Source organism: Pituophis catenifer, unplaced genomic scaffold (assembly GCF_029215685.1).
Source record: "Pituophis catenifer annectens isolate HBS135680 unplaced genomic scaffold, rPitCat1.0.hap2 SCAF_2, whole genome shotgun sequence".
NCBI classification, from domain to species: Eukaryota; Metazoa; Chordata; class Lepidosauria; order Squamata; family Colubridae; genus Pituophis; species Pituophis catenifer.
Genome location: NW_027256882.1, coordinates 246,865,609 through 247,153,966, shown reverse-complemented (window position 1 = coordinate 247,153,966; position 288,358 = coordinate 246,865,609). Strand labels below are relative to the sequence as shown.

Genomic DNA, 288,358 nt, shown 5'->3' with positions numbered 1-288,358 from the left:
CCGCTCCCACAGAGAGGGTCTCCTCAGGGTGCCATCAGCCAAGTTATGTCGGCTGGCGACGCCCAGGGGGAGGGCCTTTTCTGTGGGAGCCCCAGCCCTGTGGAATGAACTGCCCCCGGAAATACGCAAGATCTCCGACCTCCGAGTGTTTCATTGCGCACTGAAGACCCTGTTATTCCGCCAGGCAGGGCTATCAACTTAATAATTTTAATTGGGGTATTTTAAATGTTTGGGGTTTTAAATCGGCCAAATCTATGTAATTATTTTAATTTTTAATTATTGTTGTGTGTTGTGTTTTTAAATTGGCTGTACACCGCCCTGAGTCCTTCGGGAGAAGGGCGGTATAGAAATAAAATTATTTATTTATTTATTTATTTATTTATTTATTTATGTTGTGAGGCCCATCCCAATGGCCTGCTAGTGCAGGGAGCAGCTTTACCAGACTTTATGGTCTAGGAAACCTTGGTGTCACTCCCTCTTTCCCTCTCTCTCTTCCTTCAGCAGTAGCCCATCTTCACTTCTGTTTAATTGACGAGTTTGATTTCAGGTATCCCCTAAGAAAATAGAAACATTTTGCATCCAATAAATCTAAATTTATTGGATGCAAAATTTAAGCAGATATATGATTCCATCATATATCTGCTTAAAATATTCTTTTTTTCTGCCTACTCTTGTTGGAAACACCAACTGACTGTCTAGGGCCAAAGAGGCAATTTTGGGAGCTAGGCCACATTTAGAAATCTGACTATCTATGGTGAGTGCACTCACAATGGCTATTGTGATTATTCATAGAGCAGTTGTCATAGACATGGCTAGTCACAATACAACCATTTACAGGAAATGAAGTAATTCCCTATGATATTTCTACTATCTTGGTGGCATCTTCATAAATGCAAAGGCATTCTTGCAAATCAGTGTGTGTGTTTGTGTGTGTGTGTGTGTGTGTGTGTGTGTGTGTGTGTGTGTGTGTGTGTACATTCACTCTTAATTTACTTCTTACCTTAATATGTTAATGGTTATTGAGACATTAAGTATATATAAAGAAATTAACTTCTATATAAAGTCTCATATTAATATTTTTCTGTTCCGCCCAACCAGAATTCAGAGCTGAAGCTGGCTTCTTTACCTCATTTTAAATTCAAGCCAGCTTATCTCTTGAACCACATAGAATTTAATTTTAGACTATTTAAATGTCTCCAATTATAAAACATAAGATTGTCTTTATACTCTATTTTGGATTAATAAATTGAATGCTATTATAACCCTCTGGTAATAATAGAAATATTTTGCAATGCCATTACATTTGGCTTTAATGTTTATGATCTTTAGAGGCTACAGTAGCCAAGAAAGAAAGTGAGAGGTACTGTATGTATCTGTTTCTGCCAGACAATATGCACAGTGCAGACAAGCTACAAAGAGTGGTGGGTTTCATAGCATAAATCGTTTTGCTTTAGCAGAGTTGGAAAGGATCTACGACAACTCGCCACAGCCAATTTGCTGTGGCCAACTTGCCATGGCCAACTCACCATGGGACAACTCGCCATGGCCAACTGGTCATGGGACAAGAGTTACATTAATATTGAAGTAATAGTAGAATAGAATCATTAAATAAAGGATGTCAAAAGAAGGACAAAATGAAATGTGAAAGACAAAAAATTAAATGTTTTTAAAATTATTTTAAATAATTAAATTAAATTGTTGAATTGTCCCACAGTGAGCTGTCCCATGGCAAGTTGGCCATGGTGAGTTGGATGTGGTGAGTTGTCCCATTCTGGTTGGAAATGTTCAGTAATTTAGAGAAACAAATTACTTGACAGCAAAATACTTTAACATTGGAAGCATTGAAGGATATTTGTGAACAATGGACCCAGAATGTCCCAAAGGTGCTTTTTCAAGAGGCAACTGGACATTCTTGTTTTTCTTTGAAGACATTTCACTTCTCATCCAAGAAGCTTCTTCAGCTCTGACTGGGTAGTGGGGAATGGAAGGATTTATACTCCTTGCAAGCTGGTCATTTGCATTCTTTTAGAGAGTAGTGACTCTCTAAAATGACCAGCTGTCTATAACGAGTATAAATAAAGAAAAAAAAATGAAAAGAAATCAAGATTTAGGACATTCTTTGATAGGATGAAAGATTAAGATTGTTAAAAATAAAAGGAAAGAATGTAAAGTTGGTCTATTTCATCAAGATTAAAATAGATATGTTGTTATTTCTGGTAACCTTTAATGGACTTTTTTTTTGCTCAGGACCATATGATGAGGCTTTAAGAATTTGTTCATAGCTAGGTATAGAATATGGGAAGAAGAGATCATTTGTTGCATGTAAAGAAGAGGTGATAAGTTAATGTTTATACTTGTGATGGGGGAAGTTATTTCTCTATATATTTTTGTTTTCCCTTTACTATATTCTTTGTTTTTTCTTTCCCATTTTTCTTCCTATATTTCTTTTACACATTTTCTGGTTTGTTTGCTTGTTTGTTTGTTTGCTTGTTTGTTTGTTTGTTTGTTTGTTTGTTTGTTTGTTTTTTCAATCGCTATCTTTTAAAAAAAAATAGTCTTTATTAAATATTTACAATAAAATTAACACACAATAATGGTTGAAAAGCAATATAGGAAGCGAAACATAGAAACACCTAAACACAGGACTAAAACCAAATAACAAACAAGACCGAGAGTTAAGCTCACTCTCCAATTAATATTTTTTCAGTCGCTATCTTTTTAATTGTAACATTTAATAAAATTAGCATAAAAATAGTAATTTATAGAAACAAACTATAATTTATCATTTTACCCAGACAAGACAGAGGGCTGATAAAACCTCATTCACAGAAAACATAATTTCAATATTGGCAAGAAATATGTGAGGCAAAGAATGCCAAATAATTGCTTATCACAACCCAGCGGGTTGTTGCAAAAAAGCATAACTGAGCTTCAGCCAGTTGCATACAGTTACATGCATATATCCCCTCCTGTTGACTAATAGTTATAAGCCAGTGATGGGGTGGGGTTTCGCGTGCATGCGTGCCCATACCCATAATTCTATGTGCCATGCCCTGTGCGTGCAACCCCCCCTCTCCCCCCTGTATAACTGTGTTATACAGTTTCTCCAAAATCTTGTTTCTGGTTCTTCCATTATCACCATTCATTGAAGTGGAATAGAATAGAATAGAATAGAATAGAATAGAATAGAATAGAATAGAATAGAATAGAATAGAATAGAATAGAATAGAATAGAATAGAATAGAATAGAATTTTTTATTGGCCAAGTGTGATTGGACACACAAGGAATTTGTCTTGGTGCATATGCTCTCAGTGTACATAAAAAGAAAAGATACATTTGTCTAGAATCATAAGGTACAACACTTAATGATAGTCATAGGGTACAAATAAGCAATCAGGAAACAATATCAATATAAATCGTAAGGATACAAACAACACAATTACAGTCATACAGTCATAAGTGGAAGGAGATGGGTGGTGCAAACGATGAGAAGATTAATATTAGTGCAGACTTAGTAAATAGTTTGACTGTTGAGGGAATTATTTGTTTAGCAGAGTGATGGCATTCAGGAAAAAAACTGTTCTTGTGTCTAGTTGTTCTGGTGTGCAGCACTCTACAGTGTCTTTTTGAGGGTAGGGTTGAAACAGTTTATGTCCAGGATGCGAGGGGTCTGTAAATATTTTCACAGCCCTCTTTTTGACTCATGCAGTATACAGGTCCTCAATGGAAGACAGATTGGTAGCAATTGTTTTTTCTGCAGTTCTAATTATCTTCTGAAGTCTGTGTCTGTCTTGTTGGGTTGCAGAACCAAACCAGACAGTTATAGAGGTGCAGATGACAGACTCAATAATTCCTCTGTAGAACTGGATCAGCAGCTCCTTGGGCAGTTTGAGTCCAAGGAGAAAGATCATTCTTTGTTGTGCTTTTTTGATGACGTTTTTGATGTTAGCTGTCCATTTTCGATCTTGCGATATGGTATAACCTAGAAATTTGAACGTCTCTACTGTTGATACTGTGTTGTCTAATATTGTGAGAGGTGGAAGTATGGAAGGGTTTCTCCAAAAGTCTACCACCATTTCTACAGTTTTGAGTGTGTTTGGTGTCAAGTTTCCAGATTGTTCCGGTCAAACCACGAGGCTAGTTGTTCAACTTCCTGTCTGTATGCGGATTCATCATTGTCTCGAATGAGACCGATCACTGTTGTGTCATCTGCAAACTTCAACATGCAACTATTACCATATCCTATGGTATATAAAACAAATTCATACTTTCTGGTTTACATTTTACATTTTTTGTTCATAATTAAAGCCATACCTTGTGTTCTCTGCAAGTATACATCAATGCCGCCACCTAATATCCATTTTTGTACACATACTGTATATTGCAGCTTTTCACTTTTTCTTTAGTTTCAGAGATACACATTATCTGTTTTATTTTCTTTTACTCATTTGCTAATTCATGTTATTTACCTTTTACTCATCTTATTTTCCAAATTAAAGTCATCTACATCTCACATTCATAACCAATGGAAGCTGAAAGTATTGACTTCGCCTCCCATCATGGTTTTAATTAATTGAAGCTTTCACATAACATTTTTTAGTAATGTAGAAAATGGAGAGACTAGACTTAGTTGGTTTTGTGTCATAAGCAGCATCTCTTATTAATGTTAAAAAGAGTAAGCCACAGGTAAAAGAAAACCAAAAGTTTTATTCAAGTATACCAGAGGCCGCCTTGCAAACATGAGGCTTGCAATGTACAGTGAGGCATGTGCAATGTACAGATCCATAATTGAGGGAACTTGGAGGTCTTCTAGTCCAACGTCCTACTCAAACAGGTGATTCTATACCATCTCAGACAAGTGGCTGTCTAGTCTCTTCTTAAAATCCTCCTGTGATGGAGCACCCACAACCTCTGAAGGAAACATAAGGGAAATATAAATATAAATGTAAGAAAAATATAAGAGAAGCTTCCTTCCTTTGCACCAAGGACAAGAGCTATCTATTTATACAGTGCATAAAATTGATGTTGACCTGTTCACCATTAAAAATAAATTCACAAAATCTCTTGCTTTCCTTGCTGATATTTGTAAGATGAAGACACTCATATTTACCTCAAGGTAGTCTCTCATTTTTGAAACTTCCCTGATAGATTGAGATAGAGATAGAGATAGAGATAGAGATAGAGATAGAGATAGAGATAGAGATAGAGATAGAGATAGAGATAGAGATAGAGATGATAGAGATAGAGATAGAGATAGAGATAGAGATAGAGATAGAGATAGAGATAGAGATAGAGATAGAAATAGAGATAGAAATAGAAATATAGATGGTGATGATGATGATGATGATATGTGTTTATATGTGTGAGAGAGAGAGAGGGAGGGAGATTTGGTTTATTCTGGAGATGCAATGAAGACAGCAAATATTATTTTTTTCTTTTGAATTAGACTACTATATTGATGTTTCCTAAAATTTTAGCTAATAGATGTTATATTGTTTAAGCAATATTTTTTTTTCTTATCTTTTAGAGAAGGAAGCAGGATATAAATCTGTTGGTTCATGCTGACCAATAATTACGGTATGTTTACCAGTTGTAGACTTGAACTTACAAATATTTCCATTGTAATTTATGAACAGAGACTGCCTCTGAGTAAACGAACACCAATAAATAAGAACTGTAAACCTGTTCTTCCTTACTTCCACTTCACTAACTTTTTCTGTTTGGTCTTACATATTTTCCTGTCATGAAAACATAGAGAATCATAAACAATATTGAGTCTTACTCCATTTTGAAGACCAACAAATTTATTATGCTGTAATTTTTCATGGCGCCAAGACTATTTCATTGGATCTATGTTTGCTCTGGTCCCTGCAAATGTATGGCACAATGCATTTTTCGGTCTTGGGGGTTCTATATGGCTCTTTTTTTGCTGTTGTTTTGCTTCAACTGACTAATGCAGTTTATCTTTCTAGAATTTAACTATATTGATTTTTTAAATATATATAAGTGGGGAAAGTTTCCTAATAAGACATCAGAACCTACATATCTTGAGCATCTCCAGAAGGATTTTTTAATGGCTTGGAGTTACAATTAACATTTGGAGAAAGATTGAAAGTTCAGCTTTATCACTTAGGTATGCACCTAAGAAAAGGTGAAATTTATGGTACTAAGTGATCTCTTCTCTAAGAAATTATTGGCATTTACATATTTCTGACTGAAAACCTTTTCACAATGTAGTGTAAAAGTGAGAGAACGTTGTCAGCGCTGTAAAACATTCATTTTGTTTGCCTTTAATTGTAGTCAAATTTCAGATACTTTTCTTTATCTTACTACAAACTGCATGTTCACTATAGAAAAAATAGCTCGGTATACTGTAGTATTTCACCTTCATATAGTCAGTTTTAGATTTTAGATTCAATGGGCAAGCACATTTTATTCTTTAAAATAAAATTGGAGCTATTTTTAGGTTTCACAATAATTAGGGAACTATTATTAACACTGGTCACTCATGGGGCCTAATGAGAATTTCGGTTGCTCATCTAAACTTAAGTGACAATTTGTCTCGAGTTCTAAGCTTTCAAGCATTAGGAGAATATAAGGTATGTTACTAAAAGAAGAATGTTGACTTTAGGATTAGTTTACAAAGCCAAATTTGTACTGTTTTATATCAACATCCACCCAGAAATAAAAAATAATGTGGTGCACTCACATGACAAATAATATCAAGTATCTAAAATCACCAGAAACAAAGCCACATGAATTTTTGAAAACTATGAAATTCCATCTGAGCTACATTAGAGTTTACAAAAATGGACTATTTAGGGATTATGTATACACAGTGGGATTGTGAGGTAAGACTTTTGAAGTAGAAATAGAATATGAGGCAGAAGATTTAAATAGAAAGTTCAAACTCTATGAAACATCCTTTATTATAAAAGATGGCGTGAACAATGATAGATTTTGTGGGTGGGGGATCATTGATGAAGTAGTTAAACTGTTATTTTTCTTGGCCTGTTGCAGAATAAGTATGTTGTTCTATTGAACACTAACAATTCTCAATTTCTTACAAAAATAGAAATACTGGACCAGATAAATATATCTGATTCCAGTGCTAAATTAGGAGGAGCCTTTATCAGACAAATGCAGGATGATGCAGGATATTTTATCACCACAGAATAGATTTAAAAAATCTTTAATATAAAAGGCAGTTGAGTGTAAATGCAATATTGATATTCTCTGTTCTTGCTTATTGTTACAGGAGGATATATTTAAGAAGCCTTTGCTGATCCATATTTATATTCACACAAGATAGGTGTTAAAAATGAATAAACTAGTTTGTTTACTTCAAGGTGTTCTCTTATTGTTCATGTATTGTTTATTGATTTGTAATATATGCTCTTAGCATGGAAAGAATCATTCTTTTTCCCCTTTTAGAGGTGGATCATTGTTTATATTCTGCAGTCCAATTGAAGTACAGCTGGCCTGCTATAATAAGATTATGCTGTACCCATATGGGCTGTCTTATATGTGGTTGATTGGTTCCCTTTGCTTTTCAGGTAGTATATTTTGGTTTCAGTAGGTTTAGGTCTCAATAGGACTGTTGACATTACATACTAGTGCTTTCTGTATCCCATTGTACCATGTTCATCATCTTTGTGCTTGCTTGATCTGAGCTTATCCCAAGCTTCATGCTGGCCTTACTTCAATCTATTTCAAACTTTACACCCATTCCTTCATTCACACAGTAAAATGGCTGCATTTCTATATAACTTAATTGCCATAATCAGCATGAATTTCCAGAGGTATGTAAAATATTAATGAGCCTACTCTGATTACATGTATTTCCAAAAGGTAAGCTAGTAAAATGAAGATGTAAAAACTGTACATTTTCCTTGATTTCTTTTTCACAAGCTACTATCCAGTGATTAACGTGTATTCCATGATGCTCCTTTAGTTTCATTCACCCTCCCTCAGTTCTTTAGTAGGAGCTATTAAGCAATCAAGATAAGATCTCTTTTCCAATCTCTGAGTCTTTTGCTCTGTACTCAAGCAATCTTAGAGCAACCAACATCTGGATGAACAAAGAATTATCTCTGAATTAAGACATCCTTCCATCAATGTAAGTAAAACTAAAACATGCTACAATGTATTTAGGCCACATGCCATCAGTTGACATTAACATAGATTGTTGAAACTGTTAGCTATAAATTAGCACATCTAATATTTTCTTTTCTGCACTTAGTGTCACACTTCTACAGCACTTTCTTTTCATGCAACTCCTTCCAGGATCTGAACACTTCCAATGAAATATGAACAGGTAAGGTGGTGATTCAGAGTTCATTACCATACCCCTTACATTTTTATTGCTGGCACTAAGTATTCTATTAACGGAAACCATAAATCAAATTGGAGCCCATTTTGTCAGAATTAATCTGGAAGTACTCCTCAGCGCTTATGGAAGTCACTCCAGATTTACAGCCTTCTAACTACTCAGAAGAATTTGGCCCATTATTTCTCCTCCTTTTGCCCTCCATTGCTGGTTTAATTGAATGGCTGTGGTTGCAAGAAGAAATATACTATAATGCTTTTGAAATTTTATGAGCTCTGTTGACCTTTCCAGACTGGCTTTATCTTTCTTCACCTCAAGCAATATTGACTAGTCTCATACTATTCGTGCTCCGTAAGGATTAGCCTGCGACTCTGCCAGGTTCCTTGCAGGAGTCGATAAAAAAGATCTGATTGTCACCAGATAGTTCCAACTTCATCTTGTATCAAAATAAATAGCTTTTTTAAAAAATTTTGTTCACTCTGTTAGTTGCACTTTTTCCTGATACTTACAATAAAGAAGATGGAGTTACAAGAATGTGTTTTTATGATACTTTGCTCAGCTAGTTAAAAGAAACAAAACAACCGTTAATAAATACATTTAAAGGCGACACTGGGAGCGAAACCTACTTTTTATTAAATCATATATTTTTTTCATATAATTCTAACCAGCAGCATATGATTTCATCCGAGTTTATGAAGATGGGAATTGTACAGTCCTCAGAACTGGTTTTGACTGGAACAGCTTAGAAGTCTTGTAAAAAACATAAAAAATACATAATTCTTCAAAGTCAAAATTATGATTTATTGTTTTATAAATCAAATCAGCTGCTTCACTCACAACGATGTACAAAATAAAAATAGTCAAAGGGGCCCTCGGTGCTGTCTGAGCTTGCTTGTTTTCTTGCTGACATTTCATTACCCAAATTAGGTAACATCATCAGTGCTAGTCAATACAATACCAACAGAAGTCAATAATGTGGAGAGTAATATATCAATAAATTACCACAGAAAAGAGGCTTTCTAATCTCAAAGCGTGTTTCAAAAATAGCAGAGTCAAGGCAACTGGAACCTCACAGCACTGGGACAGAGAAAACATGTTCCTTAGATCCCATCAGATGACAGTTTTACAATGGAACCTGGAATATGCCTTTTCTATCAGATCTTATTGGATGAGCCAAACAATGGCCAGAACATAACTCCAGGGATATGAAGGGTTAATTTGTTAATACATTTAAAATTAAATCAGAAATTAAATCATCGATCTTGATCTCTTGAGTCTTTCTCAATTATTTCTACTTCACCCTGCCTACAAAATGAGAGAAAAAATGTCATAGATATGTTTCTGACACCGTTTCACAATTTCTGTTCCAAATTAGCCTGAATACTTATGCAAAGAGGAGATATTCTCTGCACAGGCTTACAAATCATGGGATCCTTTTGAGAATTCTTTAAAAGGAAGGGCTCCAGTGAGCAGATCAGGAAAATCTGATTGTAAAATAAAAAGATAATGAGAAACCATTACAAAAACACGAAGCAGTCAGATTAAGATAATAGTAAAGCCACAGCTACAGCTATGCAGGATAACTTCAAAGGCACCTCATATGGCTCGATTCTTAGGCTCCCTGGGAGTGACAGAGATAAGGTATTCTGCCAAAACAGCAACACAGGAGCTGCATTTCTAGACAACAGGATGGGAAAGCAGTGGGTAAGTGTTGACTTGAATTCCTATTACTCCAATCCATTTACTGATAAACTGGAAAATCTAAGCAAAAACCTGGGAGAAAACCAATATGAGCTAAAAGACAAGTTATGACATGATGATAGATTGGAAGCATAAACTGAAGTCTTGTTAACTGTTCTGCTTCTGTGAAGTTGTTGTGCTCAGGGTAATTGTTAAGTAGTGGGTGAATTGAAGAGGCAGAGTCCAATCAGTAACTTCAGCTCTTTATTAGAATAAACAAACTCCCAGCAACTCCCTATCTGGCAGCTTGCCCTTTTATAGGGAGCTGCCAGACAGCTCAACCAATCAGCTTAAACTCTTCTTCCCACCTGAACGGCAGACCTGAGTGAAACCTTCATTTCTTCGGCTTCACTCTATATTTATTGAGTATTCAACAGCAATAGTCAGGTAACTATAGTCAGAAGAAACTCTTTACTGACCAGGAAGCTCACTGAGTGGTCTTGGATAAGCTACTGTACTATCGCTCAGTCTAATTTTCTTCACGACATAATATGTCGATTTGGCCTGGAAGGATGGGAGCAAAAAGGAAGCTACTTTTTGCATTTTGGGAGGGAAAAAATACATCTAGAAATACTTCTATTTCTGCAAGGTTCAAGGCAAGGATGGGCCTGCCCATCCTTCCAGTACAAGCATATACCATAGGTTTGTACTGCTAATTGTCATTTCTCTTTTGCCTTGAATATATCCAAGCTGACCTTGGTTTCTAGAACTATAGGATTCTTCTCTATCTAATTTATCTTTGTTTAATTAAGGAGTTATGCTTATTTAATTAAGTGCTCCTTAATACTGAGAGCTTTGATCTCATTATTTTTTCATCATAGAAAAAGAGTACTAAATAATGCTGGTCTCTATATTTAGTAGGCAGTTATCTATTTTTCAGGAAGACTTAATTTATGACTCCTCTTATCAGTAATAACTTTGATTTTCAGTCTCCATCCCCCATCTCAAAATTCATAAGTGTGGGATATGCTTTCTCAAGAAGAGGCATGTTGAAATCATGCGCCTTCAGATCACTAAGCTATTAGCCATCACTTTTTTTTTAAATGGCAGCTATTTAAATCTCAGCTTGTCTTGACTGATGCTAATCAGTGTGTATTCTCCAACATCTGAAGCAATTATCAGCCGGCTTTATTAACCTTTTTTTAAAAGCATTGATCTCTTCTCTAGGGCGTAATGTTTAAAGCAGAGTTTGGGGGTTTTTTTAAAGATATTTTATTTTAATTTTGTTATAATGTGAGCAAGGGATTTACAGCTTAGCCTTGAAGTTATATTGTAGTTTTCAAGAGTTTGATAGATAACCTGCATTAGCAACCATGATACATGAGGTTAATTATGATAGAAAGAGAAATAATAGACTTTCTCCAGTTCAGAGCTTACTGATCCTTCAACAATTGGGAACCTATATCTTTAGGAGAATGATGAAACTTGTTCTCCTGGACGTCTCTTGGGGATGGTATTTTACTCTTGAGAGTAAAAAGAAGGGAAGTGTTATGGAATGGGCTCTTCTATGAGGTTCATGCATTGCAAAGACAATATGCTCTACTGTCTTTTCTATCTTTCAACTTTCCCTTCACTTTCCCATTCACATCAATGGTGCGTTGCTACCGGTTCTACCTGGATTGGCGAACTGGTAGCGGTGGCGGCGGGAGGCTCCACCCATCCACACTGGATGCTTCTGCGCATGCAACCCACTGCAGATTCACATCCTACTGATTCACATCCCTTCTGAGAGAGGATGGGTATCTGATAGTTCACATGGCCACTGAATTCTGTGGGAGATATAGTCCTGACACATCTGGAGGTTGAAAAGCTTTAGTGTGTGTTATTTGCAACTAGCTGATTCGTTAATCAGCTTGTTTATATCTGATATAATTAGATAAGTAATGCCGGAAATGCAGATACTATAGATAACTAAGCTATCCAGGTGAGCACCCAGAGATGCCTACAGATGAAGGATAATTACCCATCTTCCCTTTTATTTTATTGTCATTCAATAAAATAAGGTGGGGAAAAGGAACACTACATCTTACAGTTGATTTTAAATGATTTGCATCACCCTGAGTGATGCATAAGCACCAGAAGGCCAGGATCTGATTTTTTTTAAATGAATAATTACATGAATATGAGCCCAATAAATAGGCTAGCATGTCAGCTTTCACAGACTGCAGAGTCCGTGGAAATATCTCTCTCCTCTCTCAGACTATCTTCTCCCTTTAGAAACATAGCAAAATTATCAGAGAACTGATCTCCAAAGAAATAAATTTCCTATGTAAATATTCCTGGTGCCAAACTTTGATTCTACCAAATTTTTATATGCTATAAATATGGCAGATCTGTTCAGGAAAATCCAGCCAAGAAATAAACTTTATCTGGTAAGAGATATTGTAACCCTATCTGTGAAGGTTATTGTAATTGCTGCTCTCCACTACTACCAGAAACCCAAGTCTAGACCTAGATGATTCAGATGATATATCAGTAAATTTGCATGCCTAAAAGCAGTAAAGGCGAAGACAACTTGTGCAAAATTCTAATTTCTATGAACAGATTTCTATGCATGTATTTTCTGTATCAGTTTTCTGTATGTTTATTCATAGTTCATTTCTGCCTTCTTGCAGTGATTAGCATATAAATGTTTATCTAAACATTTGAGTATGTATTTTTAAATGTACTTTCTTACAGATTTCGTTAAAGTATGCATCTTTAAAACCACACTTGTGCTAATGTGCATTTTATGAACGTTTAGGGGTTTTAATAAAAGCAAAAGAGAAGCCACCACGGACGGCAAAATAAAGAAATATAAAATCTAAAATATAACTAAAATTCAGCCTGCACACATCTTTAGCCAGGATTAGCTTGCTTCATTTCAAAATACAGATGAAACCAAATCCCTGAGTACTTGTATTTTCTCTTCCATATGTGCAGAAATCAAATTAATGACTGCTGTTGCTGTTGTTCAAAGACAAGGTGATACAGCAGGCCCTCATCGCTGATTATGCTACTGCTCAACTGAGATATATTCACATGAGCTGCAGTCTGGTATCTGATTCTCTATACCACATTTTAGGAATGAAACAAAGGTCTGGGGTTTATATTCTGGAATACATCATCTTCAAATATAAAGTTCCAGGATATATGTCATATTTTAAAAATTCTTCCCGATGGTAGCAATGTATTCACTGCTAGGAGATGTCTATATTTTCAGATTAGAAAAACCTGATGCATTGTGCAATCTAGAATTGTATCACCTACACATATATAATGCTTGGTATTGCACTGCTGAGACTGCTTCTGCTCACCTGCACCGCCCAAGGATTGTGGCAGCTAGGGAAGCCCATGCTGTGATACCGCAAATGATTTTGCCAGAAACTGGGGAAAGGATTGCTGCTAAGGGGAGATAATTCACTTGGGCTCCTAAGGTGACATTTCTTTTCAGCAGCATAAGAAGGAGAAACACTTTAATAACTTCCCCATGGAAAACGTCATTCCAATATATGTCCTTGATCTATCCCAATACCACATGGTACAGGAAGATGGATGACTCACAAGTTGTCAGTCATTGTGTATGATCACCTCTCTTCTGCAAGGTCCAGAACCCCTAAACATTGTGCTGTCAAATTTTGGTGGCAAATAGGTAACCAAGAATGCTAGAATTCCCTGATTCATTTTCTGCAAATCAGACAGATATAATGCATGTGGCTAAGCTTTTGTTTAGAAACAATACATTGAAATGCATTGTGCTGTAGACATTCACTGCCATTTTTATTTTTAAAAAAAAGAGTTATAGGATTGATCATCTTTAGCAAAGCTATCTAACCATGTTGAATCATTTGAGAAGGAAATTTTGAGAGACAATATGCTCCTTTCAGATGGTCTATTCCTTAGTCTTCCTGTTCAAAGACAAAAGGTATCTCACAGATTTCCATATCTAGTAAATCTGGATAGTTCATGTTAACATTCAATGCATATTTGCTCTCTGAAAGCCTAGCAGTTCATAATTAATATTTGCCAAGACATTTCTCTAGTTAATTAATGTTGCCAGGAGGTTAAAGGCGGGTAGCTAAAGGGTTTGTAATTTCAGACTTTAGGGAAATAATTCTTTGGGAGGGTGGAGAAAAGAAATGGCAAAGGTCAACACTTTGGGGCAATCTCTATGAGAAATGCAAATAACAAGGATTGGCTTCTTTACATTTCAAAAGATACTTGTAAAGCTGCCTTCTGGAAATATATATATATAGAGAGAGAGAGACATGCCTAGCTGCATACAAATTGATACTCCATTGTGTTTACTTTTCTCTTTTGATGAAAATACAGGAAAGTACTAGCCAATCCATGACCTCTTGGATCATAATTTCAGAGATATTTTCTTACTTAAACAGAGAAATGGGTTTTGCTACTACAGGTAGGCAAAAAAGCAACACGAGTTGGGGTAATTTCTGACTTCCTGTTATCTTCCCCATTGCTTTTCCCTGTTGGACGCTATCAAGGAGCATTACAAATGATTATCATGTGATCACAGGTGATAGCAGCAGCAGCATTAAAATGGCTGCAACTTTGCCAAATTTCAATCCCACAAGACTCGTGGCTTCCGATTTATGGACCCAAATTGTAAATTAGCCCATTTGTGGTATGTTGATTCAAAAATTGTTGCCCTAGGATGCACCATTTCACCCAATTGAAAGTTATAAATAATCAAAGAGACATGAATTTTAGATACAAGGATACCAGCATAGAGACTCCAACTGGAATGCCAATATCTTTAGCAATAGCACTTAGACTTACATACTGCTTCATAGTGCTTTTACTGCCCTCTCTAAGTGGTTTACAGAGTCAGCATATTTCCCCCAACAATCTGAGTCCTCATTTTCCTGACCTCGGAAGGATGGAAGGTTGAGTCAACCTTGAGCTGGTGAGATTTGAACTGCCAAACTGCAACTAGAAGTCAACTGAAGTAGCCTGCAGTGCTGCACTCTAACCACTGCACCACCTTGGCTCTTGTAGTGCATCCTTAGAGCATTCTTCAGAAACCACGAGTTCCATTAATTCTCTAGAATGAGTCTTATCTTTTCAGAATCTCAAACATTTACTGATGTTTTAGGTGTTATTCTATCTTATTAGAATAACAAAAATTTACTGATACTAATTAAGTATACCTCTTTATTACATTTGTTTCTATTAGCAATTCTCTCTCTCTTCCTCCCTTCCTCCCTCCCTCCCTCCTTCCCTCCCTCTCTCTCTCCACAATGTGAAATAATTTAAAATTAGTCAGCTACGTAATGTAGTGTGATACATAAATAGAAGCAGGATCTCCTAAAGTTACACTGTTTTATACATTATTTTCTTATCATTGATGCTCACAACAAATCTGGAAATGTGTTTATCAATTAATTTTGTCTGATTTCAGGGGACTGCTGTGAAATATATTGGCACAGATAAGCGTATTCTTGGGAAACATCATTTTAATTGTTCTCATTTTATTTAGCAAAGAAATAACAGAGAATCCCATCTTTAATTGTTTTTTGCTTTATTTTCATTCTATTTTTAATTTCAAAGCAATACTCGTAATTTTCTCTAAATGAGCTTTTAAAAATTAGATGCAATTTGTACTTTTGGATAAGTTATCCCCTATTGGTTCCAAAGAGATTCATTCATTCATTCATAATGGATAAAATCTACCTAAACTTAGCAGGAGATCCCCAAATGGAGCTACTACAATATTATAGAATCTCTCTCCCTGGGTAGAGCAGGGAAGGAAGCAGCAAAAAACTGACAAACTGTGGTAGCCTGAATGCCTGTTGTGTGATAGAATTGAGTTCATTAACTCTAGGAAGAATGTCTAGATCTAGAATAGTTGTTTTGTCTGAGCATTTTACACCCGATTTCAGGATGAAGAAGAGCTGAATTATTCTCTGCTTCTAGCTGCTTATGAAATGTGATGGAATTACATCAAGCTTTAATTCTAGATTAGGGATTTAATTTTGATTTAGAAATCCAAAAGCTGTGTTTTTCTCTTTGAAAGTACACATGACCTTCTTAAAATCTTCCTCTATAAATGTTGATGTCAGTATTTGATATCCGGTAGTATTTGATATTTGATGGTTGAAAGACAATTCCATATTAAGCAGTATGTGATCCCTTAATTGTGTTTAATATTAGACTGACAAAATAGTTGAATTCACATAACATAATACACTTCAAACTAGCAAACCACTTTTTAATTAAAGGGTTGTTGAAATCAGCTTCTGTTGTTATTTAATGGCTCAGTTTGTCATTTAAAATAAATAGAGGGGGGGAAATCACAGTCAGTGGTAAGCAAGTTGTTGGAACACATGCACATACTTTCATAAGTATGCACAGTAGTTGACTCCCACTACAAATTTTTACAAGTCATCAGAATTGCACAGAAAGCATTCGTATTAAGATTTTCTGTGCTGCCACATTGAGATACTGAAAGTGATAATAGTAATCTAAGTGGTTCAGGAAGAAACATGCACTTGAACTACTTTAAAAGAACTCACTTTGTCCAATTTGTCTGTCTATAGATGAAGGTGGATCAATGGTGGGTTGCTATTGGTTCGCACTGGTTCGCACGTACTGTTGGTGGAAATTTGGCCAAGGTCGCCAAACTGGTAGTGATGGCCAGCTGGCTATGCATCCAAACCGGTCCCCCAGTCACTGCTCGCTCGCCCCAGCCACCATATTTTTGTGCACGTGTATCCCATTGCCTTGCAAGTCCAATGGGATGCGCTTGTGTGAAGAACATGGCAACGACGGCAGCAGCTTTTTCTATTGGTACTTTTGCTCTCAGCTTCTTGGTGCTCTTAAAGTCGATCTTGAAGAGCTGAAAGATATTTCCTTAGATCACCGCCAAACTCATTGTTGGGAGCATCAGGCTAGTCCCTGAATATACGAGAAGTCTTGGGCAAAATTCTTCCAAAGTTCAGCCAAGTCTTCTCCTTCTTCTCGGCCTTAACGTGTGTGAGCAAACATGCACACTATGAAATGTGTGCACCATGAGATGTGTGTGACTGTGCATGTTTGCTCTGTGATACAAGGTTGAGTTTGGCGGCGATCTAAGGAAACATCTTCCATCTCTTCAAGATTGACTTTAAGAACACTGAGAAGCAGAGAGCAAAAGTAGTAGCAGCGAGGGCAACGGGATGTGTGACATGTCCCTCCGCGGTCCCTTCCGAAGTGACAGCTAGGACTTCGCTGCCTCCTCTTTTCCTCAGAGGCATGGTTTCTGCCTCCAAGTCCTTGCAGAGTGACACACACACACACACACCCCTGTCACCCTCGCTGCCACTACTTTTGTGACAGTTGAGCTTGAAGAGCTGGAAGACATTTCCTTAGATCACCACCAAACTCATTGTTGGGAGCATCAGGCTAGCCCCTCAATATACAAGAAGTCTTGGGCAAAGCTCTTCCAAAGTTCAGCCAAGTCTTCTCCTCCTTCTCGGCCTCGTATCACAGAGCAAACATGCACAGTCACACACACCTCATGGTGCATACACCTCATGGTGCACACACCTCATGGTGTGTGTGTTTGCTCACACATGTTAAGGCTGAGAAGGAGGAGAAGACTTGGCTGAACTTTGGGAGAACTTTGCCCAAGACTTCTTGTATATTCAGGAGCTAGCCTGATGCTCCCAACAATGAGTTTGGCGGTGATCTAAGGAAACGTCTTCCAGCTCTTCAAGATCGACTTTAAGAGCACCAAGAAGCCGAAAGCAAAAGTACCAGCAGAAAAAGCTGCTGCCTTCATCGCCATGTTCTTCATGCATGTGCATCCCATTGGACTTGCAAGGCAATGAGATGCACGTGCATGAAGAACATGGCAATGTGAATATGGTGGCTGGGGTAAGTGAGCAGCAACTGGGGGATCAGTTTGGGGGTGTGACCAGCCTTCAAGATCAACTTTAAGAGTGCTGAAAAGGTAAAAGCAAAAGTAGCGGCAGCGGGGGCAACAGGGGCGTGTGTGTATGTCCCTCCACAAGGACTTGGAGGTAGACACCTCGCCTTTGAGGAAAAGAAGAGATGGTGAAGCCCTGGCTGTCAACCAGGAGGGGACCACGGCGGGACACATCACACACCCCTGTTCCCCTCTCCACCGCTACTTTTTCTCTCTGCTTCTTGGTGCAGTGTCTGCCTCCCTTCACACTCCTTGCGCATACTGGGAATGCCGAACCAGAGTGGGAAAGCGCACGGGAGTAAGAGCGTACGAAGTTGGCCGCTGTGGGGCAAGTGCCTTGGCTTCCCCTCTTGCTCCTCACAGTCGCCCTGAACTGAGCCAGTGTGGTTCTTTATTTGGGCAACCCCGATGACCACAGCAGCAACAAGCAGTGCTGCAACAGCGAGGTACAGTAAGATTTGGTAGCACAGAAATTGTTCAGTAAAAAATAGTGCATCTCCAAGGGGCTTCTGACAAAAAACAAAAAAACTATCCCAAAACAAAACCCAGGCTTACAGCAACAGTTTGGAGCTTGTTAAATATTCCTCTGCCCCAGCCATGAGTCCAGGCTGCTCGGCAGGCAGACTCAGCAGGCAGGCTTTTATTTTGTCAGCCCAAGGGGGGGGGAGGTAGGTAGGAAATCACCCTGTCTCTGCAGCATCAGTCATGTGATTGAGTGGGTGTGGCCAACTCAATGTCACTCACAGCAAGGTGCCGCCCCACCTTGCCATGAGTGACGTCGAGTTGGCCATGCCCACTCATTCATATGACCACCAAGCCACACCCACCAAACAAGCCACGCCCACAGAACCAGTAGTAAAAAAATTTGGAACCCACCCCTGAGGTGGATATGATGTTTATGAAATCCTAAATGTTGTCAATATCTAGTGGTGCTTCTTGTATGCAATTGTTCTTTCCTTCCACAGCTAGTACTTGGTTAGCTAGTGTTGTTTTGCAAACAAGGGCAAAGTTACGGGTGACATTTTCTGTGAATTTCCTATAGTCTTCATCTCCATAATTAATTTTCTTCCTAACTTGGAAGGCTCTGTGTTTTGATCCGCAAGGGTAAAAATGTGGAACAGATAAACAATGGGTGGAGTTTGGAGAAGAAAAATGGCATTAGTTAGGGCAAATTAATTACCCACTCCCCAAATCCATTTTCCCAGGGACAAATAAATTGTCAGTTAAGACATAAAACTTTTAAACACAAAGAATGTTAATTAGATACCAAAAACAACAGTGGAAAGCTAGGACATTAGGAGATAGCACCTAAGGCAAATAACACATCAATGGTAACGTCTATTCAAAGAACATAGCTTTTGTCTGGCTCAGTGAACTCTTGTCTTTATAACACTATCCTCACCACCATACATATCCAATTGGCTATTCTACTATACTGATCATAGATGTAATGTAATTAGCATTAATCTACAGTATATATAATATAATTACAACAACACCCCTTTGGGGTTTGTTTTTGTTGATTCAAGTGCTGTAATAAAATATGTGGGATTCAGTGAAAGAGATGTTTCATCCCTGTTATTAAAGAACTTCCTGTGGAAATTTCTCCTAACATTTATTATCAATCTTAGTTTTGATCAATACTCATTCACAGAGTTATTTTAATAGGATTACTCACAGAAACACATGCATGCATATACATCAAATAGCAAAGAGGCCATAAACAGACATCCACAGTTCAGTCCACCAGAAATTAAATTAAAATCCTTGATATCCTTGGCTAGATTAACCTTGTTGAAGATACCAAATTAAGAAAGATCTAAACCATACCTACAGTCATCAGACTCATGTTCATATCCAGTCTTCTATGGTATGAAGATTCCTCATTGCTTCTCCTCATTATGTCCCCTCTATCTCATTCCCAGTTCACTGCAGAAACATCCTAGAGCCTGTAGGTATAGGCCTGTGGGTTGAAGCACTAAGATCCTAACCCTCCATTCTCTTCCTTCCTTTCTTTCTTCCTTCCTTCCTTCAACACAGGCCAGGGCAATTTATCTCTCATAAATTGATAGTCCTATATTAAATCTATCTAGTAATCTATTTATCTATCTTTCCCACTAGACAGACTTCTGTCTTTCTTATAGTTTTATGTATAGTCAATTAGGAAATGTCTGCCTGAGCCACTTCCAAATGTTATCATGTTCTGGACTTGAAAAATGTTACAGTCCTTTTTGCCTAGGCAATGGAGCCTACATATCTCTGTCAAGTTCATCCCTTTTTCTCTATTCATCCATCCATCGACCCACTCACTCAACTTCATTCATTCATTCATTCAAGTGGCCTTTTTTAAAAAGTTTTTTTTTACATCAATATCAATACATGAACAGTGGTGGCCTCTGGGTATAATTCATTTTTATACAAACAGCAATGATAGTTGTTACATTAATCAAATTTATATAATCCTAGTATTGATATACATGATTGTTTTAGAGTAGTTCTTCAATATTTCAATGTTCCATTTTAATGCCAATTATATTATTAAGAATATATAGTAATACCATCTTTCAACCTCTAATCTTTCCATCTAATTATTACTTATATTCTATTATGTAAAAATTATATCTGCTAATATTCCTCTTATTTCTTATTTCTACCTCTATTCTAACTTATAGTCAGGCCACCATTACTAATCCTAGTGTTAATGCACTTGTTTATATTAAGATATAGTTCTTCATTATTTGGTTGTTCAAAGTCACAATACACCATTCAAGAACCAGTCATCCTATTATTTAAACATACCTAATAATACCATCTTTCAACTCCAATCTTTCCATCTAACTATTGCTTTATATAAAGGTCCGTATTCTTATTTCTACCTCTATTCTAGTTTTTAATCAAGCCATCATCATATTAAATAAAAGAAGAAAAAAGTAATAATAATTCCTTTCTATCCATCATCTCTTGCCCGTTTTAATACTTCAATTCTTATTCATTTTTTGGCTTGCCTCCCATACTCCTCTCTTGGATCTTTGTCTCTATCAGCATCTGTGTCTTCACCATTCAGCTTGAATATTTCTCCTATCTCTATCCTAAGCTGCCAGGTCTCCAAAGTGTACACCCAAACCCCTATCTCCCTTTCAAAAGTATCTTCCAGGTTATCCAATTCCATTTTTAAATCTCTTGAAGTACTTTTCCCTTGGTTTATTTCATCAGTCATTATTATCTTTATCACTTTTTCCTTTTCCTCCTCTTGTTTTGTTTGCTGGTTTGACTGTTCTATCTTTTCCTCCATTCTTTCTGCTGTCTCCTCTCTTTCCTGGGCTCTTTGATCTTCATTCATTATCAGCTGTAGCATATTTTCAATTTTCCCATTTATATCTTGCATTAGGTTCTTCATCTCTCTGTAGTTCTTTGTCATAGTACCCCTAATGCTTTGAAACATCAATGCCATTTCTCTTGAAATCTCATTCATTTCCCCTGATGGAGCATTTTGTCTTATTTTAATAAGTCCTGCTCTTAAGCCCAAAAACAATATATTCAAGTCCAATGTTGTTCCCCAGAGTCTCCAGTAATCATAAAATAGTTATAGAACAGTAAGTATCACCACAAACCTCCAGATGAATGTTATTTATTTCTCATATCAGGAATTCTTGGACTTGTAGAGATATGGTATATTTTCCATTCACCAGTAGATGGCACCATCAGCTTACGTTTCAGCATTGTTTCAAGTCTTAAGAGCCTTGGTAGTACAGTGGACTAAAGCACTGTTACTAACATCTGCTGCTTGCAATTACTGCAAGTTCAAATCTCACCAGGCTCAAGGTTGACTCAGCCTTCCATCCTTTCAAAGGTAGGTAAAATGAGGACCCAGATTGTGGGGGCAATAAACTGACTTTGTATAAAATATACAAAAGTATGAAGGCTATTGCTTAACGCATTGTAAGCTGCCCTGAGTCTCCAGAGGAGGGCGGCATATAAATTAAAGCAAAAAAAAAAAAAGTCTGATAAATTGATTAATCCAGATTTAGTTCAATATATGGAAGCAAAGTCGGCTATTCAAGTAGATTCAAGTAGATAGTTCCAGCATTTTATAATGCCTTTCCAAAACAACGTCTACTCACTTTGAAAATCCAATTTTCTATGTTTTAAAAGGTCTTTTCTCCCCTTAGTTCCTTTCTTTTGGGTCTAGGATTCTTTTCTCTATGGTTGTTTGCCGCTTTAAGAAATAGTTCTAAGAGTCTCTTTTCCTGGATTTTCTTCTTTTTTTTCTTTTAAAGTTAGGGTCTAAATAAAAAAGGAATCTTCTCACACAGCTCCAGTCACTGTTCATCTACACCGCTCCTGCACATTTCTTTGTTGCCTCGGCTGTCCCAGCTTCATGGCAGCCATGATGACTGCCTCTTCTCCTTGTCATGGAGGAGACGGAAGAAGCCCTGAGTCGAGCGGAAGAGTTGCTGCTATCCGTGACCTGCCGGGTGCCCTTCTTTTCTTCACCACCCCTACAGGGTGGCTTTAGCGCCTTTCAGAGCCCTCCAATGGGGAGAACTCTCGCCGTGACATCAGCCGGAAGTAAATAAATTATGCAGCCATTCAATCCTTTGCTTCTACCTCTAAAGCAAAGTCAAGTGTTTTTTTTTTAATGGCCTTTTAAAGCACTTTGACTTTGCTTTAGAGCTAGAAGCAAAGGATTGAATGGCTGCAGAATTTATTTATTTATTTATTTATTTATTGGATTTAGATGATTGCCCAACACACAAAACATGTCTCCATGTAGCAAACAGCAATAAAATAGAATTAGAGAATCACCAGTAGCAGAATATCCAGAAAATAGACAGAGTACCTCAGGGATTAAGTAGGTCTGCAAAGGCAAGCAGGATTAGAGCCACTAAAATCTCAGGTTTCTTCTTACAAGACTTAAGAAACTATTCTGGGGGGGGGAGTGATATACATGGAATGCAATCATTGGGGGGGGGAGATAAAATATAATTGGCGAAGGCATTTCCAGTTTGAATTGGCTTTGTTGTTTTTCTGCTTTTTATTGTATTGTTTACAAGCACATTGATGTGCCCCATTATTATTAATAAAAGCCTCCATTGCAGCTCTAATTATCTTTGTTGGGCAATTAAGACAATTCTGTCAATATTGTTAATATATCCTTCCTCCTTTGAAACTGATCAAAAGTGAAGGAAAATCATTTTGTGCATGCAAAAACTCAGTTAACAGCTTTATAGAAAGCCTGGAATTTGCATGGATGCCCAGACACTGCATATATTTTTCTGTCTATCTCTTTCATCATCCTCATTCTGAATCTGACTTCATTGGTCAAATGAGGATCATAAGCGGTTGCATAAAACCTACTTCTACTTGCTGGATCCCCGTCTTGAGCCACATTGCACCACCAGCCCTATGAAGGCAGGAAGCCTTAGTGAAGGAGTACAACAAAATTATGAGAAACCCACTTCTTCCTGTGCATGCTAATCTTCCTCACCTATCAATTGACAGTCTTAAATCCAGGAAGCCCTCTCTGGCACTCACTCAACAGCTGTCTAACAACTTTGACATCAACACACAGTGGAAAGCCAAAAGGGCTGCTGAATGCCCAGGCAGTTACATAGATAACCCTACACAAAAGGTGCCAGGTTTTGACCAATCCTTGCCAGCATTGGTCAATTCTGAACAGGATCCATACGCAACATGGTGTCTGCCAGAACTCATTGTTTAAGCGGGGTCTTGTCTCTACCCCTCAGTATGACTGTGGTGCTCCTCGACAAAATATCCACCACATTGTATCCGAATGTCCATCAAGACTTCACACCAGCCCAATGTCTGATTTTTTTCAACATAGACCACCCTGTCCTTGAATGGCTAGGTGGACTGGACATTAACATTTGAACTAGATGAACCTTGGTTGTGCAGCAGACTAAAGTGCTGTTAAGTAGCACCAGCTGCCTGCAATTATTGCAAGTTCAAATCTCACCAGGCTCAAGGTTGATTCAGCCTTCCATCCTTTCGAGGTAGGTAAAATGAGGACCCGGATTGTGGGGGCAATAAGCTGACTTTGTATAAAAAAGAACACTGCTTAGGGGGGGCCAAAAGCCCTACTAAGCAGATATATACAAAAGTATGAAGGCTGTTGCTTAACACATTGTAAGCCGCCCTGAGTCTCTGGAGAAGGGTGGCATATAAATCAAACCAATAAATAAACAATAAATAAACTACCATAAGTCCATGTATTTGCCATATGCTATATAAATAAATGAATTTGACTTGTTCTCACAACTCTTATGAGCATTTCCTCTGTCTTTTACTGGAGCCATTTTGGTCTTCTTAGAAAGGTCAATGGGGTTTGGGGTAAACAAGAATCCAGTATGGACTTCTCTGACAAAATACCGTGTTTCTCCTAAAACATGATCCACCCCAAAAAGAAGGCCCAGCACTGTTTTTTGCGCATGCATTAAAATTAAGCCCTACCCCCAAAATTTGGCCCTATTTAAGCTCATGCGCAGCCAGGCTTGCCGGAGTGGACAATGGCAGACTTTTTCAGATGGATGGCTACCGGTAGCTGGAGTGACCATTACAGGTAGGCAAGGGTGTGCGAGGCACATGGGTCATGTCACGCATTCTTTTCGGCCACAAAAGAAGCAGCCCGGTGGCCAAGTGAGGTGCGTTGGGCGACTGGGTTCCTCTTTTCAGCCATGAAAGAAGCAGCCCAGTGGCCAGGCCAGGTGCTTTGGGAGTGTGGGTTGTTCTTTTCGCCCCGAAAGAAGCGGCCCGGTGGCCAGGCCAGGCATGTGGGGGGAAATTAAGACACCCCTTGAAAAGAAGGCCTAGCCGTTTTTTCGGGGGTCAAAAGAAAATAAGATCTGGTCGTATTTTTGAAGAAACACGGTATGTTTTTGTTGTTGCAGCATAATTTCCAGGAGGGATATTTTTTTCATGATGCACAGCACTAGTCCAAAGAGATTGCAAGGACATAAAACAAAGACTGAACTAGAAAGAGCATTTTGGAGTCAGTAAAAAAAAAACCAAACCAAACTTTGCTCATGATAACTTGATTGTATTTCACTGAGCAAGCAAATCTACCCAAAGCTCATTTTCCTTTTGAATGCTCCAACTTGTATTTTTAACTACTTGGAATGACCTCTAGTATGATAGAAATAATAAAGGAATGAGCCGAGGAAAGGGAGTTATTACATTTTTAAGTGGCCAGAGTACAATCCATGAAATGCTCCAAAATTTGTACAGATTTTTGACTGCTGCCAGCATGTCTGTTTTATGATGGCATGTAGACCTCTCCCTGTTCCTTTAGATTTAAGCAAAGTGATTTTGGTTTCTGATTAATAATAAATTAGCATAACACTATGTTATGTTTTCAATGTACAATTCATAAAACTGAAGGACAGTTTTGATGGCTTTAGGGTTCCTATTCTGGAAAGAATTCTGTTGACAAAAGAGAGGAATCACATGTCAGATCTATCCAATTTGGCACCTAGCAACGCTATGGGTATTTCTGCCTAGCTGTGCATTTCCTGTGCTGCTCTGGCTTTTCTTTTCTTTTTTTAAAGCTGATGCAGAATTCCCATCCATATTGCTTTGGATTGATAACTGTAGTAGGCTGGTGCTCACACAATATTAGGACCCACACAGTACCTAACATTTTTCTGTTTCTTGTCTTCCCAACCTCAAAGAAGTCAAGTGTTATTGGATGGCTGTAGTATGGATAGTTTTCCCTGTGCCTGCCATTTCCTTTCAGGGATTGGTCCTGCCTCACAAGATACTCATGTTTGTTCATAGGTTCTCTTCTCCAGCTTGTTTTTATGGTCCTATTTCAGGTTCTAGTTCAGTTTAGTTTAACTGCTGAAGAACTTGACATTCTCCAGGGATAAAGCAGCAGTGTAAATGCTTGAATGATATCACAAATGACAGAGAGTTGAGGGATAAAAAAGTAAAGATTTTGTAATATTTAAAAATTATAAAGTTGTAAAGTTGTAAGAGAGCACAAAGATCATCTAACTCATATAGTTTCCTATGTATAGGGGAAACTTCCATTTAAACAATCCACGAGGTGGCTGGCCAGTCTCCACAGGTAGACTCATCATATTGTGAATTAGCATCATATACAGTCAAACTAACCATTTGACATCTATTTTTTGTTTATTAAAGAAAGGCATATAGTATCTGTGTATTAGCAAAGATTGTGTAACAGCTTGTTCTCACTCATGAACTTTTAGCATCTGCACATGTAGTTACTAAGAGACTCAGAACAAGACTATCTGTTCTAGTTACCAGATTGGTAGAAGCAGAAGGAGGTAACTTAGTTTCATTTTGGAATAAGTGAAGGGAAAGGTAGCTGCTGAGCTGGCAAAGATGAAGTCTTCAAAAGAGGAATGGAGGAGAAGGAGGAGGAGGAGGAGGAGGAGGAGCAGGAGCAGGAGCAGGAGGAGGAGGGGAAACTTTTAGAAGAAAAGCAGGAGGTTTAATGGCTGGAAATCACAAAGGATTCTAGGCAGCTTTGGATGTTGAAGCTCACTTTTTAAGGAAAAAGCATTGAAGGCTGCAGCTCCTGATATGGATAAATCAAATTTTGCATTGCTGAAAGTCTTTGCTGTTTGTGGGATACCTTGGGTAAGACATCTGAAGTGGAGGAGGGCACAGTCTGAAGGAAACCGCTGAAGCAAAGGAAGGACCACTCACAGGTACAGGTAGTCTCCATGGGAAAACTGAGGGAGAGCAAATTTGACTAGTCAGATGTTTAACTAAAGTGAGAAAGAGGGAGGAGAGAAAAAATGCCATTCAGTATAATTAGGCACTTTTTATTTCTAAGTATAAAGTAGGAGTAGAACAGTGAAGTAGTTAAATTTATATTTAGCTGCTTGGCTGGAAAGTGGACTTTTCATGTATCTGGTAAAGAATGCTTTACCACTTGAAAATAAACCTTTGATTCATTACTATTGTATTATTTCCCCTGTTACTTATCAACCAGGAGAGTAGAAAGCACAAAGAGAAGTGGAGACACTTCACACATTTTCAAGCAACCATGAAAACTGTGACTGTTCCCTAAGACCTTGAGTTAGGGTACTGGCCAGGCTCTTCTGAGTTGGAAGTGACATAGAGATGGTTTTTTGCACTGTTCCCTTATACCTGTTGGGCTTTTTATATTATGTTGTTTTTTTTTTTTAATTTCATGAAGCCACCCTAGCCCAACAGAAGGAAACAGCCATATCCTTGGTTCTCATGAGATGTTATCAGGATCATAGAATGTTTACCACGGGGTAGGCAGTGCAACAGAAAAGGCATGATTCCTGATTCTAACAAGGTGACATTATTTAATGGAAGGAACCTTGAGCATGTCCTCTCTCCTGGCTCTAATGTGGAAAAGAGAAACAATTGAGAAACAAACAGGCTGTCCTCCAAATAGCCTGCCTCCACACCATGTAGGTCTTTATAGCAGGGATAAAATCCAGCAGGTTCTGACAGGTTCTGGAGAACCAGTAGTGGAAATTTTGAGTAGTTTGGAGAACCGGTAGCAGAAATTTTGAGTAGTTTGGAAAATCGGTAAATACTACCTCTGGCTGGTCCCAGAGTGGGGTGGAATGGAGATTTTGCTGTATCCTTCCCCTGGAGTGGGATGGGAATGGGGATTTTGCAATACCCTTCCCCTGGAGTGGGGTGGGAATGGAGATTTTGCCATATCCTTCCCCTGCCACGCCCATGAAGCCACACCCACCAAGCCATACCACACCACATCCACCAAGCCACACCCACAGAACCAGTAGTAAAGAAAATGGGTTTCACCATTGCTTTATAGGTAGTAATAAACACTTGAAGGCATCATTTGGTTTGCCCATGGCAGAGATACAGCTGAGTGTCATCAACATACTAATATCACTCAGCAACTTCACGTAGATGTTAAATAGGAGTAGGAAGAAGGAGAAATCTGAGCACCATAAAGCCAGGACCTTGAGAGAAATCTTTTGTGTTGCCATTGACACCAACTATAATTTTTTCCGGAGAAAGCAGGACATCAGTGACCAACATAAAGCCAAATCAGACCTCATCCAGTAACCTACACCATGTCACTGTAGTCCAGAAGTTGTTTTATATCACAGACTTCACTGCTGCAGTTTCTTCTGCTATCTGGAGAAGAAGCACCAAATTGACTGTTGCTACCATATTGTCTGATGATCTCCAACAGCTGAGCAGTGGAGTCTCAGTTTTTAACCATACAACTGATAAGTAGCATGGCTATAAGCCCAGCTCATTGGAAGAGTCCACTTTGATGGTCCTGCCACCATCAAAGGGTTCAGACAAGAGGTGGTATTCAGCCAGTTTGGACCAGTTCAGGTGAACCGGTAGCAGAGATCATGGGTGGGCCCCCCACCCCACCCATCCCGGTGTTATGCCATCCTATTTAGGCACGTTTTGAGGCCAGGCACATGCTTGGAAGGCGCGTGCATGTGCAGAAGGTGCGTGCGCGTGAACCAGTGGTAACAAAATGTGAAACCCACCGCTGGTTCAGACCAACACACCTGGATAGCTCTTGTTCTCATCCAGCTGTTCTACAATTCTGCCTCTCTGATCATTCCAGAGACTGTCACAGTGGCACTGTGCTTCTTCAGTCTTTATATCCATGAGACATCACAGCACAGCTTCCAACACCTAGCATAGCTGAAGTATATCCACTCAAACACCCCACCTCTTATCACTCACAACTTCCTAAATCCCCCAACTCCTATATGCTCTGCAGACACAAATTCAATCTTGGTGTCCTTACAAAATAATTTTCCCCTGCCCCAAAAATATCTCCAAGACATTTATAGAGTTTATAGTGCTCTTCACAATCAATGTCTCATACATGAGAGTGATTGAAATGGTTATGAGCTTACAGCTGTCCCTCCTGTGTCACCAGTTTATTACAGAAGGAACATGTACAGTTAACAATGTAGACGCAGCCATTTAGAAATGCGCCTAATTTTAATCAAAAGAGTAATTGAATATTGGAAACATAGTCAATTTAGATAAAAAAGCATTGATTTGTTATGACTCATTAACTTGTCAATGGATTATGTCTTATGTTTCCATAGCATTTATGTTAATGGACCTGTTTGCATCTCACCAGTTCTGGACTGGATACGCTGCCTACCTGATTTTTATAGCCATCATGCCCAGTAACAACGTTATATCTAATTATACGGTTTGCAAAATGCATTTCTACATATTTTTCCCCAGTGCTGCCTTTTTCCTTTTCTTTTCCATTAAACAGGAAATGTTTATTTCTTCTGCTATCAGTATCTCTTTTTGGTCTGTTGAGAAAATATTTATCAAGGTATTATCCACACAGCTCATTAGGGAATTAGTCGTTTGTATATGAGTATAGATGCTTTTGGCTTTCCTGCAGGAAAAGCCTAGCAGTCTTCCAAGAAAAGCTCTTAACAAAAATACATTTCTAGCAGTGCAATCAAAGACAGCAAAGGGCTTTGCATATTAAGGGCTTTTATTTGCACTGTTCTCTCTTTTACATTTTTTTATTGATTAAATTCTCTGATATGTACACCAAGAGAGAACAAGGTAAAGATTTTTAAAGGGTAATTGAGAAGTGAATTCTTTTCTTAGTGGTATTCAAGGATCTGTAACTGAAGCTGCATCTTTCAGAGTGGTCACAGAGGCAATGTAACTAGTGCAGACTCCATAAAAACCAACGTGATCCTCGTCATCCTCATGATTATATCTTTTTGTTTAGAAACGACAAGTCCTACAGACCAATCCTGCACATATACAGATTTTTTTTTTAAAGGGATGAGGGGTAGTGGTGAAATCCACTTATCTTCGCTATGCGCATGCACACCTCTTTAAAGGTATTGGTTACCACCTTTAAAGCGCTCCATGTCTTAGGACCAGGATATATATGAGACTGCCTTCTGCCATCAACAACCTCCCACCGGCCAATACGCTCCCACAGAGAAGAGCTCCTCAGGGTGCCGTCAGCCAAACAATGCTGACTGGTGACACCCAGGGGGAGAGCCTTCTCTGTGGGGGCACCAGCCCTCTGGAATGAGCTGCCCCTAGAGCTTCATCTTAGCCCCAACCTGCGCACTTTTCGCCATGCCCTTAAGACCCTTTTGTTCCAGCAAGCCGGACTGGCCTAGTATGAATTTTATTATGGGTGTATGTGTGTTTTAATTCGCGGGCCAAATTTTATATATTCGATTTTAATTGGTTTTAAATTTTATAAATCTATGTGTTTTAATATGGCTGTACACCGCCCTGAGTCCTTCGGGAGAAGGGTGGTATAGAAATCTAATAAACTTCAAACTTCAAACTTCAAACCTCTTCTGCGCATGCACAGAGCACAGAGTGTCAAAAACGGGACATAATGACGTCCCAGCAGGTGGGCGAAGCCTCCCATCACTGGCGCTACCAGTTCATGCGAGACGGATAGATACGGCTAGATTTCACCGCTGATGAGGGGAATGTGAGGAAGTAGAATCCTTTACAACCACAAACCTTTAGGAAAGTTCTTTCTTACTATTTGAGATTTAGAGTTGTGGGGAAAAAAGCTTTGTGTTGAACTAATCCTATTCTTTCATCATCATATTTTTGTATGCAATTTTTGATCCATAAAACTATTTCAGTAGAGTTGCTAATGGATTCCCTAAATTATATCCCTGTCTCTATCATACTAGATTGTAGCTTCATTAATCACAGTGTTTTGATTTGAAAACTGCAAATTACAGTTTTCTTTTGCATCCCTGGATACAACAAAATCATATTCTAATGGAAGAATGTGCCCCATACATTTTATTCTTTTTTGAATCAATATTTAACCCTATATCTACCGAAATTTCACCGGAATGTTGGAGAGGGGGAACGTGATATCTCTCCACCTTTTAAAGTGTTATACATCTGCAACAGGGGTGAAATACAGCAGGTTCTGACAGGTTCTAGAGAACCGGTAGCGGAAATTTTGAGTAGTTTGGAGAACTGGCAAATACCACCTCTGGCTGGCTCCAGAGTGGGGTGGGAATTGAGATTTTGCAATATCCTTCCCCCAAAGTGAGGAAGGAATGGGGATTTTGCAGTACCCTTCCCCTAGAGTGGGGTGGGAAAGGATATTTTGCAGTATCCTTCCCTTGCCATGCCCACAAAGCCACACCCACCAAGCCACACCACACCCACTAAGCCACGCCCACATAACCAGTCGTAAAAAATTTGGATTTCACCACTGATCTGCAAACACTGAGACTCCCCTAAACATGCTGCTATTTTTTAATACTTTTTTTTTAGTAACTCTGGCTTGTGATTGTCAGCATTTATAGTTTATGAGAGATAATGATTTTTTGAATGCCTATAGGTGAAACTCGAAAAATTAGAATATCGTGCAAAAGTTCATTTATTTCAGTAATGTAACCTAAAAGGTGAAACTAATATATGAGATAGACTCATAACATGCAAAGCAAGATAGTTCAAGCCTTGATTTGTCATAATTTTGATGATTATGGCTTACAGCTCATGAAAACCCCAAATTCACAATCTCAGAAAATTAGAATATTACATGAAATCAATAAAACAAGTATTGCACATAGAACAATATCGGACCTCTGAAAAGTATAAGCATATGTACTCAGTACTTGGATTGGGCCCCTTTTGCATCAATTACTGCTTCAATGCGGCGTGGCATGGATGCTATCAGCCTGTGACACTGCTGAGGTGTTATGGAAGACCAGGATGCTTCAATAGCGGCCTTCAGCTCTTCTGCATTGTTCGGTCTCATGTCTCTCATCTTTCTCTTGGCAATGCCCCATAGATTCTGTATGGGGTTCAAGTCAGGTGAGTTTGCTGGCCAATCAAGCACAGTAATCCCATGGTCATTGAACCAGGTTTTGGTACTTTTGGCAGTGTGGGCAGGTGCCAAGTCCTGCTGGAAAATGAAGTCAGCATCCCCATAAAGCTCATCTGTAGAAGGAAGCATGAAGTGCTCCAAAATCTCCTGGTAAACGGCTGCGTTGACCCTGGACTTAATGAAGCACAGTGGACCAACACCAGCAGATGACATGGCTCCCCAAATCAACACAGACTGTGGAAACTTCATACTGGACTTCAAGCATCTTGCAGTGTGTGCCTCTCCATTCTTCCTCCAGACTCTGGGTCCTTGGTTTCCAAATGAGATGCAAAAGTTGCTCTCATCAGAAAAGAGGACTTTGGACCACTGAGCACCAGACCAGTTCTTTTTGTCTTTAGCCCAGGTAAGACACTTCTGACATTGTTTGTTGTTCAGGAGTGGCTTGACAAGAGAAATACGACATTTGAAGCCCATGTCCAGGATCCGTCTCTGTGTGGTGTCTCTTGATGCGCTGACTCCAGCCTCAGTCCACTCCTTGTGAAAGTCCCCAACGCTTTTGAATGGCCTTTTCCTGACAATCCTCTCCAGGCTACCGTCATCCCTGCTGCTTGTGCACCTTTTTCTTCCACACTTTTCCCTTCCACATAACTTTCTATTAATGTGCTTTGATACAGCACTTTGGGAACATCCAACTTCTTTTGCAATTACCTTTTGAGGCTTTCCCTCCTTATGGAGGGTGTCAATGATGGTTTTCTGCACAACTGTCAGGTCAGCAGTCTTTCCCATAATTGTGATTCCTACTGAACCAGACTGAGAGACCATTTATAGGCTCAGGAACCCTTTGCAGGTGTTATGGCTTAATTAGCTGATTAGAGTGGGACACTTTGAGCCTAGAATATTGAACCTTTTCACAATATTCTAATTTTCTGAGATTGTGAATTTGGGGTTTTCATGAGCTGTAAGCCATAATCATCAAAATTATGACAAATCAGCGCTTGAACTATCTCACTTTGCATGTAATGAGTCTATCTCATATATTAGTTTCACCTTTTAAGTTGCATTACTGAAATAAATGAACTTTTGCACGATATTCTAATTTTTTGAGTTTCACCTGTATATGGGATCCTAAATTTTTACAGTTCAAATTATAGGACATGTTTTCTCACCTCTGCGATGTACATAGTTCCTTTCCCTCAAAATAGAATAAATATAGTTATTTCTAAGTAACAGCGCTTGCTGGCCTGTCAGAGAATTTGGCTGTAAACAGACAAGCTTAATGCCTGATATCTCACTTGAGTTTTCTACCTGTCTTCCATTTAACAAAAGCTGTATTTCTTTCTTTCTTCTTTCTTTCTTTCTTTCTTTCTTTCTTTCTTTCTTTCTTTCTTTCCTTCTTTCTTTCATCATCCATCTGTTCATTTGTTCATTCATCCATTCATTCAATTTGTATACCCACTCACCTCAAAACACTGACTCTGGGCAGCAAACAATCATCAAAAGAATTAAAATAGTTAAAACAGTTAAATACAAAAAAAAAGATATTAAATATAAATATATCTCTGCTGATTATACTATGTTTTCCGCCAAGTACATCCAATTTGTCACATTCCTTCTATTGTTCATAGCCTCCTTACATCCACCAGCCTAGAGGAAGGGATAAATATTTAATGCCTTTCTGAATCTCAATAGAGGCCCATTGTTATGCAATTTGTTCTCAGTATGCCTTGCTGCCACTTGCTTTTCAAACAAGAGAACAAAGACGAATAGACATTATTTCCACTATATGACATGAAAGCTGTAAGTATCAGGAAGCCAGAGCCTCCTGATAAAGACAATGCAGGTTCCAGTTTGTGATTCATTCATAATAGTATAACTGTCCCACTCAAAACCATTTCAGCAAATGAACAAGTGTGTCTCAAGTGATTAATTCAATTCAGAGGACTTGGTGTCTCACTAGCAGAAGCCAGCAGAAGACATTCCTTGCATCTCTCAAGATGGTTCTCACATACCATTACATCTGGTCATGTTCCCTGTTTTGTCTACCTGGTAAAGCTGAGAAAACTATGGTAGTATAAAATAATTTGTGATAATGCCAATTATCCTTATATCCTTCTTTGGAATCACTGGCTAATTTCTTGTTAATCAGGGGCCTAACAGAAGTTTGTGTTTTGCAAACCTATAAAACACAAGAAGAGAGGAAAAGCTGAAGAGGGGAAACATACGTCTTTTTTTTCCTTTTTCTTTTTTGCAGGAAGGGAAGGGTGGCAAGACTCCAGGGTTAGGATCAGCTGGCTCAAAGGGTATCAGAATTCACAGAATTTCTGTGAGTGTGTTTGTTCACTGTAATTGTTTTCAGACAAGAGAAGCAGGAGACCACAAGCCCTTACTTAACCTTAATTAATCGGGCTGTTAAAAATGATAGTGAGATATTTATACTTTCAGACTTGTATGTTTATGTTAATATAGCCTTAGAATAAATTAGAATTAGCTCATCTGGTTGTAATATTATTATTATTATTATTATTATTATTATTATTATTATTATTATTATTCAGGAGACTACAATGCAATTGCAGAGTAGTAGTAGTACAGTAGTAGTACAACTACAGCTCCATTGTAGAAAAGACTCATGTGCTTCCCATGGTGTCCCATAAGAAGGAGAGTTGGCTTTGCACCAGAAAGAAAAACAAGTGGCTCTTCCTGCAGTGTCATTTAGGAGCCCCTCCCTCCCCAGAGATGCCTCACAAATGGGCACCACAACCGGAAAAGTTCAGAGAGCAGGAATCTGACAGCCTGCAATGAGTACCAGCTCATCCCTCCCACCTAAGTGATACCTATTTTATCTACTCACATAGAACATGCTTTTGAACTGTTAGGTGGGCAGAAGCTTAAGCAAGTGACAGGAGCTCACCCAGACATGCAGTACTAGGACTCTGGAGAAGAAACTGCTTTAGTTTCTGCTGGAGCAGAAATCAGATGTTTTGATATTTTGTTTGCAAACCTATGCATCCTGATTGCATCTCTGTATTCCTTAGAATGAACTGCTTCAAGGGTCATAGAATGCATTTACTGTCCCATTTTCAAGTAATGTCAAAAGCTCCATCTTCAGAGAGCAAAATCTACTGGATAATCTACTTTTGGAGGATTATAGCCATTGCATGGCTTTCTGCTTTCTCCACTATGGAATTCTCCAAGAACTCAGCTGTCTAGCATCAAGGTTCCAATTAGAAATCAGAAAGGAACAGTTTAAGGGGCAAATTGAGGGAAGCTTGGAATTCACAGAATTCCAAACCACCCCACTCTCTTAATATGTTCCAACAAAGGAGTATGTTAGTCAGGAGCCTACTATATCTACTTTTATTCCCAATTGGTTGTGATAATATGAAGGAAGACATGTATCTCTTTTTTTCGGCCCTGCAAAAATGATCTCCAGTGTCCCAGAGATAACAGTTTGATAAGTTTTAATGGAGACTTAAATTGAAATGTTCCTCTTCAAAATAGGCCTCTCTGCCATCTGTCATGTGGCCATTATACGTATATTCTCTGGGAGATCAAAGGGTTTTGTCATCTATAAAAATGGGATGCACAAGTTTCCATTTAAGATCCATTCATTTCATCAGTTCTGTCCTAAGTGTTATACGCATCCTAATAAAATTTTAAAGTAAAAGCCTTTTAAAGACATTAAAAAGTGATTATATTATGTTTTGATATAGAACAGTGAAAGTCATGCAAAATGTCCTTTATGAGAACAAGGGCAAACAGGTAAAAGAGAAGAAAGCCATTGTCAAGATAATGTTGGAAACACTGAAAATGAAAGCTGTTCATTTTGAACAGCTTCACCTTGAATATGACAGTAATTTGCATGCCTGCTAAAATGGTATGTGGATGCAACAATTTTGAAGAATGATAGATGTATACATAGGAAAGCAAGAATAGCAAAGATACATGTTATGCATTAACCATGGGCAGAAAAATTCTACTGTCCACCCTAGGGAGATTGGAAGGCAGAAGCTTTCATCCAGAATCCTGGAGGACACTAGTCCTTTCATTCCTTTTCCTTTTCTTTCCCTTCCCTTCCCTTCCTTTCCTATCATTTCTTTTCCCCTTTCCCCTTTCCCCTTTCGTGTTTTCCTCCATTGTTTCTATTATGTCTTGCCAGATCTAGGCTGATGTGTATTTTCCCTGTGTTGATAGGGGAGCCCATTATCTGTGAACTGAGAGAGCTTTGGATCTGAAAGCACTAAAACTTTCTTGATACATCGTACAATCTGATCCTTTTGTCTGTTACAATATCTAATTTTCAATGAGATAAGAGGCTTGGGAGTTTCCAGCAGGCTTGAGACGGACATCCAAAGTTGGATCCAGCTTTCCCTGTGACAAGAAGCCTTTCCTATGTCAAATAACCTAGTGTTTACATAAACCCCAAATACGTTATTAAAATAAAGGACATGAATGAATTTGTTGGTTTTAATTTTTCCTAGGGATGTGTGAATTGGAATAAATTCAATCAGTTTGGTCTATGTAGAGGTCTTCTATCAAATTTCTGTGAACTATCTTCTATTAAATACACATATATTGGATGCCTTCCATCTTCTTTCCCTAACAAGTAAATGCATATTTTCTCCCAATGCTGCATATTGAAACCCATATATACTAGGTAAGTATTCAGTCTTGAGTTTACAGAAAATAAAAGCAAGGGAAAAAATCAAATTATTCAGATAGAGAGAGGATACCTCGGACATTTTTAGAAGTGATTTGACCTTGTCTCCTTCCTATGCCTGAGAGAGAATGTCTAACTCAAAATTACCCAGCTGCCTTTGTATCTAAGGCAGTACTAGAACTTACAGTCTCCCGGTTTTTAGCCTGATGCCTTCCCCAATACACCAAACTGGCATACTGTATATGCTTTCTTATAATGCAACTCTCCAAACTATAATTTCATAAAACTATCTCCAAAATATGGGTGCGGATTTTGTATGCAGTTTCTACCTTTAGAAATATTTTAAGATCAATGTTAGTCAGTTCCATGCTTCAATGGGCTTCAATGCATTTCAATTTTTGCACATCACCTCAACTGCATTTTAAAAGAAATCTGTGGGATTTATTTCACACACGTAATGTCTCCTCTTTTTTTTTTTACTTTCAACATTTTTCTACTTCATTTTAAGGGAGACATAATCAGATTAAAAAACAACATGAATAACATACATCTATGCTGATTGAATTTGGTAAGAAGACTTAGTTACAGGTTGGAGAAGATTACTTTGTATTATTTACTGTCAAGGTTTTTTTTTTTTTAAAAAAAAGTCTTCAATACATTTTTATGAATTTTGACAGTCTTTATTTTGTTTTAACAAAATGTTCTACTAAAAACTTTCATTCATGTTTTGGCTATGCTGATATTGGTTTGATGAACTCATTTTAAGAAATGGTCCAAGAAAAAAAAAAAACATGGTGATTATTAAATTTCAAGAGAGAAAAAAGTTAAAAGAAAATTATAATAGTAAGTCAGGAAGGAATTCCTTACAATCCTTGATGGTTATTTCAACCTTTATACTAAATGAAATTTATATTGCAGATCAGACAACTACCCAAAATCCACTAATAATATGATAACCAAACATTAGTTTCCTTAGAAGTAATGAGAGTTAAGGCTGCTTTCCCCATAACACACACGGTTTCATTATCATGAATGTTTCTCTGCAGCCTTTCACAGAAATGATTCACATCCGTAAGTATTGCAATCTGTACAATTTCTTGGCACCATTTGTGCCTATTATTCATTTCTATGTCAGAAACTTGGAACAACTTGTGAGTCATGAAGAAGCTGCCCTCTACTAAAGAATAGTAGAAGAAATAAAAAACCATTTGTAAAGCTATACAAAAGATATCAATTTCTCTTCAAATTGAGCAATTATTTGACATCAGTTATTTAATCTATATATACTTTGAAATAGAGCAGCAAAATTGGCTTCCTAAGGGCGAAAGTGAGAAGAGATAGGACAAGGAAATATGAGACGGGGAAGGACAAAGTAAAAAATCCAGAAAAGATCCAAGTTGTTGTAGCTTAGTTCTCAACTTTTCAGACTATGATTACAATTCCCACATCAATTCATGATTCAATCACTGATTCCAGATTACCTTCATCTGCCTGAAGGTGAAATCCATTTTTCAAAATGAAGTAAGAACCAAATGAGGTTCTTGCCTTATGAATAGGCCCAGAAAAGGAAATCTGATGGGTGGAAGACAATGGTAGAGCTATTGAAACATCAAATATTGTGTAAATACATTGGTAATTAGGGGGAACAAACTGCAATAGTTTTATGGCACCTGAAAAACTACTTCATGCATTATGGCATCCATGCTTATGGAGAGCCTCCGTTCAGTCAAATGCACAGTAGGATCCTGACAAAGGAGTGTATACTACAAAGCTGGGATTGGGTAGAATATTAAAACAAGGGTTTGGAGGAAAATGAAATATACATGGTATATATGTGTTATTTGCATATTCATAAGGATGAGAAAGAGATCTGGCTAAGTTCAAGAATATAGAAGACAATTCACAAAAAAGTTCAAGAAAGTAGGGCAAAAAGTATTGTAAGGTACAGTTGAGGCTCAAGTAATCAATACAACTAGACAAGATTTGCTTTTTTGGATAGAAGAAGCACTCAATGGAACTTAAGGAGAGGATAATTCCCTAAGAACTTGATTTCATAATCTGACAAACAACAATTTGTTCCTTTGGTGAAGATTTAGAGGCAAAAATGTCAGTTCATGATCAGAATCCATTCACTTGGAAGAAACCAGTTCTACCCTGATTTAATGCCTAGACCTTTGGATAAAGGAAGCCCCACAAGGTGAGCACCCCAGCTTTCACCTTCACTTTCTTCTTTCAAATCTGATTGCTCATTGTATTGAGGCAGACGGACATTTAATCTTGCACTGACTTCTTCCTCTGCATTTAATTATTTACACAATTTATATGGTGCCTATCTCATCAAAGTGACTCTGAATGGCTAACAAAGAAATAACAAAGCACACAAAATCAATATATAATGAACAGCCACAATTAAACAACAGGCAACCTTTGATGCTACTCAGAATTATGGGGTGGGTGATATCAATCCATCAAATAAATAAACCATCAATATGACCTCTTCACAGGCTCTATCTAATATTCTGACCCTGTGAACAGGAACAAGCCATGTCTTCAGGCCTCAAGAAAGACCTTCAGAGTTGGGGCCAGTCTGATCTCAAGGGGGATGACATTCCATAGGGCAGGTACCCTGACAAAAAAAAGGTCTCTTCCAGATCCTGCTAGAGGACATTCTAATCAATGGGACCTTTAGTATGCTTCTCCTGCAGACCTCATGGGATGGGTGGACACAATGGGGCAAAGGCAATCCCACAAATACTTTTACTTTTCTTCTCCACCTGACTTCTCATCATCTTTGGCTGTACACACACGTTTCTCACTCAGTCAGAATAATTGGTACTAGGAATCCCATCATAAAATACATCTTTATGTATTTTATCTGTTATATTGCTGATTGAAACTTGCTCAGTATCTTATGAATCATATTCCATGAATCCAAAGTGGGGTACTTTTTTTTTTAAAAAAAAGAAAAAGACAGCACTAAAAGAAGAGAAAATCAGGTCATAAGGATCCATTTTTGAGAATGAAGGTGGTTAGAGTGTGATAGAGGATGATCACAGTTGATTTGAGGGAAAATGACAGGGTATAATGAAGGAGGACTGGTGAAAACAGTGGGAACAGTGAGATTATTCCGACTTGATTGATGGTGGAACTGGACATGATATGTACCTGCTAACTGGAGAGATGAAATGCAGATAAGGCAGAGTCGTATTGAGTTAGAAAATTTTAGGCAGCAAAGGTGGTGGTGAAGTGGAAAAGACAAAACTGTCTCTTACAGAGTTGCAATGACTTAAAATGCTGGGGATGGGTGAGTCTGCAGTTGCTAGCAATCAAATTCCAAAAGCCACTAGAATAAAAATAGAGGATTGGAAGGGCTGCCATCAGACCCAGAAATGCAATTCAAGAATAATAAAAAGAGTTGTTGAAAGTCAAGAAAATTTGTGACATCATGGAGCAGGTAAAAAGGAGAGACACTTAAAAACATGAACTGGGCATTGGATGGATACTGAAAGAATGAAGAGAAGACAGTGATCGTAGAGGGCAGAGCCTTGAAGGAAGGAGGATGAGCTACTACCATGACAATATTCAAATAAAAATAAGCATGAGCCTGAGCCAAGAAAGGAAGTTGAGAAAATGCCTCTGAGAAGCCCTTCTCTGGTTCACGGAAAGATAAATTGGGAGAGAAAGGAAGTACGTTTAGACTTGCAAAATTCTGTTAGTAAAGCTCTTACAATAAAGTAATACTGACCTAATTTGGCAATGGCTTCTTAGTCTGGTCTAGCTTGTAAGGTTGACAGTGAGTTGGACTAGAAGGGATGGATGAAGAGATTGGGAAACTATTAGAATAGACAGTTGTGTTGGAGTGCTAGCAGACACCCCAACACTATCCAGAAGATAGAGATCTGGAGGAGTGTCATAGGTTCTCCTGCCCTCGCACAAGGAGTGTTAGCAGAACTGAGCAGAATTGGTGGAAAAAAGTAGATAGCTTTGGTTGGAAGGTTGGCAGATTAAGATCTTAAAATTAGAATAGGGAACTATAGTGTATAGCCACTCAGCCACAGGGCAGCTACTTAGTTTTGTCAGGGTTAATGTTTACCTTTTTCCTCTCCTTTCAGTCCTCCACATCTTCCAGATACTCAAATAAGAGATGCATAATAAACATCTACATTCCAATAACTTTTCCTAAAAGGGAAAGATTGGAACTGAACAAATATTTTCCAGTGTGGTTAGGCCACAAAAGGCCTCTTTGGGAAGAAGCACACCAAGCCAAAGCAGGGAGAACCAGCCCTTCCCTCAGAACAGATGTTACTGCATGAATCTAACAAAGCAGCATTCACTAACCAGGAGGGGAAGGAAATCTAATGATCAGGTTAACAGAATCCAAGGATCCTGTCCATCTTCCTAGGATGTTCAACCTCATCCCAGTTAACTACACAAAACCCGGCATTCATCACCCCAATAGATTTGCCTAGTCAGAGTCTCACTCCAAGTGAATTCAAGTGACTTTGCTAAATGCCTAGGATATTTTTCATCATTGTAAATGATTCTGTGACTCATCCTTCCCATCAGGGAACAAATTGTTTTTAAAAATGGCTAGGTTCCTCCCCAAAAAAGCTTTTTTTAAATTTAAATTTAGAAATAAAATGCAAAACATAAAATATAGACACAACACCAAAACACACAAAAAACTCCGCACAATTAAACAGAACAGCTCTTAATCTTAAAAAAAGAAGAAAAGAGAAGAAGATTTTTTAAAAAAACTAAACAGACTATTAAAAAAGGAAAATCTACTTTATATATTAAATATCAATAGTCACAGAATAGCTAATAAATACCATATAATATTATGGTATAAAAAAATACAAATTATAATTGTAAAATATTGTGACATCTCTGCCAAAGTAGGACATGTTTCATCCTTTTATAAGAAGACAATATTGTCTTTTGATGCATCCATCTAGATCACCATAGATCACCATAATATACTTTAAATGAAACTATGCTTGCAAACTATGCGTGCAAACTACAACTACAAAATACAGTACAGCTAGTGCAACATCAACTGGAAACAGCTTGGCATTATTAGATAAGTATTGTGTGAATATTGTTGATGTATCCCAAGTACAATTCAGGAACTATAGTTAAACTAAGTTAAACTTTAAATAATTATCTAGTTTGAAACATGGTTATATTATACAATGATTTCTTCTAGTAAAATATCTGTCTGTCCAAGGCATGTCATTAATACTCATGCCCTCTCTCTAGATGTAACATAATCACTCTTTCTTATGACATTTAGAAAGCTCTCGAAAATATGTGAACTGAGTCAGTTGTACCTGGGATATATAAGGTTCTGATGAATTATGATGCTATGCTTTATGACAGATGATTATGACTTGAATTATTGTTAAATGTTAAGGCAGATATTGTTTTTATATTATTGATTATGTTATTATTATTACTGTTGCCTGGGTCACTTACAACTTTAATTGAAGTGGCATAAAACATAAAAGCAGATATAATCAATCAGCCAGTCACTTAGTTCATCTCTGAAAATTACCTTTTTGCTTGCTGCTTTAACAAACAGGATAACTTTGTATCTATATTATTTCAAGTTATAAGTATGCAGTAAAGAAGTATTTCAATCAAATATAGTTTCTTTTATAGAATCTCTAGGTTTGAATGCACATTTGTGTATAGTCAGAATTTGTTATATAGCTGATACTTATTTGAGCCGATAGAGAAATAGCCTGAAAAGGCATAAGGAACTGAGATAGCATGTCCATAATATGGACATTTTACCTGTTGATTTAGTAAGCAATATTTTGGTGGTCAAGGCAACAGTGCATCATTTGGGGGAAAACCAAAGGTCATAATGGATGTGGTAATGATGTAACGTGCATTGGACAATATTGTCCAATAAAGAGGCCATACCTGGGTTAATCACTCTTCAAATATTCCTTATAATTTGGTTCTTATTCATTTCCTATTCTTTATGAATTGTTAAAAATTGTTTATGAGCAGAAGCATGGATCAAATATAAGGCTATATATAGACTCTTTTGCAAAAAAAAAGGAAGGATTTTTTTTCATAGCCAAGTTGGAGAACAATGCTTGAGAGAAAAAAGGAAGACAACTTCAGTTAAAGAAATCGGGGCGGGAGGGGGGTTGTGGGGGGGAAGCAGATTAAAAGAGGAGTTTAGCAGCAAAGGCAGTATAAGAGAAGATCAAAAGCGAATGAGGACAGAGAGAATGTGTGTGTCAGAGAGGGGGGGAGGGAGAGAGAGAGAGAGGTTTCATCTCACATAGTAATGGACTTTATTACCTTACAGCAGAATCCACTCCTCTGAGCCTATCGTTTTCAGCCCCACTTGAATTCTGAAGGGATACTAGGATTTTCTAGACCATATGCATTGAAGTTTTTTTGCTGAGAATTTTACTAAAAAATCCTTTTTCATCAGGGCCATCCTGTAATCTTATATTTAAATTTACTGAATAATGAAAATCAGATTTTTCCTGGCTATGATAAATTCTGAAACTGGTAAAGCAGAAACTAATGGTTCGCACACTAGAGAGAACCATTACATAAACTCTGAGCAAATGACGTCAGTTCTCAAGGTCAAAAAGCCAAATGTTTGCTCATGTTACATTATCATACCTTAACCATGCAATACTTTAGTTGTAGCATTTGTCATTCTTGTTTCAGGATGATTAGCAGCATTAGGAAATGTTGCCCACAATGCTGTCTTCTGTATCTTCATGACATGTTTCTAATAATCAGAGATGGTACATGTGGAAGTTTAGAATAAATGACATTATGTAATTACAGTTTGCTGAGGATACATAAAAATGAGACCATAATGCATGAATAAGCAGTGATTAGGAAGGGAAGATCATGAACTTTCCAGAGCTAAAGAACAATTACATTGGTTTCATCTGTTATGAAGTTTAAGTAATTATTTCTTGAAATGAATATGAAATGATATTTCTATGATACAATATGTTTTGCCTAGGAATGCTTGGTTTCTATTTACATTGTTGTTCAGCCTGTTTTTGTTCTATAATAGTTTGCATTTTCTTTCTTTCTTCTTTCTTTCTGTAATTTAGTTCTTATTAACTAATCAGTGGTCTGTGCAGCCTTAATGATGTCTCTGCAGTCATCCCAGAGGTGATACAGGTAAATTGGCTTTTGAATCATTTCTGTGGTTACCAACATTTGATTAAGGAAATATGTGTGAAACTTCCTCTTTTATCTGTTTAACATGAGAAATTCTAAACGTAAATAGATAACCCTGAATATTTCTGAGCATAAAAAGGGTGTTGAAAGAATACTGTGAAATAGCAGAACACATTATAAATATGAAACATCTAGAGTGCCACTGGTGGAAGAAAAGGAACAAAGCTACTATTATAGTCTATCTCGTGATGGTAAGGGTGGTAAAATATAATTATTTCTCCCCCTCTTATTGCATCTGCAGATAGTCATCCAGCAGCCCTGTAGCAGGTGATTCAGTCTCTCCTAGGAAGGAATAATATTGAAATTCTCCTATACTGTGAATTGTATATCAATTGCATATTCACTGTGTTCTGCCCCAGCTATGGACCCCAAAGAATGCAGCACACACAAAGTCTATGCAAAGCTTATTTTACTCAAATAACACAGTCTTTTTCAAATAAAGGCTGTTAATAAACTTTCTGAACAGCCTACAAGAATCCTAAAATAAGGTAATCACAGTCTTACTAGGATTGGCAGAAAGCCCAGAAGCAATTTTGCAGAGAATTCACACGCGAAGGAGAGTGAACTAAAGTTGTTCCCTACAGCTTGCTTCAATCGGCGTCCCTCCTTAAATAGGCTAAGGGAGTGGTCAATTAGCCCCAAGTCTTACTCTCAAGGAGACTTCCTCCTGACAAGCCACTCCTGCCTTTTGGCAGCTCTGCGCGCCCATGCAAGAGGCTCCTCCTCTTCATTCTCTTCACTTAAAGGAGCTTCTGGAGATTCTGAAGGCCCTGGCTGAATCCCTGCCTCTGGCACCACATCTTCTCCAGTCTCCTCACTGTCCGACTTGAGCGCCAGCTGCACAGGCTGCTGGCGCAGCACCACACCAGCCTCCTCGTTGTCAGAATCACCTACAATCTGCACAGGCCGCTGATGGGCCACAACACACTGTGAGGAATATGCCAGATATCTATCAGACAAAATCACTCATATTTTCTCTACATTTAAATCCAACCTGGAACCAGATACAGTAGAGATCATAGGGACATTGTCTAACTTGGTTATCTGGAGGTAATTTGAGCACACTGAACCTGAGGCGGAAGACAGCTTCCTTGTGACTGGTACCTCTGCCATGTGTATGTTAAATCAGGGTTCTTAAGGAAGTGATGGCTTTCCCCCTCTTTAAGATGCCTTCACTTCACCCAAGTGATCTGGACAATTTATGTCCAATCTCCAACTTCCCCTTTTTAGAGAAGGTTGAGAAGGTAGCATACATCAACTGATGCAAAATATATCTGCATTGGTAAAATGGTGCCAATTATACAGCACATCATGTAACACCACTACTATGGGAGCTGCATTGGTTGCCGGTCTGTTTCCAGTTGCTGGCTGTCACCTTTACAGACATACATGGCTTGGGATCAGGTTAACTAAGGGACTTTCTTCGCCCAATAGTTTCTATCCATCTACTTCGGTCTAGTAGATTAGGAATGCTGCAGGTGTCAGCCAAAGAATTTCTAAGTAGATTAGACTAAAGAGGGTTAAGTGGTAAACTAGCAGCTTTGTTTAGGGGTGAAATTCACTTATCTTCGCTATCGGTTTGCAAATGTGAGCACATGCGCCTCTTCCACGCATGCACAGAGTCTTCTGCGCATGAGCAGAGGGTGAAAATGGGACGTGATGATGTCCAGGTTGGTGGGCAGAGCCTCCTGCCACTGGCGCTACCGGATTATGTGATCTGGATAGATCTGGCTGAATTTCACCACTGGCTTTGTTCCTTTGGAATCTCTTCATCTTCTAAATCTCTCAAAATTTCAGATGCTAAAAACACTGTACTATGTCCACACGTTTTCTTATATTCAAGCAAATGTACACAGAAGTCTTTCTTGTTGTCAATTTAGTAACATCAGAGACTGAAACATGGCAATATGGGAGACTGAATGAGGAAGGATATTTGTTAAGTCCTCGCACTTACAACTCCGCTGTTGCCAGCCGGCTGCAGATTGTCCCTGATTAGCTAAGATGTGAGCAGCTGAACAGCGGGAAAACACAGCCCTCCCATTGGTTCCTCCGTCTGACAGCTCCTCTATTTAAACAGCTGTCAGACAGCAACAGTTCTGTCAGTGTGTTAGCTCGCGTGGAGTTGCCTTGTTCTGTTAGCTATCATTGTGTTAGAAATAAAGCATTGTGTTACCAGAAGCCTCGCCTCCGTCTGTACTTGCCTCATTCTTCATACAGAGCAATATTCATAAAGACATTGGAGGAAGCCCACATGCATGGTTCCCAGCCTTCTAATATGCAATAAAATACAGGTAGGAGAACCTGCAGGGACATCTAAGAAGTCAGGACGTATAACGAGGATGTATAACGATTGAAAGCATGGATTTCTGGTACATCCAAAATTTGGTTTTTTTCTATATCAAATCTTAATATATAAGTGCTTTTAAATTAGAAAAGACTTCTCGTAGGTAAACATAGAATTTGTCTGAGTTTACAATTTCATTTTATAATTCATGCTATCCTATCTTTGGTATCTGATGTTTGTCAATTTTGCTTAAAGTTTCATAGCAATTTTCAGATTTTTAAAACAATGTAATGTAGTTATTTTAGTCAAAGAAATATTGAAAAATTCTATTTTTATTATATTTCTAAATTTCTAGATTCTATGTTTTATGTTCTTCTTTTTTTCCTTCTGTTCATATACTTTTTTTAACAAGTTCATTTTTTAAAAAAAGTCAACAGTGACTTTGACTACATCATCACAACTTGATGCCAGTTCTACCCCATCCAGATCTGCATAACCTCCAGTCACTGGGAAAGCACTTCAAAAGCATGATGTACATGATCATGATGCTTGACCCTGTATCAACAGGTAAAGTTATCTAATCGTTTCATGTAGATGTTAAATAAGTGTGGGAAAAGTTGAGCTCTGCAGTACACTATAAGCAGAGACATAGAGCTAGAACTCTTCCCCTCCCCCCCCACACACACACTAACACTGACTGGTACTACCTTTAGAGGAACAAGAAGAACTACTAGAGGTCAATATGACCCATTTCCAACCCTTTCAGCTGGTTCAGAAAGCTCTCATGATCAATGGTATCAAAAGCTGATGAGAGATCGAAGACCAATAGAGTTAATGCTATGGTTCAGCCTAACCCTTGACTGCTACAGATCCAGTTTATCTACTTCCTGCAGAAAACGTTGAGGTTGCAGGCTTACTGCTTTCTCAATACCTTCCCCCAAAGGGAGGTTGGAGATTGGTTTAAAATTGTCCAATACAGTTAGATCTAGTTATGATCTCTTGAAGAGAAGGCTGTTCACCAACTCTTCTAAGGCAGGTGGAACCAGCCCCTCCCACATACGAATATATTACTTTCATTTTCTCACTAAGCTTGTAGTGGGTTCAAACTGACTGCCTTGATCATTTTTATTCTTTTAACCTATGTTGGACAAATGAGAAAATGATTTTTTCAGGAAAAACACATTTACTATTATGCGCCTTAGGATTTCATTTGCCAGTTACTGTATATATTTACCATCCTATTATAATACAGGTCTATACTTATGAAAAGTTCAAAAATGGGGCTGAGATGTGATAGGTTGTAATGCCTATTTTGTTACCTGACTTTTTGACAATCCAATTTACTATCATAATTGCTTGTGCCAACGCAAAACTCATTGTTCTGCAACATATAAATATGCCTACATAATATTTTACTGCTTTTTTATTGTCAAATTGGTGTGTGCCAGATTGTGATGGAAGTTGAGCTGTTTTTAGAATATTAATTACAAGTTCCTCTTCCTTTAGATGAAATGTATTCTCTGGTTCATAAATCTGACATTGATTTTAAAAAAGGCAAAAATACCAATGAACTATATCAAACTGACAGAAAAAATAAGAGAAACATCTTGCTGTTTCTGTCCTTGACTTGCATGCTTCATATTCATTATGCTTATGTCACAAAGCAGTTCCAATGAAAATTAGAATTAACAGGTTCCCATTATTGATCTAAGACAGGGGTGTCAAACTCGATTTCATTGAGGGCTGCATCAGGGTTGCGTTTGACTTCAGGGGGCTGGGCTGGGCTGGGCTGGGCTGGGCATGGCCAGGGTGGGCGTAGCCAGCTTGATGTCATTCATATTGGGAGTGCCGGGGGGGGCCAAGTGCTCTGCCAGTGAAAATGGGCTCCCAAGCTTCGTTTTCAGCTGCAACAGCCTCCTGCAACCCTCTGCCAGCAAAAACGGAGCTTGGGTGGGCCGTGCACGGCCCTTGCAAGCTCCATTTTTGGCTGCAATGGCCTTCTGCAACCCTCTGCCAATGAAAACGGAACTCAGGCAGGCCGTGCGGGCTGCTTCTTCACTGTTCCGAAGGGCAGCCCCATAGACTAGATCTAAGCACCCTGTGAGCCGGATCTGGCCTGCAGGACTTGAGTTGGACAACACTGGTCTAAGAGATCCAAGTAATTCTAGTTTTGGTGATTTGGGGAGTCATTCAATGATATGTATGGCTGGAGGATAAATAAATGTGCATGAAATGGAAAAACCTCAGCATTTAGTGATGAGAGACAGAAGACTTAGTATGACACAAAAATACTGAAAGGAACATTAAAGAGCACTTTGGATAGTAGCAATAATTCATATCCATATTCTTTTTCCACCTTTTCTTCTCCTAAATATTTCAAGATGAGATACAATGATTTCCCACTACTGTCATTTCAACTGGATAGATTTCTGGGGTGGGATTGGGTTGAAAAATAGTATTTAGTTCAAGGCCTTCCAAATGAGCTTCATAGAAAAGAAATCTTACCTCTTTCAAAAACAAAACTCCGTCCAATTTGTGGATAAAAATGGTAAAGAAAATTCACGAGTAACACAACCTTGATGAAAAGTGCATACGTTTTGTTTTTTTTAAGGAAGGCTTTTGTGGGTTGTTCTTCTGATATTCTGATCACATTTACCGTATTTCTTCTCCTCCTCTATGTCAGTGTTTCTCAAACTTGGCAACTTTATGATGTGTGGACTTCAATTCCCCAGCCAACATTGAGAAACACAGCTGTACGTGGAGTTAAGAGACATTCTATAAGATAAGGATGGTGATCTTATTCCCAAAAGAGTGATAAATCCATACTCTAAGGCAGGGCTGTCAAACTTGTGGCTCGTGGGCCGGATGCGTCATGCACTGGCCGTGCCCATGCCTGGTTTAGCGAAGGGGGAGATGCTGCCGTGATGACACAAGTTTAACACCCCTGCTCTAAGACAAACACTCATAGCTTAGTGACTTTCAGATGCTTTAAGCAACTATTCTCACATTCTCTTGCCACTGGTCACACTGGTAGAGATTGGAAAACATTACATTGCTACCCCTTCTCTAGGGATATACTTTTTAAGTTATTTTCCCAGACTACTAAAATAGCATTAATAATGAATAAGCACTGATGATTCTAAGTCATTTTTCCCGAGAAACCATATCACGTAGACTTGAAAAGTCTATCTCATACACCCATACAGAGATTCTTGGGTAATGAGCATTATTTGTAACCATAGTAATAGTTCCACAGGATGGTTTTGGTTCGCTTTCAAAGCAGTTTCCCCTTCTGAGTTGTTCAGGAGGAGTATGCATTGCACATTTTGGAATGTAGAAGAGCGAATGGCTCCCACATGGAGACTTGAAGCCATTCCGGCAATGATGTTGAATCACTTGCTGGACTAATCAGGTCATTTACTTGCTTATTTTCTTCTTATAATTCATGAGAGATGCTGGCCATGACATTTTGATTTGTTCCTTTACTCCTTCTTCTATCTCAATATCCAGATATTGAAAGCTCTGTATGCTGTAGCGGATAAATCTATAACCAAACAGCTCAGCATGTCTGCTTATCGGGATTGCATAAAACACAGGAAATACATTTCTGTTATAAAATGATACAGAATAAAAGCAGAGTAAGAGATCATCATGGATTTCAAAAGACAGATTCTTTTATGTCAACTTTCAAACAAAAATAATGCTGGACTGAATTTGATCTAATCTATGAAACCGTGACAATTATTCTAAATTTTCAAGCAAAAAGGATGGCTTCTTGGGAATGTATTCAACAGCAGTATAAATGATAGCTTTCAGCAGCATCCACAGAGCTCTTTAAGCTGTTTCTGTCTCTTCTCTTCCTCCTCTCATTTTGCTACTATAGGCTGTATATCAGCAAGTATCATCATGTGCTCTTGACTAAATGTGAATGGGAGCTCATACATGCAGTTTGGAGCCAATGTGGTATAACCATTACAACCAATAATTTAGTGACTGTTTGAAGTTAAAACAGCACTGAAAAAATGACTTAAAACCGGTACTCACACTTATGACCATTGCAGCATCCCCATGATCACATGACCAAAATTCAGGTGCTTGGCAGTGGGCATGTATTTATTTATGATGGCTGTAGAATCCCAGGGTCAGATGATTGCCATGTGTGACCTTCCACACTGGCTTCCGACAAGTAAAATCAATGGGGAAGTTGGATTTGTTTAATGACCATATGACTCACTTAACAACTGCAGTGAATAGTTAAATAACCATGGCAAAAAAGGCCTTAAAATTAGGCATGACTCACTTAACAGCTGATTTGCTCAACCACAGAAATTCTAGTCCCAAATTGTAAATAAATAAATTCTAGTCTAATAAATAAATTCTAGACTGCTATGTAAGCTACTTTGAATTAGTATATAAAGGAGGATACAAATCAAATAAGTATATGCGTAAATAAATACAAAATCAAAGATTCCCTAACATTACATATACAGGGAGCAGATTGAACACTGTACTCAAAAATGGCAAAAATGGATAAGATTCATTCAAGACCGATTAATACAAGCTTTCTTTTGCTCCAAAAGTTTATCTATGTTATATCAACTCACTACTATAAGGTCTGGCTCATTGCTCTTATCATAGAGATATTATATATTACATTTGTATCTTTTTTTTAATGACAATAAGATATCTTCAGAACTAGTCCGTGCTTTCAATTAAGGTTCTAAATTGGCCAAATAAAACTATCCTCATAGGATATTGAATTGCCTGAGCGGTAAGTTGGTTGTCAAATAATTATTTGCATGCATCTGAAATTTCCCTAGGGGCAGCTCCCTTTAATTTAATCAATACAAGCACATATAGATTACTGGATATTAACTCACCAGCTCATTTCTTGCTAGCACTATTCCACTATTCAAGCGTAATGCCTTAGCTTTCACAAAACAAAATGGAAGCTGAAAAAGCCAATTTGAAAAAAGAAAAAATTTCAAAGGACTTGAGTATATAAAGCCTTCATAGCAAAATAGCATATCTAACATATCCATATCTAGGTAAAAAATGTGAAGTCTGTATCAGTTCTGCAACTGCTGTGGATGAAGGCAGGAATAATTTTCTGGTTAGTTTTGGCTGCCACATTTCTAAATGGCTGGAAAAACCAAGATTTACATGAAGAGCAGAAGGTACTACTGCAGGCAAACATAACAGGTTTGTGGCAAAACAATTCAGCAGAGTTATGGATGCAGTATTTAACCACGTTGTTCTCATAGGTGGATCTATTATAAATCTGCTACAGACTGAAGGGAAACAATAATAAGGATATAATAAATAATACTAGAATATGATATACTGGTATACTAGATTCTGTAACCATTAGGTTCCTGTAATACATATATGCCTTTGTATTTGTATCACATATATTATGCCTTTATATTTGTATCTCCTGTAACAAACATATTCTGTTATTAGGCCTCTGTAATGTATCTGGTATTTGTCAAACATATGTCCCTGCCATTTGACCTGAACCCATATCAATCTTCTCCCTGTTTTTTCTTGTGCCATCTAGGAGCATGGTATGTATCTCCAAGGGATAATTTACACCTTAGCCCTAATTTATGTTTGATCTGGATAAACTCCTGGGTCTTCCAGAACCAGGGGGCTAAGTGGCCAATTGAGTAAACAAAGAAATGCTTAAGATGACTAATTGGGAAGTTTCTATTCCCCCTTGCAGGGCAACAAGGAATACACAAACTTAAATTAGGAGGCCAGAATTGGGTACTAAGCTGACGTCTCTGAGGGTATAAAAGGACGCCATACCTTCCCCAAGGTGTGGCTATTTCCTCGCATGCATTGTATCTGTATGTTCTGGATATAGTTCCACCCAGTATTTTGTTTTTGGCCATAAATAAAATCTGGTTTTTTTGCAAGCCTCGTCTTGAGTCTCTCTCTTTGGCATTCTGGTGACTCAAGTGTATTTTGGGACCTTACAAGACCATTCCTAACATCTTTAACAATATTCTATAACTGGACGTAAGATTTGAACCCAAACTGAACCACACTGAACCCAATTTAAGGAAAACAACTGGAGAGATAAAGGTCAGAGTTAATCTATTGAATTACTTTTATACATACCTATTTATATAATTGTCATCTCTTGAAGATGGAAGAGATTTGAACACCAACGTTATGGATTCTAAAACTCTTTTTATTCTGTTACAATAATAGAATCTTGTCATTCTGAATGGGCCTTCCCGCTCCCAGCCTTTATCCTAAAGAAAATTAGGAAATCCTTACATTCCATTTCTGCTTTGGGCATTTTTATCAGATCCTTATCTTTTATCCTTAGGATTATCCTCACAGCCCATTACAATAATGTGACAACTTTTTTTTTTAAGCATGCTAAAGCAAATAAACTAATTCAGTTTCTAATCCTGTTGTGTCAGTAGTATTCATTTAGCACGCTAACTTGACAGGATAAAAGATTAATACAGTTGCAGGGGAAATGGTAAACCAATTTGATCCCAAATATTAACACAAAGGGATGGAATTACACATCTGTTTAAGAAGAACAATAGTTCCTGAATAAGAACCAGTTGCTAAAATTTATATTTGACTTCTCTGAAATATTCATAATTAAAATCTGGTAGAGGTGAAAGCATCACCTACATTTCTATGTATCTGCTTTCTCTTTATTTACAGTAATTCTAATCAGTACTTGAAATGCTTCCTTGCTGGATTAGCTTTTAAGGCAAAATATATAAGTGAGTAGTAGTTGCAGAATTCAAAGGGTCCCCTTACATTGTTATAGTGGTAAAAGGAACCCTCTCCCACGCATCACGAGAGCTGCATTCCATACCAAACCTATGAGATTCACTCTATGTATATGAATTGCTTAAAGTGCCTGCATTTGTGAGAAAAGACTAGGAAGGGAAAAAAAATCTGAAGGATTATAGATTGCCCACTCCTAACCGAAATGAATGAAAATATTAAAAATGTAGGTTAATTATAGCTTAGGAAAGGAGCCAGTATTATTGTATGTTGTACCTTGAATTCAATGGCTGAACTGAGCTCATTTTTAACTAGTTACTATGCATATGGAACCAATTATTCTTATCTTTTTATATAAAATTATAATATAACCATCAACATCTTAAATATCAATTTTAAAATGATAAAAATATACATTCTAGGCAAAGGAACACATTTACATAGGTTTTTATAGGTCAGCGATTATTCTACAAACGCAATATGAGAAAAGAAACAAAATGTAAAATATTGGGTTATTAGTTCAAAAATGGTCTAAAAGGCATTATTATATTTCTAATTAGCTGTTGTTATTAAATGAAAAAAATCTACTTTATCTTTCATTAAGGTATAGCACATTTGAAACAAGCCATAACATTCTCAAATAACTTTTTTAATTTTGCAAAGTACTTCCCTTTATTAATTAAACAGTTGTTAGCCACTGAATTTAAATATTGTTTCCTAAGGCTTCCTTTAATTGAACAAAGTAGAGCAGGAATTCTAGAAAGTACATTATTCATTGTTTTATCTACCGAATATCCTTCTTTTAAAAATACAGCTTTTTCTCTTCAGTGCCTGAGTCATGAAATCACACTGCTTTATATCCTAAAAGAAATGGCAGCACCATTTGTGAAGGGCTGACTTCATGGCAGAGATCCAGCTCCCCCATCAGCCCCCCAAATAATCTCCATGAAATGGGTTGGAGCCATGACAAGCCACAGAGAGTTACAAAGTTACAAAGCATTCCTGTCAGTTTTAGAAAGCTTCCCGAAAGGCAGAGGCATCCTGAGGAAATGAATAAGGAAAGTGGTAAGAACAATGGTGTATTAACCATTAAGCAGACTAAGCACCTGCTTAGGGCACCAGGCCCAAAGGGGGCACCACAAAGTTGAGAAAGGAAAAAAACCCAATGAAGATTTGTAAAAAAAAATTGATAAAACAAAGGAGGGGGGCACCAAGATTTGTCAGTGCTTGGGACACCAGTGAGCCTTAATCCGCCACTGGGTAAAAACAATAAGCTGTTCCATAACATATTGAGTTATCAATTATAGAGAAAGTACCAGGAGCATCTGCACAAGGGTTGAAAAAAAAATAAAATGGCAGGTGCAACTGTATAATTAAAATCCCACCCGATTCATGTCAAAAGGAGTGGAGTTTTGGTCAAGTAGTTGTACTCACCATCTTGAATTTTTTAATCCCCTTCCTCCATGGATACACCTGGAAGGCACTGGTCCTACTAAACTCAACAGAAGATACTATCTGTCCTCTTCGCTCACTCTCCCAGGCTCATCTGGTCTATTTGAAAGTTATAATGAATATTGGTACGCTGGAGAGCACCATCATAATCACGCCACCAGACCTCTGGAGAAGTGTTTAAGGATTGTATTTGTTTCTTTCATTTGAAACCAGATGGGTATTGAGCAAATTACCTCTTGCAGGCTCACAGATATGAGTGAGATAAAAGGGAGGAAAGCACTATAGAGAAAGAAGACAAGTGGTAGTGAGCAGATGGTCCATCTTGCTGGGCTGGAGTACTACTGAACACTTGTTTAGCCTGCTGAAGGGCTGCTCTTCCCTTCTACCCTACTGCCTTTTTCTGTTATCCCTGCTGCTCAGAGACAGAGGTTTTGCTAGTTTAAATTTATTTTTAGCCTCAAAAGAGAGTGGCATTTTGCTCATGGTTTCCTCCAAGCTGACACCACAGAATGGATTTAGACACAGTGGCATAGAGAAAGTAATATATGAGCTATAGTGCTTCTTTCTAGCAATGCCTTTTAGGAGGTGACTTTTGGTCACAAGAGTCAATCCTGTAGCACATGGCATTATCCTGACATTGGTCATATTTTATCCTGTCGGCCTGAATGCAATAACAGAGCAGCTGATCATGATGGAGGTGTGAATCAGTCTTGAATCATTTAATCCAAATAAGTCTAATATTTCTTCTTTATGTTTTGAGTTTCTTAAGTGATTCATTTGCTTATTTTATACTAGTGAGGTTGTAGATGTGTTGAAGATTTCTGAACATGCAGAAATTTTATTTGAAAAGTACTGTAAGAATGCATAGCATAGCATAGCATAGCATTAGTGTATAGTATAGCAGGAATTGTATTGTATCATAATGTATCGTACCTTATAAAATTTAGAATAATATATATACTTATTCCCTAGATATTGCTCTGGCCTAGATATGCATAATGAAACTACTTTAGGCAGTAGGATCATAGAACATAGAATTATAGAGTTGGAAAGGATCTAGTAGGTACTTGTATGTTCCACTGCTAACACTAGTTAATAGTAAGTATCTTATTTCTGATACCATTCTTTTTTTCTGACCTTGCAATTGGAGGGCTAAAAACATTGATTGAATTGACCTAAATGGTCATCAAGAAGAACTATGGGAATCGTCCTGCATACATGTCCTTGCCTAAACGAAGAATCCTGTTTGAGACAAAATTGTGTATTTTATTTGTTCTTAACAATCAGGAGCCCTCTGGAGGCAGGTTGGTTCCACAACAGTAATTTTATAATAGTGTTGTCTTGGTTTCCATCTTGTTTTACGGTTATGAGCTGCAGGGATCCATACAGATGACAGCAGTGGTGAAATCCAAATTTTTTATTACAGGTTCTGTGGGCGTGGCTTGGTGGGCATGGTGTAGCTTGGTGGGCGTGGCTTGGTGGGCATGGCAGGAGAAGGATACTGCAAAATCTCCATTCCCACCCCTCTCCAGGGGAAGGGTACTGCAAAATCCCCATTCCCTCCCCACTCTAGGGGAAGGATATTGGAAAAACTCCATTCCCACCCCATTCTGGGGCCAGCCAGAGGTGGTATTTGCTGGTTCTCCAAACTACTCACAATTTCTGCTACCGGTTCTCCAGAACCTGTCAGAACTTGCTGGATTTCACCCCTGGATGACAGAAATAAATACATAAATAAAGAAGACTACAGTTTTCAGGTAACTTTGTACTCTTTCTACCCAAAAATTATTTCTGAATCTTTTTCTGGAGAAAGTTTGAATATTTCAGAATAGAAAGTACCATGGTTGGGGGTGGGTGGGGGTGTTGCTGTTGTTGTTGTTGTTTGCATTATCACCAGAAGTTTTTCTAAAATTTTAAATTTTACAATTATTTTTATAATTGCTGAAGTAAAACCGAGAGAGAGAAACATGAACAATGAATTTCTATCCTCTCTACATAGTCATATCAACCACAGCTTTCAGATGCCTATCTAATGGAATGGAGGGGAATTGGTTTATTACAACCAATCCCAGCCTATAATTAACTTAATAAATCCAGGCCAGCTACATTTCAGCCAACCCTAAATATCAAGAATAAATCACATACAAAACAATGCTATAACTTATTGATTCAAGATTATATTGCAGAGGAGCAAGCAGACTGCAGAGTGCTTGAACATTTAACAGTAAACTATTTCCATAATCATTGAGGCATTTTATTAATTTAACAGTGGCTTTCCTATGCATTTTTTATTAAAAGTTTTAAGAAAAATACTAAGAACTACAACAAACTAAGCTAAAACAGAGAAAATAAAGAAATAACAGAAGTGTAGTAAAAGTGTAATAAGAATATAGAAAAAGGTATAAAAAAGATATAAAGAACTATATAAAGGCATAAAGAAGTAACTTCTCATATTCTTCACAAAACAGTGAATTGTATAATTTAACCTCATCATGACTCTCTTCTTTCTTTAATCTATCCTGTCTAATCATCAAACCTATACCCTTACCTCAGCAGTGGGATTCACTTACATTCCCTACCGGTTCGCAAATGTGAGCGCGCTCATCTGTGCATGCACATGGTCTTCTGCGCATGCGCAGTAGGCGCATGTTACATCAGGTCAGGTGGGCGGAGCCTCCCGCCATTGCCACTACCGGTTTGCATGATCCAGAGAGAACTGGCTGAATCCCACCACTGCCTTACCTTATCTTCTAAAATGTACCAACTATCTATTGTCCTTAATAATAAACAATCAGTATTCACACAAAAGTTTGGCAGTTTGTCTGATTAAATTTACTATTTTCAGAAGTACCTTTGTCAGGAAAAAAAATCTTGTTTTCTAAAATTACTGTCTCCTTTATCCATTTAAAACTTTCTTGAATCGTAACTTTGTTAAGCTTGTTGCTTTTAATTTAAAATCCTTTTAAATGGAGTTTTATGGTTAAGTTACTTTTAAATTAAGCTATATTTCCTCTTTTTAATTGCAAAAATAAAGCAACTCACCAAGAGTCTTTGTTCTTCCCTGCCATTCTGAATAAGTCACTTAAATTGTAAATTAATTAAATCCAAAGGTGTTTAAGAAAGTGAGGCTTTTGCTGGTCATATATCTATAAAGGTTATACAACAGTTAAGAGCACATTGACAATCTCTCAGCTCCCAAATCATTCAATTCATAATCAACCACAAGATACTTGATCACTGCATTCTCCTCATAAGGAGCAGCCTTCCAGAGTGCAAAGTGAGCAATGCCCCAATCTGTCCTTCCTCCGTAGAGATTTTAATCAGTCAATATCTGACTCCTGACCACAGTGTTGTCCCTATTCACAGAGCTACTTGCATGGATATCTAGCATGCCATTAGTCCTTACCTCAAAGCGTAATTTAAAGGTGGCTTTTCATTCCATCCTAAGAGAAAAACTCTGGAAATTGACAATTTCCACCATGGATTATCAATTACTGTACTTCATTATGATATTATAAAATGTTCATTCAATACTTTTATGCAGTTCAGATGTGATACATCTAGATATTATTCTGCCTCAATTCAATTCCAAAACAAATATTTTAGGTCCCATTTTTGTTTTTTTATATTAATGCCATAAAATCCTGTCTCTGTCTAAAAAGGAGCTCCTGACTTTTTTCATTCTTAGCATAGCTCCAGTTGATTAAGGTTTTATATTAAAGGAAATGAGAATGCTAACCACTCTAAGTATTTGTTCATTAAATGGCATGCAAAACTCAGCAATAGCTGAAGGATTAACAACATCAATACTGAACAAGTCAAAGGCTTCAAATAACTAGGAGTTACTTTTCAAATATTATTGCTGTGAAAGAAGCAAATGAAAGCTGCTTTTGCATGAGCCCCAAAATCTGCCAAAGCAATTTTATATTTATTATTGTGTCCTGATAGCCTTAAACCTGTTTGAAACCAAGATGATGAGCATTCTGTTCAAAAATTTGCCTTAAAATTAGTCCCTTCCAAGTTCATTACAGCTATTTTTTGAGTTTTTCCATGTGTCACCAACATACTTTTTGTGCTTAAATGCAGATAAAATCTCTCTTCAGACACATGTGACATTCTGCTTCATTTGGGTCTGGTTAAAAATGGTCTTTGTGAAAAGATATTTGCCTTCTCTACTCTTAAGAATACTACCTATGTATTCACCTGACAAAAGAGTTTGTGGATGTTAAATGTGGCCTCTCAATCCCATATTTAGTTTGACTGAGTTCTGACAGAGACATTGTAGAATTAAAATAGTAGATCCTTGATCCCAACTTCCAGAAAGTTTGGAATACTTTCAAAGGTAGTTTCTGTAGAAGTCTCTTCACCACTGGCAATCATTCATAAACATTCTGTCCATCCTGCATGGAATACATTCTTTATGGCAAGACTTAGAGCTTTTCCTTCTTTTGTTTAGACAAGGGGTCAACAACCTGTGGCTCTGGAGCCACATATGGCTCTTTCACCCCTCTGTGCGGCTCCCTGTCACTCAAAATATGCATCGCAACCGCCAATGTGCAACACCCACCGGCATGCGATGTATTGCGCTTTTCAATCCCCGATAGGCCAACCATGGATAAATCCAAGAAAAGAAAAGTTTCAGAAGAAAATGGAATGTCTAATTCAACTACATAGGCTAGTTTTGTGGCCGCTCAAGAAATAGTCAGGCACAGGAAGGGTTTTGTGGCTCCCGGTGTTTTCTTTTCTGTGGGAAACAGGTCCAAATGGCTCTTTGAGTGTTTAAGGTTGCAGACCTCTGGTTTAGACAAATCCTTGCATGACTATCTTTAACCCTGCCAGAGGTGGTGAGTGGGACAGACCTATATGTTCCATTACACTGTTTCATTCTGTCAAATTTGGCACCTTGGTTGAATAATTATTAGCCAGTCATCCTTGTAGATCAAACAAGGAGAATGCAACCTTTCCATCAGCCAACTTCTCAACTGAAACTTCTAGGCAGCTTGCTAAGTTCTGCTCTATTTCTACAGTTATAAGGAAATGGCTAGATTTGACTTACTATTTCTGTTTATAACTCTGACTGTTTGAATAAGTCAATTAAAATTTTATTCTACTACTGAATTAATTATATTTTTAATCATTAATTATAATTATATCATCATGTTCTGGGCTTTGATTAAAGTGAGTATTTATCATAATCACAGTTTTAATTCCTTTCCAGAAAAATTGCATGTTGTTAAACTAAAAAAAAAAAAATGTTCCTTTAGTCTTGTGAAACAGAACATATGGTTGCTTTTTTCCACTTTGTTTGTGAATGATGACTTAGTATCCCTTTGAAGCCAATTGATTCATTTACAGCAGTTTTAGTTCTTCCAGCAGCATGCAGGGATCTTCTGTTCTACTTCATCAACTACTGGGTTAATGAGATTTTAAAAGTCTGCTAATTACAAATATCTCCAATAATGTTGTAATCAGAGGAACACACATTATTGATTCAGGTCATCTGAGACAAAAGTTTAGAAAACTATTTGTTTTTTCACCAATGGTATTCTTTCTCTGAACGAAATGATTCTGGCTCAAAAATTTACTACCGGGCGAACCAGTAGTAAAAAAAAAAAAAGCTACCAGTTCAGGCAAACCGGTAGTTACCAGTGCGGTTGAACCGGCAGTTTAAAAAGTTACCGTTTGGCGTGCAGTGCGCATGCGCAGCCAGTGAATCAGTAGCAAACTGGTTCGGATTTCACCACTGCATAAATGAATGTTGCACACAAACTTACATATGTTTGGGGAATGTGCCTGCTAAAATGTACATATTAAAAAAAAGATCAATTCAAATTTCAATAATTAGGGTAAGGTATTTTTATATGGAAGTACAATATTTGGAAAATTACCTGTGAAAATAAATAGAAATTTTCATGTTGTTTGTTTTCTCAAAAGCATAGAAAGATATAGAAATTTGTTCAGTTTAAATATGAATATGTAAAAAGTTTACACAAATAAGATAGACGGCTTTGTTCATTTCTAGTAATCTAATTATAGTATATAATGCTAGAACCATCTAGGTACTGTAGGAAGTTAGCACCCATCCTTCTCCTAGGAAAATGAGGTATTTTAGGAAATATTAAAAGGACAGAATATTTCCCCTAAAAGGGAGGCAGAAACTCAGCGTCCCCCCACCACCACCACCACCTTTGTCAATGGCCTGGGCCAGTCATTAAGGCCTGGGCCTGTCTATTCTACATAACAAAGATGTACCTCCTTCAGGCAGAGCCATAGTAGGAATTGCCCAAAGCCCTTTCATTACATCATTACCCAGCAAGATTCAACCAAACCTAACTCAGAGACAACCTAAAAAGCTAGCTATGGCCTCTGACAGCAATCAGTCAGGATACTCTTCCTGTGCCCCACGAAGTTCAAAGCCAGAGAGGGTATAAAACCCAGGGACTGTCAGCATCTCTTCCCTTTTCTGCCCAGGATCTCAAGCCATATGATCCTGTTCATCAACAAACCTTTCCAAGCAACTTCCATGAATCCAGTGTCTTTTTCCCACTTGGAACTGAACCCAGATGGACATTTTTTCCAACAGCACAAAAACACTAAATACACAATAAATATTGATGTCAGATATGAGCATTGTAGAGTCAACCATTTTATGCCCTCTCACACTATGGCATTCTTGTCATTATTTTCCTCAAGCATGAGCCCTGAATGCTCTCCTGTATTAACGTCTTTCTTTCTTTCTGAATTAGCTTCTTTCAACCAATGCTGGATGAATGTCAGCATTTTTCCATGTAACATTGAGAGGTGAAAGTTGAGGCAACACATTTCCTTTCTTCCATCAATCTCTGAAGAAGACTTACTGATCTTTTTTAACTACTCTAGCAATTGATAAGGAATATGCAAGCTATTCTTTTATTATGGCTATCTCTTCTAATAAGCTTTCAGCACCCACAGGAATGTCAATTTGGAAGTAACTTTCTACCTTCTAGTGCCTTTCAGTTCCGCTGAGGATGTATTTCCCTGAAATCATAGTGAATTCAGACAAATATTAAAAACTGAACATTAGAGTCCCAAAACATCTGGAAAGCAACCGGCTGAGACAACTTTGCTAAGAAGTATGCTTGTAAGCCAGAATTCATGCAGAAGAAACCTCAAAAACCTGTGAATTTAGAAGATATGTACCCTCTAAAGTATATGTACAAGCATGGAGAGGTGCTGCAGCAAATGAAAAATTTTAAAACATGTTCTCTGAGGATAAGACGTTAAGTCCATTGCTATAACTGAGTTTGATTCACCATGTTTCACACTCAGATTGATTTTAAAAAGGGAAGAAATAAAAGGGATAAAAGAAAGAAAATGATCTAAACACAAGTTCGTTTAGGCAAGTCTCTCTTCTACAGATGCTTCTAATTGCCAAGCTGGCTGTATATTCCACCAGCATCTAATTAGCTGTTTAGCACTTTTACATGTGATAGAATGTAATTCTATGTGTTTAGTGTTAGCACTAAACAGCTAATTATCTGGCTCTGCAGAAAGATGAAGAAATATAACACAAACAGCTGATTAATACAAAAAGCTGATTATTGGTAAGCAATTGCTTATTACTCTTACTCTATCCAGATTCTCCTTTTTAGGGCTGTCTTTCATTATTACTGAGGTATCTGAAGAAAAGATGTGGCACAGCGTTTCATACCTATTATAAATTCCTTTAAAGTGAAGTATTTTGTTTTTCCTGTATGCTATGTACTAACATTTTTGTTGTGCTGCAGAACTGGGTAAAGGTTTATACAAAAAAAAAAAAATGAGCACAATCTTATTTATCATATAACCATAAAAAATTAGAATACTCTCTATTTCAAATATCCTTGAAATTTTATGGATTTGGGTAAGGCATTGTTTCACTACAAGATAATACAGGTAGTCCTTGATTTGCACCAATTTGTTTAGTGACCATTCAAAATTACAACGGCACTGAAAAGAGTGATTTACGACTGTTTTTTACACTTACAACTGTTGCAGCATCCCTGTGCTCGCATGTTGAAAAGTCAAACACTTGGCAACTGAGTCATATTTATGATGGTTGCAGAATCCAAGGGTCATGCGATCATGAGGCAAAATTTACTTAACAAATGTCTCACTTAGCAACAGAAATGTTGGGTTCAATTGTAGCTGTGAGTCAAGGACTATCTGTATAACACTTTTTTTCAAAAAAGGGTAGTGATAGGCAGTATCAACAATGGGAGTTTAGGGGATGTTAAATCACTCTGAGGAAATGGAAGTTAATATTGTGAAAGGTACGTTTTTTGTTTCATGGAAGGAACATCAAACAAATAATGGAGAATGCAAAACTTTTTATGGAATTGTTGTTAACTCTAAAGAACATTGGAGGAACTTACCAGAGAATGTATAGAGAAATATTTGTAACAAATAGTAATATTTTTTTAAAGCTTATACTTATCTGATTAATTAATTAATTTCTCCTGAAAATAAAGCGCTACTAGATTCCTTCTTCTACTTCCTTAGATCTTAGAATTATAAAGTAGAATGGGACATCCTCCTTTTACAAGGCTATAGAGCAGGGGTGCTATCAGGTTCTGACAGGTTCTGGAGAACCAGTAGCGGAAATTTTGAGTAGTCTGGAGAACCAGCAAATACCACCACTGGCTGGTCCCAGAGTGGGGTGGGAATGGAGATTTTGCAATATCCTTTCCCCAGGAGTGGGGAGGGAATGGGGATTTTGCAGTATCCTTCCCCTGGAGTGGGGTGGGAATGGAGATTTTGCAGTATCCTTCCCCTGCCATGCCCACCAAACCACGCCCACCAAGCCACACCCTGCCCACCAAGCTGCACCCACAGAACCAGTAGTAAAAAAAATTGAATTCCACCACTGCTATAGAGGGGAATAAAACATGGCAAATTGAGCTTGAGGGAATATTCAGCTGGGAGAATGGACCACAAAGAAGCTTGCCATGATATGAAACCTAAGGCCTTGTGTGCTGCAGACTTAACATGCTATAGATCACATTTAGCCCCTGGTATTTCTTGTTCAAAAGATCAAATGGGTGGTGTGAAGATTTCTCTCTACTTATAAAATCTCTTACGATCAGAATAAACCAATCGGCAGTTCTGTTGGCTAGAAATTCTGGAAGCAAGAATAAAAAATATCTGAAAGCCAACCAAAATAGGAAGGAGACTTAGTGCCAGACTAGGAAATTTCCCTGGTTTTCCCCACATGCAACACACATACACATCAGTTCTCATTCTATTTAAATAAAAAGAATTTGCTTTTGAAATGTATTTCAAAGAAAAGGAGCATTTTAGTTAAATCTGCATACAGTGTCCTTACAAAAATTTAATTCTGATGTTGCCACAGTATATGTTTGCATATTCTGTCTTCTTTTTTGTAACCTTTTTTGTAACCATTCTGTCCATACTTTAGGTCAGAATAATCCTCCTGCTTAGTCTAATATTAAGTTTATTATTGATTGTAATGTAAGTGCAAAACAATATTTCATTTGAAATATGACTTTTTCTACTAAAAATCATTCTCTTCATTAATTGCAATATATTTACAAAAGCTTTGCTATTTCATTCTGTACAAAAAGTGTTATTAAATGATACATTAATACTGTCATTTAAAGTCTCTAATATACTTTCATTAAAAAAATTTAATCACAGGGGCATTTGATATTCAGGAACATGTGTGTGTGTGTGTGTGTGTCAGGGGTGGGTTCTAAATTTTTTTACTACTGGTTCTGTGGGCGTGGGTTATTTTGTGAGAGTGGCTTGGTGGGGGGTAATGTGACTGGGTGGGCGTGGCCAGCTTTTTTTTTTTTTACTTTTAAAAGCATTTTTTCTATAACCTTAAGAGGTTGCAGAAAAAAATGTTTTGAAAAGCCTCTGCCGATTAGGCAACTCAGCTGGGATCATCAGAGGCTTTTCAAAGCATTTTTTAAACCACCTCTTCAGCTGAAGAGGTTGCAGAAAACAATGCTTTGAAAAGCCTCTGCCAATCAGGCAACTCAGCTGGGATCGTCAGAGGCTTTTTTTTTTTACTTTTAAAAGCATTTTTTCGGCAGAAGAGGTTGTAGAAAAAATGCTTTTAAAAGTTAAAAAAAAGCCTCTGATGAAGTGGGTGGGGTAAGCGATCGGCGATCGGGCCGGGGACCGGTTCGGGGGTGTGGCCAGCCAATGTTATTACCGGTTCTCAGAACTACTACAAATTTTTACTACCGGTTCTTGTGAACCAGTGCGAACCAGGAGCAACCCACCACTGGTATGTGTGTGTCTCATTATAGACTTGTAAAAGAAGATGTGTCTGTACTGTAATTAGAAAAAGTTTTCAAAATATTAACTGCAGAAAAGAGAGGAGTCGGAATATTTTAAGATATGGAGAAAATTTTACCATTGGTTAGAGAAGTTATATATAGAGAGAGAGAGCGCAAATGTTGTAACAAAACAATGGAAGAAGAAAGGGGAGAGTGAAGATAGATAAATGTATTAATAGTAAGCAAGATAATGTTATAATAAATGAATAATGTGTGGAAAATGTTATAACAAATGAATAGAAAATATCAAGAAATGATGAAGATAGGAGGAGCAAGAAGAAGAAGAATACACAGGAAAAGCACCCAGCCAATACACTGAATGTCTGATTATATATTGTATGTTTGTTTGTTTATAAAATAAAAAAACATGATAAAAAAATATTAGCTGCAGATATCTGGGTAGGCATATGCACTGGTGCAATAGAATGTGTGATGAGAATTGATTGGTTATCCTAATACTTGGAACATGTTATTTCTTGTCAGTAAAAATATTATTGTATTGCAAAATAAGATTTCTGTAACCTGGAAATGGCTGGGAATCTTAGGAATTGTAACCTCAATGTATCTCATGACAGGACAGGTTGGAAAAGCCTAATTGATTGATTGTTAGTTCTTTAATTTATACAGCCATCTATCTCACAATAGCAACTCTCGATTGTTTACAGCATTTAAAAATTAAGCGAGAACAAGAACAGTCAAAGAGCTAAATCAGCCTAAATTGAAGCTTGGGAAATGGGTCCCTTATCAGTTAACAGGAGTGTTGATTTATCACCAGTTTATCAAATACGGCATATAAATCAAATTAAAAAAAAATACTTCGGAGGTGAGGGCTTGGCAGCATAAGGAAATGATAGCCAATCACCAGCCATCAACACACCAATCAGCCAATAGGAAGGCACCATATAAACACAACTCACAGAACAACCAAAAGCACATATTCCAGTAGAAAGAAGTTCCCTGAGAGGTGCTCCAGCATGAGTACAAAAGGTCGGAAGAGTAAATCTCTGGTCCCATTGACCACCCAAATTTGATCTCAAATAATAAACAGCTTATTTAAGGGATTGCTTTTTCCCAATTATATCTACCTGTCCCACCAGGTCAGGCAGGAGGGTTATGTAGATCCCATCTACAATGGAGCTTCAGCTGGTAGGACCAAGGTGGCATATCTTTTGACCCCTGCCCTCCGCAACAAAATTGCTAATGAGATGATAGCTCCATACATACATACATACATACACCATGCCATTCCCCACCTCATTTATTTATACTATTTCATTAAAGTACCATAATCCTGGGATAAGGCTTTAATCTTAATATATAATTTAATATATAAGAATTTAAAAAAAATTAATATAACTAAAAATTGATCAAACTGTCTGAAAATTCAAAATTTAAAGCCATATAATAGCATAATAAAACTTGCAAAAATAAAGTTTATGTCACCCATGTTTGATCGAAAGTTTAAGCGATTTTAAGCTTAAGTCTTCACTGACTCCCAAACCAATAGGGCTCAGCACCAAGTATAGCTGAGCAGTGTTGAAGGCTTAAATTTCTAATCAAATGGAAACATGAAAAACATGAAATGTGATGACCTTGATTTCAACTTGAAAACTATGATTTTTCACTATTTGATGAATGGAAATATAATTAAATTCTAGAGACATTACGTTGTAAAAAAGGATGGAGGATCAAAACATGACTGGTCCTGGCAATTTAATCCTGATTTAAAATTTGAAAATAGCAAGAAATAACCACTGAATTGTAGATAATGTTGCAGAAGATTTCGAGAAAATATTAGACATCTCTTGGAATGAAAACAGTTTATAAGAAAGACTGTATCTTAAGGAAAATTGTTTTGATATGCAGGAGGATAATTTGAATTATTTCCCTTTTTTTTTCTCACTTCTGAAATGGTACGGAACAATTCTTTCTGTATGCCAGCACTTCCAGATTGATTTGCTTCTTTGTTACATTTTTTTAAAAGATTTAGATTCAATATTTACACACTTTAGATTCAGAATTTTTTGCAACTCTGCTCTGAAAGCCCTCAGGGGGAAAAAAGTGTTTTACTGAGTTTTCCTAATTCCGTAAAACAAATTTAAATTAAGAGCAAGTTACAGGAGAGGGCAGGAAAAAATGGTACTATAATTTTATATCAGTACTGGGTAATCTGACAATCATGGTGATCAGGTGTGGGTTTTGTTTTAGTCTTGCATAGTACTGATAAAGTACAGGTAGTCCTCGGCTTACAACCACAATTGAGCCCAGAATTTATGTTGCTAAGTTAGAAATGTGGTAAGTGAGTTTTGTCTCATTTTACCACTTTTCTTGCCACATTTGTTAAGTGAATCACTGCATTTGTTGAATTAGTAACATGGTCGTTAAGGGAATCTGGCTTCCCAATTGACTTTGCGTGTCAGAAGTTCGCAAAAGGGGATCACATGATCCTGGGACATTGTAATCATCATAAATATGAACCAGTTGTCAGCCATCCGAATGTAAATCACATGACCATGGGGATGTTGCAACGGTCATAACTTTGAAAAATGGTCATATGCCACTTTTTTTCAGTACCTTTGTAACTTTGAATGGTCACTAAATGAATTGCTGTAAGTTGAGGACTACCTGTAACACAAGGATAGAGTTCTTTGATCAAGGTGCTGATGTCAAAAAAATTCCATCCCAAATATCACCAATTATCTTTTATAGGCCTTGTAACTCCTAAGAGCATTTCTGATGGCATACACAAATTATGGGCAGTCTCATATGGAACGAAATCTTCCCTAAGATACCTCTCCTTTTCAGACTTTATAAGGCAAAACGTAGGGTCCTGAACTGTGCATGAAAATAAATTGAAGGTCCGTGAAACTGATCTGAGATTACTGTACTCATGTACTACATAAAGCCTCCTCTTAATAAGATTCAGCCATTGCATTTTCCATTGACATTGAATGGAATATAAAGTGTAATTTATTAGCACTTTTGATGCTGCCATTTATAAAGTGTTATATTAATCTAAAATATATATTTAATAAAATATTTTTAAAATATATCAGTTTATGGACAATTTCCCCTAAAATTTGCATTTTGTCTTTTTAATATGAGTCTTATATGATTGTTTTTTTTAAAAAAAAAGTGCACATTATGTATAGCTGATTCTGATTAGCTCATGGATTATGAATTAGAACAGTCCATTTAAAAATGTGGACTTAACAGAAATCTTTAGCATCCCTATGCATCATACATCCTCTAATGGATAAAGGCAAAGTTTCTTGTCTCTGAACAATTTGTATCTAGGGCACAAATTATTTGAAACGGAAGATTTCTTGATATAGGAGTTAATGGTGCGGTGCTGAAAAGCTGTGATATAACACACCAGGGCCAAAAGGATTGAAGCAAGTTGTTGGTAAACCAATGTGGGATAATGTCTTTGCAAAGCCAGGGAGGTTTCTGCTTAGCTTTGCCCATCAGCAATAATGGAATTGAATTCTGTGCTATAGATAATTGCCTCAAGTCATTCTCCGGACACAGGGAAGGTAAGATTAATAAAGAGCATTTGTTATGATTCTGCAACCAATTTATGTAATGGAGCTCATAATAAATAACCATGCCGAACACAGACATTCATCACAGCCAATTTATAATGTATTTGTTCACTATGTGTTAAACGAACCATTTATATGAATAAGCCTTGTTTTTACATCTGCCCTGTTCCACTGAGTGAAACAAAAAAGGATCATTAGTGCGTGTTTGAGGGAGGGGTGAGGTCATGTTCTGTAGCAGATATCGAAGGCTGGTGGGCATCATTTCCTGAAGCATAACTTAGATTCTTTGGACAGTGAGAAGCTCTTTTAAAGTAAAGAGCTCATCTCCATTTCCTAGACAAACCTATATATCTCATCTAACTGGATGCAGCTACAGGGAGAACAAAAAAACACAATTTACTTATTTATTTTATTTGAAAGATTTGTATAGCCATTCATTATACTGTACATAACATAACCCTGGACAGCTGATAACAGTGATAAAAAAATAAAAGTATACAGATAAAATAATACAAAGCATAAAAACCAACAAAAGAGAATATCTCCAACGCCCAACTTGCATCCCTGTAAGTAAAACAACTGTAGAGGTTCCCTGGACTCCAGCCTCACATCTATCCAAGGCTTGTGGGAAAGGTCTTTTTAGTTTTTCAAAAGGCCATGAAGACAGGGGCCTGCCAGATCTCAGGGAGAAGGGTGTCCGATGGTTGTTCTAATGGCAACCTCATTCTTCTAGGGGAAAAAAATTTGGAAGCTTCTGTGTAAGCTTCTTTTAACAAACACCCTCTCAGTTAGGTATGCAAACTACATGACATGTTCAAAACATAATGAGCATCTACCTTTTTGACTTTTCTTTGAAATCATCAAGTTGTCTTATCTTGTCTGTCCCCTGCCTTTAAAAAAAAACACTAAGGAAATTTTGCGACTAAGAGCTGTGGGGAAGTGTAGCACAGTTGGATACTTGTGTTAATACGAGCATGAAGGAAGAAGCAATGCACACATTTAGCCTTTCATTTAGTTAGCCATTACACAGTGACTTGATTTTAATCTCACTCACTACTCTAAGAAACTGCTTCTGCCTCAAATTTGCTGTAATATTGATTTGCCTAGGGGACCAAAGTCAGAATTGGTGTGCTTGGGTGCACAAAGTGTTTTTCACACCCTTACATTCTCATGGTAGTTTACAGATTAATTCCTACATGCTGGAGTTACACACATAGGGTGTAGTGATAAGTTAAAGGTCCATTTATTTGCCAAAAGACTAAGAGGATGAGCCATATTATTAAGAAGACTTAGACTAACATAGGACTTCTGGAAGTATTCTCAATGGTGATGCAGAGCCCTATGAACTCACAACCTGGGATCACAGAAGAGACACTTCTCATCACAAGCATCAGCAAATATGAGATACCCCCCTCCCCAAATACCTGACAATACACAGACACCTACAATTTAAAGCCAAAGATATGAGAATGCAAGACAGTCAATTCCAAAGATATTTCTACAGTTCTATTAAAGAAGAAATACTCAGGCATGCTTAGGAATCAGACTTTAATGCCAGATAGTATTGCTGATGAAAAACTGGAGCCATGTAGAAATTCTAGAGATTGAAGTAACAATATTGACTAAATTGGTTTTATTAATCTATTTACATTGTCCTCTTCTCTGAAAATTTTCATTCGTTCATTTATTTGTTTGTTTGTTTTCGCCTTTGGTTAAACAAAACAGGAAAAGGTGGGGGGAACTAGAGAAAACAAAAGCAGGAAACTCAATTAAATTTATATAAGGGCTTTTTTTTTAATTATTTTTTATTAATTTAAGAAACCACATAATACATTTATAAATGCAAGTAAAACAATTTACAACAAGCATCATCTTAATGACATCTACCTATAATATCTGAATTGTTACAATATCAATATCCTATATTCTTCAATATACATTATTTCTCTCACCTTATATAATGATATTATTTTATTGATATCTGGTGTCTCTTAAATTTCATTTGATGTAAAAATTTATTTTACTCTATTGATATCTTTTCTTTTATTTAATTTTTCTTTCTATCTTCTTCTCTTTTTTTTTCACTTCCCTCTAACCATTTATATCACTTTTGCCAAACCAGATAATATTCAGATTCTTCCTTTCCTTGGATCTCCTTGGTGAGTCTATCCATCTCAGCGCATTCCATAATTTTGGATATTAATTTCTCTTGAGTCGGGACCTCTTCTTGTTTCCAATTTTGTGTGTATATAATTCTTGCTGCAGTCAAAATGTGTGTTATTAAATTTCTTTTTCATATTTGCTTGTAGGTATTCCTAATAAGTAAGTTTCTGGTTTTAATGGTACCTTTTGAGTTATTATTTGTTCCAATTGCATTTTTATATTGTTCCAGAATTTTTTAGCTTTGGGACATGATGACCATATATGATAGTATGTCCCTTTATGCGCTTTACATTTCCAACGGAGTGGAGATGTACTGGGAAACATTTTAGAAATTCGCGCCGGTGGTATATAAGGGCTTCTTATACGTGTGTGTGTGTGTGTGTGTGTGTGTGTGTGTACAGTATATACATACATACATACAACTGTTACAAAAAAGAATGGTCATATTTCATTATGATGGCCCACACCTAATGCATTTTTATACATTATGCATAAATAATGTATATTTGTTCATAAATTGCAAATAACATCAAGTTTTCAATCCACTAATTAGGCCATGAATTTGTCTATTCAAGAATCCATTTCCATTGCTCAACAACTTCCATTCAATTGTATAAAGTTCAAAGAATTCATTTCCACCGTTCATCAATTTTTATATAATTATATATAGTTCCAAAGAATATGGATATCCAAAAATATTAAACTTTGTCTCACAGTCAAATTAAAATGTCAATTATTTTTTCCAAGAATAAGTCCATTTTTTTTTATTGCTTTCTTGCTTATGTGCCATCAGGTTAAAATTGACAGTTAGTGGGCCATATAAATAGATTTTCTCCAAGACAATTTGTCCCTAACCTGGTCCTCCAAATTTTCCAACACTGCAGCCATTGCCACTACAGCTATGTATATCCATCTTGTTGTTTGTCATTCTCTTTTCCTCTATCCTTCCACCTTTCCTAATATTAATTCTTGTCTGGAGAACTGGGTCTTCACACAATATGTTTATAGTAATATAATTTGAGCTTTATTATTTGTGCCTGAAGTGAGTTGATTTGTTTCATGATCCATTTTTAATTTCTTGGCTGTCCATGTTATTCCAAATATCAAAAGCATCAATTCCTTTCTAATCCAATAACTACTGTATTTTAGGATATTGCAAAAACATATCTTAATGAAGCATTATTATCCAGCTAAAAGATTTCCTCATTCCTTTTCCATACAAATGCAGTGTGTCCTAATACAACCAGAATATTATTTTTCTTAAATAAATTGTAGTCTAAGATCTATTGACTTCTTTATATGAAATCAATAGATCTTAGACTACAATTCTTCTCATTGTTCACATAATATTGAGATCCCTCATTTTTATTCAGCCTTCAAATTTTCATATAAAATTGATTTTCACATAAAAAGTATTTATAAGGACTGGTTATGAGCCTTTTTATCTCAGAAGATTTAGTGATCTCTTCTTTCAAATTAGGTGTAGCTGAAGCTGAAAATGGCCCAGAACAAGATGTTAACAGATGTTCCTAGTGGGCAGCAAGAAACAAATTATATTTATTTTTTCACATAAGAAATGATAAATAGTCTTCATTATCAACCCATAATGGATCTAAAATAAAAATTCAACATCCATCCAAATATTTCATGTAGCAGGCATACTGTAAATTTAATATAGGAATAAAGGATAAAATGTAATTTTCAAGGAGTATATCACAATTTTTGAACTAATATCATATCTGAACTATTATATTTTGAGCTTCAAACAATCCAATTAAGTAAAAATGCTATGCATTCCAAAAGACCAGGAGACAGAATTTATACCAAATAAAGCCAGCCAAAAATATGATGCTTATGTAATTTATAATGATATAATTCAAGATTTGGGATATCATATCCCAGCCCTTAATTGATAACTGCATTTTTAAAATATAAATTTTGGACATAGAAATAGCACAGCACTGAGTTTTGAAAATGTTTTTCTAACATATTTAAATCTTTTATGCTTTATTATGAATTCAGGTTGTGATTCTTGGAATACTTCCCCAATCAAGGTTATAATATCTGGCTGCATAACTCCAGATGTTTACTAGATGATAGCAAAAAGATACAGAAAAGTCTTTGCTACCTCCTACTGATTGTCTGGGATTTTGCAGCAAGATATCATAGCTCCAACTTGACCTTATGCTGCAAGATAAACTGGGTTTACAAAGAGTGATGGGCCCAAAGACAGCCAATGATCTCCACAGTAAACTGAAAACTTGAATCTGGGGCTCCCTGGTCCAAGTCTAAGACCACAGGCAGAATAATGTAATAAATTTAACATTAGATATGTCTCTTTACTGACGTTTGAGATTATTCAACTGACCAATATGTTCCTGATATGTTTGACCTATATCCAAGATCCAATCTAATATTATATCTGCTCTATTTTTGACTTCCAATGAATGTCACAGTTTCTATTATACTTCGATCTTCATCCAAACTTCTTCTACTTCTATACCTCAGACAATACTAATTGTGAGAAAAGACAGAGTCTTCAGAGTAGCTGCCCCAACATTGTGCAGTATTTTCTTTATGATGGTCCATTCCTTATACTGCCATCTGATGAAAGCATATTACTTCCAGATTTCTGTTTTCTCGGTGAGATATTTTATTAGTGATAATTTAATGTTGGCCTCTACTTTCTTATTTTTGTTTTGTTTTGTATTCTTGTGTGATTCAATGACATCAGTGACTATTTATCTTGCAATTTTAAATTGAAACAAACAAATCTGAGTACATGAGCACTACAAGGGTGACAAAAAAATATTTAAATATGTATGTTTCTTCTCAAGCATGGTTGAATATACTTCCAGAATTAACTGCACAACTACTAATTCAGCCTCTGGTCATGGAAAAAGAGAAAGCCATCATCTGACATTTCGTTGAGATTTCAAAATGTCTTATGCCTGACATAATAAATATTACATGCTTTATGTCTGATATTCCTTTTAAAATTTGTTTTAACATGTATTTTTAGTTCTAAAATATCTCATTTACATTTAGTGCAATATGGGTTAGCAATTATAGCACACACTGCTTGTATCATCAGCATCAACTCAGGTTCAGCTACCTCAAGTGTTGTTATTTAGCTAGACATTAATATTAATGGAATGACAATGTAGATTCCTAGAGAAATGACTCATTTTTTCCTACTTCTCGACTCTTTGTAGGGAATACACAATTTGTGGATTTTAAAGATATTTTAATTAAAAATATAAAACATAATTGTGAAGTAGATCATTAAAAGACAATAGCAGAAATACAGCAGAAACTCAATATTGGAAGATATTTCTTTATACCATGCTACCTATTCCTAAATGAAAAAAAATACTATATCTTCTGAATATATGATTAAATCCAATATTTAGTCAGCACTCTTTTGATGCATTGGATGAACACAGAATTGTAAAAAAAATTATAACTCTGGATCTGATTAGAGATTATGAATGGGTAGAGATTACAAATGACAGTCTGTGTTTGAGATTTTGAATGGCAGTTAAGCAAAACATTACAGAATTTAAATGATAGCATAACTACATGTATTGTAAAGTTTCTAGAAGTAGAGGTGTTTGATGCTTCCAGTTTAATTTCAAAATAGTGCCTTAGAGCATGCAGGAGAGCAAATGTAGAACCTATCTACAATTCTTCAAAGCATCCCTTTATTTTCCCAGGAGTACCAGTAATGATCTTGAAAATAAATATTTACTTGCTTTAAAGAACTATATTTAAAGCACTATATTCTCATTTCTGTGCATTCCAAAGTACCTTTTCCAAAGAGTTTTCTGAAGCACCACAGGACAATGATATATAGAGGCCTGATAGTGATATGAAATAGGCAAATATTATGGGTCCTCTTAACATTTGAATCATCTAAAATGATACCATTTCACTATTCCTTTTCCAAAATAATGCCTTTAAAATATTTTGGATGGCACCTCCCATTTTTCCAATAATTTGTAATTTTGACCGCAGATGAAAGAAAGAGAAGGAGGAGGTAGAAGAGCACTAACACAGTAGGATATCTGTATGTAGGTCTGGTCTCTTTTCCAACCCTGTTATCTGAGGATTTATCTATCATCTATCTATATCTATATCAGTGGTGGGTTGCCCCGGTTCGCACCGGTTCGATCTTCTGCGCTTGTGCACGTGCGACCGTGCTGAGAACTGGTAGTAAAGGTAAGTAGAACCCACCCCTGATCTATATCTATCTATATCTACACTCTCTCTCTCTCCCTCCTCTCTCTCTCTCTCTCTCTCTCTCTCTCTCTCTCTCTCTCTCTCATCTATCTATCATCTATCTAAATAAATAAATTATCTCTATCTCTCTCTACTATTTATCTATCATTTCTGGAAATGCTAATTACTGTAATGTCACATGTGCTACACTTTGAGAGACTGGTACTCCTTCCCCAGTTCAATTATGCAATCATTCTTTAGTTCAGGACATTTGCACTGTAACAGTTCAGACTAGCCACTAATTTCCAGTCTGTGTTCTGCTAATCTTGTAGAGCAACCTCTTTAATCTTCATTCAGAGTGAAGTGAAGTTAGGAGATGATACACATGTACAACTATATTTTCAACTGCTCTTCATTGGGAACTGTGCTAAAGTATTTATCTAAATATGTTGATATACACACAGAATTCTTTGTTTCCAAACATATTCATAATTTGGTGCATCTCAGCCTCAAATCTGGTGCTACTCATCAAAAGACTGGTACTATCTGTGAGATGTTGCCTCTCAGAAATGTTGTTCTCAAAATATCTCTGTGGCAGGATAGCCTTCAAAATTAATGTGCTTGGAGCCTTGTGTTGACTCAGAGCAGTGCTCAGAGTATTGGACCATAATAATTATATACCAGAAATAAAAAAGATGTTGGCTAACATTGTACTATAAGCATTTGGAAGTTAACTCTACCTTCTCTTCAGCTACTTCTCAGTTTTCTAGTTATAGGTTTTTCTCATTTCTTATGTTCACAGAGTAATTATAGTGAAGTGTTGTTAGGGCTGAACATGAATAGATAAAAAGTGTAAAAACCCACCCAATCAAAAATACATACAGGTAAATTCTACTGGTCTGAGCAATATGCACAAATAAAGTGGGTGAAGGTTTGATATATTTTTAATTGTGCTATTTTGCTTAAATCCAAATCATTTCCGAGGCTGTGTTCTAAACAATCTTTTTTTAGGGCCGATATAAATAGTTGAGCTGATACTTAATTCAGAAAAAAAAATTAAAAGTTTCCTCTTCCCTAAAGCAGATGTTTAAAAAAGGTCTGAAATAGAAATATAGATCTTGGAATTGATAGTTGTTTTATTTTGTAAGCAGATGTTGCAGAATCTCAATAGGCATTACATGTATTTCAAAATTCATAGTTCTCCATCTCTGTCATTTTTAGCACTTTACACAAAAACAGCCAGCACAAAAATAATAAGCTTCTGGTTATTTTTAACAATATTGTCTTACAAATTAGTATTTAATCTATTTTTTCTCATCTGGGAACATCTGCTATACAAATCCCTTGTCTTATTTTACAGTATTTGTATTCTAACCTTCCTGCAGGGAATATTTTATACTCATAGCCTATAACATAATGGTAGACTTCATTAAAACAGGTCCTATTTTCTCCAAGGCCTTGTTTTTTCTACTATAATATGGCTCCTTGTTTTTCTCATATTCCCATTATATATCTCACTAAAATGTTTATATTAAGAAACAATAAATAATAGGCTGTTTTTAGATGATCAGGGAAAGGAATGGGATGCACTGAGTGCTTAATTAAAATCCTCCCTCCCTCCCTCCCTCCCATAGAATGTAAATGTAAACCAAAAAATGGTTTGGATGATTTTTACTGTGAAGCATATTAAATGAACATAATACAGCCCATTGAACTGGATAACCAATACAAATGCTAATTTGTTGCTGTGTACCTCTCCAAGGGGGGAAATATCTACAACATATGAGCTGCTTTAAGTTGTGAAATCTAATTACAGTTAATATTGCAATTCACCCAAAATTCCTTAGGGTAGGATTTGGCTTGGCCTCTTACCATGCAGAACTTTCCTTATTTATTGACAGAAAAACAATAATCTTCCTCAACAATGCCCAAGACATTCATTATATTAATTTTCTTTCTATATGCTATTAGCAGCAACAGCTTAGAAACAAGTTTCTGTTCAATATTATAGAAATGCACTGTGACTGAAAAAACTTCACTGTTTCTACCTTATTTTTCTTTGATCTGAGTGCAACTGGTGTATTCTGTAACTACCATTCTGGACTGACTAAAGCATGATTAATGGATTCTGATAGCTATCTCAGGCATATGAGTACTAGTTTTACAGAGAACCCAAGTGTAGTAACAACTATTATTCTAGCTAAAGATTCATAAGCTGTGTGGTTCTGTAAAGCCCTTGTCACCCCTGTCTAACAAACTGGTGGTTGCTTTCTAGCAAATAAGTCCTTCGACTGCTATAAAAAAAAAAAGGTGAATGTACTATTCTTTGAGAACTGAATAATATGCAGAAAAATATGTGTGTTTTCTCTTCCAGTCCTCTTTCAATTACTGTTCTTGCACTATTCAACTAGGAAATAGCTAGGGCCGTGATGGCGAACCTATGGCACGCATGCCACAGGTGGCACACGGAGCCATATTAGTGGGCACGCCATGTTGTGGCTCCGACCCCCGAGCCCATTTTATCAGAGGAAGAAGGCTCCGAACATGAAGGAGAGGAGCTGGCCAGGCCTCCCTCTCCAGGCCCCTCCTCTCTGGCAATGCCGCAGGTGTCTGCCGAGGGAGAGGAGATTGACCAGGAGGCAGGTGTCTCCAATGACAGCGATGTGGGTGATAAGTCATTCCTGGATCCACGCCAACAAAAGCGAGATAAACGTTTGCAGCAGATGAGGAGGCGTGCCAGGGATTAAGCTGAGTCACTGGACCACACCCCACAGGCTATATAAGAGAGTGTGGTGGCCATTTAGACTCTGTGACGGACAAAGCTAACTTCTGGCTAGTCACTTTGTACAACGCCTAAATCTGCTGAAGGTTTCTGTTTGAGCTGGACTGTTTTTGAAAACTGTGTGTATTTGTCGGTGTTTATCTGGTGGAGGAAAACTCCCTCTTCTTGAAGTAAAGCACTTGGCAGACGGTTATCATATTGCTGCCAAGTTCCTGATAACGAACCTGGTATGTGCCAAGTAATTCTTTAACCCCCGGCTGGCTGTTTGTGTGTGTGTGGGGACGGGGACAGAACACGCCAGCTCAGCTCTGGGGCGCATGCGTGCGCCAGCCAGCTGATTTTTGGGCCTTCTGGGCCCACCAGAAGTAGGGAAACAGGCTGTTTCCTACCTCTGGAGGGTCTGGGGGCGGGGTGGGGAAGGCCCGTTTTTCTTTCTTACCTGGCTCCACATCCTTTCTGTGTATCTGGGAACGGCGAAAACAGCCTTTCCCACTCCCTTGAAGGCCCTACGGAGGCTGAAAGGGCCCATTTCCCCACTCCCGATGGGACAGGAAGTGACATTTTTTCCTGTTCCCCAGCCTCCAGAGACTCCTAGAGAGGCTCCTACAGACTCCTAGAGAGGTTCTAGAGGCTGGGGACAGCAAAAAATGTCACTTTCTGTCCCACTGGGAGTTGGGAAATGGGCCCTTTCAGCCTCCGTAGGGCCTCCAAGGGAGTGGGAAAGGCTGTTTTCGCCGTTCCCAGATACACAGAAAGGATCTGGAACCAGGTAAGAAAGAAAAACGGGCCTACCAGGCCATCATGTGCCAGGAGCGGGGGGGAGGGGGAAGGGGTTGCACACACATGCGCGTGGGCACGTGTGCACGTGACCCTCCCCCACCCCCCCTCTCCTGGCACGCGATGGCAAAAAGATTAGCCATCACTGAGCTAGGGGATATGTAAACATGTCCTCCATTTCTTCTATAATCATTTCTCAAGTAGTCTGTTACCTTCCTGGCTCCTCACATTTCCATTAGGGTCAGTAGTGAGTTTAAACATTTTTTACTACCGGTTCTGTGGGTGTGGCTTGGTGGGTGTAGTGTGGCTTGGTGGGTGTAGCTTGGTGGACATGGCAGGGGAAGGTTACTGCAAAATCCCCATTTCCTCCAAATCAACTGGGACTTGGGAGGCAGAGAATAGATGGGAGTGGGGCCAGTCAGAATTTTTACTACCGGTTCTCCGAACTACTCAAAATTTCTGCTACCAGTTCTCCAGAACTGATCAGAACCTGCTGAAACCCACCTCTGATTAGGGTTCAAGAGAAGATATTATTAAAGAATTCTTCCCCAGAACTTTTTCATTTCACTTACTAAAAACAATGGGAAGCCAGGGACACTTCAGAGTTATGGAAAAATGTACAAGTAGCCCTCAACCTGAGTGCACTGGTACCTCTAATGGGTGGAATTTTGAAGGAGATGGTGTTACTCTTCCAAAACACAAAAGACACCATGGAGAAAGGATTTAAGGAGATTATGGAAAAAATGGAAAATACTATACAAGGGATGATGAGTAAAGAACAAGATGCCCAGGAAAGGGAGGAGTCAGCAGAAGAAATTTTTTTAATTTATTTTTAATTTATTTGTTTTATTTATTTGTCAAGCATATATAAGATAACAAAGTATAAACATGTATAAAAGTATAAAATGTATTTTAAAAGTATAAGCATATATAAATGAAGGAAGAAAAAGACAAAGAGGAGACAACAATGGCAATAACAGTGATTGATGAATTAAACCAGGGGGGAAATCAGTGGTGGGATTCAGCCAGTTCGCACCATTTTGAGAGAACCGGTTGTTAACTTTCTGAACAGTTTGGCAAACTGGTTGTTGGAAGAAATCATTAGGGCAGAGAACCGGTTGTTAAATTACTTGAATCCCACCACTGGGGGAAATGTATTAAGAGAATTGGAAGAGATGTTTGAAAGGGAGGTAAGGGCCTGGGCAGAAATTTTGGGAACTAAGCAGTGAAAGAGGGTAGAGGTGGGAGAAATACCAAGATTGAATAGCCAAGAAGCAAATTCTGACAGAGATAGAGATCCAGGAGAGGAATTTGGGAGGCAAGTTTTTAAAAAAATCATAGCAGTTAAAGTATTGAAGCAGGCAAGGGACGATGGATAAATGATTTTTCTTCTCTGTTGTTGTTTTGATTTGCTTTTCCTTTTCCCTCTCTTTCTTTTCTTTTTTTTTAGGTAGGTGACATGATTAGAAGCTAGGTAGGATAGAAAGAACATGTTTTTTTAGTAAAAGGTGATATGATTAAAAGTTAGAATAAGTGATAGAAATAAGAGAAGGGGGAATGTTAGTGTATACTCTTTTATATAATAAAGCAAAAGTAACAATAAGAGAAAACATGGAATAATTGAATAATGAACAATTGCAACTTATTATAATTATGTATCATTATTAGAAATATGTAAGTTGATTGAATCTAATAAAGATGATTAATTTTACAATTTTATTTGTATTAGAATGTTTGACACCCAGGTGCCACATTGATTTGATATGTTTGTAAAAAAAAAAACTTTTAAAAATGTATTCAAAATATGATAGCCAATGATTTGTACCTTGAACAAGAACTCTGGATTGGTTGTGCTTTGATACATTTGCTTTCCTGGCTATCCGTGGTATTCTCAGGAGTCTCTTTCAACATCAAAGTTCCAAAACATCAATATTCTTTCTATATAGCTCCTTCAAAGTCCAATAGCCACATCTATTGCTTGCCACAGGGAAAGGCTTGTCTGCATGTTTCTAGTCTCTGTAGGTATAGACATGTCAGAGCCTCTGAATTTCTTTTTCAAAGCCTTCACTGATACCCTACCAAGTGCTAGCCAGCAGCAGATTTTTTAACCATTATTTCCTTTCCTGTTGATAGTTTATCTTAAAAACCAGAAACTAACCACTAATGTGTTTATCTTTAATTCTGAGGCTAGTTGTTTCACTTGTCATTAGCTGAATCTTGCTCCCATTTTTCTTCACCGTGGTCCTTCATTTTCATTACTTGAACTTACAGACCATTTGCATTTTCAGCCCAGAGTAATGTCATCAGTGTAGCACAAGTTATGCCACATCATGCCCCATTGAGCCTTTGTCTTCCTGGCCTGTGTACAGATTTTGTATATTAAACAAGTTGTGTTTGGATTCCCATTTTTCTAAGAATATTCCATGGCTTGACATTGTTGACAGAAATGACGGGCTTTCTATATGCACTAAAGGAGATATTGACTTGTTTTTGTTATCCTTTGACCTTCTCATTTATCTGCCATGCATCAACAATAATGCTTTATGATCCTTTTCTAAAACCAGTTGAATATCTTGTTTTCATTTCAATATAGGACTCAAATCTATACTGGATGATTGTAAGTATTATTTGCTAATGTGTAAAATTTAGGCTATTAGCTACATATGTCGCCAACCTCATTAGTATTCTGAAGATCCTCAGTTCTTTCTCTGTATCATGTTGGGTACCTTCTGACCTGAAGGATCCATCATTCAGCATTATACTAACAATCACTTTATCTTGTCTGTCCATGCAATTTTATTGATAAAATGAAGGAAAGGTTTAACATTACCTTCTTTCATACAGCATGAAATTATTCTTTTGTTGTCATCAAAAAAGCGATCTTCTGCATCCTGCTATAGTGCTGCTGCCCAGGATAGATACCTGCTTGTTTTAGTTGGGCAGCAAGACCTTTCTCCTTCTTTCTTTCTTTCTTTCTTTCTTTCTTCTTTCCTAATATTCCTCCTCTCTTCTTCTTCTTCTTCCTTCTTCCTTCCTTCTTTCTTCTTCTTCCTTTCTATCTGTATTTTATTGGTATATGTATATGTGTTTATTCTGCTCAATGTGGGTTTTTTCCTAAGTAAACTCTTGGCATTTAAAAAAAAAATCCAATTTTGTAGGTGGAATTTAAAAGCTACCTAACCCCCTCCCCCCCCAACATTTCAGATGTCTGACTTTGCAAGTCTGTGGTGAAGTTCATTTTAAAAAGCAAGTGTTTAAGATGAAGGAAAAAAGTTTAATAGGATGTCACAGAGAATTACATTCATATATATAAATTTGAAATGATATGAATTTGCTTTTCATAAAGAAACCATTTACAAAATGCCATAGAGCAATGCAATACATAGCAATAATAGAAATAGTGTGCTGACACTTATGACAGAAATTGTATATTTTAATATACTAAGGATACACTTTACATTACAATCACATTGTTAGTGTTTAGCAGTTGTATTACCTGTTTAAATTTCCAGTTTTTGAATATGAAGTGTTGAGTTTTATTTAAGTGCAGGAGATTGCAAAACTTTATTTATTTATTTGAGACTGAAGTAATATGGAGATTATGATTGATCTAAAATTCAACATGTAATTGACTAGTAGACACTAGGCAAATATGTATTACACTAATCTCAAAATAATTTAAATTCCAGGTAGAATTTATTGTCCCCTAAATATGAATACAGCTACTTCAAAGATTGCTTCTTTCCTTCTGGATGTGCCATGTAATAATTCAACTATCAATTACCTTCTCTAGAATATGATGGCTCGTTCCATTTCATGTAACAAATCTGAAGAGACAGCTGAAGTTTGATCTAAACAGATAATAAGCTAAGCTCCCATACCATATTTGAGCACTGAAAATCAATTTATGAAATAGAGAATCATGTATACAATATGGCAGATCATTGTTCTGTAAAACAAAATAATGGCAGGAAAATAAGTGGGCTCTTCCATTGCTAATCTCAGTACTTTCCACCTGATATATAGTTGCTTTGCTCAGACTTATCTCTCTACTCCTGACTTCAGTTTGGGCTCTACAAACTGATAGCAAAATGTGTTGAGATTATAATTTTTTTTCACATATGCTTCTTAAACCTGCTTGCTAAACCTGAATAGATACAGCTGTGGAACAGAGTTAGTTCTGTATATGTGTATATTTAGAAAATATAGATAATTTTTAATACAATCCAGAGTAATAAGACTATATTGTTCCTTGCATTGAGTGCCCAGATAAACTCACTATTTTTCCCTACAATTTTTTATTTTAACTGTGTGTTTAAAATAATGTAATTGATCTTCAGCTCTTTCTACTTTCCCTACTCTACTGTCTTCTTGAATTTGGAATATATATAAGGAAATCATCAAATATTTTATTTCAGGCAATAATATTATAAAAGAAATGGAGTTGCCATCATGATTAACAAAAGGACGACAAAATTAATGCTTGGACACTACACAAAAATTGATAGAATAATTTCCATTTGAGTCCACAGGAAACCAATCAATATTCTAATGATCTAGTATATGCCTCAATCATAATGACAACTTCCACCAATTTATGAATGCAGATGATGATGATGATGATGATGATGATGATGATGATATTATCAGTGATTGGGAAGCTAAAGTGAAATAGCATACAGGCTAATGGAAAAATTGATGCTTGGCCTAAAATCAAAGCAGAGGACATTTATAACATTCTGTCAAGATAATTCAATGTTTATAGCAAACATCTTGACCTAACAACTGAAAGATGACTCTATACATGGATATAGTCAAATGTGCAATACTATAGTCAAAATTATTATAAACTCTGCAAACAAAGTTGGAGTAGCTCTGTTCAGTCAGAAAAATAAGACCTTAGAACACAAGCTGCTTTTTGCTGAATTACAATTTTTGTAGAATTACCAACTAATGAATATAAGCAAAGTAATCAAACCAGCAAACATAATTACCCAAATTCATGGGCCAGATGCAGGACAACACATACTAACTGATTGCAATGCTGAACATATGACTGAGAGAGGGAGATGCTGTGAAGGTCATAAAAGTGAACATTGGTTTTCAAAGTTACTTTTTCATCACTATTGTAACTGCAAACAGTTGCTGTTTGAAGCAGTTGCTAAGTGAGGATAACCTGCATGAACAAAGCCTTGATCACTGAACAGTTTTAAACATTTTGGAAACTGTAATTAAGTGCTCAAAAAATATTGCTAACAATAAAGCTGCAGGAGTTGATGAAATACCAGCCAAACTATTTAAAACCTTGCAAGATGATGCACTCAAAGGACCACCTGTGGTTGCTAAGCAGACAGGAAAAGCATAGAAGTGGGCAAGGGACTGGAAAATATGAATTTAGATCTCACAACTAAAAAAAAGTGCAATGCTAAAAATATTCGCATCTATGAAAAACTGCATTTATCAAACATACTTCTTAGTGTCATGGAAGGTGAAAAATGGAGCAGAAATCTGAGGCGGAAGAAAACCAACTTATTGGGAAGATTGTTGGGTTCTTATTGACTGCTTCCTAATATGATTTGATTGCTTATTTGTTCCCTATGACTATCATTAAGTGTTGTACCTTATGATTTTTGACGAATGTATCTTTTATTTTATGTACACTGAGAGCGTATGCACCAAGACAAATTCCTTGTGTGTCCAATCACACTTGGCCAATAAAGAATTCTATTCTATTCTATTCTATTCTATTCTATTCTATTCTATTCTATTCTATTCTATTCTATTCTATTCTATTCTATTCTATTCTATTCTATTCTATTATTACTGAAGTAGAAGAACATAGAACAAAAGAAAAGAAAGACCTTTAAAAATTTTGAATTGTAGAGTGGGAAATTCTATGGCTCTAATTCGCTGCCAGGATTTTATAACCTTAGAAGGAAAGCTAGATAAATTTTGACTGTGTACTGAGAGCTTGGCAACCAAATTGCCATGCTTGGAGCTCAAACCAATAATATAACTACCAAGCCGAGCTACTAATATTCAAAGACATTTCAACTGAGAGCTCTTTTACTGTTAAGGACAATCACACTTTTAAAAGTGGCAATAGTGCTAGAAATAGCCATTGTCACTTCTTAACAAGCAGAGGAACATTGATGGATTAGTGTTTCTACAGTTTTGCTTAGTTATATTGTTACCTTTTCCTTATTAGCTTTGCCTTAGACAATTGCACAGACTGAATCTCCACTGCCTCTAGTCAACTTCATTTCACCTTTATTAAGGAGAGATTTTTTTTTCAGCAAGGAAAGAATGGAGATAATCTGGAAAGGAATAATTTCCTTGGTTATGATGGCTTCATATAAATATAAAGCTGAACCTGGTCTCTGTTACATCCATAGGGACAGAGGGAGATTTCCTAAAAACATATTCTTTTTAATTTCTGCCACATTAGATGGTACTTAAGAATTTGCAGTTCAGATTTCAGCATTGCAGATTTTGGCAGGACAAGACCTGCCAATTATACAAGCTAGATTTAGAAGAGGCAGTGACACCTACTATCTCATTCTAACGGCGAATGAAAAAAGGCACAGGAAATCAAAAAATGGCATATACAGTGTTTTTGCTTTGTAAAACATAACACATTGTGGGTATTAACAACATGGGCATAAAAATATGGGCATAAAGGACCATTTCACTTACCTATTGAAGAATTCAAATGATGACTAGGAAGCAACAAATGGGCCATAAAGCAACAAATGGGCCATAAAGCAACAAAATAGTTCAAAACTGGGAAAGCAGACACCTTATTTTTATAACATGGATAACATATCAAGAGAATGCATAACATATCAAGAGAACTGTTGGACAACCAAAATAAAATTTGGGATTAAAATGACTGGAAGAAACATCATCAATTTCAGACATGCTGATGGCCAAGGTGAGGAGAATTTAAGGAACCTCCTTTAGGAAAGTGAAATAAAAGAATATAAATACAAATCCTTTGCTTTGCACTTAGAAAAAAAAGCCTTTTAGGATTATATCAGCATTTGATGTCAATCCAATAATACTCAGTGAAGAAATTGAAATAATAATAGACTTTATCTTCCTAAGTTCAAAAGTTCAGTGATGATTATATAGTGATAAAACAAATAAATGTATGCTTCTTGGAAGAAAATGACAAAGTAGACCAAAAAAAATAAAAATAAATGTGAAGACATAAGCTTTTGTTCTTTTTCTTCTCCCCCTTAGTTTCTAACTGTGAAAACCAAATTTTCAGAAGGAAGGAATGAAGATAAATTCACATTTTTGGATTGTGGTACTGGAGAAAATTCAATTACAAGAAAGTACAATAATGGATGTAACATTCTAAGTTCTTTTCCCATTTCCCATTTCTTTTCTGAGTTCTTTTTATTCTCTTGGTCAATTTAAATTTTACAGGGCTCAAAATCCATGAATAAATATGTGTATAAATTTATATATTTAAACATAAATAGATATTATTTTAATGTTTAACATTATTTAATATTTTATTTAATATGTTTGTAAACCAACCAGAGCCATCTCTGATGAGATGGGAGGCACATAAATTTAATAACAAACAATCAAACAAACAATAAAATACGGTGTAAGAAGTAATCACACACCCCTCTAGAGAATGAAATATTTTGGGGTATATTAAATGAGGCAGAATATTATATTTCCCCAAAGGAGAAATGGAGAAACATGTTCTTAAAGGCAGAAAGCAGCCCCAGTCTTTCTTAATAGCCTCCAGCAGATGCCTGAAGTTTTTAGAGATGGATATTTTGTGCCCTTTAAGAAATCCAGTCCAGCCTATTCACAAACAAAACACCTTTAGCTCCAAATGATAGGATTAAGAATTTACATCCCCCCTCCACCCAAATTTTAAGAACAGAACATGACCTTTATGACATAATAGGATTAACCCATCACCATTAGAATAGCAAAAGACATCAGGCTCTCTCCACTGCACAACCCCCTGCAGCATTTCAGAAACTGTATAAAAATCCTTACACTCATTAAGCTAATTTGTCAGCTGTCCCAGAACTGCATGCTATGTTTGGTTCTGCTGATCAGTAAACAGAGTCCTTCTTTCCAATCCACTTCCATTTTATTTCCCCTGGCCTTTCTCCTGGCTCGGAACTGAAGTGTATTTTTCTTCCAATAACAGTTTAATGTATTTACTTACTATGTCATTGTGATTAATATATCACCCAGCACATTGAATATAATATTTCACATTTATATATTTTAATAAATGCTTAATAAATCTTGTTTATTGTTGTTACTGTTATTATTGTACAGGTAGCTGGTTTTATGGTGCTCATCTTTTGAATTCAAGACTTATTGCATTGTTTTAGTGTCTGCTGTAAATCTGAAAGCAATCAAAAAACAATTGTGCACTGAAGGTAAGGGGTACATTTCATAAATAATAAATTAATAGCAGCCTCTGCTACTTTCCTCTGTAATAAGCCACATATAAAATCCTTGAAACAAATGCTGGAGTTTAATAGATTTTTGCCTAGATGATTCTCCCCCTTCGCCCATGTTCTTGGAGGAATATTTGCTATGCAAATGTTTGCATTTCATTACTCCCCCCTCCTGATCCAAAAACAAACAGAAGCCAAATGGGAATAGAAGCACCAATAGGTATGCTTGACATTACCTTTCTCTGGGTGTTCTCCAACAGCAATTTGAACATAATGGTCCAAATTCAATCAGTGGCACTCTCTCCGTGGTTTTGAACAGAAAGCCTGTTTTTGCAAATATCAGACACCTTATAGGATGTCCCAGGCTCAGCACTGCATGTTCCTTTTGTTTGTACTGACAAGAACAAATCAGTGTTCTTTCAGAAGAGATGTTTGTTTCTAGCCCGTTTGCCTAAAGCATTGAGTGTTTTGTAACTAAAGCATGCTACAGACAGTTGGGAATTGCGAAGGAAGACGAGACAAAAGGCTATTTATATTCTTTTGTCCTCTCCTCTCCATTCCCTTCTTTCAGAAAAGATCAATCATTTAAATTTAAATTGGGTTCCAGGAAAAAAAAAATCCACCAACCTTTCTCCATTCCCATCCCCCTACCCACCTTTTTTTTTTTGCCTGTACTTCCTGGGTTTTCTAACAGTTACTTTGCACTCAAACTAAATTTCTCCTGCACTCTTGCTCTGTTTCACAATCTCTAATGCCACTTCAAATATTTCATAAGTAACATTGTTCCAGAGAATAATTTACATCACAGAGAATATGTGGCCTTCAACCATGAAGACTACACCATGGGAAGCTCTATAGATCTTTTCTATTAGCTATCATCCTGATCAACTGGCTGGTATATAAAAGAATCTTGGCTTTCTGTTACTAATCATAGCAGGAAGCCATCAATCTTCTTCCTCTCAGTGACACGGTCAGCATTGCAATGGAGACCTAAAATGCCAGGAGACCATTATGATAATGGTTTCTCTTTCTTTTGTTCTGGTTTTTTCTTTTCCCCCAGGAAGGTGCAGGACCATGGTTGGTGGCTGTAATTAAATACTTCTGGAATTATTACTTGGTGGGGCTGATCATATAAATTTTATATAGAATTATTCTTGCTTTTGCTCTTGTTTTTATTCTTCCTGTTTGTTGTTCTGATTTTAGCAACAATTGTGGCATTTATTTACCTGATGAAATGATAGAAAGAAGAGGGAGTGGGTTTAGGTGGTAAACTTCCTATGCGAGTTCTTTCTTTTGTTCTTATTTTATGTTTATTTTCCATATTTTTATCATTTTTTGTAATATTTATTTTGCTATTCCCCTAAGTATTATACACACACACACACACCCACACACACACACACACCACTGGTGGGTTTCAAAATTTGTTACTACCGGTTCTGTGGGTGTGGCTTGGTGGGCATGGCAGGGGAAGGATACTGTAAAATCTCCATTCCCTTCCCACTCCAGAGGAAGGTTACTGCAAAATCCCCATTTCCTCCTGATCAGCTGGGATTTGGGAGGCAGAGGATAGGGGCGGGGCTAGTCAGAATTTTTACTACTGGTTCTCCGAACTACTCAAAATTTCTGCTACCGATTCTCCAGAACTGATCAGAACCTGCTGAAACCTCTCTCTCTCTCTCTCTCTCTCTCTCTCTCTCTCTCTCTCTCTCTCTCTCTCTCACACACACACACACACACACACACACACACACACACACCACTATGGTTTATATTTCTTATTTTTATTTTACTTTTTATTATAGTTTATTATTAGCTTATTCAGTTGGAATGTTAAAGGCATGTGTAATCATATAAAGTATAGACATTTGTTACAAACAAAATATATATAGATATAGATATATATACACAATCTAGATATACTACAGCTTGTCATATGTTAGTGTTAATACTAAGGAAGCTGGAGTTATGATTTTATTTAATAAATTCATAAATATAGTTACAGTTTTAAAATATTTGGATAATGAGTTATCTTTTAGTACTCTTTGTTTGAGCACATATCATTTTCATATTGTTACAGTAATTTTTATGACCTCACAAGAATTTTTCCAGAAGAATCTTATGGATGTTTCTCAAAATTATTTACAATACCTTTCAGTTGTTTAATTGTCGCCAGAGATCTTGTAATGGATTTTCAATTGGACAAAAACAATTCCTCCTAAGAATATATTTTTATTAAAATTAGAAGTGATGCTAGCTTATATGAACAATGTAATTTAAAGTTGAAATGGGCTGCTCTACAAATTGATTAAATGAATAAATAACCTGTATACATGGATGAGTCATTACTTAGGCCTCTGTGAAAAAGAGAAACCTTAGATACCAATAAATGAAAATTTGAATAAGGAATATTTACAAGGAAAATTTGAATAAGGAATATTTATGGGCAAAGAACCCCACAGAGCAATTATTATGTATTTCTCTAGTAAAAAAGAAGGAAAATTGAAACAATTGAAACAACAAAACATAACACTGAAAGTGTTAATAAGTGATTGACTAAGAATTTCAGATGATGAATATAATAATATAGAAAAGAAACAATAATACAATAGATAAACAGCAAATAGGTAATTTTTGAGTGAGATTGATATTCAACTATTATCACAGGATTGGGAAGCACTTTGACAGTATAAGAGATATTGGATACAACTCAATTGATGAAAAACTGGAAAGGCCCCAAACAAAATAGCTTTCCTATTGAATGATATAAATGTGTTATAGATTTATTGGTTCCAAAATTATTAGAGATCTGCAATGAATTAATTAAGTGTAACAAATATCTTTTTATCAATCACTAAATATACTAATAGATTATCTGCTTGTTGGCTAAGCAATTGCCAAGAGTGTTACTATATATTATCCACCCCAGACTGAATTTATTAGAAATAGACAAGCATCAAATCATACAATTAATAGATATGTTTGATATAGCTCAAAATAGATTGGATTCTGCTGTATTAAATACTTGATAAGGCTTTTGGGTACATTCAGAATGTTTTTTTTTTTAAAAGCAAGACATTTGTAGATATGGATTCTCACTTTGTTTCATTAAATGAATTGTGATTTATTACTCACAATGAACATTAAATAATATTTTCTGGATCATATAAGTTACAACCAAGCACCTTTCAAAGAGGCTAGCTTTCTATTGCATTTTTATTTAATTTTTGAGTTATTAGCAATTAGTGTTAGGTAGATTCAGGACATTACAGGCATTACACTGACAGATTCTGAGTATAAATTATTTTACAAGCTAATGATATTTTGGCAATATTGGATAATTATTCTGTTTAATAGCCTAACTTGATATGAGAGTTCAACAATTTGATAAATATTCAGGTTATAAGATTAATTAGGAAAAAACTACTTACTTTACAATTTAATATATCAACAGAGCAAATAAAGATGTTGGGCTTTATAATATGTACAGAATATAATAAATATTTGGCTATATATATTTACAGTAAATATTTCCAAATATGTGGAAATATCTGTTAAATGATATAGATAAGATTGTAGTAGACATTACACTGATGGATGAAAACTATTAAATTGGTTGGGTAAGATTAAAAGGATTATCAGGAATATTATTTTCCATATAATTTGTATTTTAAGAAGGATTTCAATGTTAATTCCAAACGGAGATTCAGACTGGTTTCCTGTTCAGGAAAATTATATGGGAAGATATACCACAAAGCATTTCATTTGGCCAAACTGAGATTAGATTTTGACAGAGATTTTAATTTTCCAGACTTTAAAAAACATCACTGGCTTTTTATTTTATTATCTATACTTTTTGTAGATTGAACATTTAAATGAATATCAACCACTATGGGCTTTATTGGAAAATTATGTATCTATTTTAAGATCCTGACAATTAAACAGGTAAATATATAGCAAAAAATGAAAGTTCATTTCCTGGCTTATGTACAGTTACACATATTTGAGTTTTATTGGGGTTTAGATTGAAGCTTGATGATTAGTCTCATGAACTCTTAACTTTATGGAAGAATACTCTAAAAATAAATTACATTAAATTAGATAATATTACCTTAAAAACATTAAAAAATATTTTGAGGTTGTTGTATTGTCCCATAACAGCAGCAAGTAACATGGGAATTGGTGCTAAGCCTGTGAAAAATAAAAGCCAAATTATCTAAAACTTACTTTGCATTACTATAAAAAAAATATATGCTGATCAGAATACAGTCATTAGTGTAATGTATTGTGCCGAACTATGTAAAAATTTGAATTTATATTAGAAAATCTGACATTTCTAAATTCACTTTGCTCTTTATAAGTAAAATCCCAAGAATGCATGTATATCAATTAAGACAGTTGGATTTATTGTAATATAATCAGTGTTTCAAATGTTTATAATGTTCAGGCAACCAACCTATAGTTTAGATACATGAGAGGTGAGCTGAATCCATTAGGCACTCCTTTCTGCATATGCGGTATGAATATATTTTCCATCTTTTTTTCCTTTCTGTAATAGCTGATTATTAAGCATATCATAGCCAGCACAGAATTCTGACAAATATTCAAAGTTTAATATATGTATCTCCGTCTGTTTTGAACAGATGGCAGTGGGTTCATAAATGAGTAATTGGAGAAATATGTTCTGTGGCTTTGGTTGCTTTTCATATTTCAAAGAAAGGGGAGAGTATATTCTCAATTTGGAGACAGGGTACCACATGCTCATCTTCTCATTGGCATATATGTAAAGCCAAGCATATTGGAGACATAAGCACAAAATATTAAGACACATGTTTTCCCCCAGGAAACTGAATGATAGTAATACCAAAAAGGAACACATCACAGCAGGAAATATATGTTCATCTCATGCATGGTAATCTTTCAGGGTTTTTTAATGGAAATATGTTTAAAGTCACCATTCTACAAGTCTTGATGGAACGAAGTGTCATATGGTCATTATATTTAGTGACTATATTTGCACAGGTTATATTTGACATTTAACCTGATTACTTATTTAACCCTTTGGGGGGGGGATTCACTACACACCGTATCATAATCTTACTGAATGAGCAACATTTCAAATCATAACAAATGGAAATAAAGTTAACACTAACGAACCTAATCATGTTGTACAAGGGTAGCCAGTAGATTTTAAATGAACAGGTTAAAGATACAGTGTAATCTCAATCAAAGTGACTCATCAGTCGTGTCAAGCTCTTTACACAAAAAATATTGCACTAGTAGTAAATATGAAATTGAAGGCATGTGTCTTATACATTGAAGCCCCATAGTTTTTCCAGAAAAACAAAGTCCAGTTGCCTTTTGAAAAAGCACCTTTGGGACAACTATGAGCTGGATGACTGAGAAAGTTCATAGACATATTCATCGAAGCATAAGATTAAAGAAGCCTAATGGATAGGAAAAAAACTGAATCAAATCTCAGGTGGATTTTCCTATGGATTTGCCTGATGCTGAATGGTTGCATTTGAAATCACACAGAAGACCTGGAATAAGGTAATCGAAGGTGTTAATTGGTTCATTTGAATTTTTATCCTTGGAGGCTACTGCCATCTACTTAGAGCCCTATTCCCATTGGGTGAAATTGTCTTGTCTTCAAGAGGCTGTTTATGAACAATGACTTAAATTGGCTAAAAGCTACTAGGTAAATAATTTATTTCTAACATTTTTATAATATTTATAAAATTATTGTAACTATCCTTGATAAATTAGCATAGCGTAGTTATAGTTGATTGCCTCTGAAGACAATCTTTTGGGAGATTAGTTGACCACTGTGGGAACAAATGCTGATAGATCAGTTGTTCAATCCAGCAAGGTCCTGCTTATATTGTTATGGGAAATGTAATATCATAAATTTCCCATAACATAATAATTTCCTGCTATTTTAAATAGCAACTGGCCATTTATCTGTTCCTTGATCAATTATTTAAAAAGTATGCTCAACTGAGAATTGGAATCATTTTTACACTTTTTGATTAGCTTTGGGAGTGGTCTTATCAATGGGGCAGAGTCTGTTACATACAGATATGTGCATGTTATGGAGAACAAAAGAAAGTTCTTCAAAAGGTCTCTAAAGATTTCAATATTTGGCCCTCGATTTTGAAGTGTCCATGCTAATTTATTGTTGTGCCTGCTTCTGGAAATATATTATAAAGAGAACCTGATAAGTGTCCTGACTTGCAAAATTACAGGAGTAGGTAGGCAGTAACACATGTCAGCAGATTTCTCATAGAATTATATGGATTCAACTCTAACATGTCTACCAATATTTCAACTATATTTCTCCCCCCCCCCATACTTTAATAGAACACTTGTAATGGTAATCATAATGGTGAACTCCTTATTAAACAAGCCTGTCACAACTTAGCTGAAAATAATCACTTTAATATCAATCAAAAATGTCTTTAACATAATCATCAGAATTACTAGTGAAGCTCATCATGTGAAAGATTACAATGAGCCTCAGCTACCTCAGCTACTTTTCTAGAGTACAATAACTTTTTTTTGTCAAGTGGGAAGTAACTAAACTCTACTGGTCCCTTCATACAATTTTAATGTATAGGAAATTTATTAAGCAAATTCCTATATATTAAACAAAGTTAAAATGTAAGTTCCTTGTATGCATATTTTACCACCTAACATAATCAGATGTTGAACGTGTATAAAGCATCTCTCTCTTTCGATCAGGATAAGCATCCTGATCAAAATAGAGGGGATGCTTTATACCTGTAAAATATCTTGTTATATTAGGTGGTAAAATAATGCATCCCAACACAAAGGTGTCAAGTCGGTTAACACTTGGTAAGGATCCACCAATTCCTTTGGTTCAAGGTTACATCTGGTTTTTATGAGCCACAGTGGCGCAGTGGTTAGAGTGCAGTACTGCAGGCTACTTCTGCTGACTGCCGTTTGACTGTAATTTGGCAGTTCAAATCTCACCAAAATTGACTCAGCCTTCCATCCTTCCTAGGTGGGTAAAACGAGGACTCAAATTGTTGAGGGCAATATGCTGACTCTGTAAACCGCTTAGAGAGAGCTGTAAAGCACTGTAAAGCAATATATAAGTCTAAGTGCTATTGCTACTTGGCATGTCAAAGGACCAAGTGAGACCCTTCTACTTTCTAGTGGGCCAAGATTCAATATTTGGTATAAGGAAATTCAGAATTTTAAATTTGAGCAGTATTTAAAGCAGTTAACCCATGTCCAATCCCCAAATATGTATACAATGAGATTACTTTTTAGGTTTGCCAATTCTGCAGGGTTCTGCGGGCCACAAAAAGAATGTTCTTAACCTCCTTTTTTGCAATCTTGTCTTAGGCTAGACAAATGATCTAAATCAGGAATTCCCCAAACTTTACAGCATCATGCTTGCTTTTGGGTTTTTTGAAACCTTCACTCTAAACTTTCATTTAAACCAATCCCCTTTTAATACCCAAAATCCATTCATAATTACAAATAGAAATAAACACACAAACTTGATACATATAATAAGAATAAATAAGAATAAATATTTTTCTTTTATCAAAAATATAACATTTAAAAATATCATGAGTAGCATAAATACAGTACAATAGAAAAGATTTTCACTTTTTTTCTTTATGAGCTGAAAATTCTAGGCTGGAGAAAATGGACAACACAGATCAGTGTTGAGATCTGTTCCTTTGTTTAAGTTTTCTTTTAGAAATAAAGTTTTTTTTTTAATCAAAGAAAATAAAATAGTAAGACATGCCATTTTGTCTTTTTCATCCAAATTGGGAAATATTTTATCCAAAATCCAAGCTTAATTTTTTCCAAATTATCCTTTTCAGTGAAATTATGATTTACTGTATACTGAGTAGTTCTTCTAGTAATATGTCTGGCAATGCATCGACATCAACACTGAAGAGATTACGTACTAATTTATGAATACTGTTGCCAGAAAAGCTATTTGGAAAATAGTGGATGAATGCAACTGGGAGACAGTTGAGTTGAAATGCAAAATTGTACTTCACATTCCCCTTACAATGTTCAGTGAGTGATTAAAATGTTGAAAAAGATAAAAAGTTGGGCATCTCAGCTTGTTTCCATTGTTTCAGGAAGAATTTTTTTTGTGTGTGTGAATGCTTTAATGGCATGGTGATATAATTGTTTCTTGGCAGCTTGAAACTGAGGTTGTTCAGAGAATCAAAACTGTCTACTAAATGTGCCAAGGAAAATTGGCAGTTTTGGACTGCAAAGCAAAATATAACCCCAATTTCTTATGTTGCTTGAGGACAAATTCTACTTCATCCTTTAGCTCAACTAATCCCAAAAGCATTCTTTTGGAAAGCTATTGTATGAAACAAAAGCAGTTTATGATCTGCTTCCAAATCCATATAAACAGATGTAGAAAAAGGCTTATTTTTAAAATGCTACTCACAAAATGTATAACTTTTAGACAAATTTAGTGTATCACACAGATCATCTGGAAGAGTTTTAACAACCAATACTTGCCTGTATATGATGCAGTGACATACATATACCCCAGGGGTGAAATCCAGCAGGTTCTGACAGGTTCTGGAGAACCGGTAGCAGAAATTTTGAGTAGTTCGGAGAACTGGCAAATACCACCTCTAGCTGGTCCCAGAGTGGAGAGGGAATGGAGATTTTGCAATATCCTTCTCCTGGAGTGGGGTGGGAATGGAGATTTTGCAGTATCCTTCCCCTGCTACGCCCACCAAACCACACCCACCAAGCCACACTACATCCACCAAGCCATGCCCACAGAACCTGTAGTAAAAAAATTTGGATTTCACCACTGATATAAAGATATACATGTATAAACACGTAGCAACTTTAAGACTTGCGGATCTTGGCTCTCAGAATTCCCCATCCAGCATGCCCCATACTTAGCAAATTTGGGGAGAAAATAATGGATTATAGAAAAATAATTATGTACAAAAGCTAAAATTCTCAGAGGTTGATATTCTGTTGAACTATGTACCTAGTTCATCTCTTCCCCTGAGAAAATAGGATTTGTTCATCCACCAAAAGCGGGACACATATCTGTTCTTTTGTAGGCAGATGATATTGTGCTTTCTCAAACACAGTTTGGCCTGAGATAGGCTCTTTATATACTTGCTGAGCACTGTCAAGAAAACTGACTAGAAATTAATTACTCCAAAACCAAGGTCATGCTTTTTGCTAAGCATCCTAAGGCACATATCTGGCAGCTAAATAATCATTCAATAGAGCAAGTCAAGACCTTTAAATATCTGGGGACTGCTTTGCATGCTATGGGCAACCAAAAATTTCATGCTGCTTATATTAATCTAAATGCACAAAACCCAGCATCTTTCTACTTCTCCAAAAAAGTTCAGAATATACTTGCAGCCACTGAAGTCTTCTTGGCTAGGATCCAAGCCCAGCTTCTTTTGGGAGCTCAGGTGGGCCTCTACTGATAACTTTTTTTCTTTTGAAATCCAAGTTCTTGAAATCAATTTTTCAAGTACCTTGCTGTGTTCTAAATGTGGTGTTTTGCAGTGGAGCTGGTTACTTAAAATAGCAACTTCTTCCTGTATTTTCATTTTCTTCTATTGGCTTAAGGAATCCATTTTTTCAGCTGCTTGGCCCCTCTAATTATGACGATAGTTTTCAGCCTTCCTGGTACAAGGCAATGCATGCCAATCTGCAACTTTGTGGCTTTTTGTGGCTAATCATCACCCTGATGTGGTATGAACAGCAGGCCATTGATTTAGAGCTGCAAGCAGTTTTACCAGTTCTACCTAGAAACATCTTTCTAAACTAGTCTGTATACCAACAGCCAGACACGTAAGAATTCCATAATTTAGAAGGGCCCTATCCTTGACCAAGTTATTGAAAGGAAATACTGAAAGATACATTTGGTAGAGGAATAATTGAAACAATATAACACATAATTTTGTATCATCCCCTCTATACAGATACTTGCCAGGAATTATCTCCATTCCTTACTAAACATCCTGGTCATTCTGACGTGTTTTTATTATCAGATCAATCTGATTTTACTTCTTGGACCACAACTAAGTACTGCTCTATAGTTGGCACAGTATGCCATAGTATTTCTTCTATATATTTTATTTTTTTCTTTTTTCATTCTAAATAATTATGACTTTGTTTTATTTGCTGCTCAATAACTGAATAAAAATTGATTGATATCTAAGTCATGGAATTTGACAATCAGAAGATGTAAATGAATTCACCATGTTTTAATTCTCAGAATTGGCTTATCCATGATTAATCCACCAGTTATGCATTTTTCATGGTAAAAAATCTGAGGGTCATCAGATGGGTTTATCCATAAATATATGCAAGAAATACATGTCCTTTTAAAAACATTACTGTATATATTTGTGGCTAAGCCTATCCATAGACAAGCCAAAACCAATTTTGGGTGTGTACTTTGGCACCTAAAATTTTTGGCTTATACATAAGTATATGGTGTATTGTAACATCATTCCTGTGGATAAAATCAGAAGAATATTACCTTTGTCCATTCAAGGCACCTTGTTTCAATAGTAAAGACCATACTGATAGAATACCAATGAAGGTTCAGTGGAAATGTATATGGAACAACTGTATGGCTTTTATTATTCTTGTTATACTCAAGATTGTCTCTTGATACCTATTTTTCATTATAAACCTGCCAAATCCAATTGAGGAAAACAAGGATAATACCATATTTGTCAAGAAGTATGGCAGGTTTTTCAATTCTGCCTCACTCTTCTTCTGTAAAGATCTCTAAATGTTTCTGAAAATGTGAAACTGGAGATTAACAGGATTCTCTTGCAAAGACACATTCAAGAAGAAACATGAGACAAAAACTTGGCGTGCTTTCAGATATATGTGCTGGCACTTCATGTTTTTGTTCTACATATGATCCCACAATGGCATGTACTACACCTAAAATGTACTACACCTAGAAGAAATATTATGGCAAACTGTGGCTATAGTAATTTGTAATGTAGTACTATAAATTGTGAGAAGCTTTAGAGCTATATGATAATCACCTTAAATGTGTGTACAGAAATTAAGTATAAAAAGAGTTCTTTAAAAATGAACACCAGAAGATATGCTATTGCTTTCAACAGGTTTATACATTAGAAAATATGCCTTGAGTTGCTTGAACAAGCAGCATACAAATTTGGATAAATGCATAAAATATCCACAAATAAAAAGAAAGCAATATGGCAAAATTGGTAGCACCATTATGTAGAGAGGAAGGAAAGGCTTTGTGTAAGTACAAAGTAATGAGAGGAGAATATAAGATTAGGAAGGATTTAATGGCAACAGAGAGACCATTGGATAAAGATATTACTAAGCAATTTTTAGGTGGTTTTTCTTGACATTGTTTAGAATATCTGATTATGCCAAAACAGTAACAAAAACAAAGGTGTGATGTAATCCAGAAACACTAGTTTCAGAAAATTATTATTCCAGAAAAAGATTCCCCATATTTCATGGGAGACAATTCAATTAATCATTACGTATCAGTGTTATGAAACTGAAGACAGTGTCTTGCTGAGCTGCCTTGCTAAGATGAGAGGCAGTGCCTCACCTTTTCCTCATCTTCTGTGTTTATATGCAAAAACACTCTCAAGCTGGTCTAACTTCCCTCATAGCATTTCTGATATATTTTTATTCTTATAAACACATATGTGGAACATCACAATGAAAAACTGTTGGAGAAGCAACTGCAATCAGGAATACAGCAGCAATTATGGCTTTAGCACTTTCTTATCCACACTTCATTACTCAATATTGCAGAGCTTTAACTCAAAAAAAAAAAAAAAGAGTGTGAGAGGGGGAAAGAAGCTTTAATACATATATTTGCCTTTAGGGTGTAGTTATCTTCTTACACAGCTGGTTTCCATGTTTCTGACAGTTATACATTTGACAGCTGAGTGCTGCTGCTTGCTTCTGCTGCTTTTGTGTCTTCATGTTTAAAGGGCAGTTCATACGGCTTGGTCGTCTTGTGCAGCTTTTCTAAGCGCCATATCATTATTTGCCTGAAGTGTTCCTCTTCCAACTTTTGCTTTGCTTGACGCTCTAATTCTTGGAGTTTCTCTTCTAGATGAAGCCTAATCTGCAATTCCCTTTTCCACTGTTGCAAATAAATAAATGAACAAATATAACAATACTTAATAGAGATTTTGGCATTACATAAAAACACAAAACTTTGATTTAATCATTCACCAGATACTGTAGTGCGGATAATAGATAAGAAATTAGGAAATGGATATTAACAGGATTAGACATGGTGACATTTTAGAAGCAGGAGCTGGTATTATGTAGTGTATAGAGCAGGGCTGTCAAACTCCCAGCCTGCGGGCCGGATGCGTTACGTGCTGGCCACACCCATGCCTGGTTTAGTGAAGGGGGGGAGTCCCGATATGTCACATGATGCTGAAGTGACGACATGAGTTTGACTCCCCTGGTATAGAGAGTAAGCAATCTTTTAGGTGCAATTGGTTAACCTGAAAGCTCATGAAGCTAAGGCTGATGTATTTCCGATATCTCTTAAGATATTGCTTAAGTGACTGACAACTTGTGAATAAAACGTTTGAAGAACAGGTATAAGGACCAAATATATAATACATTTTCACATATGACTTCATATCATCTTCATCATCATTTCATTTTAAAACTTTGGAGCCAACAATACTAAATGTCAGTGGAAACTGTTGAAATAGAAGAACTATTCTGCTTCCCCAATATGCCTGCCATTATTACCTGAAAGGGAAAGATATACACAGCTTGCATGCTGTCAACATCACAAAAGAAATGTAACACATATATTCCCTATGAACTAGCAAGCATGCTGTTTTCCAGCTTATGATTCCTCAATGAACATACTCAATAATTAATTGTATTTGAATGCATTATTTTATCATACTCCAGACTAAATGGACTGTTTTGGAGGGGGAAAAGTAAATGTTTGCTGAAAAGCAAATCACTGTTTTGATATTCCCTTGTTATTATCTTAAATATTAGAAATGACCAAGGTGTAGCTGTAATACTTTAACAAACTTTAGAATACAGTATTAAATGAGAACGGGTTTATATAATTTATTGGTGGTGACATTAAAAATATTCAGAAAGCAGAGAAAAGAAACTGAATTTGAGAAGAGAAAATGTTTTCTGTGAAATAATATATATTGTAATATTACTTTCACCTTTTCTCTGGTATGGCCTATAATTAGTAATAACCTCTACAGTTCTCAAAAAAAAAATAATCCAATTCTTATTTTGTTTTTACCAAGTGAGAAACATTCATTAGACAGTGAGAGCCAGCAACTTTCTCAAAGACATTTTAACATAACTTCTAATGTTTATACAGAAGGCACCTATCATTTGTTTTTATCAAATATCATGATCAAGTATGTGTCTCCCTGTGTGCATTATAGTTCAAGGTATATCATTCCACTGTTAATATATAAAAACATCAAAAATTGGCTCTGAATAGGACTAGTGACTTAATAGGGTTAGTTATATGTATGTAAACATAACACAGTTATGTTTCCCACATGTGTCCCTTTGCTCCTCCATCTCCTTCCGGGTAAAATGACCTTGAAGATAAGGCTACTAAACATTAGACTTTCCTGAATGACATAAGCAATTTCTAAACAAATATAAAAGTATTAGCATGTAAAATTAATATGATAAAATATTTCACAAAGCCATCTTTCTTTATGAGAATAGAAAATGTTATAATGCAAATAGTGGCAGAAGATGGGGTCTTAAGTATAAAAACTGCAACTCATAATTATTTCATTATTAAGAGAAAAGTACAGATTAGATTCAAATAGAAGAATAAAAAACTAATAGATTTTTTTAAGAAAAGGAAGTAAAATGCTTTGAAAATTTATACAGTGAGATTTTACATTCTGAGAAAACTGTTGGTGGGATGCAATTTAATATTAATGCAATCCAATTATTTTGTGGACAGACTAATCTTAAATAATAAAATGTCTCTCCTACTGAAGTAATGGAAGCTTGTAGGCATTTTGCGCTGGTTATCAGGGGGTTATAAAATACATTTCAATGCACTTACAGTATTTGTTTGGTGAATTAATGAACCAGAAAAAGTGTATTTCCTTCATTCAGTCCTGAAATGGATTTTAAACACTTTTGAAAGATGGGAAGCCCTGGACAGTTCTTCAAAAGATGGCAAAAACGAAGGCCATGTTTATTGAAACAGTACCTCATACCGCTATCATTTCAATACTCCAATCTATCCAGAACAATCTGAAATTATCCAATTACTCTTGCAAATCTCAAAATACTGTAAACAACATTATTGCTTCGTCCCTAGAGAATCAATACAGAAACACAAAGAATGCCCCAGCTTGTCTACATTTTCAGCTCATGTTGCATTTGCTTCTTTGATGATTCCCCACGTCCCCACACGCACAATAAAGGGGGCCTATAAAGTCAATAAGCCCCTATCCTTTGGTTGAATTTGAAACTGCTGCAAAACTTGATTCTCTGACCTCTTTAGAGAGAGAATCTGGCTTGAGAACAAGTGTCAGAGTGAAGTAAGAGATGGAAATGGCCCTATACTCAACTGAGTTTCAGTGTTCCTAATGGAAAATAACCTTCAGTGTAATCCTGGATATGCCACAGCTAAGTTGGAAATAAATCAGCTCAGTTGTCAAACACAGAAGATATTGTGAGATTGCATAGATGATGGAGCTGATTTTTGGAAATATGCAAAGGCAATGAGTGGATGTGCTTTTATTCATACTACTCATACCTAGGGCTGCATTTCCCTCCACTATTAGGATGATTGTATTGGCCATATTTGTTTATAAAGGAATCAAACACACAAGAGGTCAGTAATGTATGATACTAATGGGGAAGATGTATTGATTCCTTATGTGCCATCAAATCAGTGATAAAATTGTATTTGCATTCATTGTTTCCCTTCCCTCTTCTTCTCTTGCTAGCATAATCATAAAGAAGGTATGGGAACAAACATGAAAGGTTCATCTAATTTATCACTGAAATTATGTGTAAACCAGGCCTCTGAAACATTAAGGAGATATGAAACAGAAATAATTTACACATGCACTCGTGCACACATACACACACACACACACACACACACACACACACTTTTTCTTTATCACATATTTCTCATAGTTCAAAAAAATCTAAAACTATCAAATGAACAGAAGGTACTGTACATAGTATAAATATAAATATTTCACTTGGTTTCATGATTGAAAATAGTTAATTTAATATTAACTATATATTAGATGTTATTAGATATAATATATTAGATTATATATAAATATTAACTAATATTAGATGTTATGACATTCATCAGAAGTTGTCTTATATTGATGATCATACAGTAAGTACTTTTAAAATGCCATACCAGATATTGACTATTATAAGCATTGTAATCTAAAATATTTGAATATAAAATGCTAGCTTCAAATGATGGCACTATATAAAATATATCTAGTGTTTCCAATAAATAAAAGAGAACATTCAAAATAATAATTTTCAGGGGGCACTTTTTAAGATAATTTTCAGCATTTTTGTATAAATATGCAAAAACTATCATTCACATATTAATTAACTGGCTGTGCAAAACAATTGAATGTTTGTATGTTGAATTGGGCTACCTTGATGCTGTGAGTTTGACTTGTATATCAGTTGAACCTTCTGACATTTCATTAAAAATAGAGAGAATAATTTTCAAATTTCCCTTTGGCTGGTAGCAGGGGTGGGTTCCACTTACCTTTACTACCGATTTGCAATGGGAGCACACACACGCACTTCTGCACATGCATAGAAGCTTCTGCGCATGCGCAGTTCAGCAGTGGGTTTCAAAAAATTTTACTACTGGTTCTGTGGGTGTGGCTTGGTGAGTGGGGCATGGCTTGGTGGGCGTGGCTTGGTGGGCATGGCAAGGGAAGAATACTGTAAAATCTCCATTCCCACCCCACTCCAGGGGAAGGATACTGTAAATCTCTATTCCCTCCCCAATCCAGGGGAAGGTTATTGCAAAATTCCCATTTCCTTCCAATCAGCTGGGATTTAGGAAGCAGAGAATAGATGGGGTGGGGCCAATCAGAATTTTTATTACTGGTTCTCCGAACTATTCAAAATTTCTGCTACCAGTTCTCCAGAACTGGTCAGAACCTGCTGAAACCCACCTCTGGCACAGATCATCAGTGATGATGCTGGTTGGGGCGTGTGGGTGGAGCCTCCCACCGCCATTACTACGGTTCGCAAGGACCGGACCAAACTGGGAGCAACCCACAACTGGCTGGTAGGTAGTTTCTAAAATATGGGCCAGTAAAGTCACATAGACTGATCCCAGACTCAGACTGCACTCTAAAATAGCACCTGCAGTCACTCAACGTTTTCTCCCCATAGGATAGAACTGTGTATAAGTAGCTTAAGTAATGAACATATATCTAAACAATGTTCCCTATGGCTCATTCATAGGTACATCTATTCATTTCAAATTGCTTATGCTGTGATATGAGTAGTATATATACCATAAGAAAGTCTATGTGTTTAAGAGTCAACACCAGTGGTGGGTTCCTCCCGGTTCGGTCCGGTTCGGCCGAGCCAGTAGCGGTGACGATATGATGTCACCGAACTGGTTCTCCCCCCCCACCCCGCCCTCCCACCCCCACCCCCACCCACGTTATTCTTACCTTTTATTTGGTCCCACCCCCAATCTATTGCTGCCTCCTGAGTCCCAGCTGATGGCTAGAGGAAAAAAAAACTGTTTAAATTCTTGCCGCGGGGCTTCAAAGGGCCGCCCTATAGCCAGTGCTGGGATTCTGCCGGTTCTAGGAGCCGAACCATTTGTTTAAATTGCTGGCTTGCCCCGCCCCTCTGCACCACTATTTATTGCCAATAAATAGTGGTGGGCAAAGGGCGGGCGAGCCAGCAATTTAACAAATGGTTCGGTGTTTTTTTGTAATTTTATTGGCCTGCGGAGCTTCAGCATAGGCTAATTAGCCCTTGATTAGATCGGCTCCTGACTCTCAGCTGATTTGTCTCAGCTGTTTTGCTCAGGGCTCTGCTGCTTCCTTGCAAAGAGTCCTGGAGCAGATTTTTTTTCCCCTAGCTATGCTGAAAAACAAAACTGAAAGTAAAGCAGGCTGTTGGCTTTGCTGTTGCTGCAACGTTGGAAAATTAGGCAGGCAGATTTCTTTTCTTTTTCCTCACCAAAAAAGGTAGGTGCAAACAATGGGAAATTTAGGGAAAAAGAGGAGAGTTCAAGATTTTAAAACACAAAAGAAAAAAAGCTCTATTTAACTAGGGAATTGTAATAATTGAGATACTATTAATTGTATATTGTGTTGAAAGCAGAAATGGTTAAGTTGTGGTTTGGAGGAATATATGGGGGAAATTATTTGGTTTATTATTATTGGTAAATATAATTAATTGATTTGTAAGAAATTGGATTGCATGGAAATAATTGGAATATTCATGTTCATATTGATTAATATACAAAAAAGGTAGTTATATAACTAATTGATTTATATTAAAATGTTGAATTTATATTAAACAACTGTAATATTACATAATTAACCAATGTGAGGATGGATATAAAAATAGATGACAATGGGAAGGGGTATAATATAGAATAGAAGGGGAAAATTGAATTTGATTAAGATTAGAGATGAGGATGAAGGGTAATATTGGTTTTTTATAAAAATAGATGAGGAATAAATATGGCAAAAAGGAAATATAGAAATTGTAAATTTAATTGAAATGACTAAACACTGTTTAAATTTGTGAACCGGCCAAATACTCTGTTCAAAGAAAATACATTGTATGTTTGTATGTGTGTTTCTAATTATTGTTATTTATTCATATTTGTTCTCTTTTATTCTTTAAAGTTTAACAATTCATTCTTTATCTTAATATCTTTATATTTGTTTGGGGTTGGCTTTCTTCCCTTTCATCTTTTTTATCGTACAGCAATCTTTCTCCTCAAACCTACCACCTCTCTCTTTTCTTTCTTTCTTACTTTCTCTTCCTCACCCTCTTCTTCTCCTCCCTACTTCCTCTTCCTTTCTCCTTCTCCTCCTCTCTTCCTCCCTCTCTTACCCTCACTCCTAATTTCCCTTCCCTTCCTTCATCCCTCTCTTGCTATATCCTTTTATGCATATGGACTACTCAGAGGGCTGAAAAAGTTATTTCTGACTGGTCCTCACACTTTTGACCAGTCCTCGAACTTAGGACTGTCCTCACATTTTACATTTTTGCCCTATCTTGTCACCATGGTGACGAGAAGCAGTTGTGAAATGAGTGGCATAGTTGTTAAGAATGCTACAATGGGCATAAATGATGACCAGTTATAAGTGCAAAGACCGGCCAAAAGTGCGAGGACCTGTCAGAAATCACTTTTTTCAGCCCTCTGGGTAGTCCTTTTTTGCACATGGACTACTCAGAGGGCTGAAAAAATTATTTTTGACTGGTCCTCGCACTTTTGACCAGATCTCGAATTTACGACTATCCTCACATTTTACGTTTTTTGCCCTATCTTATCACCATGGTGAAAAGAAGCAGTTGTGAAATGAGTGACATGGTTGTTAAGAATGCCGCACAAGCATAAATGTAAGGACCAGTCAAAAGTGCGAGGATCTGTCAGAAATGACTTTTTTCAGCCCTCTGAGTAGTCCCTATACACATAGCCATGGCCACCCGGTCACATGACCAGCTAGCCACGCCCACCCAGTCACATGACCTCCAAGCCACGCCCACAAAATAAGCCATGCCCACAGAACCGGTAGTAAAAAAATTTAGAACCCACCCCTGGTCAACACCAATTTGATATATATAAAATCAATGAAATAATTAATGCAGAAGGGAAGGATAGATCTTTTCATAATCTATTTTACAATAATCTCTTTAGCCTTCTCTTTTCCCTGCATCTGACAGACAGAGCCCATACAGAAGGCCAAAAAATAAATGGCCTTGAGAATAGTTATATTAGATTTAATGGGCTTGAAATTCTTACTATTATGCTCTATAACCTGTAAAAGATAGTCATTTGTTTTTCTATTGGTTGAGAGTAGGGCAACTTTTTCCAATTCTTAAAAATATGCATAAATATATCAAAATTTCATATATATGTGAAGTAGTTATGACATAGTTAAAACTTGGTTAGAATACATTATTTCCAAAAAATATCAAGTTTATTTCCCAAAATTCAGGAGTTCCTGAAACTTACTGATAGTGATAGAGATGATCAGTTTGTGGCTACAGTAATGCAAATATACATTTAATCTCCAATTTTACCTGAGCGTTTATGATTCTCCTTAGTTCCATATCAGTACGTGTAAGGTAATCGGGATATGGATATTTTGGTACACCAGCTTGCAAAAGTTCTTCCCTTAGGAAAAAAAATGTTAAATGGAAATGTTAAATGACCTGAACTCACCTAAGAGATATCAAGTTTTTCAATGTTTTGATACATTGCCAAGACTAGTTAGACACACATCCATTACATGCTCATTTTTACATCTCTAAAGAAAAGTTATGAGTTGTCTTCTAGAGGGTAATATTCTAAATTTGTGTTACATCTCCAGTGCAATAATGTTTTATGTGCAATCTATTTAGTGGATATAGTAAAAAAAAAAAAAAAACATTTATAAGCTGTATCTCATATATTTTATTTCTGTAGTTATGTCTGGCTATATAATTACTTTGAGTTTAAGCTATAATTATAATCATAAAGATTATTAGTTGCTGCAGTTTTGTGACTAAAATATAACACATGTTCATTACTGAAACATTTCCATAATTTTATCCCATCAAAATATGCTGTGTTTTTCGTTTTCCAAAGGAAAAAAAAAATAAACACTAATATAAACTATAATGCAAAATTAACTAACATGCAGATAAAAAGTTTGTTCAGATAAACTTAAGGAAATGACACTTCAGGGCAGGAAGTCCCTGAAATTAGATGTTATAGCTGAGAAATCCCTCTCATATATTCTAACCAGGGGTGAAATCCAGCAGGTTCTGACAGGTTCTGGAGAACCGGTGGCGGAAATTTTGAGCAGTTCAGAAAACTGGCAAATACCACCTCTGGCTGGCCCCAGAATGGGGTGGGAATGGAGATTTTGCAATATCCTTCCCCTGCCGTGCCCACCAAGCCACACCATGCCCAAGCCATGCCCACAGAACCGGTAGTAAAAGAATTTGGATTTCACCCAGTGGTGGATTTCAAAATTTTTTACTACCAGTTCTGTAGGTGTGGCTTGGTAGGCGTGGCATGGCTTGGTGGGCGTGACTTGGTGGGCATGGCAGGGGAAGGATACTGCAAAATCCCCATTTCCTCCCAATCAGCTGGGACTCAGGAGGCAGAGAATAGGGGGCGGGGCCAGTCAGAATTTTTACTACCGGTTCTCCGAACTACTCAAAATTTCTACGGTTCTCCAGAACTGGTCAGAACCTGCTGAAACCCACCTCTGATTTCACCACAGATTCTAACCAATTACAGACATATAGTATTGACCCTGGTTTTTTTTTTTTAATAAGCGGACAAAATTCCACACGAAAGTCTCTTTAGTTATCCTAAGCCTAAAATGCTTGGGCTTTGAAAGACAGCTTGCTCATCCATTTTCTAAAAGAATGTATGAGATGGCTCTGATGTTTGTGGGATTTAGGAGAAATTATCAAAATTATCCTCTGCCTATATGAGCAGCCAGTCGTAGATAGGGGAATTTTGACTGGAATTGGTTCATTTCTGTTGACATAACCTCAGATATGAATTATAGAAAAGTATAACGGAGAAGTTGCTATTATAGGTGTTTTACCACCTGTTTTAAGAAATAACCAAGTTCTGTTGACTTACCTGTTGACAATATTTTTGTTCAGTTTCCTCTTTTTTACTTCTCATATTTTTGCCAATCTGGTTTATTAGATTCCATTCAGCCCCTTTATGCTAATCCTCTAAATGTTTTGCTGGTATTATTACAGCAGGAGAAATCTAGCATATTTTAATTCTGATACTAATTCAATGGCACCTGCCATGCAATTTACTTATGCACAAAAATGGCTTTGAATTAATATAATATAAAACAATGAGAGTGCAAGGTAAAAACTCATTAGAAATAACCATGATAGAGCTTTTCTTCAATTATGTCATACAACTATAAGGATTCCAAATTAATGAGAATCTAAGAAAAAATAACTACTTCTGCTCTCCGTCCTCTATTCTGTGATTAAATAGATGGAAGTACTTTAGTTATGCTTTCCATGGGCTTTTGGAGGATTTTGTGCTTATTCAAGGCGATGCTGATTCAGCTTTTCTCATACTCAGTAGTTACTAAATAATTATTCTGAAAAGGTTTGGTGACCTCTCTATACAAGTCACTATTGGATTGAGGTGCAATTGTTCTTTTATTTAGCTTGGATATTCATCATTCATGGGTCAGTGACCATTCTGCCAGTTGGCTCTCTTGACATATATAGGCAAGTAATAAACAAAGAAACAAAGAAACAACAAATTCCCTTTCAATCCCTAATTAATCTCAGGTTCCTTACCAGAGGCCTGGAAGTTTGACGGTTCTGCATAGTATCTTAGCTGTTTCCAGCACTGCCCTCTTCTGGACAGAGTATTCTTTTGTTGTTCCTGGGATCTGTTGAAGTCCCTTAGGAGTCACAGGCTGAGTCTCCTACTACCACTGGGATCACTTTGACCTTTGCTTTCCAAATTCTTTCTACTTCCTCCTCCAGGCCTAGGTACTTCACCAGCTTCTCATGCTCTTTCCTCCTGATGTTGCTGTCACTTGGCACCACTACATCTATCACTACATCTATCATCTAGTCTTTGTCTACTATCATGATATCTGGGTGATTGTTGAGTACCAACCTGTCTGTCTGGATCTGGAAGTCCCACAGGGTCTTAGCTCTGTTATTCTCCATGACCTTCTGTGGAATCTCCCATCTGGATTTGAGAAGGTCTAACCATACACTGCACAGATGTACTTGTACATAATGCCAGCTATTTAGTTGTGCCATTCAGTGAGTGCTTTTCCTGCCTACATCTTACACTATGTAATGGATTGTTTCTAAGGCTCTGCACCTTGAGTTCGGTCTACTATAGTAGACCCCTATTTCTATGGATCTGGTTACATAATGCTTATTCTTGTGCTGTAATGATCAGTGCTTCAATGTTGTCTTTTACTCCAGTCTTTTCCAGCCACTGGTATCTATCTATTGATAAACCATCCCAAGATCAAGGGTATTATATTGTCTTTCCATGGTATTTCCTCTGCTTCATTTTCTTCCCATATCAGCAGTCTCTCAGCAATTCATCTTTTGGTACTGTCTTAACTGATAAATTCCTGGTTGTTCTGAATTTCATCCAGGACAGTGCCTTTGACACTCATCAGATCCTGCCCATCATTTTTCCAGCTTTACAGTCTTGGGTGTTGGAATTGGGGTGGAAACCTCTGTATATTGGGAGAAGCTCCTGCATCAGCAGCCTCCATGACCTCCTTTGGGCAGTTCACTATACCAGCCATTGACTCTCTTACCATACATAGCTTTGCATATATAACAGTAACAGAGTTGGAAGGGACCTTGGAGGTCATCTAGTCCAGCCCCCTGCTCACACAGGAGACCTGTACTAGGGATTCGAACCGCCAAACTGCCGACCTTTCTGATCAACAAGCCACTGTCTTAGCCACTGAGCCACCTAGTCAGGCATATATACACATACATACAGGCATGCATGCATACATGCACACACATACAGATATACACAAACATACATGCATGTGTACACTTACATACCTTTCATACAATTTCATTTTGGTATAAGCAGTGTTATAGAATACACAGAAAAAGTGTAAGTAAAAGATTGGAGGAAGCAAAAGATATTGAATATATAAAATCAGGAAAGGAAATATAGCTACTATAGTGAAACTGGCACACACACAAGAATTGGAAGAAGACTAGCAAGTAAGTCTGGATGGCTTCAAAAGGGATCCTAGACTGGCAGAGAAGTGGGTGTTTTTAAAGTACCTTTTCCATGATCCCCTGACTCAGCAAAATTTGGGCAACATAAAAAAAATATTTAAAATGCTGTCACGAGGAGATATGCTTGGTAAACAGATGGCACTCCTGATTTTTTTTAATGAACAAAGGAATCTTATCAACCTCTATTACCTTCTTTATTAATCTTTGTTGTAGTAGGAAAGCCAGAGTAAGATGTATGCTTGCTTATTTAAGAAACAGACAGAGGGATAATTATTATACACAGACATGCAAAATCAACTGCTATAGCTTTCTTTTTTTATATTGAATGTGAAAGAAATGCAACACGCTCTATATGAGGCTACCCTTGAAAAGTGTTCGGAGACTACAGTTGGTCCAGAATGCAGCCGCACGAGTTATAGTGGATGCACCTAGATACACCCACATTACACCAATTCTCCACGAGCTGCACTGGCTCCCTATCAGTCTCCGGGCGCAATTCAAGGTGTTGGTTATTACCTTTAAATCCCTACATGGATCAGGACCAGGCTATCTTCAAGACCTCCTTCTACCACATAGTTCCCAGCAACCGGTAAGATCCCACAGAGTTGGTCCCCTCTGGGTCCTGTCAGCTAAACAATGTCGGCTGGCGGGCCGGCGGGGGAGGGCCTTCTCTGTGGCTGCCCCGGCTCTCTGGAACCAATTACCTCCTGAAGTCTGGACCGCCCCCACCCTATTGGCCTTCCGGAAAGCGGTGAAGATCTGGCTCTTCTGGCAGGCCTGGGGCCGTTGATCTCGTTATAGTGATCTTGCGAGACCTAGCCACAAATTGGAGTGTATGTATTTTAATGTTTTAATGTCTTCTTTTAACTTTTGTATGGGATATTGTTGCATTGTTTTATTCTCTGTTGTAAGCCGCCCAGAGTCCCTTGGAAGATGTTCCTCTTGCTAAAAAAATCTCCGTATTTTTCTCCTTCTCTCATCACAGAAAGGGAAAAATAGATTGTGCATTTTTTTTCTGTCCATTTGACAACTTATTGTTTCCTGAAATCTTAAAGTAAGAATTTAGTTTTGTCCGTTTATTTGCTCATTTCTGCCAAAATATAGAAAAATATCTATCAAATTGCCCCTCAATCATTCAGCAGGTCATAACACTGGTTTCTGTTCAATTAAGCAAATTCCTCCATCCCCACTTCCTCCTTCTCCTCCTCCTCCTCCTCCCACCTCTTTTATATATAGGAAAATATGGGGGATTTTTGCCCTTTTTTCCAAGAACTATTCCTGACACAAACCAAAAAAATGATCTGTCCTACATTTAAGGCTCCCACACTATGCATCATTTATTAATTTATTCAATACAGTATTTCATCCACAATGAAATCAGCCATAATTTTAGGTTTAAGGTCATTCCATTGCCATAAGGATAGCCTTATGCTTAAACAAAATATTAAAAACAGACTTTTTAAACACAGTACTTTCATTTGTTTTTGTATGTCCACACATACACACACACACACACACACAATTGATAAACAGCCAGCCTCCCAAAATAAGGAATGTTCCCAACCTCCAAGCATTGAAAAAAGATTTAAAGACTTTTTTACCACTATGAACATAGAAATGCTGATGCTACTTCAGCTGCCTTAGTTAATTTGACTTGCTGATCATTTTAATAGTTATTTTGCCTTGCATTATAAATCAGTTCAAGTTGTTTTGAAAGTAGACAATGAATAAATAATTGTATTAATTAATATATATATATATATATATATATATATATGACATTTGAGAGAGATTGCTGTATTAATAATGATATTATCATTAAAAATATGACTGACATGAGTTGTAAACGATTAAGGAAATACCAGATTAAATCCTCATGGACTTTTGCATAAAAATGAAAAAAAAAAAATGTGATTTATGATTTTGATGATTAGATAGGACAGATTATAGAAAGAAGAAAATCATGATGAAACCTTAAGAGACAGAGATTAAAATATAATTGTATTTGTAACTATTGTGAAAATCAGAAGCCATTTCTTTAGATATGTTTAAATATTTTATTTTCTTGTTTTTCTTCCTTATCTTTCTCTTAGTTTTTTGCACTTTTAGCTTTTTCTTTTATTTCTCCCTTTCTTTTTTCTTTTTCATTCTATTTTAATTTGCAGCGTTCTTATTATTAAAACTCTCAAAAATTATATTTAAAAAGGGATATATCAGGCTATACACAAAATAGAAAATAATATTTTATTTATTTATTTATTTTATTAGATTTCTATACCGCCCTACTCCCGAAGGACTCAGGGCAGTGCACAGCCAAACAATAAAAACACATACATACAAAATTTAAAAATAGAATAAAATCAAATTAAATAATTTTGGCCCCGACAAATTTAAAACCCCAAACTTTTAAAACCAATTTAAAATTGAATATATAAAATACTAAAAGATATTTAAAATTTTAAGAATCTTTTATAAAAGAGGGGGAAAATTAGGCCAGGCCGGCCTGGTGAAATAGTAAGGTCTTTAAGGCGTGGCGGAAGGTGCGCAGATCCGGGCTCCTCCGTAACTCTGGGGGGAGCTTGTTCCAGATAGTAGGTGCCCCCACAGAGAAGGCTCTCCCCCTGGGGGCCACCAGTCGGCATTGTTTGGCTGATGGCACCCGGAGGAGCCCCTCTCTATGGGAGCGTACCGGCCGGTGGGAGGCTATTGGTGGTAGTAGGCGGTTCCGCAAGTACCCAGGTCCTAATATTAATATATTAAACATCTAATCATTCTCCATTTATCAAAAATTTGGTTATTTCATGCTTGCATATATTTCAGGTAGATTTTTTAAGCAAATACTTATAACTATTGAAATACATAGAGATGATAGAGATTAGAGACAGAGATGATAGAGAAACAGATGATAAAGATAGAGCTAGAAATAGAGACAGAGAGATAGAGACAGAGATATAGAGATGATACATATGACAGAGAGACTTAGTGTGATTGTTTCCAGAGACGTTTGACATTATATTTCAAAAGCTCAAATTAATATGCCTATTAAATATTAATTTAACTGCTTAACTAATACAAGAAACATAGTGGGGGATTTTTTAAAAAAAAATAAAACAGTTGGTTACAGAATCCAATAACTTTCAGTCTTATACTTTCCATTAGTATACATATATTTCCATACAATTCTTATACCATGAAAGTCAGATAAGCATCTGAAAAAGAATCCTGCTCAGTCTGCTGTTAGCAACTGTTGCCTATTTCCTTTTCGTTTTCTGTGAAACCTGTCATCTCAGATATACTTTGCATTTTATTTTTGTTTAGGATGCAGTATATGTTCTTTTTCTTCCAATGATAAACTCTCTTAATTATAGCCTTTCAATTAAATGACCATAATTACAGCCCATCAGAGTGTGTCTATGTGCATGAAATATTCTAGGCTTTTTTTTCTCATTTTTGGATTTAAATGTTGATTGTTTCATCTGGGTTCATGATGATAAATTAATGCTTCCCTGAGTCTTTTCTGATTGCTTGTCATTGGAACCTAGTGTAAAAAGTGTTTTCCCTTTTTCAAAAAATACAAAGATATGTGCTGAATTGTAATTTTTTAATTTCAAGGAGGGACTTCACATTGACTTCCTGCTAGGTTGATAATTGAAGTCATTTTATTTATGTCAAACATGTCAGATAATAACTCCTTCAATATGTATTATTCCACTATGCACACACAGTATGAGGCTAATGTACATTAAACAATATGGGGGTGATGAGGCCTAACATCAACTAGTGAAAGATATGTGTACCTCAGTACAAATGTCTCAATTCTTAAAAATGAGTGCACAGTTTACTTTAAACGGATAGGAGCTGATAGCTGAAAACTATGGCATTTTGCCAATAAACCCTCTATAAAATGGCATAATAAATAATAAGCAACTGACACACTGCCAACTTTTTCAGCACTTTTGTGCACAGTTGACTACTGGGGAAATGTTATTTAAGTCACAGTGCCTGACATCAGCAGTGTCATGTCTATCTCAGCCTTAATTGAAGGTTCAATTGTTCCCCGGCTGTACCTTAGCCATTAAGGGAGTCTGATTAGTTAAAAGCCTCACTTTTATGGACAGGCACTGAGGAGGTTTATGTTTGCTTGAGGAAGAATAGCTCAGTTGTATTGGCAATGGAAGATGATACAAAATCGGCTCTCTTGCTCTCAAGCGTTTTATCATGCAGTGGTTTTCTGAGCCCTTTCATTTAACACAGCAGATCTGATCCGTCCAGAATGTCAGCATATCATTATGTCTGTTATTTAAAGCCTGGGGCAGTGGGAGGGAAACCTACTGGTCTAATGATTTCAGTGGTAAAATCAGAATGCTTAAGAGAGGTTACTTGTATTCACAGCATGGTCCCTTTGCTATCAATTTATTTTAAGGTTTGGTTCACCTAAGCGTGAGATGTGCTAAATATATTCAATGGAATTTCTAACAGCCTCAGTCTTGAAGTCCACCTTTATAAATTTGGGCTGATACAAGTAGGGACCTGCTCAAATTATAAGAAGCAATAACAGTGGTAGGAAGCAAATTCCCCAACCACAATTGTGATACAACTGGCATGTAGAATATATAGCGTAATTCTAGTTACCCGATTTGATGATCCAATGCCACTGAAACTACAGTCCTACTGATTTCAAAGAGATCTTGCTCCACCCAATAAAACACAGAAATTCCTTCTAGAATTTTTTTTTTGTTCAAATATTCATTATTTCTTAATATAAAGTGGGAATGTTTGTGAACAAGTTATTATTGTTGTTATTTTCATAAATCAGTTATTCTAAAACTTGTTATTAGTATTTATTTCTTTATTTCCAGCTATTTAGATTTAGTTAGCAACTTATACAACTTTCTAATTGTTCTCAAGTCATAAATAATCTTCAATCAGTTAGTAAAAATTAATACTTCTCCAGCTTTGTTTTGTAGACTACGAAATTCTACTGCTGCTTGAAAAATATTGTCTCCTCATAGTATTTTCCCTGAGCAGCAGTTTGGTTATATACTGATTGAGAGAATGAATTCTTGGGGTCTTGCACTCACTTTAGAGAAGACCAGCCATATCAAAATTGTCTTCTTACTTTTTGCAAAACCATTTAATCTTTCTGTAGAAAGACATGAATGTTTAAAGTTTGGTGATCCATGAGAAATATGTTCAAATCTTATAATAAAATCTTATCCCCAAATTACTCTGGCTAGACAAAGTCAAGGAGAGGATATGCCAAGCACAGGTGTAATTCCAAGTTACATTCATATAGTGAATTTATGACTCTGCAATGATGCTATTATAGCTATAGTATAATTTATGTTGCTGTCACTTTGTAATTATTTTACCAAGTTCACTCAACTATGAAATCATAATTGATAAGGTTGCTATTATATACTAACAATAATAACTATATATCAGGGAAAGACAACCATTTTGGGTCAATGGACTCATTTGGAATTGTATTTAATATATTGAAAAAATCTGTTACTTTTCATTATGCCCTTGTCATAAGTGCTCCTATAAACCAGCTGCCTATCACAAAATATCCATCCAAGAGAAAGCAAAAATGGAAGCTGGTAAATGATGAGACATTTCATGGGGTCCTGATACTTATGGTTGCTCTGCTACATACATGCTTACACATGTGCTGTGCTATGTTATGCTATGCATACTATCCGTGAAACTCAAAGCTGCATGCTTCTAATTATCAGTCATGGGGAGGGGAGCAGAATACTATATCAGACCTGTGTGAAATGCTTTAATTTGCTTTACAAGGGATTTCATACCAGAGAAGCAATTCTATTTGCCTTGATGAATTACAAAATATATGTTATAGATCTCATCAAGGCATTTCATATCTATATATAATTTTCCAGGATGTCAGTCTCATGTAAACGTGTTAAGAAAGACAAGAATAGGGCTAGGAAAACAGAAGAGTAGAGTACCATACTTTTTGGAGTATAAGATGCACTTTTCCCCTCTAAAAGAGGGTAGAAACGTTGGTGCGCCTTATAGACCAAATACAGCCATTTTTGGTCTCCAGAAGTCCCGCCCTGTGCATCCCATTTTTGTGAAAAACGGGCCTGTTTTTTACAAAAACAGGGCACACAGAGCAGTGGTGAAATCCTCAGAGGATTGCCACCAGTCCACTGCCCGCACATGCACGGTGCACGCCAAACGTGTGCTGGCACATGCATGTGCAGTGCACACCAAAAGCACGCTGTGCACGCATGCGCAATATGCACCAAACGTGCACTTCACATAGAAAAAGGAGGCTTGGGAAGCTAAGTAGAACAGAGGGGGGGAACAGCTGTGCCGCATAATTTAGTTTTGCTAGAAAGCAGGATTTCCTGCTTTCTAACGAATTAAACTGTGCAGCAGAGCTAATAATCGGAAATACCGATTTGGATGAACCGGTAGCTTTTTTTAACTAACGGTTCACCTGAACTGGTAGCTTTTAAACTATTGGTTCACCTGACCAGTAGTTTTTAGCACTACTGGTTTACCCAAACTGATATGAACCGGTAGCATTTCACCCCAGCACAGAGGCTTTGGGTGGCCTGCAGAGTCCTCCTGTGGGCTGGGGAGAGCAAAAAAGCCCCCATTTTTGCAAAAAAATGGGCAAAAAACAGGCATGTTTTTGCAAAAAACGAGATACGCAGAGGGTTTGGAAGACCTACAGAGTGCTCCTGTGGTCCAGGGAGGGCAAAAACTTTTTTTTTCTTGCTTATCTCTTGAAAATCTTTGTGTGTCTTATACACCGGTGCATTTTATAGTCCAAAAAATATAGTAATCACTATTCCAATCAGTAAAATAGGCCTTTGGTGCTAGACCATCCTACTATGCCTTTCATTTTAGAATTTCAAAAACAAGTTACTGGAGCTACAGCAATTGGAAGAACCTGTGCTTGACAGGGTAGCATGGAAAGCACTTGCCTATAAAGTCACCAAGGATCGGACATGACTTAATGTTTAAAAACAAACAAACAAACAAACAAACAAACAAACAGTAATTACAATCCAACAGCTATCTTTCACTTAGTGAAGAGTCTCAAAAATTCTTCTATCTCCTTTGCTGAAAGCCACCTGCTTTCAGTATGGACCACTTACGAGAGAGAACAAATGTAAAGGAATGAATATTACTTGTCTTCTTATGCCATTGCCTTATGATGTTATCAACAGACACTAACCAGAAATGCTAACTCTATGCCTGCAATTACAATTATAAAAGTTTTATGCAGGTAGATCAGAAAAATAGTTGTCAGTAGGATATTATCTACTCCAACAACTTCCATGTACATCCTAAGAAAAGTGCTGATCAAACATAGTCACGGGAAATAGAAAAATAGTGGCTAAACATTTATCATTTATTCTGGAGAGCAGCAACATTTTCAGTACATATTTAATAGCCTATATGAATAAGAATAATCTTAAGGAACAGGAGGAAGATCTGCAAGCAAGACAATGTTCAGATAAAAGAAATTTCAGTCCAGGCAGAAATGTAATTTGAGAAAACTCTGAGAGTTTTGACCCCCCCTAATTCTCAAAAGATAAATGCAGAGGGGGCATGTATGCAGACTTACAAGATTTTATTACTGTAACCTAACAATAAAAGTAATATCAGCATTAATAACTTTGATTTCTTAGCCCAGTGATGGCAAACCTTCTTCTTGTTGTGTGCCAAAAGTGTGTGTGTACGCGCGCAATAGCGTGCGTGCCAGCACCCATAATGCAATGTGAACCTTCCACTTTGTGCATGTGCGCACCCCCCGCAGTAACAGACTGCCAGAGCTCTGGCTTTCTTCCCTCGATCCTAGTAAGACAGGATTAACACCGGAAGTCAGCAAACGGGCCATTTCCAGCCTCCGGAGGGCCTCAGGGGGGAACCTGTTTTCACCCTCCCCAGGCTCCTAGAGAGGCTCTGGAGCCTAGAGCAAAAAACGGGGCTTCCCCACCCACTCCCAGGCCCTCCAGAGGCAGGAAACAGCCTGTTTGCCTACTTCCAGTGGGCCCAGAAGGCCTGAAAATCATCTGATATGGTTCCACGTGCCACCTGTGGCACGCATGCCATAGGTTCGCCATCACGGCCCTATAGAGATACCTTGTAGAAAATTATCTCTATGGGAAATAGATTCTCAAACAGCTAAACATTTTAAAAATCCTCTTGTACCTTCTTCGGTTTAACAAGATTTTCACATATTAACAATAGTATCTGGTTAGAATTGTTAAATTTCTTTTTAATAGAAGAGATCATCATCTCAATCCAGTTTTCTTGCTCTTTCCTAAACCCATGGCAGAACATGCCTATCATTCATGGTGACAGCCTCTTTCCCACCTCTGCCTTATTTGTGCTTAAACATTTGGCAGCATGGCTCCCTATTTTCCAGCCCAGTGAAAGAACCAAATTCTCTGTCTAATAATAGCATTTCCGCCCCCCCATTCTCTATACTCCAAAAAGTGTGATAGATATTTTATAATGAAATAATAACAGTAGCAGTATAGTAGATATATGCACCAATATAATTTGCTATGCATTTCAACAAGCAAGTTCCATGCTTAAAAAATATTGTATTCTTTACCATTTCATCTGCTTCGAGAAAAGAATGTGATCTTGATTTTTTTTCCCCAAAGGAGAATAAATTTTCAGCGAAATTCTCAAGGATGTTACAGCGTTCTTGCAGTTACCTCACTATATAGGGCTGGGATTATAGCAGTTTTTATTTTAAACAGAGAGCCGCTTTATTCTCAGGTATCATTAGATTATTTCACAGATTTTCTAAAATTTCAAAACTTCCATGGCTTTCATTGCTTCAATTAAATTCTAAAGGAAGAAGACACCATGAGGAAAGTCTTCCTACATGGTATTTTTCAAATCAGAACGCATGAGTAGCTAGGCAGTCTGCAAAGGGACAAACATGTATAATAATGGGAAAAGCAGCATCTTTTGCCATCTATAAATTGAAAAATATAATTTAGATAAAATATTGTAAGTATATATGTGTGACACACACACACACAGTATATACACACATACATACACACATATACGTATACATACATACATACATGCATACATACATACATACCAGTGGTGGGTTGTCCCCGGTTCGCACTGGTTCTATAGAACCGGTAGTAAAACCGGTGGGAGGCTCCACCCACCGACCCTGACTTCACCAAAACACTTCTGCATGAGTGAAGCAAGCACGCGTGTGCGGCCCCGCTGCAAACCGGTATTAAAGGTAAGTAGAACCCATCCCTGATACATACACTCACTCAATCATTCATTCATTCCCAGGATATTTAATATGTATCAATAACTTGAATCATTCCAGATGTTGCTAAATTACCAGTCTCCCATACACTGGTGGGACACCTAAAAAATATAGTTCAGCAACATGTAAAAGGGCTCACATTCCCCAACCATGATAATCTTAGTAAACTAAATGAATAGTAAATATCAGAGTAACCCCCAAACACTTCTAGTATCAACAACTCCAAGATTGAAAAGTTAATTCAATACCTCTATAAATAATCAGATTTCAAATAAACTTCATTATTTTATTAATATAATAGTAAAGAAATTCAAATACATAAATAAGATTAATATTTGGTCACTAAGAAATATGATTAGCTGAGACAGATTTTATTCTGAGGACTGTAGTGATTAATGAGCCAAAATGTGATAAATAAAATGCTTATACAATAACCTAATTTTCAGGTTTGTTGGGCAGGAATAATAAATAACAGTTCTGCATAATAACAAAAAGCACAACTAGCACTGCCGGTTTTCAGCTCCATTCATTAATAAGGCAGTGAATAGGAATTGGGTTACAGCACTGCCTGACAGATTGCTCTTTAGTGCTGCAATCCATTACTCAAGAATATCATGTAGATTTATAGGCTCTCCAAACATGCATGCATTTTTGCTGTAAAAAAAAGTTAAACCACGTGAGACAGAAAAGATTTTTCACTTATATTTAAGTGCTTTTTCATGTCTCTTCTTAATTTAAGAAACAGATTAGGTTAACGTTATAACCTACTTTGTGCATACTGCTGTTCACAATATGGAACATGTAGTTTTCTCCAAGTTTTCCTTTGAAAGTTCTTATTCCAGAGCTTTTACTGATTAGAAAGAAGTTGAGAAAGATCAGTCAGATTCACAAATAGTACTGGGCAAAACCTAAGAGCCACAGACAAGTAAATAAATACATGCTCTTATAATGCAGTTCAGCTTTTCCTACAGAGCATTATTACATGGACACAGTTTTTCTTGGAAACTCAAGGAATAAAAATTGGCTTGGTATCTACTAAGAAACACAGGGTGGAAGAAGCAGAGACTCATTTGCAAACAAGCTGGAACAGCCATTATTATAACTTCTGCATTATTCTGGGACTTTTTTCTTTCAAAAATTCTAGGGAAAATTGATATATTTCCCTTCAAATTATAGATTTATAAGTTTTTCTGCTTTAACATCATTGTTATGCACTATCTACTTAGACATGTATTTGCATATAAATCCTATAACTACTCATGAACAGTCTCAGTGGCATCTAAGGGATTATTAGCAAATGAGTAGTTTCTGGCTCCCTTTGACAGTGAATGTTTTTCTTCTTGGAAACAATATATTTTTATAGCAGCTTACTGGAAAAATGGCTTACAAGAAGCATATTGAATAGATATATCTATTGGGGATATATACCCTTGGGACAGTTTTTCTAATGCAAATACTCTCTGTGTATGTGTGTGCATCAGTGTTTACACACGCAGATGTACACTTAGGATTCAAAGCTATAGCTCAATGCCACTTAACTGCTGAGTAAAGATGCACAGGATGCACTCTTAAGCTGCTCTCTTTGAAAATCAGGACTGCATAACCTCATCTCTTTACTTGCGATGCCAACTTTGTAACAAGCTTGAAGAATAACTGATTCCTTAAAACTGAAATCTACAGCGAGTTGGAAATAAAAAACCTTCTTCAGTTTACCAAGGAAGAGGACAAAAAGGAAACGTTCTTCAGCTACATGAAACAATGAAGCTAAAAAGGCTTTGTTTTTTTATTTAATAGGATTTATCCCCAAACTTGGTGAAGAACCAAGTGAGCCTAAAATGGAAACAGGCCTAATTAGAGAGAGTGTAAGGAGTGTAATTCCCTGAAGATTAACCTGAAAGAGGCCCTCTCAAAAAAGAAAAAAATGTAAATACATATTGAACTTCTGTTAAAATGTAAATACTTGCCACCTGTCTACAATAGAAATATGATTCATATACATATCCATGTATACATATACATAAAATCTTTGCCACTATTTTGTTCCACTAGTTTTAATATAAGAACATATATATGAAATATAAATGGAACTGATTTTCCAACTAGTTAAAGATTATCCTTCTGGTGTTTGTGATAAAATAAACAGCAGAATTCATTATTATTCACATGGTAACATAAACACAGTAATCTATGAAAGAGTATGGGAGTGGATTGTTACTCAGTACAAACTATGTGTGCAAATAAAGACTTAATATAGGTTAAATTCCCCGCACATCCAGCTACAGCTGGAAGAGAGTACAATTATAAAGTCTTGGATCATTCTGTTCCTATATTGAGAAAATGGATATAGAAGATGTGAATATAAAAATATCCTCATTCATAGTTCCCAAAAGCAAAAGATAATACACAATAACAGATAGAAATGAGAAGATTTGGATAGAAAACTAGTCTTCAGTAATCTCTACAATAAAGTTAAGATTTGTTTTTTTTCCCCTTTATGTAATTCTTTAGCTCAAAAAGGGAAAATATAAAATTATACCATAATTTTAAGCCCAGATGATGGTGCTTTATACTTTCACTTCTGGGGTGTACCTATTATCACATTTAAGTGATCATTCAGCATTATATAATTAATATTTATTTATTTATTCAATGTATATGCAACCCATTTTGCTTCAAGAGCAACTATAGTTAATAAGACAACAGTACCATGACAACAGTGCCATGGAAATATATTGGTGCACTCATTTCTAGTTAGAATTAAAAACATGGTATGAAAATGGAGTATGAACCCACCTCCTCCCCACGTGCATCTTGCTCCTTTCCTTCCGATCTTGTCAATTTTAAGCTAATTTTAGCGTCAAGGTTTTATTTTTTTTATGATTGTAAGCTGCCTAAAGTCACCCAAAATTGGAAGCATATTATAAGTTTAATAAATAAATAAATAAATAAATAAATAAATAAATAAATAAATAAATAACATTCATTTTACTAATATTCTCCATTTAGGGTATCATTATATATGCAATGCTGTACTGTCAATATTACAGAATCTCAAGGTCATAGGACAATTGCACAGAAATCGTTTTATTTTACTACATCACATAATTTTCAAGCAAATCCATAACCATGTTTATATATGGGTAGAGGTGCAACCAATAAGATACCCTGAGTTCTTTAGAGGAAGGAGATAAATCTAGTAGCTAAGACAGCAGGCTAGAAATCAGAGACCATGACTTTTAGGCATGAAAGCAGTCACTCTCGTTCAGCCCAACTCATCTCACAGGATGGTTGCTGTAGAGAAAACGGGATGGATAGATTACTAGGTTCACCACCTTGAGTTATTTATAAAAATAATAAAGATGGGATAAAAATATTTTGGAAAAAAATGATGATTGCCTATTCTGACAATGAGGTTATGCTTAGCACTGTAAGTAAAATAACAGTATCAAGCACCTCAACAACTATCTTTGGAATGGCCTGAATCCAAAGAATTACATGACTTCGGTTGTGAACTGCCATCCTCCATGACATCTGGTAAGTTCTGAAACTGCCAAAAGCAATTGCTTTTAAAATTGCCAAGAGCAATTAGAATATGCCTCCTATTCAAGGGAATGAAAAGCCAAATATCAGCTCAAGTATGCTGTTAGGAATACTTAACTTACTTGTTGGATTTCAACAACTGTATCTGAACATAATATTTCTTATTCGTACAGATGATTTAAAGCAGAGGTCCCCAAACTTTCCAGCTCTGCAGACTGGCAGTGGTGGTGACGAGAGGGGATGGTTTCATGAGTACCCTTGTCCATTGCTTGGCCCAGTTTCCCTGTCCCACCGCCCCCAGTCCACAAAGCCAGAAAGGCTTGGGACCGCTGTTCTAAATCATCTGTATGAATAAGAAATATTACATTCAGATACCATTGTTGAAATCCAAAGAGTACTTTAAATATAAGGTGACCAGATTTTAACATTGGTAAAGAGGGACATTGTGGGTGTGGCTTATTTTGTGGGCGTGGCTAGCTGGTCATGTGACTGGGTGGACGTGGCTAGCTGGTCATGTGACTGGGTGGACGTGGCTAGCTGGTCATGTGACCGGGTGGCCATGGCTATGTGTATAGGGTAAGGTGAACAGATTTTAACATTGGTAAGAAGGACACCATTGTGGGCGTGGCTTATTGTGTGGGCGTGGCTTGGAGGCCATGTGACTGGGTGGGCGTGGCTAGCTGGTCATGTGACCGGGTGGCCATGGCTATGTGTATAGGGACTACTCAGAGGGCTGAAAAGTCATTTCTGACAGGTCCTCACACTTTTGACTGGTCCTCACACTTATGACCATCCTCACATTTATGCCCGTGCAGCATTCTTAACAACCATGTCACTCATTTCACAACTGCTTCTCTTCACCATGGTGACAAGATAGGGCAAAAACATAAAATGTGAGGACAGTCGTAAGTTCAAGGACTGGTCAAAAGTGCGAGGACCAGTCAAAAATAACTTTTTCAGCCCTCCGAGTAGTCCATATGCACAAAAGGACTAACCAGAGGGCTGAAAAAAGTCATTTCTGACAGGTCCTCACACTTTTGACTGGTCCTCACACTTATGACCATCCTCATATTTATGCCCGTGCAGCATTCTTAACAACCATGTCACTCATTTCACAACTGCTTCTCTTCACCATGATGACAAGATAGGGCAAAAATGTAAAATGTGAGGACAGTCGTAAGTTCGAGGACTGGTCAAAAGTGTGAGGACCAGTCAAAAATAACTTTTTCAGCCCTCTGAGTAGTCCATATGCATTAAAGAATACAGCAATAGAGAGGGATGAAGGAAGGGAAATTAGAGTAGGAGTGAGGGTAAGAGAGGGAGGAAGAGAGGAGGAGAAGGAGAAAGGAAGAGGAAGTAGGGAGGAGAAAAAGAGGGTGGGGGAAGAGAAAGTAAGAAGGAAAGAAAAGAGAGAGGTGGTAGGTTTGAGGAGAAAGACTGCTGTACAATAAAAAAGATGAAAGGGAAGAAAGCCAACCCCAAGCAAATATAAAGATATTAAGATAAAGAATGAATTGTTAAACTTTAAAGAATAAAAGAGAACAAATATGAATAAATAGCAATAATTAGAAACACACATACAAACATACAATGTATTTTCTTTGAACAGAATATTTGGCTGGTTCACAAATTTAAACAGCGTTTAGTCATTTCAATTAAATTTACAATTTCTATATTTCCTTTTTGCCATATTTATTCCTCATCTATTTTTTAAAAAAACCAATATTACCCTTCATCCTCATCTCTAATCTTAATCAAATTCAATTTTTCCCTTCTATTCTATATTATACCCCTTCCCATTGTCATCTATTTTTATATCCATCCTCACATTGTTTAATTATGTAATTATGTAATACAGTTGTTTAATACAAATTCAACATTTTAATATAAATCAATTAGTTATATAACTATCTTTTTTGTATATTAATCAATATGAACATGAATATTCCAATTATTTCCATGCAATCCAATTTCTTACAAATCAATTAATTATATTTACCAATAATAATAAACCAAATAATTTCCCCCATATATTCCTCCAAACCACAACTTAATTGCTGGGTCGCCCACCCCTCGCCCTGCCCCGCCTCCCATCCGCGCGGCATTAGCCTACCCTAGCCCAGGGCTGGGCAATTGTGGCTCTTTTACAACCTGTGGACTTCAACTCCCGTCGAGCCCATTCTGGGGAATTGTGGAGAATTCTGGGAGTTGAAGTCCACAAGTCTTAAAGCTGCCAAGGTGGGAGACATCAAGCATGAGGCTGGCCAAGTATCCTCCTTGAGAGACAACAGTTGAACATCAGGAGAGCTGTAAGAGGGCAGGGCTACATTTGGAAATTTTCGCATTTTTGCAGGTGGTGCATTACGATCTGGTGTCTGCAATGGAGAGCAAAATCCGGCTTCTTCTCTCCGCTGTAAGGGCGGCATCAGGATTCCACCTTGGTATATTTGCAGCGCAAGGCAGCCCTCCTCTCCTGTCGCTTGGGACTCGGAGCGGTAAACAGCGTCTGGTTCGGGGAGCAGCCGGATTTTGCTCTCCATTGCTCTCTCGGCCCCCTGCAAGCTCTCTTCTCTCGAGGAGCGCTCCCTGAAATGGCGCGGGAAACTTTGGTTGGGCTTCTCGAGAGATGAGAGCTTGCAGGGGGCCGAGAGAGCAATGGAGAGCAAAATCCGGCTGCTCCCCGAACCAGACGCTGTTTACCGCTCCGAGTCCCAAGCGACAGGAGAGGAGGGCTGCCTTGCGCTGCAAATATACCAAGGTTTTTTTTTTAACACTGATCAGCTGTAGGTTGGCCCTTTGAAGCCCCGCGGCAAGAGTTCAAACAGTTTTTTTTCCCTCTAGCCATCAGCGGGGACTCGGGAGGCAGAATGAAAAATCGGGACTTTTTTAAAACGCCGCGGGACGCGGGACAAATTGCTCAAAAGCAGGACTGTCCCGCCAAAAGCGGGACGTCTGGTCACCTTATTTAAATATGCCCAACTATACCTGGTTTCAGACCAAAGGTTGGGGAATTTAGTGAAGAGGATATTGATTAGAGACACCAAAAGTAAACATGGAAGTCATCTGTCAGGCTTTCTGTTCAGGTTGTTATAGATCATGATATGGTGTTGGATTCCCAGGAAGGAGGGGCTGCATTCCAGAGAGAAAAGAGATAGCAAAACTTACATAGTATGGTTGGGGGAAAGAGTTAGGAAGGTTTCTCCCTAGCAATTTTTCAGAGTATATCTATAATGATGCAAGTAGTTACTTTAAACTGGCAACATTTCTGTCTATAGGTAAGGAACAATAAAAGAAACTGCTCAGAAATAATTTAATGTGTCTTTCTTGATTCTTAGGACCTGACACAATGATAGGTTTTGAACTTCAAATTTTCCCGTAAAACTTTCCTCCTTTGTTAAGAATGCCAAACTGTACTCTACTAGTTCCAGCTCTATTCCCATCAATGAAATTCTACAGAAGCAGGATTGCTACATTTTCTTTTGGCAGGACATCTTTGCTATAATCAACATGGAGAGATGGAGATTGCTTCAAAAACAACATGAACAATGTAGTGGCAACCTTCACAATGAATTCTCTTCACGAGGGGGAAGAACAGCATTCACATTTGAATAGTGTATTATTAGTGTGCTCAATTCATTAAGGGATTATTTTGTAGCGATAATTTGGTTTTGGAAAATGTCAGAATGAGAGCATTATTATATTTTTGAAAATTAGTAATGACATATGCTGACTATGATAGAACAGAATAAAATTCAATCTGCAGATTAATTTGTCTAAACAATATTCAGATAGGCTACAGGTTAAATTAAATAGTGCTTTTGTCATTTCACTTCAATAGTTTTGATCTTAGACATATAATTTGATTTCTATTTTATCTAGTCTGCCTCATTTGAAAATGCATTTGTAATGTTTATCCACTCTATAAAGCCATTCACAGAATTAATGTGATGATTTTAGCATGTGATTGCAGAGTGTTCTTTTCTGTTAACAATTGCTTGTTCTTAATTTTTTTAAAATTGCATATACTAACCACATGCAGTGATTAGTTATCCTGGTTAGTTATCGTGGCCAATAAAAATCCCTTAGTATGATTTTGGAAATTATGCACACGGTGTTAAATCCCATTACTGCAATGGTTTCTTACTTACAATTCACTGCATTTAACATCGGTTTTATTGATGTTTTGGCATCTAGCATAAATGCATTTATTTACCTATGCATTTATGAGTAGTTGTGGCTGCTGAAACAAATGCAGCGTGACTTGTTGGCTGTTTACTTACTTATTTCTATATAGAGAAATCAATCACATATATACCTGGATGCTTGATAAACTAAAGCAGAATATTTAAAAAAGTAGTTATTTAATATTGTTACCCTAACAAAAAAAAGCCACATACCATAAGTGCAACTATAAAATGATCAGCTGAAAAAAATACCTGCTTAAGCCTAACAGGTAGAGAAGGGCCTCGCTCCTCCACGTTCTAGTACAGTGTTTCTCAAACTTGGAAGCTTGAAGATGGGTGAACTTCAACTCCCAGAATCCCCCAGCCAGCAGCGCTGGCTGGGGGATTCTGGAAGTTGAAGTCCACTCATCTTCAAGCTACCAAGGTTGAGAAACACTGTTCTAGTAGGTGCATGAAACTGCCAGAGCACCTAAATCTCTATAGAGGAGGAGGAAGCCTATCAGAACTGGTATCCAACTAAAATGGAGTTTCTGTGCAATTAATAAATACCTGGGGCACACTCCTGAGGCTATAAATAGCTTAAAAAGCTCCTTAAAGACAAAAAAAATATTGGGAGTCCTAAAGCCAATCATACTATTGCTACATATTGCACAGTCTGATGTCAGTGCATTTTCTGTTACGGGAAGTTTCACTTGCAGAAAATTATCCTTACGATTTATATTGACTGTTTCCTAATATGATTTGATTGCTTATTTGTTCCCTATGACTACCATTAAACATTGTACCTTATGATTCTTGACCAATGTATCTTTTCTTTTATGTACACTGAGAGCGTATGCACCAAGACAAATTGTGTGTCCAATCATACTTGGCCAATAAAGAATTCTAATCTAATCTAATCTAATCTAATCTAATCTAATCTTATGCACTCCAGTTTAGAAATGGCCAGAGCATGAACAACTATATAGTGAGGTTAGCTTCAAGTTGATCATTTGTTCTCTTTGCTGATTGCTTCATAGTTTCATGTGTGTCTTGGACTACATTATAACATACAAAGCAACAACAAAAAGCAAAATGCTGCCTCTGTAAAGAAGCTGAAAAAAGAAAACAGTGGACCACCTAGTTATCTGCCAAGAAGATCACACAGAGTTACTATAAATAACAGCATGAAAAAGTAGCAACAATGGTACATTGGAAGATCTGCAAGAAATATTATTTTCCTGTTAGCAAGAACTGGTGTGAACATAAAATAGGCAAACATTTAAAGAAAATGAAGATGCTGGAGTGTTTGGGGACTTTAGAATGTAACAGACAAGCACCTGCTAAGTAACACCAAAGACTTAACAACTGTCAGTAAGAAATAAAAAAAGATCAGGATGGTAGATGTTGCAGAACCTGGAAACAGCAAAACGGGAAACAAAAGAACTGGAGAAAATCACAGACTAGAAAGACCAGCAAATAGAAGTAGAATGACTGTGGAAAAACAAAGCAAAGATAGTAGCAATAGTAATAGGCACCTTGGTTGCAATCCCAACATATCTGGAGCACATATGAACACCATCGGAATTAACAAAATCATCATCAGTCAATTGCAAAAGGCAGCTTCACTTGGAACAGCTTACATTCTTTTAATACTATCAAAAAATAACATCCACCCATCTCAGATCCTTGTGTAGGAAAAAATGTAAAAACCAGTCTAAACATCTGGATGACAGCGCTGCAAACCATAATAATAATAATAATTAGAAATGTTACTATGCAACCTTAAGATATCAGCACAACACATATGCAGTAAAACCTCAATGTATCAGACCCCTATTTAGTGGATATTGGACTCAGTTTCTGTCTAGACTTCCCTCCACTCCTGCCAAATATTTTTCATAGTTTGGCTTTAAAACTATAGGCTGTAATCTGTTCCAGTTGATGGTCCCTAGGGATTTAAGTTTAAAGCTCAGGTATAGGGATTACTACAATATCTAATCCTCCCTTGTCAAGAGACAGTCGTGAAGATATAGTATAGGAACTTAGAAAGCTGTTTTCCACCAACTCAGTGCTGGTTCCTTCTAGTTTAGTGTTGTCAACAGTTTCCCAAATTTTCAGACAATTTTTTGTTCTTATAATAATTCCGTCACAGCCTTGCAAAGACAAAATATATGCTATATGCTAAGCTTAATAGATAGCTTTTATATCAAAAATCGGTTTAGCTATATTGGGGACTTCAAGTTACAGTGGACAACATTACTATGCTTATGTGAGAAGATAATTTGGATACTAAATCATTTTGTGAAATGGTGTGCCTTTCTTACAGAAGAGGGGAAAATATTAACAGAATCTTTCCTCATTATATTACAAAGATTCCTACCCCTGATTCACCTGTTACTCATATTCCCTTAATCAACGCAGCATGGCTGTTTGGTCTCCCACTGATAATTAAAGTTAACTTGCTATGTATTTCCTCTTCTTAAGATTCCTGTGAGTGGCATCTTTTTTATGTGGTCCAAGTCTTAGTGGTAAAAGATTTTAGATTATATAAAAATTTAGCTTCACTGAACTTAGTGGGACTTATTTTTAAGTAGACGTGAAGCCATTATATCAGTGTTTCTCAAAATTAGCAAGTTCAAGATGGGGTACTTCAACTCTCAGAATTCCCCAGCAAGCATGGAGTTGGAATCCACATATCTTAAAACTTGCTTAGGTAGAGAAACACTGTGAGTTACAAAGTTCAAAATGCTAAACTGAACAGCATAGCTGCTACCTATGCTACTGTACCTAAAAGCTGCTACCTTAAAAAAATCAGAACGCAAAATACAAGCTGGATGGATACGACCTAACAGATGACCCTCACTATGTCAAAGACCTTGGAGTACTCATCTCAAATGATCTAAGTGCCATAGCTCACTGTAACAGCATTGTTAAAAAAGCATTAAGAGTTGTTAACCTAATCTTGCATAGTTTCTTCTCTAGTAATATTGAACTGCAAACTAGGGCATACAAAACTTTTGCCAGACCAATTCTTGAATACAGCTCATCTGTCTGGAACCCGCACTGCATATTGGACATTAATACAATCGAACGCGTCCAGAGATATTTCACAAGAAGAATCCCCCACTCCTCTGCTCGCAACAAAATACCTTATGCCACCAGACTCAAAATTTTGGGCTTAGACAATTTAGAACTTCGCTGTCTTCGGTCTGACCTAAGCATAGTACATAAAATAATCTGCTACAATGTCCTACCAGCCAATGAATACGTCAGCTTCAACCAAAACAATACCAGAGCACACAATAGATACAAACTCATGGTAAACCGATCCAAACTAGACTGAAGAAAATACGACTTCAGTAACAGAGTTGTTAACACCTGGAATGCACTATCTGACTCTGTGGTTTCTTCCCCAAATCCCCAAAACTTTAACCTTAGACTGTCTACTGTAGACCTCACCCGATTCCTAAGATGTCTGTAAGTGGCTGGCATAAGCACACCAGCGTGTCTACCATCCCTGACCTAATGTTTTCTTTTATTCGTATCCTTTTCATCTATTTATAATTAGGTTTACACTTGTATCTGTCATGAAATACATGCTTGATGAAATAAATAAATAAAATAAATAAATAAAATAAAATACCTCTTGCCCCAGAAAACTCTACCCAAGAATTAAGATTTTTTCGGGAGGCTTTTTTTCTCCCCAAAAAATAGTATCAGTGAAGAAATATATAATTACAAAAGTTAGGAGCATCTCTATATTGGCACCCAGCCACTTCCCAATAGAGATACTAAAGTCCATTGGAATTGGGCAGTTAATAAATTCAAATAAATAAATACTCTTTTACTTGTATGAAATACAGGTAGTCCTCAACTTACAATCACAATTTCTGTCATTAAGTGAGACATTGGTTAAGTGAGTTTTGCCCCATTTTACAATCTTTCTTGCCACAGTTGTTAAGTGAATCACCGCAGTAGATAAATTGGTAACTCGGATAAGTGAATCTGGCTTCCCCATTGACTTTGCTTGTCAGAAGGTCACAAAAGGGGATCACATGACCTTGGGACACAGCAACAGTCATAAGTATGAACCAGCTTCCATTTTGATCCCCTGATCATGGGGAGGCTACAAAGGTTGTAAGTGTGACAAACTGTCATAAATCACTTTTTTCAGTGCTGTTGTAACTTTGAATGATCATTAAAAGCACTGTTGTAAGTCGAGAACCACCTGTAATGCTTTTCACACAAGGATCTTTCATTTCGATTTCTAAATGACTGATATGTTTACCTAATTTATTTGAATTATTTTCACACCACTTGCTTCTTTATACTGAAATATATCACATTAAGTACTCTGTCCTGGTATTTCTTACGAATGAAGAAAGATGATAAAAATTGAAGTGGTAAACTAAAGTAAGCTAAAACAATTTCATTTAAGCTATAATTACTGCCTGGTTTAGAGCTCACTAGACCACTTTTTATCCACCATGCATTATGGCCTTATCTCTGTGTGTGATTTGTTTCTTTTTGCATATTTATTTCTCTCTGCTATTGTGGACAGCTTGCTTCCTCACTTAGTTAAAAACACAGGGGACTCTGTTAAACATTTTTATCTGTGCTTTCTCATCTGCAAACATCAACTAAGACACAAAAGAAAGTGACAAGCTCCAGTTACTGCTCTTTGGTCAAGAGTTAAGTGGGTAAGGACAATTCTCTTTATGTATGATGGATGTTAAACAATTACTAATCTTAAATTGCAGGAACACAGCTGGAAAGGGACATGCAGGCTGCTCAGGAAGATAAATGAAAATGACAGTTTATTAAATATACATGGTTAGTGTTTGATACTGCTGTGCTGTCTTAGAAGGAAGCACTGGATTAATATTACTTAGAGGCAAGTCATAGAGTACCAAAGTGCAGGAGGAAATTTATAGTATGCAGAGAATTTCAGCTAGAAATGGATAATGCTGACAGGACACTGCAACATTTTGAAATGATGTTCCACTTTAGAGAGAATATGACTATTTCCTCTTTTTTTTAAACAACTAGTTTTGTAACACAAATGAGAGAATATAGTTTAAGAATGGATTCAGTTGAAAACCTGTAAACATTTAAACTGCAATACTTTCCTTGCTCGCAAAAAATATGGATATGATTGCACTTGTTTGTGCAGTTATAGGCCATTATCAAGCTCATATTTAATTGTAAGAAAAAGTAGTTTAAGTCTAAAGGTAAATAAAGTTGCTATCTTATATTGATTCCTGAAGTCAGTAATACTTATTTTTAGTAGAAATGTCTTAATGTCTAATATAATTCTGACTTACAGAAGATAACAGTAGTAAAACCACTAAATTTAATAAAAGCCATCAAGAAAAGCAGATCTTGTTTTAGGAAATAAAAGAAAGCAATGGCCACATCCAGAAGGCTGTTATATAATATTGCAAAGCTGTTGGTTATAATGATGTCAGAGTCCCCTCAGGATACATTGATTTGCCACACAATCCTCTGAATTAATCAAGGCCCATGTAGGAAAAGCCTGAGCATCGATACCAGAGGTATCCACAGAGTCCAAAGGGGACAAATGAAGAAAGCACCACCTCAGTATTGCAATACAAGCTTCGCCTTATTTTTATGTCTGTCATTGATGTCACACACATCTCCTAAAGGGATGGGGCTTGAACAATGCTGAAAGATCATACAGGTTTCTATGATTCAGACCATGTAATGGCTTAACATGGAGCCGAATTTTTGAAAGCGCCTTCATCAAACTTAATGAATGCTAAGAGTTATAAAAATGCAAGCTTTAGGTGTTGTTTTAATACCACTGATGATACAGCTGAAAAACAATGAACAATCTGACAGAAAAATTCCAAAAGTTAATAGAAATTATTATCCATGTGATCAATATAATTTAGTGTTATATTCCTAAATGCTATTGTTTTTCTCTAAGAGACATTTAGCTCCACTTTCAGTTATGTAAGTATTTCAAACAAGCTGTCCACTTAAACAAATTCTATAGCAGGCATTCATATACAAGTAATCCTGTGCTCAATAAGAGGACAATTGAGTCCAAAATTTCTACTGCTAAGTGAAACATTTGTTAAGTGAGTTTTGCCCCATTTTACAACCTTTCTTGCCACAGTTGTTAACAGAATCACTGCAATTAATAACACAGTTGTTAAGTGAATCTTGCTTCCTCATTGGCTTTGCTTGTCAGAAGGCCACAAAAAGTGATCACATGACCCTCGGACACTGCAACTGTCATAAATACATGCCAGTTGCCAACCACCCAAATTTTCATCACCTGTCCATGGGGATGCTGCAATAGTCATAAGTGTGAAAAACGGCCATAAGTCACTTTTTCAGTCCTGTTGTAACTTCAAACAGTCATTACACAAATGGTTGTAAGTCGAGGACTACCTGTACCAAGGAATGGAACCCAAATCATGTATTAATGGCACCAGAGAATACTTCCACATAGATTTCTGAACCACTCTGTACCATTTCAGGAATGGCTTTGGACTTCATTGATCCAAAGCCAATATCACCTGTTTTGGGACTTTTTATGTATTATCTGGAGCTCTTCCTTTCCCCAATCCAGCCACCATTGCAACATGCAACAATGGCTACACCAATTGAGAAAAATACTTGGCTGCAAATTTGTTAACATGCTGGCCTTCAGAATTCAAAAGCTCTTTTAGAAGATTTTCGTGCTTTTGTTATGTTTTTCCAGTTGCTCTTTCCTTGTGTAGTTTCCCATCACAGTATCTTCTTGGGAATTCATTTTGCAAAACACTCATGTAATGCACAAAGTATAAAGAAAAACATGCAGGGGAGCACTAGTAATTTAGTAGGGGTAAGAGAATACTTGACCAAAATTTACCCTAGCTAGGAAGATTGGAAACTGATTCTTTGTACTCTCCCACAATCAGCTTGAGAGAAAGAATGTAAGCAATTATTAGCACACGATGTTTTTCACAGATCTTTAACTATTGATGGAGTAGTGTTTACTCAGACACAATTTGGCGGTTCTCTTAGATTCATGGTTCCTGTTCTTTACAGCCAAGATTAACATCATCTTATGTGGCAATTGTACAAATTCTTGAATAGTTCAGCTCAATGTTGCTCAATGTTGCTCATGCCCTAGTCATTTCCTTATGGACTACTGTAATGCACTTTATATGGAACTGCCCTATGGACTGCCCAGAAATTTCAACTGGTCCAAAATGTGACAGTGTAGGTAGTTCTGGGCACATCACTTGCTTACAAACAAGCAAGATGTCTGAAGACTAGATTAAGCAGTTTTGATATACACTGTTGTCAATCTCACATAGTTATTTCACTTTGGTTTTAAAAGTGAGGAGAGCACACTGCTTCATGAATCAGCTTAAGTGCCTTACTTCATTCAAAACTTCTTCAAAGCTAAGCATTCCTTTGAAGCTTCCCACAGCCTTAGTTAATATGTCTTTCACTTCACTGTGAGCCAAAGACCAAGAAATGCATCAATTTTTGCTCCTTTCAATATTCCCCAATGTGACTTTTTATAATTTGAAATAAAATGTAAAGTGCATGCCACCATTGTCAGTATTGGAATATTGATGTCAGATTTTCATTTGCAATTAGTCATCACCTTACAATCATTCATTTAACAACCATTTGAAGTTACAATGGAACTGGGAAAAAACTGATTTACGACCAGTCCTCGCACTTACAACTGTGGTGGCAATTCCAAAGTCATAAGATCAAAATTCAGGCACTTGGCAAACAGCGTATATTTATGTTGGCTGTAACATCCTAGGATCATGTGATTACCATTTGCGACCTTCCCAGCTGGCTTCGTGCAAGCAAAGTCAATGGGGAAAGCTGGATTTGCTTAACAGTCATATGATTCACTTAACAACGGCAGTGATTTATTTAAGCATGGCAAAAAGGATTGTAACATAGGGAATGACTTACTTAACAACTATTTTGCTTCCCAAAGGAAATTCTGGTCCCAATTGTTCTCATAAATCGGGGAAACCTGTATTGTAAATAAGTAGCAGTTTTCTGTCTTATCCTGAGCTTCCCTATATAGTTTATTTATTTGCAGAACTTCCAGAACTTCTATTTGGTGTGGAAACATAGCTATGTCGGAAGGGGACATAGATCCAGCATATAACATATACATCAAAAATCCCTTGAAGATTCTTTAAAGGATTAGCTAAAATAAGCTTTTAAAAACTGTGAAGTTCCACACACATGGCTGATAAAATCAAAATATTTGTCTGCATCCCATTTACTCATATTCTGCTTGCTGACCTGTATTAATGTTATTTATTTGACTTCAATTGATGAAATTTATTTTATGCTTAACTTTCTCTTCTTCCCCCCTTCTCTTCTCTCCTATTATTCTCCTATCAGATATTTTTCAAAAAAACAGTACCAACTCTCAAGAATATTTATAGTTATGAGAACATTTTTGTAAAAAAAAAAAAATCAGGTCATATTCCACTATTCTGTCTGATGTTAAACTCATCATTCATTTTTCATTCAATTCTTTCAGAAGCCAAATGCAACAACAAATGCAAAATGTGTAATTTCAGAGATGGCATTATAAATACTTGACAGCCTAATATGCAGTCTCCGGTTCCAATTCTGCTTCTGCCATGATGTGATTACACTAGTTATCAGTTTCAGTTCTACCACTTGCAATATCAAAATAATAATAACGGCATATCTTTACCAAGTTGTTTCAAAATGTACTTGCATGATAAACCCTAGTTCACTAAAGGCTGGCAAGAAAACGAAGCTTAATTCTTATAGTTTTCAACCTATATGGCAGAATGGACAACCTGAAGACCATGAGGAACATGAACCCCCACACAGACAAACCAATCTGCAAGGAAAGTGGACTTTAATAGAAAAACAGGTTTTGCAGAGCATTCCATAGCATGTTTTAAAACCCTGGATTTCTCCAATGAGTCATTATCTGAAGAATGCTTGTAAAAAGAGGTGGGGAAGAATACTGATATAAGGACTAATTAGATAATTAATGTTCTTTATTTTCCTTAAGGAATTTAAATGATTAAAAATCTTAAAGGGATCTACAAGCTATGCCTGCATATTTCATTAGTGTTTAGAAAGAGATTTGTTAAAGTCTTCAAAACATTGTATATTCAGTCCATGTCTATTGAAGTACTGGAGAACACTTCAGTAATTGTGTGAATTATGCTGAAGGGAAAGAAAGCGGGACTATTATTATCTTTTTTTACTTAAAGTCTCATATTTTCTGGGAATTTTCAGGCAAAAGTTGTGTAGCAATTTTTTTAAATTGTTTTTTTCTGCCGAGGAAAGGGACTTCAGCTTATGAATAGGGGACTTGTCTGACTAGTGAAACTGAATAGATTTCAATTGAAGCAAACTTCTTTGAATCTTGGGACCAACTATTAGCCTTACGCAGGGTCACTTATGCTCTCGTCACATCCCGCCTGGACTACTGTAATGCTCTCTACATGGGGCTCCCCTTGAGGAGCATCCAGAGGCTCCAGCTGGTCCAGAATGCGGCCATGCGGGTGGTTATGGGGGCGACGTGGCGTTCCCATGTAACACCTCTTCTGCGCAAGCTGCACTGGCTCCCGGTGGTCTTCCGGGTGCACTTCAAGGTATTGGTTACCACCTTTAGAGCACTCCGTGGCTTAGGACCTAGGTATTTACAAGACTGCCTTCTGCCACCGATAGCCTCCCACCGACCAGTACGCTCCCACGGAGAGGGGCTCCTCAGTGTGCCGTTGGTCAAACAATGTCGACTGAGGGCCCCCAGGGGGAGAGCCTTCTCTGTGGGGGCACCTACCCTCTGGAATGAGCTGCCCCCAGAGATACGGCGGATCCCGGATCTTCGCACCTTTCTCCGTTCCCTAAAGACGTTTTTATTCCAGCAAGCCAGGCTGGCCTAACTCTTTTAAATTGTTTTAATTTTTAAATTGTTTAATTATGGGTCTTAATACAGGGGTGTTTTTAATTGTGGGCCAAATTAATTTAATTGGATTTTAATATTGTTTTCAAATTTTGTATTTCTTGTGTTTTATCTGTTGGCTGTTCACTGCCCCGAGTCCTTCGGGAGAAGGGCGGTATATAAATATAAACAATCAATAAATAAATAAATAAAATACTGATGTTCATGTTCTGCAAAACACAGTTTGAGAAACACTGCTATGAAACATAAGGCAACTTTCCCATTTTTCATCCTCTCTTCTGTGTGTTGCTCCATGCATTCATTTTATGGATTTAGTGAATCAAATAGAGTGTTTTATAAAGATGGACACTGTTTAATCTGATCTTCTAGAATAGGATTTTCTGTGTAGAACAAAGGCAATTTGGCAAGGAAATCCACAGGGAACATTTTTACAGTCTGCACGGGGGGGGGGGGGTGAAGAGAAAAGGTTTTTTTAAAGAACTATGCAAAAGAACTAGGAAGCTTCTGGTTGAATTTTGGATTCCGGGGGCATTATTGTATTTTGGATTAATTACAGTTTGCTCTGTTTGCTCCTACTTTGCAATAATGCTTGTTAAGTTCCCTAAGTATAATTAACAGAAATCTCTTCTCAATTACCCTCTATCCAAATAAAACCGATATTGTAATATTCTTCAGGAACTCCAAGCCAAATTACATGGGATGTCGTACTTTAGTACCAGTGTTCTTATTATTCCAACAAAATGTAGCTCCGAAAATCTGAAGCAGAATATTTTTATATCTTCATTCTTAGAAGAAAAAAAAAACATAGCTGGATATTGTTCTGTTTTTAAATAGAGGAATGAATGATTTAGCAACAAAAGCTCTGCCTACATTTTTCATTCTGGGTTTTTAAATTGTATTAGGGTAACTCTGCAGCAAAACCAGATATGACTTATGATCCTGATCCTCAAGTGGAGAGAAAATGGGACATAAAGCAAACTTACTTGCATACAGAATCACTGTCCCAAATAAAGCTCATTACAGATAGTCCACAAATTACAATCATTTGTTAACAACTGTTAACAACATTGTTTGTTGTTGTTGTTGTCAACATTGCTGAACAAAGGGACTAATGACTGGTCCCTGAATTTGCAGCCATTGCAGTGTCACAATGCCTTTGTGCACACTACATCCTCCTTCCCCCTTCACTCACTTGTACACCGCATCCTTTTTCTCTGACTTCCCAGTACTCACACATATGTGGACACCCACCAATGCCCTCCTTCCCAGGGCTTTATGTGTTCTCATACACCCCATATCCTCCTTCTCTGGCCTTCCTAAACTCACTTCACACGACAGCACGCCTCTCCCCCAACCCACATGCAGCCTGCACCGGGATTCTGCAATGGCCTCAGAGCCAGATTCCAACAGGAAGGTGGATCAGGTCCCACTAGGTCCTGTGCCTGGTGATTTAACAGCGACTAAATCCAATACTGATATCCTCTCAGGTCCTTCCTCAGATGGTACTAATCCTTCTTTGGCCAACATAGGTACCAAGAAGTGGGGCAAACTTCCTAGTCTACTTGGATTATACCTTCTCCTTAGCCGCTAGTAAGTTGTTGTGCATAGGTGCATGCTTTTTCTTGCTTCCACAGCTCCTCTTCAGTTGCCTCCCCTCTGTCATCATTTCTCCTGACAATCCTTCCTGATGTTCTTACAAGCCTTGCTGCAAACATATTGCTCCCAAAATGTTCCTCTCTCCCATGCCCAGGATCACTGAAAGCTTTACCTCCAAGCGCCTGTATGACACCTGCAATTTGCTTGCCAATTGCATGAATGTTTTCCCATTTGCTAAAGCCAGGACACAAAATCCTTCCTACCCCTTCTGCAGCACCCCTGCTCCTTATCTGGAACTCCCTCCACTTCCTGCTTAATAACCCACGTGTCTTGGGTTAAAAGAGTAACCAGAATTGACATCGCTAACCAATGTGATCATGTGACATCATGCTTTATTACCTCATTGCTTTGCAACGGTAATCCCAACTTTAATTCCAGTCCCATTTGCAGTCATAACTCAAGGACTACCTGTATAGAATAACAACTGAGTTGCTTTACCATCAACAAATTTATACCTAAGACCATTTTGATGATAGTATAATGTTACCTAATCAACATTTGGACAGTATCAGTTTCATTTCAATTGATTTTATTTAATTGCAAGCAAAATTTAGTTTAGAATACTTTCATATTCTATGAATATGAATAGAATGATGAAAGTATTTAGAATACTTTCATATTCTATGAAACTATTTCATGTTGTCCTGTAACAAGTGGTTTTAATTTCAAAGATATGTCAGACTTTTTGCAAAAATCTAGTGATGTTCTTACCATAGGATTGTAAATTTAATCAGAGATGAACAAATACAGCTTACAGGTTGTTTTGGTTCCCCAATGATGTAACACAGGTATCCAGGCTGTCTCCTAAACTGTCACCAAAATCTTAGCATAGTCACTGCCAAAATCATATAACAAACTATCTCTTTACATCACTTTCAATTATGTATTGAATCATGTTTTTGCTGCTCTGACTAGTTTTTGCATTCCTCTGTCCAATTTTCTCATGTGGTCATCATCAGATTTTTAATATGATCTTAAACACACCCTTCTAAGGTCAAATGCAAAAGTAATCCACCTTAAAATTGGCATGCTCTATCTGTGGGCAGGTAACCTATACTCATTACTAAGCTAATTCCTGAATCTGGTTTTATGGTTTCTAAAGACATCAGAATTTCTATCACTAAAAACTAAAGACAGGGTTTCCCATATTCAAGCAAGACATTTTTTTAACAAGTGTATACCAAGACAGCTATAGGAACAAAAATCACAGAATGATACAGCTCTGAAATTTCACCCCTGCCCCCTTTAGTGTCATCACTGGTCATCATTTTACATTTTGCATGTATACTTTGTATTTGTTTATTGATATTTTTTTCTTTTTAAATTATTTTTATGCTGTCTCCTGCCAAGACTTGGGTGGTCTTATAAGTCTCAAAAATAAATAAATAAATAAATAAATACCATATTGATCCATCAACTGCTGTACTTGCTTCCATAAAATACAGCCCCGGCTGCCAAATAGTTTGCTCTGATTACTAATTTAAGGAGAGCCAATAAATCTGACTAAAAAGTATAGACAGGCCTATATCTTTCAAGGGCTTCAATTTGAATGTCAATACTTAATGAAAGATAAAGGAGAAGAAAGAAAGATGAGCATGAAGGATGAATGTGAACAAATTAGTTAGGATAATCAAAGAATTAAATGCAAGTCTTCAAAGAAAGAATGTGTTCTGAACCACCAGAATGTTCTGGAAGAATGTTCCTGGGATAGTCAGGAAGAATAAATACATTCATTAACATAATCATCCTGAGATGAAAATATACATTTTAATCCTGGGATTATATACATAGTGTATTTAAATCTCTTCTACAGATATGATCAGAATTAGGCCATGAATATATTATTAATATACTGTAACTCATTTATTTTTCTTGGATTATCATTACCTTTTTTCAAACTCTTTCTTGAATGAATTCTCAATGTTTAAAAAAAAAGCTTTAATCTTAGATATTGCCGTGTCAAATGTTTTCCTTATTCAAAGTCCTGTTTTAAATTTAGCAGTCATGTAGAAAGATGAAACAAGAGACAGAGAGAGAGGGGAACCCTTAATTCAAAGCAGACAAATCTCTACTTCATCCAAAATTCTGCTCCATACCAATTAATTAATTTCCAGGTATTTCTTCCAAAACCTTATAAGCCATGAGGATGATGAAAATGAGAAGCATTAAAAGGATATCAAAACACATTAAATATGTCTATAGAGACAATAAATAGGCCCAGGAAATTCATACCTTAAAGACAAGCGTTTGATTTTCTTCTCTGTAACTGGCTCTAATTTTTGATGTGGCAATAATACTGGTTTCCGCTCAGGCAGATGAGACAAAGGGATATTAGGGCCAATGGGTGGCAGGAAATGATGGCACATGGCAGTAGTGACTCTCCAACCAATGCATTGGGATGACAAGAGATAAGTAGAATTTGATGGCTCTTTTGATGAAAGGGAAGTGTTTATTTGACCTTTGGCTTCAACCTAGAGGGGAAAACACATACTATTATGTTTATTGTATGAAACAAGAAACAAGAAAATGACTGGGCAAGTCTAACACCAAAGGAGGTTTGAATTTTATTTTAATGCCTTTGAGTCACTGTTGTCTCCCGACAACTGCCTGCAATTTTCTTGGTAAGATTTCAAACATGGCTTACTAATGCCTTCTTCCTAAGGCTGAGAGAGAGTGAGTGGCCTAAGGTCACCCAGAGCAGGGGTCTCCAACTTTGGCAACTTTAAGACTTGTGGACTTCAACTCCCAGAGCAAAACTGGCTGAGAAATTCTGGATGCCAAGGTTGGAGACCCTGACCCAGATGACTTTGTGTCTAAAGCAGGACCAGAGCTCATGGTCTCATAATTTCTACCTGATGCCTTCACCACTATACCAAACTGGCTCTCCCAAAGGAGACATAATTATACTCTACCAGTGATGCTCTATTCAGTAAGGATGCAAAAGATGTCATGTAGAAGGTGATAAGTATAAGATTATTTCTCATTTCTGTTCTTTGAAGCCCAAGCATATTTATCTTGATTTGAAATGCTAATGTTGATATAATTTATAAACATATAGAAATATTAAAAGATTTAGCACAAATCAGCAATTTTTCAAAAATATTTCCAAAATGACCTATTTGAGATACTTTGTCGATGTTGTAATTCATATTTCTCATCCTATGTGCTGCTGGCAGCCCATATTTTAGAATTTGGCTGTGCTTCTATGTTTATCCACATATTTGATTTATTCTTTTTGTTTGTGCTCTGATTAATACCAAGGCAGTTAACAAAACAAAAATATATAGAATATAAAAGGTTAACAATATATTAAAGTTCACATCAAAATAGCCACTAAAGTAGTTTAAAGATTAACACTGTGGCAAATTGCTTATATGCTGAGTGATCAGTTTCAGTCTTCCATTAAACTCTGTATTGGGATTCATTTCAATCTGCCATAGATTTTTTCCTATGGAGTTTGCACTTTGGTCATGTTTGGAGAGTCCAGGAGAAGGGAGATTCATATGTTGCCTGGGAATTAGGGAGGGGGATTGTCTTTGGAGATGGAGCAGACTCCCTCCCAGCTGGTTCCAGCCTGGTTTCAAGGCCGTCATGCCCTGAGAGTGAATTGTTATCTGCCTAGCACCTCAGAGTTCTCAAAACAACCTTGTGGCATCACATTGGCTGCCAGTGGACTGTCAGGGGGATTGGGTTTGGGGATGAAAGAATTGCTTTGTACTTTCCACAGGCTTTTTCATATTTTGCCTGATATTACTGTAACCATATTCTCTCAGTAAAAGTTATTTTGATTCAACCCAATGGAGTCATGAGTCTTGCTTTCCTGAGGGATTAGCTGGGGAGCTTCTTACAAAGGTTGTAACTGTGAAAAATGGTCATAATCACTTCACGCCTAGATTCATAGTAGTAATCTGGACATATTATTTCTAAATAAAATCCACAGAAATTTAATTATTTGATTTACTCATTTACTATTACATATTGTTTACTTCTTATACTATTTACTTCTTATATATTATTTACTTATTTACTATTGTATGTTATTGACTTATTTATTTTACACCTTATTTTTAAATAAGATCCTTTTACTTTTTGGGCAAAACCCTGTTAGGTTGCAATAGCTAAATCTTTTAACTTCAAAGTGTGTGCAGTGTTTTAACCAGCTCCACTGTTATTCTTATAAGAGAATGGATCTTTCTTCCAAGTTGAGTTCAAAATGCTACAAATAACAGATGACTATACAAATACATTAAATGAGTAAGCTAGGCTTCCTTTTAAATCTTTTAGCCCTTATAACAGTACACAGGTAGAATAGGAAATGCTTTTTTAAAAAAAAACCTTTAAAGCATTTTTAAATATAAAAGATCTCTATTTGGGTATAACATGCTTATTATTATGCTGTTATGTTATCCTACTATTTCAGATTTCAATACTTTCCAAATATAGTAGGGTTAGTTTGGGATGGGTAGGTTAGCAATAGCAAGATAATCAACTCAACCACAAATCTTACACAAGAGAAATGTTGAGCATTAATTAGAGACTGTATTTTCTGGAATCCACATTCTCTTAGTACTAGATAATCCTATTTGATTTGTCTTCTATTTATTCTTTGTAGTAGAACACTTAAAATCACTTCAGGTTTGCTAATACAAAAAGTGTCTCTTTTATCTCTCTTTTGTTTTCTTCCCAAATTTTGTCAGGTTAGCCTAAGAATAAAAATAAGGTGGACGTAATTCTTGGTACTTATTTGTACTTCCAAACTGGATATCCAACAACAGTTTATTTATTTATTTATTTCCAGAAACTTTGAGAAAGTTTATAATCTACATCATGTTCTATTTAAAGCAAAAAATCTTACTCAACTATAACTTAAATCCCAGGTACATTACTGTTCTCTTTTTTCAGATTTTCAGATTGCATACATGTTGCAGAGCTATCATAAAATATATACCCCTGACAGAGCTTTTGCCAGATGACATTTGACACAATATTTTACAAGAAAACAAGTGATGAGACCTATAAAAGTAGGGAAATCAGTCCTTGGTGGCTAATTCATATTTCTGTTCTTCAGAATAAGAAACAAATAATAAGTAAAATCATATTTTATAAAGTAACTCTTGTCTTATTGAACAGTTTATGGTGTGATGAATGTCCAGTTGTTCCTCATTTATTACTTTGAATCCAGCTGTCTTCCCTGCTGCAGGCACAAACAATGTGCTATCACTGAGGAAAATATGACTATATCCAACATGATTTCTGTGCCTGGAAATTTAAGTTATGATTCCTCTGAATTTAGGCTCTGTGTTTTAGGGGAAGACATTATAAATTTAGAGAAATTAACTTGGCAGAACAGGGGAGACAATTCTCTCAGCATCAACTCTAGATGACTCCATTTCCCCAGAAGGCTCAGTGTATGAGAAATCAGTCATGCTGTTCCATCTCCCAAATCATTAAAGAGTCAGAATTTCTTCCACACTATAAGTTACAATATCTGTGACAACACCCATATGAAAGAGTTTTCCCAGAAAGAGAAAAATGCACTTCATTTAACTCTTTTCTTATGGTATTTTAACTTAGACAGCCAAGGCCTTCGAATATCCACTCTAGAGAATGGCATATGGCATTCTAACATTAGAGAGAATAAAGCTTATAGCCACAAATAAGGCTCCAAACAATGAGAGCATGGCATCATTTCTGCACATAGAAAATAGATAGAATTACCGTGACAATGGAAAATTCACAGATGGTGTTCTAGAGAAGTGGGCAAAAACATGGCAACTAGAGACATTCCTTATGGAAAGAAACCAAGCCAGAATGCTTCTGCTGTCTGCTCTGTAGCCAAAATAAACTCCACTGTAGCATGGGGTAACCCACAAGAGTGAATCCAAGGGTGAAAAAGGCATACAATATTATCGGCATCAAAGCTGTGACTGTGGGAAGCAGCATCTGCCATTGCGTATTATTCTATGATAGGATTTCTTGAACAGCCACTCTCAAATTATGGGAAAAATCACTTGGGGTGGGGGGGAACCTTGAGATGAGCTCATTTTCCACCGTATTCATTAGAGCTTTTGTTCTTTTGTGCTCAATTCAGCAGTGACCACACCAAGAGAGAAAGAGAGAGGGAATGAGAAATAGGCAGGGGAATAAAAGTAAAAGGATTTACTTAAAAAGGAGTCTGTCTCTAATCACCAGAAAGAGAAGGTCAAAAAAGAACAGTGACAGATAAGAAATGAGAGATCTTTTTTGAGGGGAAAAAAAAAACACTTTCTGTCAGTGTTTTGGGTATTGTGAGGCAGATGGCAGAAAACACTTACACATGATTCTTCTTTAGTATACCACCAAATGCTTTAGGACTACTCACAAAAGCCAAGTTCTTATTCCAAATTTCCCAGGAATCATTACTAACTCAAACTATTGTGATTAGGTTCAAAATACATAGTAATGTTCCTTGTTTTCCCCCACCCACCCAAAATATGTTCAAAAACCAATAAGTGACAACCCTAACTACTCTACCTAAGACCCCAATTTGTTTTTCTTATTCAAAAGTCAGTTCCACTTTGAAGACATTGAAGGTTGAAGACTGACATTTGAAGACATTTAAATTGAAATAGACAGGGAAAGACATTGACTTGAAGACATATTAGAAATTAAAGCAAAGGGGTCTAATTCCCTAATTAGAGCAAAGGGGGAGGGCCTTCTCTGTGGGGGCACCTACTATCTGGAATGAGCTCCCCCCGGAGATACAGAGGATCCCGGATCTGCGCACTTTCCACCGTGCTTTGAAGACACTCCTATTCCAGCAGGCCGGCCTGGCCTAATTTTTCCCCTTCTTTTAAATTTTTAAACTCAAATTTTAATTCGTTTTAAATTATTGGGAGTTTTAAATTGTCTCAGGCAAAAATTATTTAATTGGGTTTTAATCATGTTTTAACTTGTGTATTTATGTGCCTGTTCACCGCCCTGAGTCCTTCGGGAGTAGGGCGGTATACAAATTTAATAAAATGAAAATGAAATGAAATGAAAATCTGAGGAACTCAAACCATTTTTACATCACCAAAAAATCATGGTATAATTTTCTGACACCTTAAAGAAGAAAACAAATATTAACATTAAACATCATAAAGAATAGTATATGGGTAAAAGAGAATACAAAAATCTTTTGATACCCCATCCCACGCAATACATTAGTTTTCCCAGGTCTGTACACTTCAGCATTTGCCTATCCACTATAGCAGTGTTTCACAAAGTATGGTCCAAAACCACTGGGGTTTCCCAAGACCTCCTCAGATGGCCAACTTCCAATATTTTCTCTAGACTGGAGTTTTGTATCAACAGATTCATGCCTAAGATTACATGATCATGCAAATTGTATTTCCGGTATCTAAACAAAGGTAGAATAGGAGAACACGAAAGGTAACATTCCACAGCTTTATCTTTATAGTCTCCCAACCATCTTTCAGATGGAAGTGGTTCCTGCCTCTTCCAAGCCAGACAGCATACTAGCACAACTCTACATGGTATCTCATACTGCTTGCTCAGATCATTTCTGGAGTAATTCCAATGTTCCCAGTAATCCCCTGTGCTTAACCAATATGAAATTAGTCATATCTTTATAGCTGAACTTCTGAGAGATCCTGTCCCCATTATCTACCTATTACATCTCTAGTGTGTTTTTTTCAAATGAGTGATGCTGGAGCACATATTGTTCTCCTTTTTCAGAGCTTATTGTTTATACTACTTAGTGGTTTTAGTTCTGCGGGTATTCAGAATTATTCTATTCTATATGGTAAGGTGTCGATATTTATGGTTTCACAACATTAGAGTGGGATGGTATTAAATAGGGTAGATGGAGCTTTTATGTTATTATATTTTATGAATTATCATATTTGTATCATATCATACAAATATGAGTTTGCTTTAAAGATTCTCAAAGCCAAGATATTTTATTCTGGGTATCAATATCAAAATATAAAATACAAATCTTCCTCTTAACATTTGTAAGTTATATATATATATATATATATATATATATATATATATATATATATATATATATATACATACATACATGTATTTAAATCTCTGTTCTTTGAGGTCATCATTCAGAGAATTATATCTTCCAATCAGAGGATAAATTGAAGCTTTAAATATGCCAATGTCATTTACATCCTCCCAACAGCAAAATGTTCAGTGATAAATGAGCCCATAGAGATGATGACAACAGTCATTTTTTATATCCCATGTATGCTTATAGCCCCTGATCCTGTTTCTGAGGCACTCTGAGAAAGAATAAACTATATCAAAAAATAAACAGCCACTAGAAAAATTAGCAAAGAGAAATTATATTCATAATAAGTTATTATTTAAGAGCAGTTTCACTGCATGGTGTCAAAGGATTTACAGGCCTGATTTTAGTCTTGGCTCATTTACCAGGCAAACTGACCAATAAGAAATCATATTTCTTTATTAAGTCTTCCAATGTGCTGAGAGGAAAGGATTCATTAAAAGACTGAATGCACCCATGTTGTCTTAGCTCACAAAAGGCCTTTTCAAATGTCATGTCGTGACTGCAGAGAAAATTAAGACTTCTAAAAGAGAACATTTTATTTAAGAAATATCTGTCTATATCCCTTAGAGGAAACGAATTACAACTCTCCCTTATTCTCCTATAAACTGACTGCATGAAATGGCCTTGGTTCAAAAATTATGTTTTCAGTTTTTACATCTTTCATGAATTTCAGCTAATCTGATCAAAAAAGTTAAGAAAACTCAATCAGCAATCCAGTGATAAAGTTATACTTCTATGCAAAAGGTTCAAGATGTAGTTCATTAGGATGTAAAAGAAACCAGGCACAGATTTTTTTTTAAAAAAAGTGGTCTGTCATGTCCGTATGGACTCTACCAAAGCAATAGCAGGAATTCCTGAAATCTAGTGGCACCTATCATTCTGACTTTTTTTTTTTTTTTTTTTTTTTGTAGACAGGCAGAAAGCAAAAGAAATAAATTGGACTGATAGTGGTAGCAGCAAGAATGCAGAGACAACAGTGGGAAAAAAAACACTAGGTGGCAGGCAGTGACAATGAAAAGAATAACAGAACAGAATAACAGAATTGGAAGGGACCTTAGAGGTCTTGTAGTCCAAACCCCTGCTTAGGCAGGAAACCCTATACCATTTCAGACAAATGGTTGCCAATCTCTTCTTAAAAACTTCCAGTATTGGAGCATTCACAACTTCTGGAGGCAAGTTGTTCCACCGACTAATTGTTCTATCAGGAAATTTCTGCTTAGTTTTAGGTTGGTTCTCTCCTTAATTAGTTTCTATTCATTGCTTCTTGTCCTGCATTTAGGTACTTTGGAGAATAAATTGATTCCCACTTCTTTGTGGCAACCCCTGAGATATTGGAACACTGCTACCATGCCACTCCTAAACATTCATTAAACTAGACATACCCAATTCCAGCAACCATTCTTTATATTTTTTTAGCCTCCAGTCCCCTAATCATCTTTGTTGCTCTTCTCTTTCTAGAATCTAAACATCTTTTTTACATTGTGGCAACGAAACTGGATGCAGTATTCCAAGTGTGGTCTTACCAAGGCATTATAAAAAGACTGTGTATGGCAAGGAAGTGTTTAAAAAAGAGTACTGGCAAAGAAACAAGCAGTATAATGGGCAGGCAGCCTGGTGACATTGTTCCCCACTGAACCCTGTCTCTTCATATTTGGTGGTCCTGACTGTATTTAACAATCAGAGAAAGATGATTTTCTGAACAATTCATGACAATCTTAGTTTGTTTCTGAATTTGAGATTAATAACACAACACTTACAATAGGCTGAAATCCTAAACTAATTTTCAGGCTGTTTTCAGTCAGATCTTTTAATATGTGATGTGCATGGTTGGTTATGGCAATTTCATGGAGCATTAAGATCTCTTCCTCTTAGTATTTCTTCTAAGCTTAACAGTTAGTTACTCAAAAATTTCATTCATTTATGTAATTATATATATATTTCCTATATTAGATAATGGTTGCGCAATGCTCCTTTTCCCTAATTCACACTCTAGAATTAGAAACAGATCAAGATGCAAAACCCTATGTGTGTCAATGTAAATCTTTCACAGTTAAATGAAACAAATATATTAATTTTCATGTTCATCATAAAGTTTAATATCTTACTACTATTGTTATAATAGCACTTAGCAACAGCACTTATATACCCTGCTTCACAGTGCTCTACAGCCCTCTCTAAGCAATGTCAGCATATTGTCCCCAACAATCTGGGTCCTCATCTTACTAACCTTGGAAAAATGGAAGGCTGACTTAACCTTGAGCTGGTGAGACTCAAACTGCCAAATTGCAAATAGCCAGCAGTCAGCAGAAGTAGCTTGCAATATTGCATTCTAACCACTGCACCATCACAGCTTTTTCTTTCTGAAGGATTTTCCACATTTACACTAAGAATTACTTACACGTCTCATCTTTTATATTTATACACTCAGATATATATGAATATATTATTATGATTGTAAGCAAGAGGATCCATTGTAAGTCACTGTTTTCAGTGCCATTCCAACTTCAAATGGTCGCAAAACTAATTGTTTTAAGTTGTAAGGTTGTTTTTTTGTTTTGTTTTGTTTGCTTTTTAGAGAGCTCCTAAATTAGTTATTAAGCTAGAATGAATGTTTCTTTTAATCAAATGGTATCAGAAGAGCAACTACCCTTCTGTTTTTAGGTAGCTTGATTATTCTCTTACGAATGGGATGTAGATAAGCCATCCAAACTACCATAGCACCAAATGGTACCAGTTTGCTCATTACAACTGGGGGGGGGGGGGAGAGAATAGGCTGTTTTTTTAAAAAAAGATACAAAAAATAAAGATATGAATGAACCTGCTGACAACCTAAGCTCTACCCACTGCCCATGGGAAGTCCTGATATATTTGGCAAAATACCACATAATCGTAAGGGGATAAATGTTGTTATTTCAAAAATGAGAAAAAGAAAGAGTCACCAGTCAATCTGACACTGAAAGTTGGAAAATCCTAGAGTAGGTCATAAATTTGTCATTCTGCAAGTGGCTTGAAAATGAAGCAGTGATTACCAGAAGTTAGAATGGATTTGTCAAGAACTGATTTTGTCAGGATAATAGTATTTCATCTTCTAGCCAGGCAAATCGCCTTAGAAGACTCTGATAATGCTACAGGTATAATACATCTTGGGTTCAGCAAACCATCTGATAAATTGCCATATTAGATTCTGATAAGATAGCTAGACAAGTATAATTTCGATATTTTGTATATTAGAGGGAGCCATACACATCATGTAAACTATATTCAAAGCATGTTCCTCATCTAAATAAAGTGATATATAAAGTGGGGTTTAGTTCTCCTTGTTTTCATTAATCATTAGGAAGAAGAGATGGAGGGAATGCTTCTAAAATTTGCAATGACACAAAAGAGGACAGGTATCTAATAACCTATAAAACCAAATTCGAAATTATCTTGATTGATTAGATAAGTGCTCTCATATAATAAAATAAAATGCAATAAAAATTAGTGCAAAGCTTTTCATCAGAAAAAGAAAAATCCAAATCCATTTGTACCAGATGGTGATACGTGACTTGAAACAAGATCTTAGAATTGTGGCTGAATGAATGGAATGAATCAGCAGTATAACATTTCGCCATAGAGTCCAATGCAATTCTAAGCTGTATCAATAGAATTATATTTTCCAAATCCCAGGATGCAGTAATTCCACTATATTCTGCATTCAAAGTACCGGTTTGTTTAATTCTGGGGATCACATTTTAAAGAAATTCAAAGAAAGTGGTTCAAAGGAATACAACAAAGATGAATCAGAGGCTGGAAACTAAGCTTTATAAAGTGAAAAAGAGGAAATATGATATGTCAGCTTCAAAAAAGACAACTTTTTTGAGAACGTTCTCAAGTACTTTCATCTGTGTCACAAGAAAGACAATCAAGACCTGTTCTATATTAATTAGGATGAAATTAAAGCCCCTTTCAACTATGTTCTATGAATACTAGTAATACATTTTCTAAGTCAGTGTTTCTCAACTTCAGCAACTTTGAACTGTGTGGACCAGGGGTGGATTCTACTTACCTTTACTACCGGTTCACAACGGAATCGCATGCCCACGCTCACTTCGCTCACACGCGCATCTTGCTTCTGCACATGCGCAAATCACCAATGATGACATCCGGGGAGGTGGGCAGGGCCTCCCGCCGGTTTTACTACTGGTTCTTGCGAACCGGTCCAAACCGGGGGCAACCCACCACTGGTGTGGACCAACTCCAGTTTGTTGGGTGGGAAAGTCTGGGAGTTGGCATTGCTTATGTCAACACATAGCTTAAGGGTGCTAAGGTTGAGAAACACTGTTCTAGTTAGTTCTATGCAGACGAGTCCTAAAAAGAAAATTTTTAAAATTAGTTCTAGTACTCATATGCAATGAAAGGGCTCCCATATTGCATTGCCCAGCAAAGAGAAAACACTGCTCCTTTCCACTCTTATTAAGACAGTAATTTGGAAGAATTAGGAAAACACTTCTAGTTCCCCTAAGTTTATAATTCCCCCAAATCCCAGCCACAATGAACTAAAAGAGCCTGCTTTTTCCGTAAAAAAACCTTGCGAGGTATGGTGAACTAAATATGTTTCTGCAGAGAGTAGAGACAACAATCATGGCAAGGCCAAAGAACTGATGACTAGACAAGACTCTAGACTCTCCACGCAAGAAAAGAACAGAATATCATCGTGCTCCTGACAGCTGTTTCTCAAAAGGACCACAGGACACAGTCTCTTGTGGGTTTAAACACTGGGAAAAAAAGAGATTAGCCATCATGCTCATAACAGCTCTGAAGTCTTTTAAAGGGCATTGGGTTTGCTAAACTTACTTTCTAATCACTTTCAGAAATTATTTATTTACTATTCTAAGGCTGTTAAGAGATCTTCAGAGTGACATATTTGAAAAGCTACCTGGTGAGTCTACCTTCCTTCTTGAACGAAAGAAAAATTAATATAAATATAAGAATTTATATTCAGCAAATATACAGCAAAAGGCTGAATATGATTTTGATCAGAGGGTTATACATGAATTAAGAGTCCAGACAAATTGCGAACCCTTAGACATTTACTATAGGATTTTGGAAATAATTAAATAAAATAAATGGCATCCTATGGAAACCAAATTGCTTTGTTTATATCAAGTCAGAATCTTGAGACATTATGATTTCAGAAATTGGTCACTAGAGGGGATGACAAATTCCATTCAGACCTTGCCTGGTCCTTTTTTTTTTTTGGTTAATATAGGGATTTACAAAATGATACAAAATGTTAAAACCTTTAAAATACTTCAGGAGATTTTCAAAGAATGGGCCAAGACATTAACATCTATAATATCAGAAATGTCAGTAATGATATCTGCTTCTATGGACAGACTATGCCCAAAAGAGGTTAAATCTGATGCAAATTTAAGTTTGTTAAAGTTTTGAAAATCAAAGTGGAAATGCAAATGATAGACCAGAAGAATGATCTGGATAATGACTTTTACTGGATTTACAAGAGATTTCTTAAAGCCTCAAGAATCCTTTGCAATGGAAAAAGAAAAATTGAAGAGAGGCCAAATCCTACAACATCATATGGATGAATGAAAAGTGAAGATTGTTGGACGTAAAGGGAAAGAATATAAAGTTGGTTGATTTGATCAAGCTTATAATAAAATATGTTTATGAAGCTCTGGTAACACTTTATAAATTTTTGGTTGAACATCCGGCCTGAAAAGTTGATGATTTATTGGCGAGGGTATAGATGTTATGGGAAGAAAAGATATTTGCTACCTTATGGAGTTGAAGAGTTTTCAAATTTGCTTTCATTTGTGATGAAGCTCTAAAGTATTTTTTATGTATTTTTCTTTATCTTCTATTATTTTTTTATTTTTTTTAGTTTTTTATTTTTTCTATTTCTGCTTTCCTAGTTACAAGTACAAAAATGTATTTGGTTTTACTATTGTAACTAAAATTAAAAATATGAAAAAATAAATAAAATTTCAAATCACAAAGTAAAATCCATTTAGTGCAACCAACCAGCATATAGAAAATATGCTCTGCTGCCATGCCTTAGAAGTGAATTTTACCATGGAAGGTTGCTTTTTCAAGCATTCCTGTTCTTGGATGACTAGGCATGTAAAACAGGGTAATTGGCTAGATTTAGTATTTCACAGTATGACTGACTGGATAAAATGGATTTAACCCTATGCATGGCTGGATCTATTTTGTGCTAAATTTAACTTGCTAGAACTTAATTGGCTAAAGGTTAATTGTCCCACTGACCCAAATAAGCTGTTCCCCTCTTTTTCGGAGATGAACCTACATTGTATAAACTGAATTTTGGTGCATAATTTGCATTTATTCAAATATTCAGGCAGGGTGCTTATATAGGAGTACCTAGAGTGACCAGCAGGCAAATTTCTCTATCTCTACAGCTACATTTAAATATTTTAAGTGTTTTCCTTTCAGTTCAATAAATCAGACTTTGTTATCTAATTTCCTAAAATAATAAGAACAGGCAGAATGTTTAATGTATAATTAAATTTTGCTGATTATAACAAATTTATCTTCCTTATCTGTTGGAATTATAAATTGTATTTCTCGAATGTCATTTAACTCTATGAAAAATAAGATCTGATTTCAAAAGGAAACACATATTCTTTCAAGCTGCCTGACATTTAATGCACAAATACACTACATACATTTTTTTTGTCCTTGTGAGTGAGAAATATTGCCCTATTTGGAAATGATATGCTATTTCCACAGCATTTATATAAGCATTACATTATCCTTACATGACTTTTTGTGAAATGCTAACATATACTTTATTTCTGCTTGTGTCTTCTCAACTACTCTAATCATAGATATATAATCTATATATCTAAAACATAGATATATAATCTTTTATGGAAAGCAAAAAAACAAAAAAGCAATATATAGTAGGTCAATCATTCTTGCCTTTTCTCACATGCAGGGTATTTAATATTTCTAACAGAATAACATTTTAAACTATATGGCCAGACACTCACCAGGTGACTTGACAGTTCAAAACAATTTAACTGTTTTTAAACATTGCAGCGCTGGTTCCAGTGACTAAAAAGTACTGAGAACCTCATGGAACCAGATATGCATACTTTTGTCTGTAACATACATCCCCATTCTTTTTATACTTTAAAATATTTTTAGACAATGCTCACATTGCTCATAGTCCAGTATTCATTCCATGTAAATGATGTGTACTGCTTTGGATATTTTTAAAATATACATTTCACTGTTTATATGCTCTTTTATTTGTTTATATGCCTTCTCTTTATTTCTTCACTATAAAAAAACCACATGTAGGAAAAAATAATGCTTAAATTATTTTGAATAGTTTTACTATTCAGACTTTGGATACATACATCTATCTGTAATTTATAAAAAAAGATCACAGCTTTGGGGCAAAATAAATGCTTTGCAAATACTCAGTTCTTCAATCTTTTTGAAGCAATCACAATTGCCATTTGGGATGGCATGAAATGACCTCTGCCACTCCGAAAAATGGGGACCTGTTCCTGGGAAGGCCACACAGAAGACTGGCTGCTTCTCTTTCCCAAAGACAATCTTTGAAAAAGGTAAGTGGACCAATATGTGACAGGAGTGGAGGAGGCCCAAGAATGGAGGACCCAGCCGGCAGGAAGCAGAGCAAGGGGTAACTTCAGGGGGTGGGGTAGGCCCTGGGATATCCAGGACAAGTCACATGTGAGCTAGGTAGGTGCTGCAGTTGCAGGCCTGGGTCTGCGCCAGGCCACTCAAGGTGTCTCCCATCCCTGAGGCACCCCATGTTCCGCTTAACAACTACAATAAGGAGAGCAGGATTTGTGGTTAAGCAGGGCAATCATATAATTCCTCATTTAATGACCACTACAACTTATAATCATAATGATCAGGCTCTATAACAGTCATAAGTCAAGGAATGCCTGTATAATATGCTCATTCTAGTTTATACCCTGTTTTATCCTAGTGGTCTCCAATCCAAATTCACCAAATCCAACTCTGCTTAGCTTCCAAGTTCGGACAAGATTAGTCAAGTGTTGCCACTTGCTAAAATATTTAAATCAAAGCTACATTTGCACTATAAGCTTTGATAGTTTGTGAACAGGTTGAAAACCATCGTCCCTTCCCTGAAACTATAGGACACAGGAATTATACTGGGGGTCAGGAGCAAGAGATATGTAATTATGTCAAGTGATATGGCTATCTCATAGAAGGAAACATAGCCCAAACAAAAGGTGAGAACTGGTAATTTTCATAGCAGGTGATCCAGAAATTATAGAAAACAGGACTACGGCTAAAAAATTCCCTATGCTCTCTCACTTTCACCTCGTTATAGTAGGGGCAATTTGTATAGCTAAATCCTATTCCAATGAAAAGCAAAGCAAGAAATCAATCTTAGTCACATGCTCTATAAAACAAATACAAAATTGAAAAAGAAGTTGGGGACATTGGCTGAAAAAAAAAGAAAGACATTTAATAGAAATAAGTGATAGCTTTGTTTAGGAAAAGAAATCAAATATTTTTGCTCTGTTGTATTCTGTGGAGGGTCTACAGACTGGGGTGAGTTATAAAAGTTGTGAAATAAATAAATATACAGCCTTATAAAGCTGCTGAGATATGAAGGAATACCAGCTTTCGTGTAGTAGTTAACGAGTTGATCTAGAACAGGGGTGTCAAACTGGCAGCCTGCGGGCTGGATGCATCACACGCAGGGCATGTCCACCCCAGCTCTGCAAATGTGAAAAACATCATGAAACGTCACGTGATGGCAACGTGATGCCGCAAGTTTTACACTCATGGTCTAGAAACAAGGACACTGAGTTCTCGGCCTCCCTCAGCCAGCTGGGTGATTTTGGGCCAGACTCCTCCTCTCAGCCTAACTCAATTCACAGGATTGTTGTGGTAGGGAAGTAGGAGACAGCTGTTGAAGTTATAACATTATTTAGACAATGATTTAAATATTAAATTTCAAGCTTACCTCTGCTACTTTTGCTGCATCCAGGACGCGACCATCCTTTTCAGTACCCTTTTGTTTTTGTAAAGTTCGCCAGACAGCATTTCTTAATCCTTCTCGATTCACATCTCCCAAGAGTTCACTACGCAGGATAACAAGATTGTAGATCACACCGTAACGTATAACCCAGAAGGGATCATTATCTGAAATAATGGTAGACCAGGGTACCATAACATGACTGCTCAAAATATGAGAAATGTTTTCCTGATCAAATCAAGAAATCCACATAGACTAGAATTCTGCTTTAAAAGCAGACAGCTGACACCTCTGCAAGCTCAGGCCAAATTTAGACATGTCCTTTAAACAATTATGGAAAGCATTTTACCATGTAAGTAATTCAATTAGCTGTTATTGCTTTTAAAAGGCATTTCACTATGCACTGAGCCTTTGGTGTAGAACACTAGCATCCTAGCAATCATCTTTCTAGTCCACAGATGGTTGTGATGCTACTGCTAACACAGAATTGTTCAATTAATGTTATGACTTTTGAAAGAGTTGCCAGTAAAGGTAAGCCAGAGGAATTTACAGGCTTTTGACAAAAGCAACATTACAACATGTTGTACCCAAAACAGGTCCTAGCCTGGTGCCAAAGTCAATAAAGACCACAGACACGAGAAATGGCATTTTCAGCTTCATTTATTGGTGTACTCCAGCAAAAGGGTCTCAGCAGCTAAAGGAGCAAGACCAGAGATGCTACCGGTTCGTTATCGGTAGTGTGCGGGTGCGTGCACTTGCTTTACAAGCGTGCGGTACTTCTGCACATGTGCAGAGCATTTTTGATGACGTCTGGGCGGGTGGGCAGAGCCTTCTGCCACCACCGCTACCGGTTCACCCGAACCAGGGCGAACCGGTAGAAACCCACCCCTGAGCAAGACCCCAAACAATGCACAAACACAAATTTTATTCAGCTATGATTAAGGAAGTTAACACCCAAAGAATCAAATATTGGTTCCTTGACACATGTTTCTTTTGATCCGTTTCTTCTACTTTACCCTCCTTTTTCAAAAATCTCATCTTTATGTTAATAAGCTTTCTTATCAAAAAAGGTGCATTTTTTACTATTATAATAAACTAGAGGTTACCAAAGTTTATATATCTACATGCCTTAGCTAGCATCCTTCTAACAAGTCCTTCTAACTTGTAACTTTTGTGTAACTTTCTTGTTGCTAGGCAGTAATGTCCCACTGTTGTTACACTCATTACAGCTGCAACTTTCTGTGTCAGCAATTCCTTTAACAAACTTTTCTAATTCCAACCTGAGTCCTTTAAACGTTAAACTGAACACTCCAGCCTTCAGTGACAAGGGGGCAGGACTTACACTATGATGTTGCTTACATCATTCTACTTCCCTCCCCCTTGACTTTCACCATTGGCCTGGCCATATTACAGCAGAAGTAAAAAAAGTAACAGCGATCCCTCTGTAACTACTTCCAGTTTAGATAGTTAATTTGGAATACATTATTTCCCTTTTAAAAAAAGAATCCAGATGATTAATATCTGCACTCTAGTGTTTTTCTACTTCTATTGTTTGATAAACCAGATTTTAAAAAATAAACCAACAAAATGTCAGTGCTGGCTTTTCAGGTGTTGACTTTCAAAGAACAATTGAAACTATTTATGATGGTCTGGCTTTTGCTTATTAACTTTTTGGGGGGGGTTCTGATTGCCCCATTTTTGGGGGGGTTTCTGATTGCTTCCAGTTCAGAGCAGCAGCATTTCTATAGAGTGATTAATAATATCTCATAACTCCCACTCACTCAGTTCCACAAGGAAGAGGGGTTAATTATTAATTTCTTCTATTTTTTTTCCTTCCATTGTACTACAGAATAACACTGTTTCACCAATTACACTAATTAAGGTGCAATTAAGAAGCAATTCATGAGCAATGCTACTGCTGTGCTGATCAAGAAGCAATGAAATGAAACTGCATGGAAGTAAACTAATCATTCTACTGTATTTTCTAGCTTTCATGATTTATTTTACAATTGTACATTGTTGTAAATCATTTAAGCACTGCCAGTACAATAAAAAGGTCAGTTACACGCTTTTAAAATAATTAACACTGCAGAAGAATTTTGGTGAATGATGCTTAGATTTGTGTAAGCCAGTGTTTCTCAATCTTCATTAATTTAAGATGTATGAATGTCAAATCCCAGAATCCCTCAGCCTCATGATCTATTGGCTGGGGAATTCTGGGAGTTGAAATCCACACTTCTTAAATGAAAATGGAACTTTTCTAAACTTCATGTTTAATATGCAAAGAGTTAACTTCATTAATCTGTTGCAGCAAAAGTAGCCAAGAATCATGTGGCATTTTTAAAATTATTACAAATTCATTACAGAGCTCTATAGTCCACAAAAGTGTATGCGGTAATAAATTGATTAGCCCTCAACAGACACAACATTCTGTTATTTTAATTCCCTTTCCAGCTGAATGCCAGAAAGCAGTGCCTCATCAACGTTAAAAATGCCTCATATGAAAGCGATGGTTATTTTTCCCTCACTTCTGCCATTGGGCTCTTTCTGTAGCCTTGCCAATGTGCTTTCCTCCCATCTTCAAAATGGGGAAGATGTAAACAGCAGCCTCCCCCCACCGAACCGCTTTATCACGCATCAACAAAGAGACCAGCAAATTGCTGCCCTTACAGGAGGGCAATGCTAGTTATTGCTGTCGCAAGCAGCGACAATGCTTTGTACAAGGAAAAGATTGATTTGTTTAATAGCTAGATGGAGCATAGACTTCAGTGAACATTTGACTTGTTTCTGCAATGCAATTGCAGTTGTGCTGTCTTCATGCACCGAGTGGTTTTGCTTCTTTGCTCACTGTTGTCCTGGATAAAGGCAAGAGTCACACTGCTGTTGCCATTAAGGAAGCAATTCAGTGAGCTACAGGAGCTGAATCAAAGAGACCCCCCCCATCCCTTCCTACATCAGGAGGACAAACAGGTGAGCCCGTCTTCCCACAAATAGCTGAAAAGATTGGGTACTAAATAGTGGAGAGAAAGGAGAGCCAGGCTCCATGAAAACCCAGAGTTTTCTGCAAAGAGCTCACCTTTCCCAATCTTATGAACCAAATATTATAGCGAAACCTATAAATAGAATGTGGAGGCACAAGAATGTTTTCTATAAATACTATGGCAGTGTCCTAAAAGTCCCATGATGATTTACAGCCACGAACAATTTTGTCCACCATTAAATGTTCATTATTCTTCTAAATCTTCATAACTAGTAGCTATTTCCATGCCTTGAGGTAGCATAAATTAATCATTCTCTTTTTTAAAGTAATGCGTATTTGAAGAATGATTCTGAGATTCTTAGAAATTGTTTGCCTCCCTTCATTTCTATTGCAAGAATTCTAGATAATCATCCAGCAATTAAGAGCTTTTCATACTTTCATTCTCTATCCTTTCAGAAGCAGTGTCAAGCTAATCAGTGATTATTACTTCTGTTGGCCTGTGCAAAGAAAGATCACCACATCTCCTATCCAATACAAAAGGAAAGGAAGGAAGGTCTAATCTTTTTGCATGTTGGCTGTTCCTCTTCTGAAGTGAAGGGTATGGTAAGTAATTGTCCTTTGTATCTATAAAATAGATGCAAAGTCTCCTTTGTTGAGCTCAACTCCCCTTGACTTCATGAACATATCAGTGTAATCATCTTGGCAATAAGATGTGGGAACTAATTATCAACTTGTCTCCTGATCATTTTGCCTAGGCTACATGAAAGCTGCAAAGTGACTGAGTTAGCTTGTCCCTTACAACAGAGATGAACATATCCATGATTTACAGGGTACATGCTCAGGAAATGTGCTTCACTGCTTTTTTTGGGGGGGGTTCCTATTTTTTAGTAAATGTACATGGGGCTTTTCTGCACCACAGTCTTCAGCTAGTTTTCTCCTGTGCGTGAACTGGCAGGGATTTAAACCAGTTTAAGAAATTATTTCCTATATTTCAATCCTTCCTTCCACTACAAAATTCTGCTCAGAACACAGTTAACATGGCCCTCAACTGTGAATTCCCTGCTTCTTTTCTCCTCTCACCCTTGCCAAGAGAGCAAGCGCCAGTTGCAAAAACAGTTTTACAGTTCTTCCTGTCACTTGGGCTGGAAGGGGAAACTTGACAAAAGCCTTGTCAATATCACTCAGTTAAAAGAAACATCCAGCATTTCATTATTCCACTACTGAACACACACACACAAACACATCACATACACATACCACAACAAAGATCCAGCCTTTCAGGGTAGCCATCCCAGCATGAAATGACCATTGGAGGCAGAGAGCAGTGACTACAGTGACTGCCCTCCAGAGCATATACCAGTCAATTGAACTGGGACAACTGAAGTGTGGCAGGCAGAAAGGGAAAAGCATTACTTTAATGCAGAGAAAGAAAACACAGGTGGGAGTCACCTTCCCAACAGGCTAGGGCTGGTCTAAAGCTGATGAAATTCACTTCTGCTCTTCCGAAATGGAAAGTCCCCATGCAGGGCAAGGAGGAAGTGCAAATCAGTCCATGGTATCAAGCTGTAAACTTGCAATTTTACATGGAGAAAAGCAGTGTGACTCTCCAACAAATGTTGAACTAGAGCTCCAATCAGCATGACTAATAGTTAAGGATTATTGGAACTGCAGTTGTCCATCCCTGCTGCACATATTTACCTAAATTGTAAATCCTTTTAGTAAGATTCATTTTGGAGTAAACATGGCTATGTTCTAGCCACACACCTACTAGCAACGATAAGTAACTGAATTAATCACAAGGCACAGTCCTGTTTATAGACAGTATTTAATCAGATGTTTTGCTGAATAGGTAATAGTTTACATTTTAAAAAGAATACAGGGGATAATAACAACATTGCAGTACAATAGCTGGGAAATAAGATTCCTAATTAATTGCTTAAGCTGAAAGAACAAATATAAAATACTAGATTCCCCACTGCCAGCAGCTGCGAGATGCCTGGGGGAAAATACAAAAGGTGTTAAAATGAATTTCTTTGCTTCTCACTGGGGGAAAAAAATCCCAATCTGTCAGAGGTTATTCCAAATAAGTGAACTTTTTATGGAAAAAAAAAGTAAAAATAAGATCAAGCTCATAAAGTTACCAGGTAGTTGAACTGTTGTTTTGCGGGGAATCTGAAGCAGCTCTTTATTTGCATATACATAAGGAAATAGGGAAAAAATAATTCAGGAAAGTAGAGCCAGAAACTATTCCATAATTATTTCTGGATGAAAAATTGTGGGTACCAAATGGAAAAAATGGTGGATGCCTCAGCACAATCTGGTGAATGGGACAGATCCAAATGTCCTCATTTCAAAAATCAGAAATAAACCTTGGCACTTAAAAAAGATACTCATTTAAATTATGGTATTACCTTTGCATTAAGGCCAGGCGTAGACTTCAGTTTGCAAAGCAATAGAATATGATAGCGATCAATAGTTAGCAAGTAGAACAAGCAAGATGTCAGGTTCCATTATTTCCTAAGCGGATGAAGGTGGGGGGGGGATGCATTGTATTATAGCAGATATCACACTTTACTGCAAAATTCTGCAAAGTTTCCATTGAATGAACAAATAAAAGATAATTTGGCTCTTGAATGTGCTTGATGATTTCATCAAATCCTGTAGTCATCATACTTGCCAGAAGAAGACTGGATATAAAGAGAACATTTTGAAGTACATAGAAGATTGTGGCAAGTGAGCTACCATGACTAAGGTGGTATCCCAAAATTGGGGCTTTTATCTATTTGCCAGATGCATGAAAAGTTAGAAAATTATTGACTTAGTGTACTTAAATTAGCACACTTGTGAGCAAACATTTCTACTTTCTAACTTAAGATTTATAAGTACATTATAATATTTGTCATGCAAAGGAATTTTCATAGTTTCATTGTTGTTTGTGGACAGTGCTGCACCTGTATTAAAGAGCAAGAAGACTGAAGCTACTGGAGGACAACAAGCAATGCAGTTGGAGACAGGATCTCCAAAGTATATAATGTAGAAAAAGCTAGGAGCATTAAACTATCTACAGAAGGACTAGTGATGAAGTTTATCAATTGTGTTAATAGTGGACACAGGAGGGAGTATTGAAACAGTTAATAAATTGCAAGAAGCTCTGTAAATTAATGTAAGTATTAATGTAAGTATGTAAGTATGTAATGTACAATATATGTAAGATTGTTAAGGCCACAATATATTGAAAAGAGAAGTACATTGTTTTATTTGAACTGTAACAATAAGTCGCTCTCCTTGGCAGAAGAATACTAAATGTGTTTGGATTAGTTGTTGTCCCTTCTCTATGTGTTAATGGAGACATGTTCCCTGTCTTCTCTTCAAACAACTGGACTAAGATGGGCTACGGTGTGATGCAGCAAGACTATCCTTATGTTCATATCCTGCTAAATTAAATATTAAATATTTAAATATTAAATATACTGAGCTAGTTTTTCAACATTGCCCTTGGATAGGGAAGTATCCTGCTTCTTGCAAGTAGAGGGTGAAGAATATGTTTGCATTAGATATATGCTCTGTTCTTTGTCATGTATTATTTTGCTGATCCTGTCCGTTATTTTTAATTGATATTTTAATTGTATTCTATAAGCTACCTAGAGCTACTTTGTGATTGAAGCAAACAAGTTGATAAATATATATATCACATAAGTCAACAAATGGTAACGCATAAGTTTGGTATACAATCCAAAACTATATGCAAATATCTCAGGCTGACTCTGCTATGGTTTATAATGATACTATAGAAACACTTGACAGGCACCCAATCAAACCATCAGATACTGATTGGTCAACATGAATTTCTGTCTTCAGAAGCTATTCCATTTACTCTAATCTCCCTCCAAAATCCTATTTGGAGCCAGTTGCTTTTTCTTTTAGCAAGTTGCTGAGTAAAGACTTATGTCTAAAATATGATAATCTCAGAGAATCTCCCTTTACAAACATCCCCAATTTATTTTCTCTTAAGTCTTTATTTTATGAAAGCTAAGTTACAGCATGCAAAACAATTGGGTTAACTCAATTCACCTTAAAATTAACAATATAAATTGTAGACCTTACTGATCCAGCCAACCATACTTTAACTGCTCACAATTTACCAAGTAAACCACTTGGGTTTTTTCCAGTTGAGTTAAGCACTGATAATTTATTACAGAATTTTTAAAAGAAGAGAGAAAAGAGTACCCAGAATATCCAAGTTTCATATTGTTATTGCATTCACACAGAGATACACAAAGACAAGCAGATGGCAATATGCTAGGACTGTCATAAAAAGTGGACTATAATCTAATAAACATGTCTAGACATTTTGAAAGAAATCTGTTACAAAACTACTCATCCAAGTTCCCAACAGCCTCACAAGGCTGACTTCAGTTCTGCTTTGCATGACCTCATGGCAGCTATCAAAACTGTTACTTTAAATATATTGAAAGAAATATGTCCCTGACAATGCAGCAAGTGAATATGCAGAGGGTAGAAGGTGGTATAAAAGGTTCTGCAACAAAAGCTCTTTAAAAAGAACAGAAGAAAAAGAGACTCATTAGATATTCAGGCAAGCTGAAAAGAAAAATGATTCTTTTCATATTCTAATTTCCCCCTGCTCATTGCTAATTGAGTAACCACTGAGAAAAAAGAATGTATTTAGCAATTCTGCAGGTGTTTTACCTCTCCCATTATCTCAAACACTAGTGCTAGAAGAAAAAATGCACTAAATACATTTTAAACAGAAAACATTTCTTTCTACAAAGACCCTATTTTAACATTTAAAGTTATCTTTTTACCTGCTTCATTACAATCTCTGTCCTCTAGATCTTAGCCTACATATGGCATAGGTAATTTCAACGTTGTGAGAAAACTATACCATTTTTATAAGTTTTTGGACTCCTGCCATGGCCATGTTTCTATGGGCACCTAGATTTCTTTTATGAACTTGAGCTTTAATAACCTTTATTAAAGACAAAATGACAAAAAGTGGTAACAATAGCAATAGCACTTAGACTTATATACAGCTTCACAGTGCTTTACAGCCCTCTCTAAGCGGTTTTTCAGAGTCAGCATATTGCCCCCAACAATCTGGTTCCTCCTTTTACTGACCTCGGAAGGATGGAAGGCTGAGTCAACCTTCAACCGGTGGGACTTGAACTGCCAGACTGCTGGCAAGTCAGCAGAAGTAGTCTGCACTACTGCACTCTAACCACTGAGCCACTATGACTCTTAAAGGTAAAATACTCTTATTTTTTTTCGATTATTTATTGCCACTTGCGCTTGCAGTAAAAGGGAAAAGTAGCAATTCCCTGGTTAAAACAAAAAGTCAAGTCTACCATTTCTCTGTTCCATCAGTGAACAGTTTCATCATCCCAGGGGTGAACTTGTAAAAACAATGTCCATGTAAGACAATGGCTGGAGAGGAGAAGGCATTGAAAGCAGAAAGCTTCTTTCTCCAATGGAATGAAGCACTAGAAGTAAACAGGACAAGGCTGCTTATGACATTCAAGTCAGAAAATGCTACTTTTGAAGCAGGGTAGAAAAAGACAGGTGGAAATTGCTTTTCTGGTGGGCTGGAGTAGAAGGGGACATTCTTAGTTTTAAGAAGTGATTAGGAGCTCATACTCCTATCAGGGCAAACTGGAATTCTCTTAATTTACTCTTAAGTTCATTTTAACTTTGTATAATAAGATGTAGAATTGCCTAAACTGATTATGAAAATGCTTGAACCTTACTCTCACCTGATTAATTTTGTAAATTCTTTGATTTATTTGTTCTGATTATTTGTAGTATCGATGTGAATGTCATCAAGATGACATCTCAACTTCTGAAATTATTCTCAAAAGCAGAGTATGAAGTGACTGATTAATTACAAGTTGTCATGCCTTTATAAAAAGAAGCATGAATGGTAATTTGAATATTCCTTTGAACTGAAATATGTATAAGTTTAGGATTTTAATATTCATTTTAGAGAACATTGTGTTGATGTTATCAAGAGCTATGTGATGAGAAATACGCCTTGTAAAAACAACTGAAGTGACAAGTTCAGAATTGCAATATAAAGACAACAGTATTATCTAAATTAGGCTGCAAGAGCTTCGGATTTACCCCCATCCCTGATCTTCTTGTTGGACCCCCTCTAAAATCTTCAATGGTATGTTTTATAGTAATTGTTACACATACACATAATAATGCAGAATTACAAAGAAGAGATGTAACTTACAAAAAAAAATCAGCAACCAGCTGGCATAAATGAATTGGCCATGTAGACCATTGAATCTATGCATATGAGCCATAATGTGGTCATTGTAAAACCACACACATACATAATGCAGGAGAAAATTACTACTTTTGTACTTACAGTCATCAGATGGAAGGCAGAAGTTCAAAAGATCAGGAAAATTTGCTCCTCTTAATTCTTTGTCGTTTTCATGTTCCTTTCCGCAGTCACAGAATCCAAGAAAAGCAGTTTTTTGTAAATCTGCATTAATGCCATGCAAACAGATTTCTCTGAGGATATTTGTATATATGTATCCGATTTGCCAGTGCCAACATGACATCTTTTTCTTGTTATTCTTTTCCTATACAACAAAATGTTAATCAAATAGGAACCAAAATGTGTAAAAAAAAAAAAAACCTACCGTTCTAAAGTACATATTTAGAAAAATTACAGAACATTGGCTGCAGCAGAATCAATGCAGATCTTGGAGCAATTTATCTGGGATAGCACAATGATAAACACAATTCCTTTCTACACCAAGATTAACTTGGTTCTTACCTGTTTTTGAAGAGGCACAGAGCTTGAAATAAAATATTTTACTAGGTCCATTAAAATTTTCAGACATGACATATTTAATTTGGCACTTTCTCCCAGTACCATCAAGGCCAGTACTGATTCCAACCTAGATATTTGAAATCAATAAGGACAAAATTAGCCCACTTTTTTTAAAATAAAAATACATCATCATTAAAAATAATGCTAAGTTCTCTTGGATTTAGCTGATACCAAATTCTCTTTACGTGCAATTCAGTCGAATGCATGGATTATCCCATGCAAAGTATTTTTTTAAGTGTCAGCCATTTTGAATAGCAGTTTTATTGATGCATGCTTATACATTGTATATATCCATTCATTGATACATGCTTATACATTATTAATTCAGCAACAAAATAAGTTGAGTAACTGACTACCAATATGCTAGCACAAAATGCCTAGGTCAAGCACGCAGCAAGCACATTTGAAGAAGGGAAGCAGCCATACAGAATATCAAAGGAACACATGTTCAGGATCTAGCAGCAACAGGAAACATCACAGAGATTTCAGTTTTTCTTATTTTTATTCAGAAAAAGATAAAGAAATAATCATTTTGATTTTTAGCCACGTCTTATCAAAGTAGACAAGTTTTTTTTCCCTGAATCATTTTTACAATCTTTTATGTGTGAGTCTCTTGCTACGTTCTCTTGGCAAGCACATTTTCCCTCTAGACCCGTATGGTTCTCAAAAGCATTCTAGGTAAGAAAATATTTACACAACATGATATCTTTCTAATATATGAACACTTCCATCCAGGTGTCTAATTATGTTTATCACTCAAATTATGTTTATCAATCAATCAGAATAGAGCTGGAACAACCTTGGAGGTCTTCTAGTCCATACCCCTGCTCAAGCAGGAGACCTTATACCATTTCAGATAAGTAACTGTCCACTAATGAAGCACCTACAACTTCTAATGGCAAGCTGTTCCACTGCTTAATTGTCCTCACTGTTAGAAAGTTTCTCCTTAGTTCCAGGTTTCTTCTCTCATTAATTTCCATCCATTGTTTCTTGTCTTGCCTAAGGTGCTTTGGTAAATAAGTTAATTCACTCTTCTTTGTGGCCAACTCTCAAATATTGGAATACTGCTATCATGTCACCCCTAGTCCTTCTTTTCTCTAGATTAGCCAAACCCAAATCCTGCAACGTTCTTCATATGTTTTAGTCTCCAGGCCTTTAATCATCTTAGTTGTTCTTCTTTGCACTTTTTCCAAAATCTCAACATCTTTTTTTAAATGTGGTGGCCAAAACTGGATGCAGTATTCCAGATGTGGCCTTACTAAGGCTTTATAAAGTTGAACTAATACTTCATGTGATTTTGATTCTATGCCTCTGTTTATACAACCAAGGATTGTATTAGCTCTTTTGGCTGCTGCCGCACACTGCTGGCTCATATTTAAGTGATTGTCCACTAGAACTCCAAGTTACTAGAAAAGTAACTCTCACGGTTACTGTTTTTGAGCCAGGTTTTTCCTAATCTTTACTTATACTTTTGGTTTTTCTTGCCTAAGTGTGAAACCTTACTTTTTTCCACATTAAACTTCATGTGTTGGATAGGGCCCATTGTTCAAGTCTATCAAGATCTTTTTGGATCATGAGCTTGTCTTCTGGGGTGTTGGCTATTTCTGCCACTTAGTGTCAGCTGCAAATTTGATGAGTTCCTCTTCTATTCCCTAAGTCATTTTTGAAGATATTGAAGACTACTGGCCTTAAGACGGAACCCTGTGGCACCCCACTGCTTACTTCCCTCCATGTAGATGTAGTACCATTAAGGATGACTCGTTGAGTACGGTTTGTCAGCCAGTTTCAAATCCATCTGGTGATGATGCTGTCTATCCCATATTTTTCTAGCTTACCAAGAAATAAGTTGTGGTTTACTTTGTCGAATGCCTTGCTGAAGTCTAAATATATTATGTCCACAGCATTTCAAACAGTTCAAAGAAAGTGCTTATAAACTTGGTTGGCATTTTAACCTCCAGTTGAACACATTGATGAGATTTGCCTCGGTCTCATCCAACATCCTAAAAGCCTAAGTAGTGGAACTACTCAATTGATTCAGGTTCTTCATCCAAACACAGTCCATCACAGTCCAACAGCCTTTAAAATTGCCTAACCCACCTTGGCCATTGTGAGACCCTTAGTTGCCAACCAGGATTTCCCCAGAATTCACATTAATCTTGATGCATCCTCATGGAACTTTCTAAGCAGTCCCCCCTCATTCCTCCAATTGTCTGCCCCTTCTTCTTTTCTGGACAAGATGTCTTATGAGAAACCAAATACCTTATTTTACTAGCAAAGCATAGCACAGAATTAGAACAGGACTCCACACAACATGGCTCGCGAGCACCAAGCCTTTGGTTCTGCAGGCTGGTCACATAAAATATTTCCATAAATTGTTCATAGCTAATCAGATTTCATATATAATGTTTATATATCATTATTATATATCAGATATGTTTATCATCAGTTGAATAATAAAATAATTTAAAAGTGCAGTGCTTATAATTAAGTGCAGTGCTTGCAATTAACTCTGGAATGTTGCTGCAAAATAAAGGAAGTTGGAAATGGAATTAGCTTATTAAGTATCAAAGAGAAAAGGTATCAACAAATTATTTTACTGAGGGAAAAACTATTTCTGTTAATTCATGATCATCCCTAGGTGGGCAGGGGATCTGTATGCAAGCAGAAAGGATATTTAGGTATTGGAGCTTGGAGGCAACATCTCTAAATTCAAATAACAAACTCTAGCCATGCAAAAATATAGACATCCCCATGATTATAGTGAACTAAGACTGTGTAGTACTTCAGACAAAAATCAGAAAAAAATGTTTTGAAGCATGTGTGCATGCAAATGTAGCACCTGGGACTCTCAGCTGCATAATTTCTTGGAATCACATGACTATCTTCTAGCTGCCTACCACGTCAACCAGGAAAATATATGAATTGAAATGTGTGTGTATTTCCTGATAGGTATTACATTTCTACCACCTCCCAAAGCCTCAGAGCACTTTTGGATCAGTAGAGTTAAATAGGTCTATTTGAATTTCACTATGCATTTTTATAAGAAATTATTTAAATGTTCATTGTAAACAGTTGGGAAATAGATGGGCAGTCACCTACAAAACTTCATTATACCAAACATGAAGATAAGCTTTATAATCTCCCCCACCCATCATTACTGAAATTTTTGAAAGAACTACTTTCAATAATTCTGCAAGAATGAGAATGTATATCTTAGCCTAGGGTGATTCTGCTAGTATGCTAGATCAAATGCACGCTTGATCAGTCAGTATAACAATAACCCTAACATGCAAACCCAACAGTTTCGTGTCTTTGGAATGAATAAGAATTAACATGACAGATGGGAATGCTTAGGGTTTCTGACAATATTGGAGACCATGAAATAACTTCTGGTCCATAGTCCTATAATAATTTAGGAGTAGATATTATTGGTGGATATAATGGTATATGAAAATGACCTTAGGAGAAAAGAGGAAGAGTAGCAAACTGGACAACTGGCATTAAAAGATATCTCAGGCCACAGAAGGTGAAAGGGCGTGGGAAGCATTTCAGAAGGGACCTGACCTAGCTTTCAGCAGAAGAAAGAGAGAGAGAGAGAGAGAGAGAGAGAGAGAGAGAGAGAGAGAGAGAGAGAGAGAGAAAGAAAGAAAGAAAGAAAGAAAGAAAGAAAGAAAGAAAGAAAGAAAGAAAGAAAGAAAGAAAGACTTTCAGCCTTGTAAGATTGTGCTAAAGTAGCCTTACAGTAAAGGCTAGACTACCTTGAAGGGTTAACATCATGGATTACTCGCAAATTACAGCTGAATCTGCAATTTATATCACTCACTTCTTTCTATACATCTCTAGTTTTCAGCTGATCAAAATACTGTGCTCCAGCATCAAAACATTTCTGTTTCAGTTTTAGCTACTCTCATGATTTTTTTTCTCAAATTAAATTTGAGAAAGTTTAAGATTGAGTGTAAAGTATCACCTGAGAATATCACCAACATTTGATTTGGAGATTCTATTGGAGATTCTCCTACTTTCTCTGCAAATTATCCCAGTCATGACTCACATTATATGAGGATTCTTCTGATTTCTACTACAAAAGACATATCAAGGAATACTAATATAATGTGGATTCTATGGATTGTTTCATTTGCCTCTACAATGTAAATTTATCTATTTCATCTGTATGATTGTATATGTTTTGCATCTATGTCCTCCATAGAACGAAGTCCAGTGTTTCATTTGAGCAGCAACTGTAAACAAAACTGTTAAGGACTGGAGATTAATAGTTGTGGCTGTTGATGAATAATAGAGCATAGATTCCCTTCCATTCAAGCACTGTGTGAAATGCATAACGTCCAAACTAAGTTCAAGCCTTTTTTCCCTATATCATGATGATCAATATCAGGGCATTCACTGTCATCTTTCACAGTATATGATGTAACCACATTGATGCCATATTGTGAGGCATCACAAACCTAAAAAGGATAATATCTGTACTATGTCTCATGGCTTTGGAGCATTTATGATTGCATGAATAATCTATATTGAATATTCTCTGTATGCTTCTATATGCTTTGTGCACCAGAGATGCAACCACAATAAATAAGATTAGGTTCAAAGAATTCATATCTGTTATGTTATGCTTGAAGGCCATCATTTGCCAACCTCTGCAGTGCATCTTCCAGATGAACTACATCATTTTTACCAGTGGCAATTATGTCATCTAAATAACCCTAGGTGCCTAGATAATCTTGTAACAGTTCATGGCTCTCTGTCAAACTGCTGGTGCAGATACTGCTCCAAAAACAAGTCTGTTATAATGGATAAGATTATGATGAGAAAATAGTTCGGGATCTTTCTCCTTTTCCATTTGTAAATAACCTTCTACTAGTTCTAGTTTGTCAACCCAAGTGAGGTTAGCAAAACTGTCCTCAGTTCTGATCAAACTATAATATTGAATAGTTCTCTGGATTATATCACATATTTTGGTATAGAAGCAGGTTTTGCCTTTAGATCTTCATTAAACTAATATTTCTATGTAAAACACTTTATCATCTATGAAGATAGATGATATCTTAATTCGTTTTGATCTGTTACTGTCTGTTGGTATGCTATTGTAAACTTATTTATATTTGCTTTTACTCCTAATTTCAGCTCTGTAGTAATTCAGTAGAAGTTTCCACAGAGATGGCATTTCATGTCTTCTTGTAAATGTTAAATCTGTCCCACTGTGAATCATTTTTCATCTTTTCTTTTAAAATTTCACTATTTTATTTAATTAAGCTACAATTAAGCCCAATTTTTTAATGTCTAGAAAGCTGTTTAAATTCAGGCAGATGTTTGGTTTGTGCTTATAAAGTCCTTTACAGTAATAGTAGCTTTGACACTAAACATTCCTGCCTTATTTCTACTGTTCTACAAAGCTACTGCAAGAGTTTTTATAGAGCAATTAAGCTTTTTCAATAAGCTTTATGCTTTGCTTCCCATAACACTCAGTGGAAAGCCACATTTTATTCAGCAACTATCTCATTTGTTCGAGTCTCTGTATATATAAATGTCAAATCATTTGTGATACTCTGAAGCACATTAATTTCCCCAATAAAGCTACTCATCTTGCTGAACTCGTAGTCCCTTTAGCTTCATTCTCTCTGACTGTTTCAGCATTATTGTTATTCTTTTATTTTATATTGCCCTTTCTTCCTCCTCCCCTACTTCCCTCTAAATAAGGCAAGCCTTAAAAGTGGGTTGGTCTTTTTTGCTTGTTTGTTTGTTTGTTTACAATCTCACCCATCCTGTTGTGCTTTTTCTGCTGTCAATTAAAGGACCCTTGAGTTTAAAGTGTTTTTTTCTGCTGTTTACTGAAACTCTTTAACAAGCTCCAGCAACTCTGCAAGTTTTATAATATATGCAGGCTACCCAAGGGAATCAAGCAATAATAATAGGCCAGAAGTATGTGTAATTAATCAATACTAACAGCTACCAAATACACTGTACTTTAGAAAACAGTAAAGAAACATACGAACTAATTGTAACTCGATAGGGCTTATAAGGTCTTTTTAGTATTTCCTCTCATATAATAAACATTCTCTGAAAGATGTATTAATCTTGGCATAATAAATGGACATCATTATTTCCTGTACCTATATCATATTTAAATAGCTAACTTCAATATTCAACCAATTAGCTAGCCAGCCAAATCAATTTTTATTTTCCTTAAGATGCCTTTATATTGATGATTTTCACAAGCTTATGCTATATTACTGTAATAATTTACATGCTCAAATGATGCAGAATTTTTAAAATTGTAGACACTTCATATTCTAAGTGATCTTTATACAAATTAAGTATGCTTTATCTTCATACTGTTTTTATCTGTATGCAAATTTAATAAAGCAAGCTGCTGACGTAAACAATAACTTCAGATTTCTTTAATTGGGAGGCTGTTAAATATTTTTACAAGTGATTATTGTTCTCCTAACTTAGCAGATGGAAGTAGATCTATCAGCACAGGACTTCAACCAATATCTTACTAATATTATAGGTCACTCAGTGTAGTCATTGTAGATCAATCTGAATCTTAAGTTGTAGGCCCTATGGGTTCTACAGGGTCATTGTACTTCACAGCAAATACTGCTTATCTTGGAAAGATAATTAACTATGAAAGCATACACTACATTTAGGACATTTCAATACTTCATATATCAGGATATAAAATAGAAACTTCTGGACAGAACAAACAATTCTTTTGTAAACATACAAATGAGAACTACAGATAGTCCTCAGTTAACTACAGCAATTGGTACAGGAATTGCTGTTGCTAAGCAACAGTTATAAACATCATATGACAATGCCACATAGGGATGGCAATTCTGGCACTCCCAGTTGTCATCATTAAGTGAGTAACCATTGGTGGTTAAGTAGGGACCTCACATGGTCCCCATTTGCAACCTGCTACCAGCTTCCCCATTGACTTTGCTTGTCAGAAGCTGACAAAGAAGGTCACAAACAGTGACCACATGACTGCAGGATCCTGCAACAGCTGAAACTATCACTAGTTGAGCCGTTGACAAGTATGAATAGTCACTGAACAGTGGTTATTAAGAAAGGACTAACTGAAATATCAAATAATAGAAGCCAATTTGAAAAAATCTGTGCAAGTATAATGGTGGTGAGAGTTACAAAATATAATTGTTGTGCAATAAGCTCACTGTCAACAGTATAGCAAAATATCCACCGTATTTACAAGAGCATGAGGCATATTTGAAGGAGAATAAGGAGAACTGAAAACAGGCTACTTGCTTTGGGCAACAATAGCACAGTAGTAGCAGGAACAGCGCACATGTTCATTTTTGCTTACAGCTCCGTAGCCAGGGACAAAAAAACAGGTTTACCCCACCTACTTGTTCAGTATTAAATATCTGATACAATCTTAAAAAGAAATACTTTTTCTGACCACTTAATTTGGGAGAAAGTAGACACCCATTCATCCTCCATTTGGTGGAGGATGTTTCCTGACTTCACAGAATGTTAGTTATTTTTCTCAGTTAAATTAGCCTTACTTCTGCCTAACTAAACTCTTCTACTCAACTCACAAGCATCAGTGACACTGATTGAATTTTCTAAACTGAGTTACTTCAGTCTGGGTTTAGGAGAACTGCTTTCCATGCTTCCAGATGCAAATTATCTTTCTTATTGTAGCCCAAGTACTAATAGCAATGCGCTATTTCTGAAGGAAACTAACACATTTTAGCTCTTGATTTTCAAACTCACAGATCCAATTCCCAAAATAATTCTTTATGGAATTTTTACCTCACTCCTTTTGCTATATTTTGGAAGTTCTTTCCCACTCATATAGAAAGGCAATTACATTTGCAAGATGTAATGCCCCTATTATTTAACCATACAGATAACAATATCTCCTATTTACATCATTCTTATTGAATTTTAAAGGTATTTTACCTGTTACTTCCTTTAAATGGTCCTTCCTCTTAATCCATTTTATTACTCTTTTATTCTTTGATTCTAAATTTATAAATTTTAAAAAGATTCAATTTTTTCTGCTTATATAAATAATGTGTACTTTCTCCAAGTAGGATCCTGTCATTATTGAAACTCAAAATACTTACTAGCTGTAACTGAGCCAAAGAACTGTAATAAAAGCAGTAAGGAAAAATGCAAATTTGTAAGGGGAAATAATATCAGAAGAGTATGTTAAAACGAGTCCATTCTAAGTGTAAAGCAACTGATATAATAATAGTATATAATACTGGTATAAATCGAGGCTACGAATCTGATGAAGTTGGTAAAAGAAATGTGAAATTTAAATAATGCCTTTGCCCGAAGCACCACAGGCAAGGAGAGCAAGCAATGCAGTAGAGAAAGAATATTTAAAATTGGGAAAAAATGTATTACTCTTCCTTGAAGTCACTGTGTTTATACAAATAGGTGCTGCATTTGCATGGAGCTTAGAAATGCTTGGCAGGAACACTACTCCTTTGAATTCTGCTAGGAGCAGCTTCTACTAATTTCTGTTTTTTTCCTCAATTTCCACAGATGTAACATGCTTTGTTGAGCTTCTTCAGGATATTTATTTTATTTTGAGATATTCTTTCTTATTTGATGGATATTTCATGTTTATTTCTGTTACGTCTTACACCACAGAGATCCATTATTATGAAACTTGCTTGCATCATCTAACTGACCAGTTGAGAAAGGGAAGAAAAAAATATTGTATGGTTAAAACCTCTGTCGATTTCACCCTATTTTTTTTTCCAAATGAAAGAACAAATCTTGTCCAGTTCCAAAGCCTTCAGTTCATGACTTGCTACTTTCTTTGCCCCTGTTACATACCAGTTTTTCATCTTCTATGGGAATAGAGAGAATGGAGCAGCATTATTTCAAAAGTAATACTTTAAATATAAAGTTTATTGTCATTTTACGTATATACACAGTATACCCATACAATGAAATTTACATAACACCCAGAGACCAAGCCCAACACACATGACAATCCCCAGACACACCCCCACCCACCAAAAGTTCCCCACCCCTAAACCACCCAAGCATCCACACAGCAGACCAAATAATGCTGTCCAACAGCTCACTGATGGTGGCCCTTTAGTTCATTGTTGAATGCAATTATAACTCTGGGATAAAAACTATTCAGAAGCTTGGAGCAAGCATTGGAAGTTATCTACTCTAGCCTAATGCCTACACTTTCTCTCAACTGCTTCTTGCTTCGCCACTTTCTTGAAATTGATGATCATTTGTCCACTGTCTAGATGTCATGGTGTCTAGATACACTGAAGGAGCAAACCATTCATTCAGTATGACTCATTCATGTCAACATCTCATAAAAACTATTGTCTCTAGGAAGGGCAAGATGACTCAGCTGATGCATATTAGTTTTAGGATATATGGCAATGCTACTTTGGTCAACATATATTTATAAAGACCCCTAATGTGTACCTGGTACTACAATCTACTCTGCCAGAGATAAACTATCCAATCTTTTAAAGATGAATATACAGTATTTGGACAACTTTCTGAAAGTGATGTCTTTTCCACTCCTTTCCTCAGTTAATGATAAGTTGCAGAGTGCAATCTATCCTCTCTGAATCTGAAATACTTTTTTCATATAAATAAATGGGACTCCTTGCAGATTTCAAAACCCTGTGACCTTTAGAAATATTTTTGTTGTATATATAAAATTGGTTTGGCTATTACATTACATTCTAAAACTAAGGGACTTGGTCCATGATCCTATATGATTTATATTATAAATCATACATTGTTGAAAATGTTGTCTATAAATAAGTTAAACGATGCCTCCAAATTGATTCCTAAGTGAAAAGCACATCATTCAATTGGATGATTATCTACCATTGCCGAATTCCCACCAAGTGTAATTCTGTGTCTATTTCTGCAGTAAAAAAAAGATAAGAGCACACTATTGGAAGACATGTTGCTGTTTTAATTGGATAAAATGGATGAAATCATTCTTTCACATCTTCCTGCTGATCCCTTTCCTAACTAAGTTAGTAGCTGGGTGTTTGGGCTGACTTCATGGTGGAAATCACAGTTCATATCATTGTTCTGTCTCAGTTACATACTCTCTTAGATGCCCACACTTGCTCTTTTTCTTTGTTATGTATCTTACAGCTATCACATCATTCTAATTGTCATTTCTTTGTTATTGTTTTTGGATTTGCATTCAGATCTCTTAAAGATTTCATGAAGACTTTGCTTCAGTTATATCCATCTTTATATTGACTTGAAGCTTATCTAGAACAACGCTGAAACCATCTGAACTCTTGGTCATATAGTATATTCCTTTTAAAGAGTATCATGTATTCTTTTTATTGCTTAGAACATTATATTTCTCATTTCTATGATATTTGCCTGTTAATGACCTGTGCATTCCCCAATCAATATACATACCTTGCTGTGAATAAAAACAAAATAATTCTACACCTTGTCATCCCTTTTCTGCCAAAGAGCAAAACTGCATTCCATTCACTCAGGGATATAATTCTGCATACATTATTCCAAACCTCAGAATGCTTTCTGAAAGCCTTGATCTCCTTAAAAATAATTGGTGGATTTATAGGGAGTAGTTCCCATTCATGTTCTTCCCAGGGTCAAGCAAGAGACTGGGACTAACTCTTCAAAGATCTTTTAAATGGACCGAACTATCATAAGACTACTAGGATCTGACAGAGCAGTTCCTGCTGTTTCTGTAGTTTCTATGAAAATAACGGCAACTTTTCCTCCAAATCCCCTCACAGGGCTATATTGAGCAGCCACTCAAATTTTATCTAACATAGATAAGGGCTCTAGTTGCAGGCCCAGAGGGACCTTGTCTTTCATTCCAAATAATAAAACCATTTGCCTACTTATCTGTAATTAGAGTTCTTCAGGTTATCATTTTTAATTCACACCTTATTTTCTCATCCATAGGAATTTGGATATGTTAACAACTGCAAATATGTTATATGGTTTTCATTGAAAAAGATTCATTGATTCCCTCTTCAGAAGAATGGCTAACAAAACTATGGGAGTACACTCAATGTTCAGAATAACTTTGCATTTAAAAAATAAATCCAACAGGGCACCGGCCCTAATTTGCCAAGTCTGCATGTTTTGTGCCCATCCTTCCAATAAATATTTCTATATAGTATTTGCAGACTGGAATTGACTGTGGCTTATGTTGTTCACGTTCTGCTTTGAACAATAAGCTCAATTTGCTCAAACCTGTCTGAGAAGAAAAAAAGATTCAACAATTTGTTCCATTCAGTTGCTCTCTAAAGGCAATGATCAAGTCAACCTATGAATACTGGAAGCAGTACTAAGTCTTTATTGATTTCATTTTGCGTGCTTTACTGTAGAGACATGATTATAATTAAATGTGCACAAACTAAAGAGGACACATAAGCAATGAAAGCCCTCATTAAGGACTTCTGCAAATGCAGCAGAAAAGTGAAGAAAAAGCCAAATTCCCCACAGGTGATCAAAAGTCAAACTTGATATATGTCATCAGCAAAAATAGGAATATTAATGTTGAACAGCAGTACACCAAGAAAAGAAACACTACTAAATTGTGCAATGGGTAAGTAAATAATGATTAAAGAATGCACCAGTACAACTCTGTAAATAATATATCTTAAAGCAATATAATATTTCCTTGTGCATTAAATGTATGCAACCTCATGAAATTATTAGGAATTAGAACTCCATACCAAATACCAAGCTAGTATTTGGGCAAGGAAATATTTCACAAGTTGATTGTTATTAAGAATTAACTTAGGCTGTTCATATTGAAAAAGAAAATACATCTAGCAAATTCACCATTAGTTCTACTTAATATTATTTTTATTTTCCACAGCTATTCACTATAATTTTTAAGCAGCAAAGGCTACTATTTTTGAAATGTTAAATCAGGGGTGTCAAAGTGGTGGCTCAGGGGCCAGATGCGTCATATGCAGGCCACACCCACTCCAGCTCCGCGAAGGAAAAAATTTTGTGATACGTCACATGACAGCAACGTGATGCCATGAGTTTGACACCCATTGGTTGGGTTAAATTAAAACCAACATAGTGGTTTAACAGTGTATTACATACCAAAACAAGTTTTCATCCTGGGGCAGCTGAGAAGCAAATTTAAGACATAACAACAAAAATAAGGTCACTACTCAAATGTAAATACCCTCTCTAAAGACTTAGTATTTTCTGGAAAAGGGAAGGGAAGGGAAGAGGAGAGAGTGGTTACATTTTTTAAGCATTCTATTGTATGCCATTATGAAGAACCTAGTGTGTTCTGTTGCATCCTATAATTCACTATTTCAGATAAAAAGATACTTATGGATAATATTTCTCAGTATGGCTTTTACGTGCTCCGTCTTGAAAACATGCAATTATGGATAAATTCCTTATCTCCAATGCACCATTGAACCATTAGCATTTTAAGGTTCATTAAAAAAGACTGCACATTTCAGAGAACATGGAGCTTTTCTTTTTTTTCTTTTGCTTATCAATATTAAGCCAAGAAGTTAGAAATAAGTGTAGATTCTCACTGTTATAGGGATAACAAGAATAATAGTCTTCCAAATTGCCATATCACTTCAATTTCGTCTTCTGAAAAGATTAATGGATTTAATGTATATAGATATATCATTCTATTATTATGCATAATACTTTTCAGAGGAAACAGGCAAAAATAAACAAGTATTTTCATATGTACTCTAGAATTTATGAAGATTTGATTACGCAGAAACTATATAAATTAACCATCATCTTGAATTTGTTTCACTAAGTGATGTTGATGTTGTGGCTCCTTAGTTATTACTGTTATAAATATTGTCACAGCTACTAGCCTAAAGGCAACATAGGGTCTAGCAGGCAATTAAGCAGAGATGAGTGTTCTTTACATGAACAAGTCATTCAATAAAGAGCCAGAATCAGCAAAGTATCTCTTGATACTTGGGCAAATAGTTAGGGTATTGCCTTCCAGTATTCAATGAGATTAGTCTAGTAACTCCTCTGTCAATATTTACACTGTGATATGCCTCCTCACTTTTGTTTAGGACCTCCAGACCACCTTAACACTATGAAGAATCCACATTAGAGATGTGCAGATTTCAAGGAATGCTTTGCCTGGTTATAAGATTAAGCTAGGCAACACAGTGTGACCTTCTCCTTGCACCGCACTGCTGTTTGACTCCTAAAACATCTGTAATTGCAGCCTCAATCATGTCACATTTTTTTCATGCTTCCCTCCTCCATTCAATGGAAATAAAACTCATGGCTCTACATAAAATTAAAGTTACCATGGAAGTTATTTTTAAATGGAAGCCATGCACGTCCAATTGACATTCAGCTAAGACATAACCTGAGTTTGGCATTCCTCCATGTTGTTCAACATAAGAAATACAAAATTAATCCTCAAAAATCATTGTGTTTACTCCATTTTGCCAACTTCTAAACCCACCAAAAAGATCTCAGACCAAAATCACAGAACAGGGATATCATTAGCTTTCCTGTAATTTCATATAATTTTGTATATCTGAGAAATTTTTTCTTAGCAAAATAGTTTAAGCATAAGGCAAAGTTCCAATGAGTGCAGTTTGCAATTATAACTTGTTGAGGCTTCAATTAACAGAAGCAATCAAGAATACAGTTCCAGCATAAAATTAATTGTAAGCATGCAAAATTAGTTTTATTACACTTTGCATAAAGAGCACCCAAAAATGAAGGCAAGTATCGGTCCCAGAAGAAGGATTGACACATTGCACTGCAGCTGTTTAGTTATGTGACAGATACTGTACTTTGAAATCATGAAATGAAGTTGCTATCAATAACAGACATAATTTAATAAAAGCAGACTGGTAAATGTCCTAGCCAAAAAGACAGAAACAATTTCTAGATAAAGTGAAGCAATACAAAGTATATAAATTGCTTCTCTTTCTGGCACAAAAATTGTAAATCTTTTTGACAAGCAACTGTAGAGTGATTAACATTTAGGCATAAAGGTTATTTAACATTTCAGCACAAAAGTGGTTTCCATCAAGTCATAAGATTGCCCTTACCAGTTTTTTTGATGAAGCTGTTCCTTATAGAATAGGACATGCATGAGGACTGCATCTATTTCAGAGCTGCTATTATGTACACAAACCCAAACAAGAAGGCTGTGCCAAAGAAATGGCTTAATTCTGAATTGCTTTTGTTTGGAATTTGACTCAGCTGCTGAGCTGGCAGTTGTGGATGTCTACCAAAAAGAACAAAAAGTTAAATCCATTAATAAGACATTGCAAATACAAAATTAATTGGCAATTCTCCTCACAGATTTGAATCTCTTTTTAACTAAAATTTGATTTTAATAGTATTATATTCTCATGCTGAATTCCTCTAATTTCATTTTCATTATGCATTTGTGGTGTTTGCATTTTGTTGATGCTATTGTTTCCTTAAAAAAAAATAATAAACAGCAGTCAAGAGAATAAAATATTTCATTTGCTGTTATTCACTGTGCTCTTTGATGTTAGTTTTTCATTGTATTGCATTAATTTTTAAGTAGAACTATGTGTAAACATCCCATTCTTGCTTTATGGTTGGGATCTCTACTGTGGAAGTTTTCCAATCCATCTTGAGACAGGTTTGTGTGTTTTACCAGCATAGGATAGAGTTAGTAGAGAAATTAGATTATTATGGGGGAATGAACATTTCCAACTGTTGTAGAAACTGGTGTGTAGGTGTTTGATGGCACTGCCTAATATGTTAATTCAAACATACTTATCAATAGAGCCAAAGCAGAACTGAGAAGAGGGATAAAGGATATCACTTTTTTAAAAAAATAAAGAACACATTTTTGTATAGCTTTATGTAGTAAAAAAGCTAATTAATAATTAGTGAGATGATGAATGATACCAATTTTCTTTAAGTAAAATATTAGAACCTAGAATATTTGCTGATGTAGAAAAAAAGGCAAAGAAGAGGTAAGGAAAGCAAAATTACACTTAGCACAATTGACGAAGCAAACATTGGACGAAGGAGAATGGAAAATAGGTTGACCAAAAAAATCAGTTATTTGCAAGAGAGAGTAGCTTCAAATATAGAACCATCCAAATACTTTTTAAGTGATATAAAGAAATGATGGATTGTTTGTACAATGAATAAATGCATTTCTCTTACTCTCAACACACCACAATCTCACCACCACTCCAAATGGCTGCAATTGGAACAAATAATAGTAAGGGTGACTTGGTTTTGAAAATTGGACTTAATCAGTCTTCAGCCCTAGTTTTTTATTGTTACTTTATCCCCATATATATTGCCCTGTAATCTTATCTGATAGATGGCATAAGAATGGTTCCATATATAAACAAATAAGCCGTTTGCATAGGTTGATTCCTGAACATTTTTTAACATACAACACTGTGCTATTTTAAGCATGTGTACCACATACAAAAAGATTCTCAGGAATCTTTACAATATTGCAAAAGATGGGAGAGGATACAGCTTTTGTACGATATATGATGCATGATGCTTTCCCTTTTTGTATCATAAGCAATTACAGGGATCATATTAAGAATCATTCACAAAAAATAAAATAAAGAATTACTACGCCAGAAATTTTAATTAAGATTTATTTTAATTAAATGCAAATAATTTTTTGGCATGAAAATAATTTTATATAAATTATCTTAATATAAATTTAGAGAAGGCATCATTTGAAATTGAAACCATCTGGATCAAGATTACCCAGTTTTAAGTACAAAAACGTGTGTCACAATATCACTATTTCATTTAATGATTGTGATTCAATCTGTCACTTATTCAAATAATGAAGGATAAAACTTCAATGGCAACTGTTTTAATCAAGAAAAATATTAATTTGTACTGATTTCTTTATAATCTTAAAAAAATATTTCAATTAAAGATGTAAGACAATTAACTGAAACACTGAGCTATACATTTACTTTCCCCTACATATGGCCAGTCTATAACTTCGTGCAACTCCATGATTCCTATAATTGGGGAGTGGGATGATTGATTTATATTTGTTTTATACTATTTTGGCTGTATTGCGATTAGGGAGATTTACTTATATTATTGTCACAGTAACATGTGGAAAAAGATACCCAATATTCTTAATCCAGTTTAGTAATTTTGAATACATTTTCAGCTTAACTGAGCATGTAAAAAGAAGAGCATCTTTTTCATAAATGTGATGGGATAGGGGAGGGGGACAAGGTACTTCTGAACTGCTAGAGGAAGAAATTCATGAACAAAACTACAATTTAGGCTGATACAAGGCTTTTCCATAGTCCAATTAAAGAACCAATTCTTCAAAAAGTACTTACGGTAAATTGAAAAGTTTGGTACACATATTCAATATGAGAAGGCTTTAAGTACTAATGTTTAGCATACAAACAAAAAATCTCCTCCTAATCACTTGTGCCTGAGGCTTCTTAAGGTGCCCATCCTCAAAGCAATCATGTGAGCTGAATAAATAGATAGGTGAAATCCACCACCATGTTTCAGTTCCATATACTCTGTTTTTGTTTTCCTTATTTAAACAACTCCCATTGTTTTGGCATAATTTTGAATCTCTCTATAAAAAGTAACAGAGCAGAAAACATTTCAGGGACATTATTAAGAGAGAGCTAAAAATATCAGGGTGGTGATTCAATTACTATTAATGGAGCTCAGTTTTTATAATATATTAAATTGTTCTGGATAATAAATTACTCCTCAAACTTTTCAAACTTGCAGAACACATCTCTGTAAAATTCTTCAGGAAGCCAGGAAGAATAAAACAGGAACCCTGGGTCATTTAAAACAAAATAACTTCCAGACTTTCTAGCCCTTGAGTTTTCCATTCCAGATCATGCTGAAAAATAGAGAAGAGGTGCTCCAGCTTCTGCACTGCATTAACTTAAGCCTGTAAGATTAGGATACAAATAAGAGCCTCTCTGGAAGCAGGAATGGCACCACTTTGAGTCAGCACTGTTCTTGAATGTCTCCATGAAGCTGTGGGATTTTAATCAATTAAATGCAAGAGTTAACTTGCATATCAACTACTGCTCTAGGATAAATGTAGGTTTTCTTTGTTTCTTCGGTCTTATGAGGTGGCGGGACCTGCATTGGCAGGAACTCACATTTTGTCCCATTTCCTGCATCATAGGATCTCCCATCTCCACCTGAAGCAAAGGCACAATAGTGTCTTACTAAAAACTGATGGGAAACCTACCATCTCACAAAAACATTCATTTCTTCTAGGACAGCAGCTAGGCCAAATAAGAATTTATTTTTTGTTTTCTGAATATCCCTAAGGCAAGTGTTTAAGATGGTCCTAAAGAATAGAAAAGCTAGACATAAATACTGTATTTAGAGAACAGTACATTTTTATTTGATGTTCTAGAGATCTGTGACTCCGCATGTTTGAAGTATGCACAGACCTATTATTTTCAATCACAATATATTGGTCATTACCAAAAATTATAGCTATCATTCATACAAGATTTTTATCTTTTTAAAAAAAAAAAAACCTAACAAATTGAAGGATTATATTTTGAAGTCCAATAGGGCACCTTGCAAAGAAGATTGGAACAGACAACACAGGTTTAGATGGATAATAATCTAGGCTAGTACTGAAGCAGTAGTGAAGTACCTGTGTTCCTAATGCATGCAGCATCTTTTAAATTTGTTATATCTGGGCAAAAAGTAATATTCATCATGGTAGTACAGCTGATGTGAAAAACTCCAGCAGCCAATATCACTAAAAAAAAAATCACCCAGGCCACTGCAGGGTGTTGTGGATGAAGGATATCTGCAACCATGCAGAATAGCAGACACTGAATCTGTCAACACTGTACAAGTGAAGGGCTGCTGGTTGGCTAAGCAGAACCTGCTGGAATCAGAAACATATGTCACAGCAACAGCAAATGATTTTTATCAGCAAACAATCTCACAAGGCACTGTAAATCAGGTGTTGTCATCTCCTAAAGCAAAACTGGTTCTCTTAATTTAAAACCTGAAGCTTAGACTCTATCTCTGTCTTATTCTTCATCTATGGTCCTGAAAAATCTGTTAGTTTATCCACTGCTTTTATATCAGAATACATGTCAAGCCTGCCTCTTAATTCAAAGGAAAAATTGGTTATTTGAGGGACTAACAGTTTCTGCCTGCCAAGTAAGATTGGGCAGTGTGGCTGTGCTCAAGGTCCCTTCAGTTAAACAATATCATCTATTAGGACCTAAGTGACACACCTTCTCCAATATGCTACCTAAAAGACATCTCTCCAGAGATCCATAAGGGTCATACCTGCAATTATTCTGAAATTCTTTGAAAAGCTGCCTTTGCTCTAAGTCAGTGTTGTTCAAACTTGGCAATTTCAAATTGAAGACCACACATACTCTAATGACATTCCTTCTTGGATTGGACCTGCCTTTTCAGCCAGATTTGATGGAACAGGTAGACTTGATTGGTGAGAGGCAGTCCCTCAAATACCCTGATCACATGTTGTGTAGTGCTTTATAGGTCACTAGATGACCCATGACTCATTGAGCCATCAGTTCAGAGATATTTCTTGTTACCTAAACAGAATGGCCCTGGGCAGAGGAAAAAGCAGTGGGAGCAGAAGTGATTTCTGACTTTCTGCCAGCTTCCCCATTGACTTTGCTAGTGGGAAGCTGGCAAGGAGCATCAGAAATCACAATAATAGGACTACAGCTGACTGTTTGCAAATACAACGTTTATGAAGTTCCTTCAATTTTAATTACATGAAGCAATAGATCCTCAATTTTGGACACATTTTTAAGTTAGCCCATTTGAAATAACTTGTTTCAAAAAATTGTTGCCTTATGATGCACCATTGTGGCTTACTGAAGGTTACAGACAGACAATAGAGATTAAGTAGTATATAGATTACTAGCACTTTGAATTGAACCTGGAAACAAACTGGTAGCCATCCTTGTCATCACATTTTGCCCCAGGCAAAACTTCTGGATGATCTTTAAGGAAGCCCCTTGTAAAGCTCATTATAGTAATCCATGCAGGAGATGACCAGGACATAAGTGACTGAGCACAGTCATTCCAGGAATGGGGTTAACTGGTGTACAACCTAAAGTTGTGCAAAAGCCCTCTTAGCCACAGCTGTCATCTGCTCTTTAAGCAGAAGTCATGAGTCCAGAAGGACCTCCACATTGTGCACCAGATCAGTCTAGGGCAGTGCCACCTTGTCTAGAAGAAAATATGGTAAATTTCTGGATCCTGATGGCCCCAAAACCCAAAGCCCCCTAATCTGCAATCTGTTGGTCTCCCTACAGACCTCCACATCCTCCAATGACCAAGTTAACATGTCAATTAATTCACAATTCCCATAGCCCTCTCTTATGTCTAAGGATATTTATCCATCTAGTAGGGCTGTATTGCTATTGTCCTTCTCATCTTTCCTATTACATTCTATTATTGGTATCTTATGATTATATTACTTTGTTGTTTGCATGTACACTGTGAGCTTACTGAGAGCTTACATTGAGAGACAAATTCCTACTTTGTCCACTTGGTCAATAAAGAATATTCTATTAAACAGCATCACTGATATCATCACGGTGGAGATATACAGCTAGGTATCATCAGCATGCTGATAGTACCTCATGGCTATGGTTAATTTCCTCCAGTGGTTTCATAAAAATATTAAACAGGAGTGGAGAATGCATCAAACTCAATAGCGCTCCCCAAAGTCAAGTTCAGGGGCAGGAACTCTCACTCCCAATCAACACTGACTGGAACAGTCTATGGAAGAGGAGAGAGAACCAGCACAATAAAGTGCCACCCACCCCCAACCTCTGCAGCCAGTTCAGAAGGATACCATGATTAGTGGTATGTAAAGCCACCAAGAGATCAAGGATGGATGCACTATCCAATCCCACTCCCACCAGAGGCCATCTAAAATCACAGCCAATTTTGTTTCAATCCCATACCCAGGTCTGAAATCTGACTGAAAGAAACCCAGTTAATCTGCTTCATACAGAATCCTCTGAAGCTGCTACATGACCAATTTCTCAATAACCTTCCCTAAAAAGGAAACATTGGTTACTAGTCAAAAATTAGCCAGTATATGTTAGTCCAGCTTCTTGACAAAAGAATCGACCAATGCTTCTTTAAGGGGTAAAGACCCATACTCTCTCTCAAAGAAAAATTCACCACCACCAAAACTCAGGAGGCCTTTGCCAGCCAGAAGGGTTATAAGTCTAATACAGTAACAAAGAGCAGAGTTCATCCAGGTCAATCAGTTGCCCAAATTATTTTATTCTACATTAAGTGTGGATTGTTTTATTCTTATGTTTGTGAAGGTTTCTTTATCTGAGTCCAAAGATTTCTTTCCTGAAATTAAAAGATCTGTTTTATCTACTGCTTTTGATTTGAAAAGTGTCAAGATTCTCTACACCACATAGTTTGATTTGCAACTTCATGGCCATTGAGAAAAATGGGGGAAATGCCAAATTATCAACAGCAGGGGAGGCGAACCTGCTCTGAATTCTAAACCGATGGTTTTCAACATTTCTCATCATTGATCATAATGCCTGAAATTGCCAGAAAATATAATCCAAAAATTCACATTCTCCCATTCCTAGTCTATTCCAGGGATAAGTAAATTGTAGCCTTCTAGATATTTTGGAGAACAACTTTCATAAATCACTGTCAGCATGACTAGTAATTATGTAGTGTGGTAGCCTTACACACCTGAAGAAGAGCATAGGTTATAAATACCAGGTCTATCTCAAAAGCAATCTTCCAGAATTTCAGGCAAGAGTTTTTCACAGTACTATTTTAGTCACTTCCAACTCTTTGTGACCGAGAATGGTCTGTTAGTACTGGTCACTCACTAGGATGGTCTACCGGTATTAGTATTGGTTTCTTCAATACCTGTAAGTTTTTGCTTGTGTCATTAGTGGCAGCACTCATGATAGCATCTAACTAGCTTGACTTCTATTGGCTTCTTTTTCAATTTGATATTTTCCAAGCATCAGAAACTCCTTCAATATCTCTTACCTTCATATGATGTGTCTAAAACATCCTAAAATTTAATCTAGAACTACTTATTCATGAGTTTTTGTCTTTTTGCAGGCAAGCATGTACTCTCCACACATTTCTAACTGAGGACTAGGAAAGTTTCAGAAAATACAAAAAAAAAAAAAAGACAAAGTTCCACCAAGGAACCAAGATTAAGTATGATTTTGAGTCTCTGTGATGAGGCCACCCAAATTGGCCTCATAAATGGGTGGGTGATAAATGGGTTTTATATGCAACATCTCATAACTTACAAACTTCTGTCAAAAAGATAAATATTTGGCTCCAATTCTCTATATCTGTACATATGCCTATTAGGTTGACATACTTCTGATAGGGAAGATTTCAAAGAACCAGGCTTTGAACAGGATAATTAATATCTTTTTTTTTTTTTACTATTGCCAATCTGCCACTCCAACTACTAAAGTTCTCACTTAATTACTTATTTAATCATCATAATGCTGCTTGATGTACCATATATCAATTATGTGTTACCTACTGTGTCATGAAGTGCTTTTTCCTCCATTTCTTCTAAATTTTCCTGGGATTCTAATTGTGATTCAGAAACCACTGCTGTTTCACAGATAATTTCTCCAGCCTTCAGCATAAATTGCACCATAAAAAGGATGTTTGGGTAAAGTTGATAGCACATTTCACATGCTGCTAATGCTATGGCACAAACAACAACACCTTGTTAGTTTGTCCTGTTGAATTTTAGATACTATGTAATATCAACCATTGTTAGAATGAAAAGTATCTTTAGCAAAGAATTTTCTAGAATGGATATATAAATATTGTGTGACCTCTTGTGGATTGACAAATTACTACATGCACAATTCTAATGGAAGAATTTTATAATCTGTATAAGATACAGAAGTCCATTTTCCTTCCTATATTATTGACATATTTTTCATAAATGTTTCCTCTTCTTTTTACAACTCTTGGTGTAGAATTTTTAAAAATCTATATAAAAACAGTTGGTTTAGGTTGTAATCTTCTTTAATGGTTGTCTTTTTATCTGCAATGTTTTCTAATCTATTCATTTTTTTATACACCTACTTTTATAAAAGAACTGCAATCCAATAGTTAGGCAAAAATGCAGGAGTAGAGGCATGCTGAATCATACGTAGGAAGTGTAATTAATTCAGTTTATATTAAATTACAGATCTGAATTACTATCCCTCAATCTCAGGACACAGAATTTTTCTCTGGCTATTGTCTCCTTTATTAAATGGAAGGATTCAATGTGCTTCTTCTAAGCAACAGCTGCTAACAATGAAGCAGACAGAACAAGCTGGTAATTTAAACAATCTGCTTAATACTAACTTGCTGTTTTGTGTATAGGTCAGTGAATTTCAATGGCAGCTTTCATCCATCTTAAAAATATTATAAATTAAAATATTTATATGCGTACAATGTAAAAAAAAATAGCTGTCCAATAACCCCTAATGAAGGAACACACACTTGATCATTACTGTACTGCTACAAGTGGAATGAGAACCTTCTTTAAATAGATTTTCTATGGCAAAATGCTGCAACGTGTAAAGTTTTCTGGAATCACACTTTAAAGAATTACTAACATAGTTTAAAAATTAATAAAATATTTTTTAAAAATACTAACATAATCAGGACAATAAAGATAGCCCAAATCTGTGAATGGTATTTCTAATGAAATGTATATATTGGTTTTAATAAAATATTTTGTGGACCAAGTTTTTTTCACTGCCATTTTTCAATCTATATCCAATATCATATTACAGCATTTATTGAGAAATATACTGGGGGGTAGGGGGGGGGTCATTATCTTTTTATACTGGATACTGCACATGGAAGGATCCTTTAATGAGGACAAATATATCATTGATATTGTTTTTAATTGTCTAACTTTATATTCTTGATTTTGGGAATGAATGTGTGGCCATGACAACCAACAGCAGTTGCAAGTTTGCAACACCACTGCAATATTAGCAGCATCAGCCCCTGCCCCCCACCCCAGCCTGCTGAGTCACTGTAGGCTATGCATATGTATGCCAAAAATCTGATGTATATTAGGGAAATCTTTAGCATTCATTAGAAATACCAGCTTTGTGAGCAAAAACTATTCTGGTGTCGTCAAACACCATTAGCTGCTCTTTCAGTCACATTAACCAGCATGAAGTTCTTAGATTGTCACATTTGAATTTCAGGGAACACTTAAGAAAATAGTGCAATGGTACATTATTTAACCTGTTGCAGAATCCCTTTCTCGTGGAATATGATAGATCATGGCAGCACAACAAAAAGCCTTCAGGGTAATTCAGGTTGAGCAAATTCTATTCATAATTTGGAACTGATCTTTGGTATGGAACCATATTGTTCTAACAGTTATTTTTACTTGCAATGAAAGATTTATTGGCAGAAATAACTGTTTGCCAGCAGAAGAGCAAGAAATGAACAGTGATGCCCTTTCCTCTCTTTCTCCTAGCTTCACCCTTCTATCCCATGCTTACTGGAAAAGACTAGGTTGCTTTTGCCAAAGATTTGAACCAATCACTTGTAGACAGCTTGTAAAAATAGGCTAAGGATGTCATAAAATATACGTAAATATAGACCAGATACATTCCCTATGTCAAAGCTTGCATGTTCCTATTAAGTAGGCAGGAGTAAATAGAAGATGTCAATCTGGATTTGCCCTCAAGTTTCTTTTGATGTTGTTGTTTCTAACACAACTAGATTGGTCACAGAAGATTCCAAAGTATGTTACAAATATAGCAAAGAGAAACAGATTTTTTTTAAAAAAATCTACCTTTCAAGCCAGTCTGAAGCCTGTATTTGTGTTCTTCGGAATACCTCTGGTAACCAAATAAATATAGCAGCAGTAGTCTTAAAAAGACTAAAAACCCAAGCTGTCAAAAGAAACACACATGGTATTTATTCTATAAATTTCTATCTATGTATTTGTCAGTGTCCATGTATAAATTGTCAGATTTAGTAAATATTTATTTATCTAAATATTCAGTAATGCATTCTCATTTGGCTCACTGTTATTCTATACCAGGGGTGTCAAATTGGCAGCCCGCAGGCTAGATGCCTCAGGTGCAGACCACGCCCACCCCAGGTCCGTGAAGGGAAAAAATGTCGCGAAATGTCACGTGACAGCAACGTGACGCTGAGAGTTTGACATCCGTTTTCTGTACTAGACTGCTTTTTAACCATGTTTAAGGTATACTATTTTGGAACTTTTTGTTCTGTCCCCGCACCCAACCAGCCAGCCAAGGGTTAAATAAACTTCTTCAAACACTCAATCATCAGTGATAAGGAACTTCCGTGGCTGCCTGCCAAGAACTTTTTACTCCGATAACACAGACAAAAATACACACAGTTTGAATAGTCCAGTTTGTAATTCAATCCACAGCAAATAGGCGTTGTGTCCAAAGGTGCAAAGTGACTCGCCAGAGATTAGTTTTATCCGTCACAGAGTCCGAATGGCCACCACACTCCCTTTTATAGCCTGTGGGGTGTGGTCCAGTGACTCAGCTTAATCTCTGGCACGCCTCCTTTTCTGCTGCGCATGCTTGTCTCTCCGACGCTGGCGTGGGTCCAACCACAATGTTTCTTCGTCACTATCCGACGGCTTGGAAACCCCTGGCTCCTGGCCAATCTCTTCTCCCTCGGGAGACACCTGAGACATTGCCAGAGAGGAGGGTCCTGGAGAGGGAGGCCTGGCCGTCTCCTCTCCTTCATGTTCGGAGCCTTCTTCCTCCGATAAGATAGGCTTGGAGGACGGAGCCACAACATTTTTGTTGACTTATTTGTTTTGTTTTCAATTATTATCATCTGCTTCATGTGGAACTATTTCATTACATACTACTGTTCCAGGTTTGAGGACACAAAAGGTTCTCCAAATATGTAAATGAGAAAGGCAGGATCCCAGACAGAGTTATTTTCAATGTCTGACCTCATCCTATGAAATAATCTCCACCGAGAGATGCAATCAGATCTAATTTTCCCTTTACTGTCTGACTATTTTATTTTATTTATTTATGAAAGCGTGTATGACTCACTCCCAGTGACTCTGGGCAGCTTACAAAAACAAAAAACCCAGTATACAAACAATGACATGCATGATAAAATTTTGCTTTGTCCAACTATTTCTGAAGCAAGTACTAATTTGTGCCCCACAATGTAAGCATGCAAGTAAATTGTAAATATACATAACAGTGACATTTTAAATGTTTATGTATTTCTTGAAGTACAAACTTAAAAGCTGTGTGTCCTCAAAAGATTTTTAACTCCCAGCAACTGCACCTTGCAGGGTTTTTTTGACAACCTTTTCAGAAGCAGTTTATTACTGCCTAGGGCTGACAGAGTAAGACAGGTTCAAAGTCACCCAACCACTGTTGTGCATAAGACAGGATTAAAATCCATAATCTTTACACTGCCTAAACATATTATTATGATTGGTTGCAGAGTTAGCCAGATGTTTAGACAGGATTTGGCATTTTTATCCACCTATTGAGTCTTTCCCAAGAACCTGGGATAGGTAGATGTTGCTGTTTGACAATGTTAAAATTATCATTGTAGGATGTAAGCTGTTCCAAATAATGCTGCCTGTTGCAATTGACAGATGGTGATTTTGTCAGTGCCATAGGTATTCAAATGGTGCTCCAGATGTTTTAGAATTGCACTCAAGGTGTCTGTAATTATTGGTACAATCTTTGTTGCTTTTGCCACAGTCATTCTACTTCTACTTGGAGGTCTTTATATATTGTGATTTTCTCCACTTCTTTTATTTTGCTTTATCCAGACTTTTTTCTCTTTCTTATTGACAACTACTAAGTCTGTGGTATTACATGGCAGAGACTTCTCTGTTTAAATTCTCAAGTCCCAGAGCCCTTCATCTTCACCTGGTATTGACCAATCTTGATGTTTTCTCCACCACTTCTGCAGTTATTATATATTCTTTCATTTCAGCTTCCTTTTTTTTCCTTCTTCACCTCCTTTATCCAAGCCACATTTTTGTATATCTAATGACTAGAATTGTCCAATGATTGAGGCAGTTGTTGTTGTTGTTGTTGTTGTTGTCATTATTTGGGGGAAATGTAATTTTGCACGTGCTTTTTCTTTCTTTCTGTGTGCAATTTTAATGGGTGGGTTAGGTAGCATAATTCCGAAAGTCTGAAAACAAAGTTTATGCACAAGGTCTTTGAAGTTTAATTGTTGCCTAGATCTTAGCTGGTGCTTAATTTGCTTTGGAATTCAAAAGCAACAGCAGTCTACAAATTAATATATCAAGTTAACCCATACTTGGGTCTTCAGAGAATAATTACAGACAGTATATCTGCTAAAGTGTAGACTCGTTTTAGTTTATCCTAATGTAAAGAATCGTTTTAGCCATTATGTTATTTCATTTTTGTCTGGAAGTTAAGTTATGGCAACTGGACTTTTTTTTTTTTTTGTGCTTTGTAACTGCTAGCTAAGTAACTGCCTCAGACTGAAGAATCTACTTGAATAAGCAGCAAAATCTTTCAAACCAAAAAAGAAAAGAAGTCCAGTTGCCATGAATCAACTTCCAGACAACTCTACTTGGTTGATTAAGAATCTTCATTGATAAATGTTTCATTTTATTTTTAAAAGGGAGATCTTTATTACTTTTCTGTAATATTTCTTTAAAGCAGTGAACATAAAAAATCATTACTTATTAACCAAAAATCATTACTTACTAAAAAAATAAGTCTAAACAACATTCCAAAGCAAAAAAAGCAAAAAGTAAATAATCAGAAAAGCAAACAAAGTTTGAGGTACAATCTGAACCTGTGATCACTGGATGCAGTTCCTGAACTATGAAATCTTTCCCAAACCTGCAGAAAGAGCAAGTCTCCATAGAAGACTAAAGGAATATTGGCATATAATGTATATATAAAATCACTGAAGATGACATATCTACATAAGGAAGCAGTGTGTCAATATTAAAAGCATAGCATACCTTCAACAATTTGATTTCACATGAGAATAGATACGGTTTCTGTGCTGCGTCATAACAGAGTTTATACAAAATGCATTCTGCTACAAAAAATAAAATAGTGGTGTGTTCTGGAGCAATGGGGGCATGATCCAATGAAATTCCAAGAATCTCAAGAGCTTCTAAAGGAAAAAAAGGAAAGGAAAAACAAATTCAGTTTGGTCTTAATATTTTACAAGTCTACAAAATCTTAATATTTCACACAATACTCATCACACCTGCAACACAATGCTTGCCAAATTCTGAACAAAATAACAAGTGTTAAATCAATTTCCCCCAGATTGTTTGCCGGTTCTGATTATCATTCTGATGAAAATGTAATTAATGTAACTCATCCCTCTCATAATTTTGATCAACTGTTGCTGAAATATTTATGCTAGAATGTGAATTAAATACTATTGCATAATAAAGCCATCTAATAAAGTCAAATGGGCCACCAAGAATGTGCAATGTGAGGCCCTGGGAAGCAATGAAGAACTCAAGATGTGACCTCCCTATCATAAAACCTACTGATCATACAAAATTCTTATAAACAGAAGAACACTGACTCTGACATCCCCTAAACTCCATTGAATATGTTACCTAGTATGGTAACAAAACGTTCGGAAACCAACCCACAAGCTCAGAAAACGAACCTCCACCCTCATCTCAAGATGACTCCACTGACAGTGGAGCTGATGATCATAGCAGAATGAGGAAATGTGAAAAGACCAGTTCTTGGAATTCTTCTCTAGAAAAGGAAAGGATTCAGATTACCCTCCAATTACTCTAGACAGTAGCTCCCTGCAAGGAGACCATAACACAGCAGTCTCCAGAGGCTTTAGAGTTCTGGAAGCTGAGGGATCACCATCTGTGCTTCCTAAAAACTATTAAACAATAGCGATAACAAATCTGTCAAATTCTTTCCCATGTGGGCTCAAACTCACAAGCTTACACTGATATATTTTAGTCATGCTGGCTGGAAATTCAGGTTATGGAAGATTCCAGGATAAAAAAAAAGATTATCCTAGAACAATCCAGAACCTGGATTGGCTCCTGCAACATTATTCTATATTTGCCTTAATTTCATAATCTTTTAGAGACAGTTTTATGATTTGCCAGATGAAAACTATGGAAAAGGCAAGTGATTTTTGCTGATTCCATGTTTTTCCTGGATTGAAGGTCCTTCTGTAAATAGAAGAGCATATAGGTGAAACCCAAAAAATTAGAATATCGTGCAAAAGTTCATTTATTTCAGTAATGCAACTTAAAAAGTGAAACTAATATATGAGATAGACTCATTACATGCAAAGCGAGATAGTTCAAGCCTTGATTTGTCATAATTTTGATGATTATGGTTTACAGCTCATGAAAACCCCAAATTCACAATCTCAGAAAATTAGAATATTACATGAAATCAATAAAACAAGGATTGTACATAGAACAATATCGGACCTCTGAAAAGTATAAGCATGCATATGTACTCAGTACTTGATTTGGGCTCCTTTTGCATCAATTACTGCCTCAATGAGGCATGGCATGGATGCTATCAGCCTGTGGCACTGCTGAGGTGTTATGGAAGACCAGGATGCCTTAATAGCAGCCTTCAGCTCTTCTGCATTGTTCAGTCTCATGTCTCTCATCTTTCTCTTGGCAATGCCCAATAGATTCTCTATGGGGTTCAGGTCAGGCAGTTTGCTGGCCAATCAAGCACAGTATTCCCATGGTCATTGAACCAGGTTTTGGTACTTTTGGCAGTATGGGCAGGTGAAAATGAAGTCAGCATCCCCATAAAGCTCGTCTGTGGAAGGAAGCATGAAGTGCTCCAAAATCTCCTGGTAGACAGCTGCGTTGACCCTGGACGTAATGAAGCACAGTGGACCAACACCAACAGATGACATGGCTCCCCAAATCAACACAGACTGTGGAAACTTCACACTGGACTTCAAGCATCTTGCAGTGTGTGCCTCTCCATTCTTCCTCCAGACTCTGGGTCCTTGGTTTCCAAATGAGATGCAAAAGTTGCTCTCATCAGAAAAGAGGACTTTGGACCACTGAGCAACAGATCAGTTCTTTTTGTCTTTAGCCCAGGTAAGACGCTTCTGAAGTTGTGTTCTGTCCCCCTTCCCCACACAGGCAAACACACAACCAGGCACGCCTGCCAAGATTTTATTAAGCAATCAGACTAGAAACCCTTGCAGATAAGAGTTTTGGCAGTAAACTGCGAAATGCCTGCCAAGTCAGTTTTCACTCACAGTAAGCAAGAGAGAGTTTATCCTCAGTCCAATTCAGTAGTAAAAAGTAATCCACGAAGCAATAGTTCGCCAAGGTCCAATCCAAATATGCACAAGCCAGATTTCAGGTAACGCGATGTGACTCTCAGGTTTTCAACTTTGACCGTCACAAAGCCTGAAAAGCAATCTGATCTGTCCCCGTCCACACACACACACAAACACAGCCAGCCGAGGGTTAAGAAAACACTTTGGCACACACCCAGGTCTTTATCTCCAACTTGGCAGCGATTTACACACCGTCTGCCAAGTGCGTTTATTTCCACAAAACAGAAAGATAAGATACTTAGCGTACAAAAAGTCCAATCAGAATAATATTTCTCTCAGCAGTTCCGGACGAGGCTTTAGTGACTATCCAAGGTTTACTTTTGTTCATCACAAGGATCACTGGCCACCACCCTCTATTATATAGTCTCTGGGGTGTGGTCCAGTGACTCAGTTCTAATCCCTAGCACGCCTCCTGAGCTGCTGCAATCATTTATCATGCCATCGGAGGCGTCCGTCCAGGAATGATGTTTCTCCTTCGCTCTCATCCGAGCCACCTGTCTCCCTGCTAATCTCCTCTCCCTCGGCCGGCACCTGAGACAGTGCTAGAGGGGAGGGGCCTGGAGAGGGAGGCCTGGCTGACTCCTCTTCCTCATGCTCGGAGCTTTCTTCCTCCGATGGGACAGGCTCAGAGGGCGGGGCCACAACACAATCACACCCACTTTTATTCCTTGTGGGGTGTGGCTCAGTCACTCAGCTCAATCTCTGGCCCTCCCACGCCTCTTTCGTTGCTGTGCACGCTTCTCCCTCCGACGCTGCCACGGATCAAGCCAGGATTCATCATCCTCACTCCCTATCTGTTGTTGTTCCGATATGCTTTCCTCCTGGCATATCCCAGGCTGTTCCTCTTGGCCTTCGGGTGGAACCTGAGGCATTGCCAGAGAGGAGGGTCCTGGAGAGGGAGGCCTTATCAGTTCCTCCCCATCACCTTCTGAGTCCTCTTCCTCTGTTAGGACAGGCTCGGGAGTCGGGGTCACAACACGTTGTTTGTTGTTCAGGAGCGGCTTGAAAAGAGGAATACGACATTTGAAGCCCATGTCCAGGATCCGTCTCTGTGTGATAGCTCTTGATGCACTGACTCCAGCCTCAGTCCATTCCTTGTGAAAGTCCCCAACACTTTTGAATGGCCTTTTCCTGACAATCCTCTCCAGGCTGTGGTCATCTCTGCTGCTTGTGCACCTTTTTCTTCCATATTTTTCCCTTCCACATAACTTTCTATTAATGTGCTTTGATACAGCACTTTGGGAACATCCAACTTCTTTTGCAATTACCTTTTGAGGCTTTCCCTCCTTATGGAGGGTGTCAATGATGGTTTTCTGCACAACTGTCAGGTCAGCAGTCTTTCCCATGATTGTGATTCCTACTGAACCAGACTGAGAGACCATTTAAAGGCTCAGGAACCCTTTGCAGGTGTTATGGCTTAATTAGCTGATTAGAGTGGGACACTTTGAGTCTAGAATATTGAACCTTTTCACAATATTCTAATTTTCTGAGATTGTGAATTTGGGGTTTTCATGAGCTGTAAGCCATAATCATCAAAAGTATGACAAATCAAGGCTTGAGCTATCTTGCTTTGCATGTAATGAGTCTATCTCATATATTAGTTTCACCTTTTAAGTTGCATTACTGAAATAAATGAACTTTTGCAAGATATTCTAATTTTTTGAGTTTCACCTGTATTTGAATCAATTCAATAGCTACCTAAATATTTCCACCGGTAAGTTTTAGAATGATTTCAGTTTTAAATCTCTCTCTTTCTCTCTCTCACACACACACACACACATATATAATTCCATTGTTCCTGAGAATATAGAACAGAAATACTAAAGGAGAAATTATGCAGCCAGTAGGGACAAGCAAAGTAAGGCACAAGTATCCTTCTCCTATTACCATCCCAGAAACTTGAAAATAATAAAACCCACTCAACTCAGCCATAAAACATTTAGGAGGCCAAGGAATGTTAATAAACCTAGAAAGTGAACGCATGCTCTGGGAAACAAGATCACCATGATTAAACCAGTAAAAATAGCTTTGGGGGGAGGGGGCATATTTAAGAGAGTACTACCTTTGTTCCATCTATGTACATGGTTTCTATAGTTCCAACCAATTGTTTCATAGAATCGACCTCATTAATATGATATGCTACTTTAGCTCATAATTTACCATCAATGAATCCAATCCTATGGATATTTTAATTTGCATAAATACATAAAGAGCTGTTGCAGCCCCACTTTTAAGTTTGTTCTTCCTGCCTCCAGTATTGTATAGGTAATCCTGGCCACAATTGAGCCCAAAATTTCTGTTGCTAAGTGAGACATTTGTTAAGTGAATTTTGCCTCATTTACTATCTGTCTTGGAATAATTGTTAAATGAATCACGGCAATGGTTATAATAACACAGTTGTTAAGTGAATCTGGCTGCCCCATTGACTTTGCTTGTCAGAAGGTCTTAAAAAGTGATCATCTGACCCTGGGACACTGCAACTGTCATAAATATGAGTCAGTTGCCAAGCATCTGAATTTTGATCACTATGGAAATGTTGCAATGGTTTTAAGTGTGAAAAACAGTCATAAATCACTTTTTTCAGTGCTGTTGTAACTTCAAAGAATCACTAAATGAACTGTTGTAACTCGAGGACTACCTGTATTAAGCAGTCTGTGCTTCATCAGAATTGCATACTGGTTCCAGTTTAAATGAACTATTGGGAAAAGCCGTGGCCTATTCCAAAGCCCTATTTCTTATCCATGATAAACCATAACAATCTTGTTCCAGATCTCTTTGAATGACATCCCATTTTAGTTCTGCAGTGAATAAATACGTAAACTAACAAAGTACCATATTTATGTATAGAATATGGTCACTATTCACTTTGCATATTAAGCTTTAAATCACCAACCAGCACATATATTTCAGGTAACACATTATTATTGCCCTTATCCAACTACTTTATTATTAATTCACCCTGTATTTTCAAAATTATTATTTTAATTCTACTGTCAATTCTAAATTAAAGCTTAGGTACAAGATATACACCGGCATTTTTTTAAAAATGAAATGTTCTGTTCTCCAAAGATTTTAAGACAGAGAACAATTCATATTTTAGAGAATTCCCCATAATCTTTAGGGTCAATTATCATTTTATTCATTGTATAATTATTTCATTATTTAAGGCAAATTATTTCAGTAGTTTACACATTATGCTAAATTACACCCTATTCACATCTAAATTCAGAAAGAATTTCTAAAGCAATCTTATTTGAAAATGAAATCAAAAGAAAGAATGATGAATGTACCATATTTTTCATAGTCTAAGACGCACTTCCCCCCACCAAAAGTGGATGAAAATTTTGGTGTGTCTTATACAGTGAATGTTGCAGGGGGAGGGGGTTGGTGCAGCGCCAATCAACTGTTCTAGAATGGACCGTGGTGGTGGTGGTGAATGGGCTGCGGCAGTGGCGAATGGACCACGGTGGCGGCAAATGGGCTGTGGCAAATGGGCCACGGCGGTGGTGAATGGGTCACACCAAACGGGTTGCAAATGGGCGGCGCCAAATAGGCCGCGCCAAACAGGCTGTGCTGAATGGGCCACAGAGGCAGCGAACGGGTCGCACCAAACAGGCCACACCGAACGGGCCACAGAGGCGATGAACGGGCCATGCCAAATGGGCCACGGCAGTGGTGAACGGACCACGGCAAATGCATGGCAGCAAATAGGCTGCATTGAACAGGCCAGGGCAGCAGCAAACAGGCCACGTGAACGGGCCACAGAGGCACTGAACAGGCCACGGGGGTGCCAAACAGGCCACGCCAGCGCCAAATGAAATTAATAGAAATGGCTGCCTGAAGAGAATGGGATAAAGAGACCATGGGCTACCTAATCTTCAAAAAGCGGTCAGAATTTCTACATGGGAGAAAGAATGTGTATAAAACAAAAAGATTGAAAATAGACCCTCTACAAACATTATAATTAATTGTGATGTCAGCAGTTACAATTTCTGATTTTTAAGTGCATATTTTGCATGCTCAGGCATGTACTTTTACCATTCAGTCATGTGTGGGTCATGACAAATGAGTTAGCCACATTTTGAGGGCTCAGTAGCTCTTAGAGCCATGGTGGTGATTAGGTTTCTAGTAGTGGAACCCCTTGAGTGGCATAAAATGATCTCTCAGCTTTGATTTCTTGGTTCCTGGGCCCCTATTGAACATACTCATATGTCCATGATCTTTATAGTCTGAAAGGGATTTAGATTCAAATTCATAGGGATCCTAAAAAAAAAAATCAATGCCATATATTCTAGGCCTATGACTGGATTGCTTCTCAAAGCTAAAAATGTGACTGGCCTTCTACAATTCAGTATCCTCCACAAAACAGGTACAGACAAAATAAAAGAGAATAAAGGGAAGGCAGAGTTATAAAAGCATTGCTAGTTCAAGTAAGTTCCATTTGAATCAATAGTAGTAACTGTGAGAGGGATCTTGGAGTTCTAGTGGACAACCATTTAAAATATGAGCCAGCAGTGTGCAGCAGCTGCCAAAAAAGCCAACACAGTTCTAAGCTGCATAAACAGAGGGATAGAATCAAGATTACGTGAACTGTTAATACCACTTTATAATGCCTTGGTAAGGCCACACTTTGAATACTTCATTCAGTTTTGGTCACCACGATGTAAAAACAATGTGGAGACTCTAGAAAGAGTGCAGAGAAGAGCAACAAAGATGATTAGGGGACTAGAGGCTAAAACATATGAAGAACGGTTGCAGGAACTGGGTGTGTCTAGTTAATGAAAAGAAGGACTAGGGGAGACATGATAGCAGTGTTCCAATATCTCAAGGGCTGCCACAAAGAAGAGGGAGTCAAGCTGTTCTCCAAAGCACCTGAGGGTAGGACAAGAAGCAATGGGTGGGAACTAATCAAGGAGAGAAGCAACTTAGAACTAAGGAGGAATTTCCTGACAGTTAGAACAATTAATCAGTGGAACAACTTGCCTCCAGAAGTTGTGAATGCTCCAACACTGGAAGTTTTTAAGATGTTGGATAACCATTTGTCTGAAGTGGTGTAGGTTTCCTGCCTAAGCAGGGGTTGGACTAGAAAACCTCCAAGGTTTCTTCCAACTCTGTTGTTCTGTTCTGTTCTGTTCTGTTCTGTTCTGTTCTATTCTATTCTATTCTATTCTATTCTATTCTATTCTATTCAAAGCGAGGGGACTTGAGAGCATAGAGAGCTATCAGAAATTTAAACAAAATAGAGAAATCTAGATATTTTTTCCAAAACATGTTTTAGTTTCAAATAGTCACTGGTTAGCAAATGAATATAACTTATTCTTTCATTCTATATCCATATCAGTGTAAATGAACTCAGATCTGTACAATATATAATATTTGCCTTATGCTTTGTTCACATTATTCAAATACTTTGAGTAAAGGTTTCCATTTGTGTTTTTCTTCCATGTGTAACTGAATTAAGAAGAGGTACCTCCCTACATCCTTCCCAAATGAGAATCAAGGAAATTTTCCTGCAGTAGAAAAATTATGCATTGTATTCCTCATTAAGAGATACCACCTTGGATAACTTTTGAACCGGCCAGTTTATAGCATGCCTTTTAAAAAGCAAGTGTATTTTAACTCTGCATAACTCATGATCACTAAAGTTCAGAGCAGCATAAGAATAGCTTCTATTTCCCTTATTGTTTCTCTCTCTCTCTCTCTCTCTCTCTCTCTCTTTTTTTTTTTTTTTTTCTGAAGGCAATGAAGGACTGTAAGGCTAAATTTCTATCTATCAATCACAGCACCCTATTGGCTCTTTGTCTTGTACTTTTGCAATCCTAGGCAAAAGTTTCTAAGCCCCTAACTCACAGGTGTCAAACTCGATCACTTCATGTGATGTCACGTGACGTATCTCAACATTTTTTTGCCTTTGCAGAGCTGGGGTGGGCATGGCCTGTGCATGACGCATACAGCCTGCGGGCCACCAGTTTGGCCGGGGTCCGTGACAATCTAACTAGTATTTAAGCTACTTCATGCATCAAATTGGAAGCATTGTTTGCTCAGCTATGGTTCATTGCATTAGCCACAGTTGGTCATTTTACAAACCCACGACTGCATCCATACATGTTAAGTCATTCTGAAACAATGTTAAATTATGGATGCCCTGGATGAATTCAAGCAGTACCTGAAATCTTACACTTATTCTTCATCTTAAGCAACCATTATTCTTTTCTTTGGATAATCCTTGATTTAACTGTTTTACTGATTCTTTGCTCACACTCTCAACAGACACAAACTTAGAAACTAAGCCCAAATTCATTTGGCTCTGGTGACCACACCAAGAATAGTTTCTTTTGTAGTCTTGAGTTTAGATCTTATATTTAGGGCAGGGGTGAAATGCTCCCGGTTCGGACCGGCTTGGGCGAGTAGGTAGCGATGATGGCCAATGGTTCGGAGAACGGGTAGCAATGGCAGCTGGTGGGCGGAGCAGCGAGAGAAAGAAATTTAAAAGTTTTCCTACCGGGTTCTGTGGGCGTGGCTTGGTGGAAGGGGGTCTTGTGACTGAGTGGGCGTGGCTGTGAGTGACATCGAGTTGGCCACGCCCACTCAGTCACAGGACACCTCCCCACCAAGCCACGCCACAGAACCGGTAGGGAAAAATTTTAGATTTCACCCCTGATTTAGGGCTGCAGTACGTTGCTACTTTCTTTAATCCATGTTATGAACTCTGGGGTAGAAAAGAGCCACTTATCAGAACAAGCGTTTTATTATCCTAAAACACTTACCCAATTTAGCATGTGGAACAACCAGGTGTTTTTGTTTTGCACTTTTTTTGGTGCTGGCGAGTTAGAAGTAATTGTAATCCATTCTTTTGCTCTTGCCTTTATTTTTCCTTTCTAACTCTATTTTACTCTGTGTTCCCCTTTCCTAGGGCTACATACTAAGGTATATCTGAAATGCATGAAAATATATGGCCAGTAGAGGGTAGCAAAACCTTAACATTTTTAGCTACTTCCTGCCAGCATTCTTATGTTTGTCCGAACCCATTTCTCTTACAAATACATTTCAACTAATAGACAAACCAACTAATCTTGATAATTGGCCCAATACAGCTTTTAGGCTTCTGGTTGCACATCCATAATTTAAAATAATGTAAGAGTAAGAATAAGAAAATAATCTAAGCCACTGGAATCATTCTAAGACCAAAACACACTTGATACAAAATCTTAGGCATAGCATATTCTATCCAAGAGAAAAAAAGCTTTATTTTAAAGATAGCAAACATTTAGTCAATGTTGGATACAACAGCATAAATTTCCTTCTAAATTTCCCCCCCAAAAAAAGATTAACTGGATCCAATGTAGTCTAGACAAGTTAAATGTATATTGATTTAATTTTACAATATCTGCACGATTTACCTCTTGTGGAATAGCAACATTTTGCATGTTAAGCAAATTATGCCATGCGCATCAATTTAAGTCATTTGCATAATGACATCATTATTCCAAAAGCATGTTGATGTATTTTAGCTAATTGTGTATTTTTATATTGAACAGACATAACAGCTTCCTTCCATGAAATACTTTGTTAAAATGAGGCCCCTGTGTTCATAATTTAGCAGCATTTGTTCAGCAAAAAGAGAAAATGTGTATCAATTAAAATGAAAAAGCAACATACCTTCACTAATTTCTCCTTTGCACTGCGATAACATTATTGCCTCGGTCCATGCGACTGGAAGATTCACATACTTCCCACAACCTAATATGTTGAGACCCAATCGTCTCTGTCCAGAATATAAAATGGAAAGAAGCAAAAGATTATAATACCATTTCCCCCCCAAGCTAACTTGGGGCTGAACTAAAAACTAATGAAATGAGCACATTCTGAAGACATTCAGAAGAAATTCTTCAGACTTTGCACGAAGTGCCTCTGAGCTAATCATTAAAGCAGCCTGACATTTTTCAGCCTTCTGCTTAGAATACATGTTGCTGATGCTGCTTAAGGAATGCACAAGACTCGTAAAGCAGTGGCATCTTTTGTCAAGACTGGAAAAGTGGAACTGCTCTAATAAATAACAGAAACATAATGAATGGCAGTGCAAAATATAGCATTGTCAAAGTATGCAAAACTCTACTTAAAGATAACATTTAAAATGAACTGCTGACAAGAAAATACAAGGGCTAGCCGAGATAGCAATGTTTTCATCCCTCAAGTTAAGACTTAAATAAGAAGATAAATACTGAGTGCAATTATATTGTTACCATCAATTGAAGTGCCTTGAAACAAAGAGCAATTAATTACAAGCTCTGCATTCCAGCAATGACTTGCACTGAGCCAGTTTGTGAAGAGGGCACATATGGTGCCCAAAACCAATCCAATGAAACATCTTCAGGCATTTGGGAGTAAGCTTTGAAAACATAAATCTGTCAGAGTTGGAGTAACTTTGCCTTATTTTTATACTAGATTGCCACAACAATATTTAACTTAACTATAAAGGGAAAGTCTCAGGCCATTTCTTTTTCCTCATTTCCTGGAACAAGAGGCCATAATTAAAAACTAAGATGTACTTTCCTCACTGCCAAGATTGTTTTCATGAAATTACTTCAACCTGACTACGTTTAAAAAGAAAACAAGTATTTCAAGCATTTTCAGCCTGGCAATTTCTTACACATTTTAGGTGTCCAAATACAAATTATTTTAACAATGTCCTTTCTGCACATCTTTGTATGAATAACTTTAAAAAGAAAATGAATGTGAAATGTAGTAAATGTGAATGTGAATGTAGTAAAAAGTATTTTCATTAATTCTCAGGTCTTAAACAGCACCATAAACATTTAGGTTCAACAGATGGTCTTTATAAATGATCTTGTATATCCTATATATACAAACCTTGCATCTAACAAGCATTTTTTTAGCCAGATCTATGAATGCTTCCTTTCTTTCTGTTTCTGAGGCATTATTGAAATTCTCAATGAATTCTTCAGTAAGTTCAAATGGATTTCTAGAAAGATACACCCAAGGGAATATCAATTTAATTGGATACATACATAGAATTAACTTTTCAAGCATAAAAGAACAGAAAGCTTATTTAATTTTAAAAGAGCCATTGTGTAATGTGAGTCTTTAATATATTCAAAGACTTTCTGCTGCTGTCTCACTTTTACAACAAATTTTATAGCATCTACAGACTTGACAATTCTGTCCTGGTAAGATCAGAAATATGTATGTGTATGACAGGCCACCCTTTTATCTAGATGGAAATACTGGTTTTCTATCCTGAAAGTAATCTATCTTAAGAAGTTGCTTTCAGAGTTCAATATGTTCATTAGCTTTGGCACTGATATTGCCCAGGCTTTGGCCTAGAGCAGGGGTGGGCAACTGTGGCCCTCTTACGACCTGTGGACTTCAATTCCCAGGATTCCTGAGCCAGCTTGGCTGTCTCAGGAATTCTGGGAGTTGAAGTCCACAGGTTGTAAAGGGGCCACAGTTGCCCACCCCTGGTCTAGAGGGAAGTTCCCAACTCCTAGCTAGTACATTCCTGTGCATCTTTACCACTTCCACCTTAAGATAGTCCTTGCTTACTAACATCAACTGGGACCAGAATTACTGTTACTAAGTGATGCAATTGAAAAGCCCAGTATCACATGACTGTGCCATTCAGTGATGGCAGTTCTGCATGTCCAGTTGGTATACAAATCCCACATCATCATTAAATACAATCTCACATGGTCACATTTGCAACCTCCTGCCAGCTTTACAAGTGATTTTGCTTGCAGGAAGATAGAAAAGAAAGTCACAAATTCCTGACTGTGACTGTGTGACGCTACAATGTCATAATTGCAATCCAAATGCTGAACAATCACATGCAGAGATGCAACAACGACTGGAACTGAGTACAGACATAAGTACCATTCGTTCAGCACCTAAGCACCACTGTAAGTTTGAATGATCACTGAAGAAGTGGTTATTTTCGTTTGAATGGTCACTAAACAAATGGTTATTAAGTACTAGGAAAACAAGAGCAAGCTGTTTGCCTTCTGAAGAGTGGGTCTCTCAGGACGCACAGTTTTGTGTATAAGGTGTCTATTATCGTCTCTCCCTTGCAGTTGACATCTTTCTACTGGAACAGTAGTATATGCCAAAGGTACTGGTTTAAGCTCTCTCGGTGGAACTGTGAAGTTCTGTCTGCCTACAGTTAGCAGTTCAGTTGGAATTGCTCAAAGTAGTGTTTGATTTGGAGGTCACGAAAACAATGTGATCATCAACAAGTTCTTCCTGCTACAGGCATTTCCACTGCTATTGAAAATCTTAAATCTTTGCCCAACTGTTTTCCAAAGAAAAGAGAATTCACTATCTTTGCAAGTACCAAGTACAATTAATTTCAAATCTCTTCCAGGATAAAAACTAAGCGAGTAGCTGGAGCCACAAAAGTACAAACATATGCCAGATGAAGGAAGAAGCACTGTTTAATGATATTCTCATCATTTTCTGAGATTAAATGGGTGCTAGTGAACTGGAAAAGGGATTCTCAATTCTGGCTTTACACTTCTGGCATGTTTTCCCTGAGAGTCACTCAATAATAATTATTGCACTTATCAATGCCATGCTGTAAGCAGGGGTGAAATCCAGCAGGTTCTGGCAGGTTCTGGGGAACCGGTAGCGGAAATTTTGAGTAGTTTGGAGAACCGGCAAATACCACCTCTGGCTGGTCCCCGAGTGGAGTGGGAATGGAGATTTTGCAATATCCTTCCTCTGTCATGCCTACCAAGCCACGCCCACCAATACACATCACACCCACCAAGCCATGCCCACAGAACCGGTAGTAAAAAAATTTGGATTTCACCACTGGCTGTAAGCTTCAACCACGTTTATTTTGCCTATTTTGAATTTTTTATCAATTGTGTCCTGTATTTTCTTTCCTTGTCCATATTTTCATTTTTAAACATTTTGCTTATTATTTTTGCTTCTTATGTATCCACACTTGGCTTAACACTGCTTACCCCAAAAGGGAATGAATAATGTGATGGATCTGTTGTGGGTATGTCTGCATCAGTTTTGCTGGATTATATCTTCTGCTGTAAATCAACCACTTCTATGATTCTCACTTATTTTTTTTAATAAACAAAGGAGCCATCCTGTGGCAAGTGTGGAATTTTTTCGGGAAAAAAGTAACATTAAGCTAGGGATATTTTTTTAAAAAAAATCTTAAATCCACCTCTTAGTTAAGGAATGTATATTCACTACATTTGACCTATCAGATTTTGTGCAGCTATAACACAGGAATCACTTGAAATTCTAAGGCAAAACTATGTCTTTTCATTTTTGTTTAATCAGTTGTTTAACTAATATTGGCTGAAATAATTCATTCAATTTTACTTGTAGATGTTAAATATTTCATATGGTATTATAGTTCATATTTATATGTCTTCAATAAGAAACTAACATAGAAAGTTTTAATCAATACCTGAACTTGCAAAAATTAAATAATTGATACATAGGAATGCCAGAAATCAGAGACAGAGCAGAATATCTTTGAAAGAGTAAAAATCATACTTCCCATTAGCAGACTAAGAAAAAAAAACTAATTTATACAATGGTATCTATCTTCTTTACTTTCAAGGCAGAAATTGAAATATTACTCAGAGTAACTGGGTAATTCCAATGTGGAATTACTCTAGTAATTCCTACTCTAGTCACTAGAGTAATTCCATATTGACAATACAGGTGGTCCTCAGTTAATAACAGTAATTGGGACCAGAATTATCATCACTAAGCAATGCAGTCATAAAGTGTGACATCACAACTTCATCATTTAGCAACAACAGTTCTGGCAGTCTCTATCATTGTGAGGATCCTGTAGGTCAGTGTTGGTGAACCTTTTCGGCACTGAGTGCTGAAACGGGAGCGTGCACACATAGGGGAAGCACCAGAAACTGGAATAGCAGCTCCCTGGTGCGCACGTGTGGGAGCGCCGGAAACCGGAAAAGCAGTTCCCCGGTGCACATGTGTGCGCCGGGAAGCTGAGCTTCTGGTTTACAGCATGTACATGCACACTGGTCACCTGGCCTTCCAGTTTCTGGCGTGCATGCGTGCACAAAGACCAGCTGGCCGGAATCCGGAAGAGCAACAGGCGACCGCTGGCGTGCCCGGAGAGATGGCACTGTATGCCACTTCCAGCATGTGTGCCATAGGTTCACCATCACGGCTGTAGGTCATTAGGTAAGGACCTCAATTGATCATGACTTCCAAAATACTTGTCAACTTCCCCGACTCTCATTGTGGAAAGCTGGCAGGGAATCTCACAAATCGCAATCACATGACTAAAGGAGTGGTGTGCCAACCAGAATTTTTGAAGGCCAGTCATAACTACCACTTGTTCAGCACCACTGCAAGTACAAACAGTTGCTGAATGAGTGGTTGTTAAACAAGGGCCACTTGTACGAAGCTAGTAAGTATGTTATATCAGTGGTCAACAGAAATATATTAATTATGACCAGTATGACCATCATACTGCTTTGAAGTTAATGACATTGATTAATGGATTGCATTTTTATAAGAAATAACCATTAATAATTTATGAATGTATCTATGTCTATTGCACTAAGCATATATTTGCTAGGAAGTCATCATTGTATCAAGCTATGACATGTACCATGATGATATATTGTAAGGCACCTTGGAGTAAGAATTTAATTATGCATGAAATAATCAATTCTCCTCAGCTATAATTCTTGGAATAATCTGTAATGATAGATGTAGGATGCTATGAACTCTTCATGATAAGTGTATTGTATTATTTTAACATTATTTACTCCAATTTTAATTCAATTGATAAAAGGAAAGTCAATTATTAAAATAAATAGATCCAGCATTTTAAAATGCCTTTCCAAAATAACGCCTGTCCAATTTAACCATCCAATTTTCTTTGCTTTGGAATTATTAACTTCCCCCCTCTTAGTTCCTTTCTTTCAGGCCTGTAGTTTTTCTATATATAGTTATTCACCACTTTAACAAATAGTTGAGAGTCTCTTCTGAATTTTTTTTCTCCTCTTTTTTTTTTAGGATTAGGTTTTAGGTAAAAAAGGAATAATCTCACCCAGTTCCATTCACTGTTCATTTACACCACTCCTGCACTTTCTTTGTTGCCAGCTAGGGACAAAAATGGCTGCCTCTTCTCCTCGTGAGCGAGAGGGAAGAAAGCCCTGAATGAAGTGGGAGAGATTGCGAGTCTCCATGACCTGCAGGGCACCCCTCTTTTCTTCACCACCCCTCCAGGTTGGCTTTAGCTCCTTTTGGAGCCCTCTAATGGGGAGAATTCAGTGTGGGAATGCGGAGACATGCTCCTCATGTCCGATCTCACCACAACATCAGCCAGAAGTCCTCTTCTTACATTATTAATCTGCCAACTGATAGCAATATACTTATGATAAGACAGATGAATTTCATGTATGTGTGTGTGAAAGAGAGGGGGTAAGGGGGAGAGAGGGGGGGGATGACTATACATGGGCTGAAAAAGTCCAGATGTCTAATAGGACCTAGTGAATTGTTAAAGGTGGCAGAATGTCTTTCATCTCCTCTGTTATTTATATAATTATTTATTGCATATATATTTTACCACAATTAAAAACGACTCTCACTGATTTATACAATATAACCTTAAATTATCCAAGGTGCAAATTAACAACTAAAACAAAGCAATATTAAAAAGCTATTTGAAGAAATCAATGAAAATAAATTGATGGCAAGATCTAAGCTAAAACACTCTGCAAAGTAACTCATTTTCAGCATCTTCTTAAGTGAAATCAGGAAAGGAGCAAGTCTGCAGAGGAAAGGTTACATTACTACTGTAATGCTCTCTACATGGGGCTCCCCTTGAAGAGCACTCGGAGGCTCCAACTGGTCCAGAATGCAGCCATGAGGGTAATTATGGATGCAACTCGTTGCGCCCATGTAACACCTTTCCTGCGTGAGCTGCACTGGCTCCCAGTGGTCTTCCGGGTGCGATTCAAGGTGTTGGTTACCACCTTTAAAGTGCTCCATGGCTCAGGACCTGGGTACCTACGAGACCGCCTTCTGCCACCGATAGCCACCCACCGACCAGTTTGCTCCCACAGAGAGGGACTCCTCAGGGTGCCGTCGGCCAAATTATATCGGCTGACGACACCCAGGGGGAGAGCCTTCTCTGTGGGAGCCCCTGCCCTTTGGAATGAACTGCCCCTGGACATACGCAAGATCTCTGACCTCTGCTGTGCTCTTAAGACCCTGCTCTTCCGACAGGCAGGGCTAGCTTCATAATTGAGTTTTAAATTTGGAATTCTTAAATTTTTGGGTTTTTTAGTTAATTGGCCTTAAATGTAATACTTTTAATAATTTTTTAAATTTAAATTGTGATATTTGTATTGTGTTTTTACCTGGCTGTACACTGCCCCGAGTTCTTCGGGAGAGGGGCGGTATAGAAATAAAATTATCCTTATCCTTATCCTTATTTCAAATTATGCCTAGTGCTTGTCTGGGTTTTGCAGGCTAGAAATGATTACACTAATCAACTTCTGATTTCATATTCTACAAGATACAAACCGATCTAAAAGATATTAAGATACAACACATTTTGTCAAGAACACAAGGAGGTGTATTTAAGTAACATTACCACCATCCTCAAACAGTAATTTATCCTCTGTTTCCTTTATTTTTTAAGAAGGTATAACAGAAATTAATTTTATTAGTTCTCATCAAGAAAATTAATGTCATATAAAAATTCCATTTAATGTGGTGATAGCAAACTCTTCAAATCAATTTTTAAAATGTATTTAAATTCATCTGACAGGACACTACTGATATTGACTCACAGATGAGATTCAATATGCATTCTACTATTTCATTGAGGCAAACAGATAATGTTATTCTAAGTAATGAGCCCAAGAAAAGAAATTAAGAGTTTCACTCCATCTATTCAGTTAGAATAGAGAGTTAATTTCTTAGCATGAATCTTATGAATAGTTTTAAGTAAGTTCCAGGGCATGGGATAATATTCTAGTTCCTAAATATGAAGGTCAGGTTTATTTTTGTTAACTCAGTTTAAGCACTAAGATTATTTTGGTTTCTTATTCCCCCTTTTCCCTAAACAGATAGTTATTACATTTCCTTATTACCGTGTTTCCCCGAAAATAAAACATGTCCTGAAAATAAGGGCTTTATTTTTGGGATGGACCTAAATATATGCCCTCCCCCCAAAATAAGCCCCCCCTCTCTTTCTCTCTCACACACACACACAGGTCCCTCACCACCCCAACCGTCCCAAGGCAGCCACATCCCTGCAAATTCTTGCACCCCCTACGCCCCTTTCGCCACCCATGGCACCAACCATAAACTTTGAGCACCTGCTACTGCTCCATGGTAGTGGCCCGCACGTTCTTTCCCAAGCGCCCACGCGCCGCATCCACATAGCCTGCGCTATGGTTTGGAAGTCTCAGAGGCAGAGTTTGGGGGAGAGAAAGAAAGACTTCTGCTGCTTCTGCTTTTGGCTGCATGCAAGGAAAGCAGCAGAAGCAGCAGAAATCTTTCTTTCTCTCCCCCAAACTCTGCCTCTGCGGCTTCCAAACCCCACCCAGGGCAGCGGCCACTCTGGGAGTGCGCTTCCCACTCTATGGTGAGGCAAACAGATATGGTGCCGGCTGGAGCTGGAGCCTGCAGGGAGAGCTGGCCTAGGCCGTGGCTTCTGCTATGAGCTCAAGGACCTGGTGCTCACCGGCTTCGCCCACATCAACATGGTGAGGCCTTGGAGGCGCGCGAGCGAGGGGGGGACAGGCACTCACGCGGCTTGGTGCTCACATTCTACACACACACCTTGCAGGAGGGGAGGGGCTTGATGGCGGCACACAAAGGGAACCTCTCTCTGCTGGACTCCCGGCTATGATTGCACAGACCGCCCAAGACTCCTGCACCTCCAAAATAATAAGACCCCCCCCCCAAATAATAAGGCCAAGCCCTTATTTCGGGGTTCAAAAGAAAATAAGACCCTGTCTTATTTTTGGGGAAACATGGTATTTATGTTAATTTTTCCTACCTTTGACTGAAATCTAATAGTATCTGCCTGTCCACAAGTGGTACAGATACCACCATTGGAACAATTTGCTATTGTACATATGGAAAAATGATCCAGAGAAGAATTTATAGGTACTCCTCAGTTAACATCAAAAATTGGAACCAGAATTTCCATCACTAAGTGATGCAATTGTAAAGCGCAATATCACATGACAGCACCGCTTAGCAACAGCAATCCTGAAAGTCCTCATTGCTGTCATTAAGCAAGGATCGTGGCTCATCAAGTGAAATCTTCCTCACAACTTCCCACCCACTTCTTTCAAGTAAATTTAATGGGTAATACAACAGGAAGTTACAAGTCCTAGGCAGCTTGCAAGCAGGTTAGTGGGCAGGTAAGTAGTTGCTATGGCATGATATGATGACAGCCAAGCATGGGTGGGGGGAAGGGGGGGCTCCAGACAACAAGAGAGTGCACAAGCCACAGCCAAACACAAATGTAACCAGGTCATGATAGCTCCTGTTGGTGGCAGAAAGATACGTGTGTGGTTGCCCGTGGCACCACACAAGTGCAGCCATGGCACCACATATAAGGCATATGTGCACTACAGAATAAGAGAACCCTGGGATCTCACACTCCTGGCTAGGTTCTTTGGGAGAAAAAGTGATGGGAAGGGGAGTGATTTACAGGAATGACCTTCCCTGCTGGCTTCCCCATTGACTTTGCTTGTGAGAAGCCAGCAGAGATCAAGAGACATCGCAACTATCGTAAGTGCAAGCCACCTGCCCAATGCTCAGATTGCGATCAGATGACTGCAGGAGTACTGGGATAGCCAGAACTTCAAGCACAGATCATAAGTACTATTCATTCAGTGCAGTGGTAAAATCCAAATTTTTTACCAATTCTGTGGGTGTGGCTCGATGAGTGTGATGTGGCTTGGTGGGCATGGCTTGGTGGGTGTAACAGGGGAAGGATACTGCAAAATCTCCATTCCCTCCCTACTCCAGGGGAAGGATACTGCAAAATCTCCATTCCCACCCCACTCTGGGGCCAGCCAGAGGTGGTATTTGCCGGTTCTCCAAACTACTCAAAATTTCCGCTATTGGTTATCCGAACTGCTCAAAATTTTTGCTACTGGCTCTCCAGAACCTGTCAGAACCTGCTGGATTTCACCCCTGATTCAGTGCCAACATAACTTCAGTCACTGAATTAGTGGTTAACTAAGGACTACCTGTACAGGAAGCATAGGCTGAAAAGGCAAAGGTGAGGTCATGTGCAACCTATCGCAATGTACACTATATCTTTCATTTTCTACATTTTGATGGCATCTTATTTAAACTCTATTGAAGTGTTTAGCTGATTTGCTCTTTTCCTTAAGACATGGGTTGAGAACCCTGAAAACATTGAAGGCATAAATACTGCATCAGTTATGAATATTTAAACTTACCTACGTGGTTTTATCTTGAAATCAGCCAATCCTTTTTTCATATATTCAGTCACCAGTCTCCGATGAAGCTTTTCATGCTCGTCATGGGACACAATGCCAAAGTTATAACGCACCGGCACTTTTAAAATGGGCATAGTGTTGTAAATTCAAACTTAAAACAAAAAACAAAAACAGTATAGCCAAAAGGAAAAATTATCACTTCCTCTACAGAAAACTTTAAAAGTTTTCTGTCATGTACTCGAGGGAACTAAAAGACAAAACAAAACAAAACAAAACCAATAATGTGGGTATCCTAAAAAGAACGGCAATTTTAAAAACTTAGGGGTTTTTTTAGCACTTCACTTAGAAAACAATTTAAACTACATTTATGTTAATCAAATATTCATAATAGAATAGCTAAAATTGCAATATGTTATGCTGTTTATATCCAAAAAATATAATTAAGTTGAATTGCATCTGGAATCATGCCAAACTGTTTGATTTATTCCAATCTCTCTATTTCATTATTACTTTTTGATCAGATAGCTAATTACCCACCATACTAGACTAGCATGATGTTTGATTAATCAATTTAAATGTTATTACTGGTAATAACTGGTATGTGGTAGACAATATAATATAAAAGAATTACAATATTATCCACAAAATAGAGCTAAATAATGGAAATGTCGCTTAAAATTACATCATGAGTTACAATATAAACTCCTAAAATATAATTTAAACTATATCATTGATACTGTAAATGTAACAATAATTGATTATAAAATTCAGAAGTAAAATATACCCCTTTGGGGGGTCTTTGGGGAGAGGCAACCATTGACAGTTGCTGGATATATACAGTATACTGTATAAATGTTATCCAGATACCGGTATATATTTTATTATAGCCTCCAAAGAAGGCTATAATCATCACATCAGAAATACCTTATAATAAAATTATACCTGTAGCATTAAGGAAACCACATAATAGATGATCCATTTAAAACTACTCTTTGGTTTTAAGGCTATCTAAGGACATAGTGGAGATCCTATGCTATTATCAGAAATACAGGTAAACCTTGGATTACAATGGCAACTGGAACCAGAATTTCTGTTGCTAAGTGATGAGGTTATAAGGTGTGATGTCATGTGACTGTATCACACAACAGCAGGAATCCCAGCAGTCCCAGTTCCTCTCATAACCCAAGGATTGTACATGTCGCTAAGGAAGAAAAGGAAGGAGTCCCAAGCAGGCAGGGCAGTGGGTGAGAATGGTGCACAATCAGGTGCCACAGGCAAATGCTACAGAGCAGAGGCAGGTGGGTGGATACCACAGAGAGGCAGGCGAAAAAGCAGCAACAGCAGGAGCACCTTGCAACTTCCTGCCAGTTTTCCCACTGACTTTCCTTCTGAGAAGCTGGCAGGAAAGGTTGCAAATGGCGATCAAGTGACTATGGGATACTACAACTGTTGTAATTGTGAACCAGTTGCCTCAAGTCCAAATCACAATCAAGTGATTGCATGGATGCTGTGATGGCCACAACTGCAAGGACCAGTTTTAAGTCTCCCTTGATCAACATTGTCCTAAATTTGAACCATTGCTGAACAAATAGTCATGATCTGTAATCATTCCATAAATTCAACAAAATTTACTCTACTGTATGGTCAGGATTACAGCCTCTTTTCATCATACTCTAATCTAATGTGTATTTACTCTGAATAAAATCCAATACAGTTCATTGTGGCATTTGTCATTGGAACTCTCTTTAGGGCTGTGTTAAGGATCTCAAAGACAGTAGAATTACTATGAATCCTACCACATAAACAGATTAGAAAACTAAAATTGCCATTGTTTATACCACTAGTGGGATTAAGAGAATGAAAATAAAGGATATTTCCAGAAAGTACCAATAACTAAGATAAATAATGCAGCAATTCCACATTTTTCCTTAATAAAAAAAAATCTTCCTTATGAAAAAAGCTAGGAATGTTACAAATTTATTATTTATTTCGTTTATTTATTTTGTTTTGTTCAATTTAAACAGAAGCCCATCTCACTTACATGATATCTCACTAATTAAAACAGCAACAACAAACTTGTGTAAATAAATTAAAACAATTAATCAGAAACAGAGAACCATTGGAAAGCACCAGCCTTCAGACAATATAGATATCTTGCAGGCTCCACACATCTCCACAGTATATCATGAGGCAAAATAATCACAGAATAAAATCTTATCTGGAAATACACAGAGAAAACATTTAAAATAGAGGATAAACTCATGAGAGTGCCAAATAATTACTACTTTATTGTGATAAAAGGATTCATTTATATAAGCCAAGCCATAACTATCCTTTGTGAGTACTACTGGTGTTCTGCCTTTGGCTAAAATATTCCTTCTGAAACAAATAAAAAATGGAATATGATACATTTAATCATTAGCAGAGGAAGCTATTATTAGATGCCTTATTATCTGCCAAGAAACAATCCTGCTTGGCTTTTTTTTTTTAATTTAAACTTTAGCAAATTATAGATGCTCCACTTCAGTTAGAAAACATGGTTAAATCCATAGTATAGATTATTTCATATATTTCCTCTTATAAAAAATGCTCTATTCTGGGAACAAAAAAAGCTTAAGTAAATTGTGCTCCATATAAATCTGATCAAATTTTATCAAATAAATTCAACTTAAAAACAGCTTTTCACCACAAGTTCTATATTAGTTAAAGAGTAATTAAAAATCTGCATTATGCTTATAATGCAGATTATCTCAGGAAAGGTCATCTGCAGTGACTGATTTGTTTTTGCTGGGGTACATTTCTAGAAAGAGAACTTTTATCAGTAGTCCTGCACACTCCTGAGTCTGTCTGGTGACAGGTCAGAAGAAAGACACAGCCTAAATGTCCAAGACACTCCTTCTTTTCCTAACATTAAATAACTGAGAGCATCATCAGTCACTCAGTATTCCAACAGCACTCACAGCTACTATCAGGATTTACTGACATTTCTCTCACCGCCTATAAATTTCAAAGCCACAATTTGTCTGCAATTTTCAGATAATGGCTACTCTGAAAACTCAACAACTAATTTTAGTTAAAAGTTAACAAAAGAAAATATCTATTCAAATAGGCTAACACATGAAAAATTAAATTACAAGAAAGAGCATGAAATTTGAAACATTAGATGTTTGAGAAATTGGACTTTTATATGGCAGTAGATTACATCTACTTACATTGCTTTCTAATGAGGTCCAAGTATATGTCATTTCAGGACCTTAAACTATTTTATTTATTAAATTTATGTGCCGCCCATGTCATCAGGCAAAGCATGCAAATGCGAGTAGATAAATGGGTACCACTTAAGGGAGAAAGTAACAGCACTTACACCATACATTCTGCACTGCGGTGTGATGTCATGCTGGCCACTGGACCACAGAAACATATTCAGACACCACTAACTCAAAGGCCTAACCCTAGAAACAGAGATAAGCACCACCTCCTAAATCGGATATAAGTATTCTAGCAAAGTAAAAACCTGCAGGGACTCCTTTACCTTTGCCATTTTGTCAGAGGCAAACATTAAACTAGTACACATTAAAATAATAAAACAATAAATCAAATTTATAATAAATACCATTAAAAGATAGAGAGGAGGCAAACATGAAGCACAAAGTTAGAGGTGGGGTCTTTCCTAATCCAATAGTCACCTCCGGAATGGTGCACCCCTGAAGGGGCACTGGGTCAACTAGCACAGCCAGATGTTCAGGCTCTTTCGGAAGGTCAGAAAAGTGGGTGTGGATCTCACCTGGGGTGGTACAATGTTCAAAAGGACAGGAGCTATGGCAGAAAAAGTTCTTCTCCTGGACCCCATCAGTTGAAAATCTTTAACTGGTGGGGTCTGCAGCATAACCCCTTCTGTCATCTAGGTGGGGAAGGCTATTCCTATCAAGGTGAAATGGTTCCTCAGGTAACCTGACTTTAAAGCCAGGCAGAGCTTTAAAGGTGATAACCAACACCTTGAATTGCACCCAGAGGAAAACCGGCAGCCAATGCACCTCACAAACAGCAGTGTGTGCACATGTTTGTGTAATGATCTCTGGGAGGGAAAAGATGCATTATGGTACCCACAGACACTATCTCACCGACTGTTTATGTTATGATACTCGAAATATTTAAATGGCTATACACTGGTTCACATAAATGAAAATGTTAAAAAAGTATTTTTATCCCAGTTAACTGAAATTGCTGCATTATTTAAAATATCTCAATCTAAAACTGAGTTGAACTTTTTTTTTTTTTTTTAATTTGATTTATATGCCGCCCTTCTCCGAAGACTCAGGGCGGCTTACAATGTGCTCAGCAATAGCCTTCATCCTTTTGTATATTTATACAAAGTCAGCTTATTGCCCCCACAAACTGGGTCCTCATTTCACCTACCTTAGAAAGGATGGAAGGCTGAGTCAACCTTGAGCCTTGGCGAGATTCGAACCCTGCAGTAATTGCAGGCAGCTGGTCTTAAGCAGCTTAATAACAGGGTGCCTCAAACCCTTGTACTACCAAGGCTCTTAATCACACTGCCACTTTTTTCTAGAATGAGAAATTTTGCTACTCACTCCCCAGCTTGTTCTCTCTCTCCCTCCCCCCCCTCTCTCACACGCACATACACACACACACACAAACACACACACAACGTGGTAGTAGGACAAGAAGCACACTGCACTGCCATTGAATCCACCTTTTAGCAAAGGCTTCTAGATTCCTTATGAGATATTTCTTTCCTGAACTCTTGTGCTTTTTGAGGAAGGGACAGAGAAAAGCAATGTATTTTTACTATTTATATTTATATATTTATATTTACTATTCTGTATATCATGTAAAACTGCTTAAAATATTTTTTCATCTTGATGTGAAAAAGACTATGTAGCCTATGTAGAGTGACAATAAATAGCTAGGGCAACAATATTGGCTTTGGATCCACTTGTGGCACATCAGCCACACTGTTGCAAAAATGACTAATATTGTCCTTATAGTTAGCAAAAAAATGTTTTGCGTGGCTATAACAAAGACATTTATTATTTTCTTTTAATAAAACATTATCCTAAAAGCTCAATTAACCAATTCTAGGAGGGGTGGTGGTGATCAATGTCTAGAGACTCATCTAAGGGTGACCATGGCATATGGAAGACTGTGAGTTGGAATATAAAAGGAATAAATAGTAAAAAGTGTCTATTAAAGAGATGTGTTGTGCGTATGTGAAATTTAAAAGTCTCCCAACAGGATTTGGGAAGCTCACTGTCTCCTGGTTTCTAGGCCAGCAGCTTAACTACTACAGCAACTGGTCATATAGAAGTCATTTAATAATTTTAAAAACAATTGCATTCTTAAAGTGATATATAACAAATAATTTAAACTACTCCACTTAGGTGTCTCTCAATGAAATCAAACTTTGTCATGTCATTGATCCAATAAGGGCTCTTTGATGTCTGCTTATCCACTGGTTTCCTTTTCTGAAGGACAGCTTAGCCCATTTTCTTTCTACTGACTTACAAGCACCCTGTAACATCTCTGTTGGCAAATATACACCAGCGAAGACTTCAATCACGCTCACAATGATTATGTGATAGCAGAATAAATATACAAACACCGTAGGAAGAGAGCCATGTTAGGCTGTACTGGCAAATAATCAGGAGCCCAGGAGCGCCTTTTCTGCCTAAACAAATGCCATTTAATAAAAATGCAATATCATTTGTAAATGGGAAAAGGGGCCAATTTAAAATATGCAGAAACAGATAGAAATAACTGTGCTAACTGCCGCCCTCTAGCTGGTCTTCAGAAACTTTTCAGCTCAGAACCCCACCCTCACCTAAGCAAGCTCTCGTACTACCTGTTACTCCTACTGTTTTCTCCCCGCAGAATGGAAGTGATTTCTCAGCGCTTTCTTCAGATATAGTTTCCACTACGAGTACGAAGCAGGTCCGAAGAACCCGCTTAACTTTCTCAACCCCTCCACAGTCCACTCCGTGCTGCCCTTCACCTGGGCGGGCGTTAAGTAAGACGTGGAACAGCAGCTCACGATCCAGTGCTAAGGACAGCTCCTAACCGGGTTACTAGGCAACCTGCCGGGATTAAAATCATCCCTTTGGGAAGCTCCCGATTTTGAACCGCGTCCGTGACCGTCTTGTTAAATTTACCCTACTCGGAGGAGAAGGCGAAAAGGACAAGCGCCCAGGACCTCGGCCCCACGCGATCCCTTCGCGGGGTTTTAATGAGTCGTGGCGACCGTTGCCACCGACGCAGCAGGAAGGGACTCCACGGAGTGGGAGAGGAGAAGCTCATCAATGCCGCTTGAGATCCCGGCTCCCTGGCGGCTATTCCTGCGCCGCGTTTTGTATATGCCGCTGCTATAAACCGGAGTTATGTGTAGCGGGGATCAATATCGGGATTTTTTTAATGACAAATGTGGTTTGTTTCATTTTTCCTTCCTTTCACTGCGTTTTTTCTGGCCTTTCTTTACGAACTGAAGGCAATAGACACGAAGGCGGAGGAGGTCTGTCCTCTGGGAATTTTAAGTATTTTAAACAAATGCACCCCAGCCCAATAAATGAGGGCAGTGAATCCAAAATAAATTCGCCTTTGTGTTTTCAGAAGTACCACTAACCTATTTCTTTCTTCCTCCTGAATAGATGACCAATATTAACTATTTATTTGATTCACAAATGCAATTCTGGTAAACCACTTGGGTGATGTAGCTTACCTAATTTTGTATTTATCTGCTTCTTCCCTGAGCCCCTTTTTTGTACTATTTATCTGAAAAGTTCTTGGGAACTCAAACATTTACTCATTCATTTCTCAGCAATGGATGGGGTCCGAGTGTGAGCTTCCTTTAAAATTATAGACAAAAAAGGAGGTCCACCAATGTAGTCAAAATTGCCCAGAAAGTTTATGGGATTTCTATCAAAAATCAGTAGTAGAGGTAATCCTTGATTTACAATTATTCATTTAGTGACCATTTGAAGTTATAACAGCATTGAAAAAAAGTAGTTTATTTTTCATACTTATGACCTTTGCAGCATCCTCTTGGTCATGTGATCAAAATTCAAATGTTTAGCAACTGCAATGTCCTGGGATCATATGGTCACCTTTTGTGACTTCCTGACAAGCAAAGTCAGTGAGTAAACCAGATTCACTTAGTAACAGCCGTGTTACTAACTTAACAACTGTAGTGTTTTAAAAAATCACAAAATTGTTTAGCAAAAGAAATTGTGGGCTCAATTGTGGTTTAAATCAAGGACTACCTGTATTACATATAGCACATATGTCATCTACTAGAATACATGATTTACAACACTATAATGACTTTTGATTGATAGGAAAATTCCTCATGAGTAAAAGTAATAATCCGAACATAAATTGAAATACCCGTCTATTTTAATATTTCAACCACAAATATTTCAGACAGATCAAGTTTCAATACATTTTTCTCTCTATTTAGAATATAATAGAATATTATTTATTGGCCAAATGTATTGGACAACCAAGAAATTTGTCTCCAGTGCATAAGCTTTCAGTGTACATACAAAGTAATATCATAAGACACCAATACTAGAAAGTAATAGGAAAGATGAAAAGGGTAATAGTAATACAGCCCTACTACATAGGTAAATATCCTTAGAAATAAGACAGTGGGGTGCAGCAGAGTGAAATCCCCACCCCAGTCCTAACCAACTACCCTCAACTTCCCGGTAGTCGCCAAGCTCGGACGAACCCTACGTTCCTAGCTAGGCGAAGTCATATCGCTCGGCAAGCTAACGGGGTTTGCTTCCGGTTGACACCCGGAAGTGAAGATTAGAAAGTGGGAGTCGCAGCTCTTGGTTCTTCCCGCTTCTGTCTCTTTGCTTGTTTTCCCCGATCCTGCCTCCTTTCACTGCCCAATGCATCCGCGGCGCCCCGAGGGCTTCGACGGCCTGGGCTATCGGAGCGCCCGAGAGGAGCCCGGAGGCTTCGCGGCCAAGCCGGACCTAGGCCACTGGGTCACTACCCCGCCTGACATTCCTGGCAGCCGCAATCTCCATTGGGGCGAAAAGACGCCGCAGTTTGCCGCAGGCACACCTTTGGTGGCGGCTGGCCTCAACGAGGACCCGTACCTAGGAGGCGCCGGCACCAACTCCGGTGCGTAAAACAAATCGCCGAGTGCGGGAGTGACAAGCGCAGGTTAAGAGCCTGGCCTCCGCCCTTAGGCAGCAGGTGCTCCGGTGCGTCAGGCAGGTCTGCTCTGCAATGGTCATTGGTTAGATCCGCTTTAAAAAGCCACCGGTAACGGTGTGCTGCTAACCCATTCTTTGCTTTGGATGCTGTCCAGCACTAGGTCTGCAATCCATGCCTTTAGGTGTGTCTCTTTTTGGAAGCATCTTGTCACTTGAGTGGCATATGCTAGGCAGTTCCCCTCCCCCCCCGCCAAAAAAAAGTTATACAGTACTTGGAATAATATATATTATTTAAGAGATGTAAGGAAATTAAGTATTTAACTTATTTAGAAACACTCTATATCCTGCAGTTAACAAAGATACCTAATGCGCTAAAATTCTTGGATTTGCTATATAATTCATTGCAATGAATAGTAAAACTTCTATACTGAAATGTGTTGCTCACGTTCTGGCTTTAATGTATGGTTATCTGTCTTTTAGAGCAAATAAATCGGTTTGCAGGCTTTGGGATTGGCTTAGCAAGGTAAGAAGTTTAATCTTTCATTAGTGGCAATTTTTTAAATGCAAAGAACCTTTTTTTTTTTTCAAAATTCATGCCCACTGTAATCCAGAAATTTAATACTACCATTAAACTTTAAAGAAAATGTTACAGTTTTGTTTTCATAACTAACACACAGTTATTGATTTTGCTAAGTAACTATTTAATACTCGATGTTTGTTCAGTTTTTCGATATTTGTTTATTCAGTTTCTCAATCAATGACTCTAAGTGGCTTACAATATCTGAATCTATCTGATATCGCTAACTAACCAACTCTATTCATATTGTTCTTGCCTAGTTTTTGGCTATTAATACTAATGCTTGCAGTAAAGCTACACTAGAAAAAATTACTCATCTGGAAGGAGATTGTGTTTAAAGTCTCAATCTGAACCAACAATTCTTCCAGTTGGTCTCAACCTAGATAGTGAAAATTTGGAATGATAAATTTTAAAAACAACTGCTTATAACTGAAAGAAGTTCATCTCTTTAGAAATAATCATCTGAGCAAATGGCTGCTTAACTATGACAAATTAGCTCTATCTTGCCAATGTATATGTATCCAATCCTGAAGTCTTATTAACAGTTTGTCAACAAGATCTAAATGGATGAATTGGATGGAGCAAAGGACTTCTGTTAGTTCAGCCCAATATGTAATGTATTTCCAATGTAGGCTGAAGTGAAGTAAGCAAAATTTCTATTATCTGGAAAAATCCAATTTCTTTCAAAAATTTTACATAAGAAGTTCTTTAAGAGTGTTTGTACTTGATGTTGAGCCGCATAAATGTTTTGAAGATTCTGTTTATGTGCCTTTCCCGTGAGCTGGCTTTTGATGTAGTTTTTAAAAAATTAAGACAGGAGTTCTGGATTATTTCCTTATTTTATTTAGATCATATACATTTTTAGCCTTTTACACCTACATCCACGATGAATATAATTTCATGAATTTTTGGTTGCTAAAAGACAATTGAGCACTTTCAACGTGTCATTTCAATGCATTCAGCATTTTGTTCTGAACTAAATGTAAGCTATAGGTCTAAAACTAGTTGTATTTTTTAATGGCCTCATGGTTACCATCAGTCTACTTTGGAAATAAAGGAATTTTAAAATCTTTTTAGATAATTTCCATTCAACATATCTGACGTCTACTGAAACTTTTGATTCATTATTATAGACCAAATTGGAATAAATCATTCCCCCAAAGTATTGCCTGACTTAAGAACACTACCATATACTGAGATATATGGTATGATACAAGTCCATGAAAAGTAATAATTAGAATGCAGTTGACAAAAGTTATTAATGGTTGCTTCTGAATATAAATCAAAATTCTTACTCATGACTAGTATTATACTCAATACTAAAGCAAAGAAATTAGTAAAGACATCCCAGCAATATTTTGGAAAATTTGGGCTTGTAAATATAGGTAGTCCTCAACTTACAGCCATTTATTGAATAACCATTCAAAGTTACAGTGGTACTGAAAAATGTGACTTACAACAAGGTCTCGCACTTAACAACCAACACAGCATCTCCATAGTTATATGCTCAGGGTTGCTTGGCATCTGGCATGTATTTACAATAGTTTCAGAATTCTAGGCTCATTTGATCATCATTTATGACCTTCCTAGCCATTTTCTGGCCAGCAAAGTCAATGCGAAAAGCCAGTTTTGCTTGAAGACCACATGATTCAACAACTGCAGTAATTCACTTAACAGCCATGGCAAACAAGTTCATAAAATTAGGTGTGACTTACTTATTGACTGCCTTAGCATAAATTTTAGTCTCAATTGTGGTTGAAAATTGAGGACTACCTGTATATCCCAATTTGGATGGATCTTGTTTAAGTAAAACCAGCTGTACAACAAAACCAACAATTTATCATGCTAGAAGCAATTGTTGTAACCATAATTAATAAATATAGCAGTTACTGTTTGCAAAAACAATAGCAAGAGGGGGGGGGGGAAGAGGCTGCATTTATCCTATTGCAACCATTTAGTAGACTTATACATTACCTTGTCATGCTCTGCTATCCATAATGGTTTTGCAGATGCTTAAAGTTTATCACTAAGCCTGAAAGCCCAAAGTGCTATCAATCATAAAAAGAAATGTTTACAACATATATGTGGATTTTCCTCAGTAGTGAAAGCAGAATTTTGAATAATATAATCACAAAGTGTATAGATGCAATGTATTTTAATTCTATCTAGGTGCATATAAATTCTTTGTTTCCTGATTGTAATTGGTATAGAAGCTGCTTGAGGGTATGTTCACTAAATGAGATTTTTTTAATGAGTTGATAGGCCCAATTGGCCATGCAAAAAGCAGAATAACTGTCAGATTAATTTCTCATGAGAAAGGACACATATTACTTGTTTCCCTCACTTTCCTAAAACAAAACCACAAATCTAATAGGATGGGCTTTGCCAATTGGCCATTGTGGTGGTTTTTAACTGCTGCTTTTTAAAGGTTCCATAGTAACCATAGGGGAGAATAACCCCTCCCCTTAGAAGTGTGCTGCCTAGCAACTAGTGCCAATAGTGCAGTATGCTTTCCTTTTTAAGTGGCAAGGCATTCTCACACAAGTAGTCGAACCAGCTATACAGTTCTTGCTGCTTACATGTGGCAGGGCTGACTGATGAAGTCTTGGACACGGATCATAACGTACAATAATTCCTGTCTGGCTGTTTAATGTGATCTGCTGATTTGTTTTGTTTTTTTGTGACTGTGTGTGTATATAGATGGATTTCATAGCTGGCTCATGTAAACGGAATAGAGAACAAGTATTTCACATTTCACTATTTCTAGACGTCAAACTGACAGTTTTGATAGTTTAGTTTTTTAGACAGTTATCAAACCTGTCTTGTACCCTATGTGTATTCATTTCTATAAATGCTTAATTTTGCTGGGCTTTGTCGGTTTTATTCCCCTGTATGTTTGTATTGCCAAGCTACCTATATGTTAGAGTAGCCCATCTGTGTCTTTCAGCAGAGATGGACAACTTGGATCCTTTGAAATGTAAAAAAGATTGTGGGAGTTATATCAGAAACACATAGGTTGTCTGCTAGAATGAACTTATTTGGGGGAAGTATTTTGCCTCATCAGAATTCAAAACACCACTTCAAAACAAAACAGCACCCATCTTCTAATCAACAGAGTGGTTACTTGTTTTGGATCTAATAAATAAGTGGGGCTTCTGAAGATATGCTATGCATTCAATGCAGATTGTTACTGAAAGAAACATTCTACTTCCATTATCCCTGTAGAAGCAGAATGACTTATCTTAACAATTTTCCATATTAAAACGAACATTTTATATTTCTCATATATTCAATAGAAGCTATAGTTCAGTATACAGCATAGATTTTTGCAAAAGGGTAGATGTATGTGTGAAGCTTATTGAGAGTTGTCTATGTGTTATAAAAACTTAATTTCCTAGACATCACAGTTGTACAAATTAGAATGACTAATGTTTAATGAAAGTTGAGCATTTAAAATAATTGTTTCTTCTCAGTTTATTCACAGAAAATGTGCTGGCTCATCCTTGCATTGTTTTGCGTCGGCAATGCCAGGTAAATTCTTTGGGCTATTGTAGGCTATTATTCAACTATTTGTTCTGTGCTTCTGTTGTGGTTATGTAATTAGGACAGAGGTTCCATGCATATTTAGTATTCAATTTTTATAACTTTTTCTGATATTAAAAATGTATTTCTTCCCTTTGGTAAAATAAAAAACAAAGGGTATCAAAAAATTATGAAAGTTTAGCCTGCATACCTGTTTCCCCCAAAATAAGACATTCCCTGATAATAAGCCCAATCGGGCTTTTGAGTGCATGGCAATAAGGCCAAGCGCTTATTTCAGGGTTCAAAAAAATATAAGACAGGGTCTTATTTTCAGGGAAACACGGTAATATTCGTACAGCCACATAACTCACATTTCTACATCAAGTATTGTAAATAAATTGTTTTACTGTTCTAACTGAACTACTTAGTAAAATAGAATTGAATTTTCCATTTCAGACAGCTGGAATAACTTTCCCCTAAATTCATCTTTTATATTGTTCCTAGTTTATAATTTATTTTGTAATTCAGGTCTAAGATTTTATATATTGATATATATATGCTGAGATACTGCAGCATCCTCCTTTTTTCCCCAAAATTATGAATTTGTTGAAATCTTTATGAGTATAGCCAATCTTAAGGTAAAATACCTAAAGAAATTCATTCAAGCTGTACAAATCTTTTGAACTGAATATCTTGGAGCCTCTGGGAGCACATAAAAACCTCTTCTCTGAATCAATACAGCATTGATAACTTTACAGCTTCATGAGATTGCTTCATAAGCCACTGCCAGTTGTTTCCCTTTGTGATACGTGTATACTTACTTTGTAATATACATATATGGAGACATCTTAGAGCAGCTTCCAAAGCAGCAGCACAAGCAAGAACTTCATGGATTTGAAAAAAGAAACTTCATATATGCTCCGTCATGTTCTGAAGCACCGCTTCTGAAAGAGCTGCCCATCCCTAAAAATCCTTCTCCTAATATTTTGAAGATAGGCATTTTAGTATTTGGATCTGAAGCAGGCAAAGCTGCTGTACCTGTTGGTGAAGCTCTAAAGGTGCTTATGCCTTTTGCTGGTTTTACTCATAGCCATAATGGCTCAGAAAAGTCCATATTTTCATTAAGGAAGCAATGACGTGATCAGGCCCATTTCTGTGTCTTTGATATCTCCTAATTCATCTATGCAGTTTCTTACTATGCAAAACAAGAAAAGATAGATAAAATAAGGTATCCATACCACTTTAGGACTCTTTGGATCCAAAACCTGGAACTTCTAATTTAAGTTGCTGGTGGCACAGCAGACTAAAGCACTGTTATTAACATCAAGCTGTCTGCAATTACTTTAAGTTCAAATCTCACCAGGCTCAAGGTTGACTCAGCCTTCCATCCTTTCTAAGGTAGGTAAAATGAGGACCCAGATTGTGGGGGCAATAAGCTGACTTTGTATAAATATACAAAAGTATGAAGGCTATTGCTGAGCACATTGTAAGCCGCCCTGAGTCTCCGGAGAAGGGTGGCATATAAATCAAATTTAAAAAAAAAAAAGTGCAACGAAATATAAATGTAGATATGAATGCACCATTTGTTTTGAATGTATTGTCACTAATAATGACATGGCTTTTCCAACAAATTTGCTGATCTGATGGGAGTTTTAACTAATCTTTTGGGGATTTTAATTGAGTATTTTAGTCGTAATTTTATTGTTTTTTTGTTTTATCTTTGTGAGCCGCCCAGAGTCATTCAGGAGAAGAGCGGCATATAAGTATAAATAAAAGTATAAACTAAACTAAACTAAACTAAACTAAACTAAACTAAACTAAACTAATAAATGGGATTTGATTAGATTTTCTTTAACATGTAAAAGTATTCATGCAACATTTATCTAAAGACCCAAAGGATCCAACATCATTAAAGATTTGTAATCATGATTTGTCTACACAAAATAAGCAATAGTGATTTGGCATGTATATGAACCACATCGATACATCTCAAATTATAAATTATATGAATTTAGGACAGCTAATTTTTATACTTGTGTACATACTTTATATTTTCAGGTTAATTATCATGCCAAGAATTATCACCTTACTCCATTTACAATTATCAACATCATGTATAGCATCAATAAAACCCAGGTTAGTATTTACTCTCAATTGGAGATTATTTATAAATTAGCTGAATACCCGTGCTCCGCTACGAAACTATGTGATCGGGCTTGATAAATCGACACTTAGAATTTGAAAATTAATGAGTAGTTACGATCAGCCTGTCCTCTCCCCTTCTCTCCCTCAGGCTAGTCCCACAGAAGCCTCTCATCTCTATCCCCTTCTCTCTTTCAGCCTGGCCCCATAGATCCTCTCCTCTCCCCTTCTCTCCCTCAGGCTGGCCCCATAGATCCTCTCCTCTCCCCTTCTCTCCCTCAGGCTGGCCCCATAGATCCTCTCTATCCCCTTCTCTCCCTCAGGCTGGCCCCATAGATCCTCTCCACTCCCCTTCTCTCCCTCAGGCTGGCCCCATAGATCCTCTCCTCTCCCCTTCTCTCCCTCTAATCCTTTCTTAGTGAGCATCTAGAAACCAAGAGGAACATATGTGGCAAATTTCAAATTTGTAGACTTTACGGTTCTGGAGATTTCATGATTAATGCGTGAGTGGTTTTCGCTTTTATATATATAGATTTAACTTACAAGTTTTGAAAGAACAAATAACTTTTTATTGTTTTTTTAATTTTATTTTATTTATGCACAGTAACTTTCTCATATTCTGCAATAGTACAAAATGGCAATATGTAAAAAGGTTATTATTTGGTAACATCGGCTTTTTCAATACATCCAATACTGAACAAATTATAACTTAAATTTTAGGGCCCCAGAGCTCTTTGGAAAGGAATGGGGAGTACTTTCATTGTCCAGGGTATAGCCCTTGGAGCAGAAGGCATCATCAGTGAATTCACGCCCTTGCCAAGGTATAATCATTTTCATTGTATTAAATAAAATAATAATTGTTCATGTATATGTGAAAGATTCTTTGTTTGAATTGGTTAAAAAAATAAGCCACTCTAATAATTATTTTATGATGAGACTCAATCAGAGTTGAAAGGGATCTTGGATGTCTTCAAGTCCAACCATTTGCTCAGGCAGGAGACCCTATATCATTTCAGACAAATTACTATCCAGTCTCTTAAAAGCCTTCAATGTTGGAGCACCCACAACTTTTGGAGGTTAGCTCTTCCACCGATTAATTGTTTTCACGGTCAGGAAATTTTTCCTTAGTTCTAGGCTGAATCTCTCCTTGATAAGTTTCCATCTGTTACTTGTCCAGCCTTCAGGTGCGTTGGCGAACAGATTGATCCCCTCTTCTTTGTGGCAGCTCCTTAGATATTGGAACATGCTATCATGTCACCCTTAGTCTTTGTTTTCACTAGACTAGACATATCCAGTTCCAATTCAGTTGAAGCTTATATATTTGAACTTCTCCCCTTTCTACTGACTGGGAAATGTTAAAAAAGCATCTTTAGTTGGACACTACTGTTACATGGCAGTATTTCTAGAGACACTTACTTCCTCTCCTTTGCTGAGCCGATCCACTAACATGTGCCTGTAGGAGGAAGAAGAGAGTTTGGTATTGGCCAAGCATGTTCCAAACGCTTGTGAAGGTAGGCCCACCACATGGATGCAGACTAACCAGAATGACTAATAAAGCTATCTGGATTAGGATCAGCAGCATCAAGCAGGCATGCTCACATTCTTGGATAAACCAGATTTTTGAAGAAATTATTTTAACATCTAATATGAATGTAGTATTGTATCTAAAATACTGTAGTCCTTGATTTACAACAGTTTATTTAGTGACCTTCAAAGTTACAACGGTACTGAAAAAAAGGGACCTATGACCATTTTTCACACTTAAGACAGTTGCAACAGTTGCTTGACAACTGACTCATATTTATGACGGTTGCAGCGTCCCAGGGGCATGTGATCTCCTTTTGAGACTTTCTGACAAGGAAAGTCAATGGGAAAACCAGAGTCACTTAACAACTGTGTTACTAATTTAAGAACTGCAGCTATTCACTTAACAGATATGGTGAGAGAGATTATACAAGATAAATTGTGGTCGTAAGTTGAGGACAATCTGTATTGTCTATTCAGATGTATTGTAAACTAACAATAATAATAATAATATAGGCTGAAATTATGTTAGTAGGAATTCCAGAAATAAGATAGATTTTGTTACACAAAGTTACCAGTTAATAACCTCTATAAGATATAAATAAATATACACATTTTCTTATTCTTTGGGGAGTCTGTATTATGCCTATATAATGGATCTCTACATCTATTACCAGTTCTGTATTGTTCTTAACATAAGTGTGTCTTAGTTTTTCTTCCGTTTTAATGTAAGTAATGAGATTGTGGCAAGATCCAATAAGTATTAATAAGTAAAATAAAACATAGCATACACAGGTAATCTTCAACTTACAACCATTCATTTAATGACTGTTCAGAGTTACAACACCACTGCAAACAGTGACTTGCGACCAGTTCTCAGACTTCTGACTTTTGAAACATCCCCACAATCATGTGATCAAACTTTGGGTTCTTTTCAGCTGGCATGTATTTACAATGGTTGCAATGTCCCAATGTCCTGGGATTGCCATTCGTAACCTTCCTAGTGAGCTTCTGACAAGCACAGTCAATGGGGGAAGCCAGATTCACTTAAGCACATGATTCACCTAACAACTTGGGTGACTCGCTTAAGAACCATGGCAAAAAGTTCCTAAAATGGGACACAACTCAATAACTGCCTTGCTTAGCAATGGAAATTTTGAGCTCAATTGTGGTCGTAAGTTGAGGACTACCTGTAAATATTTGCATTTCACCCAATACCTTTATTTTTATATTACAAGAGCTTTTATGTCCCTCAAACAAAATCCAATGCGATGGTAACACTGCTGTGTGTATAATGTCCCAGTTTATTTAGAATACCATGGAAATGGATGCTCCTCTGGTTTACTGTAGATTATTCATGACTCCTTACTGTAAGCATAGCATAAAGTAATGACTTGGTGTATATTCAAATTGCTGCATGAATAAGAGATCTTTTTTAAAAATTTCAGAGAAATTTCATACAAATGGAATCCCAGGCAAATAGGAGGACATCTGACTCTAAAAGCGTATGTATGATTGCCAGTTTTTATTGGTAAAATGCTTGCTATTATCATACTTTCAAATTAATGACCACACGGTCAAAACAAAAGTGAACGGTAAGCATAAGAAGACTCACTCTGTTATAGAATAACAACATCAATTTGAGCAGGATTTTCTGGATTTGTTGGAGTACCAAATCCAAAATTCCCAGTTATAGAAAAAATACCATTCTGACTGAAAATTCTGAAAGGTAATCCAACACTGTGAATGGTCCAATTTGTGGAAAACGTTCTTGAGACTTTCAAGTTGTAGTGTTTTTTTAATCCTAAAATCTGTTTTCTTCATTTTATTCTGATGGTTCCCTTGATGCACAGACACAAATGCAGCCTAGTTGACAAGCTGAGGATGAATTCTCGTTTCTTTTTTCTTCTTTCCAATTAATGAATTTAAGTAGCATTCAGAAATTGATACAGAATGGTTTTGAAGAAATACAAAATACGAGTAGTAGTTGATTTGCAACCGTTCATTCACTGGCTGTTCATAATGAACTTCTGATTTTTGACTGTCCCAGCACTCCTAAAGTCAAGTGATCACAATCTGAGTGCTTGGCCATTGGTTGCCATTTAGGACCAGTTGCAACATCCCATTATCATGTGAGCATCATTTGTGACTTCCCTGCCAGCTTCCCACAAGCAAAGTCAATAGGGGAGCTGGCAGGAAGTAGGAAGATGCAATCATATAAAGTCTTTGCTTTAACAATCCCCCAGTCTTCACTTAATAACAACAACAGGAACTGCTGGAATTGCCATTGCTAAGTGACATGGTCACATGACATCATGCTTTTTATGACCACATCACTTGGTGACAAAAATTCTAGTTCCAATTAACCTTGCAACCTGAGAATTACCTGTATGGCTGTAATAGATTAAATCGTAAAGACTTAAGGTGATTCTTGAGTGGAATGTTTGAAATTAAAATATGTGATTAGATTTTAGTAAATTGGATTTTGATTATCAAAATAGTAACTGTATTTATTCCTCTAGGTTGACTTGTATCATAGCAATGCCTTTTTATTCAGCAAGTTTGATTGAAACTGTGCAAGTAAGTTTTGATTTTATATATATACATATTTGCATATTCTTTTGTATAATCCTGGGGGAATCGGAATTTGAAGTTCATAGCCTTAGAAGTGAGTTTTTACATTCTGTCTTACACCTATCGCTTCTGAAGGAAAATAGTTAAAATTTCCAAAATTCTTAGATGCATCTCAAGATCAGGTTTCATATATTTGGATTTTTTTAATAGAATAACATTCCTTCTTTTAGAGTCTCATTCAATTACTTTAAATCACTTAATCTCTAATATGGAAAACATTAACTATAATGAATAATAATTTTTTTTGCACAAATCAGCAAGTAGTTTCCTTCCTATGCATTGCTTTTCAAAGTGCTTACCACTTGGTGGCAGCCTAGGAACTTCATAATCCATTTTTATCTGCATTGGAAGCATAATAGTTGCAGATCTGTGCATTCCAGTCCCTATTTATTTATTTATTTGATTTGATTTCTATAGTTGCCCATTTCAGTAAATGACACTGGGCAGCTTACAATTCAAACACACATTACAATCAAAAATTTAAAAACATTTTAAAGCAATAGAAACGGTAAAAACATTAAAACCAATAGACAATGTTAAAACAACTAATTTACACATAAGAGCAAGATTTCTTGGCCCGTTAACAATATAGCCAGGAGGCAGGGCCCTTGGCTCATATGGTGCCCATGGCTCGGGAGCATAGCCAGGTTTTACAAAAGCTTTACAAAAAGCTAACAGGGCTGGGGCCATTCTAATCTCCAAAAGGAGGATGTTCCATAGGGCAGGGTGCTGCAGAAAAAGCTCACTTTCTAGCTCCCGCCAGCTGACATTCTTTGAACGAAGGGATTTCTGGCGTGTCTATTCTCTGACCTACTTGGATAGGTAAAGATTCTGGAAAAAAGGTAATCCCTCAGGTACCCTTGAATTGCACCATTGTTACCAGAAACATACTGGTAACCAATGCAGCTCACACACAAGTGGTGTTACATGTGCCATATATCTGGCACCAATTACTACCTGCTGCCCCTGCATACTGACCAGTTGAAATTTGTTAATGGTCTTCAAGGACACCCCATGCAAAGCATATTACAATATTCTAATCCGGAGGTTACAAGGGTGTGAATTATTGTAAGCAGGGTCTCCCAGTCCAGGTATGTGTGCAACTGGCACATTAGCCAAATACTCTCCTAGCCACGACTGCCACTTGCTGTTTGAGTGGGAGCTGCATGTCCAGGAGGATCCCCACATTGCACACCAACTCTATTTTGGGCAATGCCACCCCATCCAGAACCAGAGTTGGAAGATCCTTGTCTCCAGAGGTTCCAAATACCCACAGCTACTCCGTCTTCCAAAGATCTTGAACTGAGATTAAAAAAACAAAGCTGGCAAATGCTGAGTATGTTTGTTAATAATCTAGAACAATTTTCTCAACCTAAGTAACTTTAAGATGTGTGGACTTCAACTCCCAGAATTCTGGGAGTTGAAGTCCACACATGTTAAAATTGCCAAGGTTAAGAAACACTGTTCTAGAATCTTTCAAACTATGTCTGATCCCCTGTATTACTTTTACAAACTATACCTGATCCCTTTTACTACCATTAGAGGTTCACTATGTTCTGTAAAGTCACCAAGAAATTAAAACTTTGAATACAGAGAAGACCTAATGACATATAATTTGCATGGCTCAATTATAGAAGATAATATAAGACTAGAGGATAAACCAAGCATTTAATTATGCCTTCCATAATTTCATAAGCTTTAATAAATTTAAATTGTGGATGTCCAACCTTTTGCCTTGCCTGGGTTGCGCTGAGTGAAGAGGAATTGTCTTGGGCTGCATATAAAATATATAATATAGTTAATGTATATAAATCACACAATAATTTTAAAAGTTTAAAATCTTGTGGGGCCGCATTATAGCTGTCCAGGGTTGCATGCACCCTACGGGCTGTGGGTTGGACATACCTGCTTTAAATCAAAGCCTATTCAACCTGAAATACAGTAAGTTTGAAATCTAATAGGCTCTATAGAAGTTGATTTTTCTGAATAAGTTTAAACTAGTCACAGTAATAATAAATTCTGGGTATTTAGTTGAAATACTATGTTCTCTTACAGAGTGAAATCATTCGTGATAATCCTGGAATTTTGGATTGCCTGAAAGAGGGCATAGGCAGAGCAATGGGCTTTGGAGTTCCCCATAGCAAGCGACTACTCCCTCTATTGGCATTAACCTTCCCAACAGTTCTGCATGGAGTTCTTCATTACATAATCAGTTCAGCAGTACAGAAACTGGTCCTCTTCTTCCTAAAGAAAGAGAATTCTTCAAGCTTCCCATCTGAGAACTCTAATTCTGTACAAAACATGTTGGATGCTTATTTTCCTGAACTTATTGCAAGCTTTGCTGCCAGTCTATGTGCAGATGTTATGCTTTATCCACTGGAGACAGTTTTGCATCGCCTTCATATTCAAGGGACACGCACCATCATTGACAATACAGACCTTGGATATGAAGTTCTCCCCATCAATACACAGTATGAAGGGATGAGAGACTGTATCAATAGTATAAAACGTGAAGAAGGAATGTTAGGGTTTTACAAAGGGTTTGGGGCTGTAATTGTACAGTACACGCTGCATGTAGCTGTATTACAGCTTACAAAAGTTCTTTACTCTACACTGCTTCAGAACATTTCTTAATAACTAGTGGACATGGCCATTTAGTTGGCTACATTTTCAGAAAATAAGTACAGTAGTGAAGTCTGAAAGATTAAATGCCGTATATAATAATGTTTCCTTTGTAAATAAAAACGAAGACAAACATTTCCTTTACACAGGCTATGGTAATAGGAAATTGAAATGTGTAGATCAACACAAGGCTTTTAAAATACTGAAATGTAAATGAAATATTAGAAGGCATTTTATAAATCTCTGCAAAGTATGATTTTCAGAATGATGATAGATAGTAGGTACAATTCCACTGGCAATTTCTGCTGCATAACTATTAGAAATAAACAATAGCTACATAGAAGTAAAGCTGTGTTCTATTTAAAGCCTTGTCTCTTCTTAGAGACACCCGCACTGAACATTGTTAATGTGAAATTAATTTGGCAGTCTTGGAATAAACTGAGAAAACTATGTACTTTTGTCAGTTTTGTTGAAGGACTTTTCACATAATTGCTGTAATGTAAACAGCCTTTTTACACACTGTACTCTTGTTTTACAGTGTACTTCCCCCACCCTGCATTGTGTTGATTAAACAGTATGTGGTACCCCCCTCAAAAAAAATCAAAACTGAAAACTGTTCCATTACTTGCCTAAAAGAAAACTGGTTGAAATTGTTCTACTTAATTGCTGAGAAGAATATTTGTTACAGTTGGCACTACTAGAATTGTTCGTACGATATTGGAATGCTGCCTCACCACAATATGAACTCAGAAGAATGTCATACGGAGGTGTTAGTTTAGTTTTCTACTCTCCCTAAGACATCAAAATACTTTCCAGTGCAGCTTAATTGAGTTCAATTGAAGTAAACACATTTCAAATAAATATAAGTTATATATATAACAAGGAATTTTTGTTGATACTGTAACTGTCTCTCAGCACAATATCATAGCTTTTAATTAAAGCCATTATTAATTTGAAATACCCCATTTCAAATGTGAAACGGGCGGGAAATACTTTAAGCTGGAAGCACGGTGGTTTAAACTTTGAACAGTGCTGTTTTAAACTAAGAACAGAAATGTTTCAAACTCAAAACACTTCAAAAATGCGCAAAATAATCCACTTTCCACTTGATAGTTGTTTTACACTAAAATAGCACTTTGAATTCAAACGGGGTTTAATTAGAAATTGTTGCACATCTCTAATTGTTTTCAAATTTTAATCAGAAGAGAGGTTGCTTTCAGTATTGCTGATATTTTTTCAAGAATTTTATTGAAATTCATCTGAGAAATCTGACTGAATTTGATGATTTTATATTTCCCAACCACGGCATATATTGTAATTTTAGCTATCTAAATCCTTATGTTTTTTTCGTGGAATAGCTGGATATAAGAGCAAAATTATTTTACCTATCAGTATAATATGCAACTCTGGACTGCAGTCCATAGTATGTTCCCTTTTAAAATGACATAATTTTTTCAAAAACCTAATACATTAGATGTCTATATGCTTCTGGGTCCAAGCTTGATCTAATGGAAAATGTAGAAAATGTATTTAACAATGCATAAGTCCTTTGGAAAAGTTTTTGTCCCTTCCAGCAATCAGTGTGTAGTAAAAGTCTAGCTGTGTCTATGAATCTACAAAACAATATTTGAGTTCAAAATTTATGTACAAAATTCAAATTTATGGGATACACCTACTAAATACACTCATGAATTATAAAGCACATCAAATTACTTTTGAAAAGAAATTGAAATGGAACAAGTTAATCTTACTAATTTTTGTAATTATTAAAGAATTGGTATGAGAATTGAAGACATCAGGCAATTTCTTTTGTATTCAAGACTGTTTTGCCAAAATAATTGTTCCAAACAAATGAATTGAGAAGAGGATAATAGTAAGACATTTCAGCTTTTCAATGTATCTCATAGATGTAATTTTTTCACAATGCTTCTGCTAGGTTGAATGCTCAAGTCCTAAAGGAATTGTACACTTTGTAAGCTCTAATAAATATAAAATGTGCTGTGATGAACTTGTGGATCCCTCAGTTTATAAAATACGTTTCTCAGAATTCTGGAGAAAATTTAAATAAAAATTGACATAAATTTTGTTAACATATTGGAAAAATATTTGGTTATGTGTGTGAAAAAGTATCACTTTAGTTTAAAATGTATAGCAGGTTAATTTGGAAATAGTGTACACAGATTTTAAAAAATTAAGCTCCTCTGTCAACTTCAGTGTATTACTACTCAAAAAGGTCAGATTTGGGGAGACGTTCATTAGTCAAATAATTTTTAAAACATGCTGAAAATAGAAGTATTATCATTTCAAAGGAACTTGTTATTCAACATTTTTATGCAATAAGATATAAAATGTCATCCTTGTTTCTATGAGGAAACCTTTAATGCAGTAATATATTCTAAAGCAATACTGTCACTAAATTTCTTAGAAAATGCTGGCTTCCTTGTTATTGTAATTGTTTCCTGTGGGCATAGTGCAAACAGCTGGAAAAAACAGGAAAAAAATATTAAAGTATCTTATGATAGATTTTCATAACTTCACTAGTCTTTTAATATGTCCAAAATATAATTAGTTATTTGTTTTATTATTAATTAGTTATTTCTCAGTTACTCTCAACTGAGAAAATTTGTTCTTTGATCCATCGGCCGGAAAGGGGGGGGGGTTGGCTATCCTGATATTGTCAGAAACATCACATTTTGAAAGCATCAATAAACTTTCTATCCTTCTTGCAAACCCAGTTCCATACACTGTCAGAGGGAAAATCATTGCCTGCACAATTCTGATCTTCGTAGCTACAAACACAACCCTGCATCTGAGAATCTTTTCCAAGGCTTTCATTATTAAGTGCTAGTCTGTGCAGTGGTGAAATGTAAAATTCGTTACTACCGGTTCTGTGGGCGTGGCTTGGGGGGGGAATGTGGGTGGGCGTGGCCAACTTTTTTTTTTTTTTTTTTACTTTTAAAATAATTTTTTCTACAACCTCTGGCCAAAGAGGTTGTAAAAAAAATGCTTTTAAAAGCCTCTGACGATCCCAGTTGAGTTGCCTGATCGTCAGAGGCTCTTCTTTCTTTTAAAAGCCTCTGACAATCCCAGCTGAGTTGCCTGATCATCAGAGGCTTTTTTTTCTTTTAAAAACATTTTTTCTACAAACTCTTCAGCTGAAGAAAAAATGCTTTTATAAACCTCTGACAATCCCAGCTGAGCCGCATGAACATCGGAGTCTGTTTTTTTTACTTTTAAAAGCATTTTTTCAGCCAAATGCTTTTAAAAATAAAAAAAAGCCTCTGATGATTGTGCGGCTCAGCTGGGCATGGGGGGCAGCAGGGATTTTTCTACTGGTTCTCCAAACCACCTGCCACCATTGCTACCGGATCGGGAGATCCAGTCCAAACCGGCAGCATTTTCACCCCTGAGTCTGGCGTATTTATTTATTGCTGGTTTTCTGATTTCAATGATTTCATTGTCAGATTTTGATGCATAATCTTATTCTATATTAATATCATTTTACCTAGAATAATATTAAAACAATTTTAACTTTGGCTCAGCCTTAGGGGTATGAATTTTAGTCCTAAAATGCCTATATTAATTCCACATATAAAAATGCTATTGTGTTTATTTCTCTGAGAAACTGCAACTTGCACATGTATCAGAATTTAATTTATTTAAGAAGGATCAAGCAGGTTCTCCTGAAAGCTCCCAGGAGTGGCTAGGAATGGGTTGATTCATCTGTTTCCTGTTGAGACCGAGCTGTCAATCTCTTTTGAGTCATGCCTCTGTCATTGTCCTGTGTCCCAGTTTCGGCTCGGTCTTAACCTGAAGAGACATTTCAAGTGATTCCTGATCATTGCTAGGACTTTTCATTGGGAGATGGTGAGTGGGGACCTCTTGCTTGCAGCAGCTGCTTGCCGGCTGTGGGAGCTCCAATTGCCATTTTAACGGTCAGAGCGATCGGAAGGCTCCCTCTTTTTGCAGCCAGGGAAGGCTCCAGGCTCTTGCAGCTTCGCGATTGCCTCTGCGGTGCGTGGCGTGCCTGGGATCCAATAGGATTGTCGGCCTTTTTCCCCTTGTAATCAGGGATTCGGGCAACTGTGGGATCGCTGTTGCCCAACAGACTGAGGCGCGCCAGAGCCCTATGGAACCATGAGGGATTCCCCAATTTTTTGTGGATTGCCTCATTGGCGGTGAAGCATCTCAGCACTTGCTGCAGAGCCGGAGGGATCGTCAGCTTGTCATCTGAGCCTCTGAACCAAGGGAACGGTTCCTGGCGTGACCCTTGCCTCGCCAGAGCGAGAAGGAGTCTCTGCCTTGTTTTGGCCAGACACACTCAGTGGCTAAAGACCTCAGGAGAGGCATAGAATCCCTGCCCAGCAGTGCCTGGGCATATTCAGAAGCCACAGCCTCCTTGGAGGCTTGATTGCTTGGAGTCCCTGCCTAGGTTAGACTAGGTACACTGTTTGCAGGCAGGCCTTGGGGATTGCAGGAGATTGCATCCTTGCTCATTTTCATTTTTTGAATTCCAAAATGGCAGGAAGGGCTACAAGCCACAGATCTAAGAAACAGAAACATTCTCGAGTTTCTGAAACAACCCTACTGCAGTGCTTCACTACATGTGGAAACAGCACCCAATAAGGAGCCTACTTCTCAACAAGGAGCCCAAGGGAAGCGGAAGCAGTCTAAGGCTTCTGAAAAGGATGCCAACAGAAGGCATAAAGCTTTAGAGAAACACATTTCCAAAGCTACAAAGGAGCAGTCATTGCGAAACCTTGCTCAGGCTGCAGGAGAAAGTTCCTGCCCTTTTTCTCCTGGGTTGGTACTGGCTCAACAGCCTATAATTCCACAAGCTTGGTCACCAGAGGGAGCAAGTGAGGATTCCTTTAACTTGTCTCCCCATACTGATAAAGTCATCCTTACAGGTTCTGTTTTCTGCCCAGCAACAGCTGCTGCACCACAGCCTTTCACTTCCAGAAGGGAAGCCTCAGCCTTTCACTTCCAGAAGGGAAGCCTCTGCAACTTTTACACCGATGGCAGCAGGATTGAGGCAAAGTGAGGACTGTATCACAGATTTACCAGATAGCCTTAAAATCCTCATAGCCTAGACAGTCTCTCAGGCCATTGAGAATAAATTCCAAGCTATCTCTAGGCCTCTTGTCCCTTTGAGGGAGCCCTCTACTGGTCTTACACAGGGCGTGCATTCACCATGGGGCCAGTCCTATGAGCAGGAGTCTCAATCACCCGATGAATCTTCAGAGGGTGAGGATTCATTACTGCATGAGGGAAGCCAAGGAGATACAGAATTGTTGGAGGATGAGGGGTTAACACCTGATGTGCTGGCTTTCTCTGGCCTTTTCCCTCCGGCCATTTTTAAATCGCTCCTGCATAAGGCACGGCTGTCTGCAGGGATGGGCTTGGATCCTTCACTAGGCTTACCTGCTCCCTCTAATCCTAGTGACCACCTCTTTTCTAAACTGGCCACAGTGCTAGAGGCAATCCCTGCCCCACAATTATTTATAGACGTAGTACAGCAACAATGGGCGCAGCCAGGGTTGTTTCCGACTCCAGGTGGACTTGACCATTGCCTTTACAATCTGGCCCAAGAGTTAGAGGACCAACTTTTGTTGCCCAAGATAGATGCTCCAGTGGCATTGTTCGTCTCCCCTTTACTTGTCTCAGGCAAGATAGCAGAAGGGCTGAAGCCCGATGATAAGAAGGTAGAATTGTTGCAGCGCAAGGCACACCAATCATCTGCCTGGGCAATTAAGGCCACTTCAGCAGCCTCATTTTTTAATCAAACATCGCTGCTGCGGTTACAGCAGATGCAGCAAAGGGTTCCACCCAGTGAGACCAGGCTCCACCAGGGCCTGAATAAATTGATTGATGCAATTTTCCGTGGATGCAACCTTATCCGCAGTTAAATATACTTCTCACTCCCTCACCTCCTCCATCACATCTAGGAGGATGTTTTGGCTCCGCAATTGGCAAGCGGATGCCAAATCCAAATGGCATCTAGCCTCAGCTCCTTATAGGGTGGACATCCTCTTTGGGGAGGCTCTGGAACCGGTCCTTATAGAAAATAAGGACAAGCGGAAGGTCTTCCCATCATCCTTTAAGAAAGGTGATCTACACCCCACTCCATACTCTCGCAAGTCCTCATATAGGCCGATTTGAGTCCTTCCTTCAACAACCAGCAGCGTTTTTTTCCTCAGCAAGCTGAGCGTCAACCAGATAGGGCTGGGTTTCGCAACAAGTCCAGGCAGAACCTCCAGAGCAAGTGGCCCTTTCGAGGGGCAGGAGGTTGCGCCTTTCCTAGACCAAGATGACTACATAACCAGAGCCCCCTTTGGCAGCCAATTGGCACTCTTTGCGCCCCAATGGAAGATGATCACGAGCGACCTCTGGGTCCTCAATTCGGTGAGGCTCGGCCTCATCTTAGACTTTTGCTCCACTCCTCCGAACCACTTTGTTTGCTGCCCTATTCCAAGAAGGAGCAAACTAGAGGGCCTCATGGGAACCAACATCCATCATTTGCTGGAGATTCAAGCAATCAAGGCGGTTCTGGAAAGCCAAAAGAGATGGGGATTTTACTCCACCCTCTTCATAGTTCCAAAATCTTTGGGGGAGTGGAGAGCAATTCTAAATCTAAAAAAATTAAATATGTACTTTGGTTTTGAACCAAAGGTTCAAAATCAACTCCCTCACCACCATCCTTGAGGGAGTTTGGGAGTGCGACTTCCTGGCATCCATCGACTTTATGGAGGCTTACCTCCATGTGCCAATCCTCCTGGCACATCGCCAATATCTTCGCTTCTGCTTCAGACAGACTCATTACCAATACAGGGCATTGCCCTTCGGACTAGCATTGGCGCCCTAAGCCTTTACCAAGGTTCTGGCAGTACTGGCAGCCTATCTCCGGTCATTTCCAAATCGTCTACAATGCTACTTAGACGACATTCTTCTGCAAGCATCCTCCTTCGACAAGGCTTCGGAGGCACTGCAGACAACGATCACCGTTTTATGACAGCACGGATTCTCCGTCAATTTCCCAAAGAGACATCTGGTTCCAGCCATGAAACTCTTACATCTAGGGACAGAAATCGACACCATCTTGGGACAGGTCTTCCTATCCCAGGACCGCAAGGACAACCTAATCTCCCTCATCAGACAGGTAAGGTCAGAGCACACGGTCCCAATTGCCCTATTGGCTCGGCTGTTGGAGATGTTTGTCTCTTGCATTTCAATAGTTCCCTGGGCAAGTCTGCACACCGGGACTCTTCACTGGTTCCTGCTCCCATATCAACGGGTGGGCAGCACCAATTCCAGCACCAAGGTAAGAGTTCCCCTGGACGTGTTACGGTCCCTACACTGGTGGACATCCCCAGCCTTGGACAAGGGCTGTGTCTTCAAGAAGCCCAGCCGCATCATGATTACGTCGGATGCCAACCTCTTTGGTTGGGGGGCCCATCTTCAAGGCCACATGACTCAGGGTCGTTGGACTCCAGCAGACCTGATTCACAACATAAATTGGCTGGAGTTCCGGGCAGCACACTTGGCTCTTCAACAATTCAGGGACAGGATCCACGGACAGCACATCCTTATTCTCACAGTCAACATCACTGCCAAGGGCCACATAAACCGTCAAGGAGGAACTCACTCATGGAGTCTCATGACGGAGGTAGAGTGTTTGGGGAATTGGGCAGAGAAATACCTGCTCTCTCTCCGGGCGGGGAAGGCCAACTTGCAGGCGGACAGCCTCAGCAGGTCCACGATAGACAATGTGGAATGGAGATTGCATTCCAATCTCTTCCAGGAATTGACCGTCAAATTCGGTCTTCCAGTGGTAGACCTGTTCACCTCCCCACTAAATGCCCAACTTCCAAGGTATTTCACGAGGTTTCCATCTACGGGGGCAGAGGGGACCAGCGCTCTCCACAGCCCTTGGCCCAGGGGCCTGCTTTATGCCTTTCCACTGCTTCCCCTATCCCGAAGGTCATCCAGAAGATATTAGGGGAACGGGTGGAGGTCCTTCTCATAGCCCTCCACTGGCCCAAGAATCCGTGGTTCGCGAGCCTGGGAAGTCTTTCAATTGCCTGGCCCTGGAAGATCTCCCTCAGCCAGGGGGTCTTGGAGCACTCGGAGCCACAATGGCTCCACTTGACCTTCTGGCACTTGAGCGGAGCCTCCTGAAGAAGGAGAACTTCTCTTCCAGGGTCATTCAGACCATTCAAGCATCACATAGGCCATCTACGAATCACATTTATGACTCAACTTGGTCTACCTTTACTAACTAGTGTACAGTGAGGCATACTGGGCCCACCTCAGCATCGGTGCCCCAGATACTGGATTTCTTATAGAACGGTCTGGACAGGGGCCTTTCACACAACACTCTACGCCGACAGGTAGCTGCGCTGTCCATGGTATTGAGGTGTGGAACGAAATCATCCCTAGCCCATCATCTGGTACTACAGAGATTTCTAAAAGGGGCGGTGAATCTTAGTCCAAGAGTGATCCATAGGTGCCCTACCTGGGATTTGTCTAGAGTTCTCCAGATCCTAACATCGTCTCCTTTCGAGCCATTACAAACTGTGAACATACAGTTTCTGACCTTTAAGGTTGCGTTCTTGGTGGCTATCACCTCCGCCACATGCATTTTGGAACTGACAACTCTTTCAGTATGAAGGGAATTATGCATATTCCATACTAACAGGATGGTCCTCCGGATGGACCCCTCCTTCCTTCCCAAGGTGAATTCCTGGTTCCACAGAGCCCAGGAGATCATTTTGCCAGATATCTGCCCCGGGCCTACCCATGCCTTGGAAAGGAGATGGCATACCTTGGACGTGATTTACATCAGAAGGATATCCCCTTACAGGTGATCGGAGGCACTATTCCAGTGGTGGGATTCTGCCGGTTCTAGGCAGTTCAGCCAAACCGTTTGTTAAATTGCTGGCTCGCCCGCCCCTCACACCGCCCCGCCTCCCATCCATGCGGCGTCAGCCTACCCTAGTCCAGGGGTGGGCAATTGTGGCTCTTTTACAACTATGGACTTCAACTCCTAGAATTCCTGAGACAGCTTGGCTGTCTCAGGAATTCTGGGAGTTGAAGTCCACAGGTTGTAAAAGAGCCACAATTGCCCACCCTTGCCCTAGCCCATCCAGTTGCTGGAGGAGATGCACGACTTTTCTCCACCCTGGAACACTGGCTGCCCAGGCTGCAGCCGAAACTCCACATCGTAATGGGCTCCAGGAGGAGGAGGGGCACCGTCTGCCCCATTGCGAAGTTCAGAAAGAGCAACAAGAGCTGGCTACAGGCACAGCCGGGCGGACACACACACAGTGGGGCACAGGCTTAAGGTGCCGCCTCCAAGCCCAGGGGCGACCCAATGGTATGGTAGGTGCACTGCCGCCACTGCCCAAGCAGGAGAGGAGAAAGAGATGGAGAGGAAGAGAGATGAAGGAGAGAAAGGGGGGAGAAAGAGAGATGAAGGAGAGAAAGGGGGGGAGAAATAAAGAGATGAAAGAGATGAAAGAGACAGACACACAGAGATATCTGATTAAAAGAATATACTGGGAGCCACAAAACCTGGGTGGGAGTAAGTGATATGGAGTTGGCAATGCCCACCCAGATGAAGAGAAGTAGTGGTGAAATGACTGACATGGCTGTTAAGAATGCCGCAACGGGCATAAATGTGAGGATGGTCATAAGTGCGAGGACTGGTCAAAAGTGCGAGGACCAGTCAGAAATGACTTTTTCAGCCCTCTGAATAGTCCCTATGTGCATATGGACTACTCAGAGGGCTGAAAAAGTTATTTTTGACCAGTCCTCGCACTTTTGACCAGTCCTTGAACTTACGACTGTCCTTACATTTTACATTTTGCGCCCTATCTTGTCACCGTGGTGAAGAGAAGTAGTGGTGAAATGACTGACACGATTGTTAAGAATGCCGCAACGGGCATAAATGTGAGGATGGTCATAAGTGCGAGGACCAGTCAAAAGTGCGAGGACCAGTCAGAAATCACTTTTTTCAGCCCTCTGAGTAGTCCCTATGCACATAGCCACGCCCACCCGGTCACATGACCAGCTAGCTACGCCCACCCAGTCACATGACCAGCTAGCCACACTCACCCAGTCACATGACCACCAAGCCACACCCCCAACTAAGCCACACCCACAGAACCAGTTGTTAAAAAAATTGAATCCCACCACTGCACTATTCGTGTCCTTCCATCCCGCCTCTAGAGGCAACAAGATCACGCCAGCGACCATTGGCCTCTGGCTGCATGCTTGCATAGCTACTGCCTACCAGGTTCAGGCTTTACCAAGACCCCAGGGGGGCACTGCCCATTCCACACGCAGTGCTGCCACATCTGCGGCCTGGGCGACGCAGGCATCCATTGAAGATATCTGCAGAGCCGCCATTTAGGCATCTCCATCGCCCTTTATACGTCATTATAAGGTGGACGTTTACGCCTCCACGGAGGCGTCATTTGGGCAGAGGGTGTTGCATGGGTTCATCGGGAGGCCGAGGGTTCCGACCAATCGGTTTCCCACCCATAGTGGGGGAGGCTTTGGCCACTCCTGGGAGCTTTCAAGAGAATGGGCATTGGTCTTAACTGACACGCCCTTTCTGAGTAGTCCCAGGAGTGGCCAAGCCCCGCCCTAGCAGCCATTTGATCAGTGGTTCAGGAACTAATGCTTGCATTTGAGCTTGTCTTCACACCTACGTCTTCGCCGAAACTGGGACACAGAGGAGGAGGACGGAGGCGTGACTCAAAAGAGATTGACAGCTCGGTCTCAACAGGAAACAGACAAATCAACCCATTCCTGGCCACTCCTGGGACTACTAAGAGAAAGGGCGTGTCAGGTAGGACCAACACCCAATCTACCTTCCTGTAATTAAAATGCATTATGCCACCTATTTTCTGGGATGATAAAGAACAGATATCTATGTGACAATTTTCTGTTATTTTCAACCATATTTTCCTTCAGTCTTCCTTCAGTCCTTCCTTCCTTCAGTCAATACATTTTCATAAAGATTTAACTTTTAGTTCAATTATAACCTGTAATGATATGTAAGAATGACCTTGAGAGACAAGGAAGGGGCAACAGCCAGGGGTATGGTGGGATAAGAGGCAGTTTAGTTTGCAGAAGCAATGAGGGCATGGCAAATATCTCAGAAGGGATCCTTTCTAGTTTCTTAGGCTTTAAAGGCAACAATGGATAAATACACTTTCAGATTTACAAGATTTGATTAATGTAACTTTACAATAAAGTAAAATTAGTTAATCTGGGCATGCTTTCTATCTGGACTACCATGCAAGGCTGACAGCATCCTTAGTGCCCATCTCTGAACTTGCTTCGATTCTATTTGTGTTCTGTTCATTTTAAATGATCAGAACTACACTATACTCAAAGTGTGGTCAGACCAATAAGAAACAAAGTACTACTTTATGAGATTTATGAGATATTTCATTAACAGTTGCTTCATTCATAAAATTAAGTTTCTCTTTTTTGCAACTATCACTTTGCTCACTCATATTTGGTTAGTAATCAATTACAGTTCTAAGTCCTTTTTCACAAATATTGTTGCCAAACCAAACATTTCCCACTCTAGGTAATATTTCTTTCACTTACATAAAATAATTGTGTGCCTGTTAAATTTAATTATAAGATTCAACCAGGGATGAAATCCAGCAGGTTCTGACAGGTTCTGGAGAACCAGTAATTTTGGAAATTTTGAGCAGTTCGGAGAACCGGTAGCGGAAATTTTGAGTAGTTCAGAGAACCGGCAAATACCACCTCTGGCTGGCCCCAGAGTGGGGTGGGAATGGGGATTTTGCAGTATCCTTCCCCTGTAATAGGGTGGGAATGGAGATTTTGCAGTATCCTTCCCCTGCCACGCCCACCAAGCCACGCACACCACACCCACCAAGCCACGCACACAGAACCAGTAGTAAAAAAATTTGGATTTCACCACTGGATTCAACCCATTTATATAAATTACCAATGTAATTGTATAATTTATTTCTGAAGTCTAATGGATTAGAGATCCCCTATGCAAATAAGTAAACCTCTCTAAATATTGACAAGGGCCAGAAAAAGGAAATCTCCCAGTATTGCTATCCATCCTGAAGTTCTGACCTTCCTTCAAAGAGTCATAGACAATGATCACTAATCTACATGGGTAGGTGTCGGCCTTCTTACTTCTTAGACTGATTGTCATTGTGACTCTCTTGATTCTTGTGTGAGTCAATGCAGTACATCTGAAAGTGGTGAAACTTAATAGCCATTTCAACCAGGCTTCTGTCAGAACAGTATTTCTTTTCACCAGGAAGGTGTAGCACGTTATATAGCCAGATACTATAACTAAAGCCAGATACTATAATTGTGATTACATCAACCTTTTTGCTTAATGTGAACTTAGTCTTCTACTGTGTTAAGGAAGTCATGTAATTATAGTGTGGTTATGAAAATTTTTCTGAACAAAATAATTCAGAGATTCAAACAATATCTTAATATCTATCTGGCTGTCTAGCCTGGGATGCAAAAGCTCGGGTTCACAAACTTTCCAGATGGATTAATGTATGATAAAACAAACCTCTGACACACAGAATAAATTTACCTCACAGGCCTACCCAAGCCTATCACACTAGAATGCCAACCATTTTAACTTGCTTTCAACTTAAACACTCCCCTAGAAACATCTATACAATTGCAACATATAGTAGTATGTATCTTCTTTTATTAAGTGCTACAAACTTAATTCTTATACCTTATTCAAGGTGGGGGAGGGTGCTTCTAATAGGAGCTCCCATTCTTAAAGACAGTTCCTGTGCATCCCACTTTTTCAAATGCTCTGGCTCCACACTAGGTTAACATTGGGCTTATCATTAAAGTCCAGTTTGGTAGTAGAGCACCAGCCTGTCCAAACAGCATCAGGGAAGGAAGGTATTTAGAATTAAAACACCGATAAAACAATCCTGTTTGCTAAAAGGGCTAAATTTTCCTTTAACCTGGATTAACAGTGCCCAATTAGCTCACCTTGCATCTCTGTTTGGCAAACAATTCTGAAATTATATGCAGTAATTATGTAATCTTCTTAAGAGTTGCTTTGCTATTGTTCTTGAACAGAAAGATGCTAGAGACTAGGGTTTTGATTTGCATGTACTAGAAATACTTATAGCCACTTAAGTATTTTTGTTATTATCCCAAACTGATATGGCTCTGGGTCTTTTAATAATGCTTATTTGATCTCCTCCACACCAAAGTTGTCCTTGTGTGTCTATTTTATGTGTCTATGTGCATGCACACGTGCACCTTCAAATCAGTCTTTTTTTTTTTTAATTTGATTTATATGCCGCCCTTCTCCAGAGACTCAGGGCGGCTTACAATGCGTTAAGCAATAGCCTTCATACTTTTGTATATTTATACAAAGTCAACTTATTGCCCCCACAAACTGGGTCCTCATTTCACCTACCTTAGAAAGGATGGAAGGCTGAGTCAACCTTGAGCCTTGGAGAGATTCGAACCAGCAGTAAATTGCAGGCAGCTGTGTTAATAACAGGGTGCTTAGACCACTGTACCAGCAAGGCTCTTAGCTCTTAAGAAATTAAAGGACAAGTCAATGCAGTTTTCTTAGCAACATTTTCTTTTGCCTTCTTCCCAGAACTAAGAGAGAGTGAATTTTTTAAAAAGGGATTTTGAATCCTCCTAGCAATTTTTAAATATCCTTTTTAAAGCAATATGTTTCTATAGGATCACCTATTTCCCTTAATTCTTTCAACTCTATATCCCTCCATATTAAATCTCTAGTTACTGCTATAATATCTGGGACCACTTTTAATTTATTAGCTACCCAATAATTTCTAACATTTGGAAGACCCAGCCCACCCTTTTTTAATGGTTCATACCACAGTGCTTTACTTATTCTTGCTCTCTTACCTCCATTACAATACACCTCCAGCAACCTCTGTATTTGCTTTAATTCTTGGTCCAAAAATTTAATGGGGATCATCCAAAACAAGAAATTAATTTTTGGTAAAACTTTCATTATCATTGCAATTCTTCCAAACCATGATAATTTTACTTTCTCATATTTATCAATTTTATCTTTTATATCTTTCTTTAGCTTTTCATAATTTATTTTCTTTAACTCTTGAATATCTTTTGGGATGTCAATACCTAAATATTTAATACTATCTACTATTTTTAATTTATATTTTCCTTTCAATACATCCAGTTCTTCTTTACTATGGTTATATAAAATAACTTCTGATTTTTCCCAGTTTATTTGTAATCCACTATATTTCCCAAATTCATTCCGATGTAAATATATCCTCTCTATATTAACTACGGGACTTTGAAATGTTAATAATGTGTCATCTGCAAATAAATTTATTTTAATTTTTTTCTGTATACCAATTCCATTGATCACTGTATCTTCCCTAATTGCATTTGCCAAAACCTCTATCAATAATGCAAATAAAACTGGGGATAAAGGGCAACCCTGTCTTGTTCCCCGGCTTAAGGTTATTGTCTCTGTAATGCCATCATTTATAGCTATACTCGTTTTATTCTCTGAATATAATTGATTTATCACTTGTCTAATTTTTTTTTCCAAAATCTAACTTCTCTATTAATATCTTCAATATAGGCCATTCCACACAATCAAAGGCCTTAAATACATCTAATGCTAATACACTTGACTTCCATTTTTGATTCTTTATATAATATCCTATGTTTAATACCCTTCTTACTATATCTGACATTTGTCAACCTCTTATAAATCCATACTGGTCATTTTTAATATAATTCTCTATAAATATGTTCAATCTATTTGCCAATATTGCTGTAAAAATCTTAGCGTCCTGATTAGTAAGGGATGTTGGTCTATATGATCCTGGGTTTGTATGATCTTTACCTGGTTTCGCTATCAATATTATCAGAGATTGCTTCCAGTAACTTGGAATATTTTCCCCTTCCATTGTTTTATTAAACATTATCTTCATCTTCGGCACCAATAGTCCTTTAAATTTTTTATAATATTCTACTCCTAGTCCATCTAACCCTGGTGCCTTACCTATTTGCAATTTATTAATAACTTCCACTATTTCCTTTTCTTCTATTTGTGATTCCATTATTTCTTTATCGTATTCTTGAATTTTACAATTTAAATTCTTTTCTATATATGCCTGACTTTCATTCATATTTATGTCATTTCCTTTATATAGCTTTTCAAGAACTTCTGAAATGTCAACAATTTTTTTCTCATCATATTACATCTTTCCCCCTTATCATTTTTTTTTTACTCCAATCAGGCTTTTTGCCTTTTTAGCTTGTGTGGCTCTAGCCAGCATTCTAGAATTTTTATTACTATTTTCATAAAATTCCCTGTTTAGGTATATTAGATTTCTTTGAACCTGTTCTATCTCAATATTTTGCAACTCTTTTTTCTTTTAGCTGATAGTTCTAACATGATCCTATTCTCTCTACTTTCTATATATTTACTCTCTAGTTCCCTAATTTCCTCCTCCAACTATTTTATATATCCCAGAACTAAGAGAGAGTGACTAGCCTAAAGTCACCCAGCTGGCTTTGTGCCTAAGGCGGGACAAGAGTTCACAGTCTCAGGTATCTCACCTGGTGTTTTTAAGTACCACATCAAATCAGCTCTCATTTCCCTTAAAACTAAGAACTTCTGGGAATTATACAGTTTTCATTACTAAATAAAGTCTTTGTGTGTCATTCTTTTTTATGGAACAAATAATTGTAGTAGTTGTTTTGAATGCGTTTCTTCTTGGAGTCGTACATCAAATGTTGGCTAATATTAAGATAGATTAATAAATGAAAACTTTTTTAAAAAAAATCTCTTACACTAGATTTAACACAGAAACAAAGGAAAACCATCACCCACTAAAAAAATATGAGTGGGAAAAAAGGAAATAAAACCCATCCCCTATCTCTCTGCATAGTGCAAGGTCACTTGGATGATGTCATCACTCTCTCTACTAAGGCTGCTGACAGCCTTCCAAACCCTGGGATACTAAAAGATTGCTCACTGGTGATAATTTTTTTGACAAGAGTCTCCTAATGCTGTCATGAAAAATGATGATTCAGGCTTTGTTAGGATGAAACTGTTGGACGAAATGTCCATCTGGGTCCAGTTCCAAGTGGGGAAAAAGACACGGGATTCATGGAGGCTATTTGGAAAGATGGTTTATTGATGAACAGGATCACAAGGCTTGAGATCCTGGGCAGAAAAGGGCAGAGATGCTGAGAGTACCTGGGTTTTATGCCCTTTGTTTGAATTTGAGCTTGTGTTCTGATTGGTTGTCAGACTCCCATGGGGTCATGCAGGGGTAATTTTGTAGATTGTCTTTTGAGTCCCAGGCTTGGCTGACTCTTGCTGGATGATGATATAATGAAAGGACTTTTTATTTGTTTATTTATTTTATTTATTTAATTAAACTTATATACCGCCCTTCTCCCCAGGGGGACTCAGGGCGGTGGACAGCCAGAAATTAAAACACATATAGTACAAAAGTTAAGAAAAAACTAAAATAGATTAAATCAGCGGCATTACCAATTTAAAATCCCAAATCTACAAAATCAAAAAATTCCCAATTTAAAACCCAAAAACCAATAAAATTAAAAAATGAAAAATCCCCATTAAAATCATTTAAGCTAGGTCGGTTTGTTGGAATAAATAAGTCTTTGGGCAATTCCTACTATGGCTGTGTCTGAAGCAGTGCTGGGTTGCCCCCGGTTTGGACCAGTTCTATAGAACCGGTAGTAAAACCGGTGGGAGGCTCTGCCCACTGACCCTGATATCATCAGAAGTGATCTGCGCATGGGCAGAAGCAAGGCGTGTGCGCAAGCGCGCGATCCCGTTGTGAACCGGTACTAAAGGTAAGCAGAACCCACCTCTGGCCTGAAGAAGGTAGATCTTTGTTATATAGAATTGACTTGGAGGTCCAGGCCTTAATGGCCCATTGACAAATGTGGGGGGGGGGGCTGAGTTTCTGCCTCCCTTTTAGGGGAAATATTCTGCCCTTTTAATATTTCCTAAAGTATCTCATTTTCCTAGGAGAGTGGTGGGTGCTAATCTCCTACAAAATGATTCATTGGTTTCCTATGTTGATAGTTGTGTCCATCAAAAATGTGACAGGCTGACTTCTACATATATAAAGCACTTCATATGAATTATTATAAGTAGGCCTCCCCAGCTCATGTTTTGTCAGGACTTTAGCTATTAAACAGCTATTATAGCAGCTGTTAAACTATTAAACTATTATTAAACAGCTTGATGCATTGTGGAACTCCAAAAATGAAAGTATAATTAATGTCCAATCAATATCATATAATAAATAATATTTTAACCTAAAGATATACAGCAATCAAATAATAAGCACTAAAAATTTGTGGGGAAAGTAGTAAACAATTTTATGCTATTATATACTTAAGCAATTCAATAAGAAGCAATTAATAATCTATGAAAATTTAGCACATTATTTGATTCAGTGAGGGGGCTATGTTCCAACACCTTCAACCATTAGCCAAGAAGAGAAGAAATTGTGAAGTTGGGATAGAAATATGTGTCAGAGACAAGCTCTGGGATTTTATTTATTTATTTGTTTATTTATTTATTTATTTATTTCATTCAATTTATATACTGCCCTTCTCCTATTGGACTCAGGGCGGTGCACAGCCAAGGATAAAAACATACCAATACAAAATTTAAAATCAATTAAAAGAATTATACAGCTTTGGCCCACAATTTAAAACAGTCCAATCCAATTAAAACCCAATTTACACTTAAAAAGCTAAAAAGAGCTAAAAAAGTGCACCCAAGTAAGTGCACCTCCCAATGCACAGAGTAATTGGTTTAAATAATAGATACATTAAAAAGGCAATTAATATGAATGACTAAATAGTAAAGACCTTTATTCAAGAGTAAGCCTTAATTTATTAATAGCAAGCTTGGAATAGTATTAAGAAAAAAGACACTTCAATTGATTTTTTTGTTCAACAATAAAATTTATTTTTATCCTTTTTTTTAATTTCATATCATATAGCAGGGATCCTCAACCCCTGGTACTGATCCATGGCCTGTTAGGAATGGGGCTGCACAGCTGGAGGTGAGCAGCGGGTAAGCAAACAAAACTGAAACCATTCCCCCACCCTGGTCCATGGAAAATTTGTCTTTCACAAAACTGATTCCTGGTGCCAAAAGGGCTGGGAACCGCTGCCATATAGTAAACTTATCTATATTCTCCCCAAAATCACATTACTAAAATAAAGAGAAAGATTGGTAAAAATCACAGTAACATCAGAAGGGATCTTATATAATGCCCTAGAAGAATATATATACTATTATTTCTTTGGGAATGCCAAAGTGACTGACCAGTTCTTGACAGGTTCACACTAGAAATGTGCAGAATGTAATAATTTAGAAAAGGAATGTTCCAAAGAACTCTGGAATATTTCATTTGCTTCAGACTGTAAGTCCCTACCGGAATCTTAAGATCACCAAATGAGACTCTCTTTTAGGTCCCCTCCCCAAAGGAGGGTGGCAACCTTTATAAGGGGGAGAGCTTTTCTGTTGTGGAATTTATGGAATTCCCTCCCCAGAAGGCTCAACCACAGGAGCATTATTTCAGATGGAGGTGAAAACTTTTCTATATTCCCAAGATTTTTAACTGTTTTAATTGCATTTTAATACACGTTGTTTTAGTTTTTGAGCAACCACCTTACAGCTGGCTATTTAACATGGTATTTTATGTTTTTATTCAGTCTATTTTTAATGTATATTTTATTATAAGCCCTCAAGACAGCTGAGGGCTTATTTTTTTATCAGCGTAAATACATACCGTATTTTTCGGAGTATAAGACGCACCTTTTTCCCCCAAAAAAGAGGGTGAAAATCTGGGTGAGTCTTATACTCCAAATGTAGCCCCACCCACCTTCTCAAATGGAGGTTTGAGAGGCTGAAAAAAGCATCAGAAATGAAGCTTCAGAAAAGAAGCCCCCAAACAGAGCTTCAGAGGCTTTTTTTCTAAAGCTGTTTTGGAGGCTTTCAGAGGCAGGAAAAAAAGCAAGGCACAGAGCTCACAATCAAGGAACCTGTTGCTAAAATTCACCTCTGAGAACAGCTGATTAGGGGTATTCCAGGAGGCCGATCCACCTGCCAATCAGCTTTTTTCTTATTTTCCTCCCCAAAAACTAAGGTGCGTCTTATACTCTGGTGCGTCTTATACTCCGAAAAATATGGTACATTCAAGCACACCCCAAAAGAAACAATTCAAGAAATCATTGTTGCCAAGTGTAAGAATCATAAGTATAACCTTGAAAAAATTATGCAATGATATTAGCAAAATATCATTTAAGTTCAGTATAGGAAGAAAATAGAAACTCACTGGCTCTGCCTTAACTCTTTCTATATAAGAAGAGGAAAAAGAAAATGCTGTTAGGCACTCAAGATTCTATTACTATAAGCCTATCTAATTGTGGAATCTTTTTCCTGACCTTAAAGGGCTTACATCAAGAAAACCATATGGATGTGTCCATGAAGTCATCAGAAGTCATTGAGTTGGATTCAGAGGAGACTTTATTTTCCTAGAACTACTAAATAGGGCTGCAACAATTACCATTAGATGATAGCAAAGTGCTATTAGCTTTGTAGCTCCTTCCCACAAATTCCTGCTTGTCTATATTTTTGTTATCCATGGATTATAAACCTAATTATGCTGGATGGGTAGCTTTCCACTAACTAGATTTTGCACTTTCCTCTTCCATTTGGAACTATAGAATAGATAAGAAGATTGTTGTATTCAAGACAGAATTGTTTATTTGCTTATCATTTATTAAATAACATTTCTAGCAACACTGAAAGATGCTGGTTGTGAAGGGCAAAAGCAAAGTAATAATTAAAAAAATGCAAACTTGCATACAGATAATCCTCAACTTACAACAGTTTGCTTAGTGACCATTTAAAGATACAATAGCTCTGAAAAAAATGATTTATGACTGTTTTTCACACTTACAACCATTGCAGCATACCCATGATCACGTGATCAAAATTCAAATGCTTGACAACTCACATTTATGACACTTGCGGGATCATGTGATCACCTTTTGCAATCTTCTGACAAGCAAAGCCAATGGGGAAATCACATTCACTTAACAACCGGTTACTAATTTAACAACTGCAGTGATTCACTTAACAAAGGTGGCAAGAAAAATCGTAACATAAATTTTGGACTCAATTGTGGTCGTAAGTTGAGGACTATCTGTAATACATTTGTTTAAAAACTATCCTGTCACAGAGCCACTTGGATCAATGGCTCAATGAAATAGGAATCCTTTTACTTCTTCAAAATGCAAAAAAGTCTTGGGCCCACATGCGCACACCCAGGGAAAGTTTCCCAAAAGTGAGGCTACTACCAAAACTTGGTAGAGCTGAATATAAGCATGTTCTCTGAAACCAGAACAACTATTTCTACATTTAGTGTAAATCAAGGAACTATGGACTCTTTCTTGTACCAGTATCTCTGATAGGTTTATCAGACAATGGTAGTAAGCTGCAGTAGTTGTACAAGTAGTTCTCGGCTAACAACAGTTCATTTAGTACTGTTCAAAATTACAACAGCCCAGTGGTGAAATGTAAAATTTGTTACTACCGGTTCTGTGGGCGTGGCTTGGTGGGGGTAATGTGACTGGGTGGGCGTGGCCATTTTATTTATTTTTTTACTTTTAAAAGCATTTTTTTCTACAATCTCTTTGGCCGAAGAGGTTGCAGAAAAAAATGCTTTTAAAAGCCTCTGATGATCAGGCAACTCAGCTGGGATCATCAGAGGCTTTTAAAAGCATTTTTTTTCTATAACCTTTTCAGCCGAAAAGGTTGTAGAAAAAATGCTTTTAAAAGCCTCTGATGATCCCAGCTGAGCCGCGCGATCATCAGAGGCTTTTTTTTTTAACTTTTAAAAGCATTTTTTTGGCTGAAGAGGTTGTAGAAAAAATGCTTTTAAAAGTAAAAAAAAAAAAGCCTCTGATGATCGCGCAGTTCAGCTGGGCATAGGAGGGGGGCACAGGGATTTTTGCTACTGGTTCTCTGAACCACCCACCACCATCGCTACCAGATCAGGTGATCTGGTCCAAACCAGGAGCATTTCACCCTTACAACAGCCCTGAAAAAAGTGACTTATGACTTTTTCACACTTACAACCATTGCAGCATCCTGATCATGTGATCAAAATTCACACACTTGTGATCGTGTGATCAACATTTGCAACCCTCTGACAAGCAAAGTCAATAGGGAAATCAGATTCACTTAACAAACATATTACTAACAGCTGCAATGATTAATAACTATGATATGAATGGGGCAAAAGTAACAACTGCCTCGCTTAGCAACAGAAATTTTGGGCTTAATTGTGATCGTACATCGAGGACTACCTGTGTGCACTACCATCCTGGTCAAGAATTCTATGTTAATTTCCTATAATTCCACAGAGAAAAGCTATAGATGGGCATGTGGGTCACTTTGATGAAAATTCTCAATCTTAGATCTGATTGCTAGGATAATCTATTGGAATTGACATTCAAATAATGAATGGCGGAAGTATGTGGAAGTATGAATCACTTTGTATGAAACTAAGAGGCTGTTACAAAAGAAAGTGGCTTTTTATTGCTTATTTCTACCTTTGAACTAGAATTGGCAGCCAAACAAGAAATATAATATGTAATGTATTGTAATATGGGATGAAGCATTCATTGGGCATGGCTAATTCCCCTGGAATGCAGATGGGATTGAGTGATTGCTCCATTTTTTCTCCTGAATTTATCACTTTAGTCACTACAAATGGTAGCAATAACCTTTGAAGGCAGTGTTTAAATTCTCACTCATCCAATATTTAGAATACCTTGACTCACCTAATGCTCCAATTTGAACAGTGTCATTTTAATAAAGTTTGGAAAAAAATACCAGCTTAGATGCATGATACAAACTGAAGTCAGTGCTTATGACTAATACAACTTACGTTGACAAAATTACTCATTTGCTTCCTCCAATTTTGACACCTTCAGTATTTCAGGATTACATATTTTTCTGTAAAAGATAATTCATGAAATCCAACTACCCTGAGCAATACCACTTCTCATCTTCAGTCAGCAGCTTTGTGAGTATTAGTAGTTTTGGGCAATTCCCAACATTCTAATTCAACATATCTGGGTCTTCTGATCATTGGATGTCAACACAGTTGACACATGGATTACACATGTAAAATAACCAATCTATATGTCATTAGCCTAAAATGGCACGGTGCAGAACTAGCTAGTTAGAGTATAAGCCAGACAGTTAATTCAATATAGCAACTAATTGTACTCTTAAGTATTCTTGTATTTTTAAAATCTTATGCTAGAATCAGTAATGGAAACCCCTTCTCTAACTTACTTCCTAACAGTTAGGCTGACTCTGATAAAGTACAAGAGTCTTTTCTGCATAGTTTACATAACTCAGGAATACATTATGATTAGACTAAGCTGAGGGATATAACAAGAGGAGAAAAACTGGACAAACTAGGATAAACCAGAGAGAAAATCGGAAAATCACAGTTTGTGAGAATCCTTCATTCATTTGATTTCTTCAACACCTTTTGGTGACAGTTTAAAAAATGACCCCATAACAGTTAGGAATCAATAGAAACAAGTATTCAACCCAAAAGCATATACCACAGATTGAAGAAACATAATCTGACTTGTGTTCAGTTTGAACCAAGCAAAGTAAATATTTTCCAGGTTAAATTGTAATAATTGCTGGGAAATGTGGGTAAGAAAAGGTTTTGAGCAGGAATGTAGGGAAATCCATCATCATGATCATCTTTAATATCAAGTGTGAGGAGAAGAAAATACAGCAGTAGAACACCTATTACATATAAATCCATTATGTAGAAAAGAATACAGTAGCTCTTGTTTAGTGATCACAACTGAGACAGACAACTCAGTTGTTAAGCAGAGTAATCACTAAGTGATACCACAACTGTATTTAAGATCTTAGTTCAGATTGCTTTACAGACCTGTAAATGTCATAAATATGAGGATTTGGTCACAAAGTTACTTTTTCATCACCATCATATATGTTGTTGCTAAATGAAACAGTAGTTAAATAAGGATTATTGTATTGGGCACAAGATGGCCTCTCTTTAGGCATACACCTAAACATGTGAAGATGGATAGGACAGGAGTTTCCAGATTGGGGCAGAGGGCAGATGAGTGGGAAACAGTCTCTGTTAGAATTTTAGAAATTTTAAGGATCTGAATGGTCCAGTTGAATGGTCCGGTTTCTTACGTATTCATATGCTGAATCTAAATCAATATGCTTGTTCTGGCTCTTTTGAAAAAGTTTGGATGCAACTCCTCTTATGTACAGTGGGGTAGTTGCTTGTGAATTTAGAATTTGGTCTGTGTGTGGGGATTTTCGATATATGCAGGTTGTAAATTCACCATTATCTTATCTCTTTATGTCAATGTCACATACAGACCAACAACAGAGAACATATGAGAAAAAGAGAAGACAAATAATACCTGTACAAAGTGATTGCAGAACTTGAGAGCAGATCACAGCAATCTTCCAGAACAGGAACCAATCACCATCAAGTAGCTGACATCCAATAGCAGATCAAGAACATGAAGAGTTGGACAGCTCCTGTCCCAGACATAATTCATAGCTACAGTCCCTGTTGCTTCCCTGCATAGGTTTGAACTTCTTCATTCAGATAATCACAAAGACTGTATATGGAAAGAAGTTCAAGTGAAAGTACCATCAGCCACCTCTTCTACATGGTTGTCATCAAATTATATGCTAAGACTGAATGAGATATCGACTCGCTGATCCATCTGACACATTTCTTCAGTGAGGACACTGAAATGTCATTAGGACTAGAAAAGTGTGGCCAGATGGTAGTAAAGAGGGGGAAAGTAGTTAAGACCGATGGGCTGAAATTACTAGCAGGCCACATAGCAGACAAACAGACCAGTTACAAATACCTGGGTACCTGGGTACCTATGGAAATCATGAAGAGGCAGGAAGGAAAACAGCAACAGCCAATACCAAAGTACAACAAAGGTATAAGATAGATCCTATAGATCCTCAAGGGCTCCCCTTGAGGTGCACCCGGAGGCTCCAACTGGTGCAGAGTGCGGCCGCGCGGGTGGTTATGGGAGCAACATGGAGCTCCCATGTAACACCTCTCCTGCGCGAGCTGCACTGGCTCCCGGTGGTCTTCCGGGTGCGCTTCAAGGTTCTGGTTACCACCTTTAAAGCGCTCCATGGCTTGGGACCTGGTTACTTACGGGACCGCCTACTACCATCATCAGCCTCCCACCGACCAGTACACTCCCACAGAGAGGGGCTCCTCCAGGTGCCGTCGGCCAAACAATGTCGGCTGTCGGCCCCTAGGGGGAGAGCCTTCTCTGTGGGGGCACCGACGATCTGGAATGAGCTCCCCCCAGAGATACGGAGGATTCCGGATCTGCGCACCTTCCGCCGCGAGTTGAAGACGCTTTTATTTCATCAAGCTGGCCTCGCCTAAATCTTCTCCCTTTTAAATGTAAATTCTAAATTTTAATGGATTTTAAAATGGGTATTTTTAAATGGGTATTAATTCAGCCAAATTTATTTAATCCGTTTTATTCGATTTTAAATTTTGTATATTTATGTGTTTTACTTCATGGCTGTGCACCGCCCTGAGTCCTTCGGGAGTAGGGCGGTATAGAAATTCAATAATAAATAAATAAATAAATAAATCCTGAAGCTCAATGGGAAGAACTAGATTCACGTAAGTCACCAGATACCCGGCCAGTATAGTGAGCTGGCCAAAGGAGGACATGGAAGCTGCCAAATTGATGACCCAGAATCTCCTCATATCCCAGGACTAACACCTAGAGACCAGCTAAAAAGAGGACATTCTGGGTCTAGTAAGTGTCAAGTGTCACTATAAATAAATCTAGATAAAACCCAGAGCATTCAGGAATACTTGTGTGATTAATGGTGAAACTGTTTTTAGAAGAAATTGATTACTATATATAACCTTTGTAAGTTTGATATTATGAAAATGGTTTCTGACTTTTGAAGAAAAAGGAATTTATTTTTATAGTAATGTTATGAACACTACAATTAAAAAATAAAAATTAATAAAAGTATAAAAATAAAAAAAAATATAACATGCAGAAAAGAAGAAAAACTAGAAAGGAAAATAGAAAAAGTAAAATTAAAAATTAGGAATACACTAAAGAAAAAAGATATATAAAGAAATAGCTTTCCGAGGCTTCCGGTTTGTTTCTCGTCGCTGCCAGACGGTCCCTCGGGACCGCCAGCCCCATTGTCTGTAAAGAGCCGCCTTTACATTTGAAAGGTGGCTCGAAAAACTCCATTTCCATTAGGAAATGTGAGACAGAGCCGGCGGGGGCAGGTAGAGCTCTCTGCGAAGCCCCAAAAGTTTTTTTTTTACTTTTGGGGACGAAGCAGATGAGGCTCTCTATTTCCCCTGCCGCCGCTCCGGACTTTGGGAGAGCTCTGCCTTTTTGCAGAGCTAGGCAACAAGAACAAGCCTATTAAAGAAAACTAACAGATCAATTAAAGAGGATGAGAGTTGGACCTGTGACCCTGAAACGCAAGTATTTTCATTTATTTTATAAAAGTTACTGAAGAAGGAAAAAAGAGTTTTTAAAATGGCGACTGCCGGGCTTGAGAAAGGGCTGAAAGGGAAAGTCCTTCCATCTCCTATTAAGATACAAAGTAGCGGAATAAATACTCTTGGCTACAATTGAAGATAAAGCTCCACTTTTGTGTTTTCTTTCCTGGAGATTTGGTATTGATCTTGTTTGGAAAGAAGCTTTTTTCTTTTTACTTTTCTTTTCTTTTCTTTTCTAAAAAAGTTTGTCTGTGTGGAAATATGGCGTTTAGGCTTACAAAGCCGGACAAACAAGCAGTGGGGGGGGGATTCCCCCATCCACAAATTATATGAACAAGTTTTTAACCTACAGTCTCAGAAAACTGATTTTAATATAATTGAATTTCTTCTGGAGGAGATTGTAAGAAGGGATGAGATTATGAATCAGAACTTTGAGAAATTTAAGCAGGAAATTAAAGAAGAGGTGCAATTAAAGTTTGATATTTTGCAACGAAAGATTACAAAAATGGCTAATGGTTTCTCAGAATTTATGATCAAGTTGGATACAAATATTAATTTATTAGAGTCTAAAATGGAGGAAATTGAGGACAATTTGGGCAATAAAATACAAAAAATTGAAAATGATTTGATAAACACTCAAGACAATAGCTTAGAAGAAAAACCTAAAATGGAAGCTGATCCAAAGATTTGTAATGCAGAAAACATACAACAACGGATTGAAAAGGAAGTTTTAATGATGCAATATAATTTTACTGAATATGCGATTAGACTGAGAGGATTACAGGAAAATAACAGAGATGACTTAAGGAAAATATCTTCTGAAGTTCTGGCTGGGATCTTAAAGGTTCAACCTGAGGAGGTATTTTGTAGGATCGATAGAGTTTATAGAATAAACTCCTGGATTGCAAAGCAAAGGCAATTGCCTAGAGATGTGGTGATTTACTTTACAGATAAAGAAATAAGAAATAATATTGTGCAAAAATCTTTTAATTCTACTTTGCAATTGTTTGGAAGAAAGATTTGGATATATAAAGAACTACTGCCTAAGATGTTATTGGAAAGAAAAAAATTTGGTTTTCTGGTGACTGAGCTTAAAAAACGAAATATCTTATTCAGATGGAATGCTCCAGTTGGTATAATATTGAGATATCAAGGAGAAAGATACCAATTAAATACTGTTGAAAAAGCGGAAGAATTTTATCAAAAATTTTTAAAAATGAACTTAACATCTTTATGCACAACACAAGACAAGCAGAAGGAGTTGGAAATAAAGGAAAAATATTGAGTTACAGAGGCTTCTGTAGATGAATTGCCTTTGAATTCTTCAGACACCTCAGCTGGATTATCTATAAATAAGAGAGAAGTGGTATCGGATTCTAACGTGATGATTCATCAAGTCACAGACAAGCATGGAAATCAATTAGTTGATACACAACTTATAGAAAAGAAATATGAGTTACAAAAGCAAAACCAACAAGATCAAGTCATAAATCAGAATGAAAACCGATCAGTTGATATACAACTTGCAGAAAGGAAATTAGGATGGAGATCAAACCCACAAAAAGAAAGGAAAAAAAGAAACAGGTCTCACAAAAATAAAAACTTCTAAATTAAGCAACAGTGAAGCCAGTTATTTTTTTAAAAAATACATGACTGAATACATGAAAAGATAATTGAGGCGAAGTAGTGGTTAATATTATCCTGAGGAGAGTGACAGACCTCTGCAATGCCGTATTTTTGGGATGTGAAAAGGGCCTCAAACTGTTGGATTGGAATTATCTATTTTGGTTTTCTTTTCATTGATAAATTTATTATATTTATGCTGAGCTATAAGGCAAGAGAGCTACGCTGGGGCATGCAGAAGATCTGGTTGTTACCCCATTATGACGGTGGGAATTAATAATCCTGAAGAAAGCCACTATTACAGATATTATATGGAATATAATTATAAAGTCACTCGGGTGGTTGTTTTCTTTTTTTATATATACGAAGATATTCATTATTGATGGGGGCAGATGATAACTGAGGATTTTGAACATTCTGTTGCAACCGGGATGTTATGTTACCCTAATATGGGAGATGGAGTCAGCAATCCAGTGGAAAGACATCAAAGAAGACATTATATGGATTATAAGTTTAAAGTCATTGATGTTATTTATATAAGGGAATATCTTTTTAGTAGGGTGAGCAGAAGAACAAAGATATTAAGAATTGTTGTGTATGATAATTTGGTAGGAAAGTGGGTGGAGACAGGCTAGTTTATTGACTGTATAGGTTAAGAAAAGGGATGCTTAAGAGATATATTTATGGGAGTGGAGGAAATGGATAGAGTTGAATAAATGTAAAATTAGAATTTAGAGTGAAAGCTGCTTTGAAATGTTATATTAATATATACAAAAGATTAAATGTTAAAGTAGGATTTATTAAGATTGCTCTGAAATGTTATATTAATATACAGACATAAGTATGGGGGAGGACAAAAAAGGGCAGATTATTGCTAAATTGGGAGTCATAATAATATTGTGTTAAATCACAAATTATTATACAATGTTATAGTAGAATGTTATCTTGAAGTGTATGGTAAAAGGGGGAAGTAATAATATTAATAATATTATTAGCAAGTAAGGGTCAGTATTTGGAGGAGGGAGTAAGGGGATGGTAAAATATTATATAATCTGTTATGTATTAGGTTTTTATTTTGAAGAAGTCACAGGGGGGATGGGTGGTGAGGGGGGGTTAGGGAGGAGGGGGGAGAAAAAAGGGGGAAAATTTGTATTTGAAAACTTTTTCAATAAAAAAAAATATAAGCTTACAAAGAACTTGGTGGATAAAACAGAGCTAGTACTTAAAAAAAAAAAGAAATAGCTTTCCCTTCTTCACAACAAATAAAAACATTAACATTACTTTCTCTTAAAATGCAACATATCTTTTCCCATATCTCATCCTAGAAACAAATCCTAAAGTCCCTTGTTCGGTCCTGGTCAGCAAAAGTCCATCAAAGGTTACCAGAGATTACAACAGATCTCTTTTAACCTTAATCAAATAAATCAACTTTATATTCCTTTCTTTTAGTTTTGATAATCTTATAGTCCCTTCAAATAAGGATCTAAGGCAGTGTTTCCCAAACTTGGGAACTTCAAGATGTATGGACTTCAACTCCCAAAATCCCACAGCCAGCCATGCTGGATGGGGAATTCTGGGAGTTGAAGTCCACACTTCTTAAAGTTCCCAAGTTTGGGAAACACTGATCTAAGGCTTGATTTTTTTCCCCCATTTTTTCTTTGTCCCCTATCACAATTCTTTTTCAAAACTTTAACAAGTCTCTGTTGTAAGAGGAAAAGGATAGTTATTTGATCACTCTTTTGGCTTTATTAAGACATCAGTCAGTTTCATTTTATATCCAGTGTAGAACCTTTTTCCATATCATTCCTGTAGCCTGTCACCTTTAATTCACTTCAGATATTTAAACTTTAAAAGATCATAGGATACTTTTCTGAACTTTTGTGAACTCATTGCTTAGCATTCATAGAATTCTTTGAATGTATAGAATTTGTTGATGACAGTATTAAAGCTTCCTGGATGCATGGTTTCCACAATGCAGAATACACAACAGTAGCCATGAGATCAGTGACTATGACAACATCCAAGAGAGGCAACAATTTATTTGGGTAATCTATTTACGTTTTCTATTACGTAATTGCAAAGTGCTGAGCTAATTTTTCTAAAAATTAGGAAAAAAGGAGGAAGCTGATGTTATGAGTCATTGTATTTTCAATCACGTTGAAAGCCAATGCAATCCTAAATTACATTAACAGAGGGATACAATCAAGATCAAGTGAGGTACTAATACCACACTACAAAGCCTTAGTACACCTAGAACACTGCATCCAGTTTTGGTCACCACACTATAAAAAAGATGCTCAGACACTAGAAAGAGTGCAGAGAAGAGCAAGCAAGATGATTAGGGGACTGAAGGCTATAACATACAATGAACGGTTGCAGGAACTGGGCATGGCTAGTCTAGTGAAGAGAAGGACCAGGGGAGACATGATAGCAGTGTTCCAATACTTGAGGGGCTACCACAGAGAGGAGTGGGTCAAACTATTTTCCAAAGCACCTGAACGCCAATCACAGTGACATTCACACATAACCCTTAGGTCTCATTTATTTACATTCCATTTTACTTCTCATTTGTTTTTTCTTCAATGCATGTGCTTATGGATTCTAATGATTGTGAGTCACTCTCCCTACTAAAGGTGTGGCTGACACTATTCTCTGAAATTCTGACACCACTCTTGAAATTCACACTGTTGTGTTTTTCAGCAGACTTTGGGACACAGGATTTCTAACCCCATTTTACTATATGGTTACAATGATGTGTGACTGCTTTTTTTATTCCATATTGCCCTCCCATGCCCCTTTGTGGATATTAGCTATTTCATTGTTATTTGCTTGATTTGTCTTTCCTTTGGATTATTAAAATATTAATAATGTACTGTGATTCACATTGGATATAAATCATTTAAACAGTAATTACTTGTTTAAGTAATTAATTAACCTACAGAACTGGGGGTGGCTTCTCCTAGCAATAAATTGTTTAGCAACAATCACTGTTGTTGATCAGGGAAACCACACCACATCATTCAGGCCTGTTCATCTCAAAAAGCAATTCATACCATGTAGCACTCTTGATATAATACTAGAAACTGCTAATATTATACTAATATTATAAAATCCTGTAGGTTTGGTATCTGACATTCTCACCCCAAGAACCTCTCTTTTCATTCTAAATATATTCAGAGTAAAAATGGGCTTTTGAAAAGCAACATAATTTTTATATTACAAGGCAGAGAAGAAGGAAGGAAAGCAGCCACTCCACATCTTCTGGATAATTTCATTGCATTGGGCAACATAGCAAGACATAGCAAGATAGGAAGAGCATGGTTTGTGAATTCCTCCTAATCTCTTGACACTCAATGGTCATCAAAGATACATGCAGCTGTTTCTGTGTAACCAAATAACAAGTGACTGCATATGGTTTGCCTCTATGTTAGTCTAATCATGATAGAGTGCTAGACGTTGCATCTGTGTTTATCTCCGCTCACATTGTATCTATGTTTATGTATGTTGAGGCGCATAGGGAAAGCTACATAGGCCTCACTGTTGTTCAGGTAGCCAGGAAGGAGAAGGGCTGGAGGAGGAAATCACAAAGCAGCATTTGGACCCACTGTCTAATTGTCTCTCCAATAGGAATACACTAGTGGTGGGTTGCTGCCGGTTCACCCCGGTTCGGGCGAATTGATAGTGACGGCAGTGGAAGATTCAGCCCACCCGCCCAGACGTCTTCAAAAACGCTCTGCCAGTTACATTTTGTGGAAAATATTCATCACATCCCAACCTTTTTTGCATAATTTCTTTCTAACCTTCTCTTGGGGTAAAAAAAAAAAAAAAAGAGCAGGTGTGTAAGATGGTAAACTTGCAGAAATGCTCCTTTCTTCTTCTTCTTACTCCAGGATGTTATTTGTATTACTTTTAAAAGAACAGGATTTATTTGAAGAAAGGGCATATGCTTTGGGCAACTTTTTTCCCAAGTGGAAGAAACATTGGATATCTTTCTAGTATTAATTTCTCTCTCCTGTTTTCCTCACCTCTGTTTCGTCCTTTGTAACTTTTTTCCCTGAACTTTAATCTCAAACAGTAAAGAAGTTTTTGAGTCAATCTGCTTAGTTACAGGTAATTCATTATAATTTGTTCAAAAACAAAAGGCAGAGTTTCTGTGCAGTCAGAAGGCACTGCATGGCTAAAATGTCAGGGAATAATAGCAAGAAGTCTTTTCCTGAAATATAGCTGTCTTGTTAAAGGCAGCCAGTGTGCCAGACACTATGTCTTCTCCAAGATTCCTGCTAAGCCAACAATATTCTCTCCTGTCTTCCTCAGAAACCTCAAAATCATTGCAAAACAAAAGGGAAAGATGCTCTACTTCTTGTCAGTCAATCCTTACCTGCCTTCTTAATCTAGAAGTTTATAGCCCAATCTTCTTCCACAGTGTTTTGTTTTGCCTCCCATCTCTAAATAATTTGGTGTGTTTCTTGGGTCTCTTGGATGGAAAGATAGAAATAACATTGTGTCCAGATGAGTTTCTCTTGTCCTGGAAATGAGATAGAGGCAAAGAACAGAACAATAAGGTGGAGAAGAGTATAAAACAAACAATAAACCAAATCACATACTAGAAACAATAGAGAAGGAGAAAGGATGAAGTAGCCTAAAATTAAACTAGGGGGAAATGTAACCGTTCTTTTAAAAACGATGCCAGACATTTCCACTGTTGTCTTCTGTCTTTGAATTAATGTTCATTAAGGAAGGAAATCTGTCTGTATCCTGTTACCAAATTGACTACCAGGAGTTCAAGTACTGTATTTTTTGCAATATAAGTGCTCCAGACCATAAGACGCATCTAGCTTTTGGGGAAGAAAACAAGAAAAAAACATCTGCCTCCCAGCAATTTGCCTTTTTGCAGCAAATAGCCTGGTCAGCTTCAGCTTCAGCACAGCCCAATTTAGCACGAGCAACTGATTGGCGGTTGGATCGGCCTCCCGGAATACCGCCAATCAGCTTTTCCAGGCTGCAGGGATCGCCACTGCCCATTGCTGCCACCACCTATCGCCCCATTTTTTGCCTCCACGTGTCCCATTTTTGGCCTCCATGCATTCCATTTTCGGCCTCTGCATGCCCCATTTTCGGCCTCCGCACATCCCATTTTCGGCCTGTTCCAGGCGGCGAGAATTGCCGTCACCTATCACCACTGTTCACTGCCATTTGCTGCCACCATTCGTTGCCACTGAATGGCAGCAATTGGCAGTGGCCGAAAACGGGACACAAAATGGGGCACACGGCAGCAGCAATGGGTAGCAGCGATCCCCGCAGCCTGGAACAGCTGATCAGTGATATTCCAGGAGACCAATCCAGTGGTGGGACTCTGCCGGTTCTAGGCAGTTCGGCCGAACCGTTTGTTAAATTGCTGGCTCGCCCTGCCCCTTGCCCCGCCCCTCCGCATCACTGGGCAAGGAGTGGGCGAGCCAGCAATTTAACAAATGGTTCGGTGTTTTTTTATAATTTTATTGGCCTCCCAGTTGCCGTGGGGCTTCAAAGGGCCGCCCTACAGCTGATCAGTGTTAAAAGAAAACAAATGAGTAGATCGGTGCCTGCAAATATAAATGGGTAGACCCAGTGGTGGGATTCTACTTTGGTAGAACCGGTTGTTAAGTAGTTAAGCCAGTGGTGCCAAAGTGGGTGGTACCGCCCCCTGGGGAGCGGTGGGATGCCTTGGGGGGACGGTAAGCAGCAAGGGGGGTGGCAGAGGGACACTAGAGGCAAAGGGGGGCAACGGGGGGCTAAGTGGCAAGGAGGGTGGCCCCCCCTTTGACCTGTGCCTCGCAGCACTTACCTCCATGCAAGCAAACAGCAAGAAAAAAACAGCCTCTTTTAGCTTCAGCATAGGTTAATTAGCATGATTAGACCGGCCTCCAACTCTCAGCTGATTTGCAGGCTCTTTTGCAAGCTCTTGTTTTGCAAGCTCTTTGCTTGCTGCAAAGAGTGCTGGAGCAGATTTTTTTTTTCCCCTAGCTAGAAGGAAACTGAAAGTAAAGCAGGCTCTGCTGCAACCTGACAAAATGAGGCAGGGAGAGAGATTTCTTTTTCTTTTTCTTTCTCCTCACCAAAAAAGGTAGGTGCAACCAATGGGAAATTTAGGGCAAAAGAGGAGAGTTCAAGATTTTAAAACACAAAAGAAAAAAAGCTCTATTTAACTAGGGAATTGTAATAATTGAGATACTATTAATTGTATATTGTGTTGAAGGCAGAAATGGTTAAGTTGTGGTTTGGAGGAATATATGGGGGAAATTATTTGGTTTATTATTATTGGTAAATATAATTAATTGATTTGTAAGAAATTGGATTGCATGGAAATAATTGGAATATTCATGTTCATATTGATTAATATACAAAAAAGATAGTTATATAACTAATTGATCTATATTAAAATGTTGAATTTGTATTAAACAACTGTATTACATAATTAACCAATGTGAGGATGGATATAAAAATAGATGACAATGGGAAGGGGTATAATATAGAATAGAAGGGAAAAATTGAATTTGATTAAGATTAGAGATGAGGATGAAGGGTAATATTGGTTTTTTTAAAAAAATAGATGAGGAATAAATATGGCAAAAAGGAAATATAGAAATTGTAAATTTAATTGAAATGACTAAACACTGTTTAAATTTGTGAACCGGCCAAATACTTTGTTCAAAGAAAATACATTATATGTTTGTATGTGTGTTTCTAACTATTGTTATTTATTTATATTTGTTCTTTTTTATTCTTTAAAGTTTAATAATTCATTCTTTATCTTAATATCTTTATATTTGTTTGGGGTTGGCTTTCTTCCCATTCATCTTTTTTATTGTACAGCAATCTTTCTCCTCAAACCTACCACCTCTCTCTTTTCTTTCTTTCTTACTTTATCTTCCCCCCCCTTCATCTCCTCCCTACTTCCTCTTCCTTTCTCCTTCTCCTCCTCTTTTCCTCCCTCTCTTACCCTCACTCCTACTCTAATTTCCCTTCCCTTCCTTCATCCCTCTCTATTGCTGTATCCTTTTATGCACATGGACGACTCAGAGGGCTGAAAAAGTTATTTTTGACTGGTCCTCGCACTTTTGACCAGTCCTCGAACTTACGACTGTCCTCACATTTTACGTTTTTGCCCTATCTTGTCACCATGGTGAAGAGAAGCAGTTGTGAAATGAGTGACACGGTTGTTAAGAATGCTACAATGGGCACAAATGATGACCAGTCATAAGTGTGAAGACCGGTCATAAGTGCGAGGACAGGTCAAAAGTGTGAGGACCAGTCAGAAATGACTTTTTTCAGCCCTCTGAGTAGTCCCTATGCACATAGCCACGCCCACCCAGTCACATGACCAGCTAGCCACACCCACCCAGTCACATGACCACCAAGCCACACCCCCAACTAAGCCACACCCACAGAACTGGTTGTTAAAAAAATTGAATCCCACCACTGGACCAATCCAACCACCAATCAGCTGCTCATGCGAAATCAGGCTGTGCTGAAGCTGACCAGGCTGTTTGCTGTTTGCTACAAGGAGGCAAATTGCTGGGAGACAGAGGCCGAAGGGTGGGGGCCAGCAGGTGGGCAGGGCTCCGGCAACAGTTGCTCTATAAGATGCACAGACATTTCCACCCACTTTTTTGGGGGAGAAAGTGCGCCTTATATAGGGGTGGGATTCAACCTATTCAGTCTGGTTTGGGCGAGTTGGTTGGTCCAACGATCAACTGAGAGCGAACCAGTTTGCTCCTACCATCAGCTGGGCCTATCAGCCCGCCCCTGTGCTATACCTACCTTTATTTCATTCATTTGAAACCCAGCTGATCGGCGCAGCAAAGCAGATTGCCGCACCTAAACTGTTTTTAGTGCTTTTAACACTGCTTGTAATGGTCTTTTCTAATGGATTGTCCATGCGTGTGCAGCGCATGATTGGCACACATGCGAGTGTAGTGACCATGTGTGCATGAAGTGCGTGCTCAGCGAACCCGTTGTTACACTGGTTGAATCCCACCACTGGTCTTATAGTGCGAAAAATATGGTAATTTGATCTCTTTCCTCAATTGCTCTATAGAATCTGTCCTAAAGTAGATAAAGATCCCAGACAGAAAACATTTCTTTTATTTATATATATTGAGGAAAGAAGAGCAAACTTCTTCTTTGGTACAACACATGAAGGCCACGGGACACAATATTGATTTTAATAAAACCAAAACAGTGGCGAAAGAGGAACATCTCAACAAATGAATAATCAGGGAGGCCATCGAAATTGAAAAGAGGCCGCAGAATATGAACAGACGGGACGACGCCTCTAGATTATCAAGTATTTGGGGACCTGCACTGAAAGAAACTCGAGTGTTAACATCAGAAGAGAGGCAGAGATTCCAACAAGCAACCAGTGGTGTTGTAAGGCCTGCCAGAATTCTTCCCTCTTTGCAGAGGGTGACTAGCAATAGGGAGAGAGAGAGGATCGAGCCAGAAGACAGGCTGAGATCTCAACTAACAATCAAGGGTGCTGTGATGCCTACCAGAATCCTTTCCCCTCTACAGCAGACAGATAATAATAGAGAATCTGAGAAAGCTGGGCCTGTAACACGTAGCCAAACATCCAGGATGAGGAAGCAGGAAGAAAAACTGCTGTCCTCCAATCAGGACACAGAGTTACAGGCTAACCAGCATACGTCAGCAGCAGCAAACATAGAAAAGCGACAGCTCCGACCTCGAAACACACCCATAGCTTCTAAACTAAACAAGAGCCTGAAGATGACAGGGTTGTGAGCCTGTCGAAAGGTTGCTAGAAAGAAAAACTTTTAAGGTACTGGTAGGATTTTAGCTAAGGTTTTAAAGGACCTTGCAGAGTGCTCTGTAAGGATTTTTGGAAGATTTTAAGCTAGGATTTTAACCAGAATTTTAAACATTTTAACTAACTTATTTAACATGACGCGGGAAAACACCTGAGCTTTTAATTTTTTGCATATGTATATGTATATGTATATGTATATGTAAGTTTTCACGGGTATATATGTGTGTACAGTTAATATCTCGGGTTTCTTCCCATGTAATTGTAAACATATCCTTAAAAGGGTAGTAGTGACGTTTCGACGAAATCACATTCGTCATTTTCTGGCTGAAGTTCTCGGTTTGGTGCTTATGGGCAAACTGTGTGATCGTAACTGACGTTTTTCTATGAAAAGAGGCAAAGGTTGTAACAACACTGTCGACCAATCAGAATACACCTTCTCACTAGGCAGCATAGGGCAGCATAAGGCCTGCTGGCTGCCAGAAGAAAAAAGCCCAGAATCGAGTGGATGTGACTCCACTGAGCTAGGGGTGTAGAAAAATCTTGGTTACATAGGAAAAACCTGGCTAAAAGAAAAACACACATAAAACCTACGAAAAAGTAAGAATATATATATATATATATATATATATATGTATGTATGTATGTATGTATGTATGTATATGTATATATGTATATATTTATATTTATACACATACATATATACATACATATATATGTGTGTGTGTGTGTGTGTGTGTTTGTCACTATTAACATGGTCCTATTTTATGGATTTAACACTGATTTGTTATGTTTGAAGCTGATTTAAATTTGAAGTTATTTTTATTTAAAAGATGGCTAAAAATAAAAGAGGGATGTGATAGTATGAACCTTTGCTCTTCTGATCATCAATCCAGTGTTTGCAATTTTATTTTTTTTAATTCAATTAAAAATCTGTAAGAAATTAAACAATTGGTGTTTCTTAAACATTTGAGTGAACTTCAATGAATGTTTTTTTTCTTTAAATTATATCATATTTTGACTGGAAAAATTGCATTCTACTGTAATACTGAAATTATTAGAGTGGAATTCTCTTAATCACAACATTGATGCTATTCATTCGACTGAGAAGTGAAAGGGAAGCTTCTGCCCTGTTTAAAAGACTACATGAGATTCTTTGAACAGGAAGTGTTGACCTTGCACACAATAGGAAACACCAGGCAAACAAAGGTTTTGACACACTTTAGAGCGTAAAGAAAGCTTGAGGAAGGAAATGCCACATTTGAGAACCAATGACACACAGATGACGTGGCACTGACATTTTGCCTAATGCTGCAAAACATTGTTTCTGAACCAGACTTGGGTTTCACTTCTGAGATCACCTTTCTTTCTCATTACGGAAGAAAGTTGGAAAGATACTGTAGAAGTTAGAAAGCCATTGCATAAACAAAGACATCCTGAAAAGAAATGTCTTCTATGTAGTTTTCTTGTTGTTTGATCAAATGCTGTTACAGTTATTTAAATTGTTTTATTGCAGCTACAATGCTTCTCTGCTGAGTTATGATTTATGTTTCTATGTTTTCATTGTTGCTCAATTGATCTACAATGTTATGGGGGGGTAGGCAGGACAGAAAATAAATTAATAAACAAATAATTATTAGCAGCCACTGATATAACCATTCATCCCAGGGAATTATCTAGGACAGGATTCCCCAACCCCCGGACCATGGACCGCTACCAGTCTGTGGCCCGTTGGAAACTGGTCCACACAAGCAGCAGGAAAGCACACACATCTCCATTTGTACATGTGCAGGATTAGGTTATACACATGAAACCATCCCCTCTCTCTACCACTGCTGCCCACTGCTGGTCCACAGAGCCAGAAAGATTGGGAACCGCTGATCTAGGATATACACATTCATCAAAAACTCAGCTGGAAAATGCTGGGGTTTTTTGCCTGAGATCTATACTTCTATTATTAACTTTGGGATCCACCAAAGTCAGGTGCAAAACAATGACTCAGGAATGACAAAACAAGCAGTCTCATAGGGCTTTGGTTAGCTTAATAATTTTTTTTAGACATGGGCTTCCCTACCGAATGACTTGAAAGATTTATTTTTGTTTCACCTGCAAAGTTCCCTGATTTCAGTATGCTAATATTATTCCAATCAAAAAATTGGAAACTAGAATTTTTACAGCAAAACAAGTAGAATACCAACAGATTTGCCTTTTCTGAACTCTGAGCAGTTGTGATTGGATTGATCTAAAAGGAAGGGAGGGAGGGAGGGAGGAAGGAAGGAAAGAAAGCTTGGTTGGCATATATTCATCATTAAACACAGGTAGTTGGCTACACAAATAGATGTTCTTAATGCAATTGTGCTAATTTATCTCCTAATTAAGACAATTAAAATTTACAATTTAAATCTTGATAAAATGCCCTAACTACCTGTTGTTACAGACAACCAATCAGCAAGAATTCAGTAATTAAGTGTTTTCTGGAATCCCAGTACAAAGGGCTTAAAGTCCTCATTTTATGGAGAAACACCACAGTAGTAGAACATGTGTTGGAAGCCGCTTGAAGGACTGTCCCTGAGACTTTGAAGCCTAGCTAATAGTTTGTTACAGAAGAACAATTTACTATTCCAAGATTATTGTCCCAGTTTAAGGTCTTAAGATCCTCTTCACTTCATTTAATACAGCAAAGCAACTGCAAAGATTCACCTTGCCTTACCTGATCTCATGTTCCTCTGCCTTTTCTGAAACCTGCAAGTTCATTTCCCTTCTCCATGGGTCTATTTAAGAGTGTAAATAAATGGATAAATGTTTCATTTCGATCTTAAAACAATCAACTGCATCCTGCAAGTTCCAGTCAGCCATTGTGGTTTCACTATGATATCACAAAAATAAATTCAGGAATTTGGGGGTTGGTCTAGGTTAGGTTAAAACAATATTTGGACAAAGCAAATAGTGAAAGGACAGTGTGCATGCTCCCATGGTCCATCAATAGTTGCTACCACAACATACTGTATTTCACTAACACATTCAACCCCTGAATCTTCCCAGTTGCCAGTACTATCTGTTAACTTCCAGCTGCAAAAATGCAAGAGAATGGTGATCATGTTCCAGAATGCACTCTCTAGTCTATTCCAATACTTCTGAACCTTAGGAACTTTAAGATGTGTGGACTTCCAGAATTCCCCAACCAGCTTGAGGCCTATGCCCTTCAACACATCCTAACGTTCCCAAGGTTGAGAAACACTTAAGGCAACCAGAAAAGTGAGTGTCTTGGCCCACATCATATAGAAACCGAACACATATTTTTCAGCAGTCATTCAACTAGGTGTGTTCTAGATGTCTTTAATCATTCGTGACCGGAAAAGAGTCCTATTAAGATTTTGAAAGACTTTATAAGAAGGATAGACAAAAGGATAAACTTTACACGCTGGACTACAAAAGAGATTTTTTTTAAGGCTTTGAAAAGCTTTTGCCTTGAAGTACAGAGGAACACAAACTACCTTTGAGACTTTCTTTGAAGAATAGTTCTAAAAACTCAGGGAAAGAATACAAGATTAGCCTATTTCACCAGGGCAAAATGAATGCCCGTCCTGGATTTTTGCTAATGAGGAATAATTGACGAAGCATTCGAATTCTGTTTTTTAAATTAAGAGATGAACTACAGGAAGAAGAGAGATTATTTTCTATTTAAAAATGGTGATAAACTACTAAAATTGTTTTTAGTTGTTGGGATAAAAAGGGAAATTCCTTTTTGTTCTTTCCTGTTCTTTTTTGTGGGTTTTTAAAAAAAATTCTGCTCCCCCCACACAGACATTGCATGTTTCTCTTTGTATTTTGAATAATTTGTATTGGGTTTTATTCTTTCCATTTATTACCCTTAACAAAAAAATACTGAAATTCAATCATCCATGACCAGCATAACCCTATTTAATAATAATAATTTTATTGTCATTGTACATGAATACACAGTATACCCATACAATGAAATTCACTTAACATCTAAAGACCAGGTCCAACACACATAACAATCCCCAAACACACCAGCACCCACCACAAATTCCCCACCCCTAAACCACCCAAACATCCACACAACAGACCAAGTAATGCTGTCCAACAGCTCACTGATGGTGGCCCTTTAGTTCATTGTTGAGTGCAATTATAGCTCTGGGATAAAAACTATTCAGAAAACATGTGGTCTGAGTTTTAATTGTTATTTTAATTTTTAATTATTTGTTAATTATCTGGAGATTTATACGTCAAAACACACTACTACAACATCAATTAACAATGATTGAGGCTGCTAGAAAAGCAAGAACCAGGTAACTTCAATACCTGAAGCGGTAAAATAGGAAGGAAAGAAGATACTTCAAAATACCTAGAGGAGTTCTGATTGAAGAACTCTGTAGAAGACCTCATTGAGATCTTTTGCAACACATAGGATGTTCCAGTCATTTGAGGCAATAATGGAACACACTGCATAAAAGTTCTGGTAATCATTTTTTTCTGCTGTTGCCACAAAAACGGAAAAAAAGAAATAAAAGTACAAAATCCACATCATATTCTGCCTGACACTTTCATTTTCTGCTTGTGAAGCTTCCATCCTTTACATGTGCTATCCCAAATCTAATTTTAGGTTCTATTTAGTTGGGTCAAACTATGTTATAATAATAATTTTAAATTAGCATAAATAAATTAATAAATTAGCAATTTTATGATGTTTGTGTATCTATATTTTTCCTGACTGTACACCGCCTTGAGTCCTACGGGAGAAAGGCGGTACAGAAATATAATAAATAAATAATTAAATAAAGAAATAAAGAAATAAATAATTATGGTTGGAATAAGGAACCTTGTGCTATTCATCTGTAGGCTCAGATCTGGATCAAAGCATGCCTCTGCCAGCAGTATGCACAGTGCAAGGTCAAAATGGATAAGATGCCAGACACAATATTGCAAACCAAGCCCTTCCTCTTTTTATGTGTGCCAGCTGTGTGATTTTTGCTGAATTTCTTGATTTAGATACCTTTTTGCTCTTTTCCTTAATATTGGAAGAATGCATTGAGTTGTTGTATAGTTTTATTGTTGCCCAAGGCTTTGTTTTTGTTTTTTTTTAGTCTGATAATATAGATCTTATTCTGGTTTTATGTCCACATTACAGCTTACTGACATGCTTACAGTTTTTATCTTGTTAGATTAACTCACTTTGTACCACAATCTGCTCCTGGAAGTGATTTGGCTGATTGAATTGCACTTCTCAACTTTTTTTCCTATTATGTAATCCATTTGGTTCAAATCTTGTCCAACCCATATAGCCAGGTGTAAAGTTTGCATGCATGTTTCCTGAAACACATAGTAGCAATAAACCAAGAATTATTTTTCAAAACTCTATTGATTTATACCCTGTATTGTGTTTATGTCATGCAAATTTCTCTACCTTTCATAATACTATGTGCTCTCTTGATGCTGCATTCAGTAGCCATTGCAATTTGCCACAGAATTATTCAGTCTGTTCCATCATTACCTCAGTCATATGGGCAAACACTTCTGTAACAAAACTATGATTGTATCATTTAATAGGTTATAATTCAGCATATTTTAAATATCACTGCCACTCTATTCTTTCATTAGCCTCATGCTCTAAATATCATGTAGCCATTTGATTTAAATACAGGTAATCCTTGACTTATGACCGGTTGCTTAGCAACTGTTCAAAGTTACAACAAAAAAAACCCTCTCAAAAAAAAACATGTTTATGAGCTGGTTTTAAAGTTATGGCTGTTGTAGCATCCCCACAGTTACATTAACAAAATTTTGGTGAATTCGGTCTTATGACCAACCACAGGGATGCCATAATGGCCTCTACTTACCTACTGCCTACCTCCCCCCACCATCCTACCCTGTTGGATCCCCACAGGTTTTCAGCCTGCCTCCCAATCCCATTGGATTCTGCACCATCCCCCCATCTCCAATCACTCCCTTACCTTTTGTACTGTAGATCTCCTGAACTTCTGAGCTCACACTGGGAAAGGAGAGCAGGAGAGGAAAGGTGGCTTTTCTTGGCTACATGGCTCTGTCCCAGAAGCAGGGACATTTTCAGAGCAGCCACAATTTATCTCAAACCCAAATTTGTCTAAATATTTATGCTATACTATACTATTTTCTTGGCAACAATGCAGATTGTTTGGTATTGCCATTTTCCAGGTTTGATTTTGGAATGACTTCTAAGCAGGTTGTCTTCTGTCATTTGTGCTGTTACTCACTTGCTGTCATTCCAGTTATAGATTGCTCTTATCTTTACCCCTCCCCTTTTGACTTTACTGGCAAGAGTGACCTTAGCGTGAACTTACATATCTGCTACATCATTCTCAGCCATCTGAACTACATATCACATTGGTAGCACCTGTTATTTAAAAAATTAAGAGTAGCTGATATTCATCTATATATTTTGTAAACTTTCTTGAGAACTTTGGAAATTATCTATAAATGTATGCACCTTTCAGTTGAAGAAGAAAATGCCTGAATTTTGAAACATCTAGACATGCTTATGTTACCACCTGTCAACCAGTCAATTAACTATGAAATAACAAGAAAGTTTTATTTTAGAGGCTATTTAATTATCAAGAACTGGTGGCTAAATGACACACTATAAACTGTATTTTTTTCAGGCTTGCCAATTGTGCTTTTATTATCTATATACAAACTAGTCCATCTAATTGCCTTCTTCATACTGAAGGGGAAAAATGAGGGGAAAAAATGAGAGAGTAGCCCAAAGTCACCCAACTGGCTTCATGCTTAAGGCAGTTGTTAAGTGACTCATACAGTCATTAAGTGAATCTGACTTTGCTCATTTACTTTTTTTTTTGGAAGCTGGTTGGGAAGATAACAAATGGGGATCACATGACCCCAGGAGAGTGCAACTGTCATAAATACATGCCGGTTGCTAAGCCACCTGAATTTTGATCACATGACCATGGGGATGCTGCAATGGCCGTAAAGGTGAAAACTGGTCATTTTTTTCAATGCCGTTGTAACTTTGAAAGGTCACTAAATAGCTGTAAGTTGAGGAGTACATATACCAATTTCAAAATTAAAAAAAGTTTCTGTGACAACCATGGACATCGTTCAGGGGAACAATTCCCCTCTCCTTTCAGATAAACTATATTCCTCAGATTCACTTTCTTTAAAAAGAGCCAGTCTCCACACCAGCTAGAAACCAAGATATCCTAAGGCAAAATATGCAGTTATATTTGTTTCTTTCTATTTGGTAGTAAAGATCTCTTCCTGTTCCTATGGTTTCAGACTATAAATAAACATTCCTAACAATGACTGTTGGACGTGATGTGGAAGAGTTCTTCCTGAAAAACTTCTTTTAAGATGTTAGGAAATGATTTCTGCCTCATTTTTAAAAAAAGACTATTAAAATCATGGCCTTTGGTGAACATTTGTTTGTAGAGTAGTCTATCTCCCTCAATCAAAAAGAGCAAAGGCAAGAGCTGTCAACAATAAAGTACGTAAAAAGCTTGGCTAAATATATCAATTTCTCCACAATGTGAAAAACACCACCACCTAGATTCCACTGTTGCTTTCTGTAGAAGGCTTGTTAGTGATCTTAAGAAGTGTTATCTCAGAGGTAGAGTCTCTGCAGAATTCAGGTTTAGCTTCTGACTAAACCTGGGAAAAATTCATATTTAAAGCCAAAGGGTTCTCAACAAGCAATGTAGCCAGAACTGGCCCTTATGGACCAATGGCTGACTCAGTATAATATGCAGCTTCCCATTTCTGTTTTATTCATGGAATTATTTTCCTGACAAATTAAAAAAAAAAACAAATTTAAGAAAAACATGGACTTTGTCAAAGCAACAAAAAGAACTAACAACACGATCCTAAGATTTCTTATTATTTTTTATCATGGAATATGACTCTACAATAGCAATAGCAATAGCTCTTAGACCAGAGGTGTGAAACTCGTGTCATCACCGGCGGCATTACGTGATATATCGGGACTTTTTTCCCCTTCGCTAAACCAGGCGTGTGCGTGGCCAGCACGTGATGCATCTGTCCCGCAGGCCAGGTGTTTGACAGCCCTGTTTTAGACTGACATACTGCTTCACAGTGTTTTACAGCCCTCTCTATGTGTTTTACAGAGTCAGCATATTGCCCCCAACAATTTGGGTCCTCATTTTAGCAACCTCAGAAAGATGGAAGGCTGAGTCAACCGGGAGCCGGTCAGGATCCAACTGCTGGCAGTCGGCAGAATTAGCCTGCAATATTGCATTCTAACCACTGTGCCACCACACAGTGTATCTAATGCTACAAAATAGCATAGATGGGAAAGATTAGGATTGTGGATTACCTTTGGCAGATCTTGTAGAGTGTCTAACAGGTGTTAGCTGTTACTTTTAGCACCAGACGTTGCCTTTTTGTTATGGGATTGATGCCATCCACAGCAGTGGTGGGTTCCTCCCGGTTCGGCCCAGTTCCACTGAGCTGGTAGCGGTGACGATATGGCATCACCAAACTGGTTCTGCCCCTCCGCTCCCCGCCCCACCCACCCACCCCCCGCATTATTCTTACCTTTTATTTGGCCCCACCCCCAATCTATTGCTGCCTCCTGAGTCCCAGCTGATGGCTAGAGAGAAAAAAACTGTTTAAACTCTTGCCATGGGGCTTCAAAGGGCCGCCCTACACCTGATCAGTGTTAAAAGAAAACAAATGAGTAGACTGGTGCCTGCAAAAATACATGAGTAGATCAGTGCCTGCAAAAATACATGAGTAGATCAGTGTCTGCAAAAATACATGAGTAGATCAGTGCCTGCAAAAATAAATGGGTAGATCGGTACAACTCTGCAAGCAGTTAAAAGCCTGGTAGACCAGTACCTCTGCTAAATCCTAAATAATTGTCACATGACCATCAAGCCACACCCATAAAATAAGCCACACCCACAGAACCAGTAGTAAAAAAATTTAGAACCCACCCCTGATCCACAGATATAGAACTCCTTTGCAAAAAGACAAACTATGCTATCCTCAAGAAGCGGCATTTATTTATTTCTATCATTTACATCATACTCCTGATGATTCTAAAAGGCTGGCAATTAAAAATATAACAAAAACAAAACACCAAAAATACCATGAATACCATACAGTGGTGCTTAAAAATTTGTGAATGTGTTTGAACTCACAATACTTCTACAAATATGGCCTAAAACATGAACTATTCTTCACACAAGTGTTAAAACTAGATAAAGAGAACCCAGTGAAACAAATGAGTCAAAAATATTGTACATTGTTCAATTAATCAATGAAGAAAATGATCCAAAACTACATATTTAATGTCTGGCAAAAGAATGTGAATCTTTTTTCAGTAACTGGTGTGACCTCCTTGAATAGCAATAACTGCAGCTAAATTTTCTAAAAAGTAATGAATCCTGCACATTAGCTTAGAGGAATTTTAGCCCTTTCCTCCTTATAGAACTGCTTCAATAGATGGTGGGGGTTAGGTCTTCTTCAAGTCCTCTCACTCAGGGGTGGGTTCTAATTTTTTTTACTACCGGTTCTGTGGGTGTGGCTTATTTTGTGGGCGTGGCTTGGGGGTAATGTAACTGGGTGGGCGTGGCCAACTTTTTTTTTTTTAACTTTTAAAAGCATTTTTTCTACAACCTTAAGAGGTTGCAGAAAACAATGCTTTTAGAAGCTCCTGCCAATCAGGCAAATCTGCTGGGATCGCGAGAAGCTTTCAAAGGGAATTTTTTTCCCTACAACCTCCTGGGCTAAGGAGGTTGCGGGAAAACATGCTTTTAGAAGCTTCTGACAATCAGGCAAATCTGCTTGGATCGCCAGAAGCATTTAAAGGGATTTTTTTTCCTACAATATCCTCGGAGGTTTGGGCAACCCGTCCTTTTTTTGGGGGGGGGGATCTTTGCAAAGAAAAGGAAAGCAGATAAGGCAGGTTTAAAGACCTCTCCGCCGCAAAGCCAGGGGCATCCCCTGGAAGTCCCAGTCATCGGAGATCCTGGCCCCCACTCCAAACAAGCCAATTCACAGGCTCGGATTCCCGCCCACCCCCCTGTCCCCGCGAGCTACACAAAACGCATGTGGAGCGTTGGAATCCCCAACTTGCACCTGGTTTTGCAAAAGCCCAGTTGGATAGGACCCCCCCCCCGCGCCGACACTCCACACTTCCTCCGCCGGTTTCCTGGTGGTGTAGGCAGCAGCCCAGGGTGGGGAAAGGAGGCACCGTCCATGAGGCCGCTTTGCAAAGGCGCACCTGCGCAGCGCCTCCTGCGCTCTTACCTGTTGGATCTGCCCAGACGCCATTGCCGCCGCTGCAGCCACCGGAGCCCGTCCGGCACCGGCGGGGAACTTTTTCAAACTTGGCCCGGCCCCGCGGAGGAAATACGGCACGCATCTCGCACCCTCTGCTGGCTCTCCAATCCAGTCGGAGCCCGGGAAGCCCCTGTGGAAAACTCACCGTCTTTGCCCTGCGGGTTCCGCACAACGTCCCTCGCAGGTAGACCCAGGGACCTAGGAAGGTCATGAGGATGCTGGGCCCTGTGCACCCAGGCGAGTTGTGTTTGGCGCCGTGGGCGCATCGCGGGGATGGCGGCCTCTGGGGCAAGTTTTGCCTTCTGCTCTGCTCCCATGTGTCTGGGGCGGATGGCTTATCCCTCGGTCGAGCTGGCTAAGAGGCAAAGTTCCTCGTCCTGCCATCCTCGAGCTCAGCTCCGTGCAGCGTCCAGCCAGCCATACCTGGCTTCTCCCTGCAGCAGCCCACATCGATCCCAGGCAGCGGAACTTCGGGGCCTTTCCTCATGGTGGCACTGACGAGGCAGGCAGGAAGCCGGGTGCACGGGAGCGAGTGGCGGCAGCGCTCCTGGCTGGCAAAGGGCGGAGTCCCGGGGCTGCATGCGGGCAATGACGGTGAGCGGGGTAAGCGACCGGCGACTGGGCCGGGAACCAGTTTGGGGGCGTGGCCAGCTAATCTTATTACCGGTTCTCCGAACTATTAAAATTTTTTACCACCGGTTCTTGTGAACCGGTGCAAACCAGGAGTAACCCACCACTGCTCTCACTACATTCTTACAGGTTTAAGATCAAGACTTTGACTTGGTTATTCCAAAGCATTAACTTTTTTCTGCTTTAACCATGCTATGATTGTTATGACTAGACTATTTTCTTCCTACATGACCCATTTTCTCTTGAGCTTCAGTTCAAAACACTTTCTTGTAGAATTTGCTAGGACAATTCAGAATTCATAGTTTCATAAATTATGGCAAGCTATACTTGTCCAGTGGCAGGCAAACAGGCCCAAACTAAGATACCGTCAATGCCATGTTTTTCTGATAGTGGAATTCACTATCTTTCACCAAACCACTTTGATTTTTATCTCTTCCATAGAATGTTCTTCCATTAGCTTCTGGCTTATCCATGTGATCCAACTGTTCATGTTTTAGTCCAAGGTTGACTCAGCCTTCCATCTGGGTAAAATGAGGAACCAGATTGTTGGGGGCAATATGCTGACTCTGTGAATTGTTCAGAGAGGGCTGTAAAGCACTGTGAAAAGCTATATAAGTCTAAGTGCTATTGCTATTGCTATCTTTTGAAACTGTAGAGAGGCAGCAATGTCCTTTTTGGAGAGTAGTGCCTTTTTCCTTTCAACCCTGCCACACATACCATTGTTCCATGTTCTTCCAATGGTGGTCTCATGAACCCTGGCATTCCCCAATACAGGATAGCTAAGTCCACATATTTGAGATTTTGCTAAGGTTGAGAAACACTACTTGAGAGTGTGACAATGGAGTTCTGAAGGAATTATCTCCTATCTTGCAAGGGAAGAAGAGAGTGAATTGAAAGTGCTGCACTCATTAAAAAAGGGCAGCATGAACTCAGATTCCTCCGTCTATTTACAATATCTACTTATTGTTTATTCTTATGATGAGTTATTATTTGTAACTATGTAAAGGAATTCCAGATGGTAACACAGTGCAAAGTTCTGTTAGTTTCCTCTGCAGCTTTTGAAAAGTTTAATTCAAAACAACCCAAACAGTTTGAATACATACTGTAAGCAAGAGGATGCTTATCTCTCTTTTGAGTGTGATAATTTTTCTAGTTCAAAACAGAAGATTTCCAGATGTCCTCAGTATATCCTTTTTATTAAATACAGTAAAAGTTAGAAGATTCTTCAGAAACCCCTTTCTAAGTTCTCATCTTCATCAAGATTCATATTAATTTCAAAAGTCACTTTGTGTCAAAACATTCACAGGTGCAACAAGGGAAGAGACAAAACCCTGTAACTTTGATAAAGAGATAGCAGAGCTGGACTCATTCAATACCTTGCATGCAAAAAGAAAGTACATTTGTTTACATTAAGGTTTTTTTTAAAAACTCTCCAAGGCTCTGATTTTCATTAAAAAATGGAGTTAATGGATCTTTTAAAAATCTGAATGTATTTGTTATATAGTATCTTAGCAAGCAATGTATCTGTCAGGATTTGAGAAATATTGACTCTTTCATACCCCACCCATTTAGGGTGGAGTTTTTGAGAATCAGCATTGCAGTCACATTTATTGTAGTTAATAACTTTGACTGCAACTTTGAGGTAGGACGGAGATTACCTCATTTAAGCTATTACTGTATTGTAAAATGAACATAACAGTTAGAAATGTTGTCAGAAAATCAACTGACTTCTTTACGCTAGTCATCAGAGCCTACCAAATGAAGCAGCTCAGACTTTCCCTTTCTGATATTACTGCAACTTCTGAATAAAACCGAAACCATCCAACTGGAAGAAAACGTTGGAAAAGATTGTTTGTGAAAAATGTAAGTAATTTATTATAATCTGGATAACTTGTTTATAGAATTTGCTATCAAGAGTTGGGAGTTAAAAAGGCTGGCTAAAAAAAAATTTAAGTACAAAATAGCAGAAGACATTATTATGGTTTTCCTGTTCCAAGATTCCAGACAGACAAACATTTTCTTTGTGTTCTCTTTTAAGGTTTCCCCCTATTTTTTGTTTTGCTTATCTTAGGAAATCAGGACTTCTTCTAAGCCTTCTGACATCTTTCACTTGACTATGGAAGGTTCCATTTTGGCCACATACAAATCCAGATGCAGAGGAAGAAATTACTATTAGCATAAAGACTACATCTTTACTTCACCCTTCCTTAATCCTGGATCTAATTTATTTCTCTTTCAGTAAATGCTGTGTAAGTATGGTATACAAGAATTTATTAATGTTTTCCTTTTCAGTAAGTAGTCTTGAAATTGGCAAATAAGTTTCCATAAAATGGTATCCACTAAGATTTCATTCATCTTCCATCCTTCCTCATCTTTACCTCCAAATCTTAGCTACAGAGAAATAATTTAAATATTTTTCTACAACTTTATACACATACTGGAATACTTAAGGAGTATACCTACCATATTAAAACCTTCTGACAAAACAAGCTTAGTATAGTATTTTGTAAACCTAGGAATTCCTTTGGAATGATTATCTCCATGGCAGTATGTAATGCAATGTGAGCTGCAGTTTACAAAAGCCAATGCCTTTTTTAAAAAGTTGCAGGTCTTAAAAGGTGCTAACAGATTCTTTGAATTTTTAATATAACTTACAGTTGCTATTCAGAATTGATTTATATCTCATGCTTTTTAAAAACTATTTGTTTTCTGAACTTTGTTGATTTCATGACATAGAAACAAGTATTATTCTTGCTAAAATATGGGAAGCGGAGCTAACAAAAATAATAATGTTTTCTGAGTTGTGACATAGTTGTCCATTCATAAGTATATACATACATATTTCATCAGCTCTAGACCTCAGTTCATTCAGGATTACCCAAGGAAAAAAATATGTGAGGTGTATATAGGTAGTCCTCATCATATGACCACAATTGAACCCAACATTTCTGTTGCTTAGCGAGACATGTAAGTCAGTTTTGCCCCATTTTACAATTTTTCTTGCGACAATTGTTATGTGAATCACTTCAGCTGTTAAGTCAGTAACACAGTTGTTAAGTGAATCTGGCTTCCCCATTGACTTTGCTTGTCAGAAGGTCCCAAAAGGTGATCACATGACCCCAGAACACTGCAACCGTTATAAATAGGAGTCAGTTGCCAAGTGTCTGAATTTTGATCAGGTGACCATGAGGATGCTACATCAGTTGTAAGTGTGAAAAATGGTCATAAGTCACTTTTTTAAATTTTGAACAGGCACTAAATGAAGTTTTGTAAGTCGAGGACTACCTGTATTCATTATCTCATCCTTTTTTTAGGATACCTTCTAAAATCAGCCTCTCAGTATTGGATATCCACCAGACTTGTTGGGATTATAACTCCCAAGCTGGAAAAGAAACTGAATTAAGTCAATTTTCTGGATTTGCATGAGATCCTAAACCATAATCTAATCACATCGCCTGGATTCATGCTAAGCTAAAGTATGATTGGCTAGTTTGTGGCGTAACCCTCCTTTAAGTCAAGTTTGATGCCGGATGTTGCTGTGGAAGCACTTTTGTGTAACTTTCATGGAGGCAATAGGGAAATAGCTAGCTGTTGCTTTCTTCTAAGAATCTAGATTTTGTTTTAACAGTCTGGTCTAGTTCAGGTGTGGTATTCACTTACCTTTGCTACCAGTTCGCAAATGTGAGCGGGCGGGCAGGCCTTCAACACATGCGCAGAGCATCAAAAACATGGATAAATGGGACGTGATTACATCAAGGTGGGTGGGCGGAGCCTCCCACAGCCGCCACTACCGGTTAGTCCAAACCGGATAGAACCGGCTGAATACCACCACTGGTCTAGTTTATAAGGCTGATCTTCTATTGCGGTTTCTCATTGCATCAAATCAAGTCTAGACCTACTTGGCTTCTGAATCCAAACAAGATAGGCGAGGACTTTAACTTATTAAGACTGTGGTTAAGTTCAGTAATTACAGGTAGTCCTTGACTTAAAAACACAGTTGGGAACAGAACTTCTGTCACTAAGTGAAGCAGCCATTAAGTTAGTCACACCTGATTTTATTACCTTTTTTTGCCATGGTCATTAAATGAATCACATAGTCATTAAGCAAATACAGCTTCCTTTCCGATTGATTTTGCTTCCTCGAACCCCCCTGGGAAGATCAAAATGGCAATCACATGACCCTATGACACTTCAACCATCACAAATACACGCCAGTTGCCAAATGCCTGGATTTTGATCGCATGACCACAAGGACGCTGTGATGATTATAAATGCAACGACTGTCATAAGTCACTTTTTTTGACTGTTGTAGCTTTGAATAATCATTAAATGAATGGTCATAAATTGAGGACTACCTATAGTTGTTTAATCAGTTAAATAAGCTATAGCTTACTAGCATAGGCTTAATGCAAAGCTTATATTTTCTTATATTTCACATATATATTTCTCTTATTTAAGAGAGACCCACAAATTTCCTGGTGCATATGTGCATCTAGTTTATTTATTTATTAAATTTATATTTCATCCATCTCACCATCAAGCAATTTTGGGTAATTTATCTATGTATTATATACGTACTGTACAGTTTGCATTGAGGCTTTATTTTTGAGATAATTTATTTAAAGATTATCTACAAAGCAAGGATGAAATGCTCCCGGTTCGGACCGGATCGCCCGATCCGGTAGTGATGGCAGCGGGTGGTTCGGAGATCCGGTAGCAAAAATTCCTGTGCCCTCCCCCCATGGCCAGCTGAGCCGCGCGATCATCAGAGGCTGTTTTTTTTTACTTTTAAAAGCATTTTTTCTACAACCTCTTCGGCCGAAAAAAATGCTTTTAAAAGTAAAAAAAAAAAGCCTCTGATGATCGCGTGGCTCTGCTGGGATCGTCAGAGGCTTTTAAAAGCATTTTTTTCTAAAACCTCTTCGGCTGAAGAGGTTGTAGAAAAAAAATGCCTTTAAAAGCCTCTGGCGATCCCAGCTGAGTTGCCTGATTGTCAGAGGCTTCTAAAAGCATTTTTTCTGCAACCTCTTAATGTTGTAGAAAAAATGCTTTTAAAAGTTTTTAAAAAAAAAGTTGGCCACGCCCACCCAGTCACATTACACCCCTCCCCACCAAGTCACACCCACAGAACTGGTAGTAACAAATTTTAGATTTCACCCCTGCTACAAAGTACAAGTAGTCCTCATTTAGTGTTATCTCTTTTAGTAACCATTTGCAGTTAGTGACAGGGATATGAAAGTAACTTTTCAGCCAATCCTAGCATTTAAGACCTTCACAGATCTGTAAAGCAAAGGGAATCTGAAGTAAGATAATCAGCACAGTTGCAGTTTCTCTTACTAACCATTTCACTTAACAGCCAAATTGTTGGCCCAACTGTGGTCACTAAACTACCGATAATCAAATCCCAGTTCTTGAATAGGGTATACGGTACTAGCCTTAGAGATGGAGATTTTCATGCTTGGATTGAAAATAAGGCTGAAATTCTTTTGTATTAAGCTCTTTTTATAAAACATAAAGCAAGCCTTTCCAAGTATGCATCTTTTAAAACAACGTCTTATTTTTATTGTCTTAACATGTAAGCATTTCCATATACACAGCTGCTAGAAGAATTCATACTGTAAATCATCCATTTCAAACTGTCAAGAGGGGCCATGATAAATCTCTTAATAGAGATCTCAGAGCCAATTCTGTCAGCTGAATAGAAAAAGGGCAGTGATTAAACAGGCTGTTTTCTCTATTCTTCACAATTAACAATTACATTTTACTTGCCAACAAAAAGTCAAGATGATGGGCACAATGGTGTAATCAAAACTTTGTCTCTTTCATGTGCAGCTGAAAAGAAACAGTGCAAAAGTGTTGTAATCTTACTATCTCAATCTACTTATCTTGAAAAGATCTACTTATCTTATTTTGAAAAGAATACTATATAACCCAGCCAGGTAGTAACATAAGGCTATTAGCTGATTTCGAAAAATTAAGTAGAGTTGGCCGTGCTTAGTAAAGTTGCACAAGTCCTTCCGACAGAGTATAGAGTATCTCTCTTCACTTCATTAAAGCATTCCTGATATCTCCAGCTTGCACAATTGCTTTGTCAGTTTGACCTCTTTGTGTGTGTATTTATACTCAGCCTTAATAATAATGAAATCACATATTATAACAGTGCACGGGTTCATAATTTTTGCAATGCTTAATTATGATTGTTAATTAAGCCAGAGTTGAGAGCCTGTCGTGGTTAAAGCGCTAAACTAGAGACTAGGAGTTCTAGTTCCATTTTAGGCAGTGGTGGGATTCTGCCGGTTCTAGGGGGTTCGGCCGAACCGTTTGTTAAATTGCTGGCTCGCCCCGCCCCTTGCCCCGCCCCTCCGCACCACTGGGCGAGGGGTGGGCGAGCCAGCAATTTAACAAACGGTTCTGTGTTTTTTTATAATTTTATTGGCCTCCCAGCTGCCGCGGGGCTTCAAAGAGCCACCCTATAGCTGATCAGTGTTAAAAGAAAAGAAATGAGTAGACCAACGCCTGCAAATATAAATGGGTAGACCCAGTGGTGGGATTCTACTTTGGTAGAACCGGTTGTTAAGTAGTTAAGCCAGTGGTTGCTAAACTGGGCGGTACCGCCCCCTGGGGGGCGGTGGGATGCCTTAGGGGGGGGTAAACGGCAAGGGGGGCGGCAAGAGGGACGCTAGAGGCAAAGGGAGGTGACAGGGGGGCTAAGTGGCAAGGAGGGTGGCCCCCCCCTTTGACCTGTGCCTCGCAGCACTTACCTCCTTGCAAGCAAACAGCAAGAAAAAAACAGCCTCTTTCAGTTTCAGCATAGGTTAATTAGCATGATTAGATCGCCTCCGACTCTCAGCTGATTCGCTCTCAGCTGTTTTGCAGGCTCGTTTGCAAGTTCTTGTTTTGCAAGCTCTTTGCTTGCTGCAAAGAGTGCTTGAGCAGACTTTTTTTTTCCCCTAGCTAAAAGGAAAATGAAAGTAAAGCAGGCTCTGCTGCAACGTGACAAAATGAGGCAGGGAGAGAGATTTCTTTTTCTTTTTCTTTCTCCTCACCAAAAAAGGTAGGTGCAAACAATGGGAAATTTAGGGCAAAAGAGGAGAGTTCAAGATTTTAAAAGACAAAAGAAAAAAAGCTCTATTTAAATAGGGAATTGTAATAATTAAGATACTATTAATTGTATATTGTGTTGAAAGCAGAAATGGTTAAGTTGTGGTTTGGAGGAATATATGGGGGAAATTATTTGGTTTATTATTATTGGTAAATATAATTAATTGATTTGTAAGAAATTGGATTGCATGAAAATAATTGGAGTATTCGTGTTCATATTGATTAATATACAAAAAATATAGTTATATAACTAATTGATTTATATTAAAATGTTGAGTTTGTATTAAACAACTGTAATATTACATAATTAACCAATGTGAGGATGTATATAAAAATAGATGACAATGGGAAGGGGTATAATATAGAATAGAAGGGAAAAATTGAATTTGATTAAGATTAGAGATGAGGATGAAGGGTAATATTGGTTTTTTTAAAAAATAGATGAGGAATAAACATGGCAAAAAGGAAATATAGAAATTGTAAATTTAATTGAAATGATTAAACACTGTTTAAATTTGTGAACTGGCCAAATACTCTGTTCAAAGAAAATACATTGTATGTTTGTATGTGTGTTTCTAATTATTGCTATTTATTCATATTTGTTCTCTTTTATTCTTTAAAGTTTAACAATTCATTCTTTATCTTAATATCTTTATATTTGTTTGGGGCTGGCTTTCTTCCCTTTCATCTTTTTTATTGTACAGCAATCTTTCTCCTCAAACCTACCACCCCTCTCTTTTCTTTCCTTCTTACTTTCTCTTCCCCCCCTCTTCTTCTTCCCCCTACTTCCTCTTCCTTTCTCCTTCTCCTCCTCTCTTCCTCCCTCTCTTACCCTCACTCCTACTCTAATTTCCTTTCCTTCATCCCTCTCTATTGCTGTATCCTTTCATGCATATGGACTACTCAGAGGGCTGAAAAAGTTATTTTTGACTGGTCCTCGCACTTTTGACCAGTCCTCGAACTTACGACTGTCCTCACATTTTACGTTTTTGCTCTAGCTTGTCACTATGATGAAAAGAAATAAGTGACACGGTTGTTAAGAATGCCGCAACAGGCATAAATGTGAGGATGGTCATAAGTGCGAGGACCGGACAAAAGTACGAGGACCAGTCCGAAATGACTTT

At 37.4% G+C, this 288,358-nt stretch overlaps 2 protein-coding genes across 2 annotated transcripts; one reads left to right on the top strand and one right to left on the bottom strand.

Moving 5' to 3' along the window:
* Window positions 1-98,405: 98,405 nt before the first annotated feature.
* TMEM232 (transmembrane protein 232) lies at window positions 98,406-212,011 on the bottom strand. The gene is made up of 13 exons (XM_070935733.1): window positions 211,878-212,011; window positions 203,281-203,392; window positions 202,069-202,174; window positions 192,056-192,213; window positions 188,876-188,975; window positions 186,590-186,759; window positions 179,103-179,281; window positions 164,974-165,097; window positions 164,557-164,776; window positions 155,177-155,355; window positions 140,340-140,578; window positions 105,803-105,896; window positions 98,406-98,624 (listed from the first exon to the last, which is right to left on the bottom strand). The coding sequence occupies exons 1-13, from the start codon at window positions 212,009-212,011 to the stop codon at window positions 98,406-98,408; spliced, it is 2,034 nt and encodes a 677-aa protein (XP_070791834.1).
* A 7,696-nt stretch (window positions 212,012-219,707) lies between these two features.
* SLC25A46 (solute carrier family 25 member 46) lies at window positions 219,708-235,085 on the top strand. Its single transcript, XM_070935731.1, has 8 exons — window positions 219,708-220,025; window positions 220,541-220,583; window positions 224,111-224,168; window positions 226,218-226,295; window positions 227,022-227,122; window positions 229,274-229,330; window positions 230,348-230,405; window positions 232,515-235,085. The coding sequence occupies exons 1-8, from the start codon at window positions 219,788-219,790 to the stop codon at window positions 233,091-233,093; spliced, it is 1,212 nt and encodes a 403-aa protein (XP_070791832.1). The 5' UTR covers window positions 219,708-219,787; the 3' UTR covers window positions 233,094-235,085.
* The last annotated feature ends 53,273 nt before the right edge of the window (window positions 235,086-288,358 follow it).

Excerpts from the sequence above, each read along its gene's own strand:
- TMEM232 (XM_070935733.1), bottom strand. The coding sequence starts at position 212,011 with ATGCCCATTTTAAAAGTGCCGGTGCGTTATAACTTTGGCATTGTGTCC. Across the intron at positions 186,760-188,875 it reads GCTTCAGACTGGCTTGAAAG|CATTAGCAGCATGTGAAATG; the intron begins GTAGATTTTTTT and ends TTTGTGCCATAG. Across the intron at positions 155,356-164,556 it reads CTGCCTTCCATCTGATGACT|ATAATGATCCCTTCTGGGTT; the intron begins GTAAGTACAAAA and ends CCATTATTTCAG.
- SLC25A46 (XM_070935731.1), top strand. The coding sequence starts at position 219,788 with ATGCATCCGCGGCGCCCCGAGGGCTTCGACGGCCTGGGCTATCGGAGC. Across the intron at positions 224,169-226,217 it reads TTTTGCGTCGGCAATGCCAG|GTTAATTATCATGCCAAGAA; the intron begins GTAAATTCTTTG and ends TTATATTTTCAG. Across the intron at positions 226,296-227,021 it reads ATAGCATCAATAAAACCCAG|GGCCCCAGAGCTCTTTGGAA; the intron begins GTTAGTATTTAC and ends CTTAAATTTTAG.